At 44.6% G+C, this 288,358-nt stretch overlaps 2 protein-coding genes, 1 long non-coding RNA gene and 2 other non-coding genes across 10 annotated transcripts in view; 1 reads left to right on the forward strand and 4 right to left on the reverse strand.

The window, feature by feature from the left end:
* Positions 1–86,423: 86,423 nt before the first annotated feature.
* On the forward strand, positions 86,424–239,911 carry BEGAIN (brain enriched guanylate kinase associated). Of its 3 annotated transcripts, none has more exons than XM_053373425.1 (7): positions 86,424–87,127; positions 143,034–143,123; positions 150,703–150,864; positions 157,558–157,624; positions 230,322–230,429; positions 234,094–234,177; positions 237,715–239,911. In XM_053373425.1, the coding sequence occupies exons 1-7, from the start codon at positions 87,114–87,116 to the stop codon at positions 239,068–239,070; spliced, it is 1,881 nt and encodes a 626-aa protein (XP_053229400.1). In that variant the 5' UTR covers positions 86,424–87,113; the 3' UTR covers positions 239,071–239,911. The 3 variants fall into 3 exon arrangements, with proteins under 3 accessions (XP_053229400.1, XP_053229312.1, XP_053229495.1); XM_053373337.1 differs by having other exon boundaries at positions 86,425–87,127; positions 237,697–239,911; XM_053373520.1 differs by lacking the exon at positions 143,034–143,123 and having other exon boundaries at positions 86,426–87,127; positions 237,697–239,911.
* On the reverse strand, positions 92,233–92,824 carry LOC128406306 (uncharacterized). Its single transcript, XR_008328467.1, has 2 exons — positions 92,672–92,824; positions 92,233–92,501 (listed from the first exon to the last, which is right to left on the reverse strand). It is a non-coding gene; the product is annotated as an uncharacterized LOC128406306 (long non-coding RNA).
* Positions 116,393–116,462, reverse strand: TRNAI-GAU (transfer RNA isoleucine (anticodon GAU)). Its single transcript has one exon. It is a non-coding gene; the product is annotated as a tRNA-Ile (tRNA).
* Positions 131,540–131,613, reverse strand: TRNAK-UUU (transfer RNA lysine (anticodon UUU)). The gene has a single exon. It is a non-coding gene; the product is annotated as a tRNA-Lys (tRNA).
* Positions 239,912–268,996: 29,085 nt separating the features above from the next.
* The window catches only part of WDR25 (WD repeat domain 25), a 99,226-nt gene continuing 79,864 nt past the window's right edge, over positions 268,997–288,358 (reverse strand). For 3 of the 4 annotated variants that reach the window (XM_053374879.1, XM_053374967.1, XM_053375049.1), the window contains 3 exons: positions 283,322–283,492; positions 269,919–270,059; positions 268,997–269,522 (listed from right to left, as the gene is read on the reverse strand). In XM_053374879.1, coding sequence (XP_053230854.1) covers positions 269,301–269,522; positions 269,919–270,059; positions 283,322–283,492 — 534 coding nt within the window. In that variant the 3' untranslated portion in view covers positions 268,997–269,300. Of the gene's footprint in view, positions 269,523–269,918; positions 270,060–272,623; positions 272,875–283,321; positions 283,493–288,358 lie in introns of those variants that run through there. The other variant, XM_053375037.1, reaches the window with a different exon arrangement.

Raw genomic sequence — 288,358 nt, forward strand, 5'->3', positions numbered from 1 at the left:
AGCAGACATGACTTCCCCAAAAGAATTCTGGGAGCTGTAGTTTGTTGAGGGTTCTAATAGCTCTAATAGGGAGAGTGTAAAATGGTGTGTCCTGGAAAAGGACATGGCTGGCTGGCTGGCTGGCTGGCTGGAACCCTAAACAGGAGCACTCCACACTGCAACATCTTGTTGCAGATCTCACATGCACCTCTGAAACTTTATTACAAACAGTACATAGAACCTAGAGGGAGCAGGTGGCGCTGTGATCTAAACCACTGAGCCTCTTGGGCTTGCTGGTCGGAAGGTCAGTGGTTCTAATCCATGCAACAGGGTGAGTTCCCGTTGCTCTATCCCAGCTTTTGCCAACCTAGCAGTTCAAAAGCATACCAGTGCGAATACAGTGGTGCCTCGGGTTACAGACGCTTCAGGTTACAGACGCTTCAGGTTACAGACTCTGCTAACCCAGAAATAGTACCTCAGGTTAAGAAATTTGCTTCGGGATGAGAACAGAAATCATGCTCCGGCGGCGCTGCAGCAGCAGGAGGCCCCATTGTCTAAAGTGGTACCTCAGGTTAAGAACAGTTTCAGGTTAAGAACGGACCTCAAGAACAAATTAAGTTCTTAACCCGAGGTACCACTGTTGATAAATAGGTATCGCTGTGGCGGGAAGGTGAACGGCGTTTCCATACGCTCTGGCTTCAGTCACGGTGTTCCGTTGCGCCAGAAGCGGTTTAGTCATGCTGGCCACATGACCTGGAAAGTTGTCTGTGGACAAATGCCAGTTCCCTTGGCCTGAAGCGAGATGAGCACCGCAACCCCATAGTCACCTTTGACTGAACTGAACTGCCTAGGGGTCCTTTACCTAGAACCAACATGCATACGCTTGTATATTAAGTGTTGCATGATTATTCCATCAGGGCAAGCCTTTCTGCTTGCCAGATGGAACAATTCCCCCCTCTCCTCCCTCCATGCGCTGTTCTGGGGGTGCTCGGGGGTCACATGGGGAGAGGAAGAGAGCATGCCCCATTGAACTTGCAGGACTCAGTGTGCTGGCTGCCAAAGACATAACTGTTTAGTTCAGGTATGGCCAAACTTGGCCCTCCAGATGTTTTGGGAATACAACTCCCATCATCCCTAGCTAACAGGACCAGTGGTCAGGGATGATGGGAGTTGTAGTCCCAAAAAGTCTGGAGGGCCAAGTTTGGCCATGCCTAGTTTAGTTGAATCAGTGCTTTAATTTCTGTCTGGAGAGGCAGGACCTGCTACCATGGTTCTGCCAGAGCTCAGGCAATTTGTGTCCACCACCTGCATTGGGCTATTGCATGTGAGGGGAATTCTTTAAGCCTCATATATAGAAACACTGCATGCCTCTGATTGTGCCCTATCAAGCAAAGCTGATTTAGTCCTTGTTCATTAGAAAAAGATGGCACTTGAGCCAGCCGAGGCCTCTTGCTTATAGCTCAGCTAGGCTTTGTTAGCATCGCTGCCAAGGAACAGAGAGTGCCGTCTGTGCAAACCTTCCCTACGAGCGGAGAGCACAAGCTGCAGATATAAAACAGCACCAACAGTAATAATATCTCCTCCCTTAAAGAGAGTCTCAATATGCTGCCCACTAGATGGTGCATTGTCATTTCCCAATAATGTGTGGAAGTTGCATGGAAAGCTGCGGTCCTGTATCCTGCACGTTCCAGAAGACTAAATGGTTTAGCCTGTTACAACAAAAGCAAAACAGAATGAAGCAAAAACCTCATCAAAATGACATCGTCCCGTGGCATCTTGACTTATTAGCCTGCATCAAATAAAAGAGCCTCATTCTTGGACCACAATAAATGCCCTGAACTTTACACAGCCACAAAGCTCTTATTTCTAGAGTGGGAAGAATGTTAATTCCTTGCAGCCAAAACAGCAGAGTCTTGTGGCACCTTTAAAACGGTCAAATTTATTACGGCATTAGTTTTCATGGGCTACAGTTACAATTAAAGTCACAGTTACAATGCACCAAGAGCTTCCATGCTACTACCGTATTGGCCTGAAAATAAGCCACACTTTTCTCCCCAAATTCCAACCGTGAAAAGTTAAAGTGTGGCTTAAATTCGTGACCTTACAAAAATTGGTTTTTACGATATCGCTGCTGTAACAGACTTGTGGTAAAACAGAACGGGTGTGAGTGCCTGCGGAATTTTAAGGTAGCGGTTTATATTTGGGTATTGTTTTCCCCCTCCCCCCCTTGAATTTTAAAGGTGCGGCTTATATTTGGGTGCGGCTTATATTCGGGCCAATATGATACTTTTGGAATAAATAATTTTTATTTTTATTTTTCATTATTACAGTTTCCAGAACCACATTCACATTGAGATAAACATTTCTCTCATTTGTATCTTACTTTATAATAAAACAATCATTTATGACTTCCCTTCTTCCCCTTCCCTGGTTCCTTTGATTTCCCCATCATTTCTGCATATTCTTATACAAACATTTAGTTCTCTTCCCCCACCTATTTTTTTCTTTATTAACAATCTCTTATATCATATGACACATTTCATATAGCATATCTCGCATTACATATACATATGTATTGTACATCTTCTTGAGTAAACACATATATAATCCATGTAAGCAAAAACCATATACAAGTAGTATTCTGTTTACTTACATAAATTAAACTGATTCGCATTTTTACTATCTTTTGATGTCTTATCTATTTATTAACATGAGTTAAAGAAAGAAAAAAACAGAAGAAAAAGGTTTAGTTGGACCTCCTATCATTTCCTGGTGTATAGCCTTATTCTAGTAATGAATATACCTATCATTATTGAGTTATTTTTTATAATCCTTCTAATACATTCTTACAACAGTTAGTACCTTTTGACTTATTTCTCGTATGTTTCACTATATAAGGGTCACTCAAATCCTGCCATAGACATTATACCACCGTTATAATTTTGTAAATAGTTTGAGAGGCAACACAAATTTAGTTTATGTTATACAATGGTACCTCGGGTTAAGAACCTAATTTGTTCCGGAGGTCCGTTCTTAACCTGAAACTGTTCTTAACCTGAGGTACCACTTTAGCTAATGGGGCCTCCTGCTGCCGCCGCGCCACCAGAGCACGATTTCTGTTCTCATCCTGAAGCAAAGTTCTTAACCCGAGGTAATATTTCTGGGTTAGCAGAGTCTGTAACCTGAAGCGTCTGTAACCTGAAGCGTTTGTTAACCCGAGGTACCACTATACTGTTGAATTTACCTTAACCCTGCTAACATTTTTACATATTTACGATTGTTTTCCAAATAGTCCACAACATTTTTTCCATTCCTCTTTATATACTTGATCCACTTGTTCTCTTATCCATTACTTGTGGTTTGAACCAAGACCAATGAAATTCAGGGGGTTTTGTATGTTAATTGGTTCACCAATGCAAGGATGTTTGTGTTATCAGCAATTGCTTTGCGAATTTCCATTACATAATTAACATGGTCTGTACATTTCTGCCTTTCATTGCCACCTGGCCTCGCTGTTTACCACCACCGTGTGTGTGCATGCGTGTACACACACAAACACGCTTTCTCTCGCCTGTAACTCAGAATAATGCTTCCTGCATCTGAAGTGGACTGCAGTTCACAAAAGCTTTTACCGTGATATTTTTATAATGCTATTCTAAGCATTATTGTGGTCTTAGTGGACCACAAGCTGAACCTGAATCAACAGTGTGATGCAGCAGAAGCAGCAGCAAAAAAAGAAAGAAAAAAAGATAATACTAGTCTGGGCTGCATCAACAGAAGTATAGCACCCAGATCGAGGGAAGTAATGGTACCACTCTGTTCTGCCTTGGTCAGACCACACCTGGAGTACTGTGTCCAGTTGTGGCCACCAAAATTTAAGAAGGATGTTGACAAGCTGGAAAGTGTGCAGAGGAGGGCAAAACGAGATGACCAAGGGTCTGGAAACCAAGCCTTATGAGGAATAGTTAAGGGTGTTAGTATTTCATGCCTCTGATGCTGCAGATGTTGTTGTTTAGTCGTTTAGTCGTGTCCGACTCTTCGTGACCCCATGGACCAGAGCACGCCAGGCACTCCTGTCTTCCATTGCCTCCCGCAGTTTGGTCAAACTCATGCTGGAGCACTCAGGGCTGATTTCCTTAAGAATGGAGAGGTTTGATCTTTTTGCAGTCCATGGGACTGGTGTAGATGAGATTGGTGTAAATCACATGCCTGTCTGGGAAGAGTGTGGAAATGGAAGACAGTCTTAGCTTTTCCACTGTATGTACTTATTGTACTGTACTTTTGCTTTTAGGAAAGTCCAATGCTGTAAAGAAAAATATTGCATAGGAACCTGGAATGTAAGAACCATGAACCTAGGTAAGTTGGAGGTGGTCAAAAATGAGATGGCAAGAATAAATATTGACATCCTGGGCATCAGTGAACTAAAATGGACGGGAATGGGCGAATTCAGTTCGGATGACCATCACATCTACTACTGTGGGCAAGAAACTCGTAAAAGAAATGGAGTGGCCCTCATAGTCAACAAAAGAGTGGCGAAAGCTGTACTGGGATGCAATCTCAAAAATGATAGAATGATCTCGATACGAATCCAAGGCAGACCTTTTAACATCACAGTAATCCAAGTTTATGCACCAACTACTGATGCTGAAGAAACTGAAATTGACCAATTCTATGAAGACTTACAACACCTTATAGAAGTGACACCAAAGAAGGATGTTCTTCTCATTATAGGGGATTGGAATGCTAAAGTAGGGAGGCAAGAGATAAAAGGAACAACTGGCAAGTTTGGCCTTGGAGATCAAAACGAAGCAGGGCAAAGGCTAATAGAGTTCTGTCAAGAGAACAAGCTGGTCATCACAAACACGCTTTTCCAACAACACAAGAGACGACTCTACACATGGACATCACCAAATGGGCAGTATCGAAATCAGATTGATTATATTCTCTGCAGCCAAAGATGGAGAAGCTCTATACAGTCAGCAAAAACAAGACCTGGAGCTGACTGTGGCTCAGATCATCAGCTTCTTATAGCAAAATTCAAGCTTAAACTGAAGAAAGTAGGAAAAACCACTGGGCCGGTAAGATACAATCTAAGTCAAATCCCTTATGAATACACAGTGGAAGTGACGAACAGGTTTAAGGATTTAGATTTGGTGGACAGAGTGCCTGAAGAACTATGGATGGAGGCTCGTAACATCGTACAGGAGGCAGCAATGAAAACCATCCCAATGAAAAGGAAATGCAAGAAAGCAAAGTGGCTGTCCAACGAGGCCTTACAAATAGCGGAGGAGAGAAGGCAAGCAAAATGCGAGGGAGATAGTGAAAGATACAGGAAATTGAATGCAGATTTCCAAAGAATAGCAAGGAGAGACAAGAAGGCCTTCTTAAACGAGCAATGCAAACAAATAGAGGAAAACAACAGAATGGGAAGAACCAGAGATCTGTTCAAGAAAATTGGAGATATGAAAGGAACATTTCGTACAAAGATTACCATAATAAAGGACAAAAGTGGTAATGACCTAACAGAAGCAGAAGACATCAAGAAGAGGTGGCAAGAATACACAGAGGAATTATACCAGAAAGATATGGATGTCTCGTACACCCCAGGTAGTGTGGTTGCTGACCTTGAGCCAGACATCCTGGAAAGTGAAGTCAAATGGGCCTTAGAAAGCATTGCAAATAACAAGGCCAGTGGAAGTGATGGTATTCCAGCTGAACTATTTAAAATTTTAAAAGATGATGCTGTTAAGGTGCTACACTCAATATGCCAGCAAATTTGGAAAACTCAGCAGTGGCCAGAAGATTGGAGAAGATCAGTCTACATCCCAATCCCAAAGAAGGGCAGTGCCAAAGAATGCTCCAACTACCGCACAGTTGCACTCATTTCACACGCTAGCAAGGTTATGCTTAAAATTCTACAAGGAAGGCTCAAACAGTATGTGGACCGAGAACTCCCAGAAGTGCAAGCTGGATTTAGAAGAGGCAGAGGAACCAGAGACCAAATTGCAAACATGCGCTGGATTATGGAGAAAGCTAGAGAGTTCCAGAAAGACATCTACTTCTGCTTCATTGACTATGCAAAAGCCTTTGACTGTGTCGACCACAGCAAACTATGGCAAGTTCTTAAAGAAATGGGAGTGCCTGATCACCTCATCTGTCTCCTGAGAAATCTCTATGTGGGACAAGAAGCTACAGTTAGAACTGGATATGGAACAACTGATTGGTTCAAAATTGGGAAAGGAGTACGACAAGGCTGTATTTTATCTCCCTGCTTATTTAATTTATATGCAGAATACATCATGCGAAAGGCTGGGCTGGATGAATCCCAAGCTGGAATTAAGATTGCCGGAAGAAATATCAACAACCTCAGATATGCAGATGACACAACCTTGATGGCAGAAAGTGAGGAGGAATTAAAGAACCTTTTAATGAGGGTGAAAGAGGAGAGCGCAAAATATGGTCTGAGGCTCAACATCAAAAAAACGAAGATCATGGCCACTGGTCCCATCACCTCCTGGCAAATAGAAGGGGAAGAAATGGAGGCAGTGAGAGATTTTACTTTCTTGGGCTCCATGATCACTGCAGATGGTGACAGCAGCCACGAAATTAAAAGACGCCTGCTTCTTGGGAGAAGGGCAATGACAGGCCTAGACAGCATCTTGAGAAGTAGAGACGTCACCTTGCCAACAAAGGTCCGTATAGTTAAAGCCATGGTTTTCCCAGTAGTGATGTATGGAAGTGAGAGCTGGACCATAAAGAAGGCTGATCGCCGAAGAATTGATGCTTTTGAATTATGGTGCTGGAGAAGACTCTTGAGAGTCCCATGGACTGCAAGAAGATCAAACGCATCCATTCTTAAGGAAATCAGCCCTGAGTGCTCACTGGAAGGACAGATCGTGAAGCTGAGGCTCCAGTACTTTGGCCACCTCATGAGAAGAGAAGACTCCCTGGAGAAGACACTGATGCTGGGAAAGATGGAGGGCACAAGGAGAAGGGGGCGACAGAGGACGAGATGGTTGGACAGTGTTCTCGAAGCTACAAACATGAGTCTGTCCAAACTGCGGGAGGCAGTGAAAGACAGAGGTGCCTGGCGTGCTCTGGTCCATGGGGTCACGAAGAGTCGGACACGACTAAACGACTAAACAACAACATTCTTCTCCCAGAGCCGTCAGGAGGTCCTAAACATAAGTAGGAATCCAGCAGAGACACATGCCCAACTGGCATGTTCTCTCCTTCTTGGCTGTTTGGAAGCTTCAAAAGCTTTCTCCAGTCTGAAAATCACAAGAGGCATCAGCAGACTTCAGGATCAGCAGAGTATAGGTAGTCAGTGTTCAGACTCAGTAGTGCAGCTTATTGGCTAAACTACGTTTATTTACATATACACACTCGGAGTATCTTGACTCAGCTCCTTCCTCTTCAGCATCAGACAGCAAAAAGAAAGAACAGCAGGACAAACATCCTGTCTCCGTCATTTCCCACAATGTGGAATGAAAACATACACCATTATGTGATAAAAACAATCCCTTGACTGCAACACAGGGAATGAATCCTAACAGGAGCTGGAGAGAGAGTGGACACCATGACTCCTTTGTCTGTACATAGTGTGTAAATAAATACGTAGATTAGCTCTGCGATGTCTCACGCTTCTTGCTGTGTTATGCTAGAAGATTAGTGTGCATATATCATTTGATATATGTCGCTGAAGTGCACTGGAGAAGAAGGGAAATGCCTTTTCCAGAGCTGCGCATACCGGAGGATTCTCAGAGTTCAGGGGCTGCAGGGGCACCCCAGGGCGTTTTCCAACAGAGGGAATTGGATACGTTTAACCTGGAAAGGAGGAGATAGAGAGGAGATATGATAGCCATCTTCAAATATCTCAAGGGCTGTCATATGGAGGAGGGAGCAAGCTTGTTTCCTCCTGCTCCGGAGGGTAGGTCTTGAACCAATGGATTCATAGTAGACTGGCACATATCCCCCAGCCCCTAGACCCAAACTGAGCTGACCTGGGGAACACCTGTTAAGTTGTGGGTGAACATATCAGATGACACAGCGATTCTTCAAACACCTCTTGTTTATTCACAGGCCAGAACAGAACTGAACTGAAGAGTTCAGCCAGCCTGCTTATATAGAGCTCCACTACAACGCAACAGTAACCACTTTCTGTAACTATCCAATCACTAAACGTCACTTTCAGTCCTTTATTTGCATATGTGGACCCGAGTGAAAACTATCTACAGTATCCCCCTGCTGGCCCAGGGTGAGAACCTCAGTACATAACAACACCCATCTTAGATTAAGCCCTGAAACAATTTGGGGATGGGGCTAATCTTAAACTGGGGTTGTACAAACCCCAATTAAACATACGTGTGGGAGGAGGAAGAAGGAGATGTTATGTCACCTCCTCCCACCTCTGACCAAGAGCAGGATTCAATCCTGCTGGGGAAAGTTGTACATAATCATTGGACTATGAGTGAAGAGACATGGGTTCAATGCCACATGCAGTCTCAAAGCTCACTGGGGAGTACTTCAAACAGTAGCTAAATCTGAGTGCAACCTACCTTGCAAGGTTGTTGTAGCCAGGAGGAAAAGAGGGCAGGGTCCCCACACCTTGAAAAAAGTTGTGCAAGCTACACCTGCTGTACGACACAGGACACCTGTGAAATTCACATTTCTACACAAACATCAAAGGTGCAGGAATGCTGTCCACTTTGGCAGCCGGTCATCCTAGGTTGTGTGGAGTTTAAAGTGTGTGTTGGGGAGGGAGGGAGGGGGAAACTGTGTCATGCTGTGAGCTCCTTGGAAGAAAGGCAGAAGAGAAATGCAATAAATGAATAAAAATTAAGAAAAAGCCCTGCTTCAGATTGGCTCAAAGGACATTAAAGCTTTGCTCCTCGCTAACTGTTCTGTGAACATATATTCTTACTCTCTCCCTTCCAAGATCTGCTGCAGGAATGGATGGAGGCACAGGTTTGTGTGGGCTGGGGCGGGGGGGGGGGAGGTACGGAATTATCTAATTTTCTACTCAAGGAGACATTTTCACAAATCTTGCGCAGTGTTTTTAGCAACATGGCTCCCATTAGAATCAATGGGAGTCTTGTAACTGAAATCCTGTGGGGGGTCTGAACAATCATGACGTTAAACTAATGCTCTTGGTAGTCTTCTCGTTCCCTCCTCCCCCCGCCCCCAGTTTTCTGTTAGAAAATTGCTAACGGTTTATTTTTGCTCTTTATATTTACCTGCTTAGTTACCAGGAGGCATTGGAACGATGCCTTAAATATGCATGCTCAGAAACATGCAATATATTTAAGGGGTGGCTTGGCCTGGAATCTGGAAGTGCCTTTTGTGATTTTTAAAATATATATGTAATCTAGCTTCCATGTGCTCAATGCATCATTCCACCTGCCAGCTGCAGGCTGAGATTTTGCATCTGACACTATTATTTAAAAGAGCTATTTTGCAAGTGTACGCAGGGGAGAAGTCCTAATCCTTCTCCTTGAACCCAATTCTCCACAGAAGCTCAAGCAAGAGGGGAACTGAGCTCTAAGAAGTCGTTTAGTGGTAGAGTGTCTGCTTTGCATGCAGGTTTGATCCCCAGCACCTCTGGGTAGGACCGAGAGAGAGTCATGCTTGAAACCCTGGAGAGCTGCTACCAATCAGTGTAGACAGTACAGAACTACTACTACTACTACTACTACTACTACTACTACTACTAATAATAATAATAATAATAATAATAATAATTTATTATTTATACCCTGCCCATCTGGCTGAGTTTCCCCAGCCACTCTGGGTGGCTCCCAATCAAGTATTAAAAACAATACAGAATTAAATATTAAAAACTTCCCTAAACAAGGCTGCCTTCAGATGTCTTTTAAAGATAAGATAGCTGCTTATTTCCTTCACATCTGAAGGGAGGGCATTCCACAGGGCGGGCGCCACTACCGAGAAGGCCCTCTATCTGGTTCCCTGTAACCTCATTTCTCGCAATGAGGGAACCACCAGAAGGCCCTCGGCGCTGGACCTCAGGCTGAACAATGGGGGTGGAGACGCTCCTTCAGGTATACAGGACCGAGGCCGTTTAGGGCTTTAAAGGTCAGCACCAACACTTTGAATTGTGCTCGGAAATGTACTGGGAGCCAAGGCAGATCTCTCAGAACCAGTGTTATGTGGTTCCGGCGGCCACTCCCAGTCACCAGTCTAGCTGCCGCATTCTGGATTAATTGCAGTTTCCGGATCACCTTCAAAGGTAGCCCCATGTAGAGTGTGTTGCAGTAGTCCAAGCAGGAGATAACTAGAGCATGCACCACTCTGGTGAGACAGTCCGCAGGCAGGTAGGGTCTTAGCCTGCGTACCAGGTGGAGCTGGTAGACAGCTGCCCTGGACACAGAATTAACCTGCGCCTCCATGGACAGCTGTGAGTCCAAAATGACTCCCAGGCTGCGCACCTGGTCCTTCAGGGGCACAGTTACCCCATTCAGGACCAGGGAATGGGTCAACTAGATGGGTCAATGGTCTGACTCAGTATGACAGCTTCCTATGCTCCTAAAAACAGGTCCCTGTTAAGTTGTGGGTGAACATATCAGACGACACAACGATTCTTCAAACAGCTCTTGTTTATTCACAGGCCCAGAATAGAACTGGCCTGAAGGGTTCAGCCAACCTGCTTATATAGAGCTCAACTACAAAACAACAGTAACAACTTTCTGTAACTATCCAATCACTGAACGTCACTTTCAATTCCTTTTTTGCATATGTGGACCTGAGTGAAAACTATCTAGAGTATCCCCCTCCTCGTCCAGGGTGAGAGCTTCAGTGCATAACAGTCCCTATTATCAGTTTGTGCAATGACAGACTATATTCCCTCATAAGAACCTAGCCCGGGTTTCAAGATCTTCAGGAGGGGCTCTTCGCTAGGCCCCCCCCCCACAGGCATGCTTAGTGGGGACGTGGGAAAGGGCCTTTTTGGTGGTTGCTCCAAGATTTTGGAACTCCTTCCCTAGAGAAGCTAGACTGGCTCCCTCCTTGCTGTCCTTCCGTAGTAATGAAATACAGTGGTACCTCAGGTTAAGTATTTAATTCATTCTGGAGGTCTGTTCTTAACCTGAAACTGTTCTTAACCTGAAGCACCACTTTAGCTAATGGGGCCTCCTGCTGCTGCCGCGCCGCCAGAGCACAATTTCTGTTCTCATCCTGAAGCAAAGTTCTTAACCCGAGGTACTATTTCTGTGTTAGCAGAGTCTGTAACCTGAAGAGTATGTAACCTGAGGTACCACTGTACAGAGAATAAGGTTTGACGTACTGAGTATGCTTGGACTGTGGTCGGACTATGCTCGGTAACTGGAATGAAATACAATACTGAGGTGAAATCTAATCCTGCAATAAAATTCTAGCAGATCATGAAAAAGCTTCTTTGTCTAAACTGGTATCTAGTACACATGCTTCCCACTGTAGTAAACTTAGAGTAATCACAGGGTTAAGTGCCTTATAAGGAAATGGGGTGAGAGGAAATGAGTGTTGTGATTGGATATGAAACTTAAACTTGTTGGAATCTCTGTATAAAATGGTATGGAACCCTTTATTCTGGGTCCAGTTCTCTGTGGAAATTATTCCCACTGGACCAACTATTTCTGCGCAGAAATAAAATACAGAAGGACTCATTTTCCACTCACCGTCTCGTGTTGTTTTTGGTTTATTCATGAGATAGGGCAGCTTTGCTTGCAACACTTCCACTGGCAGGTGTAGACTTGCTTATTCCAATAGGCTTTTGGGAACCGACTGCTTTTCATGAAAGGGTTGGCAACCGTGCTGCTTTTAGAGTGAGTGAGTGAGTGAGTGAGTGTGTCTGTGTGTGTGTAAATATATAAAAAAATAAAAGAATTGTCCAGTAGCACCTTAGAGACCAACTAACTTTGTTCTTGGTATAAGCTTTTCATGTGCATGCACACTTCTTCAGATACCACCGTGCTGCTCTGTGTGTGTGTGTTTTGAGGATGTGGCCTATGATTCAAATGCCTGCCTGGTGGACTTCTGTATGTGGAACTGAGGGGCGCCATCTTGTCCATCTCAGACAGTAGAATCTCTTGGTCTGGCCCTGGGTAGGCCTTCTTTCAATGACGAAGGAAATGTGAATTCTAAAGGTGCAGTGAGGTGCATAAATTATTGGGTTGCCCCAGCCACGCTGGGCAGCTTCCAACATATATAAAATATTTTTTAAAAAATTTAAAAAAACTTTCCTATACAGGATTACCTTCAGATGGCCAAGGGGTTGGATAACTCCATGGCCTCCAACATTTCTCCAATGAAAACAGGGACATCCTAAGGAAAAGCAGGACATTCTGGGATGAAATCAGAAACTGGGATGGCTTCTCTAAATCAGGGACGACCCTGGAAAATAGGGATACTTAGAGGATCGCTCTCTCTCGCTCTCGCTCTCTCTCTCTCTCTCTCTCTCGTGTGTGTGTGTGTGTGTGTGTGTGTGTGTGTGTGGTGTGTGTGTGACACACACACACACACACACACACACACACAAAAACTTTGGCAGCAGGTTTCCCATTGGAACGCATGGGGCAACCACAAAGATGCTCTCCTTGGCGAAGCTTATTTTATGGCAGCAGTAAATCAAAAGCTTTTGATCAGCAACTGTGCTTTTATTCACAGAGCAGTTTGACTTTATGTCAGCAGGAATAGAAATTATTTTTATTCTTTTGTACTCCAAATAAAAGCTTTACAGTGCTATGTTATTTTTCATTTGCAGAGTCCAGATGAAAGCAGGAGTGGTGAGTTATAACATGCATCGACAGGGAGATTATTTAATTGAAAAGGAGATATTTCAGTTACAAGGCATGTCTGACCTGTCTGAAAATTGGAGGAACATTGCCAGGAAGCCAATCATGGCCCCTTCTGTTTCCAACTTTCAGTGCTGTTGCTTCTGTAGCTAAAAATGGTGCCCTCTGTACATAAGAGGAAGGTTTTGGGGAACCCTTAAGTTTGCAGAAATACAAAAAAAGGAGGAATACTCTAAAGGAGGGAGAAGAGACCCCCTCAAAACAGCCCAACAAGGACTGAGTATGTTCAGTCAGCAACTGCAGGATGTCTGTCTGGGAGTGGTGAGAAATGAAAAATAGCTGTTGATGGGAGGCTGAACCCTAGTAAGCTTCCATAAGCTCCATATTGCAAGAGACGTCTATGGCATTAAAGGAGATACATGTGCCATACGCCTCTCGTGGAGCTCTACCTAATCTGGGGAAAAATAATAATATAACAAGACTGAGGAGAGGTTGGGAACCCTGGGGGGGAGGAGGGAAGCTTCAGGTTGTCTAAAATTAGAAGAAACTTTCAGCTAGGATTGAATCCACTGAGACTAAGCCAGCTAGGACTGAACGCTAAGGTTTTGAAGCGAATAGCTCTTATAGGTTCCGTCACCTGAAAGAGAGGTTTTCTCAAGACAAAAAAGAAAGGCATCTAGAGTATTGCGGGGAGTCTAAGTGTGTGTCTGTCATGGACTGGGGGAGGCAGCAGCTGGGGAACCCCCAGGGGAAGGAGACTCAGAGCCAGGGGGTTGGTGGTGGGACAACAATGAGCGGTCAGAAGGAGAAGAGGGATCAGACTGTAAGGGAGATGGTAAATTCGTCATTTTTGAATTTGAGCCTGCTCCTTAAATGGGCTTGTGACCCCTCCCAGGAACACGATCAAACAACCCCCTTCATCATGGGGGTGTTAGATTCCAGCTCCAATATCCTAGAATCTACCGCACAGACACAAGTGCTTCCATCTTCTCCTTTTCCCAAAGAGCTTCTTCCATACCAACAATGCCTCCATCCTAACTTAAGTTTGCAAGAAGTCACAGTTAAACTGATAGGCGCTGCTTTTCTAAAGCACCTGCAAATCCAATATAGCTGTGGGCTATCATGCAAAAGTTGCCAGGTTCAATCCCTGTCATGTACAGGTGGGAGAAAGACTCCTGTTAGAAAATTCAGAGAGCCATGGTCAATCAGTGCATCGTAATCATAATCATAATATATTTAAACCCCGCCCATCCAGCTGGGTTTCCCCAGCCACTCTGGGTGGCTCCCAACAGAATATTAAAAACACAATAAAAGATCAAACATTAAAAACTTCCCTGAACAAGGCTGCCTTCAGATGTCTTCTAAAAGTCAGATAGTTGTTTATTTCCTTGACATCTGATGGGAGGGCATTCCACAGGGCAGGCACCACTACCGAGAAGGCCCTCTGCCTGGTTCCCTGTAACTTGGCTTCTTGCAGTGAGGGAACCGCCAGAAGGCCTTTGGAGCTGGACTTCAGTTTTCAGGCTGGACGATGGGGGTGGAGACACTCCTTCAGGTAACCTTTCCCAACCTGTCACTATCCAGATGTTGGCCCAGCAAGTATGATCAATGGTCAGAAATGATGGGAATTGGAGTCCAACAACATCTGAAGTGCACCAGGCTAGGAATGTCTGAACTATCATGAAGAAGTGAAGAGGTTAAGGACCACATTCCTAATTGGTCAATCTTCTGGGAGTCACATGCCAGCAGTGAGACACGCCCCACATTCCTGCATCTTTCTTCTTCTTTGGCGATCATTGGTAGCCGAGTAAGATTGTCTTCCATAAACACAGTTTTAACAATGAGTGAGTGACTGTGGAGGCAAATTCTGGATCCACACGTCCTTCCACAGTGGGGACATTGGTTTCCGGGCAGGAGCTGACCATGGTGTGGATTTGCCAAGCTTGCCTTCCTCTTAGCACATTTCTCCCTTGTGTCCTGAGTTCGAGTGTCTTCAAAGCCCATGACACCTTTGGTAAAGGCTGTTCTCCAACTGGAGCGCTCGCAGGCCAGTGTTTCCCAGTTGTCAGTGTTTTTACTACATTTTTAAAGATTTGCCTTGAGACAGTCTTTAAACCTCTTTTGTTGACCACCAGCATTTCCACCCCAGGGGCAGATAGGACTGAGCCAGCAGGTTGTAGATAGAAATACAGATACATGAAAGAATGCAAATTTGTTGCTGCATCTTTCTGTTATTCGCTTAAAGAAGGTAGATTTTCAGGGGGCACTGAGTAAATTTTTTTTCTGAAAAGGGGGCGGTAGGCCAGATAAGTTTGGGAACATCTGGTATAGACAGTAACAACTGACTCATTACAAGGCAGCTTTTAATGTTCCTGCTTACAGCGGGAAAGTTGGACAGAGTGCAGCTTAACTTTCTCTGAGACAATGACAGGCAACTGAGTTTGTCCCATCAGTCAGTCACAGATGTGAGCTGAGATTCTTCACTAAGGAAGAAAATACTGTTTCCAGGAGCTCTATCTCCTTATCAACTTGACATGTTAGGGGACTGAATCTTGGCAGTCAGAAGAGGCTTTTGGTGCAGCTGAAACAAATTTACTACTACTACTACTACTACTACTACTACTACTACTAATAATAATAATAATAATTCTCAGGTCTGAAATGAGCAACAGGATCAGTCTTTCCTTGTGCCTTTGAAAACCAATGTCAAGGCAATGTAAGTAGACAGCTGTCTGAAGTAAGCCAGGAGCCTACACCAAAGAGTAGTCAGGATTAATAATAATAATAATAATAATAATAATAATAATAATACCCCGCCCATCTGGCTAGGATTCCCCAGCCACTCTGGGTGGCTCTCAACAGAACACTAAAAACAGAATAAAACTTCAAACATTAAAAACTTCCCTAAACAGGGCTGCCTTCAAAAAGTGAGATAGTTGTTTATTTCCTTGACATCTGATGGGAGGCCCTCAGCGCTGGACCTCAGTGTCTGGGCTGAAAGATAGGGGTGGAGATGCTCCTTCAGAAGCAAAGCAAGACCAGAAAACCCAAGATTCAGGACCAAAGAAAACACAAGAGGCTTACCAAAGCCTGGTTCAGTTTCCACTCAGAGAGGAACATCTCTAATGCTTCTTCTTGTCCACAAGGAGCCAATGGCCAGTCTTGATGGAGTCAATCCAGAAGGTTATTCACCTAGAAGTTGTAGTGAGGTGGCTTGCCACATGAGGAAACAATGTTCCTGAGAGCCTATATAATATAAAATGATGGACTTTGATATTGGCTGAAATAGCTACCCAGTTATGGAATCACTAGCTAATATCTCTTAGCAGTAGCCCCATATCTGTTCAATCAAAATAATTGTTGGCATGGCCCACCTCACCGTTTCATTGTAAAAGCTAATGCAATTTTCATTGTAAAGCACAGCGCACACTAAAAAAGCAATATAAATGATGAACAATAACTTTCTTTGGCAGGCTCGGCATCAGATTTTTGGAAATATTCCCCAACCTCACTCATGATCATCAATTCCTTAAACTAAGCCTGTCAAAGAGCTTAATTATGTTCTTTCTCCCTAGCAACTGCTAATTATATCCCTTATAGCCTAAAGTAAAATAACTGGGCCAGCTGATATTTCCTGTGCGTCAGCACCCGCCGCTGAACCTATGGGACTGTTTTCAGTAGTCTTCTGACCATTGCTGCTCACTCTCAGCACATCTTTGATACGACTACATTATATGTAAATGCAAAAATGCATAACCCCGATGACTGCGTCAGCTGCTGAATATGAGCACTCTGCCCCATAGATTCGCCATAATGCGATCAAAGTGTAATTCTGATATTGAGAGGAGAGTTAGGAATATTGTATTGCCATTATTATGGATCACAGATCAAAGCAAATGTGAACGCTTTCATGTAAAGAACACCACTGTTGAATATCAGAGATTAGAGAACAAAAGAGTCCGGAGGCACCTATCACATTAATTATGCCCTGAACTTTCACTGGCAACAGCGTTCTTCACTGGATACACCAGATATTAGGGCTATCTAAAGACACTGCCTTCCTTGAATCATATCAACTGGAAATATGGCAAGACTTGCAACAAAAAGCTGCAGTGGGAATTCTTTCTGTTGAGGGTTTCAGACACACTGTTCTATTCACTGCCAGCCACCAGCATTCCTCGTCCACTGAGCATGCTCAGTCTTCATTGAGGTGATTTCAAAAGCTCCCAAGGATTCCCCCCACCTAAATACTTTGTATACTTCTGCAAATCCAGTATATGGTTTGAATGGCACAAGAGGTGATTCCCTAGCTGAAGCTAAGCAGGTGCACGTCTTGTTAGTGCCAGGATACCACATGCATGCCATCATGGATTCCACGATGGAAGAAAAGTGGGATATAAATGTAAAATAAATGCAAAACTTAGGGGTTCCCCCAAGTCTCTTTATGCCTTCCTGAAATGTGCAGGTGGTGCCATTTTGCATATATAAAGACCAGAGCTGAGAGAATTGAGATCTCTGTAAGTATATGTGGTGGGAAATGTATTTTATATGGTATATATGACCCAAAAAAAGCTGAGCTGGAATTTTTAAGAGAAATTCAACCAATCATCCAGGTGGCATTAATGCCACAGCAATCTCCCCTCTTGTGTTACCCATGATACTCTTGTGTCATGGCCTGGCTGGATGCAGAAGAGTTAGTGAGAGGCACCAAGTGGGCAACCCCCAGGGGAATCCCCCAGGGAAGATGATTCAGAGCCAGGGGATTGGTGGTGGGACAACGTTGAATGGTCAGAGGAAGAAGAGGTAGCAGACTAGGAAGAGGAAGTGTTGGAAGCTGAAGAGGTAACAGGGTTTAGTGAGCAGGAAGAGGCTGCGGCAGAGGGCAGTCCAGAATCAGAGGCAGAAGTGGAGGCTGGAGAGGAGGGAAGGCCAAGAGACAGAGATTAGGAAACTAGGCTGTCTCCCCCTCCTGCGACAGGCAGCTTACCTTCCAGTGGTATCCCAGAACCCTCAGGGGTATGAAGATGGCAGGGCAGAGGCAGGCAAGACGATAGAGGCTCAGATTGCTTGGGAAGAACTGGGGGCCTTACAGCATTTGGCACCAGGGACAGACCATCTGCTTCCAAGGGTAAAGGCTCAAGAGTGCAGGGAAGAGGAGAAAGCTGAAACTTGCGTCATTTTTCTCAACATCACCTTATAGGTGCCCTCAATTTTGGAGGTGTTAAGGAAGTTGTCACATTTGAGCAATGCATTGCTCTGTTTGTAAGCAGGCTTTAAAACCTGCTGCCTGCAGGCTGGAAGAGGTCTGGCGTTTCTGGACTTTCAAGCCCAGGGACTTTAATGAAATCTGAAAGAGGAAAGCAATATAATGGGACAGGTCACACACATGTGCCTGTATCTTATTTACTGGACATTTCCAGGTCAGGGAGTTATGCAGCTACTGTGTTTTTATTTATAGCTCCACCCCAAGCCTGATGTGATAGACTTCAATGTGAAAGACATGGTGATATTGACCATGATGAAAAAGAGAGCACCAAAATCTTTTTAGGGGGTGAAAACTCAGGGCTGCCAGCCACAACCTGGAAAGTTCCCCTCTAGTGTACTAGGAGGCAATGCAGACATGGCCCCACCCACTCCCAGATAGGCTCCTCCTACCCATTTTCCCAGGAAGTGGGAATTCAGTCTCTGCAGATTCCTACATGTAGGACCTACATGAAAGAACTTGTGGTCAGTGGTGGCAGTGACCATTGGGAGACCAGAATGGTGGAAGCATAGCTGATGATAGGCAGAGTCAACTAATTTTATTTTTGTCCCCATCCTCCTCCCTTCTCAATGCAACAAAGGGCAATACTACGACTAAGGACGAGAAGGCAGGAGGAAGGCAGATAGGGGTGGACTGAGGCTGGTGGTTCAGAGTCCCATTTGTTGAAATGAACCCGCCTCTGGAGGTAAAAAAAATTGGCGATTGGTCTCCATTGGTGGTGGTTGGTGTTCATTGAGACTGGAAGGGTAGGAGGCAGGGAGACCAACAGTACATGAGAAGCAGAGCCAGCACCTGATTGGTTGATAGCAAGGAGACAGGCAGGTGGGAGCCAGCTGAGATTGGTAGGGCAGTGGCTCATTCACCCTAATGGGCCAGCCTATGCTGATGCAATGCTTCGTTTGACCCTTAGTCTGAATATAGAGACCATTGGACTAAAATGAGGGTTGAGATCCCTACTCCGCCGGTGACCTTGGTCCAGCCACAATGTCTCAGCCCAACCTACCTCACAGGGTTGTTGTGAGGATAAAGAGGGAGGAAGAAACCTGAAGGCTCCTCATAGAAAACACGGGATGTAATAAATAATTATTCCTGGAGCAAAACAGACTGGGGCTCCAGTTTCCAAGAGTGCCGCACACTATTGCTTTGGGAGTGATGTTGTCGTGAATCTAGCGCTGCTTGCCTGTGTGCTTGCTTCTCCACCCCCATAATATCTGCTTAGGCTGTAAGTTGGGAAAGAAACAGATTGTTAAAAAGATACCACCAGCCTTTGGCACTTTCTACTCCAAATGGAAACACTGTCCTGTGTGTCCCATCACTCAGGGATATGTGTATGTCTGTGGGGGGGGGGGTGATCATAATCTATAATCTAAGAAACCTTCTGGTAGCTTGCTAAGGTTCCCTTTGGCTTAAATATCAAATAGGGACAGAGTCCTGTGCCAATGAGTTATTTGATGGCAGCAAGTTCTCTTGTTAGAACAGCAGCCAGGCATTCATTTGGGATCTAGCTACGACTTTGGAGAGCTGATCTGCTTTCTAATCATAGTGCAGAAGGGCAGCTATGGATTCTGTCAGAAAAGCACATTTTCTCTGTCATAAAGGAGGCTCTTGCAAGAGAAAGGAAAGGAGCAGCAGGCAAGGTAGCACACTGTTCTGGTTATATAAGGTGCCAATTTACACACAAGAACTGGTGCTTCGCTCTGCATTCACACTAGAGAGATGTCACAGCTCTGGGAATCTGAGGGCCACGTCCAGATTGGGATGGGGAAGAAATTCAATTCAGTTCATGTTTAAAGGCAAACCCACCTAACTCACAGCTTCACAAACAATATGTGAACTAAAACACAGCAATTCTTCACAACTCGCACTTCTCTGAATTTTGCAGTGCAGTTCTCCAACCAAATAATACGCTCAGAAATGCATACATTAGTGAAAATAACTTGCAAAAATGCATTGTATTAGAGGAAATAGCTTTGCAAAATGGTGTGTGCTTGGGAAATGGCATACAGTAATGTGTACATTTGGAGAAATTTGTACTAAAATGCTAATGAAATTTTCTTTTAAAAAATAAAATTTGCAGACTGATTTGGAAATGTGGGGTGCTGAACGTGAGATTGGAAAAATAAGGAGCAGAGAGAAGCCAAAATTGACAGATTTGCCTATTCCTACTTTCAGTCAACTGGTTTATTGAGCATTCATCTGATTTGGGGGGTGTTTATATGAGAATGCCGGCCAGTCGAAGCTAGCCAATGGGTCTCAAACCATTGGTGAGTTGGGAACTTCCCTTGCATGCAATGACAGGATCTGACAGATTGAGTGGATAAGGCCAAGAAGACAGTTTCTGCAGGAGTTGTAGAGGGGAGGAGCAGATGGGGCTCGTCAACCTGGGAAGAAAAACCATTTAGAAGAAGGAAAACTCTGATCCTAAACTTCTGCTGTCTTGTGGGATACCTTTGGGAGAAGAAAAGCTTAAGGAGTAAACCCTACAGAAATCCAAAATGGAGTCCCTAAGACAGTTGGGTGGCGCCTTGTATGCCTCCTTCCAGCAACTCCTGCAGCCAAGCTGGTGCCAAACACACTGCTCTGCTTTCCTTTGGACCATATCAGTGAGGCTGAGAGTGTTAGAATTCCTGCTCCATGATTGCGGTCATGGGATTTTAGCCTATCACATGACGGTGTGTGTTTTGACTCCACAGAGTGGGAAGTGACAGGATGTTTGTGTTACTGTGTTCCGTGAAGTGGGACTATTGTCCTTTCTTCTTTCTCTCTTTGCTGTCTGATGCTAGAGAGAGAGGAAGCCATGTTGCAGTGCTCCGTGTGTGTTTATATGTAAATAAAGTAGATTAGCCAAAATGCTGAGTTGCTGAGGTCTGCTACGCAACTGTGCAAACTCTGCGGATCCCTAAGTGTGCCTGTGTCAGTTGGCATCGGTCGCTGTGATGTTCGGGCTGAAGAAAGCTTATGAAGCTCCCGGACAATCAACCAGGAGGGAGGATGCCAGTCGGGCATGTGTCTCTGCCAGGGTCCTACTCAAGTGTAGGCCGAACTCCTGACAGAGAGGAGGGTCTTGTCATCTGGGAAGCCCAGGATTACCCAGGCTTGTGCCCAGGTCACTTCGGTGCTGCTAATACAGAGGTTTTATTTCATCCCCCTGGAGGCATGTTCCATCGTCTCTTGAAACAACAACATATGATAATGGATGATTATTATTTGTCAGTGAACTGCCATCGGAACTAGAGGAGGAGGCGAGGCTCCACAGCGATGCTGGAGAGGGGCCAAGCAGGGAGAGAGGCAGGTCTCCGGCTGGGGAAGAAAATCAGCGCAACACCAGGGATAGAGGGGGGCTGATGGGGGAAGCAGAGAGGAGGCTCCAGGACTCTTCGCAGGAGACCAGCGAGGAGAGCACAGGTCCTCTGCTGCCCACACCCACCCTGCGCAGAAGACTTCCGCTCAGGGAAAGTAGGCGGTGACTTGGCGTCAAAGAACTTATTTGCTGGAAGAGGTTCAAAAAATGCCCACTGACGGATTCTGCCAGCGACTGAACAGCCACGGAGTGGATGGCTGTCCAGAGAGAAACGGTTTAACCAGGCAACCTAGCCCAGAGCGGCGGTAACTTACGCACAAGCAACCCCTAAAGCCATTACAGCATTCATTCATTTTCTCTTTGTTTTGCAAGTGGGCTTTATGACATCGTGAATTTATATGTTGTGTTTCCAGTGCATTTTCCCCTCACTTTCCTTACACACAAAGGCCTTTAGGAGAGGGAGGGAGGGATGAACCTGTTGCACAAGAGCACAAAAATCACTTTAATTGAGCAACCAGAATTTGCGACTGAATCCTACTTGCAAAATAGCAACAGTTTGGAAGCACCTTTGGTTATCCCAAGACAAAATGAACAGAAAGTTGTGATCAGATCAAGAAAGCAGCCCTCCTGATGGTTCCTGCCTCCCAATTTAAAATTAGTTGGTGCCTAGAAAGGGGTAACTCCAGGAAATGGATAATAGTTGGCCCCCTATGCAGAGCTGATCCACACGCCAAGAAAATTAGTTTAACAATGGAAATGCTTAAATGCTTAACTATGTAGACAAGGATTAAATGTTTGTGTTGATTGGTTGTGTTTAGAACAGATTTATGAGAGATTTAGAAAACATATTGATTAGAATATTTGTGTGAGATTGTATGGGAAAAATACGGAATAACAGATACAATCTTGCTTAAAATGTATATAGGAAGTGCAGTGTAAGCGATGGAATCAATGAAATTTTAGTATTATTTTCATATTGAGATATCTGTAGAATAAACTTAGAAGAAATTCTTCCAACATTTCTTCTTTTTTCTCTTTATTTTTTCTTCTTTTTTCTTTTCTTCTTTTGTTCCTTTTTTCATATATATGTGCTTATTTGAAATATGTATGTATGTATGTATGTATTTTGCTTATATTTTGTAACAATTATGTTAAATAAACAATAAAATTATCCAAAAAGAAAAAAAGGAAATTAGTTTAGGACTGCAGCCTTAGTTCAGAAATGGAACACAGATTTTTTTTTAAAAAAAAAGTTTATTATTTATATTATAATTCCCCCAGTGTGCATAGGTGGGAGCATAGAGAATAGGACAGTAAAAAAAGAAATCCCAATAATAAAATGCCACCAGCCTCTTGTGCATCGTGTGGTTTTCAACAAGCCATTCAGAGCCCAATATAATGTGAAATGAATGGGAAGTGTAGGAAGGTTTGTGTGTAGGTGTGCAGTAGCCAGGCAGCTGGGATCTGAGTGTGACTGATGTGGTGCATAGAATGATAAATGGAAGGAAGGAATGGAATTGATTATATCTGAGGAGGAGTTCACAAGCTGCCATAATAATATGCCTCTCATTTGGAGAGATTTTGTCCAGATGTTTTTATTATGAACACCTTTGTCGAAGGAACTTAATAGCACCATTTATCATGGCATGTTGTAAACCCCCTCCCCTCATCCCTGAAGGCCTGGCCTGCGTCAGCTTTCAGTCTCTCTTTATTTCAGGTGTACAAGAGCCTCGCTCGTTTTCCCCCTCTGCTTCCTTTTCTTCTTTTTCATGAATGTAAGAAGAGTGCCGTCATATCAGGCCAAAGTTTCAGCATCCTGCTTCCTGTAGTGGCCAGCCAGATACCTCTGGAAAGTCCACAAGCAAAGTATGAGGGTAATAGCTGTTATTCTGCTGCTCCTCTGGTTTTCTGGAGGTGCTCTATCTCTATAATAAATTAAGGCAGACATCTCTTACCTGATGTCCTCTATTTATACCCCGCCCATCTGGCTGAGTTTCCCCAGCCACTCTGGGCAGCTCCCAATTGAGTGTTAAAAACAATACAGCATTAAATATTAAAAACTTCCCTAAACAGGGCTGCCTTCAGATGTCTTTTAAAGATAGGATAGCTGCTTATTTCCTTCACATCTGAAGGGAGGGCGTTCCACAGGGCGGGCGCCACTACCGAGAAGGCCCTCTGTCTGGTTCCCTGTAACCTCACTTCTCGCAATGAGGGAGGTACCAGAAGGCCCTCAGCACTGGACCTCAGTGTCTGGGCAGAACGATGGGGGTGGAGATGCTCCTTCAGGTATAAAGGACCGAGGCCATTTAGGGCTTTAAAGGTCAGCACCAACACTTCGAATTGTGCTTGGAAATGTACTGGATGAGCCACCGCTTGTTTTGAGAGGTGGTTGTGGAGGCTGCAAGGGAGCACCCCATTGCCTCTCCATGGCCTCTCCATGGCTGCCACTTCCACCCTCCTCCCTTGGGCAGTTTGTAGTGGCTGCCGGAGAACAGGCAAGGAGAAGGAGAGACTGCAGCTGCAGAGACCCAGCCTTGCATCAGGTGCCAGCTCTAGGTGCAGACAGAGGGCCGGGCCACCCTAGGAGGGAAGCCAAGTGCAAGGAATCTTTATTTTTTAAAAATAAAGCAATGCTTTGTGTGTCCATGTCTAATCTGGCCCTTCTATAAAATTTATTTATCAGTGTGTGTTTCTCCACCAAATCTAGCAAATAATAAAATAAAATACAATCAGGATAAAATACAATCAGGATGGTGGAGAGCGTGTGTGCTGTGTCGTGTTGGTGTAGTGGAAATAGTAGGGATGAGGGTGGCGCAGTGGTCTAAACCACTGAGCCTCTTGGGCTTGCTGATCAGAAGGTTGGCGGTTCAAATCCCTGCGATGGAGTGAGCTCCCGTTGCCCTGTCCCAACTCCTGCCAACCTAGCAGCTTGAAAGCACACCAGTGCAAGTAGATAAATAGGTACCGCTGTGGCAGGAAGGTAAACGGCATTTCTGTGCACTTTGATTTCCATCACAGTGTCCCGTTGCACCAGAAGCTGTTTAGTCATGCTGGCCACATGACCATGAAAACTGTCTGTGGACAAACACCGGCTCCCTTGGCCTAAAAGTGAGATGAGCGCCACAACCCCATAGTCGCCTTTGACTATTCAGGGACTATTTAACTGTTCAGGGTCCTTTACCTTTACCTAGTGCTGATAGCACCCTCACTTCTTGTGATAGGAAATGTTCTGTGGGTGGGAGACAAAACATGGGGGGGGGGGTTGAGGAGGGTCAGTTGGTGAGGGAATGAGAAATGTCTCTATTTTCATCTGCGGAATGCTGGAGGGTATGAAAACCTGAATTGGGGAATACAAGTCCAAATCAGTGGCAATAAGAGACTTGCCTCCTTCCAGATTCTAGGCTCTCCTCAGTAGCCATTAGAAAGACCCCGTGAGGAAAGAACGACAGATTTTGGCAGACTGCACAGATCCCTACTTAACCTAACCCCTCCATTCACATCATCCTCGTGTGTCTGATGGAAGAAGCAAAACCAGTTGGACATAAATGAAATGGGTCTCATTGATTCCTTGATGCTGTTAAAGTTTGCTACATCACTGCCAGATTTATTTATTTATTTTAAGCGAGCAACCTTTAATAACCATTTGTTGAGTTTTGCTATGCAGGTTGCCATAGACAGGAGAAGAAGATTCTCCACTAGAGCATCAAATTACCCAATGTGATAGAATATATATTGTATATATATCAGTGGGAACTGCTCAAGCTGCATGGATCTAATAAGCTACTTGTTTTTTCCAGCACTGTTGTTGCAGGCAGTGGGAAAGAAGAGCATAGCCTAAGCAAACCTTCTCAAGTGAGTATCGTTCATCCCCCCCACCCCACCCCATTTAATGCACAGCATGCCTTTGGGTTAGAAATCTTACAGGTAGGAGGAGGGGGGGAGTCTTCAGTGTGGGAACTGTGGCGCTGCAATACGACATCTGAATTGCCTTGCCTTAATGTGATTTAACATGCTCGATCGCTGCGTTCGGCGGAGGTTGCTGCCTCCGAAATAAAGGAAGCTTTTTAATGCATTATGGTACAAAAGACAGCAAATTAGAAGGGCATGTCTTGCTACAGCCATGGCGAGAGGAAACTAAATGGTGTAATGATTTATAACTGAGTGTCAGGGTAAGGTTTGGGTGTGCGGGGTGGGGTGGGGGGAGAAAATTGAGTTGTCCTTCGTTCATTTGCATAATGCATGTCATGAAGCAAACCCATTCCATCTCATCTTAAAAGGGATGTGTATTGCGAAAGCACTATGGGCTGTCAAGAGTGAAACCAGCCCTGTCATTTTTTGACAGGGGAAGTGAATTGTGGGGGGAAATCACAGGCAGACATCCCTCTCCAATTTATTAATTAGGGAGCTGGCAATTGCACGATAAAAACAAAGTACAGCTATTTGGATTAAACATTTGAGGAACATTTCCATAGCGGATTGTTTGCTTAAATTACGCAAGGCGTTAGTCTCTCGTTGCTGACAGCTCCCCCAACGTTTGTTGTGATTGATGCAGAGATGACATTAATTTTATTTACTTATTAAATTTATATACCATCCTTCATTGGAGGATCACGGGGCGGTTTGCTGTATAAAATAACCATGCAACTACATAAGCACAACTTGATTTGCAAGATTGCCGAAGATTTTTGTTGTTGTTGTTCTGTAGGATATTCAAACAGCTGTTATGGGGGCATGATGATGGAATGAGAAGGGGACACCTCATTTAGGGACAGTAACTCTTATCCCAGTTCTTTTCAGGTCTGTAAGTCTTGAAGTATGACATTTAAGCCAGGAGGCAGTGTGATAACAGCACAACAGCCTCTATATGGGATGGTGCTTCTTCATCTATGGGGGTGTGCTTTGTGCTTCAACCATGTGATTTGCTACTTAGACATGCATGTGTATATTCCCAGTGTTCATCAGCATATATACCAGTCAGATACTAAAACTGCAGGTGGGAGTTGCATTTGAGCTACTGACACAAATACACATAAAATATAACTAATATAGAAATATAATGCACCTCTGACTTCCAACTGATCAGTATTTTGGGGGGATGAAAGCAGTGGCAGACCAACATTTTTAGCCACCTGAAGCTTGAACTGTTGGGGTTGGGTGGGTCTGTTTTGCAACCACAATGAGGTCTGGGTTGTTATCTGTTATCTTCTTAAATGGGGTTGATGCACAACAGATGACCACACCTTTACAACATCTGTGCTACTGACTCTCAAACTTTGGGATTGTTGAAATAGATCAGGCTTCCTCAAACTCGGCCCTCCAGATGTTTTGAGACTACAATTCCCATCATCCCTGACCACTGGTCCTGCTAGCTAGGGATCATGGGAGTTGTAGGCCAAAAATATCTGGAAGGCCAAGTTTGAGGAAGCCTGAAATAGATACATGTCAGTGACTGGACTGAAGGGGAAAGCTGGGAATCACCCCCACTTTGCTTCCCTCGGAGGAGGACGGGGAGTGGGGAGGATCGCCCCCCGCTTCTCCAGTAGTTTCAAGAGAAGAGGGAGACAGGCTTGAATTGCAGCAGAACTCAGAGCTGCCAAGTTATGAGGTCTTAGGCAGTGGCGTAGCGTGGGGGGTGCAGGGGGGGCCGGCCGCACCGGGCACAACATCTGGGGGTTAGGGTTAGGGGGCACAAATCCATGGGTTAGGGGGCGCAAATTACTTGCCTTGCCCCGGGTGCTGACAACCCACGCTACGCCACTGGTGTTAGGAAAAGGAAGGGGAGGGGGAGAATTGCCAGCAGAGACATCCTTGGAAAGCATAAAAGCCCCGCCATCCCTGTGTACTCGCCGCTCACTTAGAATTCAAGAGCAAAGGGCTCTAAGACGTTTGACTCCTGAGCCACCCGTAGGGCCACAGGCTGTTGCTGGGGAGAGAAGTGGGGGAGCTCACAGTGAGCAACATCAGTCACTATGGAGTGAAGGACCGGATTCTTTATCTTGCACCATGAGAGCTAAATAAAACCATAAATATAAACTTTATTGCTTCTTCTTTGATCCTTGATGGAGGATAGAAACCCCCAAGCCTGACAATACAATAGAAAAACAATCAGTTTGACTCAAACCAACGTGACTCAGATTGGGTCTCCTAGATCCATTTTTTTTTAAAGCAATGTGGACTAAATTTGCTTCTGGACCCCCTCTGGAATTAGAGGCCATAAGCAGAAGCTTCATTCATTTATAGTAGATCCAGTCCTGGCTGCAAGCGTGCATGGATTTCCTGGTTTGGTTAATTGATTAAAGTGTAGCTGCAGACATTTAAGAACATATACGAGATAATCAAGCAAGTAACAAGCCCATGAAATAGATATTTCAAAGGCTCCAACCAGCAACCTTACTAGAGTGAAGAAAAGTGTGGCGATCAGGCTGGGACTAATCAGCCATATTTGAAATCATGAATGCATCTCAGCACCATCTATGTCTTGAAAATAGAAATTCATTCAGCCCTAGTGGTATTGCATGACAAGGCCCCAGGCCCCGTAGTTCCCTTATATAATAAACCCACAGAGACACGGATAATTTAGGTTACAGGGCTAAAATAGGCCACAACGTTATTGGCTACAGATGTGAGCAGTTTGGCTTAGGTGTTGGGTGAAGCCAGACTATATCCCGACTCCTGCCCATCTGCAGGGAGTCACACTAAGGGTAAACCACCAGTAGGAGGAGCCCTGTGACATACATCAAATCAATTGGTCGGCCGGGGGCGTGACGCAGCTGGGAATCCCCATGACGTGGGTGGCATCCCTCCACCCCCAATCCGGGTCACTGGAGTTCCCAGATGCTAGCCTGCAACATCACACCCCCCCCGGGAAGGGGAGCGGACCTGTAGAGCAAATCATGACGTTTTGTATGGTGCACCATGACTTAAAGTTTTCTGGGTGGTTTGCCATAAATAACAATCCACCCACCTCTTGATTCTGTTACCAAATTAGGAAGCTGGCTTATACCAAGTCAGACCATTGGTGTACCTTGAGCAGTGGGGTGGGTGGGGGTGGGAATGTTCAGGGATGCAGGAGAGGATATATTGTTTGATTATAGCCTTTCCAGCTTGTGTAAGCAAGTTCACAATTTAGCAGAGTAACATTCCCCATTTAAACTCAAAGCAGATGCGTTTACTCAGACTCGCTAAAGCCTCTGTAATAACTGTTCTGGTATTTTCCTCTTTATTCCATCATAAAAGATAAGGCATGACACAGTCTTCTATAAAAGTATAAAAAGAGTTTACTCACATTCTGTTCACAATCGGATCCCAGAAGGCAGACTTAGCTTAGAAAAATAACATACACCTGGAAACTATCTCATAAGGAGACAATCCCTTTGTCCTCTCAAGAGAGCATCTTTGGCTAAGCAGAAGTTGCTTCTTCGATGCACATGTAGTCAAAGAGAGAGAGATGGCTGCCCTGCCCTGTGCTTTTGTCATTACCTGCACAGGTGAGGCCACACCCACCTCTAGTCACATGCAGAGGAAGTCTGTCCCAGCCCAGAAGGAAACAGGAAGTTTACCTGCTGGCTGGACAAACACTCCTCCCCATGAGTAAACATGTTCACTCTAGGAATGTTGTACTTGACTGCTCTTGTGTTTCACATCCCACAGGGGGGAGCTTCATTATGCAAATGGAAGTCCTTGCGCTGCACTTTAACTGATAGGATTCATTAGTTGTATCCTGTCAAGGGTGTGGCATTCAGTGCTAGCCCTTCTCGGAGTAGACCAACTGAACTTAATGGACACAATTAACTGAAAATTCATTAATTTCAGTGGCTCTATTCTGAGGAGGACTTGGCTGACTGTGAGTCGGTGAACTGATTGGAACTGGTGTACAGTCTGGAATAGTGGCAAAGCAACCTTGCAAGTCTAACAATAAACCCATGATCAACTCCCTTTTGATAGCACATGGTAGCAGCAGAGGCTGTTCTATTTGGGTGAATGAGAAAATACCACACCAACTTCAATTTGCCCCCACAGTTTGCCCCCATATATCTGCCTTCATACACATAACAAGTCCGAGGGGTGCTGCGGCTGCTGCCCAGTATAGGAAAGCTTTTGAATGTGTGATATTTTATTATGTCAGATGGGCGGGGTGCCAGTAAAAAAATTATTGTTGTCAGCTTCCTCTCCCCTGGCTTCAACGTTGCCTTTGGAGATTCCATCAGGAAAGAGAATGAGGATTTAGCTGTGACTCCTGCATTGCAGAGGCATAGCTGTCAACGTTTCCCGTTTTTTAAGGGAAATTCCCTTATTCCGAATAGGATTCCTCGCAAGAAAAGGGAAAAGTTGACAGCTATGTGCAGAGGATCCCTTCAGTTCTATGATTCATAGGGCTGCCATATTTCAAAAAGCTTCCCCCCCCAAAAAAAAATCACAAAATCGACTCTGCCGACATGGATTGCCATGCACCCAGATTTTCCCAGACATTTCCCCAATTTTCTCCCGAGTACTGCTTCTATGGAGGGCCGTAGCTAGTGGGTGGTTAGGTGGGACCCTGCATGGGGCGGAGGCAATGGGGGGCACAAAATCGACTAAAAATATGTCCGTAAATATAAATATTGATTATTGCCTCATAAGAAATGGTTTTAAATGGAGAGTGAATTGAATGGGTGGAAGGGAGTGGTGGTTGGAGGAGAGGTAGAAAGAAGAGCTAATTTGAGAGAGCCAGTGTGGTGTGGTGGTTAAGAGCGGTAGACTCGTAATCTGGTGAACTGAGTTTGCGTCTCCGCTCCTCCACATGCAGCTGCTGGGTGACCTTGGGCCAGTCACACTTCTTTGAAGTCTCTCAGCCCCACTCACCTCACAGAGTGTTTGTTGTGGAGGAGGAAGGGAAAGGAGAATGTTAGCCGCTTTGAGACTCCTTAAAGGGAGTGAAAGGCGGGATATCAAATCCAAATTCTTCTTCTTGTCCGTGGCTAGGGAGCGCAATCTGGACGGTTCTGCCAGGGGAGCAAGATCACCTAGCTACGCCTCTGCTTCCAAGTGCAGTATTCCGAGTATGTCTGGGAAATTCAGACATACCTGCTAGTTCCAATGGGCACCAGACACCACTGTGGTGGCATGGTCAAAATGTGGATCCTTGCAAGTGGCAGTTATGACGACGTTGCAAAGAGTCAGAGATGTGTTAAGAGTCTACACAGATTCCTTCAATCCACAGAATTTGGTCGTGTGAAGTGGGAATACCTCGATGTGAGAAAGAACGTGAGGCAAATAATGTTTATGCATCAGCAAACAATGATGCATTGAAATTCCCTGGGTGAAAGAGGTATGGGAAAGGTGTGCTATGTTTGTTAAGCAACCAGAATTTGTTTTTCACTCAGACCTATCTTCTTCTTCTCCTTTTTTAAAAAAGAAGCTGTTTTTAAAGATCCGTAAAAATTTATCCACATCAAAAACTTAGTTACTGTCTTTTGCTTCAGGCAAGGAAACAACTGGTCCCCAAAATGTGGCGTTCACTTGAGATTCAGTTCCACCATATGAAAGCATCTTCCATCACTGTTTCCTGACAGGATTTAATCATTTAGTTTATTTATTGTTCAGTGAGCCTTTTAGCATTCTATGCTTGGAATCGTTTCCAGGTGCCTCCTACAAAAGAAGCTGTGTTATTCATTATTAAATTAGCTTCATTCACAGGGTCAATCATGTATTTTTTTTAAAAAATATAGATTCTTTGAACACATGGCTCAAAGAGTCAGGCCTGTGCAGATTTCAGTCCTGATAAGCAAATGTTAGGGGAAGGGTTGCAGCTCAGTGATAGAACATCTGCCTTACATGCAGATAATAATAATAATAATAATAATAATAATAATAATAATAATAATAATAATTGTATCCCTCCCATCTAACAGGGTTGCCCCAGCCACTTTGGCTGGCTTCCAACAGATATAAAAACATAATAAAACTTGCAAGATTACAAACTTCCCTATACCGGGTTGCCTTCAGATGTCTTCTCAAAGTTTTATACAGTGGTACCTTGGGTTACATACACTTCAGGTTACATACGCTTCAGGTTACAGACTTCACTAACCCAGAAATAGTACCTCAGGCTAAGAACTTTGCTTCAGGATGAGAACAGAAATCGCATGGCAGTGGCACGGTGGCAGCAGGAGGCCCCATTAGCTAAAGTGGTGCTTCAGGTTAAGAACAGTTTCAGGTTAAGAACGGACCTCTGGAACGAATTAAGTACTTAACCCGAGGTACCACTGTAGTTATTTATCTCCTTGACATCTGATGGGAAGGCGTTCGGCAGGGAGGGCGCCACTGCCAGGAAGGCCCTCTACCTGGTTCCCTGTATCTTGAGGGAACTGCCAGAAGGCCCTCGGAGCTGGACATTGGTGTCTGGGCTGAATGATGGGGGTGGAGATGCTCCTTCAGGTAAACAGGGCTGAGGCCATTTAGGGCTTTAAAGGTCAGCACCAACACTTGTGCTCGGAAATGTACTGGGAGCCAGTGTAGATCCTTTAGGACCAGTGTTATATGGTTCCGGTGGCCACTCCCAGACACCAGTCTAGCTGCCACATTCTGGATTAGTTGTAGTTGCCGAGTCACCTCCAAAGGTAGCCCCATGTAGAGCACATTGCATTAGTCCAAGCAGGAGATAACTAGAACACGTACCACTCTGGCGAGACAATGCGCAGGCAGGTAGGGTCTCCACCGCTGTACCAAATGGAGGTTGCAGACAGCCGCCCTGCATTCTGTCACTTTCCACTGGGCCATGATGATGTATGTTGCTGCTGGCAGGCACAGGAAAATGGCAGTTCCATTTTGTAAAGCAGGAGTAGAGCTCATGTCAATTGCACCATCCCATCCTGAAATACCCACTCAGGTGATGTCAATTCCGCCATTCCACCTGACATCTCCACTCAGCCGCTCTAGTTAGCATTGCTCATTCTCTTCTTTCCTATAACATTCATTAGGAGTCGAATCTTCACAAATTGACCTTTTCCTTTCCATTTTGCTGATGGAAACTGGCAAGTGCTCCTGGGCAATTGAAACCAGCACTGATGCCTGTGAAAAGGTGCTTGAACATGGAAGGCGATAATGTAACCTAACCCTGATTTTTCTCTCTCTCTCTGTTTCCATCCATATACTATACTTCCTATACTGCAAATGGCACACACTACAGAGGCAATGACTGGGGTAGTCACAGGAAATTGAGGACAGCATTCAACCCCAGCATCTGCATGCTGCAGAGTGAATAAGCAAGCCAAGCCTCCTGTTTCCCCAGAACCTGCAATTTGGGCTCATATTACTATAATTAAGGCAGTGTGGAAAAGTCAGACCTTTGATTGCCTTCCACTGCTATGATTTGTTGCATGGGGTGTGCACATGTGGCCACAGAACCTTTGGCAAAGATTAAGCAATGCTAACTCCCAACTAGAAGAAGGTTCTTGTAGGGCTGCCTCTAAAGCAGGCATAGGCAAACTCGGCCCTCCAGGTGTTTTGGGACTACAACTCCCATCATCCCTGACCACTGGTCCTGTTAGCTAGGGATGTTGGGAGTTGTAGTCCCAAAACATCTGGAGGGCTGAGTTTGCCTAGGCCTGCTCTAAAGGCTTTTTGGAAGCTTCAATTCAGTAACGTAACCGGTACGTTGAACTAACTGGGACCAGTGAGATGAAATATTTTGCCAAATTGTTTTTTCTTATTTATCCATTCTAGGTATTTTTATGCCATATTCCCAGGGTGGTTTACAAAAAAAGAATAAAGCAATTAAAATGTAAGTATAAGCAAAACATAGCAAACTAAAAGGCCAGAAGATCACAAAGCAGCATAAAACTGTCAGTGTGTTTAAAATTATACAATAAAAGGCTCACAAAATAAAAACAAGGACTTTGCCTGGAGCAGAAAACAGAATAAGGTAGGCATCATGTAAATCTCAGTGTTTTTCAAAATTCATAAGTAGTTCTCAAACAGCTACACCGACTTGTGGTCCATTTAAGAATATAAAAGAGCCATACTGGGTGAAGCCCAGGCGTAGCGGGGGGGGGAGCCCACAGGAGCGGTTGCCCCAGGCACAAAATGGTTAGGGGTGCAAAATTTCAACACCCAGTGCTGCCTCAATACAGCTGTGCACTTCCCTCACTGGACTCCACAGAAAACAGCTTCTCCTTGTGAAGTGACATCTCCAGACAATGGAACAACTCTTCTTTTCTTATCTCTGCAGCTATGATCTTCTGGGTGATGCAGTTGAATGTGCATGTATATTCTGTCTGTTCCCCTCCCACCCACCCTTCCGCACAGCCCCAGGCTCTGGCAACCCATACTACACCACTGGTCCTGCATCCTGTTCCTCGAGTGGCCAGCCAGATGCCTGTGGAAACCCTCAAGCAAGACCAGGGTAGAAAAGCAATCTGCCCTCCTGCAGTTTTCAGCCCTGGTACTCAGAAGCATTACTGCCTCTGACAGTGGAGGCAGAGTATAGCCATCATGGCTAGTAGCCACTGATAGCTTTAATGCTCCATGAATTTGCCTAATCCTCTTTTAGAGCCATCCAAGTTGGTAGTCATCACCTTGCCAACAAAGGTCCGTATAGTTAAAGCTATGGTTCCCCCAGTAGTGGTGTATGGAAGTGAGAGCAGGACCATAAAGAAGCCTGATTGCCAAGGAATTGATGCTTTTGAATTCTGGTGCTGGAGGAGACTCTTGAGAATCCCATGGACTGCAAGAAGATCAAGCCTATCCATTCTGAAGCAAATCAGCCCTGAGTGCTCACTGGAAGGACAGATCCTGAAGCTGAGGCTCCAATACTTTGGCCACCTCATGAGAAGAGAATACTCCCTGGAAAAGACCTTGATTTGGGGAAAGATGGAGGGCACAAGGAGAAGGGAACGACAGAGGACGAGATGGTTGGACAGTGTTCTCGAAGCTACCAGCATGAGTTTGACCAAACTGCGGGAGGCAGTGGAAGACAGGAGTACCTGGCGTGCTCTGGTCCATGGGGTCACGAAGAGTCGGACACGACTAAACAACAACAACAAGTTGGTAATCATCGCTGCAAGTTCTGTGGTTCCACAGTTTAACGATGGGCTACATTAAGAAGTCCTTTCTTTTGTCTATCCTGAATCTTCCAACATTCAGCTTCATTGTGTGCCCACAATATCTAGTGTTATGAGAGAGGGAAAACAACATTTCTGTATCCTCTTCCTTTATGCCATGCATAATTTTATGGACCGTGCCACCTCTTACTTGCCTTACAAACTTGAAAGTCTGAAACGCTGCAGAAGAATTGCTCTTGATCATTTTGGCTGCCCTTTTCTAACTCTGCAATATCCTTTCTGAGGTGAGGCAACCAGAACCTTACACAATATTCCAAATGTGGTCACACCACAGATTAGTAGAACAGCACTATGTCTGCATATTGCAGTCTTATTTATTGGTTCTTAGGATTGGTGGACAGCCTGAATGCCATGGTCCTTTGCTCAAAACACTTTGCCCCGTGCTGAAACTGTGCTTCACTGCTTTGTGAATGACTGCTTGTGCTAGAGGGAGTCTTGAAGCAAATTCCACATCACTTCTTTTCAGAAGCTTGTCAAGTGTTATTTTCCCTCCATGCATTTCTTTCTTTCTTTCTCAAGACAATCAAGTAATCAAAAATGACATTTACCTACCATTTCCCCCATGGTTGCTATTTATTTCCAACATGCTCTCGTACAGTGAGCTCTGACATTTTTACCCCACTCAGGAGAACAATCAGAAGTCCTACTGGCTGCAAGTGACTCAAGGAGGAGAGCCAAGCCAAAAGCTACAGGGGAAAAGCAACACCGCGATGTTCAGCTTGCCTTTTGAATGTCTCTTCCCGTCAATGTGACATTCCCATTGGCATGTGGAATTACTCTTTCCTGTTGGGGACTCCCATGCTGCCTTTGATAGCCTGGCGAACCCTCCCATCTTGGCTATATGCAAGCAGAGCCGGTTTCATTCTAATTGGCTCTCCTTCTGCTATTTCTGTAGAATCGCTCGGCAGATATTTGAAGCGTTGATTTCACTATTCCAAGCGTTCATTCATCCAGTCAACCCACCCACCCCTCACCATTCAATATTAACAAGAGCCATTTAGCCTAGTTGACAGCATCATGGTTTGGGAGACAGGATCTTAATCATCGCCTCCCTTGGATAAGTTACAATTGCAACCTCAGTTCTCCCATATGTAACACAAAAACAGAAGCAGCTCACTGGCTGGGGCAGAACCATAGGCTAGCTTCCTGGCAGATGGATTACTGTTGCTAACCACAAAGGGAAAGCGTAAGGCAATGTGGAGGCCAGCATAGAACAAACACATTGGAGGAGCCAATCCAGTGTTCCTGCCAGTGTGTTTGCACTGCACTGACCTCACCACTCTCTCTCCCAGTGAGCAACCATGACCCACCTGCCAGGAAGCTAGTGTAACAGTTCCTCACCCAATGAGCTCCTTCTGCTTGAGAAGAACAGTGACACTAGGAGGGGAAATAGCCACCCAAAAAAGTAACTCTGTGCAGTGTAAGAGATCCAAAAATGATGAGAATGTTTAATAGCTGATTTTTCATTTAGTAGACATCAATCTGTCTTCATTGTAAAATACACTTCAATTGGAAAGTATTTCCTGATAGCAGTATTTCAAATCATAGAATCAGAGTTGGAAGGGACCCTGAGGATCCTCTGGTCCAACCCCCTGCAATGCAGGAATATGCAGCTATCCCAACCCTGCAACCTTGGTGTTATTAGCACCACACTTTAAACAACTGAGCTATCCACCTTGATGAATCATATCTGTCAAAGACAGTAGCCTGCCCCATAAGAGGCTAGCAAACCTGCTAACCCAGTCCCTCCTACTTTGGTCTTCACTGCTACCACCAAGTGAATATCTTTACTCCTCTGCCCTCTAACCTTTGGAACTTGATTCCTGGCCCAGCCAACTCTCTGGGTACTATGGTAAGGAAACGGGGGATGAGAAGACTAACAGGTTTTCAGATAAACTGCTTAGACCACTGGTCTTTAACTAGTGGGAAAGAACCCACTGCTGTATTGTAGACTCATCTAAGGTGAGTTGCAAGCCAGTGTGGTGTAGTGGTTAAGAGCGGTAGACTCATAATCTGGTGAACCGGGTTCGCGTCTCCGCTCCTCCACCTGCAGCTGCTGGGTGACCTTGGGCCAGTCACACTTCTTTGAAGTCTCTCAGCCCCACTCACCTCACAGAGTGTTTGTTGTGGGGGAGGAAGGGAAAGGAGAATGTTAGCCACTTTGAGACTCCTGAAGGGGAGTGAAAGGCAGGATATCAAATCTAAACAATTTTTCTTCTAATATTGTCAGCATAACAAATGTGTGGTAAAGCATTAATAAAAAAGCTCCCAAATGCTTGTTTGAATTGCAGGTGGGCCCTGGATCTGAAAAAGTTGAAGACTTACTATATAATTCCTATATAAATATAGGAATTAAATTGATAAAAGTAGTTAAAACCAGAATTAAATTCATTTTTCCTACAAGCAGTACATTCATGGATTTTATGGATATATTTTTTTTAGAAGCAAAGGGTAATTTTAAAAGAGTGTGAACAATTAACCATAATTTCCAAATGGATATAATCTAGCTAATTCTAGTCTAGATGATTTCCCTATTTAGCAGTAGAGCCATTTCCAGCCCTCTCAGTTCAGCTTCTGGAGTCTTGGGCCTTATTTCAGCAATTTTTATTTTCTCCAACAGCGCTTTACCTCTCTTTGCCATATTTAACTGTATTTAATTAGGTACATTATTTCCACTCACTTTCCCACCATAGTGGCCAATCAGAAGAGCAGGACAGTTCTCTTTCATTTCCTATTTCCCATAATTTATTCGGTTTCCTTTCTTCCCCTTTCATGTTTAGGTTTCATTCCCCTCCTCCTCAGGAGACAGATTTTTGGGCTGAACTTTGGATCCCCATGGTCTGAACCTCTGCCAAAACAGTGGTCGCCTACCTTTTTGGACTAGTTGGCACAGTGTGACTTTTGAATGCTGGAGGTGCCAGTTACAAAATGGCGGCCATGGAAGGGACATTTCTGTTTTACTGGAATTAGCAATATGGAGAAAGGGGTGACCCTGTGAGGTGGGCTGAGGCAGCCACCTCAGGCAGCAGAAGCCCGCAAAATCTCGTGAGATCTCATGCCCTCCATGAGATCTCATGAGACCTTGCTGCCACTTCATGGGCATCACCATGCAACCCAGGTATGGGAGGCTTTGCTGGTGGCAGGGCATCACTTTCCCATTTAGCCACAGGCGGCAAACCAGGACCCGCTGCCCCTGGAGGTGAGAGACTCTGTATTGGCCACCAGTGGGTGGCTTTTTCCACCTGCCCTACCTGTTAAGGAGTTGTCAGGTGTGCACAGGTCATCCCCAGGACAGGAAAGAATGTAAGGCATGAAATGCAATTAGCTTTTGTTCATGGAAAGCAACAGCATAGCAGAGTTCCTCTGTCTCCTCTCATTTGCTTAAGGAGTGTCACGGTCCAGGTTACGGGCAGTCGGAGTCCCGGCTTGGTATGTCGGGACCGGGGTAGAGGTCGGGAAGCAGGAATCAGCAGTCCAAGGGTCAGGAAGCCAAGAGTCCACAAATCAGGAAACCAGGAGTCAGGAAGCCAAGTGTCCAAGGGTCAGGAAACCAGGAGTCAGGAAGCCGAGGGTCCAAGAGTCAGGAAACCAGGAGTCAGGAAGCCGAAGACAGCTAGGTGGGTAGTGTGTTGTCATGGCAAAGAGTCAGAGGGAAATGCTGGTCTTATATACCCCTCCCAGCCCTTGCCACCAGGTGCTACGAGTCTTCTGTCAAGCCTCACCTGAGCGGCCACACCTTGCCCTTCCAGGCCAAATTCAGGAAGGCCCCAGTCCTGCAAGGTCTTACCAGTCACAGGGCCTGGCTCCAGCACGCACTTCTGACAAGGCGTTCCTGAAACTGACCACTGTCCCCATCCTTCCCCATCTAGCCTCTCAATCTGGATCCCTCCCAAGCAGATGGAAACTGCGCCAAGGGGCTGGGCTCCTCCTCTGGGCCTGTATGTTCAGGACTCTTCTTGAGTGCGGTGTCAGAGGGGGACGAGAGCCAGCAGGACTGAGACGGTCCAGCTGCTGAGTAGAAGGGTCAATCTCTGACCCCTCTGTCTTAGTCTGTGCTGACATTCAGACTCCCAGCCTCCAGCCCTGTCCTGGAAGGGCCTCCTCCTTCAGACTCTCATTGATGGCTCAATTCTCCTGCTTCTAGCTCAGCCCTTCCACAGACTGCTCCCCAGTGTTGCACCCCCACGATTTGGCGTCCATGTCTCCTTCTTCTATGTCCTCCTTGGGGATCTACTATGAAATGAATGAAGCTTCTGCTTATGGCCCACCACTCTTCCTCATTCAGCCAGTCCCTGACACTGCCCTCCCCTCCAGCCCTAGGAACCTCTGAAAGGGAGCTTCTGTGAGGGATGAGAACCCTCATAAGGGAGCTATTTCCAGAACTATGATGGGAGAGAGACTCTCTGGTTGCCATCAGAGGATGGTTGGTTTCATCTGTGTTGCTCCACCCTCACAGAGGGTGGCTCTCTTGTCTAAACTACTGAGCTTCTTGGGCTTGCTGATCGGAAGGTAGCAGTTCGAATCTGCACGGCAGGGTGAGCTCCTGTTGCTCTGTCCCAACTTCTGCCAACCTAGCAGTTCAAAAGCGCACCTGTGCAAGTAGATAAATAGGTACCGCTGCAGCAAGTAAATGGCATTCCCATGCGCTCTGGCACTCATCATGGTGTTCCGTTGTGCCAGAAGCGGTTTATTCATGCTGGTCACATGACCCAGAAAGATGGCTGTGAACAAACACCGGTTCCCTGGGCCTGAAAGCGAGATGAGCACCACCACCCCATAGTCACCTTTGACTGGACTTAACCGTTCAGGGATCCTTTACCATTAGCTTTTTTCTTTTCTTTTCTTTTCTTTTCTTTTCTTTTCTTTTCTTTTCTTTTCTTTTCTTTTCTTTTCTTTTCTGCTCCACCCTCCATCCCAAGAAGGCTTCCTAAAGGAGTTGCTTCATAGTAATAATAATATTTTATTATTTATACCCCGCCCATCTGGCTGAGTTTCCCCAGCCACTCTGGGTGGCTTCCAATTGAGTGTTAAAAACAATACAGTATTAAATATTAAAAACTTCCCTAAACAGAGCTGTCTTCAAATGTCTTTTAAAGATAAGATAGCTGCTTATTTCCTTCACATCTGAAGGGATGGTGTACTGGGAGCCAATGCACATCTCTCAGGACCGGTGTTATGTGGTCCCAGCGGCTGCCCCCAAACAGCAGTCTAGCTGCCGCATTCTGGATTAATTGCAGTTTCCGGGTCACCTTCAAAGGTAGCCCCACGTAGAGTGCATTGCAGTAGTCCAAGCGGGAGATAACTAGAGCATGCACCACTCTGGCGAGACAGTCTGCGGGCAGGTAGGGTCTCAGCCTGCGTACCAGATGGAGCTGGTAGACAGCTGCCCTGGACACAGAATTAACCTGCACCTCCATGGACAGCTGTGAGTCCAAAATGACTCCCAAGCTGCGCACCTGGTCCTTCATAGGTATTTTGACTTGACATATCAGTAAGCTCTATGCTTGGTTAAATGTTTATGCATGTTAAACAAATGAGCAGCTATTGATTATTAATATTTCATTGTTCTGTTGCAGTCCCCTTATGTATTGCCATTATGTTGCTGTATTGAGATTTTGATTCGGAACTACTCTGAGCACAGATTTACTGTGGAAAATGCAGTATATATAAATAAATTGACAAGGGCAATGCAGCATCTTGCAGTATACCAACCCTTTCTGCAAATACACCACACACATCATAACAGTGACCAATCTTTTGCTAGTAAAAAATAATGGCCAAATGAGATTAAAACTGCGCATGTGACAGGCCCAGCTGACAGGTGCCCCGTGAGCTGAAGTGACAGCTATGGGTATCGTATCTTCAAAATTCATAGGAGCAGGGTGCTGATTGATTTAACCTGCAAATACTGCCACCAGCACTTTTGCAGGACCAGGAGGGAAAATATTTTTTTACAGGGTAACTGCAGGCGGTGGTTAACAGTTCTTGCCACAAAATGAAAACATCTTTCAGAGCTCTTCTTTAGGAAACTTCCAGTTGTCATAACAACCTTGGCGGCAGTTCTCCTCCTTTTGCTACAGGAGATTTCATTTGCTCGTAATACTATTCCCAGGAAAACAAAGCCCTTAAAAAAAAAAATTAAACGTAAGCCCAGTTCAAAGGAAAAGGACAAATCTTTGCCCCTACCTCCCAAGCACAAAAGTCTTAATTTCTTTTCACAGTACAGGGGCGCCCATTTGAAACTCTTTGATCTATGGTTTGCAGAGTCATCCCACTGAATCAATTAATCTTGGTGGTGGTGGGTTCCTTCAGTCTGGTTCTGCCTTTGCTCAGACCTGGAGGTGTTCAGAAAAGCTCTCTCAAATGTCATTTGGCACCTAAATAAGCTTCAATTAACCTTTGCCCAAATTCTTTATATACCCTCCGTGATCAAGCTGGCAATGTATTCCCAATAAGTGCCTCAGAATGCATCATTCTTAGTCCTCCAAGGTGCCCAGCTATGCAGGTGGAATGCTGATTTGCCAAGGGAGATACCTTCACTCTCGTTGTGTCGCAAGGGATCCTGGGCCACGCAGTTTGTAAGAAATTCTGAAGAACCTTCACAAGACCGTTTTGATGCAGAGTGATGACCTTCCCCAGACCCCTGTGGAGTTGTACAGCATTTCAGCTTCTTCTTCTGTGTGATAGTCTTTGGAAAGGAAAGGAACCCTGACCATGTTACAGGAAACACCAGGAAGTCATCAGTGAGGGGTGGGAAAGAAAGGCAATTCAACAGCATAAAGATCAAACTGTAATTTCAAGAAAAGTGGTAAATGAGATAGGTGAATTGACTGATTAGGGATTCATAGCTGTTGGATACCACCTGTTCTCATATACATATAAAATCAGCAGGTGTTGACATTGACTGGCAATTCTCAAGAGTTTTGGATCTGTAGGTAATATTGTGCCACAGAGTTTGCTTTTTACTTTTACAAGATGTGAGCAGGTTATCTCTGTCCAGGAAGGGCAATTTTGGTTCGACTCACAGCTGATCATCATTTGAGTTTCTAAACCAATGCAATAAGAATCCTTTCAGTGAATATAATGATAATTCTCAACATTTTCAACAAAAATGATAAATAACACACGGAAACTAAAGGCAAAACGAAGCCCCACCCACGGTTCAGTGTCCACATATGGAAGATTCCCATAAGATCAGTAGATCCCATGGGATGAGAAAACACAAAGTCAACACAGCAGAATATTAGAGAGAACGTGAGGTCTTTGTGGGCTTCCCATGTCATCAGACCTCTTCCTCCACTCAGTGCAAGTTACGTCTTCCCGAGAGCACCAGAACATTGGGTGGAGAGGATGGACTGACTGGATGGATGTGACCTCCCATTCCACATAATATTATGGGTAACAGTGTCTTTGCATGTCCCCCATTGCATATACATTGAAGGGGAATCCTCTGTGCATGGACACTGCTGCAGTGGGGGAGGGGGACCAGATCATCCCCCTAAACATCTTATTCCATGGCCTGATGGGTCCTCATAGATTTGTGTGTGTGTTTTATAACAGAGCAGAGTGCATTAACAAAGAACAGGGCATTTCATACTATCATATGACCTTCTTTAGTATCTGACTTTAAAAAAAAAAGCCCTGCAATGTTACTGCCCCAGAGCTTACTTAGTGTGAATTGATTCACATCAATGTAGATGAGTTCACAGTTCAACAGGCAGGAATATATCAAATGCTTGTCTTGATCGATGGAAACCCACGTTTCTCAGCGACGGGGACCGGGGCAGGAGGTGGGAGATTGCATGTACTATGGATTTAGTTGATTGGTACAACTAATTAAAATGATGCAAATTTGCTATTGATCTAATTTTGGTGGGTATGTGTGACTAGGGAATGTGAACTGTGGCAGCCGGACCAGGGGTGTATTTTGCCAAGGAAACAGCCCTTTTGCATGGATGAAGAAGAAGAGGGAGATGCCATTTTGCTGGCAATAGGTTAACATTCTGATACGTAAAAGAAAAGATCCCATGGAGCTGTTGTCCAAAGGATCTCCAACACACATCAAGGCGGAGAGTGGGGCACACGGGAGACTCCACAAGCCAGAAGGGCCTAGGGGGATGGCTGAAGAACGACCATGTTGTGGTGCTGCTGCCTATCTCCGTGCCTCTGAAGCTGGAAGCAGCCTAGACAGCAGACATTTGAGCATGTTGGGTATGGCGAGCTATTCCAAACCCTGCAGCTCCAGCGAGGACAGCTTTGAGCTCCAAAGTGGCGGAAGGTCAGAGGCTAAAAGCTTTGTTAAAAGCAAAAATAAGGATGAAGGTTATCAATCCCATCGATTGAAACACAACCAGAAATGGGGTGAAAACATTCATGGTCTGGAGCACGCTTCACTCTACCCAGCCAAAGCAGGGAGCACCAGCCAGAAGCTGCAGAGGCGGAAGGTGCAGAAGAGAAGCAGCTCGTCGGCCTCTGACCTCAGCGCGCTGAGCCAAGGGTCCTCAAGCTCCTTGTCTGTCGTGGAAGAGAAGATCGAAGCTAAGCTCAAGTTTTCACAGTTCCTGAACGAGGTCACATTCAGGGTGCTAGACCCTGTGAGCCTGAGAGCTTTCCGGGCCGCCAAGCTGAAGAGTAGCCTGGGCTCGGGTGGTAGAAGCCTGGATGACTTGCGGATGAAGAAGAAGACCCCTGAGGGCTGGAAAGCCGATGCTGTGGCCCGGAAGTCACACCAAGAGACGGACCTGGAGAGCTTGAGGAGCGATGACCTGGTGGCTAGAGCGCGGTTGCGCAAGCTGGAGAAGTCCTTGTCTTTGGATACAGGCCCTCCCCATGAGAGATACGGCGATGGGATTTCATGCGAAGTCAGGCCTGTCCTGCCGGGAGAAACCATCATTTTGCAAAGGGATGGAATGCCTGCTAGGAAATCTGCCTCCTTGCCTCGAAGTTCAAGCATGGTGAGCCAACCCAAAACCACTTTATTTGGCATGTTTCTCATGGGTTTGGGGGAGGGGGCCGTAGTTCAGTGGTGGAGCATCTGCAGTAGCATGTTGTTGTTGTTTAGTCTTTTAGTCGTGTCCGACTCTTCGTGTCCCCCTGGACCAGAGAACGCCAGGCACTCCTGTCTTCCACTGCCTCCTGCAGTTTGGTCAAACTCATGCTGGTAGCTTCGAGAACACTGTCCAACCATCTCGTCCTCTGTCGTCCCCTTCTCCTTGTGCCCTCCATCCTTCCCAACATCAGGGTCTTTTCCAGGGAGTCTTCTCTTCTTATGAGGTGGCCAAAGTATGGGAGCTTCACCTTCATGATCTGTCCTTCCAGTTTCCACTCAGGGCTGATTTCCTTAAGAATGGATACGTTTGATCTTCTTGCAGTCCATGGGACTCTCAAGAGTCTCCTCCAGCACCATAATTCAAAAGCATCAATTCTTCGGCGATCAGCCTTCTTTATGGTCCAGCTTTCACTTCCATACATCACTACTGGGAAAACCATAGCTTTTACTGCAGTAGCCTACCCTCCAACATTTCTCCAATGAAAATAGGGACATTGTATTCTATCATCATCATCATCACTCTGGGCAGCTTTCAGCTTATATAAAAACATTTTTTAAAACATTACAAAATCTTCCCTATACAGGGCTGCCTTCAGATGTTGTATAGTTACTTATCTCCTTGATTTGGGGGTCACATAACTCCATACCCTCCAACAATTCTTTGAGTATATCTGAAGGGGCCACCCCCATCATTCAGCCAGGACACTGAGGTCCAGCTCCGAAGGCCTTCTGGCAGTTCCCTCACTGCGAGAAGCGAAGTTACAGGGAACCAGTCAGAGGGCCTTCTCGGTGGTGGCGCCCTCCCTCTGGAATGCCCTCCCATCAGATATCAAGGAAATAAACAACTATCTAACTTTTAGAAGACATCTGAAGGCAGCCCTGTTTAGTGAAGTTTTTAATATCTGATATTTTATTGTGTTTTTAATATTCTGTTGGGAGCCACCCAGAGTGGCTGGGGGAACCCAGTCAGATGGGTGGGGTACAAATATATTATTATTATTATTATTATTATTATTATTATTATTATTATTATGCAGGTGTCCTAGGGAAAAGCGGGACAATCCGGGATCAAATCAGAAACAAGGGCGGCTTCTGTAAATCTGGGACGATCCCTGTAAAATAGGAACACTTGGAGGGTCTGCAGTAGGTCACAGGTTTGATCCAAGACCCCTGCCTGAAAACCTGGAGGGGTCACTGCCAGTCAGTGTAGACAACACAGAGCTAGATAGACCCATGGCCTGACTTGGTGGAAGGTAGCTTTCTATGTTCTGCAGCTGAGCCAAAAATAGGGCATAAGGGCAGAGCTCACTATCAGCAATAGCAGAGCTTCTTCCTTTTTTTTCTTAAGAGTTTCACCGCCACCCTGTTGTTGTTGAAAGTAACAGCAGTGACATCTGTCGATCTGGCTGCCATTTTGCCGTTTTCCACAATGCCGCGGACTTAGCATCATACCTGGGGCATTGTGCGGAGCAAAACGGTGACACACAAATGTACACTGGTTGACAGTATTTGGAGTGCATTTGGCAAACTGCCCCTCTTTTTGCAGAAGGGCGAGGGAAAGAAAATCCTCAGCAAATTCCTCTGAAAAAATCTCTTCTCTTGTCTTGCGCAGTAGTTCAGTTTGGTTTGTGCTTGTGAAGCTATGGGTTCAAATCCTCCTTTCCTGAGTGCCGGGAGCCAGCAAGGGTGGAGGAAGTACATATACACAGACTTTACATGCACAAAATCCTAATTTCCTAATTTCAGTCCTTGGCATCTCAGTGTAAAGAAATTCAGGCAATATAAGTGAGGAGAAATCCACCTCTACACCTATTTGTGTAAAAAGCTCTTTGGACTGGCAGTCTACCTTAGTATAACGCAGCTTTCTGTGTTCAGAAGATGCCTCGTATATGTAGGGTTCACTTTCTGGAGACAGCAAAAACAGTTTCACTTGCATAGTATCATCCACATGATACTTCACCCCTGAGGTGCCAATTAACATGAGAGAAAACATTCACACTCCCCTTTTAAAAATTCACTTTTGAAATAACGTATGCAATTGCCAGCTTCCTCCCCTTGCCCCTGTCTCCCACCAGCTGGTGCTAAACTGAGACCTTAAGAACTTAACCCAGGGGAGGCCCAAGCAAACTGGCTTCCTGGTTGCATAATCCTGGCCCATTCACAAACTGATGACCTCAAGCTGAGCCCTTAGGGGAAGAAAAATGTTAAGTCACTTTGAAGTCAAGAGAAGCCTTATAGATTTTTTAAGAAAGAAAGAAAGAAAGAAAGGTGTGTGTGTGTGTGTGTGTGTAGTCTGCAGCATAAGAGGGCAGAAGACCTGTGTGCAACATCTCCTCTTCCCCTGTTCACGTTTATAAATGCAGTCATTTAATAAAAGCACCAGGCATCCATACTGCTGCAATTTTGCAAGGTGTCCTTGGCCGCCTGTGCCATGTCAAAGATGGCCTTAAGGCAAGGTTCTGGATGGAAGGCAATTCCGTCTGAAAAGCTCTATGCTCCATTACAGGTCAGCACCCTGAATAGCAAGTGGATGGTCCTGCAAAAAGGAAAGAACAAAGCTGACCCCTCCTCACAGTTCAGAGGGCTGCCATTAGAATTTGTGGGGCTGTGAGCTCTATAGCATACATGTGGGATGGGCAGAGGCTGACAGGCAGATGCATCCTGCGTATTAACTTTAACCACTTTGCTTTTAACATGGTAAAAGTCCCTCTCTGCCATGTTACAAGTCCAGCAGCGACCTTCTTTCTCTCACGGGCGATTTCATGGGGTTGCTGAATGTTCAGCTTGGACTAAATTCCCTCCCTGATCATTTTCTGCCTCAGTTCTCTGTGCTGAATCCAGAGGACAGTTGTAATAGAAACATTTCTCTGCTGAATTCTGACTGCTTCAGTGCTGTAGTATTTTATGAATAGATAAATGTGGGTTTCCTTTGGAATTCCAGCCCCTGAACCTCTGGACTTATTCACACAATGTCTTCAGTAATGTAGATCCTCTTCTCTTTGGTCAAGAATTCCAACTTGGCCCCTTCCTGGAGCTCCCCATGGGAATTTCATTTCTCAAAAAGTGTTGGGAAATGAAAAACTAGAGCTCCAAAATGTATTGATTTGTTGTTGTTGTTCTTCACATCAGGAACCCTTCAGCTGAGTTTGGTGACGATATCTTGAGAGGCAGCGGAACCTAAGGAGAACAGGGACAGATAGACAAACCACTTTCCAAAATAGATATTAAATGTTCTCTTCTTTGATTCTAATAATGGTGATTACTATGTAGAATTTAATAATGCAATCCATATTGTGGGCACTGTGACAATTTTGAACCATGTGTATTCCAAAATAAACTGGAAGCAGTTTATTAAAGAAAACAAGTAAAATAAATGAGTATACGATAAAACAGTTCACAAACAAACATGCAGGAAAAGTCTTCAAGCTGCACTGAAAACAGTTCATATTTCTAAAATCAATTTCGTACAGTAAAACCAAGAGCGTGATAAAACAACTCAGCGATAAAAACCAGGAGACAGAACTTTAACCCACACTACAAGCCTGACAAAATAAAAAGGTCTTAGCAGCTTGCCTGAAGCTTAGATTTCCAAGGTCTTCAATAAACTCAGGCTAATGCAGGAAGCTCAACTTTGCAATGGCTGTATTGTATTTGGTGTTTCATAATATAACTAATAACACATAGTCCTGCCGAACATTTCAATTTCAGGCAACCTTACATAACCTGCACAAGCTCAGTTGTGACAATGGTTCAAAGACATAGAAGCAAAGTTGCCATGTGATTGGAGGAGTTTTCAACATTCGTGAAAACTGGCACCCTCTGGAGATGCAGACCCGGGGGGCGGTGATGTGCAAAAATCACCTATCAGATGATGGAGTATATGACACATATGTTTGTGCTGCCGCACCAGTGCTGCCGCAGCGAGATCTAACGCAGGAGAAGCTATCCATCCTTCCTTGCCGCGGGATCACATTCATCCAGTGCTTTACCAACTGCACTGGCTCCCGGTGGTGTACAGGGTCAGGTTTAAGGTGCTGGTTTTGACCTTTAAAGCCCTATCCGGCCTAGGACCCTCATACCTACAGGACTGCCTCTCCTGGTATGCCCTGCGGAGGACCTTAAGCTCCACAAATGACAACATTTTGGAGGTCCTAAGTCGCAAGGTGGTTAGATTGGTCTCAACTAGGGCCAGGGCCTTTTCAGTACTGGCCCCGACTTGGTGGAACTGTCTGTCACAAGAGACTAGGGCCCTGTGGGACTTGACATCTTTCCACAGGGACTGCAAGACAGAGCTGTTCCGCCTGGCCTTTGGTTTGGACTCAGTCTGACCCTTATGTTTTTCCCTCCCCTTATGGTTTTGATCTATGGGCTACTTTTAAAATAAGGCTGCATTTTAAATTGCATTTTAACCTGTATTTTAAATTGGGGTTTTACCCCTATTATGATTTTACTGTAATTTTACTGGTGTTGGCCGCCCTGAGCCTGGGAGGGCCGGGTATAAATAAATTTATTGTTATTATTGTTATTGTTATTGTTATTGTTATTGTTATTCCTGTGCCACGGCACAAAAGTGTGTGAATGTTTTTGCCCTTCCACCTTGCCTCGCCCGCACTCTGAACATTTGAGTACTTGTGTCACATAAAATGTAGTAATTTATAATGTGACTATTGCAGTAAATGGATATTTTTTTAATTGGCGGGGGTGGGGGCATCAATACAGCTCCTTGCCAAGGGTGCAAGGGATCCCAGGTCCTTCTTGCATGATGCACTGAAACCCATCTTGCATGCATGGCTCCAGTTATTGGAGCAAAGCAGCCAGGAAAGAGTCCTGTGGCATTTTAAAGCCTATCAAATGTATTGTGGCATAAGCTGTGCTATCTTCATTTGGTGTGTGGGTGTGTATGAAATATTCCCATAAAGCATCTTGAATCAATTTTACAACAAGGGATTATGGCTATGAGTCTTGGAAGACCTGCTCCCTGTCCTGCAGGCCCTTTCCCACCTGGCCTGGGGGAACACTGACTGACTCCAACTGGGGCCCTGACTGACTCCAACTACAAAAGCTTAAGGGAGGCTGAGGAGTCATGGAACATAGTGACAGATACAAATCCCTGCCCCTTATGGGATATGCCAGATTTTGGATCCAGCAGAGCCAAAGCCTCTATCACCCGACTCCCAAATTCCCAATTTTCGGGCTTTCTGCTGGCTACCACAAGTGGTAAAATAGCCAGTAGTAACCTGCCATGAGGCCTCCAGCATGGCGAAGCCCCCCTCCCCCTTGCATGGTGGACTAGCCTGGCAGTGGAGGCTGGCTGGTGGACAGGAGCCTGTTTGGTTTTCTAACCTCCCCAGGCAACAACATCAAGGAGCTAGGGTTGCACCCGAAGTCTGGATGCAATTCATATGTGCAGAGATATAAAAGTTTGTCGAAAGTGGAGCAAGAGAAAGGGCCACGAAATGCAAAGGGCATGCAGTAGTTACACCTCATTTATATGCATTGGCCAAATGCATAAACGATATGAATGGAATGACTCATTCACAACAGCAGTCATGGGTGATAAGATTATATTGCTATCTTCCTCACTTGAGCCCAGATTCAACGGAATAACATTTGCTAATAAATTCAAGTTCAGCAGTTTCTCATAGGAGTGCCCCTCTGAAGTCTTGTTGTCGTTGAACTTACGGCGACTTGGAGGTCTGCAGCAAAGTGTTTGGGGAGACTGAAATGTTGTAACACAACTTTCTGAATGTACTGAACTTAAGGACATAGGAAACAACATTATAACAAGTGGGACCTTTGGTCCATCTAGTTCAGTTATCATCTACACTCACTAAAAGTGGCTCTCCAGGATTTCAGGCATGGGACATTCCCAGTTCCACCTGGAGATGAACAAGGAACCCTCTGCTGTATCCCCGACCTATAGACCTTCCTGTGGTGATGTCAGATTCGTCTCTGTTTATTCGCACATAGACTGAGCTCAGAGGTAGCAATATTAGCTTAATAAACCATGGTTATCAAGTGAGCCCTCCCTCATCAGTGGTGCTTCATTCTACCAGTGAGGACAGAGAAAGGCCTGTTTGCTTTCCTTCCCCCCATCCCACCCCTCCAGCCATCTCTCCTCTTCTCCTCATGGTTATACTTGGGCACTTCTAGAGTAGTTTGTTTAAACCACAGTCTCCCATTATATCCAAACAGTGGTAACTGTGACTTAACCTTGGTTTACTAACTTGGATATGACTCTACTGTCAGAGTGGTGTTGTGCTGGCTGTACAGCTATACTAGGAGAGCTTTGACGTAAGGAGGAAATTACATCAAGCTGAAACCCTTATGCACCTCACTTAGTAATAATAATAATAATAATAATAATTTATTATTTATACCCCACCATCTGACTGAGTCTCCCCAGCCACTCTGGGTGGCTTCCAACCAAATATCAAAAACAATACAGCGTCAGACATTAAAAACTTCCTTAAACAGGGCCGCCTTCAGGTGTCTTTTAAAAGTAAAATAGTTGTTTATTGCCTTGACATCTGCTGGGAGGGCATTCCACAGGGCAGGCGCCACTAACGAGAAGGCCCTCTGCCTGGTTGCCTGTAACCTCACTTCTTGCAGCAAGGGAACCACCAGAAGGCCCTTGGTGCTGGATCTCAGTGTCCAGGCTGGATGATGGGGATGGAGACGCTCTTTCAGGTATAGAGGACCAAGGCCACTTAGGGCTTTAAAGATCAGCACCAACACTTTGAATTGTGCTCGGGAGCCAATGAAGATCTTTCAGGACCAGTGTTATATGGTCACTCCCAGTCACCAGTCTAGCTGCGGCACTCTGGATTAATTGCAGTTTCCGAGTCACCTTCAAAGGTAGCCCCACGTAGAGTGCATTGCAGTAGTCCAAGTGGGAGATAACTAGAGCATGCACCACTCTGGCAAGACAGTCTGCGGGCAGGTAGGGTCTCAGCCTGCGTACCAGATGGAGCTGGTAGACAGCTGCCCTGGACACAGAATCAACTTGCACCTCCATGGACAGTTGTGAGTCCAAAATGACTCCCAGGTTGCGCACCTTGTCCTTCAGGGGCACAGTTACCCCATTAGGATCACTCACAGCTCATTCTTCCTCATGCCCCTTTATATTCCATGTGCTGATGTCAGGAATTGTTGAGCACCACCACATATGGTGAGCCTTGCAGCTTCTCAGGGAATAACTTTCCATACTGACTCCACCCAGAATGGTCATTGGCTCCTACAAGACAGGAAGGAGTATAAGAGACCTTCCTGTCTTAGAGGAACTGTGCTTGAGCAACAAATCTACCCGCACTTCAGAGGCTCTTGTTCTTCTGGCTTGTTCTCTGATCTTGGATTTTCCGACCTCTAACTGGAGATGCTGGGGATTTAACCTGGGACCTCCTGTGTGCAAAGCAGATGCTCTAATCACTGAGCTATTATCCCAATTGCTCTTAGAGCCTGGCCCTGGGTGCCTGGCTCCTTAACTGTTCTAGAATGCTGCCCCTGACACAGTCCTAACTCTTAGGACAAGCAAGATCCTACTACCTTTTTTTGCGATAAGCTCCATGCTTTCCATACATGCAGGGAGGGAAGGTGCAAGATCGTGGCGATTGAAACCTACATTGCTTGGGTAAAAAGCAATTACCCTTTTAGATTAGCAAAACGAGTCTCTTGCAAACTAAAAGAACAGTTAATTATAGAAAAAGGAAGACAGAGCGTACTTGTGAAAGATCACATTTGTTTGCATTAGCTTATTCCCTTCTTCTGCTCAGCACTCTGGTTTTCTTTCATGAAAAGTGTGCCTCCCATAATCCGCCCATAAGGATGGATTTTAAATAATCACTTTCCACTTATATACATTTTTTTTCAGCCAACGTGCTGTATCTCTCATGGCTGGGTTTAAGATCTTGCTCTGCTTCTGTATGCATGTATCAAATATTGCAGATGCAATAGTAGTGGAACTGCTGATGGATTTCAAGGGAAATGCACTTAAATCTATTGTAATAACAAATAGACATACTTTCATATTTACTTCATTATTCTGGGATCCAAAATGAATGGAACCTTTCAGAGTTTGCGAACAATTCTAGCATTTTCAGCACTTTGTCAAAGAGATGGATTTACATCAAGGCCTCCTGAGAACCATTCTCTGATTAATTTTGCACTGCACCTTCACAGACTTGTTCTCTGTTGTTCAGAGGATAGGACAAGAACCAGTTGATGAAAATTGTATGGAAGCAGGCTAAAATTTGGTGGGACATGGGTGGCACTGTGGGTTAAACCACAGAGCCTAGGACTTGCTGATCAGAAGGTCGGCAGTTCGAATCCCTGTGATGGGGTGAGCTCCCGTTGCTCAGTCCCTGCTCCTGCCAACCTAGCAGTTTGAAAGCACGTCAAAGTGCAAGTAGATAAATAGGTACCACTCTGGTGGGAAGGTAAACGGCGTTTCCGTGCGCTGCTCTGGTTCGCCAGAAGCGGCTTAGTCCTGCTGGCCACATGACCCGGAAGCTGTACGCCGGCTCCCTCGACCAATAAAGCGAGATGAGCATTGCAACCCCAGAGTCGGTCATGACTGGACCTAATGGTCAAGGGTCCCTTTACCTTTAGGCTAAAACTTAGGAGAAGCTTGCTAATTGTAAGAGCTATTCAAAAATGGAACAGTCTACCTTGGGAGGTGCTCACATTTCCTTTGCTGAAGATACTTGTATCCTTGGGCAATAAGCACCCACAAAGGAATGTTTGTGCCTTTCATGTCTGTGCACGTTTTCACATTTAATCCCTTTGGTGAAGAAGTTTATAGCCTTAGTTTAATATACTATAGAAACACAGACTTATAAAGCTGGGACCATTGACTATCCTTAACCATCCTTGACCATTGGCCATGCTGGGACTATCTACTCCAGCTTCCTGCTCAACGTAGCATCTACAAAATAGGATACCATCAGTCCTCACCAACCTGGTGTTCTCCAGATGTTTTGGACTGCAACTCCCATCAGCCCTAGCCAGCATGACCAATCATCATTGACCGTCCTTGACCATTGGCCATGCTACCTATCCAAAACATCTGATTGAGGACTGGTTGGTATGCTGTGGTTGCATCCTGCTTGCATGGCGAGTTCCCGCCTCCCCCCAGTGAAAATAAAGACACATGACACCATTATTTAGGTTAATGGGCTAAAAATGGCCACAACTTTATTGGTTACAGGTAATGAGCGGTATTGGCTTAGGCATTGGTCCTAACCGACTATCCGGCTTCAGCCTGCCTGCTTGAAGTCCGGGAAGGGTTAATCACCAGTAGGGGGAATCCTGCTGATGCACATCAACTAGGAGCTCCCCCGGGGTCACTGCTCGTGCCTTGGGCCCTCACCTCCATAGGCTTCAGACAGGGCCACGCCCCCGGAATCCTATATCGGACTACCCTTCAATATCTGGGGAGGTGATGGCGCATCCTCCCCCTCTCATTTACATAACAATACTGTTACCAATGCCTAACCGCCAATGCCAGGGAAGTTCTACATTGAGCAAGGAGTAGATGGCCTCCACATTGCTAGTTTTATAATTCTGTGTTTTCTGTGGTATGTGCATCTAAGGCTCTAACTTCTCCATCATGACTTTCAGTCCTGTTTCAAAATTTGCATGAAGGTGCATGCTCCTGATCATGTATATCTGAATCATCTGGGTATTATGACAGTTACAGTTCCCTTCCCATTGACCTAGGTGCCTCAGACAAACCAGGTTAAATGGGAAGATGCAGCAATGGGCATGTAGACCAGGATGGGCACAGACTGTAGAGAACTCACTGGTATCACCTGGGACGTTCTGGAACATATAGATTTTACCATTTGGAATTAATCTGAAACCAAAAGTATCGGATGGATCAGACATCCAACAACCCCTCATTAAATTAGTCCTTCATTTACCACCCCCTCCTCAAAGATAAATTCTGAAAGGGATGGGGTGGTAGGTCCTCACATAACAAGTCTTACAACACAAGGGTCCCTGCTATTTGCAGTTCCCTTTCAAAAGCCAAATAGAGTTTGGTGACCTCCCTGCTGTCTCACCCACCCTCTTCCTGGACAGCAGCAGTGACACACCTGCTGGAAAGCTAGCATTGCGACTCTGGCCTCCCCAGCAACCCATCTCTGCACTGTGGAGGGAGTCTGCATGTGCCATGGGTTGTGCTGACACTACAGTTTGCACATCTCATGAGCACCAAGGACCAAACTACACATGATGTTAAATGCATGCAAGTATCTAATGTGCATGTTTAATAATAATAATAATAATATTAATAATAATAATACAGTGGTACCTCTGGTTACGTACTTAATTCGTTCTGGAGGTCCGTTCTTAACCTGAAACTGTTCTTAACCTGAAGCATCACTTTAGCTAATGGGGCCTCCTGCTGCTGCTGAAGCAAAGTTCTTAACCCGAGGTACTATTTCTGGGTTAGTGGAGTCTGTACCCTGAAGCGTATGTAACCTGAAGTGTATGTAACCCGAGGTACCACTGTACAGTGGTACCTCAGGTTAAGAACTTAATTCGTTCCAGAGGTCCGTTCTTAACCTGAAACTGTTTTTTAACCTGAGGTACCACTTTAGCTAATGGGGCCTCCCACTGCCGCCATGGCGCAATTTCTGTTCTCCTCCTAAAGTAAAGTTCTTTACCCGATGTACTATTTCTGGGTTAGCGAAGTCTGTAACCTGAAGTGTCTGTAACCTGAAGTGTCTGTAACCCAAGGTACCACTGTCATAGACAGTGAGCACAGGGAGGAGAGGGGTCAATACTTTACCTGTATGTTGTGATCACATCAAAATAATTCCTCTCTTGTTGAAACTGCTATTAGCTCCAGGGAGAAGGCTCCAATTAGAAGCTTCCCTCTCTGCGCCAATAGTAGCTTCAGGGGGTAATTTTGAGCAAGACTGGGTCATGACCCACAACCCAGGGACCTTACAGTGCTCAGCAATGGATGCAGATGAGGACAAGTTTCAGGTTACTTCCTGGGTGGCAGGGAGAGATAACTGCCAGGGACTGAGGCCACTGATGAAGCGTGCAGCTGGCAATGATGCGGCGCTGTGCACATTTGCACTCACTCTCTCTTTCTCTGCCATGCATCATGGGATCAGTTTGCTACCAGGGCAGGTTTAAGTTTTTTGATCACAACTAGCAAAGTTCTCAACAACTAGGGATCAGCCCACCTGAAGGGGATGCCAGCAATTAATTAATTAATTAATTCCTGGGAATCTGAAAGGGCCTGACAGTCATGTGCTTCCAATGCTCTGGAAATATATTTATTCCCTCAGGCCTTTGTGCGTAATGCACAGTTTTGTCCGTAACACGCCTGCAAAAGACTTGTTCCCAGAGCAAAAGAGATCCATGCATCCAAGATATATAAAAAAGAGAGTGAATGGACAAAGAGGATGCTGGCACCCCCAGATTGTTGAAGACTGCCAAGACTTCACAAAATCCATCTTCTCCCATTGACGTTGTCAGGGCTGCTTCAGCTTCCGAAGCCTCATACATGTTGAGGTGTTGACAAAATCTAAAAAATGAGCTCATTCAATAGCAAGTCTTGAAGAGTAGGTAGATTGCATGTGGCAATCACCACGAGCACAGCTATCCTTTTGCATAGTGTTTGCAAGACTGCTGTGCTGTGGCAACCACAGACTGCCACCCAAGAATCACAGAATAATAGAATTGAAGAGTTGGAAAGGACCATGAGGGTCATCTAGTTCACCCTCGTAATGCAGGAATCTCAGCTGAAGCATTCATTACAGATGACCATCCAATGAAGAAGATTCCACCTGTCAAACATAGGGCTGCCATACGTCTGGCATTTGGGGGGTTTGTCTGAAAAAAGCTCAACAACTTCTGTCCTGGTTTTTACTTTTTGAAATATGGCAACCCTAGTCAAACCGCTCTTACTGTCAAAAAGTTCTCCCTGATGTTTAGTCAGAATCCATTGGTTCAGGTCCTGGAGCAGGAGGAAACAAGCTTGTTCCATCTTCCATGTGATAGCCCTTCAGATATCTGAAAATGGCTATCAAATCACCTCTCATGCTTCTCTTTGTACTTTATCTCTGTACATTGAGAGTGGAGGCATGTCCTCCAGCTTGACCTTGTTGACATTGCCATTGGTGCCTTCTGCAAGGACTCATGGAGGCATGACACCAGTTACGTTGCCTCCTCCAAGTCATTTTCAATATCTATTCCCATCTTCCATTTCAGGGGGACCTCACACCTTTGGCTTCCCCTTTTATTGCTAGACTCCACCCCTTTATTGCTGGGCTGACAGCTCTGTGACATCACCAGGCCCCACCTCATACCATGTGAGCCAGTGTGGTGTAGTGGTTAAGAGCGGTGGACTTGTAATCTGGTGAACCGGGTTCGCGTCTCCGCTCCTCCACATGCAGATGCTGGGTGACCTTGGACTAGTCACACTTCTCTGAAGTCTCTCAGCCCCACTCACCTCACAGAGTGTTTGTTGTGGGGGAGGAAGGGAAAGGAGAATATTAGCCGCTTTGAGACTCCTTTAGGTAGTGATAAAGCGGGATATCAAATCCAAACTCCTCCATCATTTGGGGCATCACCAGGCCATGTGACATCATTCTTGAATCTCAAGTTTCGGGGTGCTGGATTCTCAAAAAGCCTATATGGGAATGCTTTGGGACTAGTGCTGCTTACTGTGTGTTTGTGTGGTTTTCTCACAGCACAGTTTCCCCTCTATGTCTCTAGCAAGTGCACTTAAAAGCTGCCCCTTGAATAGCCTCTCCATAAATATATCTAGCATTAAAAAATAGTCTGGGTGGAAATTATCCAAGGCTTTTCTTCAAGCCGTTCTTATGCGCATCAGAGGTCTGCAGCCGCTAGCCGGCTGAATTCAGCGTTCCTTGCAGAGAAGAGCGATCTGTGGAGCAACTCACACAATGTTCAAGACAAATCCTATTTCAGGAAGCGAGCGCTCTGAATCACAGTCACAGGCAGCCAGGAAGCTAGAGAGCAGCCTGCAAAGTGGTGTGTGATGACTGAGGAGAAGGAAAAGCACAGCTACAGGCAGGAAGACCTGCTCAGCATGAGAGAGAATGCTCATAAGCATTCATCAAAGGGAAGGGACAATGAGGGGAAAACATTTGCAAATAGAATTCCCCTCCCCTGCTTAGGGAATAAAGCCTACCCCAATTCCACATATGATATTGGAGCGAGGGCTTTTGGCAGTGGCCAAGTGTTTACAGTCATACCTCAGGTTACAGACACTTCAGGTTGTGTTTTTTCAGGTTACGGGCGCGCCAAAACCCGGAAGTACTGGAACGAGTTACTTCTGGGTTTCCGTGGCCGCGCATACGCAGAAACACTAATTCATACTTTGCACATGCGCAGAAGCGCCGAATCGCAACCCGCACATGCACAGACACGCCACTGCGGGTTGCGAATGCTGCAGGTTGCAAACGTGCATCCCGCACGGATCATGTTCGCAACCCGAGTGTCCACTGTACTTGTGTCTCCTCTTGCTTACTATAATAATATGGTGAGTACTGTATAACTACTGCAAGGGCCACCAATCTGAGGCCCATGTGTGCCTGTGTGCCTTTATCTCCTATAGCATTGACAAAAGGTCTCCATAAACATCCCTTCCAAAATCCACAGCTCACAAGAGCCCAGTTGCTCTTCCTGCTCAGTTCCTGTTTGCACTGGCTCAGCATCTCCTACCTGGAACTCGCCCCCTTAAACATGCCTACATTTCATTGGATGCCAGAACTGGACGCCTTCCCTCACTTCTGTACCTGAACAAAGACGAGGTACAAATAGCTTCTCTCTGTGAGTGGGCATAACAGGGGCTGTCCACCCAGTCGAATCTGGCTGGGAAGGTGCCAGCCTCACATTGGGAGAGGGCCCCAGTTCAGTGGTAGGACATCTGTTCTGCATGCAGAAGGTCCCAGGTTCCAGGTTGCCACCTCCAGCTGAGACTGGGAGATAACCTTCTCTGAAGCACACAGGGTTCTCAAAGTGGCCAGTGAGAAGCCCAATAAGCAGGACCTGAGTGCAACAGCACTTCTGCCATGCCTGAGCCTCAGAGTTCTGCTGCAAAATAAACAACACTTACTCATATTTTGTTACTGTTTCCGTCATTCTAGTGTGAGCTCCCCCAAGCAGCCATCATTTGTTGGCATGCTCTTCTTTGCATGGCCAGGCAGAGACCCCCCCCCGACCCCAGGCGACCCCTGGGAGGAATAATGACTCACAACAACGTGTTATGGGATTAAAATTGGCCACAACTTTATTAAACTGTCAGATATGGGATTGGGGGGGCAACTCCCATCTCTTGCGGGGGCGCAATTAGTGCCAGCACCATCCGTTAAGAGTTTGGGTGTAATCTTCAACACCTCCCTTTCCATGGAGGTGCAGATTGCAGCTATAACAAAGGCGGCATTTTTCCATCTCCGCCAAGCTAAGCAGTTGGCTCCTTACCTCTCTCGCCCTGACCTAGCCACTGTGATCCACGCGACGGTCACCTCCAGACTGGATTATTGTAACTCGCTCTACGTGGGGCTGCCCTTGAGACTGACCCAGAAACTCCAGCGGGTGCAGAATGCTGCAGCGAGACTCCTTACAAGGTCTTCGCTGCGAGATCACATTCACCCGGTGCTATACCAGCTGCACTGGCTCCCGGTGGAGTACAGGATCAGGTTTAAGGTGCTGGTTTTAACCTTTAAAGCCCTATACGGCCTAGGACCCTCGTACCTACGGGACCGCCTCTCCTGGTATGCCCCACAGAGAAACTTACGGTCTTCAAATAAAAACATCTTGAAGGTCCCAGGCCACAGAGAAGTTAGGCTGGCCTCAACTAGAGCCAGGGCTTTTTCGGCTTTGGCTCCGATCTGGTGGAACACTCTGTCACAAGAGACCAGGGCCCTGCGGGACTTGACATCTTTCCGCAGGGCCTGCAAGACAGAGCTGTTCCACCAGGCCTTTGGCCAGGGCACAGCCCTCCCTCGGCAATCTTCGCGGAGCTCCGGCCCAATGGTTGCCAGTGGCTTGAATTAATCAATTTTATAATGAATGATTTTAGAATGTTGTTTATGCTGTACTTTTGTACTGTTTTATTGTTGTTAGCCGCCCTGAGCCTGGCTTCGGCTGGGGAGGGCGGGATATAAATAAAATTTATGATGATGATGATGATGATGATGTAGGGAGACCTTGGCTTAGGCATTGGGCGTTTATCCCTCCCAGCCCCCATCCGGGGATCTGGAGAGCATCAGGGTTACCCAAATTGTGTGGGGATTGGGCTGGCTCTGGAGAACGTCAGTTCAAGCAGAGAAATCCGCCTCCCATTTCACCGCAACGCAGGGGAGAGCACTGACTCCTCTGCGCATTTAATGTTGCTCCAATTACTTGTTCCATTTCATACCTTGCTACAATAGACCAGACATTTTGTTTGTTAGGAGACCCACAGTGCCTGCTATGGCTACAGAGACTGGCAATTCATAACTGCTGCCTCCCATGTTTTTAAGCTGTGTTAGCGCGAACTGAAGTGTCCTCCCAGGGAGCAAACCTGGGCAGTGTGTGTGGAGGGCCTGTGCTGCCCAGATGACAATACCCCCCTCTTGACCTTTCTGATGCTGTCCAAAGGAAAGCAGAGAAATACATTTGGCAGTAGCTTGGCTGCAGGAGTAGGTGGAAAGAGGTGTACAAGGCACCATCCAACCGTCTTAGGATGGATCCAACCGTCTCCACTCTGGATTAGTGTAGAGTTTATTCCTTAGCCTTTTCTTCTCCTGATGATAGATAGATAGATGATAGAGATGATAGGGATGATAGAGATGATAGATTAGATAGATATAGATAGATAGACAGATGATAGATAGATAGATAGATGATAGATAGATAGATAGATAGATAGATAGATGATAGATAGATGATAGATAGATGATAGAGATAGATGATAGAGATAGATATAGATAGATAGATAGATGATAGATAGATAGATAGATAGATAGATGATAGATAGATAGATAGATAGATAGGTGATAGATAGATGATAGATAGATGATAGATAGATAGATAGATAGATAGATAGATAGATAGATAGATAGATGATAGATAGATGATAGATAGATAGATGATAGATAGATGATAGATAGATAGATGATAGATAGATAGATAGATAGATAGATAGATGATAGATAGATAGATAGATGATAGATAGATAGATAGATTAGATAGATAGATGATAGATAGATGATAGATAGATAGATAGATAGATAGATAGATAGATAGATGATAGACAGATATAGATAGATGATAGATAGATAGATATACAGTGGTGCCTCGCAAGACGAAATTAATTCATTCCGCGAGTTTTTTCGTCTTGCGATTTTTTCGTCTTGCGAAGCACGGTGTCGGAAAAGTTTTGGAAAAGCTTCAAAAATCACCAAAGTCTTCAAAAACCTCAAAAAAGGCTACCACACCGCGTGCTATGAGTTGCTCCTCAAAGTCAAGTCGCAACTGTATTAACGGTTTTAAGAAAAAGGAAACAAACTTGCAAGACGTTTCCATCTTGCGAAGCAAGCCTATAGGGAAAATCGTCTTGCGAAGCAACTCAAAAAACCAAAAACCCTTTCGTCTTGCGAGTTTTCCGTCTTGCGAGGCATTCGTCTTGCGAGGTACCACTGTAGATAGATAGATGATAGATAGATAGATAGATGATAGATAGATAGATAGATAGATGATAGATAGATAGATAGATGATAGATAGATAGATAGATAGATAGATGATAGATAGATAGATAGATAGATAGATAGATGATAGATGATAGATAGATGATAGATGATAGATAGATAGATAGATAGATAGATGATAGATAGATAGATGATAGATAGATGATAGATATAGATAGATAGATAGATAGATAGATAGATAGATAGATAGATGATAGATCGATAGATCGATAGATCGATAGATCGATAGATAGATGATAGATAGATAGATGATAGATAGATAGATAGATAGATGATAGATAGATAGATAGATAGATGATAGATAGATAGATAGATAGATAGATAGGTAGATAGATAGATAGATAGATATAGATAGATAGATAGATAGATGATAGATAGATAGATATAGATAGATAGGCATAGGAAGGGGGAGAGAGGGTGTGTGCGCTTGTTTCAGAACACAAAAAATATACAGAATAAAACCCACATACCTCTCAACTGTCCTGTTAAAATTTTTCACCCATGAGCACGACACCCCAAAAATACACAAAAGAATGGCCCCGAAAAAGGCGCATCTTTGGGGGCCATGATCTTGCGTGCTGGAGAAAACACATGTCCAGTTTTTCGCTACAACATGTTGGGGGGTATGAAACCATACTATATTTAGAGCTCAAAAGCACCAGTCCCCCTTCCACGACCAGCATCCACTGACCCTCCCCCTTCCCCAGAAAGCCGAATGTCCTTCTCATCAGCCCCTAACAAATTGCAGTTCCCATGATTCTTTGGGGGGAGTCATGCATATGGGTGGTGGGCAGAATAACTCAGTCAGTAGAGCATGAGACTCTTAATCTCACGGTTGTGGGTTTGAGCCTCTCGTTGGGTAAAAGGTTCCTGCATTGCAGGGGGTTGGACTAGATGACCCTCAGGGTCCCTTCCAACTGGACCATTCTATGATTCTATGATACAGTTTAAAATGTATCGTGCAAATGGGGCACTATACATTGCAATGCCTCACAAAAAAAAAAATCCAAATATAACCCCCTCCCCCTTCCATGTTTTTTTCAGGAGGCCAATGCTCTATCCCCAGCCACCCCATGAATAGCCAAATTTTTTGAATAAAAAATATTCCCCACATCTTCTTACCCCATCCCTCAGACATCATGGTAGTTAGCAAGGATAGTTAACCCCATTTCAGGTTATTGTTGCCTGTCCAAAAAAAGTACAACGAGAAACAGATAACAGCATATTGATTTTACATCTATTCTAACCTTCCCAGTGGAAATGCCATGACTCTGCATTATAAGTTTTCTCCCTTGTCAAGCAGTGTAACTGTTAGCAGCCGATAATTCATCTCACTGACTTTCGCTCTTTGGCCTTATCGAGACACTGTGCGATCTCTGCTCCTATATGTCATGGGGAATATCGGGGGAAATAAAGCACTGGTGCCTATCAATTTCATTTTAAAAGACCATTTCTGATCATTCCCAGGAGTTTGCCTTTAGATAAGGGCAACAGAAAAGCAATAATTTTTGCGAGAGTTGGTATGAGAGAGCCATTGTGGCCCATCAGCCAGAAACATCTCTTTGCCCATTTCCTTTGACCCACAATCATATCTGTCATATTGAGCTGTATCCGAGTAGTTTTTTTACTCTGAGTAGGACCATTAAAAATTATGGGTCTAAGTTAGTCATGTTTTTATTATTTTCAATGGGTCTCTGTTCTCATTATAGTTATACTAACCAGTTTGGTATTTCCACTGCTGTACAAAATTCAGCAAAATAAATAAATAAATACACCACCACCACCACCCCCCGTTTGACAGAGACTGAAACCTATTGTAGGTTGCTTTGAATTCTTTTGAATATTGTATTGTAATCTTGTAGCCCTCCCTGGGACCTTAGGGTGGGTAAATAATAATAATAATAATAATAATAATAATAATAATGATGATGATGATGATAAATGTAGGCACACATATCACAGCAGGTTCAGTAGCAGCCTGTGTTGTGGGGCCGGGATGGGGGGCAGATAGGGATGTGAAGTTGGGGCTGCCCAGGTGGAAGCACTGGGTTCTCTTCCTTAGTACACCCCTGCATCTTGGACTCCTCTGCCACCCTGGCTTGCTCCAGCCCCATTCAGGTAAGGTGCAACAATGCCAATGCTGGGACAGTTCTCCGCCATATGGGTTGCTACTTGATCAGCTCTGTGGAAAGTAGCTTTTTGTCTGTCAGCCAGGAGTTCAGGAGGTACCAGTTAAAATGGGTAATGCTCGAAAGCTTCATGTTTGGGTGAATTCCCTCTGAATTCCCTCTTTTGTTGCCTCTTTTTACCAAACTTTAAAGAGATGGGGCGGGGAGAGCCATTCACAGGCATTCATTGTTTTGTATACTTTGGTATTTGGTTAAAAAATAACCGTTGAAAAACACTGGTGTGATATTGATTGCTTTTTTTCATAATTAACTCATAAGCATGGGAAGAATGCATCACCTGATACATGATCTCATAATATGAAGAGCCTATTTGCTCAATATCCCGAGTCTTCTCTAAAGCACCCTGCTTAAGTTTCATCCTTCTGTTTGAGTCTTCTCAATTGCCACCATATGGCATCCAGTAGGATGGAAGGATAACCTCTCTCAGCCATGGGGCTCAGCATATGGGCAGTGGCTTAGGTGTCGCTGAAAGAAACAGATCCCCAAAAGTGAAAGCAATTTTAGCATATTATTCAAGACACACAAAACACTCACCTGATCTGTATGCTGAAGGTCTTTGGGTTGAATATCATGGGCAGCAGGAGGAAACACTAGTCCCACTTCCTAGAATATTAAAAACTTGCCCCATGAAGGGAATGGCTAGATAGACCTTCGGCGGGGGGGGGGGGAATCTTTCCCTGATAGGCTGACCTCACCCAAACATAAACTTTTCAATTATGTGAAGTTGTTTGTCCAATAGAAATTGGTGATGTGTGAACTCTCTAAAACATATTTCAGATTACCTTGTTAATTGTCCCTTTTGGGGGGGTGTGGAGAACTCAGATAAATTTTCTGAATCTGAGCCAATTCAATGAGTTCAGGAAAACTACCCATCTCCAGAAGTGGCCCCTGCCACCCTTTCTCCCCAGGGAAAGGGTTTCCCCCCACTTCCTCACTCCCTTCTCAGATGCTCTGGTGTATTGGCTGATTAGCAATGTGCCAGGCATCGGATCCCAGTGACTCATGGGAGATGTAGTTCTCCCAAAGACTGCTGCAATTGCAATTTTGAGACCCCAAAGTTTGTTACTGCAGGTTGCCCAGACAAACTTCCTCATCATTCTTAATTAAAAGTATAATACAATTGTGAGAGCCTTTGTGGAAATGACATCTCCCAGTGTTCCCCATGCCCTGTTGCAAAGTAGGATCAGTGCAATGGGCTGTTGGTAGAAGAAGGAGAAAGAAAAATCTCCCCTCTCTTTCTTTTCCTCCTCATGTGGCTTGCTGCTGCTCCCATTGTGACCAAGTTAAGGAAAAGAAGAGTGTGGTGCAGGCTTCCCCAACACTGGTGAGGCTAATGGGGAGTTGCAGTAGAAAACGTCTGGAGGGGAACTGGGTTAGAGAAAGCTGGCATAGAAGACAGGGATTCTTCTCTAGCTCAGATTTTTATCTGAGGGAGAAGAAATTCAGACCTTGTAGAGCTCACTTTGAGGCCAGGTGTTGTAGTCTCCAAAGTTCTCCTCTGAGCCTGGGTCAAGACTTTCATTGGCATCTCTTGTAAAGGAGAACATAGGTCTTTCTACCTGGCTATTTCAAAGCATCGGTCTGGGAGGGAAGCAGAATGCACCCCCTGGTCCTCTATGACATTGATCTTCAACTGGTAGGTTAGGTAAAGGTAAAGGTAAAGGGACCCTTGACCATTAGGTCCAGTCATGGCCGACTCTGAGATTGCAGTGCTCATCTCACTTTATTGGCTGAGGGAGCTGGCGTACAGCTTCCAGGTCATGTGGCCAGCATGACTAAGCCACTTCTGGCGAACCAGAGCAGCACACGGAGACGCCGCTTATCTTCCCGCCGGAGTGGTACCTATTTATCTACTTGGACTTCGTGCTTCCGAACTGCTAGATTGGCAGGAGCAGGGACTGAGCAATGGGAGTTCACCCCATCACGGGGATTCGAACCACCAACCTTCTGATCGGCAAATCCTAGGCTCTGTGGTTTAACCCACAGCGTCACCCGCGTTAGGACCCACTATTAAATGGCAGCCTAATTTAGGGTTGGTTGCAATTTCAAATTGCTGCAACCCATTCTGGGACCTGCTGATGAAGGGCAGGTAATAAATGTAATAAGAAAAATAGTGATAAGATAATGAGCCTGATATGAAGTTAGTAGTACTATTTTGAGAGTGGCATCATTATTTTGGGGCATGGATATATTTTACATCAAAAACCTGAACACTGCACTGCTTAAACAGTTCCCAGTCTTTGTAAGACGTGAATCTCCTCATGATTCCATTTCTTTTCTCTCTTTTTTCAGTGCCTAATGCTATTTAACATACATTTTAATGGTTATCAGTGAAAGGATTCGTAGAGGATCTATGGTTGCTAGGAAACTGTTGCCTCAGTTGTGCAAATCTTCCCATGCTGCACACATTATCTTGCATCAAAAATTGTTGTCTAGCAGCCTTAGAAAGCACAGGTTGGGGGGGGGGTCTCTCCCCCTTCTCGCTTTGCAAGGAATATGTTTCTTGAGTTTAATGGTACAGATCGTTTTACAGCAGAATTGCCTCAGTCTCCTCATTATACAAATCCAGTGTCACTGTATTGTACTCTCAAGTTGATGCTTTTCAACTGATGGGTCTGGATCTTCAGAGTTGTGAAGTGATGGCGTCTGATGAGAGCCACAAATAAATAAAGGAAGACGTCTAGCAAAGAGTTAGCGTTAGTTTTAGGGTGGGGGGGGAAGGAGATGAGAAATTATGCACATACTTCAGCTTAACATAACCTGTGTGGTGTTGGGAAATATGATAATTTGGTGGCACAGCCTGGATTTTGCAGGCAAAAGGTCCCTGACATCTCCAGGCAGGGCTGGGAGAAACCCCCTCCCTGTAACCCTGGAGAGCTGCTGCCAGTCAGTGTAGCCAATACTAAACTAGGTGGACCAATGGTCTGACTCCATATAAGGCCTCGTCCTATGTTCCTAAGTAGTCCATACACTGGTGTCACGAAGTCTATTTTACTGTAGCTCTTTCCATTCAAACCAGCATGTGTTCCAACATGATCACCTTGCGATTCCTGTCTGAAGTCATTTCTAATTCAGCCCTTAATAGCATTATTGATCTGGATTGTGCTTTCATTTTCCCAGGAGTTGGGAGCCCTGTAGATAAACTGGTCCAAATTCTCCTTTGGAGGGATATTAAGTACATTCTAATTTGACCTGTGCGCATGACTCAATTTTTCAACTTTGTAATTAAGCCTATTGAATCAAGAGTCCGCTGGGACGTAGCAACTGCTTTGGAATGCGAGAGCCGTAGCAAACAAGACGGGAGCATAATCAGCAGAAGTTTGCCATTTCTGCCATGCATCAAGCTCCAACGAACCCTGGGAGCAAAGGAAACCCAGTATGTCACCGGGAATTTATTCACGAGTCTACTAGGCTGGCTCAATATGTTAGAGTTTAATTAATCTTTAAAGCAACACCTTGGTATTATTAGAAACCAGCGTCTTGTAAGTTGTTTTATCTGCATTAACAAATTCAATATTGGTCAACCTCACTCTTCAGGGACCCTCAATAATCTCTAAGCAAACAAATGGTTCTCGCTGCTGGGCTTAAACGGGAGGTTTGCAAAATTCCTGCTAAGAAGCTTTTACAGGGGAGGTGGAGGAGACAGATGTGACGTCCCAGATCCAAAGAACCTCCAGGTCTGCATTCTATCACTTTGATTTGTATGCTACAGCCTCCCTAGTTTTCCAGACCTCATGATGGGTTGGAAGCCATTGGGACTGGTGGGGTGGAAAGCAGAGAGCTCAAGGACAGGTGGAGCCAGAACCCAGGACTGGCAGAGGCAACTAACGCTAACTGGTCCCCTGTCTTCCTCCTTGCTGAGTTCTGCAATAGCAACACTGAGTCAGAGGAGGAGGAGGTCGACAGTCAGAGTCACCTCTCGGACTGGGTAGAAGTAAGAAGGCAGCACGTGGGACTGCTAGCTCAGTGCCCCATTTGGAAGGCACCCCAGCACGTTCTCCGTTTGGTAGGAATGACAGAAAGGTGGAGTTTCACAAAATGTCCATGCAATGGAAATGCAGGATGAAGAGAAGCGTAAAGCAAAGGTAAAGGTAAAGGACCCCTGACAGTTAAGTCCAGTCACAAACAACTCTGGGGTTGCAGCGCTCATCTTGGTTTTCTAACCATGGGAAAGGGATAGAGTTAAACCCAGATCTTCTGAATTTAACGTAACTCTTTCTGGTGATGTCTCTGTTTTCTGGCTTTATCCCACAGTTACCATCCTTTACTGGTAACTATGGCTTCCATGGGGTGGGGGCTGGGAGGTAGTCAATGGATGATTTTTCTTGGCCTTAAATGTCTATAATTTGCTTAATTGCTCAGTTCCATGTTCACATTTGAAAACCTAGCAATTTGTTACTGCGTTGATGTTTCACAATCGGTGCTTGCTTCTTTCTCAGTTCCCAGGAATATGATCCTAGCCCATGTAAGAATTCTTGGTTTGTGCCTTACAGTGTCTGTCTTTTAACAGTGGGGACCACAGTCTAATCAGTATTGTTACATATAATAGTATATATATGATCAGTGGAATACCAGTCTGACAATGCCAGAAGCAAGAATAAGAGAGTGCATATCATAATAATATTTTGTGCTACTGATTTTTTATATAATTGGGAGATATATTGTTTCAATGTTTTTTGAAAGTTTCTAATTCTATAGCAATAGATGATCGATAGATCAATAGATAGATAGATAGATAGATATAGATAGATGATAGATAGATGATAGATAGATAGATAGATAGATAGATGATAGATAGATAGATGATAGACATAGTATTGTATATGTTTTTATGGATGCCGTTTTGTGAGGGCCTTGTTCTAAAAAGTGAGCTAGACATATTTAAAATACTGAACCCTGTAGGTGGGATTAGCAGGCCTGTAATGGTGATCTTTGTGCATAGGCAAGTCCATACAGGCAAATATGGTCCCTCAGACACCATCATCCTGGTCCCGGTTCATTTTGGACCTTCTGAAACAAACCCACCACTTTGAATTTCACTTCTCTAAATGAACTGCAGATGTGTTCATTTCGGTGACTCCTTCTTAATAGTTCCATCTGCAGTTGAGGGAGTTGGGTATGTTTCACCTGGAGAAGAGAAGGCTGACAGGTGATATCATAGCCAGATTCAGATACCCAAAGGGCTGCTCCAGAAGGTTGGACCCAAACCAATGGGTTCAAATTACAAGAAAGGAAATTCCAACTAAACTTTAGGAGGAGCTTTCTGACGGTAGGAGCTGTTGCAACAGTGGAGCGGCGTACATCGGAAAGTGATGGAAAACTTCATTAGATGTTTTTAAACAGAGGGTGGTTGGCTATCTGTCTGGGATTCTTTAGCTGAGATTCCTGAATTGGGATACCGTACATCTCTACGATTCTATGACACAGGAGTTTCTGCATGTTCTTGAAAGGCAGTCCCTTGTACAACACAGTACAGGTGATAACCTAGTCCAACTTATGACTTGATTGTCATAAGCTGCATTAAACAAAATCAGGCTATTGGAGGACTTCCGGTCGGCGCCAGCGCTAATGGCCGCCTCCTGCTGAGCTCCGCTCAGGGAGGCTTCTTCACGAGTTCGGGTCTGACCGCTACGGCGAAGCGGGGACCCCTAAAATCTCAGGCGCAGAAGCCTGAGAGCAAGGAGGCTCGGTGGGCACCTCAAGCGCCCCTCTTTACTGCAAAGGAGCCTTTTTAAAGGCTCCGGAGTGGCAGCGGGGAGCGCGGTGCTGAGAGCCGCTACCCAGCCCGTGAAGTGAAGCCGCGTCGCCATTGACGGAGAGCGCCGACTTCTTCCTGACATTTGGATTACAAATTGGACTACCGTGAGTAAGATTGAGCAACAAATTTAAAAGGAAATAATTACAAATTGGCTGAAAGCGGAGAAGGTAAAAAATAAGGAAGTCTGCCTCCTCCGGACTGCATGTAAATAGAGCATTGAAACAAGAAGCTGTAATTGACAGAAAGTGCTTTAAAAGTGACGGACTCAGGCATTGGATTCAGCTCCCCCCCTTAGCAAGCAGGGGGAGGGGGGGAAGATTTATGAACTGTTTTACCTGCATGAAAGAGGCTTAGAAGGGCAAGCTCTGCCGTTTTAAACCCTTGGGGAGGACTGCCTGGGAGTGAGCTACCGGGACGGAGAACTGTCATTTGAGACTTGCTACAAAGTAGGTGTTTTGCTGGACTACATCTTAAGACTTGATTTGATAGAAGTTTGGAACTTTGGAAAGATACAATTTGGTAACTTAGAAGATATGGGACATTTGGTTGCCGCCTTTTGTTTGCCTAGGAAGGGAACCTTTGCTACCTTGCATCGGAAATTTTGAATTGCTCCATCTAGAGGCTGTAGGGAAACAGCCATTATTTTTTACTGTAAGGAACAGACTTGTGGAATTTTCCACTGGAAAGTGATTCTCGTGGGAAAGACCTTGGGATATGAGTGGCCCAACAGAGGAGAGAACAACAAGGGCTAAAAGCAAAGCTGAACAAAAGAGAAGAGGCTCAATTGTGCCACCTGCAGCTCCCTCCATGGATACAGTAACACTAACAAAGGCATTAGTCAAGATAAATGAAACCTTAGAAGTGCTAACAAAGCAGAGTACTGAAAATTCTAAACAATTGAATCAATTATCAACAAAATTGGACTTGAATACAGAGACTATAAATAAATTAGTTCAAGAGAATGAGATAACTAGAAAGATTGCAGAGGAGGCAAAAGTTTCGGCAGAGGAAGCAAAACTTTCTGCAGGAAATACACAGGAACAGATAGTACCAGTCTGTAAAAAGCTGGAAGAACATGATGCTGCTCTGTCCTTATTGGAATTACAGAGAAAAAATAAAAATTTGAGATTGAGATCGATTCCAGAAAATGAAAAGGACAATTTGATAGACTATTTGACAAAAGAATTTCTGGAATTTTGGCAGGACAGCTTGAAAGAGGAGGAATTTAAGATAACAACTGCTTTCAGACTGGGAAGGAAACAGAACAGAAAGAGCCCAAGAGATTGCCTCATAACTCTGAGATCTCAGGAGGAGAGAGACAAGATATTGAATTTACACTTTCAAACAGCCCTTGAAATTGAAGACTCGCGTGTGCAGATCTTTAAAGATATTCCTAAAAATATCTTGGAGGCGAGATCTCACTACAAGGACTTGGTCACTCTATTGAGAAAGAACAACATACTGTTCAGATGGGAGTTCCCACAAGGTCTGTCTTTTAATTACAAAGGAAAGAAAATCAAGATAAAAACAGTGCAAGACAAAGAACAGTTCCTGACAAGAAATGAGGAAGATCTTCTTAAGGAAACGGCGGAACCTATGGACCTAGGAAATTTACCAGATATCTCAAATCTATCTTTTGGAGCTAGAAAATCAACAGAAGAAGATCTCCTTGGTGCTGTTGGAGGGGCAACCGAATAAATAACAAGATGTCTCTGAAACTTTTAAGTTGGAATTGTAATGGCTTGAACCTTCCTAGAAAGAAACGAGAAGTCTTTCATATTTTGAAAAAAGAACAATTGGACTTGATTTGCTTACAGGAAACCCATGTGACTAGAGTACATCGAAAATTACTTATCAATAAAAGATTAGGACAAGAATTTGTTTCATCAGACAAAGTGAAGAAAAGAGGGGTGGTGATTTATGCAAAGGAGAAGTTGGCCCCTAAATTTGTACTTAAAGATGAACAAGGAAGATATCTGGCAATTGAAATTCAAGTTCAAGGAGAAAAACTATTGATTATAGGAGTTTACGCACCGAATGAAGGGAAGTCAGAATTTTTTAAGAAATTGCATGAGACATTAATGGACTACTTGGATTATAATGTAATTTTAATGGGAGATATGAATGGAGTGGTCTCCACAAATATGGACAAAGCACAAAGACAGGTGGTCTCCAAAGATGGGAGACTACCTAAGACTTTTTTTGAAATGACTGATAACATGAACCTGATTGACATTTGGAGAACAAGGAATCCTCTTGAGAGAGAGGGAACTTTCTTTTCTGAGGCAAAAATGACCTGGACTCGAATTGACCAAATTTGGGTAACTAGTGGAATGGCATCTAAGATAAAGAAAGTGGAAATCTGCCCAAAGACTTGCTCCGACCATAACGCCGTAAAGATGGAAATGAATACAACAACAGCTGGATCCTTTAGATGGAGGATGAATGACTCCCTATTTAGAGACGAAGAGGTGTATAAAAAGGCCCAGAAGGCATTGAAGGACTATTTTGAGATAAATCTGAGAACACAAGTGGAAAAAAGAGTGATTTGGGACGCAAGTAAAGCCGTCATGCGAGGATTTTTAATACAACAGAACTCTATAAAAAGGAAGAGATATAATGAGAAGAGGGATAAGATCTTGGAAAAGATAAAAGAAGGGGAAAAGAAATTGAGATCTAAACCAAAGTCACATGAAATTTTGAGAGAAATTAAGTTTTATCAGAGACAATATATGGACTTGACGAACCAAGAGATAGAATGGAAAATAAAACAAATGAGACAAAAGTCATTTGAATCGGCTGATAAATGTGGGAAACTTCTGGCATGGCAATTGAAGAAGAGACAAAAACAGAATACAGTTACAAATCTAGAAGTGGAAGGAAAGAACATTTATAAACCAAATGAGATTAGAAATTGTTTTCAGAGTTACTTCAAGAGACTTTATGCACAAGGGCCAGTGAACGAAAAAGAAATAGAAGAATTTCTTAAAAAATATGGATTACAAAAAATCTCTGAACAAAGTAAAGCGATTTTGAACCAGAAGATTACTGATCAAGAAATTGAGGGAGCCATTCAAAGCATGCAATTGGGAAAATCTCCAGGACCTGATGGACTAACCTCCAGATACTACAAAGCTCTGAAAGAATGGCTTATACAACCGTTGAAGGAGGTTTGTAATGAGATTCTAGAGGGGAAAAAGGCACCTGAATCATGGAAAGAAGCTTATATCACACTTATACCAAAGTCAGAGACTGAGAAGAACCAGGTCAAGAACTACCGCCCTATATCATTACTCAATGTGGATTACAAAATTTTTGCAGACATTTTAGCAAAAAGATTGAAAAGAGTTTTGGTGGGGGAGATTCATAAAGACCAAGCGGGCTTTCTTCCAGGAAGACATTTATCAGAGAATGTGAGAAACTTAATAGACATTATGGAGTTACTGGAAGTTAATATTAACACTAAGGCAGTATTAATATTTGTGGACGCGGAGAAAGCCTTTGACAATATTTCTTGGAGTTTTATGAAAAAGAATCTCCAAGGGATGGGGGTAGGCCAGGGCTTTGAGAACGGTATAAGTGCGATTTACTCTGAACAAAAAGCAAAATTGATCGTAAATAATGTGGTTACAGAAGAATTTGCTATTGAAAAAGGGACACGACAGGGATGCCCAATATCCCCACTGCTTTTTATATCAGTCCTGGAGGTTTTATTAAACATGATTAGAGGGGACCAGCTGGTTAAAGGGGTTCAGGTCGGAGCTAAACAGTACAAACTGAGAGCATTTGCAGATGATCTAGTTTTAACTTTACAAGAGCCAGACACTAGTACGAGAAGAGTTTTAGAGTTAATACAAGTATTTGGTCAAGTAGCAGGCTTTAAGCTGAACAAACAGAAAACGAAAGTATTGGATAAAAATTTAACAAGTGCAGAAAGAGAGAAATTCCAGAATGATACTGGTTTATTGATAGCAAAGAAGGTGAAATACCTGGGGATAAATTTGACTTCTAAGAATGTGAACCTATTTAAAGATAACTATGAGAAATGCTGGTCAGAAATTAAGAAAGATTTAGAAGTATGGTCAAATTTGAAACTTTCCTTGTTAGGCCGTATTGCTGTTATTAAGATGAATGTTTTGCCTAGAATGTTGTTTTTGTTTCAAACATTGCAGATTGTAGATAAAATGGATTGTTTCAAGAAGTGGCAAAAAGACATATCTAGATTTGTCTGGCAGGGCAAAAAGCCCAGAATAAAATTTAAGATATTAACTGATGCAAAAGAAAGAGGGGGGTTTGCCCTGCCGGACTTAAAGTTGTATTATGAATCAGCGGCGTTTTGCTGGCTGAAAAGCTGGCTGCTTCTTGAAAACACAGACATTTTGGATTTGGAAGGGTTCAACAACAGATTTGGCTGGCATGCATATATATGGTATGACAAGGTAAAATTTCATCAAGGTTTTAAGAACCATATTGTTAGGAAAGCATTGTACAAGGTTTGGACTCGATATAAAGATTTGTTGGAAAACAAAACCCCCAGGTGGTTGTCACCAATGGAAGCTAAGGAAGTGAAAAAACTTAATATGGAATCCAAATGGCCAAAGTACTGGGAAATTATAGAACAGGAGGAGGGAAAAGTGAAATTGCAGAGTTATGAGAAATTGAAGTCAAAAGTAAGAGACTGGCTTCATTATTATCAGATAAATGAAGTCTTCAAACAGGACAGGAAAATTGGCTTCCAGGTGGAGAGGTCAAAATTAGAAACAGAGCTATTGGAACCCAATACTAAGAATTTGTCAAGAATGTATAACTTGCTGTTGAAATGGAATACACAGGATGAGACGGTGAAATCAGCTATGATTAAATGGGCACAAGACATTGGCCATAATATTATGTTTGCTGACTGGGAACAGTTATGGACCACCGGTATAAAGTTCACGGCATGTAATGCCTTGAGAGAGAACATTATGAAAATGATTTATAGGTGGTACATGACCCCAGTCAAGCTTGCAAAAATTTATCACATGCCCGATAATAAATGTTGGAAATGCAAGGAAACTGAAGGTACTTTCTACCACCTTTGGTGGACGTGCCCAAGGATCAAGGTATTCTGGGAAATGATTTATAATGAAATGAAAAAAGTGCTTAAATGCACGTTTGTGAAGAAACCAGAAGCCTTTCTCCTGGGTATGGTAGGCCAATTGGTGTCAAGGAAAGATAGGACGTTTTTTATGTACGCTACAACAGCAGCAAGAGTACTATTAGCGAAGTATTGGAAGACTCAAGAACTACCCACACTGGAAGAATGGCAGACTAAGGTAATAGACTATATGGGATTGGCTGAGATGACCGGCAGAATCCGTGACCAAGGGAAAGAGACGGTGGAAGAAGATTGGAAGAAGTTTAAAATCTATCTTAAGAACTGTTGTAAAATTAATGAATGCTAAAATGTTTTGGGTAATGCAAAATAGAATTGCAGCGATTAGCAATTGGATATGAGAAATACGACCTAAAAGAAGTTTTATATTGAAATTAGGGGATGCTGAAAAGATTTTTAACAGGGATGCAGAAAGGGGAGGTATGGGGAAGTCGTTGAAAGAAGGCTTAAGAAATGAAAGGTTAAGAAATTATACGTGTTTGCATGTTTGTATGTCTTGTATTGTGTTGTATTGTCTTGTATTATGTGTGGAAAAAACCAATAAAAAATTTATGCAAAATCAGGCTATTGGTCCATCTATCTCACTAATGTCTACTCGGGCACCGTGGGGAATAGGGATGGCAAACAAATTTGCTTCTGTTTGCATTTCAAGGCGATCCTACCTAATTCTAGCTTCCCCAAAACTGTAAATGGAAGTGCAGCCATCTTCTGAATCATGCCAAGTGATGCATACAAAATGCATATAGTAGGACAAAGTGTGCATAAAAATGCATATACTGCTGAAAATCATGTGAAAGTGCATTACGTTACAGGATGCTGGTTTGCAAAAAAAAGAAGTGTCTATTAGGAGAAATTCGCAATAAAATGCTGAACAATTTTAATGAAGAATGTGGGGGAAATGCAAAGGGGTGTGGAAATGTGAAGAACTCAAGATCGGGGGGCTATGAAAAACTGAAATTTACAGATTTAACCCCTTAGTGGGGACCCTGTAACCAGTGGCGTAGCGTGGGTTGTCAGCACCCGGGGCAAGGCAAGTAATTTGCGCCCCCTAACCCATGGATTTGCGCCCCCTAACCCGTGGATTTGCGCCCCCTAACCCTAACCCCCAGATGTTGCACCCGGTGCGGCCGGCCCCTCCTGCACCCCCCACGCTACGCCACTGGGGGAGGAAGCAAAGCAGAACCTCAAGGGATTTGTTGAAGCTGTTATAAATCAAGTGTTGTTGTTGTTATTATTATTATTATTCTCATTCATAAATAGGACATGTTGAAAGCTTACCAGTGCCCTGCTGTTGCAATCCTTTACTCTCTGGAGGGCTTTTTTTTAAAGCAGAAAGATGGGTTTAAATGTCTTTTTAAAAAGAATCAAAAGTGGTGTTCACATTTACTAGGCATTATATTCCTACAAAACAAATTCTCATTAACCTTTATTTTTTTAAGTTAAAGTATGTTTGCTGCTGTTGCAGCACTTTTACCTCACAGCTTTATCCTAACCTAAAACATGCCTGCTTAGCCCCACTGTGCTCCATGGGGGTCGTACTTCCAGAGGAAAGTGCAGAGTTGGACCCAGTCCTATCTTTGCACAGATGGAAAAATTGTCTGACATATATTTGTCAGACGTACATTCTTAAGGGAGGGGATTGGCAAACTCCAGGTCCGGAATATGTGTTCTCCTTTTACTATGGGAAAAGATTTCCCAAAGGTAAACCATCCATTAAAAAAATTATGAATGGGTGGCGACGTGGCAAGCCTACACAGCTCTTATTATCAGGGCTCGTCGCCACTGTCTCCATGCGGCTCGCAAGCCCTTGGCGTCTCCAACCTTTCAGGCGTCTATATTATTATTAATATCCATCCTATACCCCTCCGCCTCGACCGCATCGCCCTGCGTCTCCATCCGCGCGGCGAGATTTCCAGGGCGACAGGGCAGGCGCTGCTGCTATGCAGACTCCCTCACGCTGGAAGCCAAGCCCGCGTCCCATGTTGCGCGCCCTTTTCCAAAGAGGAAGCCGAGCGTGGCGAATGGGACACAGACTGCCATTGTCCCCGCGACATTTTAATAACCCGCACCTACAATATTCAACCTGTTGTTTGCACAGGGGACAACCCTGCGACACAAAAAGAACCCACCCAATGGGGGCCGGCAGGCAAAGCGCCTGGGCAGAGAGACTCGGCGCTCCCAGGCGCCACGGTCCTCAGCCGAGGGGACTCCCGCGCGGCGTGGGCGAGGAGGAGGAGGCGGCCCCCGCACCCGCGGTTTCCCTCAACAACCGCCTGGGCGTTTTGCCCGAGAGGCACGCCAAGGGCGCCTCACTGCCCTTCCACGTGAGAAGGACCAGGCTCGCCGCTCCTCCTTTAAAAAAGGGGAAACGGCGAGAGGTTTCTTGGAAGACGCGTTTGTTCTGCTGCCTCCACTCTGGGAGGCTCGCGCGTTTAAAATCCAAATGGCGTCATGCCAGCTGCTGGGAATCGCACTTGTTGGGGATGCTCCCCGAGTCGCGCCCCCCCAGATTTTGCGCCCGGTGCGGCCGGCACCCCTGGCACCCCCCACGCTACGCCACTGCCTGTAACCTTCCAGATGTTTTGGGCCGCAACTCCCATCATCCTTGACTATTGACCATGATGCCTTGGTGTCGTGGGAGTCATAGCAGAACGTCCAGGTGTCCCTATTTTCTAGCAACAGTCCTGGATTTACAGAAGCTGTCCCAATTTCTGATTTGATCCCAGAATGTCCCCCTTTTCCTTAGGACACCCCTATTTCATTGGAGAAATGTTGGGGGGTATGGAATAGGACGTCCCTATGTTCATCAGAGAAACGTTGGAGGGGATGTCTATATTTTCACTGGAGAAATGTTGGAAGGTATAGAATAATATCTCCCTATTTTCATCAGAGAAATGTTGGAGGGTATGTCATAGTCCAAAAACCCCACTGCCCACCCTTGTGCTAAGTGCTCTAAAGCATTGCTACAGATGCTATGCATTGTTATTGGTCCAGGGACCGCTAAGATGTAAGCTTCATCCCTGGGGAGTTATTAGAGCCCGCCAGGTCCTTCACTTTCAGGGCCAAACACACTACCTGCAACATCACACCGGCTCTCAGAAATGCCAGAGCGCACATTATTATCAGAGAGGCGAGCCTGGCTTGCTAACAACAGCCCGCACTGCTGAATCATTGACAAATTCAACCTCAACCACCTTCTCGGTGTTTGCCTTGACAACTAGTCTACTGAACGGCAATTGGATGAAAATCCCTTTCTAAAAATAGTATCACACAGGACAGAATGACAAGCACGAGCCACTAGATAATATGCACTGGATGTTCCTGCAGAGGGCTTTTCCCCCACCCTGGGCAGGGGGTGGATGTGCCAGAAGGAGGGGAAAGGCCAAGGGGAGCGGGAGGGAATATGACACATGTGAAGAGCCACCTGCACTTTTAATAAATATGGCTTCCTTTTGACAAAGGAATCTCCAGAGGCTGATTTAATGTCTCCTCTGCAAATCCTAACAACTCCACATTTTGTGTAGGAGTTGAGAGCCGACTCTTTCAAACTAGTAGAAAGGGACCTGCGGAGAGGAATGCTAATGCGCAGCGCAAGAGAGGGTATTGAGGGACCACGGGGAGACTTCTGGTGACCTTTCGGCTATTAAAATAGCATCCCAGTCCAGTACAGGCTGCACTTCAGCCTTTCGTGTGTGTAGAGGAGCTGTGTAGGATGCCCCTCTTTCAATAATAAGCTAAACAGAGCCTGTTTCTTCCAGGCAACACACAAACCCACAGCTTGGAAAAGATTGAAATGAACATTTGGAGAGCTGAGAGAACATTCAGGGGAAATGTGTGCAGATGATAGATAGATTCAAAGAATTGTAGAGTTAGAAGGGGCTACGAGGGTCATCTAGTCCAACCCTTTGCAATGCAGGAATCTTTGGCCCAACCTGGGGCTCGAACCCATAACTCTAAGATTAAGAGTCTCATGCTCTACTGACTGAGATAGGTAGGTAGGTAGACAGGCAGGCAGACTTAGAGATACAGATATATTCAAGGAATCAGATAACATTAACCCTCCTATTTCAAAGATATTGACACATTCATTTAATTCAATATATGGGGGAGGGGCTGAGAGAGGGGGGACGTCAGGGGTGCTAAAGAACATAATAATTACCTTGTTGGATCAGACCAAAATGATTCTGAGTGCTGCTCCACACCTGCTAACTCATTTCTTTTGTATTAATGTATTATTGACTTTTTTTTACCTGCTTTGTCGTACAGACAGCACCTTTCTACCCTACCCAACCCTATTAGCTCCTATTTGTTATAATACAAGGAGCTTGGATCTATTGCTAATCAAAGCTCAAAATATTATTAAATATGCAGCACAGTACTCATTCTACTCATTGCAATTTAACATCTTAATCCTATGCTTTGCTTATCAAGAAACTGGTACGTCCCTATCATTAGCATACCATCCAACTTTTTCGGATGCGTGTCTTCTGGGAAGTGCTTCTGGGTGAATCATGTGACCCACACCACGCTCTAGAGCACCCCCAAATGCTTTTTGGGTCTAGAGCGTGGCCCTGAGCATGCAATATTGTGGCACCCAAAATGGCAGCTGAGATCTTGCATGAAAAAATAGGATGTCCAATTTTTCCGGGGCTCTTGCCAGGTATGCATTAGGCAGAGTGAAGTTGCTGCCTCCGGCAACTAGTGCTGGGTATTAAGAAAGAGCAGGAAATCACTAGTTAGTTCATTGTTTATTGTTGTATTTTTTTTACTACAAGGGTGAGGTATTTGTGGAACAAAATAACTTAACCAGCCTTGAGGACTATGACCTTGACTGGGGAAGAGTGGGGGATGTTGACAACAGTCAGCTTTGAAAGAATAGCAGTCTGTACAAAAGCCAGTGCCTTTTCCACCATCCTTGTTATTTCACTTACTGAGCTTTGATATGAAAACAAGTTCTAGATCTCAGCCAAAGCTCTGCTCAACCCTATTCCTTACAATTCCCAGAGTTCCCTGGGAATAGGGATTGACTGTTACACCACTCAGTAAATCGTAGTTCTGTGAGGAGAACAGGGTCTCCTGGCAACTCCCAGCATGCTTAATAAGCTGTAGCTCCCATGATTTTGTGGGGGAAGCCATGACTGTTTAAAGTGGTTTCATAGTGTTTTAAATGTATTGTATGAATGGCGTATGTCTAATCAACCTCACAGGGCTGTTCTGAGAATAAGATGAGGAGAAAACCATGCATGCTACCTTGGAGGAAAGTTGGGATCTAAATATACCAATAAAACCCACCTGCTTTTTCCATCACAGAATCATAGAATTGTAAGAGTTAGAAGGGACGCCAAGGTTCATCCAATTCAACCCCCCACAATGCAGGAATCTCAGCTAAAGCATCCATAGCAGAAGGCCATCCAACCTCTGCTTAAAAACCTCCAAGGAAGGTGAAATATACTTGGAGTCGAGTGTGAATTTCATGCTCTTTATTCAGCTCATAGTAGCAATGAATGAAACTTTCCCCAAAACGTCTAGCTGTATATACATTATTTACCCAATGGGCCCCACACGATTGGCTAATTCTGGGCTGCTCCTGTAGGCCAATCAGGTTGCAGATTCACCTCCTCCAGAAGCCTGATTGGCTGCTCCTGCAGGCCAATCAGGTTGCAGATACACCTTCTCCAGAAGCCTGATTGGCTGCTCCTGCAGGCCAATCAGGTTGCTGATTCACTTCCACCTGGAGCTGGATTGGGTGGCTCCTGAGGACCAATCAGACTGCTGCATTCTGGATCCTATTGTTCTAGGATTCAGCTCAGTACATAACAGAAGGAGCGTCCACAACCTCCCAAGAGAGACCGTTCCACTGTCAAACAGCTCTTATTGTCAGAAAGATAATGTTTAGTCGGAATCTCCTTTCTTGAAACTTGAAGCCATTGGTTCAAGTACTACCTTCCAGAGCAGGAAAAAACAAACTTGTTTCCTCTTCCATGTGACAGCCCTTAAGTTATTTGAAGATGGCTATCGTATCTCCTCTCAGTCTCCTTTTTTCAAGGCTAAACATACCTAGCTCCTTCAGCCTTTCCCTGTAAGGCTTGGTTTCCAGGCTGCTGATCATCAGCTTTGTTAAGTCCCACCGGTTCAATACCTACCAATCTGCCCAGTTTCTCAAAAACAGACAGCTCTTTTGCCAGAGTCAAGATGGGGTGCCCAGGAGGTCAAATCGCAGAGGTCCCATCAGCTAAGGGCTTTTGAAAGGATGCCCACAGAAGTTTAATCATATCCCAAATACCGCTGTGATTTAACAGCCACTTATTGCCCCGATTTCCTGAACAGCAACCTCTGTGCCTAAATTGCTTGGTGTAATTATAAACATCCCAGCGAACTGTTTCTCTGTGCTATGTTTCAACACCCACCCACACAAGTTATTAAGCAAGGTATGGTACATACCAAAAAGAGCAGTGCACTCGCCCAAGAGAGAGAGAGAGAGGCAGGCACAGTCCTTCAGGTATTTGATTTCACACTCTCCTGGTTTCTGGTACTTTCTCAGTTCATGTTATTCTTAGATCATTGCTCCTTGTGAGGTCATGCTAAGTTAAGCTTCCCCCCAAGGTGAACTACCAACACAGAGAGTGGTATGTAGTACTGTCCTGTCTTTATTTAAACCTCTGCGTATTTTAAGTAGAAGCCATTCGAATCAAAGGTCATCATGGATTGATATTTTCAAAATACAAGCCTAGCAAGAAGGAAAGGAAGGGGGGAGGACCACTCTCTTCCTCTTATCTCATTCAGTGGTTTTATCTGGGGAAGGGCCATAGCTCATGGACAGAGCACTTGCCTTGCAGGCAGAAAGTCGCAAGTTCAATTCCCGACATCTCCAGGTAGGTCTAAGAGACGCCCCTTGTCTGAAATGATGGAGAGCTACTGTCTGTCAGTGTAGACAATACTGATTAAGATGGACCCAAGATCTGATTCAGTACAAGGCAGCTTCCTATGTTGCTATACTCTTGCAAGGTTGTGAGAGATTGGCCAAAAGTCACCTAGCGAGTGACATGGCTAGCTGAAATTTTGAACCCAGGCCTCCTTAATACTTGTCTGGCACTCCAGCTGCTACACTGGGGCTGGTAGAATTCAGCAACAGCTTGAGGGCCAGAAGTTCTCAGCGGCCAGCTTTATTATTTATTACTTCATTTATGTCCCACCTTTTCTCCAAAGAGCTCAGGGTGGCTCTCCATTTTATCCTCATGACTAGGCCTGGGCGGTGTATCAATGCATCATCCAGGATCAGTTTGAGAGCTAGATTGCAATGGCTCCCAGTACGTTTCTGAGCACAATTCAAAGTATTGGTGCTGACCTTTAAAGCTCTAAATGGCCTTGGTTCAGTATACCTGAAGGAGCATCTCCACCCCCATTGTTCAGCCCGGACACTGAGGTCCAGCTCCGAGGGCCTTCTGGCGGTTCCCTCACTGCGAGAAATGAGGTTACAGGGAACCAGGCAGAGGGCCTTCTCGGTGGTGGCACCCACCTTGTGGAACGCCCTCCCTTCAGATGTTAAGAAAATAAACAACTATCTGACTTTTAGAAGACATCTGAAGGGAAGTTTTTAAAGTTAGGTGTTTTATCGCTTTTCTATTATTATTAATATTCCGTTGGGAGTTGCCCAGAGTGGCTGTGGAAACCCAGCCAAATGGGTGGTGTATAAATAATAAATTATTATTATTATTATTATTATTATTATTACTATGCAATTTAGACCTGACAGTATTTCACCTCTCAGTTTCAAGCCAACTGCTTTAAACTCAGGAGGATAGAAGTAGATGCATGCATGGGAACTGTGCTTCTGTCTGCCAATCAGCACCCCACACATGTCACTGACCTCCAAAACAGCACGCCTAAGAACAATTTCACCGAGACACCACCGGGACGCGGGTGGCGCTGTGGGTAAAACCTCAGCGCCTAGGACTTGCTGATTGTCAGGTCGGCGGTTTGAGCCCCTGCGGCGGGGTGCGCTCCCGTTGCTCGGTCCCAGCGCCTGCTAACCTAGCAGTTCGAAAGCACCCCCGGGTGCAAGTAGATAAATAGGGACCGCTTACTAATGGGAAGGTAAACGGCATTTCCGTGTGCTGCGCTGGCTCGCTAGATGCAGCTTGCCACGCTGGCCACGTGACCTGGAAGTGTCCTCGGACAGCACTGGCCCCCGGCCTCTTAAGTGAGATGGGCGCACAACCCTAGAGTCGGACACGACTGGCCCGTACGGGCAGGGGTACCTTTACCTTTACCTTTAAGAACAATTTCACCCTAGGGGCTCCTTCCTCTGTGCACCAGGCACTGGAGGAGGAAGTAGCTTCGCCCCATGCCTCGTGGGGCCAAGGCTCCTTCCTCCATGTGCCAGGCGCTGGAGGAGGAGGCAAGAGACTGGGGCAGGCAGCTCCACAGTGCCCTGGTATGTGGTGCCCTGGCTGATGTACTCCGTCTAGAGCAGTGCCGCCCTCTTGGACTTGACAGGAAGCGGCAGAAGCTGTGCACAGTGATGCTCATTGTCTCCATGGCTGGCAGCTGCCTTCTTCCTCCCTGCCAGTGTGGTGTAGTGGTTAAGAGCGGTAGACTCGTAATCTGTTGAACCGGGTTCGATTCCCCGCTCCTCCACATGCAGCTGCTGGGTGACCTTGGGCTAGTCACACTTCTCTGAAGTCTCTCAGCCTCACTCACCTCACAGAGTGTTTGTTGTGGGGGAGGAAGAGAAAGGAGAATGTTAGCTGCTTTGAGACTCCTTCGGGTAGTGATAAAGCGGGATATCAAATCCAAACTCTTCCTCTTCTTCTTCTTCTGACATCATAATATACTGCCATATCACAAAGTTTACCTGGTGGTATAATATGACACTGGAAAGCAGATATCGCGCAACGCTACTCATGACATCATGCAGGCTCTCATTTAATAGCCAGCGATGAGAAACTGGAACTAAGGACAGATTCATCTAATGCATTGAGATATAAGTGCTGGGTATTTATAGAAAGTACACCAAGGGACTGGTTGTATGAGTAAACTCAGCCCCTTTACTTATTTCTGCATGGGAAATAGCTGATGATCTCAGAAGCTTTCAAACTCTTACAGTCAATCCATTAAAAGGTGCTATTACACGACTATTACACAATTGCAAAGCTCAGTGTTCTCCTCCATCGATGCTGTTGGTTCAATCAAAGTTCTTGTCTGAGTCCTTTAACAGAATATCTACCCAGAAAAGGGTATCCACTTGACATCACCAATGCTTTTACAAAATCTCTCTCTCTCTCTCTCTCTCACACACACACACACTCCCCAGTAACTTTTGTTCACAAACAACTTTGCTTCTAACCTTCTGTACTACTAGAGTAGGCTTACTTATGGAACAATGCATCTGAACACAATAAAAAATTGATGCAGACATCTTTGCAAAAGCTAAAGCTGAATGAAACATAAAAGGCTTTTGGAATGTTAGCACAACACTAAAAGCCTTTCCATCTCTGCCTGTATGGGAAACCCATTGCAGCAATCTGTAAGTATGCATTTGGACATGGCTTTTTAACACCTATCATCTGTACGGCTGTATGATAAAGCAAGATGACATGGCGTTAACAGCTGCCTACTCCAAAATGTATAGAGCAACATGCTAGAAAACGCCTGCACAACTTATGACACACCTTTATTTTATTTTATTTTTAGTGATATATTTATAATCCACACTTTCATAAAGTATATCAAGGTTGGCATACAACATACAAAGCACCCATTAAAAGAATTAAGAACATCAATAAATACCGATTGGTTAAAAGGAAACAAGATCATGTTGCAAAAGGCCTATCTGGAAAAAAAATGTTTTCAAAAGAGGCCTGGATGGAAGGAGGGAACTCTACAATTCTATGGTCTAGGAATCTGAAGTTCCTGCCAAACTTCTACCTGTTTGGCACGGGACCTGCCACATGAAAGCAAACTGAACCTCAGGGACATGCAGGAATCACCAGAAGTGCTCTATCAGAGGATGTCAGTTGACTTAAATGGAACATAAGGGATGAAAAGGTCCTTAATTTACTTTGGGCCCAAGTTATTTAGAGCTTTGTGAATTAATCCAAGTAACTTGAACCTGGCCCAGTAGCATAGCTTTCTCTCAACAGCAGAGTAGCAGGGTTCCAGTAACCTGTTCCTGTGAGCAGTTTGGCCATGGCATTCTGTACTACCTGCAGCTTCCAGACCATTTATGAGGGCAGACCCACCTAAAATGCATGACAGTAATCAAGTCTTGAGGTTGCCATTGCCTGGACCAGGCTGTCGTAGTCCAGCAATTGGCATTCCAGCCAGAGCATACCACGTTAAATGCAACCCACCAACCATGTATGCCGGTGCAGCAGAAACTTGCGAAATCTCCTGGTCATGTTGCCAGCTTGGTTCTCCTGTTCTGGACAACTGCCTTGAGACCAAGGAGGTCCATTCTAGTCAGGTAAGACAAGGTGCATACCCATGGAGCTAGCTTAGGAAAAACAAGCCAGATACCAGACTCAGCGAGAAGCTACTCATGTTGCTCCAGCACCAGCCTGGAACTGACTGGTGCCAGGGATGGGGAACCTGTGGCCCTCCAGATCCTGGGATTTGGACTACAACATCTAGAGCTGTGTTTCCCAAACTTGGGTCTCCAGCTGTTTTCGGACTACAACCCCTATCATCCCTAATCACCGCTCCTCACATCAAATGGGGGGTACCTTTTGCATGAGCGCACACAGTGCTCCTGGTAGCATGGGCTGGCTTCGCTCTCCCCAGACTGGATACCTGGAGGTCTCTGCCTACCTCACCCAATCCCCCAATGCCGCCTGGGGGGGTGTTACCAGGAGATCGGCCAGGTAGGGGGAAAGGACTGCCCTGCCAATACAACAGAAGGAATATTCAGCTTGGGGGTCGCCTGGGGTTGAAGGGACTGTGCCTGTCCACGCAGTTATCAGGACCAGTGTGGTCAGGGGTGATGGGAAACAGCTTGAGACCCAAATTTGGGAAACACTGACTTAGATCACTTCCTCCAGTGTGGTGTAGTGGTTAAGAGCAGTAGACTCGTAATCTGTTGAACCAGGTTCGCTTCCCCGCTCCTCCACATGCAGCTGCTGGGTGACCTTGGGCCAGCCACACTTCTCTGAAGTCTCCCAGCCTCACTCACCTCACAGAGTGTTTGTTGTGGGGGAGGAAGGGAAAGGAGAATGTTAGCCGCTTTGAGACTCCTTAAGGGGAGTGATAAAGCAGGATATCAAATCCAAACTCTTCTTCTTCGTCGTCTCCCCCAGTTTCCAGCAACTGGTATTTAGAAGCATTACGGCCTCTGAATGTGGAGGTAGAACATAGCTATCGTGGCTGTTAGCCATTGAGAGCTTTATCCTCCATTAATTTCTCTTATCTAATCCTCTCTTAAAGCCACCCAAGTTGGTGGACAGCATTGCCTCCTGTGGGAGCCTGTTCCATACTCTAACTATGCGCCCAGTATGAAGCACATAGCGGAGTGCCATGTCCTTATAAGCTCTTCCCCTTCCTCAATGCCCTCCTCCTTTTAGCTCCACATAGCAGCTTAGGAAAGGCGTTTGCTAGTGCAGAGTGGGGCCGTGATTCTGTCTTCTACATTCGTGAAAGGATGAGAATTCAGGGTTGCGCTGCATCATCAGCACAGGAAGGTTGTTTTGTGGAGCAAAGAAGGACATCCTCCTTCCCCCAGCGCACCAGACCCATCCATTTTTGGAGGTTCCACTTGCATAGAATGGACACTGGCGATTATCATTTGGCATTTAGGACTCCCAGGATCGGAACCAGCAGGGTGGCGTTCGGAAGAGTCGTCTCATCCTGTGCGCTGCAATATTGTATGCTAATGAATTGGTGTGGGGGAACCGTTCAATCAATGGGCTCGGTTTTCCTCTCGGTGCATTTTGCAAGGCATTGCCAAGGCAACAATGGACGTGAGGAAAGGACTTCCACATCATGAGATCATAAGTGACTGGGCCAGAGAAAAACAGGAAGGGGGGGTAGAGAGAAATGGGGATCTGTTGGCAATTGAAGAACACAAACGCCACTGTGTAGATTTTCATTTTTGCTGTTCTGATCGTGCCTCCTTTTTCCTTTTCTTACCTAACCACCATCTGTTGCACAGGCTAAGTACATACCATACATTTAAAGCACACACCCCGCCCAGAATTCTGGGAACTGTAGTTTCCCACCCCCCTCACAGAGCTACAATTCCTAGCACCTTTAAACAGCATTTCCCAGTTTGTTTTTTTAATTTTTATGTTTGGTAGGGGAGAAATGTGCTTTAGGATTATCTAAAACAAGAGGCTTTGAAAAGACAGGTCTTCTGGTCTTCTGGGACTAAAAAAAAGGATGGGAATATACTTTTGAGATGTCGGGTTCCCAGACTCGCCCTGGCGCTTTCATCCTCTAATTCACAAAAAACTGGGATGGAAGGGGAAAAGCAGAAAAGCCCGCCCACCCACTCTAGATGTGTGTGAAGGGCAGGCGGGGCCAAAAGAAGCCTGACAGCTCAAAATATTGGAGAGAATTGTGTCGAGGGTAAATAAAATGGTTGCATGCCATACATTGAAAGGGGAAAGAATTCAAAAGAAATGAAACGATGCAGGGATAGATATAGATAGATGATAGATAGATAGATAGATAGATAGATAGATAGATGATAGATAGATAGATAGATAGATAGATAGATAGATAGATAGATATAGATAGATACATAGATAGATAGATGATAGATAGATAGATAGGAAGGAAGGAAGGAAGGAAGGAAGGAAGGAAGGAAGGACACACTAGTATGGTAAAAGCTGCAACAGAATCCCTCCTCCCCCCGCACCATCCCGGTAGATTCATCTGGGCAGATCTCAGGAAGCAAATGTTTAAGCAGGCTCCCAAAGAGGCAAGCGTTGTTGGAGAGGGGTGCCTTCCTTGGCCGGGTCTGGCGGAGCAGGGGTTAAAAAAAGGAGTCCGCCTGAAACTTTCCCCCCACCCTCTTGCCGGTGCGGATCAAAGGGACCCCGGCGTGGATCTTAAAGGGCAAGGCGGAATGCGAGAGAGATGAATTAAGACCATGAATTACAGGGTGGGTGGGGGACACACACACAAAAAACAACAACCCTAACGCGATCCCTGAAACTCTCGCTCGAGCTGCGTGCGCGCGCTCCATCTGCCGAGATCTCGGGGAAACGTGATGAATTAAAAACTCCAAGGTGGTGTGGGGGTTTTGGGGGGGGAGGGCGAGGGAGGAGAGAAACTGGAGATCGAGGCAGCGTCTATGTGCCACGTTGGTGCGCGCCTGCCTGCCTCCCTCCCTTGGCTCCTGTTGGACGGGGCCACCCCTCGATTTCAACTTTCTCTCCTGCGGAACCCGCTCGGCACAGTAACCTGTTACTGGTTCTCCTTCCACCTTCCTCCTCCTCCTCTGCCTTCTTCGCCTGGGCGCTACAAACTGAGTCATTCCGTGTTGCCCATGTCTCCTGGGGAGCTCGCCAGCCTTTCTGCAGCGTGTTCGCTGCTGCTGCTGCCTCCGCCGCTGCTGCTGCTGCGTTCTTCGGGAGTTCACCAGTCAACGTGCACCCCTGCTGCTCCCATGCAGATCTGGGGTCCGGGTCTGGCCGGGGCTCGGTAGACGGGAGCCGGCGGCAGCAGCCATCCAAGCCTGCCAGCCAGCCTTTTTGGATAGCCTGAACTATGCATAAATCTGCCGAGTGAACGCTGCTGCTCCCTTTCCATTCACTTGCACCTTGTTTGTTTGATTTCTTGTAGGCCTCTGCGGCAGAGATGGAGAAAATAAGGTAAGTCAACCAGTTTGGGGGTCTCCCCTTCTCTTTCTTTCTTTCTTTCTTTCTTTTCTTCTTTCTTTCTTCTTCCCCTCCCCTCCCTTCCCACCCGCCCTCCTGCACTGCTTGTTATAAGGCAGGCGGTCTGCTGGGTCTTATACTGATTGAAGACCATTCATTTCTTTATTTGGGGTGCTTTGGCTATCTGGAAGTAGATTCGGTTGCCTGGTTTTGGAAATCTCAGGGGTCTGGAGGAAACTGGGGTGGTGGATGGTTGTTGAGAGCCTTTTGCAAAGATGTCTATGTCAGAAGGAGCCTCTGTCTGCACAATGCCATGTTTCCATTGCCAGATAAAATAGGAGGCGATACAGTCGATTAAGCAAACGCAGTAGCCACCACTTGGGTCTCTTGCCAGAGCATGCTTCCTCTGCTCAGTGAGAACAAGCCAGATCAAATAATTCACAGGGAAAGAAGAGGAAGAGAGAGCTGTCAGTTGAGGGGCTGGGTGGGAATCAACTTTGCATCAAAGCATGCAATTGCCTGTTGTTTGTTTCAGTGTAAATGGTGTAATATTGGTGTTTGGTTTTTTTGTTTTATGTTTATTTTCTAGCTGGGGTTTTGTTTTGAGTCATTTCTTCTGTGTTCAAAATGTTGTCTGCCTGTAGAAGTTTCTTCTTAGCATCAGCCCCCTGCTTTCAATCAAAGGGGAGATGGCATTTGGAAAATGTGCAAGTTTCCGAGCTCATGTTTTGAGTGTTGCTTGGGAGGTTTCGTTTCTGTATGTCGTTGCAAGGCATTAAAAAAGAAAGGAAGGAAGGAAAAGCCATAGATTTCTTATGGAACCAATTACGACTTGTTTTTGTACAGCGCACAATTAAGTGTGAATGATCTTGTCCACACTTGGAAATAAGCTTCACTGAAGTCCATGGGACTTTCTTCAAAGTAAATATGCATAGGATTTGGACTGTATGCAATACAGTGGGGTTTGGAGCTATGTTACATCCTCCCTGTGATTTGACAAGGTTTATATTACCGTCCAAATGTTTTCTGAGCCAGGGATGGAGAACCTGTGGCTCTCCAACTGTTGTTGGATTATGGTACCTATCATTCCTGGCCATTCGCAGTGCTGGCTGGGGCTGATGGGATTTGGAGTCCAACAGGTTCTCCATTTCTGTTTAAAGATCTGGGGTTTATCAAGAGTCTTTCCTACAGCTTCCAGTAAGCCATTGCCATCGGTAGAGCCAACAGAATACAGCTTTCAAACTCGTTGGTGTCAAAAGGGCGGCCACAAAGTTATTAAAAAGTGTCAGAAAGTTGCAAAGCTCTGATGAAAAGGTAGACGAACACAAACGGGGGGAAACAGGAAAACTGAATGGGTTGCTTTAGCTGGATCTTAGCTGGGGGAAGTGCAGGCAGGATTAGTATTCACGAAGACACTGCTTCTGAACACACCCTTGACACTGGTAGCTTTCTTTCATTTCTCATTCATTACTGCTTGGCCTCATGGCCATCAGGGACTAGCCTGGAGGTTCGTTATGGTTCATTAGTGGTCTACAAATACATGGGGATGGGAAGAGTCTGTGTAGTCCAAAAGTATTTACTTTCCTTCCTGTGAAGAGCTTTGCTGCTGCTGCTTTGAGTGAAGGGTCCTCTTCTGTGTCCTCCATTGATTTAAGGCAACCTGTGGCCCTTCAGCTCCAACCAGCATGACCAATGGTTGAGAATGATGGGAGCTGTAATCCAACAACATCTGGGTGGCACCATTTTGGGGAAGGATTGCATTATTCACCCATCATTGTGCATGTTGCCTTCTAGTTATCAAATTCCACCAGTCAGGGAACGAACAACACTGAATCAAATCCCACATATAGGATATTGCCTCTAGGCATGCCTAACTGTGGAAGATGTTACACTTCCTTTCAGTATTTCCATACCATACAGAACAGAGTTGGATAACCTGCAACCTGCTATGTTGTTGGATTCCAACTCCCACCAGACCCAGCCAGCATGACCAATGCTCAGGGATGATGGGAGTCAGTGGTCTGGCAATATTCAGAGCTTCCTCGACTGAAGAGGTTGAAGGAATGGGAAGAGATGGGCTGGCCGGGCCTTTTCAAGCGAAGGGAAATATTGTCAACAGAATTATGCTCCAGTCCTCATTATTCAGCCAGAAAAGCCACCGAATTGTGAATTCAATGTAAGTTAATTCTTGCTTCTGCCACAGCTCAATGATTTTGTCATGCAACTCCCCCCCCCCAAGACTCTGTTGGGCAATAGCTCAAGAAGGGCCCAAATTTTCAGAGCTGTACATTTTTCTGCAATCACATACCATAAGATATGATCACTGATCTGTCCCTTTCGCAAATGGGAAAGTGGGGTTGAAAGAAAATGCGTTTCCCCCAAACAAAGCAATAACATCATAACAGAAGGTATTCTGGGGCAAAGCAGTGCCACAGAAAGCTAAGCAGGCTTCGTAGCCCCAGAACTTCAAACACTGATTTCAGGAGCAGCCAACACAGATTCCAAGCCCCAGCCAACATAGCCAATAGCTATGAATGCTGGGAGTTGTAGTCCAACCATGACTAGAGAGCACCTTGTTGGCTACTGCTGCTTTAACTAGTCAAAGGTACCTCTTTTTCTGTTCAACTGACTGGTTCTACATTTTCATTTATTTAGGCATCTTCTACTCATCATTAAACTCAATCCTAGAGCAGGACACAACGTGGAAATATATACTACATGATAAAACAATTTTTTAAACAAAAAACCAAACCACAACAGCAGTATATCAGGGTTGCATCATGGCAGCAAGAAGGAGACAATTGCAACCTGTTCTTAAAGTAATAAAGTGGACTGATATACTCCGCATGCATGCCAAAGGCACAGGTCCCCTTTCCTGCATAAAACAGGCTGTCTGACATCCGGTGCAAATAGCTATACAGTGGTACTTCGGGTTACAGACACTTCAGGTTATAGACTCCGCTAACCTAGAAATAGTGCTTCAGGTTAAGAACTTTGCTTCAGGATGAGAACAGAAATCGTGCTCCGGCAGCGCAGCGGCAGCGGGAGGCCCCATTAGCTAAAGTGGTGCTTCAGGTTAAGAACAGTTTCAAGTTAAGAACAGACCTCCAGAACGAATTAAGTTCTTAACCCGAGGTATCACTGTAGTTTTATGAGGCAAGACACTCATAAGTAAATGCAATACACTCCCTAAAAATGCGCTTTATTTTTTTCCTTTTGGGGCCATTTCATCTTGAGTGTATGCAAGGACTGGGCTTTTAAAACCTTGCTGGAGGAGGTGACAGGCTTCTCTGTCTCCTGAAAATCTGAAAGAGAATGCTGCTTCTAGATATGCAACCAGCTCTCTCTTTATTTTTGCCATCTTGGCTTAAAAGACAGTTTTGTATATAGCCTCTGATGCTGTCCCAACACGAGCACAACCTGGAGTTATCACATCTGGCTTGCGTGGCGCTCTTCTAATATATTGTTTTAAGCAACGCATTTCCATTTATAACACTCACCCACATCACTCTTCATAATCAGGAGGTCCATTTCCACTAGAGGAAGTCCGAGATGAGCTTTGAGCTGTGGCTGCACTCGGTGTAGAGGCCAGCCAGGAGACCCAGCAGTGCCTTCATATTCAGGATGCTCTGGCCATGCCACGGCCCATCCACCAGCAGTTAGCCCAGCCTCCCCAGCTGGGGCAGCCAGCCAAGCCCACCAGGCAGGAGGGAGAGGCTACCACAAAGATGCTGAGGAAGCCTCAGCAAGATCCTGTTGGCCTGGATGAGCTTTCGGTGCTCAGGCCACCGCACAAGGAAGGCATGAAGCTAAGGGTGATGGCAGGTGGAAGCATCCTGAACATGGAGGTGTTGGTTGGCCTCATACCGAGTGCAGCCATGACTCACCACTCCAGATGGACAGGTTCATCTTGGACTTCCTTCGGTAGAAATGGACCTCCTAATTATCAAGAGTGACATCAGTGAGTTCCTCACGAACGGTGCCTGGGCACGCTACTCAAAGTCAACATCCTCCTTACCACTGGTGGTGGGCCCGAGAGCCCCACAATCTTCAATATTGAGGGAATAGCTCAGTTGGTAGAGCATGAGACTCTTAATCTCAGGGTTGCGGGTTTGAGCCACATGTTGGTTGAAAGATTCCTGCATTGCAGGGGATTGGACTCGATTAGTGGTCCCCAATTGATGGTCCTTGGACCCCAGGGGGTCCACATAACCCACCCAAGAGGACTGTGACACCATTCACATAACAAAAAACTACCATAAAGATAACAACATTTTCAAAAGTAAGGGGTCCATGGATTGGCTTTTGAAAAACAGGGGGTCCACAGTACTAGCTAACCAGGAACCACAGAACTAGATATGATTCTCGTGGTACCTTCCAAGGATATGATTCTATGATCTCACTAACCCTGCCACAATCTTCCAAACCCTCTCTACCACTCCCTCTCAACGCTGTCACCTCAGCCAAACATTTATTTTAATTTACCTGATATACTTACCTACACATTTCACATAATACATGCTGTCGCATACTAGTTTACTGTAATTACGCTGATATTTGCACAATATCATTTACATATATATCACAACATCATAACCACCTGTGTGAATCACATCATTCTCCTGTAGCTCAGGAGGTTTGCCAACATGGTGGCCTTCAGAAACGGCAGGACTAAAATTCCAATCAGCTCAGCCAGAGATTGTGGGAGCCATAGTTCAACAACAACTTCTGGAGGACTCCACGTTGACTGTCCCTCCTATATCTCAGCTACCCACAAAATCATCACAAGTAAAAATTGAGATAATTTCCTCTTGTCATGAGAGAGTTTCAGCGACATCTATACAGATTCCCAGCTTTAAAAGGAAAAGAGAGAGTGCATGCTGATGTGAGTGGGTTGTTAAGAGTTCATTAACAGGGCTTCATTTAAACTCTATCTCTCCATTTATATTTACTAAAAGGTAGTAAAACTGGAAAGGCTCTCCCACTGTAGAAAACTGAAAGATAGATGATGGACCATGAACTCCAAGACAGATCTTTGTAAAGATGTGGAGATGGGAGAAGCCAGATGGGAACACTAAATAGTAGAGCTCTGATTAATATTCTTTGGTTTCAATGTTGAGGTTTACTGTAGCAGTTTTACAGCACATTCACAAACCTGTCTACTCAGAAGTAAGTCCCATGGATACTGAGATTCATCTCTTTTCCAATCTTCAACATTCACCCTTGTTTCACTTGGCTTCCACTTTCCTTCCTTCTCCTTCCTGGATTAGTTGCAAGAGTGATCCCACTGAATCTGGGGTCCTGCACTTAATGATTTGACTTTGCAAAAACTACATAGACAATCCGATGTTGTTATGCCATGATGTTGCTGTGCGAAAGTGGAGGCAATTCAGAGAATAAGATGAACGAACAGTGCAAATGAACGAGCAAGTAGCAAATAGTCTAAAAAGCGAGCAAAGTTTGCAAAAGCCCAAACAGCATAATCCTAGGTATGTCTATTCAGGAAACTCTAGTAATGTTGAATTTAGTAGGACTCACTCCCAGAGAAATGCGCTCAGGGATGGATTCAGCCTGAGTCATATGGGCTTGGTTCTTCTAAAGAAGCAAAATGTGTGATCTCAGCACTCGCCCAGTGAAAGGGGCAGGGTTCCATTGTCTGCTTCCATGGCAGCCGGAACAACTGCTGGGTCAGAATTCTTCTTCACATCAAACCTTCTCAGCAAGAAGCAGTGCTTCAATACTGTGATGTAATCCTGCATATCATAATCTCTTTGCTGGAGAGTGGGTCAGGAGAATGATTATATGCCATCAAAGATTGGTACAGGTAGAAGAACTGAGCAGCACCACAGAGAGGAAGCCTTGATATTTTCTTTGTCAGTACCACAATTTCTTATTCCTTACTGTCTTGGGTATTTTAGTTATTCATAACTATTTCTTTTTTTAAAAACTGCTTTACATTTTAAATCTGGTTTATGCCACAAATTCAGGGGAATGATGAGCCCCTTGCCATACCAAAATTTTACTTTGTTTCAGTTTAGGATGGACTGAATTCACCAAGTTGGTGCCCTCAATTGGTAGTTTTGGACTCTCAGCTCCTGTCAGCCAGTGGTCAGGGATGATGTCCACAAGTTCTAATGTCACGGGAGAGGGAGAAAAACTTTTCTCTATCTGCTTTCTCCATGCCATGCAGAATTATAAAGAGTCACAAGCACTGCAAGCTTTCACCACAGGGGAGCCATGACACCCTCTTGATCATGTTGGCTGTGGTTTTCTGACCGTTTCCCAACTCTGCAATATCCTTTTCGAGGCGAGGTCACCAGAGCTGTAGACAATATCCCAAATGCAGTCCCACCATAGATTATGATATTAGCAGTTTTCGTTTCAATTCCTTTCCTAATGATGGATTTTGCCTTTTTTCACAACTGCCACACACTGGGTCAACATCTTCGTCAAGTTATCCTAGTGACCCCAAGTTCTCATTCCTGGTCCATCACTGTCAGTTCAGGCCCTATGGGGAATTAAACATTTTTGCCCTGACATGCTTCACTTTACGTTTGTTGGAGTCCAACACTGTCTGGAGGGCATCAGGTTGGCAAAGGCTAGTTTAGGCTGTAGATTTCTTGGAGCTGGGACTTTCCTTTTGCTTATTATGGGTTGTATTCAACATAACACTAAGGCTACAGGGCTGTCTGTCAGCACAAGGATTTATCCTTGCACAATGGAATATTCTCCTCAGCTTTCCCTGTATGCCCCCTAAATCCATTCTGGGGGTTCCACCCAACCCTCTGGAGCAGATGTGGGAACAGTGTGGGGGCACATGGTGGGAGGAGAGGGGGAGAAGTCTTGTTTTCCTAACACTAATCCTTGTGTGCACACAACTATTTCATTGACTGATGTCCTATGTTACAAATAACAATATCAAGTTCTGTGTGCACTGATGGTACAGTAGAAAGAATAACATTGACTTAAATGAAGCTTGACATTTTATGCTGCATCAGTTTATTTTTTAAAGTGCTTCCTTCCGTTTTCCTTTGCATTAGCACAGGGCTCATCCAAACTTACCTCTATTCCGTGTTTCCAAGCGGTTTCTCCATCACCACCACCACCACTACAGCGCATTCCCCAGGAAAACCTGTGTTTGTTTGTTTCCCCCCCCCAAAAAAATGTTCATTTTATAACACAAATAAACAACACAAACAGAAAACAAACAATACGAACAAATTCTTGTCTTGTCCTTATTTTTTCTAAACATAGTTAGGTGGGCTTCCCCAAATCCCCCCTATCTGATTTTCATTTTACCTCATCTTTAGCAGTTACATATATCATCATTTCTAACCATTTTTTTATCACGCTTACTTTAACCATAAAAATCTTCACATTTTATTACTTACAAATAATACTGTTTTAAAATACACTATCTTCTACTTCTAACCCTACAGCCTATATCCACTTCCAAAGCTATTCTAAGATTTAAATATTAACATATTTTTTCAAATATTCTTTAAACTTCTTCTAGTCTTCTTCCACCGTCTCTTCTCTCTGGTCCCGGAGTCTCCCAGGCAGTTTGGCAGGTTCCATATAGTCCATCATCTTCATCTGCCATTCTTCAGAAAACCTGTGTTTTACCACTGAATTAGAGCAAACAGCAACCAGGTTTTCCATGGAAAAAGCACTGGGGACAAAGAAAACCCATTCGGACACACAGTTTGAAAGTGTGGACCTGTATCTGGAAAGTCTAGATGAGCCTAGAGACTAGGAGATTCCAAGTAAGGAGAAATTGGCCAAGGTCAGAGGTTAGGGTAAAGAATGGTGGGAATCCAAAACACATTGGGGGAACCAGGTTGGGGGAACCAGGGGGAACCATGGCTAGGATATGCCATTCTTCTCCCTGCTTCTGGTGGATTTCTGCTGCCAGTCCAAATGATGGATAAAAATCTAAAGGTGCTGTATAAATAATAGAGATGGGTGGGATGATCTATTTGAGTCAACATATCTGAGGCTCTTGGGTATGACTTTCATCATGAAGGAACTGAACTAGACTAATTAAATTTCACATTAATGCTTCACTCCGAGTACAACTATTATCTGATCACTTTCCTGGGATATTTGTATCCCAGTAATTAAAGTTACCAGATTAATAAGGCAAAACAGGAGGTGAAATTGCCACGATGGCAAATACAGTCCTTATTTCAAACAAGTGATGATTACTTCCTAGCTTAACCATTCAGTGCTCTGAAAAATATTATTTAAGGAGCAGAGTCAATAAGGTTGAAGCCAGAACTTCATTATACCCAAGGCGAGATTCTGGAATGTAGGGGGAAGTTTATCCAGAAAAAGCAGGGCAAAACTGCAGGAAAATAAAAGATCTATTACAAATCATTCTAGATTCACTGTGTGATGATTTATCTTTAGACATTTAAAAAATCAGTAACGGATTTTTGAAGTTACAAGGTGTTAGAATATCACGAATGCATGCTGGAATCAAAGTTCATTGCTCAGGTATGCAAGACTGAAGTCAGTCCAGTAGTCCTTGGTACATACTTCATGCAAAACAAGATTGTTTGCTATTAAGAGTCAGATGATACCATGGGCTTGTTGTACAGTAGAGAGTCAATCAGAAGTATTCCATTTGTCATTCTAAAATAGACATAGAAGTGACTCATCATTGTGTGAAGAATAGGAAGGACAATAGTTTCTCAGCAGAGGTTGAGTAGCACTTATTCGGAAGTGTGTAAAAGTCAGTGTCTTGCCTAAGAATACTTAAATAGATTTGTGACTATATATGATGCAAACAGGCTTCAATGGTAAACTTGGGCTCTTGCTGACTCTGCTGCATGAAATAGGATTTTATGATACATTTCTGTTGTTTTATTGGACCATTTATGGTGGATTGCTTTTATGTACACCACTCAGGCAGGGGTGTCTGGTGTCTGTTGGGATGTGTGGGGCAGAAAGTAGGGAACCCAAATAGTGAGTGGAGCCAGAGCAAACGATGGATGGAGCCAACCTGTTCTAAATTTGTTCCCATCCTCCTCCCTGATGAGTTCTATAAGGGGCAACATTGAGACAAAGGAGGAGGAGGAAGCAGACACACAGGGCAGTTCCTTGATTGATTGAAATTAAAAGGTTGGCAGATCATGGGCTGGCAAAAGACAGACTGAGGTTGGTGTGGCACAGCCTCATTTGCCCTATTGCACTTAGAAATCCATTGCACTTAGAAATTTGAATAATTAAGTGGTATAAAAATGTCTTAAATAAAATAAAAAGATAATACTCTGTCCAGAGACCAATGGTATACAGGCTTTATTCAATATATCAGACAATGTACAGCATAAGAGTAAGGTCATTTATTGAACAGGTAAAAATATTATATTTGTGGATATCATGGGATGTATTCACGCAACTTTTACTCAGAGTAGACCCATAGAAATGAACAGACCCAAGTTAGCCATGGCCATTAATTTCAATGAGTCTACTCCAAATGAAAGTTATTTGAATACAAATGCAAAAAAATATTTTTGTACACGGGTACAGGCATACTTATAGAAAAATGGATTACTGTTACATTTTGCATGATTTTCCACCAACAGAAATTATTTTGCAATCTACCACCAAAGCTGTTTTGTATCTCTTGGTATATTTCTTAAAATAAAACATGCACACAGCTGTCCATATTAGATTGGAATGCTAGCTTCAGTATTGACCATATGATATATATTTAAGTTCTATCAGCCCTTGGAGCTTGAACCAAATACGAGACTTCATAAATGTTTATAGCACACTTGAATCTGAAACTCGAGTTGTTATTTTCTTCCGTCTTTGATATCTCTTTCCTACCAATAACTGAATCGTTGGCTTCATCCTTTCCCAACCTGGTGTCCTTCAGGTACTTTGAACTACAACTTCCACCAGCCCCAGCCAACATGGACCCAATGACCAAGGCTGATGGGAGCTGGAATCCAAAAGATATACCTCTGGTAATTAGGCAGATTTTGCACCAGAGTCTCATCTTGGTTCTGCCAGAAATCATAGTCTTTTTCCCCTGGCTCCATCAACAACCTTGGTACCTCCCAGGTGCTATAATTTTTCATGTCAAGGGTTGGCAACACTACCTGTAGATTCAAGCCCTTCTCTGAAGTAGGACATTCATTATGGTTCAATGTCTGCACTCAGTTTGGCAACCTTCCTAGAAATTCCCAGTCTTGAAACACTTTTAAACCAACAGCAGACTCTGATGAGTCTTGAGTTTGGTCCAAAATGCATCTTTGGAAGGCTAAACCCCCAAATCTACCAAGGTTGGCTTTCAGGCTGGGAACCTGCAGTGGTGCTGCCAACAGCTGCAGAGCAGGCTAGTTTGCAGTAGTTCAGGACCCTGGACAGATCCCTGTAGAACACACAAGGCATTCCCAGTAATAGCTATTGCTCCAGCAATTCCCTGGAAGCCACTGTAAACTCAAACAGTCCTGCAGCCAACGGATTGCACCCCCTCGCTCTGATGAAAGCCAACCGCAAGAAGTCTATGACAAAAGCATCTCTCACTAAATATAAACAAACTAAAAAAGAATATGAATTGAAAGTGCAGACAGTAGATGTGTACCTTTCCCTGTTTGTTTTGTAACACTAAAAACATTTTAATAAAAGCATTTTTTTAAAAAAAAAGTCATGCACTGTTTCTGGGTGGCATCTTCAGGGAAAGAAGATACTGGCAGTGCTAGCTTTTGGAACTCTCCTCTTGTAGAAATCTCCGATACAATTAGTATTTGCAAGGTTCTCTGAAGGTGTGGCTTCTGCCCCCAGCCTTCTCAATCATGATACTTCTCTGAGTTCCACATTTGTAGGAAATTGATATTTTATTGTGGCAGCCCACATACTTTGAAACTCCCTGCCTTATGACATCAGACAGTGCCTTGTACTCTTTTCAGCACCAGCTACAAACATTTTTCTTCCGGCAAACATACCTAGATATGTAGAATATTGACATGTGTTTTAATCAGGTTTTTAGCTTAGTGTTTTAATCAGGTTTTCTTCCGGCAAGCCTACCTAGATATGTAGAATATTGGCATGTGTTTTAATCAGGTTTTTAATTATTTTTAATGTTTAAAATCAGTTGTTTACAATTGTCTTTATTGATAATTTCATCATTTCACTTACTTGTAAACAGCTTTTAGTTTTGTTAAAAGCAAACCACGAGATATATAAGCGTTATGAAATTAATAAAAGGGGAAAAAATTATTTGATCTCAAAAGCACATTTAAAATGCATGTTTGTTATGTTTTGAAGCCAATAACTGTGTTGCAAAATTCAGAGAGAAGAAAAATCAGCACATTAGTTCAGGAGGCAGGGATCAGGTCAGCTCATACTGGAATTAAAAAATATATATATTAAGCAAATGACATCACAGGGGTCTGCTGAGCTCCCTCATTTTGAAAACTGGGATTCTTCTCATTTTCATTTGCTTTTGTCCAATGGTGTTAGAGGAGAAAGAACGAATGAAATCAGCAGTGTGTGGGCGAAACGCAGAAACTGGCGTAAGAAGATTCTATGAACAGACACAGAGGCATGTACATCTCTGTGCAGCAATTCTGCTTGTTGGTGGAAGAAGTGTGCAGACCTCCTGTGTCACACCTGATCCTTTTTGAACTGCAGCTCTAACGATAACTTTGGTGGAGAGAGAATTGGGAAATCCTCAGAAATTAGCCACGAGTACAGGGGAAACTGCTTGTTGAAATGTCCGTGTGCTGTTTTCCTCCCCAGCTGCCAGAATACCTGCTGAAGCAGACTGTGCCTAATTATTAGAGACTTGCCAGGCTGCGGAGTTGTGTTCACAAGACTGAGTGTGCATTCTCGGAGCTTGGGAGTGAGGCTAAACTAATCACAAACTTGTTCTTTTTTAAAAAAGGATCTGCATTTATGTAATAATAATAATAATTTTTTATTTATACCCCGCCCTCCCCAGCCAAGGCCGGGCTCAGAGCAGCTTACAAGCAATAATAAAACAAGATTAATGATTACAACTTAAAAAAATAAATAAAATACAACATTAAAATAATGGAACATTAAAATATTAAAATGTAGCTTCATCGCAGGAGGAGAAGGAAAAGAAAAAAGAAAGAGAGGGAGGGAGGGAATCAAATTGGCTCCAAGCCAAAGGCCAGGCTGAACAACTCTGTCTTACAGGCCCTGCGGAAAGAAATCAGATCCTGCAGGGCCCTGGTCTCATGAGGCAGAGCGTTCCACCAGGCCGGAGCCAGAGTTGAAAAGGCCCTGGCTCTGGTTGAGGCTAATCTGACTTCCTTAGGGCCTGGGACCACTAGGGTGTTGTTATTTATGGACCTTGAGGCTCTCTGTGGGGCATACCAGGAGAGGCGGTCCCGTAGGTACGAGGGTCTTAGGCCGTGAAGGGCTTTAAAGGTCAAAAGCAGCACCTTAAATCTGACCCTGTACTCCACTGGGAGCCAGTGCAGCTTGAAAAGCACTGGGTGAATATGCTCCCATGGCAGAGACCCCGTGAGGAGCCTCACTGCAGCATTCTGTACCCGCTGGAGTTTCTGGGACAGCTTCAAGGGCAGCCCCGTGTAGAGCGAATTACAGTAGTCAAGCCTGGAGGTGACCGTCGCATGGATCACTGTGGCCAGGTCGGGGCGGGAAAGGTAAGGGACCAACTGCTTGATGCGGCGAAGGTGGAAAAATGTCACCTTGGCTGTTGCTGTAAGTTGCGCCTCCGTGGAAAGGGAGGCGTCAAGGATTACACCCAAACGGAAGGCAATGGCACTAATTGGGCCTCCGCAAGAGAAGGGAGTTGGTCCCTCATCCCCATGCCATCCCGACCTAGCCATAGGACCTCTGTCTTCGAAGGATTTAGTTTCAATCGGCTCCCACGAAACCATCCAGCCACAGCTTCCAAGCATCTGGTCAGTGTGTTCGGGGCCGAGTTGGTGTGGCCATCCATCAGCAGATAGAGCTGAGTGTCATCAGCATATTGGTGACAGCCCAGCCCAAAGCTCCGGATATTAAAAAGCATCGGGGAGAGAATTGCGCCCTGCGGCACTCCACACACCAAGGAGTGGCGCGACGACATTTCCCTCCCTAGTGCCACCCTCTGTCCCCGACCAGAGATAAAAGAGCACAGCCAGTTACGGGCTATGCCCTGTATCCCCACATCTGCGAGGCGGTGGTCCAGAAGATCATGATCGACCATGTCAAAGGCTGCTGACAAATCTAAAAGGATCAGCAGTCCTGACCCGCCTCGATCCAGTTGTCTACGGAGATCATCTGTTAGGGCAACCAGAGCCGTCTCCGTCCCAAAACCAGGACGGAAACTGGACTGAAATGGATCTAATGCCGATGTTTCCTCCAGAAACCTACCAAGCTGTTCAGCAACCGCTCTCTCAATTACCTTACCCAGGTATGAAGATTTGAAACTGGGCGGTAATTGGATAGGTCTAAGGGATCTAATGAAGTTTTCTTTAAGAGTGGACACACCACTGCTTCCTTCAGTTCCCCTGGGAATGTCCCCGTGTCAAGGGACAAATTGATAATTTCAACCAGGGCGGTCCGCACAACATCTGGACACTCCCTAATCAGCCAAGACGGGCACGGATCAAGGAGGCAGGTGGTGGGTCTACCAACATCTATCCACATCAGTAGGGAGTATCCGATCGAAATGGTCCAACACTGGACCTGAAGTCAGTCGAGGGGCCTCCAGTTCAGTCACTGTATCTAAATTGGCAGGGAGGTCACGGCGGAGCAACAGGACTTTCTCCGCAAAAAAGCTCGCAAATGCCTCACAGCTGTGGGTCGAATTTGTGCTGTATATGTAGGTTGGCTGTATATGTTTGCATTGACGATGCTTTAAATAAATAAATAAATAAATAAATAAATACCACACACACACACCCCACTAATTACAGCTGACTTGAAAGCGCACAGCCCCAAACCGTGTCTACAAACAAGTGCAAAAACAAAACACACCATAGTGCTTTGAGTGCAATGAAAGTACAGTCTGAGGCATACATTATGTTTCACTCTAACAAGGCCCTTAACTGCTGAAGTGAGAAGGCAGCTGGGTTTTTCCTGCCTTGTACCCTATACATATTTATTCCTGGAATTGTTCTTGCTCACTTTGATCTGCAACAACGCTTTACATAGCTGCGTTAAAATCAAGCCTATCCACCCAAGTGAGTATGGCCCACAAAGGAATGGATGAACATCCTATTCTTTGATGCCTGCCTGGGACTTAAAATATGGAAAGGGCAGCGGCGGGGGTGTGTGTGGAGAGGCTTCTCAAGCATCTATTGAACCATGCCTGCTCCGCCCTCCAAAACCCAGCCCAAAGTATAACAAATGCAAGAACTTCTAGGCCTCTAAATATTTAATGTTCGGATCTGCAATAACAGACCATTTTTAAGAAGCAGAATGCAGCCATACAGATGGATAATTCGGAGGTACAGACACTTTGTTTTCCTAGCCAAGTCAGACGAGGCATTTACAATAAATAAAAACCAGCTGCAATTTAATTACCTAGTGCTCCTACAAAACAAAGCTGGATGAAGCTGGATTTTTTTTTCGGGGGGGGGGGGAGATGGTCAGCCTCTAAGGGCTTCAGCATTACATTATGCATTGGCACGGAATGCTGGCACTGTTAACTAGTGTGATATTTAACTTTTGGTTTAGCCATCATGGGCAAAGTTCTGTTATGGTGCCAAGTGATGGGAGTTGGGGGGGGGGATCGCGGATGGAATCTGCAGCACAGCCTGATCTGCTCTTGTACTTCTAACAGCCTCTCGATTTGCAGAAGTCAGCAAGTGAAAACTCCTCACAGCCAGAAGATAAATATTATCACTTGCTTACATCTGGGAACCTTTGGCTTGAAGGGGAGAGTACAAATTCAATAGATAATACTAGAAATATTGAATGTGTAGCTGTGTGTCGTGACAGAATCACAGAGTTAGGGAGACCAAAAGACGAGCTTCAGCAAATCCTTCCAGCAGGCAAAACCATCTGCCTTAACCCACCCCCACTTAGACTTATAGTGCACCAGTTTCTAGACTATGTCCCAGGACCTCTTCCGAGTCAGCTTGCTCCTGTGTGAAGTTTTACAAATGCACATTTAGGGCAGTGTAACTGGCTCCCCCTCACAGGGTGCTGAGCCGAGGGGGCACCTTCCGATATGATACAATACAATATAATACAATCTTTATTGTCATTGTCCCATACAGAACAACAAAATTGAAACATCTACATAAGACATTCAAAAACCAATAAGCCTGCTATCCCAACCTGGTTAGCCCCCTAAAAACTCTGATACCCCATTTTAAAATACAATATAGACTCCTTAGGTAAAGGGACCCCTGACCATTAGATCCAGTCGTGACCGACTCTGTGGTTGCGGCACTCATCTTGCTTTACTGGCCGAGGGAGCCGGCGTACAGCTTCCGGGTCATGTGGCAAGCATGACTAAGCCGCTTCTGGCGAACCAGAGCAGCCACTGAAATGCCATTTACCTTCCCACCAGAGTGGTACCTGTTTATCCACTTGCACTTTGACGTGCTTTCGAACTGCTAGGTTGGCAGGAGCAGGGACCGAGCAACAGGAGCTCACCCCCATCGCGGGGATTTGAACCGCCAACCTTCCAATCGGCAAGCCCATGAGGCTCAGTGGTTTAGACCACAGCGCCACCCGCGTTCCTAGAGACTCCTTACACTGCGTTTAAAACCAAAATCTCATTTGGATAAAAACTGTTTCTCAGACAGCTAGTCCTAGTCTTTATGACCCTGTACCTTCTTCCAGAAGGCAGAAGCTGAAAGAGATCATGCACTATCCTGTGCTATCTCTGCAGCTTTCTTATGGCACCTGGAAGCACAGATTTGATCCAAGGTGGGAAGAGTGTACCCAATTATTCTCGTCACAGTCTTTACAACCCTGGATAGCATTGTTTTTTCCCTGACCGTGCAGCTCCCAAACCACACACACAGATCATCAGTCTGCCTCCTTCTCAAGGCCTAGCAAGCACTTGCTTTGGGAAGGCGGCATGAGGGATCTGGAAGGATCCTAGAGTCCTCCTGCCTCTTCCCAAAACTTAGTTAATGCGTGCCCAGATTTGGGAAGAAGGGAGGGCTCTAGGCCCTTGCCAGAGCCCTTACACCTCCTTCCCAAAGCCGGCTAAGAGAGGTGCCATATTGCCCTGGGTTTTAACGCAATCCCAAATGACCATTTCTCCCCCCCCCCCTTGCTATGCAGACTGTTTTGCTCCTTGGGCAACTGAACATTCGGAGCCACTAGACCAGCTCAGCCAGTTGGTGTCAGAGGTTTTTACTGCCAAATGTCTCGCACAAGGAGGATGGATGTAAGAATCATTAACCTTTGCACAAGTATAATGTAGATCAGAACGATAACATTAGGCACCGGCAGGAAATACTAAACCTATGTAAGTGCCACTTGGTGACAGCTGCCACTGAAGCGAGCAAGGGCCAGCTATTTGGAAAGTCACCTTAGCTGGTAAAGCAAGTGTGTGCTTTGAGAATCTTTCTGTCTTCGTAGAGAGTTGTCTTGTGTTGTGGGAAGGCTTTCAATGGCAGTAAACCTCTGAATGCCAAGTGCTGGGAATCACAAGGTGCAACAGCACTCAGGTCTTGCTTGTGGGCTTCTGGTCAGTCACTGTGAGAGCAGGATGCTGGTCCATATAGGCTGTTGGTCAAATCCAGCAAACTCTTTTTATGTTCTTGAGAAGTCACTGCATTGCAATGCAGGCATCAGCAGGTTTAGAGTTTCTGGGGCAGGGGTGAGGAACCTGTGATCCTCCAGATGTTGTTGGACTCCAGCTCCCATCAACCACATCAAGCCTGGCCAAGAATGATGTTTGTTGCAGTCTAGCTGCACCTGGGAGGCCCAGATTGCCCAGTCCTAACATAGGGCTTTTGAGCCTGACATGGCCTCCAAAGCTCCAATGAATCCTTGCTTATCCCCTGAAGTCAAGCTACCCTGAGGGCAGCAAAATTGGTGGACGGGCCACAATTAAATCAGGACTTAACCTAATTAAGTCAGGACTGGCTCCTCATTGAGCGGGGAAGTCATAAAGTATCCTCTGGTGAGTCCACTTCAATGTTAGTTACTCCTGGTAAACTTACCTGCTGGTGGCAGTTTCCGCAATGCTCCCATAGGCACCAATTGGTGGCCATTTTTAATTTCCCACAATGCCTCTAAGAGTGCTGTGTGCTGGAACCAGACCTGAATTGCATCATCTAAATATACCAATGCCTTGAAGTATCTGGGTGACTCAACAATACTCCAGTGAAATGTGTGAGAGAGAGACGGGGTGGAATATCCTAGAACCAGAAATAACCCACCAAAACATTTTCTTTGTTTGGTACTGTCCACATGCCCCCCCCCTTATATCTATTGTTTTATTTTTGTCAGCAGCCCAAGTTAAGAAATACAGCCTCGGAACAGTCTTCTGTTTCCCTCCAATCAATATCACTTTTATTACCGTAGGTTTCTGCTGCCTCTGATAGCTTGTTAAGTTAAACCCCACTCCATGCTCAACTTCAGAGACCTGAGCTGCAATCCATAAGCCATTCTGTGTGCATGTGAGCCCTGCTCATTGCAGCAGGCCATGTTACCATCAAAGTGCTTTGAAGACTAACAAGTGAAGCCAATTACGTTTTCTCCAGACCAGAATTTGAAAGCGTTTCCCTTAGCTGTCAAAACACAAAGTGAAAGTTTATCTCACACACGTATCTCGTTGCCTTTGAAATTAGGTTTTTTTCTTTTCTTTTTCTTTTCTGCTTTCCACCTCAAGTGGATAAGTTTGAAAGACCGGTTTGGTGCAACCCCAGAACCACCTTACTGGGAAACAAGCCTTGTTGAACCCAATGGGAATTGCTTCTAGGTAGACATGCATAGCATTGAATAGCATATCACTTTTTTTTTCTTTTTTGCATTTCTGAAGTCCATAATTTCATTTCCATCATTGGCTAGAATATACAAAACTAACTCAATGTTGGCTTTCTTCTACTTTCTGTCATATATTGTTACTAAAAAATAATAATAGCACATTCCAGACTAAAAAGAAGAAGTCTTCTTAGGTTCATTTTTGAAATTGAAATTCACTGGGCCTCTTTAATTTTTTCTCAGGAGGCGATTTCATGCCACAGCATGTACAAGTTCACAGGCTCAGCCTCTGGCACCTATAGTTGTTTTTATGGTATATAAACAGAGTGGGATGTGCTCTCCCGATGCTGTCAAACTCTGGTTCCCATCAGCCCCAGTCAGTATGGCCAGTAGCCAAGGATGATGGACGTTGTAGTTCAACAATACCTGAAGGATACCATGTGGGTGAACCCTGGATGATGTGTAGATAGTTTGAGTTATACAGCTCCTGGGAAGTTAGGAGAAAGGGGAGATATGAATGTTCTCCATGAATCTTTGGTATTTGCAGGCCAGGGACATACCATATTTATCAACTTCTTGTTAGCAGCTTTATTATTATTATTTACAAGATCCACAAACATCTCCACATGACTCGTATTGCTTCCATCAATCTAGCCACTCTAAGACTTTTTGTACCTGACAAGTTATCGCTTAGACCAGGCATAGGCAAACTTGGCCCTCCAGATGTTTTGGGACTACAACTCCCATGATCCCTAGCGAATGGGACCAGTGGTCAGGGATGATGGGAGTTGTAGTCCCAAAACATCTGGAGGGCAAAGTTTGCCTATGCCTTGCTTAGACTGAGCCACCTGCTGTATCAGGGCAACCTGTTTTGCCAACATTAAATGGGACTTTGCTACTTGCCTTCGTAGAGCAGGAGAATGCAAAGGTTAAAGACAAAGCTCTCATACCAGTAATAGGAAACAGAGCCTCCCTGGGCGATTGCCACTTACTGCTCAAGCAGCTTTATTTCGTCAGCACAACTACTTTATTTGTATGCAGCCTTTTGCCTAAAAAGTGACTTACGGCAACGAGAATCGTAGAATTGTAGCATTGGAAGGGACTCTGAGGATCATCTAGTTCAACATGCTGCAAAGCAGGAATGCGTGTCTGGAATTGAACCTATGACCTTGGCGTTATCAGCACCACACTCTAACCAACTGAGCTAACTGCCTTGGATGGAATATATCATAACTGTAAAAACTAACAGTTGCAAGAATCATTTCATAATAACAGCAATAACGAAACAGCAACATATGGTAAATACAACAGCATGCAAAAAAATAAAATAAATACTCAGTGTTATAAACGTAACAACATTACACCTCCTGGCATCAGTAAAAAGAACAAGTCTGAACAGTTTCATTTTGTTCCAGCCAAGTTACAGGGAACCAGGCAGAGGGCCTTCTCACTAGTGGCACCCGCCCTGTGGGACGCCCTCCCACCAGATGTCAAAGAGAAAAATAACTACCAAGCTTTTAGAAGAAATCTGAAGGAAGCCCTGTTTAGGGAAGCTTTTAATGTTTAATAGGTTATTGTATTTTAGTGTTTTGTTGCAAGCCACCCAGAGTGGCTGGGGAAACCCAGCCAGATGGGCGGGGTATAAATAAATTATTATTATTATTATTATTATTATTATTATTATTATTATTATTATTGGTTCAAACCCTACCTTGGACAAAACCAGTGCTTTTCTTATAGAAATAAAGGTGGTGGCACACACTATGATGTTGTTACAGTAAATGCCACACATTTAATCAGCGCCTTTATTGTAGGGGGGGAAAGGTGCAGGGACTCCATACCTTTGAGTACTCCCGGGGGGGGAGCAATGGGCAAAAGATTCCTGCATTGCAGTGGGTTGGACTAGATGACCCTCATGGTCCCTTCCAACTCTACAATTCTATAATTAGCCCCCAGTCTTTTATGTGGGACTCTTTAGCCATATTAATTTTGCTGAGTCCCAAGTTGGCATAACCATATAGCATTCTAGGACAGGGGGGAAATATTCACAATTTCATTTAACATCATAGTGCTTAATCATCAAAACTTCTAAGTGTGTTGCATAAAATATGCATTAAAATTACAGGGGGGTGGGAATCAATGTTAAAAACAGGTTAGCCTGCTTTCCCCCTCCCCCCCCCAAAAAAATAAAACCAACAGTTTTAAAACATACATTATAAAGTAAAATTGCAGATTAAAATACTCGTCAATTTTATGCATCTGGGTAGGCTTGCTTAAACAAGCAAACGAAAAGCTTTGAGCAGGTACAGTGAAGGTGAGTGCCTGATATTAATAGGCAGGGAGTTCCAAAGTCTAGCTGCCACTGCCCTGAAAGATTGATTTCTTACAGATGCCAAAGGCATATTATGTGGCACTTGCAACAGAGCCAGTAACAATGTACAGACTCCAGGGAGCATCTTCTTCCTTGCGCTGCTCCCTTTCCAAGCCTGCTTTCTCTGTTTACTGAAGCAGAGTGCCGCTTCACTCCTGCTAATTGGCTGCGAGTGTATTGGCACAGCCCTACGTCCTTTTTTTCTCAAGTCTTGCCCATTCACTCTCTCTCCCCACCCACCCTATCCTCTTTCCCTTTTTTTGAATTGTGCATCTTTGGGGGAAAAGATGAGTACTTCCATTCTTAGTGCTTCCCAATTTGGAAACCGAAATTAGAGCGTATGCATATAAAAATAATCTCTCGGGAAGAAAATAGCTCCGCAATTACTCGAAGCCTGCAAATTGTGCTGACAAGCCACAATTAAAAGGCCACTGCAAGGACGGGCAGCAAACGCAATTACTCACTTAACCCTATGGATAGGGGCTTACAGTCTCTTTTTCTGGGAGCAACCATTTGAATGCCCGGGGGGGGTGAAAGCTTTTTCAGCACTCCCATTATAGGCAACCTGGGAGGGGGGGTGCATGCTGGTAGTTGGCTGAGCCAAAGGCAAAAGTGGGGCAGAGCAACTGATATGGCTGCTCCCTTTCTGAAGTAGGCTACATTTGAGCCATACCAAAAACCCAGGGGTTCCTGCCTACAGAGACATGCCCACTCTCCATTCAGGCAAGGAAGTAGCATGATCACAGTTCAAGGACATTTTACGGAGGAAAACGCATCCAATGAAGGCATGGAGCAAGGCTATTGAGGAGGTGACTTATGGAGGGGGTTGCAGCGATCACACAGGGTCCCTGGACGTTTCACCGTCTATTGATCCCTGTGCCACCACTTTATTTCTCGCTGCCACCACCCAGGCCCTACCTGGTACAATACTGGGTCCAGTCAGGGTTAAATTGGAACATAAACTTCTGTTTATTTATTGCAGTTTAACAAGTGTGTGGTTTCACAAACGGTATCAGTCCATTACAATCATGGGGTGCCTATCCAGACCTATAACTTCCGCTACCTGCTCTCACTCACTAAAGCACCTCTCAGATATTTACTTGTCTTCCTAGCTCCTAACTGTTCCTGACTCAGCTTATTTTGCTACACTAACTCAACCTACCCACAGACTCTATCCCAATTCACTCCCACTCCAACCAACCACCTAACTCTCAACAAACTCCTCCTTCACCCCTCCCAGAGCTGGTTTTATGGTCCCTATGACTCCACCCCCCTGGGTTCTGATTGGGTAACTTGTTTAACTATTTCACCTCCAGCACTCTCATGTGTTAACGTCACAGGAGTGTCATCTAAGTAGAGTCTGACCAAGATGGACCTGGAGAGTTGCATTTGTTCCCTAGGTTCTGCACCCTTGGTCTAATAGGATCTGCACAGAAACATCACATGGCAGGACAGAGTCTCAAAGGTGTGCTCTCCCAAACCCACATTCCCAGCACGTTCACACTCCTGTCTCAGCGACACTGTCTACACTGGCTTGGTCATGTCCACAGAACAGAAGATGGCAGGATCCCCAAGGACGTGGTCTACAGGGAAAGCAGGCCCATTGGCGACATCAGCCCCGCCGTGTGGGAATCCCTTGCAGATGACCCCACACAGTCTGGAGGCAGACAAGATAGGTTGAGCATCCATAGCAGTGACCAGAGGAGAAATGACCGCTGGGAGGAGAACAGTGAGAAGAAACAGCATGGTGCATCTGCAGCAGCACAGCCAGACGTCTTCATCTGCCCCAGCTGCAACAAAACATGTCTCTCCTGAATCGGTCTCTACAGCCACAGCAGGCGCTGTAACTCTCCAACAGTATGACTTCACCCCAGAAGGAGCACTCTTCTATTGTCTCCCAAGACAGACGGATGCCAGTCAACACAGGATCACAGGAAGCTGCCTTATACAGAGTCAGACTGTTGGTCCATCTAGCTCAGTATTGTCTACACTGTCTGGTAGCCGGTCTCTAGGATTGCAGACAAAGAGTCTATGCCAGTTCTACCTTGAAGATGCTGGGAGTTGAATCTGGGACCTTCTGCATGCAAAGCAATTGCTTTGTGGCCCAGCTTTGGCCTTCAAAGCACACACCCACACCCACAAATACCATGGAGGGACCCTAGGAATACATTGCTGCCATCTCAGATGCTGCCAATCCTTCTTCAAGAGGTTTAGGAAACCAAAACAATGGCAGAATACTGGAGGCCTGTCAGCCTTTTCCAGATTGCATTCCCCTGTAAGATGTGGGGCTGTAGTAATTAAGGCAGGGGGGACCTGTCACCTGTGACTCAAAACCCTTTGCGATTCCACGGGTTGCCCCTGCTTCCTATTCCCCGTCATTAAAATGTTGTGCCTGCTGCATACACAAGATCCTCTCTGGATGAGTCACAGCGCTGTCCCCTGTTTCTGGATGTCTTTGCCAACATTTTCCTCGAATGACAAGTCCTCATAGAGGGCCATCGGTGATCATTCCACTCAGCTAATCTAAAATGAACAAGACATATACTTAAACGAACCCACGCAGAAGTAATCTGAAATCAGCATGCTATGGTGGTGAGCCTGGCGGTGGCTTGTCTGCTCCCAGGCTGTCATAGGCGGGCTGGTTTACACACCACCTTCTGCCATTTTCCCAGGCTGGCAAAACGACAACACGGGGATTATTATTACCATTTAAAGCATCTGTGCTGCTTGCCAGAGCAGATATTGAGAGCCAGTGTCCCTTCCGGGTGTCCTTGGACTCAAACTCCCATCAGCCACCACAATCAACAGTTGGGAAGTTGAGATTTATTATTTCTGGATAGGTTCGGCTAACAGGTCCCATCAGGTGAAGGATTTTCACATGTGCAATTGGACTTATTCCTCCCCTTGTGTGTGCCCCACACCCTGCCCAAATCTGCTCCAGGGGGTCAAGGGGACCACTAGGGAGATTTAGGGGGCATACACGTGGAGGAGAAGGGGAGGTAGTCCACCAACACCTGGACAGCAGACTGAGTAGCAGGAGCGGACTTTAGTCTTCTTCTTCCATAATATGGCACCCTGTGCAAGGCCAAAACTTGGCGCCCCCAAATGGATCTTCTCAGTTATGGATCTTCACAATGTTGGGCCCCCTTGCTTGGCTGTGCCCTAAATCTGGCACTGCTGAGCAGGCCCATAGGCCCATCTGTTGTTGGATGTGCTGCACTTCTATCTAAAACTTTACTGTTTAGAGACCCAGTGGTGGTAAAGTGGTCAGAGTGTCAGTTTCGAACCTGCGAGACCAGGGATCAAATCCTCGCTGAGCCATGAAGCTCACTAGGCCAGTTGCTGCCTCTCAGCCTAACCTACCTCGCAGGGTGGTTACAGGGGTTGAATGAAGAAGAAGAAGAATTTGGATTTGATATCCCGCTTTATCACTACCCTAAGGAGTCTCAAAGCAGCTAACAAGCTCCTTTCCCTTTCTCCCCCACAACAAACACTCTGTGAGGTGAGTGGGGCTGAGAGACTTCAGAGAAGTGTGACTGGCCCAAGGTCACCCAGCAGCTGCATGTGGAGGAACAGGGAATCGAATCCAGTTCACCAGAATACGAGTCCACTGCTCTTAACCACTACACCACACTGAATAAAGAGAAGGTGTACCATGTACACCACCTCAACCTCCTTGGAGGGAGAAGGTGGAATATAAATACAATCCATCGATAACAGCAAAAATTAAGCATCTCCAAAATTAAATCCTAACCCCAAGACAAACTCTTAAACAATGCCCCACCTCAATACAGTAGTCTCTCTAGGCATCCCAAGCAGCAATTCCTGCAGGACTCACAGCCACTGGTGGAGGAAGAGGAGTGCGGGGGGAGTGCACCGCCCCCGGCAATGCGATCCCAGTAGGGTGCCATCGTGGCAGCCCCATGCTGGGCGCCCCGCCCCCGCAGGTGGCGTGTCACACCCCCAGGACATGTGCCACAGCCCTGCGGGTGGTGCACCAAGCCCCGGGATGCACGCCAGCCTGCCCCCGCCTGCTCTCCACCCCCCCACCCCCCGGTGCTGGAGCATGAAGCTCCACCACTGCTCACAGTTAAGGTGCAAGGTTCATACTGGAGTCAGCCAGGGTCCGGCTCTCATAGGCCAGGTGGACATAGACCAGGTCTTGCAGGAGTCACAGCAAAGATGGACTTGAGCTCAGGAGGTCTCCCCCGGCCTAGTCTAGTACTCTTACCACTATACCACACTGCCATTGAATGTGGTATCAGGAATTGACCCTGGGATTTCCTGCATATAAAGCACACATTCTTCCACTAAACAATGACACTTCACTTTAGTTAGGTGAATGTATTTTTAAATGCTAATTTCAAATAAGGGATAGGAAATACTCCGGCCGTTTCTGCCGAAGTGATCTTTCTATTTCAGGCACCAATTTAACTGATTTTCAGGTCAAATTTCAGTTGGTAATAAGAATGAATATTAATGGGGTGATTAGTTCAGTACTGACCAGGAGAGAAAACTCTTACAGCAACATGCCGGTTGTGGAAAGCTGAGACTGGTGATCTAACTTCTAATGCTGCTCAGCAAGTCAATGCCTCAAGCTAGAGCAGGAATTCATTATAAAGGAATGACCCACGGAATGTTGAAACCAACAAGGTCTTCACATATCATGGAAGAAATTAAGCTCCACTAATACAGGGTCAATAATCCAGGGTTAATTTCATTTTGCAGTGGTTCAGCAAGTGAGTGACCCATATCTCAAGATAATATTGAGGCGATAGATTTGGAGAGGATTTTTAGAACTTTTGTAGACCAAAAATTATTTCATCTGCAAACCAGCCATCTTGTATACCTTTAGCACATATACCTAGTGCAAAAAAATGTACCTGTCTTGTGTACACAATGGCTATGATTATGCTCAGAGAGAGAGAGAGAGAGATCAGAAGTGTTTTCTGATCTTCGTGCAGTTTCAAGGAATTTTACAGCTGAGAAAGTTGGCAGATTCTAGCTACTACCTTTCCTGCGCTGAAGCGGGGTTCTGCATGCCTGACCATCAGAAAACCTTTCAAATAAGGTACATTCATACACATCAGCTGTTCAGGATGAGGACAAATCACCATTTATTTGATAGGACTGTGCACACTGACCCATAGAGGCCTGTGGCTGTGGGAATCAAAACCAATTAACTTACTCAATTTCCATTGGCATGAACTGTCTCAATCAGTTGTCGAAGATGATTTCAGGCACCAGGCTAGCCCTGCCTTTGCTGACTGATTTGATTCCTGTTTCATCAATGCAGAACATCACATTGCTGCAGTCACTGAGTGATAAACAGCTCACCTACCCAGAAGTTAATTTGGCTCCCCCAATCAGCACTACATTGTCATGCCTTCAAAATGGGGATGGAGACCTCTGGCCCCTCGGTTGTTCCTGGATTGCAGCTCCCATCATCCCTGACTACTGGCCAAACTGGCCGGGGCTGATGGAAGTTGGAGTCCCATAACATCTGGAGGGCCACAGGCTGTGCACCTCTGCCTCAGAATGAAAGGCTTTCTTCAAGAACAGCACAAGCTGAAGATCCAAATTGTTTCCTTTAAATTCCTCCATCTGTCGGTCTGCCATAATTATATTCTATGTTTCTATCCTTTAAGGAAGTTCAAAGCAAATGCACATTTTGAAAAGAGGGGGAAAAAACTCCAGTGTACGAGAAAATGCAGAGCTGGTCCTGCCGTTAGGCAGAATGGGGAACCTGCCTCAGGCAGCCAATTTGGGTTGTCATGAAAGGGCAGCAAATTGCTACTTATTTCATTTGTTGTTGTTGTTGTTGTTTATTATTGTTCATACTTTTGCTGCCAGGGATGGGGGGGAGGTGCTTGTTGGATTTTCTGTTTCATGTGCCAGGATAGCATGACTCGCCTTAGGTGCTATTGACCTAGACTCATATTTCTTACACACCGATTTAGATTCCTCACCAAAGGAGTTGGTTAACAAAATATAAACACTCAAAAAGAAGTGGGGAGGCGCTAGGGGAGGAGTTGTCGTCGCAGCACCCCTTGGTGTGTGGAGTACCGCAGGGTGCAATCTGTTGGGATACTTGTCACCTCTCACCGATGCTTCTTAACATTTTTATGCACCCCCTTGCCCAGCTTGTCTGGAATTTTGGGCTGGGTTGTCATCAATATGCTGATGACACCCAGCTTTATCTGTTGATGGACGGCCATCCTGACTTGGCCCCGGACACACTGACCAGATGCTTGAAAGCTGTGGTTGGATGGCTGCGTGGGAGCCAGTTGAAGTTAAATCCTTCGAAGACAGAGGTCCTCTGGCTGGGTCGGGACGACATGGGGTTGGGGTGCCAACTCCCATCACTTGCGGAGACTCAGTTAGTGCCAGCGCCTTCCGTCAGAAGTTTGGGTGTAACCTTGACACTTTCCTCTCTATGGAGGCGCAGTTTGCAGCTACAGCAGCAACAGTTGCGTGCTAAGCAGCTGGTCCCTTACCTTTCCCGCCCTGATCTGGCCACAGTGATCCATGTGATGGTCACCTCCAGGCTCAATTATTGTAACTGGCTCTACGTGGGGCTGTCCTTGAAGCTGACCCAGAAACTCCAGTGGGTGCAGAATGCTGCTGTGAGGCTCCTTACGGGGTCCTTGCCGTGGGACCACATTCACCCAGTTCTTTTCCAGCTGCACTGACTCCCGGTGGAGTACAGGGTCAGGTTTAAGGTGCTGGCTTTAACCTTTAAAGCCCTATACGGCCTAGGAACCTCATACTTATGGGACCGTCTCTCCTGGTATGCCCTGCGGAGGACCTTACGATCCATAAATAATAATATCTTGGAGGTCCCGGGCCTCAAAGAGGTTAAAATGGCCTCAACCAGAGCCAAGGCCTTTTGGGTTGTGGCCCCAGTCTGGTGGCACACACTATCGCAGGAGACCAGGGCCCTGCAGGACTTGACATCCTTCTGCAGGGCCTGCAAGATGGAGCTGTTCCATCTGGCCTTCAGTTCGGGCCCAGTTTGACCCCCCCCCCTCTATGGGACCCTGTAAGTTTCCTCTTTGGCCCTTTTATCGGCTCATGTGGGACCAACATGGATAGCTGGCCCTGGTGAATACTTGAGGTTCCCGACCCCTACGGTTGTAATTCATGGGCAGTCATTTAATTTTATCCTGATTCTAATTTTTAAGCTGTATTTTAATCAATTGCCTGACTGTGTTTTAATGTATTTGATATTTGAGTCCAGTCTTGGCCGGGGAGGGCGGGGTGTAAATAAAAATTTACTTACTTCATAATAATGATCACCTCATCATTGAACAACAACAGAGGACAAAAAAAGAACATTTGGGACCCAGGTATCCAGAGCGAACAGTAAATGAATTTAGTGGTATAGAATCAATGGCTCCTTTAAATGACTTAAGTCACTAGTGGAACACGGAAGACAAATTACTCTTGCCTCTTGGGGCAGGGAGTTCTGCATGTGGCAGAGACGGGGAATCTCTGGCTATGCAGGCCCCCATGAAAATCATACATGGTACATATTGGAAAATGAGTAAAAAATATTTATTTTTAAAAGAAAATCATACATGGTGCTTTGCAAGCCCTGGTCAGCTGATAATCAACTTGCAAAGTGCACAGCACATCACCGAGGCTTGTATAGCAACCAATTCAGTGGTTGTCTGTGCAGACCTTTTCACCCACTGCATTGTGGGAAGTTTAAAAAGAAATATGTGAGTTGCTGCGTTGTATCCTGGCAACTGTAAGCCCAAGATACTCATAGAATGTGAAAACAACCTTTTGAAAAAGCCAATAAGACCTTAATATTGTCTTAGAACAATTAAGCAGCAATGTAACTAATTAGCAAGTCAGCTGAATTCTTTAGTGAATAACAGGCAGCTTGGAATACTGCAATTATGGTCAATATGTGTAAGTGGGGGGATATTGGAGAGTTGGAAAAGGTGAGGAAAGGGGATGACCACAATGATCAGAGGGTCTGGAGCAACTGCTCCATGGGGAAACATTAGAATATTGGGGTTATTTTATCATTAAAAAGAGAGTAAGCAGGGACATGATAGAGATGCATACAGCAATTCCTTTGCGCTACAGTCAATTAGCAAAAGCCATGACATGATTCCGAAGAACTAAGTATGAATGGATTTGTGCCTGCACCTTCTAGTAGAACTGGAATCCACATGGCTCTGTGTCGTGGTGTGTTCTGAATCCACAAGATTTAGCCGTAAGGATGCTTAAAGTGACAGAACACAAGAAAGTGTATGCAACAAGCTTTGTGGGGTATAATAGCACCCCTGGAATCACAGCACATCATTGTGAACACCACTTTAACTTCTGCTACTTCAGCTCTTGAAATATGCATTATTTCATGAGTGAGTTAAGTGCATCGTTTCAAGTCATTCCTTTAAATAAAAACATGTTTTTAACATTTATATTCAAATTCAATTCAGTGAGCATAGCTCAAAACCAGAGCTCATCTTTACAACATCTGCCTTGCATGCAGAAGGTTAATAATAATAATAATAATAATAATAATAATAATAATAATAATTTATTATTTATACCCCGCTCATCTGGCTGGGTTTCCCCGGCCACTCTGGGCAGCTTCCAACACAATATTAAAATACAGTAATGCATCAAACATTAAAGCTTCCCTAAACAGGGCTGCCTTCAGATGTCGTCTAAAAGTCTGGTAGTTGTTCTCTTTGACATCTGGTGGGAGGGCATTCCACAGGGCGGGTGACACTACCGAGAAGGCCCTCTACCTGGTTCCCTGTAGCTTTGCTTCTCGCAGTGAGGGAACCACCAGAAGGCCCTCGGCGCTGGACCTCAGTGTCCGGGTAGAACGATGGGTATGGAGATGCTCCTTCAGGTACATTTGTGTAGACACCCCTTGGTATTTGGAACATAAACATAGGCTTTTAGAGTTGTAGAGTTGGAAGGGACCCTGAGGATCATCCAGTCCAACCCTCTGTAATGCAGGAATATGCAGTTGTTCCATACAGGGATTGAACCTGCAACCTTGGCATTATCAGCACCACACTCTAACCAACTGAGCTAAACTATGGTTTCAGGCAGGGCCCATTCTCAGTCCTACCTTAAGATGCCACAAATTGAACCTGGGAGCTTCTGCATACAAAGCAAATGCTCTACCACTGAGCTATGGCTCTTCCCTATATGTATACAGCACCGTGCACAGGTCTAGATTAAAGAACCTGACATATGTCATACCTTTCTTTCTTTTCTTCCTCCCTTGAAGTTTCTCTGCCCAATTAGCTCAGCCTCCTGTTATTTGCCCTTCACCAAGCTGGCATTGACTGAACATTTTCTTATTTGATAACTCTTTTGATGCTGTCCAAGGCTATTCCCGTTGGGTTCTCCCAAACAGCTATTCCATCCCCACCCATCTTAATCAGACATATAATCGCTGAATGGCTTCAGGGTGAGGACATGAGAAGAGCTCTTGCAACGAGTGCTTAGAGTAAAACTGTCAAGTTAATTGCTAGCAGTGGCTTTAATGGGCAATGCCTTTGTTGCATTAAGCCTGCGTTAATTATTCCATTGTAGGAAGCTGACACTATAGTTTCAAAACTACATGTCAGTGGAGTAGCTGGAATCAAAACTCAGGCACCTGTCATCCATCTTTCCAGAATGTCAAAACTGTCTGCACCTAATGATAACATACCCAGTCTTTCCTCCACCACCTCCTGCAAAAAGAACCAATTTTATGAGAGGCTGATGTGCTCCTTTGTGTGAGTATTCTTTGGCATATCTTCCTAGCAGAAATAAAATCCCAAACCTTGTGGGACAAAAACTGTGAGCCAGTTGAGTGACTTGTAAACTAGTTTTGTCCTTCAGTGAGCATGGGTTACCTTTGTGCTAGGAATCGGTGGTGTGGTTGTCTGTGGTCGTGGGGGTGTGTGGTTAGAATATATTGGAGCTCTTGGCCCAGTATACCTGAAGGAGCGTCTCCACCCCCATCGTTAATGTGTGACATTTTAATGTATTTTTAATCTTTGTTGGAAGCCACCCAGAGTGGCTGGGGAGACCCAGCCAGATGGGCGGGGTGCAAATTATTATTATTATTATCCCACGTATACACACAGAAAATAGTAGATCTAGCTGAAAGACAACAAATGGAATGATCTCCCATCTTTTCCCTCTGTGCATGATTCTCTCAAACCTTCCCAGAGCCATTTACAGGAGCAACAGATGGGGGAAGCCACATTGCACATGCAGTCCTTATGCAGGGCTTCCATTGATGGGGCTCGCTAGGTGAATCCCATCCTGTAGAACAAGCATGGGCAACCTGTAGGCCTTCAGATCCTGTTGAACTTCAACTCCCACCAGCACTAGCCAGCATAGACAATAGCCAGGGATGGTGGGAGTTATAGTCCAACTGCACCTTGAGCGACGCAGGTCCCCCACTCCTGTTCTAGAATACATAACTGCGGTTTTGCTTTAGTTTTTAATATGGAAGCATTGACTACCCATGAGCTTTTGCTTAGGGAGTGAAAGCCGCATATTTACAGCTGCAAACAGGTATCAACGTAAGAGAGTGTGGCAAGATCAGGGAATCTAGTCCAGCATTCTGCTCTCACAGTGGCCAACCAGATGCCTATGAGAAGCCCACAAAGAAGACCTGAGAACCAAGTACTTGCAGATTAAGTTACATCATGCAAGAGAGTGTATTGAGAAAGGACTCATTCAGGTGTCCTACATGCCAGGAAATGAAATTCCTGCTGATCTGTTGTCTAAGGTTGTTAAGAGAGAACAACTTAAGGTTTATGTACAGAGGTTGCAATTGGGTTGAACCACAGGTACTACAGGTTACACAGAAAGGGGGAAGATGTTAGGCTATAGTTCCATTCCACCTTAAAAGAGTCAGGCATGATCGTTGTGTGTCCCATGCCTGTTTACTCCCAGCACTGTTCTCGTTGGGAACTTCCATTTTGTATATAGCTTTTGTTCTGGCTGTTTTCCTGGACACGGATGCAAGCAGTCATGTTTTTCCTTTGTTCTGATCTACGTTGACTAAAGCTGTAAATATGCTCTCGTGTCTAAATCTTCCGTTGTGGAAACTCTGCAAAAAGGGCGTGCATGAGTCTTGGAATGTATCTGAGGCTCGTGTCGCTAACTGACTGATGTTGTTCCAACGGAAGACTGGAGATCGTCCGGAGACGATGTGGAGGCCTGCCTGATGCCTCCATCTCCCTGGCAGTATCCCAACAAATAGTACTTTCCCCACTTGTGTTTCCCAGCCGCTGGTATTTTGGATTATTATTATCATTATTTGTTGAATTTAAATTCCACCTTTTCCTAAAAGGAGCTCTAGGTGGTGTACAAGGTTCTTCCTCTGCTTTTTTAATCTCCACAATAACCTTGTGAGGTGGGTTGGTCAATGACTGGCCCAAAGTTGCCCAGTGCACTTCATGTGGCTAAGTGGAGATTCGAACCCAGGTCTTCCAGGTCAGAGCCCAACACTCTTACTGTTACACCACACTGGCTTTCTCAGATGTATAGCAGCTTTGATACCAGAGGTGATACACAGCCATAAGGACCAGCAGTCATTGATACCTTTATTATCCCTTGAATTTGTCTAAACACTTTTTAAAGCCATTCAGGTTCATTGGTACATGTGGAGCATATGATCACAAGGGAGCTGTAGCCAAACCTGGTTTTCTGAAAAATATACTTCTATGATGCATAGGCGGGAAATGTGTGTCTACCTTCTTGGATTTTAATGGTATGTTAATCATCATCATCATCATCATCACTTAGGTGTGCACCTAAAAGTACTGTGAAGAAAACCAGTGTGTTCCAAGCAATTATGGATGATTTCCGCACACAAAGAGGGAGGAAAGCAATGCCTCATTGCACTTGGTGTTGCAAAATTAAGCTTGGTCCACCCAACCCCAGCTCCTCACTCTGCACAATAGAATCCCATGCAGTGCTTTGAATATTATCTTCTGATAAGCACCCAGTTAAGGAGTTCTATAGGGAACCAGTTGAGCATAGCAGGCTGGCTTTAAATATAGAACCATGCACAAGGGTGCCATTTTTCTCCTTATCCAGAACAGTTTTTGAAGGTTTTTTTCTTTTTCTTTTAAAAAAAGGACATGCACATATGCGCTTCTGCAGGAAAAAAACCAGATAAATTTAAAAGGCCTCATTGCCTTTAAAGGGACAGGAAGCAATGCAGACTAATGCTAGGAACTGAACTAATTTGAAAACTAACAAATCGGAAATTTCAGCCCTCATATCTGTTTTTAGGAGAAGTGCCCCAAGCATACAATGTTAATCTTCAACACACCAGAGATATTGTTTATATTTATTTATTTATTTATTTATTTAATCGTGACTTAACTTATTTTTGAGCGTTTTCAATCAGTCTACTCTGAGATGGATTTTGTCAGCCACCATCCATAATGGTGAAGTTGATTAGCATAAGCTCTGGGGGACTTACAGCAATCGAAATAGTAAAGTCAATAAACCACAAAACAATAAAATCAGCGTACAGATTTCAGCATAAAGATTTCACCACCAGAGAGTAAAGCAGCACAGAACAGTACTCTGCATCACTAAAAATATGCAGATCTAAAGTGCAGTGTTGCCAACAAAGATCCGTATAGTTCACGCTATGGTTTTCCCAGGAGTGATGTATGGAAGTGAGAGCTGGACCATCAAGAAGGCTGATCACTGAAGAATTGATGCTTTTGAATTATGGTGCTGGAGGAGACTCTTGAGAGTGCCATGGACTGCAAGAAGATCAAACCTATCCATTCTGAAGGAAATCAGCCCTGAGTGCTCACTGGAAGGACAGATCGTGAAACTGAGGCTGCAATACTTTGGCCACCTCATGAGAAGAGAAGACTCCCTGGAAAAGACCCTGATGTTGGGAAAGATGGAGGGCACAAGGAGAAGGGGACGACAGAGGACGAGATGGTTGGACAGTGTTCTCGAAGCTACCAGCATGAGTCTGACCAAACTGCGGGAGGCAGTGGAAGACAGGAGTGCCTGGCGTGCTCTGGTCCATGGGGTCATGAAGAGTCGGACACGACTAAATGACTAAACAACAACAAGTGCAGTGGCTTCAGAAACTACCAGTTTAAAATGCTAAATGCTTGTCCTACTCTTTCGTTTCATCACAGAGTCTGAACAGTTCCATTTCTTTTCACAAAAACTCTAGTCGCTTGAGCAGTGAGAAGTATTTTGCCTCAAAGGAACATAATTGTGATGTTCTTATTGTCTGAGTGAGGTCAATAACAAGAGCTTGGCACTGCAGGAGTTTTACTACCAACTTCTGTTTAAAAATTGCCATGAGGTGTGTGCACTGCCAAGAATATGCTCCCCGTCCCATTGAGGGTCAAAGATCAGTCTAAAAATAAAAAAGCAGTCAACAACCAGCAAGGCTCTCCAGTTCGTGAGACCAGCGGTCAATGAATGAAACCATGTAGGACAAATACTCACCGGACTCAATAGCGGACAGAGCCTCAGATCAAACTCTGAGAACTTCTAGCAAGCAACGAAAGAGACAGCAACACCGGGTTGGAGCAGATGAAACTCAGGGTCCCTACAATTCCACAATTCTAAGCTGGACCTGGGTGACTATGCAAACATTTGGTACAGAGAAGTTCCTCTTCCACCTCATGGTCAACCTCTCTCAGCAGCAACAGCAGCAGACGTCACGCGGCTACCCGGCCTCTGTGGACATCAGCCAGGAGCCCCTCTACGACATGGAGAGCATGGACTTCAACGCCCTCAGCATGGCCACGCAAACGGCCATCGCCGTGGCCATCTCCCTCCTGGCCCTGGTGCCCTCCTCCTGGTCATCATGATCTACCGGAAGCACCGCAAGCGGAAAAAGGCCAAAAAGGAGAAGAACATCCTCTACGTCAACGACTACTCGGATGGGCCTACCACCTTTGCCCAGCTGGAGGAGTACCGGGATGAGAGGGGCCACGAGATGTTCGTCATCGACTGCAACAAGCCCCTCTTCGCCACCTACAAGGACCCCCAGGGTACAGAGAAGTTGAAATTGCACATGAAATTCAGGGGAACAATCCCCCCTCTCCTGCCAAATGCTAATTGTAAAGCTTAAATAATGCCATGGAGAAAGTAGCTTTCTAGAAGTTGGTGTAGAGTAAAAGACAGGCATAGGGGTGAACTTCCAAGTTCAGTGTGAACTTTCCTTCCCTGGAGCTTCTTACTGAAGGAGCCCACCTGCCAGTCTTTCGAATTATAGTGGGACCAGAGAGAGAGTGTGTGTGTCTCCTTATTTTTGAAAGGTCAGTGGTGCAGACCCTTGCATAGAGAAGGTTTAGGGTGGTCATGCATACATTATGATGAAAGGAAATTGCCAATAGGGATGGGTGGGTGGATCTGTCAGATTCAGTTATCTCAGTTTCTCATTATTTTTCCTAATCCTAAATTCAGTTCTCTGCATTTCTGCTGCAATTTGTTGGACTTGGTTTTTTTAAAAAATATATATGAAAATTCGTAAGCAATTTAGTGTGGATTTCTGCTGCACACATTTTCATTTGCAGTTTTGGCATACACACACACACACACACTTTCTCCTAATATAATGCATTTTTGTATGTTCTTTTCATTATTTTTTTATATGCACACTTTCCCCTCAGACATGCCTTGCAAACCTCCAATAAGTGCAGATTTTGAAGGATGGCTGTCTTTTGCTTCTCATGTTGTTCTGGAAAGTGCAAATGGGATAGATTTGGCTTTACATGCAAGCTGAAACAAATTCCTCCCCTGTCTGTAACTACCAGCAATAGATAACAAAATATGGGGCATAGATTTGCATAGCATTTGCATATGCTAATGTATATGCACAGATGGAAATTTGTAAATCATTACTATCATTGAAAAGAACTGTGGTGCATTCTGCCATAATGGGGGAGACTGTGAGTAAGTGAGTTGTGTGCCTGCTCTATCTGCTGTTCAACTACTACTTAGCGGTCAAGGAGCAGCTTCAAGGCTCTCCCTTGTGGTCCTTTATCTTTAAACCCAACCAAGATCGGACAACTTTTCACATAGAGGGCTCCTACAAACAGAGATCTGTCCTCTGAGAAATCTTCACACTGAGATTGTGCTCTGTAAAATAGGATGCACGGACACCCTGAGTAGGTCTTGGGTTGAGTTCTTGACATCTCTGTGCACGACTGTGAACATGGCAGTGGTGTGTTATCAAAATTAAGCTTGACATGGAGAAAGCAGACTGAGAGATGTTACACTTTTGCTTTCATAACACTGTCAGAGCAAGAGGAAAAGTTCTGGGCTATTCAGGAGAGATAAGAGGAAGTACTTCTTCACATAACTACTGAATACCAGTTGCTGCAAACCACAGGACAGGAGAATGCTCTCATGATAGGCTGCTTCTTGAGGATTTCCTTCTAGCATCTGGTTGGGCACTGTGAGACCAGAATGCTGGACTAGATGAACCATTGACCTGACCCAAGCAGACTCTTCTCATGTTCTTATGTTACTGAAACACAATATAGTTTATAGCAAAAAAAATGCCATACTTGATAAGTAGGTACCCTTCATATTGCAATAATTATTCCTTCCTGCTTATGTGGATGAGAGAACATGCTTTTGCCTATAGAAGATCCCAAGTTTGCCACCTGAAATCTCCTGTTACTATGGGGCATAGGAGGCAACTTCAGGGGGCCATGGGTGCTTTGGCACCCACAATAATATCATCATGGGAGCTGGGCACCCACAAAGTCAATGAGGCAGCAGGCGGCGGCAGCAGTTCAGCTCCGCCCTCCACAACCAGCGAGCAAGGCACCCTTTTCTGGGGAGGGGGCTACAGATGCGCAGTCAGAGTCTCTCTGCCTCAGAGCCCGAACCCCTCCCAGCAGAAAAGGGTGCCTCAGTCACTGGGGAGAAGAGGGGGAAGAGGAGCTGATGTTGGCCATCACAACACGGACATACGACGTCACATGCACATTCCTGCACATAGTGGATGTGACATCACCTGTGCAGGCATGTGAATATGATGTGTTATGGTGATGGGCCCCCACAATCCTGAGGGTGATATGGCACCCCTGCTATGGGCAGAGAGCAGGTAATGGGAAGAACCTCTGCCTAAGACTCTGAACAGCCATTCTAAGTCCAATTGGACAATACAGGGCCAGATGATCTCATAGTTCAGCTTGTCCCAAGGCAGCTTCCTATGTTCTACAATGTGCAGAAGTGGAATCTTGGAAGCTCTGTTAACTAAATTAGCAAACTGCTACTGCTGATGCTGCTCTGAACATGGTTCGGTGCTGTTGGAAGCTACAGGTGTCCCTTATAAAGCAACTAACCATAACTGGATGCTTCCATGGTTGAAGAATGGGGTGTGTGCCTCTGTGTGGGTCTCTTAAACGGGAAAGAAGCCCGTGGTTCTGAATATTCAGCGTTTCGCAGCCTCAGCTTGGGAAGATGGCAAATGACATAGTGTCAGTAGCTCACTTGCATTCATAGTGTGTTCTCTGCAATGGGTATTTGAGCTTGGCTCATTTAGTTTCTCCAACATTTACATGCTCCTAATGCACTTAAGGGGCACATTAAAGGAGCACAGGTACTATATCAGTCTTGTTAGACACAGAGGCTGATTCCTCTCAAGCACTACATGCGCCTAACAGCTATTAGCAGCAATGAAAGTGCTATGATTCCATCAGTTGGTGACAAGACATCCTTTCTCCAAGACAACTTAACACAGTAGCATGCGGGTTCATCGAGGCCTGCTAAAAAGAGATGCCTAGAGGTGTTTCACAAAGGCTTTGCATCACGGATGGGGAGCTTGAGGTCACCCAAATGATGTTGGACTTCAACAGCTCCAGCCAGCAAGATGGCATCCATCTGACTTGGAATGCAATGGAGGAATGTGCTTTTGGAGGTGAAGTCAAAGTGTTGGGAGGTTGCAGCGCTTGCTGTGGCTGTAGAGACCAATGTAGGAGAGACATGTTTTGTTGGAGCTGAGACAGATGAACACATCTGGTTGTGCTGCTGCAGATGCAACAGGGCGTTTCTTCTCCCTGCATTCCTCCCAGCGGTCATTCCTCCTCCGGTCACTGCTGTGGAGGCACAACCTGACTGAATGTCATCTGCAAGGGATTCCCACATGGTGGGGTTGATGTGGCCAGCCTTCATGTCAGATTTGTAGACATCTTTGTAACACAGAGTTGGTCTGCCAAGGGGCCTGGGGCCTGAAGTCACCTCCCCATAGAGCACATCCTTGGGGATCCTGCCATCTTCCATTCTGTGGCATGTTGGGGATTATGTGAGCTTTAATCTAACAACATCTGGAGGGCTATAGATTCCCTCCTACAACACACACACACTTTGCAAAGTGTGAGCGTGGTCAAACATGCGGAGTGCTGGGGGTCTCTAAAACCAGTGAGTTCTCACTCATATTAACGCTTCACTCCCAAGTTTCTTTGCAGTAAATACAGGTACTGACTTTCCCACAATTCCCTCACAATCTCTGGATAAACATTGTAAGAGATCCCACTCCTTCAGGGCTTGTTTCCGTGACTGCTCTCAAGTAAGGGAACTCAATAATTTGAATTATGAACTTCTGACGAAAGCCGAGTTTCCATGAAATTCATGGAAAATACTAAAACAAGTGGCTGGTTGTTCAGGAAAAGACACTTGTTCATGTTTAAAAACTAGATATTCCTTGGAACTGAAAATATTGGGGACCCCAGAATATTGAATCAGGTTGGGGATCCCAGAATACTGAATCAAAAGCAATCCTACAATTGGAACATTAAGTAACAACTATAAGAGGACTCAACATACATGGAATTTGATCAATTTTATGCTCTGGATAGAGAACAGTTTTGCACACTGGAGGGGGAATGTAAAGGGTGAGGGACAGCTAAAACGGTCCAAAGAGAGACTTGGTGACCACAGTTTTGAGTGTTTTTTGTATAGGGGTACAGAAGAGGTGGAGGAATGAAAGGAGGATTCTGTAAGAGGGCATGGTTGGCTATCTGACTAGGACACTGATCAGGACCACTCCACCCTGCACCATTTCATGCACTCCACACCCTAGACCACTGGTTGTATAAAGTTTACTCCGTAACTATGAAATATTACCATACATTTAGGTTTCAGTTTTCATTCTTATTTAACCTGTCAGGTCAGAATGAATGAAAAGGAGACCAGCGGGAGACTATGCACTGAAATTGCCAATGCGGTAGTATCATCAGCTCTGTCTGTGTTTAGAAAATCACAGCAATAACTCTGATGGTTTTTCAGCCTATGAGTTCCTTTCTTAGATTACCACCCAGCTCTCTGAGAGGAAAGCATATGCTAAGATAACAGTAACCAAGCTGACAGCAGCTCAGGGAGAACTTTCTTGGCAGATGGCATATATATATATATATATATATATATATATATATATATATATATGAAAGAACAATAAATTGAAGATTAAAGAGATGGAAAGGATAAATTCTATCAATATTTTGATCCTTGGAAATTAATATATATTAAATCTGAACTGTTGAAGATTGCTTTATCAGTAATACACATAACATTTCTTAAAATCTTTGAAATGCACATTTTAAGCCAGTAATGTCTGCAGCTTATAATCAGCCAGCAACTTCATTAATTGTTATTTTCCATTTTATTCTCCCAACTTTTAATCTTTCAATTTCCTCCCTCTCATCTCTCAATCTACCACCAGATGATTCTCTGAGACAAGTGCATTAGCTGCAAAGCACTGCTCATGATTAATGTCCTCTGTTTTGTTTCACCCTTTGAAAGCTAACAAAATACCCTATTCTGTGACATCTGTGGAAACAATTCAGATATTCCTATTGAGGGAAAAACAAAAAAGAACCAGGAATTGCTGAAGGATGTGGGTAGTTAGTACAGAGCTACTTTAGAGGCGATCAGCTGCTCGGACCCATATGTTAACACACACACAGTCTGCCGGTATGAACTGAAATGTGCATAGACCTGGTCTACACCAGCGTAAACCAACATAGTGGCCTCTATCATAGAGGGAACCATAACACCCCAGGGTGTGGGGTGCATTACAGTACAGTGGTACCTCGGGTTACATACGCTTCAGGTTACATACGCTTCAGGTTACAGACTCCACTAACCCAGAAATAGTGCTTCAGGTTAAGAACTTTGCTCCGGCAGCGCAGTGGCAGTGGGAGGCTCCATTAGCTAAAGTGGTGCTTCAGGATAAGAACAGTTTCAGGTTAAGTACAGACCTCCGGAACGAATTAAGTATTTAACCTGAGGTACCACTGTATAGTTAATTGTTGCTTGCTTAGTTTTGCTGTTCTATTTTTACCACCATTTTGATTTTCTGTCTTCTTCACCAACATGTCTTTGGCAGTGTTTTGAGGAGCGTTGAATTCCAGGGTTGCAGAAACAGTAGGCCACTTGCAGCCCTCACCCCCCGCACTCCCTGCACACACTCACCCCTCCTGAATGGTGTGGACTGTGTCAGAGGTAGCAGTGGTATGGAGGAACTACCCAAAGTCAGGCAGAGGAATATTGCATTAGTGGGGTCCTACTCACTCAAAGTTCCTCTATCTGACTCTGCCCAAATTGCTCCTCTCACAGCTGTTCCCCATAACGAAGTCCACACCATTCAAGAAGATCTGCAGCTCTCCAGAGAGGTTTTTCAGGGGATACAGGAGGTATCTGGGTGGAAGAGCATCCTCTGTCTCATTCAACCTTTGATTCGAACCCCGTATTTGAAGGGAAGTGCAGGTGCTGAATTTCTCTTGGACTCTGAATCATTACTAGTAAATACACCACCAGTAGTTGCTAGAGAAGGCTTCACTGCAGCAGTGCCCACCTGAGTATGTCCATATTCAGTTGGGAAGGGAGAGCAGGGATATCAGTTGTCCTCTTTCTCCCGTTGCTTGGAGACCACAGGGGAACTGGCACTGAGTACCAGAGGCTCTGTCAGATAAGGTCCAAGACCAGTCAAAAAGCAGGACCCTGGAGAGCTCTCAGTGGACCCTGCTAGCTGAATTTGGGGAGGCGTTGTCTCAGCCACAGCTTCGAGTCATCTAAAGTCTTAAAGCAGCTAGCAGGGCTTGACATCCCAGCCAGGATTGTGAAGGAAGGTCAGTAAGGGATGTGAACTAGGGAAAGTCCCAAGAAGAAGACCTAGACAGCCAAATTTGGCACCAGGACTGAGAGTCCCCATCCTGGGACAAAGAGTTGTTTCCCCATGAACCATCAGGTAGCTGAAAACTATCAGCATGATGCCAAACATGCTACAAGAATTTGCTGAAATGGCGCAGTGGACAAATAGCCTGAGAGGCAATTCAAAACAAAATTTTATGGGAAAGTGGGATAGATATAAGATATATGTTCAAAAATACAGTAAAGGTTCTCTATCTATGCTAGCATTCGATTGACGTTGGAGAGAGACTGAGCTGAGAAATAAGACCAAGGGTACATATTGATATAGGAATGTATTAGATAAAATGTAAAGAAATATACAATAATAAGAGTACATTCATTTGTAAAAAAGGAATATACAACGGGATAGACAGGAAGTCCAAAGTGTTGGTACATATATGATTTTGGAATAGTTTTTTGTCCTTGTTTCTTTTCTTTAGGTATATAAACTTTGTGTATAAACTTTGCATACATGCTGAAAATTATATTATAGTAAGCCTTGCGATGTAATATGATAATGTTTACCGATGTAACATAAGAACGTTAATAAATAAATAAAACTCAGAAAAAGAGAGAAAACCAACAGCATGATGCCACTTTACAGATCGCAATAGAAACTCTGCCTTTAACTCGCTCCGTCTTTTCTGTAACCAGACAGAACTTTCCGAGAAGCTCTCTATCAAATGTGGGGAGGCTGTGTGTCATTGCATTAAATTTAAATACATTTAAATTTAAATGTTGCTCTAATATAGTCATTTTAAGTTTTTTTTTATATAATGTACATCAAAGGCTCCACGCCCGCCAGATTTTATATGCATGAGAAAGAAAAAGGATTGATGCTTCTCTTTTGCTGCAAAGCTGTCTTTGAATTTGAGCAGAAAGCACAAAGGAGCAGCTGACGCGACTTAGCCAGGTGGCTTTAAACTTTACCTGAATTTGCAGGGGTTTTTAATTATTAAATGTGACATGTTCGACAACAGTGGGCTTAAAGGATGGAAGGGAAGATAATTCAGTTAGTTCATAATGGAATTAATTGTACAGTGATTGCTCACACCTGCTGGGATCTTTTCTTTCTTTCTTTTTCAGATGGCATCTTTTAAAATAAAATTAAAAAATCTAAAAAGAATAACTAATGTTTGCTAAGAGTATTTGCATGTTATACCCTTTGACAAATGTCAAGGACATGCAAGAAACAGGTTTTCAGGATTTCTGATGGACTGGGGCACTTCCGTTTGATTAATTTCTTGGCAAAGCTATGGTATTGCATTAGATAACTGGACAGAACGCTGCAGTAGCAACCGAGCAGATCTTTCCAAGCCGAACCAAAACATTTATCTGAAAAGCTTTCTGAGATTTTTCTTCCCCAACCCCCACCGCATGTACAAAAGCAGAAAAAGAAGGCTACTTTGCAAAATTGTCTCCAAATATTTCTTGAGGTTGACCATCATCCCCCACACACACACACACACTCTAGAACAACTCAAGATTTCCATATCATTGCAGAGGATGAGAAGAGGTATAATGAATATAGTAATATTGTGCAATTTTATTTTCACGAATACATGCATTTTTGTTCACACTATCCAGCACCATATTCTTCCTTTTTACACATTGTTTCGGCATTGTAAAATTCAGAGAAGCGTGACTTTAAAAGGAAGGCTGTGTGTCAGTTTGCAAATTGTCTTCGGAAGTGCAAATTAGCTACTGTAAGTTTGCCTTAAAATGTGACGTGAACCACCATCTCCCCCATCTCCTACTATCAGGTGGCCCAGATGGAGGAGAATTTTGTTCCATCTGCATTTTTAAAGGAAGCTGCCTAATTCGTACCACCTGGACTATTGCATAAGATCAGAAGGCGGATAGCTTTCAGAACACACACTTCTTTGAATTTTGTGGTGCAGCTTTCAGGCTTTCGTTCTCACCAAGGCATTTTAGATTTCAAAAAGTTTTAGTGGCCAGTGGTAACTGCTTGAATATTTCAGAGTTTGTGATGGGTTTATCATTGTCATGACTCTGTTTTAAAAGTTTTATATCTCTTGTATTATTATTTTTCTAAATTGTAAGTCACCTAGGGGCATTTTTCTGTGTTATGTGACAAAATAAGTTTAATCTAAAAAAATGCATTTGTTACACACACTCCAATCTTTGAACAGTGAGAGACATATACCTTAGGTTCAGTTTCCTTGGAATGAAGGTCACAGAAGACTGTGGTATCTTTTTGATAAATGATTTTATTTACGCACACATGTATATACAAGCTGAGCAGAAGACAGCAGGGTTCATAGCATTAACAAATCTTGCTCCTTCACTGCGTTTCCAGGGAGGCTCTCAAAGCCATAGCTTTGAGCAAGTGCAGCCTCTGTGTTTTCCTAGATCTCAGCACCTAACCCAGACTAGCCACTAGCCTTTTGTTCTCCTACCTCTGGGAAGGTGTGGCTTCCAGCCAGCTGAGAGAAGAAAGCCTTAGCCCTTCTTCTAGAGGCATCACTGATCAGTTGTTCCTATGACACCACATCAGTACTCAGCCAACTCTTCAGACATGTAAAAAGGATGCTCGTAGAGTAGATGGGAATGAAGAGGAGAAAATATTTCTCCCCTTCACTCGACAGAAGCTTTTTCTTTTGTTGATGGTGGAGAATGAGGCAAAGGGGAGAAAGACTTTTTCCTTTTCACTCCTTTCTCATCTCAGAAGAGCAGCAGAAGCAGAACCTTGGAACTGGGACAAGCTTTGAGGGAATGTTGTTGTTGCTTAGTCATTTAGTCGTGTCCGACTCTTCGTGACCCCATGGACCAGAGCATGCCAGGCACTCCTGTCCTCCACTGCCTCCCGCAGTTTGGTCAAACTCATGCTGGTAGCTTCGAGAACACTATCCAACCATCTCGTCCTCTGTCGTCCCCTTCTCCTTGTGCCCTCCATTTTCCCCAACATCAGGGTCTTTTCCAGGGAGTCTTCTCTTCTCATGAGGTGGCCAAAGTATTGGAGTCTCAGCTTCAGGATCTGTCCTTCCAGTGAGCACTCAGGGCTGATTTCCTTAAGAATGGATCGGTTTGATCCTCTTGCAGTCCATGGGACTCTCGAGAGTCTCCTCCGGCACCATAATTCAAAAGCATCAATTCTTTGGTGATCAGCCTTCTTTATGGTCCAGCTTTCACTTCCATACATCACTGCTGGGAATAGGAGTGAAGAATGGGGGAGTTTGGAACCAACTGTAGAGCAGGGCAGATCTACTATGAAACTAATGAAGCTTAAATTTCAGGGCCCCTAATCCCGGAGGGCCCCAGAAGTTACTTTAGTCCACATTGCTTAAATTTGTCTAGTCACAGGGCACAATTCTATTATTATTATTATTATTATTATTATTATTATTATTATTATTATTATTTTGTATATATTTCAACAATCCCAAGGTTTGAGAGTCAGTAGCACAGATGTAGTAAAGCTGTGACGATCTGCTGTGGAACAAACCCAGACCTTATTGCTGCTTGCAAAGGGGCCCCATAGCAGTTTAAGCCCCAGAAATGTAGGCAGGAAGGAGCTTGAGAATGGAGTGGTAAGGGATGCGGAGTTGAAGGCCATGTGAGGGGGCCAGGTGAGGTGAAGGAGCAGTAAGGAGACGGGGTGGGAGATGTGAGGAAGAATAGTAATACTGACTTCCTTGCAGGATCAATATAAGGACTGCAGCATGTGTCATGTTTTGAATACGGAAAGCACTTTGAGTACAAATGGCAGCACCCAACCAATGCATTCCATCATAGCATCATAGAATTGTAGAGTTGGAAGAGACCATGAGGATCAGTGATAGAAAAAGAGGTGCCTGAACTCACCGTGATCGCCTCCCTTGTTCTCTTATAATGGCAATGGTGTCCACCTGAGACGTTCCAGAAATGAGTTCCAGGGAGTGCTGGTTGGGGGGGAAAGCCCTGCCCATGATCATCTAGTCCAACCCCCCTGCGAGGCAGGAATCTTTTGCCCAGTGTGGGGCTTGAACCCACAACCCTGAGATTAAAAGTCTCATTCTCTACCAACTGAGCTACCCCAGGTGTAAGGATTTACACTTAAGCAATGGAACTCTCCTCCCACAAAGACAACACACACACACACATGCCCTGAACCCTCCCCATATATGTTAATGGGGCAGGTTGGAGGAACCCCTAGAACAGATTTAGAAGGGACACGGAGGCAGGAGGAGGTAAATTCTGTTGCCCGAGGATAAATCCTGGTGCTGATGGAACATGTCAGTTGGAGACCACCCAAAGTGATATACTCACTGTTACTGAAAAGACTTGAACACCACACTCTTTTTCTCTCTGTTTAGCTCTGTAATGCTTAATTACTATTTGTTACTTTTTTTAATAATAAAAAAGGAAATCACATCTGTAGAGGAGAAACGTCTAAGCCAAGCCAGTGCCTTGGTTACTGAATGCCTTGAGTTGCCTTGGCTTCTACCCATATTCAGGGCTTGTTGTTCACACTGGTGGTATTTGTTCCCTCTCCTTTGTCTTTCCTTCTTACATTGCTTCCACTCCCCCTTTGAATATTATTCCAAAAATACACCCTCGCAACAAAAGCAACTCTAGGAACCCATCCCAGTCATAAAAGGAGCCGTCGGCTTCCGCATTCAGTACTCAGAGGAAGTGGGTAGATATAATCCCTGGAGGGGGGAAATGAATGCATTCTGCATGTTTAACTGAACACAGATTTTCGGCTTTACTCCAAGGCAACAACTGAACTTTAAGGGTGCCAAGGCAGCTCTAGGAGAGTCTCTTGAGTTGGCATTTATAATCGCTAGGAACATAAGCCTTATACAGAGTTAGACCCGTGTGTGTGTTTGGAATGAGACTATTAAGTCCAGAATCACCTAACTGCAGTGGAGACTGGCCTGCTAGGGCTCGTGTCAGGGACTGGCTGGATGAGGAGGAGTGGTTGGCACTGCCCACCCCAGGGATGACACAGAGGAAGAAGACTTAGACCCAGGACAGTGATGGTGGGATACAGGGGACCAGTTTGCAGAAGAGACAAACTGGGAGGTGCTAGAAGCAGGAGGTTTGAGTGAACACGGGGATGGGCGGTGGGCAGGAGAAAGAAGACATTCCGGGACAGGGCAGGATGCTGAGAGTCTCAATGTGAGTACAGACTCTGACAGAGAGGAGGCAGAAGCTGCTTTTTTTACTCAGCAACTGGACAGTTCCGTTCCAACTAGCTCTCCTCCTCCACTAACCTCCAGAACATGAAGAGTCCTGCACATTGTACGCCGGCTCCCTCGGCCAATAAAGCGAGATGAGCGCCGCAACCCCAGAGTCAGCCATGACTGGACCTAATGGTCAGGGGTTCCTTTACCTTTACCTAAGCAAACTGAGGCCCGGGGGCCGGATCCGGCCCAATCACCTTCTAAATCCGGCCCGTGGACGGTCCAGGAATCAGCGTGTTTTTACATGAGTAGATTGTGTCCTTTTATTTAAAATGCATCTCTGGGTTATTTGTGGGGCATAGGAATGTGTGTTTTTTTTTTATTATTATTATTATTATTATTATTATTATTATTATTATTATTTTCAAAATATAGTCTGGCCCCCCAGAAGGTCTGAGTGACAGTGGACCAGCCCCCTGCTGAAAAAGTTTGCTGACCCCTAAATTATCCAAAGGCCTGGGAGAAGAGGAATGTTTTTGCCTGGCACCTCAAGATACACAAGGAAGGTGCCAGGCGAGCCTCTCTGGGGAGAGCATTCCACAAGCGTGGAGCCGCTTCAGAAGGTTAAGCTTCTCTCCCAGCCTCACCTGGAAGTGCCAGGGATTGGACCTGAGACCTTCTGCATACAAAGCAAATGCATGAATGAATTTATTATTTCGGTCACAGACCAGTTCCAGCCCACGTACAATATCAAGGAAGTCATAAAACACGATAGGGATACATTTGAATTTGCAATTATGTATAACAGGGGCAATACAGATATAGCAACAGTTTAAAAATATACGGTATATAAATTAAAACTTAGTCACTAAAATATAACCTAAAATTAACCTTTAAGGCATTAATCATTATGATAGCACAGCTTGTTCCCTAAGTTTTATGGCAATCACATAGAATTTGGCTACCCTTAATGTGATCTCAGGATTCTTGTCCTCTACCAGGGATTTTAGACATTGAAGTTCGGATTCATTTGGAGATTTTTGCACAGCAGGGGTAATAAATACCGAGCGTATATCCCCGTAGAAACGGCAGCGTAACAAGGCATGAGAGACAGTTTCTACCTCCATCAAGCCGCAGGGGCAGACTCATTCTGCATATAGTTTACCCTCGAATCTGCCCTGCAATAAGGCAGATGGCAGCACGTTGAATCTTGCGAGGGTAAATGACCATCTGTATTTAGGTACAGTGGTACCTCGGGTTACATATGCTTCAGGTTACAGACTCTGCTAACCCAGAAATATTACCTCGGGTTAAGAACTTTGCTCCAGGATGAGAACAGAAATCGTGCTCTGGCAGCGTGGCAGCAGCAGCAGGCCCCATTAGCTAAAGTGGTGCTTCAGGTTAAGAACGGACCTCCAGAACGAATTACGTACTTAACCCGAGGTACCACTGTATTTGTAATTTTGTCAAATAATTTGCTGGGGTAAATCCTCACCCATTATCTTTTATTGCTGGGTGTTTATTCATCTCGCTCACGTGGCATTGCAGTTCCACATCCCAAATTCGTTGGCGGACTATTGCTCTAGCTTTCTCATAACCTACAGCTATCAGGGCCTGTGGGGAAAACCCCAAGGCTCTTAGCTTTTCATGCAGTGTAGCTTTCCATTTGGATTGGTAGGAATCCAGTAGGGTTAAGGGTGGCAACCCAACAGGGAAAAAGATAAGCTTTAACCAACAAAACAAATGGTGTACTGCCCCCTCCCCCCAGGTATTATTTCTAAATGTGCATGTATATATACAAATAATCAGATGTAAATTTGATGCAGATTTCCGCCTTGTTTTATGCTAGCTAATTTCCCTTCCTTGGCAATGCATAAATGACTGCCCTGCTGACCACACACGGGGGCTGCGCACATGTGGCCCAGGAACACCCCCAAAGATGATGAACTACCCTATTATGGGTGTCACAGCAAAATGTCACACGGCCATTGCATTGATCAAGGCCTCGCTTGACTCTGGAACTTCCCTTGGTTATCTTATCTGCAGCAGGGGGGGGTTGAGAAAATCCCAAGCATGCTTTGCAGCATAGAAAAATACTAAAAGTGAATCAATAATGAGGTTGAGGAGGGGAGGGAAGTGGGGAAGACAAATTGCATTATCGTGCCACAGTGTAATAAAAAAGCTCCCTTATTTCTAATCTGAAATACAGTATATTCAGCACTTGCAGGTCTATTTATAGAAGGAAGCCCTTTCCCTACAGGAAATCTCACCAGCTTCATACCAAAGACAAAATAAAAATATTGCTCATATAGAAATAGGTGCCTACACTGATTCAGCAAGTGCTGGTTTCTAAACGGGGTTCTCGTCAAACTGCAATTCCCCCACCCAGTTGGCTTTTCAAGGAAACGACCTTCTTCCAGATGAGAATTAATTCTGGATTGTGTCAGATTCTTCCCCCCTCCAAACCCACTTTTGCTGGAGATGAAACCATTTCCAGTGTAATTTCGCAACGTTGGTAGCTTCGTTTTCATATTTCTAATATGCCAGGCAAATAAATAAGTCATGTAATTGCTCATTATCTCTCAGCCTTACACTTTTGAATTGGATTAGTGTGGGTACAACTGACACTGATTATCTCTGACAGGAAGTTATTTAATCCCTTTGGGTGGGTTATATATATATATATATATATATATATATATATATATATATGCCACATTTATTACAGCACAGTGCATCTCTCAGCATTGGTTCACTTAGGAGCAATTATTTAAAGTCTCGTTTAGCAAAGCATGTCACCAGTACCGCTGAGATAAAGAAGAGAGGCATAAAGAAACTTTGGGTGATCTATAAAGCAAGCATGGGTTGGGAACTACTGGCCGATGGGCCAAATCTGGGTCCCAATTTGGCTTGCTATGCCTACCAGTTCCCCACACCTGCCATCTTATGGTGCAGGTAGATGTATGTCTGGAATGGCTGTATGGCCAACTCCATGACGGAGCTCAGCCCATCCGCTGATGTCATTGTGATGTCAGGTGATTGTCAAGTTGCAAGTCAAATTTCCTCATGAGGGGTAGGAAGAAGAAGAAGAAGAGTTTGGATTTGATATCCCGCTTTATCACTACCCTAAGGAGTCTCCAACGGCTAACATTCTCCTTTCCCTTCCTCCCCCACAACAAACACTCTGTGAGGTGAGTGAGGCTGAGAGACTTCAGAGAAGTGTGACTGGCCCAAGGTCACCCAGCAGCTGCATGTGGAGGAGCAGGGAAGCGAACCCGGTTCCCCAGATTACGAGTCTACCGCTCTTAACCACTACACCACACTGGCTCTCCAACCCGTACTTGGGTCTGGAGTTGCTATAATGCTTGAAAGCGGGTGAGGAATCTCAGGTCAAACATAGCCTCTAAGGCCTGTATCCACCCTAAGGACTTTCCTCAGGCCACACTCTATCACTGCTCCTGCTCCATGTCCTCATTGAGTGCTGAGAGTTGTTATCCCCCTCCCAGAGCTATAATTTCAAGAATTCTGAAAAGGGATTGTGAATTAGACCCCTCAGAGAATTGTAGCTCTACGAGGGGAAGACAGGCCTCCTGACAACTCTCAGCACCCTTAACAAAATACACTTCCCATAATCCTTTGGGGGACGCCATGAATGTTTAAAGTGATTTATAGGGTGGATTTGGCCCTGTTTTCAATGCTGAACTAAGATTCATCTGGTTTCTGTGCATGAACCAGGAAGCAAACAGGTGGCAATAAAGGGTCTTCATCCCTGATGGAACTCATACAGGGGGTATTTAATATGGAGGGGCTACATTATACAGTTGATCACTCCATGTAATCCCTGCTCATTTGTGATCCCACAAGCAGTCCTGCACACACACACACAGGTGATCAAGACAGAGGAGGGCATTGAGCAGATAAACCCGGGCCCCAAACCCAACACATTAGAGACCCCTTTCTTGTGAATATTTCACATAAGATATTTAGTCTTTGTTGAAGTTGCCTCTCACTATTCATTTTCCATTAAGAGTCAAAACTGTCTGGCACTCACGGAATGCAATGCGAGGCCTTTAAAATTGCAGCCTTGTCTTCTAAAGCCAGACTGAGAAAAGGATCTTGGCTTTATAATAAATTGCTTTGTTTATTCATCCCCGTTATTAAGTTACATTTTGCCTTTGGTAGCTGCAGATATTTCAAGATTATTATTGCTTACCTACTCAGTAATTTGTCTGTACTAAATGCCTTTTCTGGGCATTTTCTAGGCAATTGTGTCTTCTTCTTCTTTTTGCAATGGAATTTGCTAACAGTTGCAGTCATTTAGGACTGTGTAGCTGTTAGCTGATTCCATTGCAAAGAGCCATATTTCTAAAATATGATGCCAATTTTATGCTGCTTTTGTTCTCAATGGTTATGTGCAGCTAAGGGGTTGTCTGTGCACCTGCATGTGAAAACATGCACAAAGCCAGAACAATCCCACACCCACCCCAAAAAATCCCCTGAAGCTACATCTCTGGAATAGACAGACATAATTTAATAATGAGCAAGAGGGAAAAGAAAAAGAATTTTGAACAACAGAGTTCCAATAAGTACTTTACATATAAGGGAATATTGAATCGTGTATCCTCCCACACAGAGAGACACCACAGACACCTGCAGTTCAACATAATCTGGGTGTGTCAAAAGGTGGGGCAATGGCTGGTGGAGGGGAAAAAGGAGAAGTAGGCAGCAACCTCTATAAAGAGCAGTATGAGGTTCTTTGCAAGAGGGCTTTCAAATAGCCTCTTGTTGCACTTTGGCTTCATTTTCATGTTCCCTGCAGAACATCCATGTGTATACAGCCAAACTGAGCAAGATTGAACCCTCTGCTCACTGAGGTGTCCTGGATTGGATGTGGGGGCATGCACTGCCTTAGCAGTTAGCACCCAAGCTTTAGGTCTTGAGTCATCAGCACCCTGTTTTCCAGTTTATGGTGGTGAAAACATGCCAGATAGTTGAAGTCAACAGGTGGTCTATGCCTTCCTCCCGTATCCCCACCCAGCCCATCTTCTCTGTACTGTGCTAGTTATGTGTGCTCTGGAGTCATTCTGAAGTATCATCTCTAGTTTAGAAAATTAAATGAATTGAGCACAGTCTGGTGAATTTATTGGCAGTGGCGGCGGCTGTGTTTATGCTTCTGGAAACTGGTAAATTAGCTAAGCCACGGTTACCTTTGCAAGACTCAGTCTGGTTTTAACACTGATGTGCACTTTCAAAGTGCTCATTTCAGAAGCATGTACAAGCACCTACTGATTAGCGGCTCCTTATTGTGTTGTGTACTGATTAACTAGGCATAATAGAAATAAAACTTCCTGGCTGCGGAACAGCCAACTATTAGCTAAATGGCAAGCGATAGGAGAAGACCTGCTGATTGGTACATATGAATGATGACCAACTTGGTCTTATTTAGCCTTAGTTCGCTTGATGTGGAACCTTCAAGCATTTCTCCCTCTCCCATAGTACTATAATTTGGGGCCATCCAGTGAAACTGAATGTTGGAAGATTCAGGACGGACAAAAAGAAGGACTTTCTCACACTGTACATAGTTAAACCATAGAATTCGCTGACGATGGTCACCAACCTGGGTGGCTTTAAAAGAGGATGAGACAAATTAAGGGAGGAGAAGGCTCTCAATGACTGTTATGGCTATTCTCAGCCTCTGCTGTTGGTTACCAGTTGCTCCAGGCTGTAGTTGTGATAGCACTGTTGTACTCAGGTCCTGCTTGCAGGCTTCCCACAAGCCACTGTGAGTAGAGGATCCTGGCCTAGATGGTCCTTTGGCTTCACTGAGCAAGCCTCTTCTTATTTTCTTGTATATAGAAGCTCAGTGGATAGAAGTTACTGAGGAACAACCACATGGGAAGGATATTGCTTTTGGGCTTGTCTTTTTTAAAAAAATACTATTTATTAAATTTTTCACTTTAAAAATCCATTCAAACCATATTAAATATTCCAAATTATACATATTATTCAATAATCAAACAGTCCAAATATTATACCAAATTATTTTAAAAAATGGAGGTATCTTCCCATGTTCTGAGGTCGAGGGAGTCTGATCATCTCATACTTCTACTACTTTCATAATTTTCACGATAGTGCCCATAAATCATTCCGATGTTAATCCTCATTACTTTTCACAGTCTCTGAGTTTATCAAACAAGCGAGATAAAACAAAACAATATATTCTGTGTGGAATTTATGTCTTGCTTTTGGTCTTGTCAGAGGCCTGTGGACAACATGACGTAGGGTCCTTCATCAGAGATCACTTGAGCACCTGCGCTACCTCTGCTATTCTGTGGATGCAAACAATATTTAAACAGAATTTGCTGCAGCAACAAAGTGATCAGCAGGGCTCAGTCCTTCCTCCAGATCCCTTTTTGGGGCATTAGATGAGTAGAATGGCTGCACATCGAGGCTGGAGGAAGGAGCAGTCTCTGGACAGCATATGCTGGCCTGCCTCAGGCAGCAAAATGTCTTGGAACAGCCCTTGACTTGAGGTGGGACTCCACATGATTGGATGGCTTTCCACATGGCAGTTCAAGGAATGCTTCTTTTAATAAATGCTTCCTCGTGTGCAAAGGCCATTAGTGGGACTGTGCCCCAAGCACGAGCATGACCTGAATTTTAGGTTAGCCAGGCGAAAAATTAAACCAGGCTCTTGTACCTTTCATAGTTATGTAGAAGAGGAAACGCCAGCAGGTGTAGCTTGACATGCAAACTAACTAGATTGCTAAACATGGTTGCAATGCAATTTGCACAGCAAGCTACACTTGTTCACATTTCCTCTTCCACAAAACTATGAAAGGTGCAGGAGACTGGTCCTCTTCTTCACCTGGCTTCTATACTGAACCAAGGTTGGCTGGCCTAACCTTCTCTGCAGCGATGGTGCCTGAATGTTGGAACACCCCACCCCACAGCGAAACTCAGCAGGCCCACCCTATTGTGATATTTGGGTAAGTAATGAAAGTCACTTTTTTCCCCAGTGCACAGATGTTTAGTTTATTTGTCATGTAAATATTATTTCAGTCTCAGAAGGTGGAACTCAACATCACACCATTACAGTAGTACCTCAGGTTAAGTACTTAATTCGTTCCAGAGGTCCGTACTTAACCTGAAACTGTTCTTAACCTGAAGCACCACTTTAGCTAATGGGGCCTCCTGCTGCTGCTGCGCCGCCGAAGCACGATTTCTGTTCTCATCCTGAAGCAAAGTGTAACCTGAAGCGTATGTAACCTGAAGCATATGTAACCTGAGGTACCACTGTACAAACATTCCCTCTGCATGTATAAGTTTGCCAGACAGAATGACCCCACTCTCCCCCTCCCATGCACTTTTGTGGGAGTTCACCCAACACCCTGCCTCGAGCCAATTTCAGGGGTGCGGAGGAGACGCGGGGGGGGGGATTCCTGTTGCACAGGTTGTGTTGATGGGGTCTGTCAGGCGAATCCCATACACTGTGTTTTGATGGGGAAATATGGTGGCCATTATGGATAGCTTAGAGCATGGGTAGGCAAACTAAGGCCCAGGTGCAGCTCAATTGCCTTCTAAATCCGATCCACGGATGGTCCGGGAATCAGCATGTTTTTACATGAGTAGAATGTGTGCTTTTAGTTAACATGCATCTCTGCGTCTTTTGTGGGGCATAGGAATTCGTTCTCCCCCCCCAAAAAAAAAATTATAGTCCAGCCCCCCACAAGGTCTGAGGGACAGTGGACCTGCTGAAAAAGTTTGCTGACCCCTGACTTAGAGGGCACACGGGTCAGGGAGCCATACAGGAAGTTTGTTGCCTTTCTCCAACATGAGCAGGGCAGGAACAGGAAAACTCTTGACTCTTCGTGCCCCCCATGCAACTAAATCTAGTGTCACCTAGTGATGAACACGTGCGGTTGTGCTATCCACCAAATGCTTGTGGGTTTTCTTTATTATAATGGTGTTGTTTTTGCTTTAACCTTTAGCAATAGAATGGTATCCATTCTTTAAACACCCTCACCTGCCCCAGGTTATGTTTTGTTCTTGTTTTGTTTGTTTGCTTTTGTTTGCTTTTGCAAAACCGTTAGGTGGGATACAAATGTCAACCATAAAGAAGAAAAATGTGGAGATATATATATATTAATAAAGAACTTAAAAATAAGGGGGATCTGTTTTCCTCACCAGTGCAGAAGGGTTTTAGTGGAAATACAAGGAGCTGCACCAAAAGAGAGATGGTTAAATTGCCTTCAACACTAGGACTGGTGCTTGATGTTGATGCTGCGCTGGTGTGTTTTCATACAGTACTTCCTGTTACATGTCTGCTTACCTGTTGGTGTTCTGTTAGGTTTCCAACCTGCTTTAGCTCTGCCTTAATATATATTTTGCTTCTTCAGTGTTTGGTCCCCATTGTGCCTTCGTTTTCTTCTTCTTTTCCCTCTGCTTAAACATATCACAGCTCTTGTTCTGCCACTGCTGCTGGATGTGCTCAGTCGGTGATATATGCAGAATTCGATTTCCCCAGGTTTTGAGGTTGCCTTCCCCAAAGCTTTGGAGCAGTGGACACAGTGCATCAGCCTTTGCCAATGTGGTGCCCTCCAGATGGTTTTGGACTACAACTCCCATCAGCCCCCGCTGATGCCTGGAGGGCACCAGGTTGCAGTACACCAGTGTGTTTCCCTTGATGCTCTCTTGGCAGGCCTTACACCATCCCAGTGAGGAAGGAAAAATCGGTATATATAAATAAAATACAGCCATCACTCAGTTTCACACATTCAATTGTTTACATATATGCACATTTAAGATTAAGTCATTCAATGAGGGCCTGGGAAGAATCTGACCCAAAGGCAAAAAGAGTCAGTATTATCTGTAGTGTCCATCATGTATTGAACAGATTCGGAAACCTAGTTTTACTTGGTTCCCATGAGTAATATGCAAGACAAAACATTAGGTACTAGAAAACAATTGTCTGAATCCAACCCAAAGGTACTAATTTTGGAAATAAGAGAATTTCAGGACCCAGCTAACCAACCAAGGACCTTAAGTAACAGGACCAGCCTCCTTTCTTGTGGATCATGTGAAAGGACTTCAAAAACAAACCAACCAGGCTGTACCTAGAGGTATCCAAGTGACCCATTGCAACCCCTTTGGTTGATTATTGGCAGGTGGGGGAGATGTCCACCAGAAGCTCAAAGGTTGCATAAGCCCATCCCTTATCTTAACCCTAACACTGCAATCCTATACAGTGCAATCCACCATCTGCCACCACCAGCAGCTCCAAAAATCACCCTCCTCCACCCCATAATGATGGGTATGTGTGGGGAATGGTCTGTTCAAATCAATGGGATTTCAAGTCTATTTGCTGCATTGAAGGCATAATTTGGTGTGAGGTCCTTCTCTACTGCCACACACAAATACCCCCACAAATCCCCACCCTGTGTAGCGATTAGGCTTAGGAAGAAATGCTGTATGTATTTTGAGATGGGACCTTATTTCTTAGCCTAATTGCTGGGGGGGGGGGAGAGAGGACTGAGGAGGAGAGATGCTCTCCAAACTGCATGAGGCCTTCAGGCTGCAATCCTAAACACACTTGCCTGAGGACTCAATGAATCTTACATCAAAGAAGGCATGCGTAGGATTGCACTGTGAACTTCTGCTTTGTGATATAGACAGCAGATCTTGTTGGAAGTTAAAATGCTTGAATAAATCACATGCTAATTTTGCATCTTGTATGTATCCAAACTAGGGATGGGAGAGAAATTCAACCTAAATGCAAACCTACCTAAATTTGCACAATCTGATGCAATTTGTGAGCAAAAACATAGCCAGCCTTCAGAATTCGCATATCTGAATTTTTCAATTCAGTTCTCTAAGTGATGTGTCTTCTTATAAAGTGTGCAGGAAAATACATATATATATATATATATAGGTAAAAATTAACAAATAAAAATGCATTGCTTTGCAAAAAAAAAAGGTGTGCATGAGGCAAAACTGCATACAAAAATGAGCATATCGGGAGAAATTCAGCATTAAAATGCTGATGAATTTTCGGGAGGACTTCTAAAAAAATAAAACTTTGCAAAATGACGGGGAAAGGTGGAGAAATGAACTTAAGATAAGAAGAATGAGAAACTGGGAGAAACCCAAATGGACAGATTCACCCATCCCTAATCCAAGACATACTAGCAAATCCTATATACTGATATATCCAAATATATGGATACCGCCTGCTTGCTGCCTGCTTATGTGCAGGGCTTTTAGCTAGGTGACCACGCAGATGTCTGTTTTGACCCATTTCCTAGCCATGGTTTGTCCTCTATTCATACTGCAGGGTACGAAATTCCTGGGTGCCAACCTGCCTATGGCAACCTAGAATTCTCCAGGGCAGGCTCGCAAAATCTTCACCTACCCTCTGGGACAGGTAATTAAACAGCGATGTTTTGTCAAGTTGATGTTTTCTCTTATAACTTTCTGCTGTTGCTTGTTTTTTTGTTTTTTTAAAACTCCTCTCTTCCCCTGCCAGCCATTTGCCAGCCGCTCAGATAAAAGATGCAGCGTTTTGGAAATTAGGGACCCGACAACAGCTCCGCTTGAATGTACTCACCACAGATTTCATGGCAGCACATTGCAGTAATTAATACCAGCACACAATACGTGTTGGCAAGAACGTTGCTTCATAGAAAATGTTGCTTCATTAATCTGCAAGATCACAATGGACAGCAGCAGCTCCATGTTTGGGTTGCTCTTGCGAAAGACACCCTCCATGTAGTTGTGGCTGGTGCTCAGTGAGATTAGTAGGATGATGGAAGCAGGAGGCCTAGCAGTAGATGGAACCAAATCCAGCTCATTCTAGCTTTGTCTTCCTCCCTGCTTCCAACCAGGGCAATATTGAGATCATGGCCACATTCACACCATACATTTAAAGCAACTATGGTAGCACTTTAGTCCTGGCTTCCCTAGAAGAATTCTGGGTGCCTAGAGAAACCCCCATTCTCTTCACAGTTGCAATTCTGTGGGACAGCCATTGTGGCCTAGTGGTTAGAGTGCTGGACTGTGACCTGGGAGACCAGGGATCGACCTACTGCTCAGCTGTGAAGCTCAATGGATGACCTTGGATCTGTCACTGCCTCTCAGCCTAACCTACTTCACAGGGTTGTCATGGGAATAAAATGGGGAGGAGGGGAATTACGTATAGCACCTCAAGTCCCACGGAGGAAGGAAGAGATATAAAGGTAATACGTCATAATAAATAATAACTCGCAGAGTTTCCTGGGGAAAGGGATTGATTGTTAAACCACTCTGGGTATTTGTCGCTCTAGAAAAGGAATCAGAGTCTCTTAAAAGTTATTAAAAGTGTGGGAGCAGTCTTACCCCACCCGGTCAGTTGGGAACCGTAGCATTGAAAATAAGCACTTCTCAATATCACTGCTGTTGGACTCAAGCCATCTCTTCATAGCCAGAGGTTGGTTGGATGGCTTGCTTTATTCTTTTTAGCTGTCTGCTTTTTTTTTTAAGTGTTTACCTTTAATCTCTGCCTCCCAGAAATTTGGTTCTCTGTGTGGAAAAAGTAGCAACAGAATAGCTCCTTGGTTCCTTCTAGGATTCCATTCTCAGGGAGCTTATACAATAATTCGTTTCTTTGGGCAGGTGAGGTGGATGGCGACACGCTCCCTGTTTCTGGTGCTCGTCATCAGTGTTGAAAGCTGTGGCCGTTTAACATGTGTCTATGTATCTATCTAGTTTTCGTTTTCTGGTAAAAGCTTTAGAGGTACAATTCAAAATCAGAAAGTGGGATGGAGGAAAGGTCAACATGCACTCCTTCATTGTATAGCTCCCATCATATTCTGAGAAGGCACATCTTTCCCCTTGTCTATATATGTGTGTACATATATATATGACTGTTGCCACTCTTTGCCCTTCCCCCATATTCAACCAAACCCACCTCCCTTTGCACCACATGCACCCCTTGTCTATTCTTGCACTGCCTGACCCACCCCCTACCTTACCCCCGCAACTCACAAACCGCAGAGCATGATGGCGCATTACTTTTGTATGTCTATGGCAAGAGATATGCCTTATTCTTCTGAATGTAAAATGCTTTAACTGATTTTAACATTGTGTTTTATTGTTATTGTTCTTCTTAGCCTCAGGCATGAACATACAAAAGTTTTATTTTTGGTGGGAGCAAGGAAGTTTGTATACACATATCAAAGGCATCTGAGCATTTCACTGAGAAAGAGAATTTCTGTTTTTATGTACTGAAATTGGTCTTTCGGAAATACAATACTCCAGCAGGGCAAAAAGGTTAGAGAGTTACTGAGGAAGGGAATAATTTGGGTGTAATATTGTATTGTTGTTACCCATCCTGGGACCTTATGGTGAAGGACGAGTAAGAAATCCAAATAAAAATGATGATGATGATGCCACTCTCTTCCTTTTCCTATCAGATTACCAGAATTAGGCAACCTGCATCATCTAGTATAATTTGAAGTGAAATGCACACTACAGAGGCTCAGAAGGCTGATGTTTGACAATCCCAGCCTCCTTACGTGTCCAGCCTACTTTAGATTCCCTTAGTCATTGTTGAATTTGGCAGCAACTCCCCTGTATGTCTTGGTCTGAGCAGAGTAATTTATCTTCCTCCAGCATGCAGCTTCACCTCCCCCAGATATATAACCCTCAGAACTGTCTCTTCAGCAAAACCAGATATCTTGTTAATAAAAACTAGCAATGCATTATGAAGACTCCAGGTCAGGTTAGCAATGGCGTTCTCTCTGTTTAGAAGCCTGCAGCGCTCCAGGCTTTCTTCTCACAATGTTTTATTGCTGGGGGAACATGACTCCTTTCCATGCCATGAAGGCACACAAGGCTACCTAGCCCAGAATCTTGTTCTCAGTGGCCAACCTAATGTCTAGGGGAAGTATTTTTAGGTTCAGAAAAGTAAAGCCAAGGGGATGGTGTTTCTCCACTGTGAGGAAAGCTTGCGAGCAAGAGGTGACATGATAGAACACAAAATTATGCATGGCATCAAAACTGTAGCTGAAGAGGGGCTTTTCTCCCTCTCTCGTAACACTACGACTTGTGGACATACTGTGAAGCTGAATATTGGAAGATTTAGGTCAGATAAAAGGAAGTCACTCCCACAGGACGCAATGGTGGCCACAAGCTGGGATGGTTCTTGAAGTGTAGGTACGTTCCCACGAAGCAAGACACAGTGATGACAGCAAGAACCTTTATTTGAACTAACAGAACTGGACAACAGGGGCAAAGCAACTGCTTATATACATTTCTGAAGGCCTGGGCCACTCCCACTCTCAACATGATTGGCTGTCTAAACTCCCAAGCTGCGAATCATAACTCAAGAGTTTAAGGGCCAATGGCAGTGGCCCAAATCCTGAAATGTTCTGTGATTGGATATCATGTATGGAATCAGAACACAGGGGCTCAGAATCCTTAGTCCAGACTCAAGCTCAGGCAAATGCTGACCACTGAATATATAACAGAGGAGTGGTCAAACTCCTGGAGAACAAGGCTATCGATGGCTACTAGCCACTAGCCTCCACAGTTGCTTCTGAAATACAAGTTGCTGGAAAGCACAAGAGGGGAGAGTGCTCTTGTGCTTGGGCCCTGCTTGGGCGTTTCCCACAGGCATCTGGCTGGCCACTGTGAGAACAGGATGCTGGACTAGATGGGCCATTGGCCTGATCCAGCAGGCTCTTCTTAGGTACTTATGTTCTTAGAAGTCTCTTGTGAAGTGGGAGGAGACCAAGCTGTAGATCCTCTATGCCAGGCACTCCCAAACTCAGCCCTCCAGCTGTCTTGGAACTACAATTCCCATCATCCCTGACCACTGGTCCTAGGGATGATGGGAGTTGTAGTCCCAAAACAACTGGAGGGCCGAGTTTGGGGATGCCTGCTCTATGCTCAAGAGGAACATTACCTGTAGAAAGCCAACCCTTGATCATTATCTCTGTGTTGCTATGCATTCTTTTCAGGATTTAGACGGGAGGAATCTTTTCACTGTTTGCCATTTGCTATTAATGTTAAGGTTTTTTTGAAATGCATTTTCTGAAGCTCTTTTTTTTTTTAAGAGCAGCAAAGAAATCTATAAAAAAACACGTATGCAAATACAGGCCAACAATAGTTCTGTGTATTCTTTTATATACACTTGACTTCATTTCATCTCTGCTTTACTTAACCAAATTACCTATTAGAAGCAAACTGACTGTAGCATTGTCAGCTGGCCAGGGGGCAGCGGGGTGGAGGAGCTCACCCTGACCTGCTCTTGTGTCTTTAATAGCAGCTGGAGTTGAGGAAACCAGGAGGTCAAACTGCTATTCTCATTAGTTATGACTTGCGGCCAAATTCTACATGCAGGAAGCTGACCCTGGTGGAAGTCTGCCCCAATCAGAAATGGGCACGGAGATAAGCATTTTCACCTCCAAATGTTTCCAGGAGAAGCTGCTATTAAAATCCCATCTATGGGAGCTGACTGAAAACTTAGCAGCCTTAGCTAAATGCTGTTCCTTTTTTGCTCAAAGAAACAAGAACCATTTTGCCCATTCCCTGCCATAGGAACACAGGAAGGTGCCTTATACTGACTCAGACCACCAGATCTCAGATCTCACCGAATTCACTCCTTTTGAAACAGCCATCCTTCAAAATTTGCAATTCTCTGAATTTTGCAATACCATTTTTCAGCCAAGAGAGGTCTACAAAAATGCATATATCCTGGTAAACCGTGTATGTGAATGCATATATTTGGGAAAATAAAATGCAATGGTGCATTATTAGCATTTTTACTGGTTGCCAGTTCATTTCCGGGTTCAATTCAAGGCACTCACATTAGTGTTTAAAGCCCAATATTACACAGTCCCCAAATAGACCCTTCTCCTCCCCTACATATCCTACTGAGAGCTAAGATCAGTGGAGGGAGCTGTCTTAGTTGCTCCACTGCCCTCAGAAGCTCAGGAAGGGTGGCTCAGAAGAGTGCCTTCCCTGTGGCAGCTCCTAAGTTGTGGAACACACTTCCCACAGAGGTGCATTCTAGCACCTTCCTTATATAGCTTTTCCTTATATAGCCTTATATAGCAGTTCTTTGCCCTGGCTTTTGACACTTTCAGTGCATACCCACCTTATCTCTGTAATTTTAAGTTGTCTAAAACTGTTGTTAACGTTGTTCTAATATTAATGTTGTGTTTCAATTGTTGTAACCTGCCCTGAGACCTTAGGGCGATGGACGGTTAATAAATGGCAATAATAATAATAATAATAATAATAATAATAATAATAAAAAATTTTTATTTATACCCCGCCCATCTGGCTGGGTTTCCACAGCCACTCTGGGTGGCTTTCAACAGAATATTAAAATACAATAGTCCATTAAACGCTTCCCTAAACAGGGCTGCCTTCAGATGTCTAACAACAACAACAGGAAATTGTTTTGCAAAAATGTGTGTATAATGGGGAAAATATATATATATATACAAAAATGTGTAAAAGAAATTATCCCAGAATTGCTGGTGATTTGCAAGCTAATGTGGAAATGTGTAGTATTGAACTTAAGATTGGAAATATGAGAAAATTATTTCATTTTTTTAAAAAAATATGTGATTGGGAAAGTGCTGTCCTGTTCATGAGAGTCACTGTGTATCTGCACTGCATTTCTTCCACATGGTTGTACGTATATGGAGCTATACAGGGTGGGGGAAGTAATTTGTGTACCCCTTCAGTCCTATGCCTCTTTCCTCCCAGCTGAATATGTGCCATATCCAGGTTCTTATCTGACTGGCACTGAGGCTTAGGCAGGGCTCTTTCCCTATCTGCCATCCTATGACTGGGGTGCAGAGCATTGACCAAGAAACCAACTGCAAGTGAGCATACAACTGCGCTATGACCCCTCAGTACCTGAGGTTCAGTTTTCTGCGCATCATGTTAATATGTCCAAACCCTCCTCACAGGAGGCAAGGGAGAGAAAGGATCATTTGTTCAAATGAACCGTGTGGAAGAAAAGAAACCATTTTAGTGTTGCAGCACCTACAGTACACATCAGAATTCCCTCCCATTAAACATTAGAGAAGTACCATCCCTGTTGTCTTTTTGGTGCTTAATAATAATAATAATAATAATAATAATAATTTTATTATTTATACCCCGCCCATCTGGCTGGGTTTCCCCAGCCACACTGGGCAGCTTACAACATATCTAAAAACATAATAAAAACATCAATCCTTAATCCTACTGAAGACCTTCCACTTTCAACAAGTCTTTCAAAGTAGGGATCTTTCCCAGTCTGCATATGGATTAGTAACTGTTTTTTACTGCTTGTGTGTTTGCCATCCTAGACTTCTTTGGGCGCAATGGTGGGAGCAATAAATTTAAACTGTAGCTCATGTAAGCTGTAGATTGTGGGTGTTCATCTCTAACTAGGGGAAAGTATTGCTTTTCCGGCATTTCCTTAAGTCATCGTCACTTTGGCACCTTTGAGTATTTTCTTCAAAACAATCCAACCGTCTTTATAATCCCACTTCCATTGTGACACTGTTGTTGTTGTTGTTGTTGTTGTCCTTTTTATCACAGGGGTGGAGAACCTTTTTATTTCAGACCAATGGCCGCATTTCCTTCTGGGCAACTTTCCGGGAGCCCCATGCTAGCGGTGGTTGTGCGGGGCTAGAGACAAAAGTGGGCGGGGCAGAAAATATCAATTTTACCTTTGTGACATAGGCCAGCTTCTACACACACTTCCGCACTGCTCTCTACCCGGAAAACACTGGAGAAGGATATGAAATAGGACTGAGAAGGGGTGTGGCCAAGGAGGGGTGTGGCCTATGGAGAGTCCTGAGACCCTTTCCTTAGCATGTTATTAGGTTTAATTTTTTTTTTAACCTTATCATACACGTACTTACCACTTAAGAAGCCAGTGTCTCATCTGACTGTAACTGAGAGCTAGCAAAATTCAGCCTGCACAAAGGGACCTAGGATTTATTTTTATTTTTCCATCCTTTTCATTCATTTTAGTCCTTCATGGCTGCTGTTCACTAAAGTTTGCTGAAGTTGATGGTTCTTTGGGCCTGGGTTAGCACAGTGGGGAGGGAGAATCAGTAAAAATCATCTCCCCGCTCCCCTTTCCATTGTCATCAAAGAGCTTCCCATTTATGGAAGATCTCTTTCCATGAAAAGAAGGGTTCAGTTTTATCCAGCCCCTTGCGTTTTGTGTGCAAAACATCCCAGATCCATGCACTGTCATTTCCTATCAGGTAACCAGACTGGAAAAAGACTCCTACACTCAGGATATAGCCAAATGATCAGTGCATTCTGACGAAAAGAGCCTTCTGCAGGTACCACTTTATCAGAAATTCCTTTCTGCACAGGAATAAGCTTTCAGTGTTGTAGCACCTACCCTTCTGAATTCCCTCCTGTTCAGTGTTAGACAGGCAACATCTCTGTTGTCATTTTGATTCCTACTGAAGACCTTTATCTTTCAACAATACTTTTAAAGTGAAGATCTTTACCGATCTGCATATGTACAGGAATTGCTTTTTAAATGTTTTGGTCATTTTACTTCTTGTGTGTTTTCCATCCTGGGCTCCTTTGGGATGAAGCGGGGGACAAGGGGGATGAATTGAATAAATAAACAAATGGATAAATTGATAAATAATTGTGGCTGACACAATGGAGAGCCACTGCTAATCCAAAATAGACAGTTCTGAACTGATTAGGCCAACATTCTGACTTGGGATAAGTCAGTTTTGTATGTTCCTGAGCAAATTCCAAAAACAAACGTTGGCGGTGATTTACATTTTCCAAATGTCATATAGCAGCAAGCCTGTAATCTTGATCCACAGGACAGCTATAATGACAGCAGTGCTGAATGTGAACAATTAAGAACTATGATTCATTATATTACATTAAAGTAGTATAATTTACGAAGACTGTGACCACTTCTGTCACTAGGACCTCCGTCAAGCTGTTAATCAGATGCAAATCTTTTGTCTTTCTAGCACGTTGCAGGAACAGAAGGGGGAACTTCGCAAGCGTCTCTCCTACACAACTCACAAACTGGAAATGCTTGAAACAGAATTTGATTCTACACGCCAATATCTTGAAGTAGAACTCAGACGTGCTCAGGAAGAACTTGAAAAAGTGACTGAAAAGCTGAGACGGTTAGTTGTTGAATTCACTGACCTTTCCTCAAAAGAAATGTCATATTTCACTTTAGGTAATTTGGGAAATGTTGCAATCTGCTGGAAATGCTGAAGGAGGCCATCAGGAAATGCTAACATTAACTGGCAAATTTCTAAGCAACCAGCTTCAAATTTCTAAGCGACTTCCTTCAGTAAATGGCCATATTTAATCCTCTTTTGGACCTTCAACATGGCCCATGTGCAAAGACCAAAAGTGAGTCTTTGACCCATTTTTGAGATTAACAGCACAATCATATATATGTCTGCTCAAAAATAAGCTCCATCTAGCTTCATGGGGCTTGTTCTCAAGTTACTTAACAGAGCACTGCAGCCCTACTGGCTCATTTTAAGACACGCCAATAAATATCACACTTTAATTTTGCTCATTGACCAGTAAGTACCAACATTTACCAAGACTGGAAGAAAAATAGCCTCCATGTAGCATATTCTGTCCCATCAGGAGTGGCTTATTATGAGGATCCCCATAATCATACATTGAGTCTCCAAATCATTAGTAACTACTATCAGTAATGTTTTCAGAGGTCACTGTGTTGTGAATAATGCTCAAGACCAGTGCTGGAAAAGGTTCTGTGGATAAACCCTTTCAGTTATTCATCCACTCACAATCTTTTTATTCTACCTTCCCCCAATAGTTTAAAAGCAGTTGACTGTCAAATGAATACAGACAGACAGGAAAACAAGTTTAGAACAATCCAATGGAACACCAAAAAAAATGAGCAGCAAAAGAGTAGAACAACAAACAGTAGGTGAATGGTGAAAATGTGTGGAATTCTGGAAGGAAATGTGCTCAGTATGCAGTCCATGGGTGGATATTCTACAGCTCAGGAGTAGCAAGGAAGAAGACCCTGCAGCAAGGCCTCTTTTGCCCAGAAGATGGTTTCCATCTTCCTTGGCTGATCTTCTGTCCATTTTCAAAAATGGATAAGATGGACAGATCCGTCTCTTTCTGGCCCATGTCACTTTTGCATTGGTTCATTCTGTTTCGTTTCTTTCTTTTAAATCTGCAATTTAAAAGAGATCCTAACAAAAAATTCACATCCAGTTACACATTTTGTAACATATTTTGCCTTGAAATCTATTGCTGTATTTATAGAACTGCATTGCAACATTTGGGGAGTTGGAAAATCCAATGCGGCTAGCCATGTTCTGATCTGCGCATTCATCTGGGAGTCGCAGATCTGGTCAGTAGCAGGATTTGCAAGGTTTGAATTCCCTCAAGGATCTCTTGCAGAGGGTGTGGTTGATTTTGATTTATTTTTTGCTTCAGAATCAGAATAGAAGTGAAACTCTGAAGTCAAAACTCGGTTCTGAGCAAAGACCAAGCACCAACCCCGTCTCACACAGGCTTCCAGGGGATTTCGCTTGCAAAAGTTTCCTTTCCCTCACAATAACTTCACCATGGGCAACATTTCTTATGCTTCCACCTGCGTTCTGCATCGCCTCAGTAAGACTCCTTTGGGGGCTCAGTACATCAAGAGAGGACACATTTTACAATCCCCTGCTGTCTTCTAAGAGACCATTTTTGCCATGTTACTAGAAAATGAACTTCACAGTGATGAGCAATGGGAACTGATCATAAGATTTGTCGTGCTACATCTTTTCAGTGGAATGCTGGGCCTAGGCTTTGGTTGTAGATCTCATCTTGTAGCATTCAAAATACCGCACATTTAATCCAAATGTATTCCATTAGGATGATTTCTTTGAAATATGTTGGAAAGATGTTTTCCTCTCGTAATTGCCAACTGGGCAATCCTCATTCTGAAAAGTTTTCAGCACGGAGCTATGCTGAGAACATTGTTAACTCACCACAAAAAGGGGCCAGGTTTTGCAGAGGACTGAAACTGTTCTCAGAAAAGGTCCCCGCACACAATTTTGGCTTGGCGAAGCTAAATGATATGAAAATGCTTCAAAAAGGTGGATTTCGCCAATGCCATGTCAGTGTTTGAAAAACAAAACGTTCTGACCTCCTTTTTAATAATAATAATAATAATAATAATAATAATAATAATAGTAATAAATTTTATTTATACCCCACCCTCCCCAGCCAAGGCCAGACTCAGGGCAGCTAACAAGCAACAATAAAAACAAGTTGAATGAATACAACTTAAAAACAAGATTAAAATACAACATTAAAACACTGAAACATTAAAATGCAGCCTCATCACAGGAGGAGAAAGGAAAAAAGAAAGAGGGGGAGGGAATCAAATTGATTCCAAGCCAAAGGCCAGTCGGAACAACTCTGTCTTACAGGCCCTGTGGAAAGAAATCAGATCCTGTAGGGCCCTGGTCTCATGAGACAGAGCGTTCCACCAGGCCGGAGCCAGTGTTGAAAAGGCCCTGGCTCTGGTTATATAATAATAATAATAATAATTTATTATACCCCGCCCATCTGGCTGGGCCTCCCCAGCCACTCTGGGCGGCTTCCATAAAAACCAAAAATACAGTAAAATATCACACGTTAAAAACTTCCCTGAACAGGGCTGCCTTAAGATGTCTTCTGTTTTTTTTTTTTTTTTACTAATCTTTTTATTGATATTTTGGAAACGACATCAAACAATACAAAAAAGAAAAAAGACTGAAAAGAAAAAAAGCAAGCAAACAAACAAACAACAACAACAAACAACGCCTATAAACATAAAACAAACAAACCAACATAACATCACTCAATTGACTTCCTTCCATCTCAGTTTAGGCAAAATAAACTCATCGCTTATCTGCAGATTGTATTATATCAGCTCTTTACATCGCAGGTTTTAGATTCCGCCCACTGTGATTTTGGTAATACCTAGATTGATTTCAATGTAACTTACAAATTTACTCCAGTCGTTCGTAAACTTAACGATTTTTTGATGCCTAATTTTTTGTGACATTCTAGCTAATTCTATATACTCATATAATTTCATTTGCCATTCTCTAATGGTGGGGATATTGGAAGTTTTCCAGTTTTGCGCTAACAAAATCCTGGCGGCCACCATTGCATATTGAAAGAATGTTTGGTCTTCATTTTTGATCTCCTCTCCGATCATACCTAAAAGGAACGCTTCAGGTTTTTTGGGGAAGGTGTATTTCAGTATTCTTTTTAATTCATCGTAAATTTGTCCCCAAAATCTTTTCACTTCGTCACAGGTCCACCACATGTGAAAGAAATTACCCTCTTTAGTTTTACATTTCCAGCATGTGCTGTCTCCGGTCTTATACATCTTCCCCAGTTTTGCCGGGGTGATGTACCAACGATACATCATTTTCTCCATGTTTTCTCGGAGAGCAGCACATGCTGTGAACTTCATACCTTTCTTCCAAAGTTTTACCCATCTGTCAAACTCCAGATTATATCCAAGGTCTCTGGCCCATTTGACCATGACTCCTTTCACCTCTTCATCTTTAGTATCCCAGTCTAACAGTTGGTTATACATTTTGGATAAAAGTTTAGTATTACTTTCTAAGATTTCCACCTGGTACCTGGACTTTTTTTCACTCATTCCTATTTTTTTATGATCGTACCATAACGCATTAATTTGGTGAAATTGTATCCATCCAGTTAATTTATCCTTTAGCTCTTCGTACGGTCTAATTTTCCACCCTCTTTCTGATTTAACTAGGAGATCTTCGTATGTCCATCTTTCACATTCCAGATTTAACTTTTTTGTTGTTAAGATATCAATTGGTGAAAGCCACCAAGGGGTGTCTCTTTCAATCAGCTTTTTGTTCCTGTTCCAAACTTCTAATAACGAGCCTCTAATGATATGATTAGAGAAGCCTCTGTGGATCTTTCCTTTATCATGCCACAAATAAGCATGCCAGCCGAATCTAATGTTAAATCCCTCTAGATCCAACAAATCCGTGTTTTTTAAAATGGCCCATTCTTTTATCCAACAAAGACAAGCGGCCTCATAATAAAGTTTTAAGTTCGGAACTGCAAAACCCCCTCTTTCTCTTAGATCCGTGAGGAGTTTGAATTTAATTCTTGCCCTTTTCCCTTGCCATATAAATTTAGCTAAAGTTCTTTGCCAATTCTTAAAACATGCCGTACCTCTAATTACCGGGATATTCTGGAATAAAAACAGTAGTCTCGGAAGAATGCTCATCTTAATCGCGGCCATCCTTCCTGTCCAGGACAATTTTAACCTATTCCAAGTATCTAAGTCTTTCTTAATTTCTCTCCAGACCTTAGTGTAGTTATCCTCCACTAAATTTATATTTTTCGGGGAGATCCATATTCCCAGGTATTTTACCCTTTTCACCACTTTAATACCTGTTTTTAGTTCTAGCTGGTTTTTTACATCTTCGGCCAAATTTTTTGTTAAGATCTTAGTTTTTATTTTATTTAACTTAAACCCAGACAATTTACCGAATTCCTCTAATAACTCCAGGGCATTACTGGCACTTTCTATTGGGTCCTCTAAAGACAATACCAAATCATCGGCGTAAGCCTTTAATTTATATTCTTTTTCTCCAATTCTTATACCTCTTATTTTTGGTGTTTTCCTTATTTTATTTGCGATTATTTCCAAAACCATAATAAATAAAAGGGGAGACAACGGGCACCCCTGTCTCGTGCCCTTTGCAATTGTAAAAGAATTAGTGAGATTATTGTTAATTATCAGTTTGGCCCTTTGGCTTGAGTATATTGCTTTAATACCTTCCAAAAATGGTCCTTCTATTCCTACTGTTTTCATACATTGTATTAAAAACCTCCAAGAAACATTATCGAAAGCCTTAAGATGTCTTCTGAATGTCAGGTAGTTGTTTATCGCTTTGACATCTGCTGGAAGGGCGTTCCACAGGGCGGGCGCCACTACCGAGAAGGCCCTCTGCCTGGTTCCCTGCAGCTTTGCTTCTCGCAATGAGGGAACCGCCAGAAGGCCCTCGGCGCTGGACCTCAGCGTCCGGGCAGAATGATGGGGGTGGAGACGCTCCTTCAGGCATACTGGACCGAGGCTAATCTGACCTCCTTAGGGCCCGGGACCTCTAGGGTGTTGCTATACCTTGAGGCTCTCCGTGGGGCACACCGGGAGAGGCGGTCCCATAGGTAAAAGGGTCCTAGGCCGTGAAGGGCTTTAAAGGTCAAAACCAGCACCTTTTTACTCCTTCGCCTAGTCCTCAGACCTTAGTTGGCACAAAAGAGTCACTTGAAAAAGAGTATTCTTGCAGAGTCTTGCTGCTTTTATTCTTAAAAAGTCTTCTTCTCCAACCACGATCAACAGCTTTTACACACACCAAACGCAACCAGCTTTCTACCATCCAACCAACCCACACCAAACACTAGCATTGACCCCTCTATATATACAGGTACAATTTGGTGAAAGGTTGCATGAGTCATTGTAGGCCACTGACTCTTGCTGATTCAGTTATTTTAGCATTAAAGAAACAGTGGCCAATTTTTAGCTGTGACATGCCAGAACATCAGGGCACTACTATCAGTGTGTTTCATCTTCTCTTTTGTTTCCTCAGGGACATTTCATAAAAATTTAAAAAAAGGAAATCTGGGTTTATATACTCAGCAGGAAGCTACGATGGGTGAAATATTATGGAGTCCATTTTTTTTATCTCACCTTCGCTCCAAGGAGCTCTCGGCATAATACACAGTTCTCTCACTTCTTTACCCCCCACAAGAAGCCTATGTGGTAGGTTGGGCTGAGAGACACTAACTAGCCTAAGTATACCCAAGCTGGCTCTCCCATTACCAATGTATATCTATAATGTGTCTGTTTCCCAGCATCTACATGGCACATTCACTCAGGGCCTGAAGCAAAGCAGTAAATACCCCCCACACACACACACACACAAAAACACACACAAAAATAAAGGTGCATAGTAGCCAAACCCAGCCAAATTATTGTGGCACCTGAAGCAGCAAATCCCACAATAATCTCTCCTGCTCCCTGGAAGTAAAAATACAATAGCAATTAATCAAATAACTAATAATTAGCTGTGGCCTCACTTTGCCTAATGGCAGGACTAGCTCTGCATCAGTCTCTGCATTGGCATGAGAGGGGTAAACTGAAAAGGTATTAGATGTATACCTATAAAAAAAAATTGTAAGAGTACTCACCGGTACAGAATAAGTGTACATTTTTGGTGTCCATGGCAGCCGTTTTGCGTTGGCACCATGGCAAGTTTATGAGAAATGGCATCTGCATTTTACCCCCCCCCCAAAAAAAAAACACCTCCAGAATGATCTGTGTGTCAATAGACGCATAACCTTAGGAAGCAGCATTTTACTAAGTCAGACAATTGGTCTATCTAGTTTAGTATTTTCTACACTGTCTAGGATCTGCTCTCTATGGTTTCAGACAGAGAATGGTCCCAGCTGGAATGGCTGGAGAGGCGAGGGATTGAACCCAGGCTGCATACAAAGTGGGTGCTCTACGACTGAGCTGTGGCCTTGCCTCAAGAGCCAGGATTGACACCTCAAAGCACCTTGTTACATATCAGTTCTCTCAAAGACTGGGTGGGATTTTGAAGTCTGCAAACCTTAGCTTTCAGTTAATCAAAAAGGCTTTGCTAAGCGGCAGAAAGCAAGGATCAAATAAGCTAAGAACTGTTAGTGGGGAAAGTAAATTGCAATCTCTTATGCAAAAATTGACGTTAAACAGTGTGGTGCTGAGTGTGCAGAGGTATGTTAATTATATGATTTCATCTTTGTTTTAGGATACAAAACAATTACCTAGCCTTACAAAGAATTAATCAAGACCTAGAAGACAAATTGTACAGGATGGTAAGTACAGGGGATTGTTATATTACTATTCTGTATATCTTTATGATTCTTCAAGCGCATAACATATTGACAGAGAGCTGGCACTGAGGAAACTTGCATTTAAGCTTTGACAGTGTGATCCTAACAGTATCACTGTAGGACAGGAATGGATAGCCTGCAACGAGAGTTGTGGTCCAGATGTTAGACTGCAGCCTTTGGCATTCAAGTGTTCAGGGAAGGGAAAGAGCCAGCAAAGAAGAAATGACCTGGGTTTCATTTTAGGGATAGCAGAGAGATGGTTGTGGCAAAGATAGTCTGACTTCATATATTATTGGCTGCATTGGTTCTGTGGGCCATTGGCTTGTCTTCTTATAACACTGAGCCTTTTTTCGAGCTGAAAAGGGGTGTATAAGTTTGGCTAGGCCTGGTATAAACATTGGGGCTTCTTGTCCTTACCTAGTCAACAGAGCAATATCCTTCCTTTCAGGCTCTGGCTACAGATTTAATGAAGAATAAGCTCCTGCCAACCTAGCAGTTCGAAAGCACAAAGTGCAAGTAGATAAATAGGTACCGCTCTGGCAGGAAGGTAAACGGTGTTTCCGTGTGCTGCTCTGGTTCGCCAGAAGTGGCTTAGTCATGCTGGACACATGACCCGGAAGCTGTATGCCGGCTCCCTCGGCCAATAAAACGAGATGAGCGCCACAACCCCAGAGTCATCTGCAACTGGACCTAATGGTCAGGGGTCCCTTTACCTTTACCTAAGTTTTGAGAATTCTGCAGGGGTACAGAGTGGGGAGACAAGAGTCATTCAATATCTACATCTAACTCCCAACTCAACTGTTTTGTTGTTGTTTTTTGCCAGTGCTACAACCTGCTATTTTATTTTATTTTATTTTATTATTTTATTCTTTATTTAGGGGGGCAGGTGGGTTGATATCTTGTCCTTTGGCCTAGAACCATCACAGAAATGGATCACAACAGACATATTATGCAAAATCAATCCGGCACACCTAGAGACATTGAAACTCCGAATCAATCCACATGGTCCTCCATCTCTTGCAATATCTATCTTGAAACAAACTGAACCTCAGGTGGCTTGATGCTTTTGCCCAGCTGCAAGATTTGCTGAAGTGTGAACTTTGAAGGATCGGCTGTGTTTCGGTTCATATATAGTTTCAGTAAGTGTGACTGACATAATACCCATCATCCCTGGCCATTGGTCATGCTGGCAGGAGCAGATGGGGGTTGTAGTCCAGCAACATCTGGGAAGCACCAGGTTGGGGGAGGCTGAGTGAGGGTTTTGAAAAGAAATCTTAGACGCCAAGGTTCAGACTCCTTGCTCTGCAATAAAATTTACTGCATACCCTTAAACAATAGACTATCTTTTACTCAAGGTTGCCCGCTTCTGCATGGGAACAGCAGTGACTTATCCTGGAGAATTGTTGCGTAGGCAAATACTTATAAATCACAAGGCACCTATAAAATGGGTCAAAATTCAAGGAAGAGACTTCAGAGTGTTGCTGTTTAATGGAAACGGCCCCTCCCCTCGAGAAATTATTCTTGCTAATTTGTCACAAGGCATCGCCAAATTTAGATGCCTGACACAACTGCATCCCCTGCCGTGCCGTCAAACAGGATCATACAAAACAGTAGTCCCTTCACTCCATTGTGTGAGATCTCCAGCTGGTGCGAAGGAGAACCTTGAGATTTTTATCAAAACAACTCTAATTGGGACCATCTAAGGAGGCCACCATGCCATTCTTCCTTTTAGTTTAGGAGTTTGAACTTCCTTAAAGTTTAAAAGAGGTTTTAAAGGTATAGTGTGAATGTGAGGCCATAGTAGGACCCTGTGTATCTCTGTCAGGCCCACACCCATATCTCAGGGATGCAGGACCTCAAGTCTGGGGGCCAAATATGACCCTGTAGACCACTCTAACTGGTCCTTCAGACTCTTCCCAAGTAACAGGAGGGTTCCTGAGCCACACCCCTCACCAGCTCTGCTTTGTACCTTCCTTCAGTGTTTTTACCTGAGTGGAACTTGTCCTTGAGCTCTGGCAGCGAGCGCTTCTTGCTTGCCTGGAAGGAGGACAGAGAAGAATTTGTGAGTAGGTCTAGAAACACGATGTCATGAGGCTGGCAGGGAAATACTGGTTCTCTGCAGGTCAGGAAAAAGCTAGAGGCTTGGCATGCAATTGACTTTCATTCACCAAAAAAGTAAACACAGCGGGGTCTCCCTGGCTCGACTCCTTCAGCTTGAGACGTTTGCTGGAAACTGACCACCAGTCCCACCTTTCTCCTCTGGCCTCTCACTCTGGAGCCCTCTCCAACAGACGGAGACCGTGACATAGGGGGTGAGCTCCTCCTCTGGGCCTGTCTGGCCCTTTGCTGTGCAGCATGCAGGACTCCCCTGGAGCAGGGTGTGAAAGAAGGAGAGCCAGCAGGACTGAGACTGTCCTGCTGCAGGATGGCAAATGTACCCTCTGATTCCTCCCTGTTTGTGTCTGCGCTCACATCGAGACGTTCAGCCTCCAGCCACTGTTCTGGAAGGGCCTTCTTCTTCAGGCCCACCTTGATTGCTCCAACCTCCTGCTTCCAGCACCTCCCAGCTCGTCCCTTCCCCAGCCTCCTCCCCCGTGTCCCACCACCACAAGTCCTGTGAGAGCCAGTGTGGTGTAGTGGTTAAGAGCGGTAGATTCGTAATCTGGGGAACCGAGTTCGCGTCTCCGCTCGTCCACATGCGGCTGCTGGGTGACCTTGGGCCAGTCACACTCCTTTGAAGTCTCTCAGCCCCACTCACCTCACAGAGTGTTTGTTGTGGGGGAGGAAGGGAAAGGAGAATGTTAGCCGCTTGGAGACTCCTTCGGATAGTGATAAAGCGGGATATCAAATCCAAACTCTTCTTCTTCCTCATCTTTCTTGTCCTCCTAGGGGGGGGCTCCCAGGCAGAGGCTCCCACCATTCCTCCTCATCCAGCCAGTCCCTGACACATGACCGCTGCATAATGCGGAAATTAACATTTGTTTCTCTGCTCACTTTCACCTCAAGGCCCACTCACCATTAGCGTGTGGCCTCCAGAATGCTGCCTCAAAGGGAATGTGGCGCTCAGATAGAAAATGGCTTCCCAAGCCCCTTGCCCTATCTAATTGCTAACACAACGTAACAGCAACCCAGGGCAAGAGAGCTTTTAAGGCATGTTCTGCTTGGCATGGAAGAAACTGTGGCAGCAACGGCAATCATGCCACTAGGAGAACGTCTATTATTAGATGGCTCACTATATTTGAATGGGGCATTCAGTCGTGTTAATGATAAGGGTTGGAGACTGCCTTTGATCTAACTGTGAATGAATGTTCCTTGTGTGACTTCCATGAAGGAATGCATTTTAAAATATTTGAGATTTATCGTGCTAACAATGATTATTATGATTTGAAAATCCACTCGTGCTGGTTACAGTTCTTAAGTTTTACAAAGGTTGCTTTGGCCCTTTGAGGAATTTGTCTTTCCAATGTTCCGCTCAGCCACCATCTTAGTATTAGATGTTGAGCGGATTGTTCTTTCCTATAGATTAATGTTGAACATCCTGGCTGCCATAGAAATTTTATACATCACTCACTTTCTCCATGTTCTGCATTCTGTTTCCGAGGCTTAATAACAGCATCTTGAATTACCTTGTCCAAGGGCGTGACAGGTTTATCTTTGTGACAAATCCCTGGAGGGTTCTATTACGCAATGTTTTACGGCACAACCTCTACCCACATATAACAGGCATAAACTATTCTTATGAGTTTGTTTTTAAGCTCTCTCCATCAATAGACATACTTCACCTCAAAATGTCCTGGGACTGATCAAATCCTGCTGCAAAGAAGAATTACCAAATGCTAGCGGTATTCCCTGCCAACCATTCTCCATCAATTAATGAGAGGGGAGAAATACATTCAAAAATTATCAAAGGGGAGGAAAAATGGCAGTGAAATTCTCATAGGCAGGGTGCAGAGTTCTTTTTTATTAGCAATGTGCACGGTATTCTACCAAAGCCAAATTGTTGTTGTTTAGTCATTTAGTCATGTCCGACTCTTCGTGACCCCATGGACCAGAGCACGCCAGGCACTCGTCTTCCACTGCCTCCCACAGTTTGGTCAAACTCATGCTGGTAGCTTTGAGAACACTGTCCAACCATCTCGTCCTCTGTCGTCCCCTTCACCTTGTGCCCTCCATCTTTCCCAACATCAGGGTCTTTTCCAGGGAGTCTTCTTTTCTCATGAGGTGGCCAAAGTATTGGAGTCTCAGCTTCAGGATCTGTCCTTCCAGTGAGCACTCAGGGCTGATTTCTTTCAGAATGGAGAGGTTGGATCTTCTTGCAGTCCATGGGACTCTCAAGAGTCTCCTCCAGCACCATAATTCAAAAGCACCAATTCTTCGGTGATCAGCCTTCTTTATGGTCCAGCTCTCACTTCCATAAAAAAAAGCCCAAATTAACTCAGGTTAATTCTCTTCCCCTCCCCCAATAAATTGTTATTGTTTTTCATTGAAATTCAAGAACAACATACAATAGCAGTAACTTGTCCAGTGGTACATTCTTATAAAGTTTCATATTCAGTACAAAGAACACAACCAATAGATTTTTTTACGCATTTATCAATTCAAATGATCTCTTGTTAAAGATTATTGTGTTGCGGGTGGAATAAAAGTATTTTCCGTCTTACTTATAAAGGTAAAGAAAGGAGCCAATCTGACCCAAAGTATCCCTCCTTGAAGTAACTTTAATTGCTCTCTTGTGGCGAGCGAGGCGTTCCGATACAGTCACATTCCAAATATTATTTAATCAGATTTCATTGGGAATTTCAACAAATTGTTTCCAATAGAAGGATATTGCTAATGGGGCTAAAAATCTCAATCTCTGCATTTTAGATTATCTTTTGATTTTGGGTCTATGGATAATAAGACGATAGCCATATTGGGCGGGGGGGGGATGCTATCAAGAAACTAGAGGGCAGGTTTCAGCACAATGCAACTTTCTACAGCCAACTGAATCAAATTTTGGTACATCTCTGCTCGCAAATTGGCAAATTGAACTCCAGATCAGGAAATTAGAATGCGTGTTTTCTGAGTTCTGTTTTTCTAGAAAAATAGGTGCTGGAACTCACCATGAACTTGTTCTCTTATAATGGCAATGACACCCACTTGAGAGGTGACAGACTTGAGTTCCGACTGGGGGAAAAAGAGCGCCGAACTTGGTGCTGTCTAGATGTTTTTGACTACATCTCCCATCAATCCCAGTCAGCATGACCAATAGTTGCTAATGACAGGAGTTGTTGTCCATGCACATCGGGTCTCTGCACTTACTTGCCTCCAAGCCATCAGATGAGAGAATTTTCTCTCCAAATGTATGAAGGGGAATTGAAGATTTCTAAAACCTCTGGCAAGGCATCATGGCGGAAGCCACAGCAGCGAGCAGCTCCTGAAGCCAGCCAGAATCAATTGAGTTACCTGGCTGGCTCCAGACCACTGGGACTGCTGCTGTTGCCGCCAGAACTGACAAGGAACTGGGTGAGCCTAGCGCAGCAACTGAGGGAGCTGCCGACCCCTCCCCCTAGGCTTGAGCCGGGAACAAAAGCGAGGACACTCAGCCACCCGGCCGACTACCCAGGGACGACCTGAGGCCGAAGCCAGCAAAGGGGAGAGAGGAGGGAGGGGAGGAATTGAAGATTTCCCACAGGCATCTGGCTGGCAATTGCAAAAACAGGATTTCCCCCCAGTTTCATTTCACTTTTAATTTGTATGCCGCCTTTCTATATTACTATACGCAAGGCAGTTTACAGCAACAAAGTATACAACAGAGAACGCATACCTTGCAATAATCTGATCCAATACAAAAAGTCATAATAAAACATGACTTTAAACTGGAACGACTTACATCAAATAAAGTAATATTCAATAATCTCTTAGGATATAACAATACACAATAGAATCAACTCTCAGAACATCAACAAGTATTTATTATTAGTATTAATATTATTATTATTTTATTGATTGATTGATTTCATTTCTATACCATTTATATTTTTAAGAAAAATCTCAAAGTGGTTTACAGAATATTAAAACTTCAATAAAACATCAATAAAACAATCTGAAGAAAGTCAAATATAGAGTATACAGTCAAAGCAACGTAATTAACAGAAAACTAAAATATTATCTTAAAGATTTTGAAATAAAGCATTACAAAGGAGGTCAACTACAGAATACATATTTAACACAAGCAATTAATAATTAAACAAACAAGTAATGATTATACAGAAATTCACTCTTAACAGTTATAATACTGTAAATAATTACTAAACTATGATCAATAAAAATAACTGTAGCCACAACACATAAAATACCACAATACATACAAAGCCATGTAAAAGGATCAAATTGAGAAACAAAGACATACAACAATTTATTTATTTAGATGGGCCATTGGCATGATTCAGCAGGCCCTTATTGTGTTCTTATAAGATTAATGTTACCATTTCAAATGAAGTAAAAACATTTAAAACATTTTAAAACCATCTAAAAGTATTAAGAACATTTGAAAACATTTAAATGCAAACACATCCCCCACAGTTATTCATTTCACATCTGCCATGCCCAAGATCAATCAATACCTGTGCACACCAGAATGTTTTTAAAATTCTCCTGAAAGTAAAAAAAATGACCCCATGCCACCCTGTTATAATGTGTAGTTCCACTCAAATATGAAATCACATATTGTGGTCATCATCTACGTCCATCAGAGAAAAGAAACCCCAATCTTCTAAGGAAGAAAAGCTATTCAAAAAATGCTTTGGGATGGGGAGAAATTTAATCTAGAATATTCTCCACTAAGGGCAAAGTATCCCTGAGTCCCACTTCAAATTATTGACTTTACTCTGGATGTTATCAGAAAATTCAGGGCTATCATCACCAAATGCCTAGAAAAATGAGCTTGTCAGGCTGACTCTAAACTTTGATTGTCTTTTGAGTTGCAGCTCCTCTATAGAGCCTATATTTAGGTCATCCACGCTTAACTTTCACAGGGCATACTAAAAAAAAAAAAGCTGTTCTCAGAAAAGAAATAGTAAGCAAGATGCTTTAAATCACTTCAACTGCTCAAAGTCATCTTCAAAGTCGTCGCCCTTTATAAAAGAACAAAAATGCATGAGGTCTGCCAGCTTGACACTGCAAAAGTCTGGCCAACTTTCCTCCTCCCAGGAGTGAAACTATTGCTGAAAATACTCAGGATGAAACGGTGAAATCTGCTATGATTAAATGGGCACAAGATGTTGGATATAACATTATGATGGCTGACTGGGAACAGTTATGGACCACAGGTATCAAGTTTACGGCATGTAATGCCTTAAGAAAGAATATTATGAAAATGATATACAGGTGGTACATGACACCAGTCAAGCTTGCAAAAATCTATCATTTGCCCGATAATAAGTGCTGGAAATGTAAAGAAACTGAAGGTACATTCTTTCACCTTTGGTGGACGTGCCCAAGGATTAAGGCTTTCTGGGAGATGATATATAATGAAATGAAAAAGGTATTTAAATATACCTTTCTGAAGAAACCAGAGGCCTTTCTCCTGGGCATTGTCGGCCAATTGGTGCCAAAGAAGGATAGAACTTTCTTTATGTATGCCACTACAGCAGCAAGAATACTTATTGCAAAGTATTGGAAGACACAAGATCTATCCACCCTGGAAGAATGGCAGATGAAGGTGATGGACTACATGGAATTGGCAGAAATGACCGGCAGAATCCGAGACCAGGGAGAAGAGTCGGTGGAAGAAGATTGGAAGAAATTTAAAGACTACCTACAGAAATACTGTAATATTAATGAATGTTAGAATGATGTTGGATGAAAAGTTATGTGGTTTTTAGCTATAACGCTATAAGGAGTATGGGGGGGGGGAATGGACTATTAACAGACAAAATTTAATGTTACTTTATTTTAAGATTAAAGATTAGGATAAAACAAAGAAGGAAAGGATTTGCTGAACTAATAAATCGAACTGGAATACAAAAAGGGAGGTGTGAGGAGGTCCGGGAAATAAGCAAATGAAAGAAAGTGATGGAAAGATGGAATTGTTTTTTATCTATTTTGATTTTGTATTTTTCTTTTTTCTTTTTTCATGTTGTAAAATTCTAATAAATATCCTCAGAATGAGTCCATCAGGGAAAAAAAAGAAAGAAACTATTGCTAAAATCCCAGATAAGACATAGATTTCAAGTGCAATCAGAATCTACAGGATCATGGGCAGAGATGCCAAGGCACTTGGGGAAGCAAACATGGACCAGTTCTTTGAGATCCAAATGTTCACCAGGGAGTAACAAGGCTTAACAGGGCAGCTGCATCGGGAGCCCTCCAATTCACGCTGGTCTGGGTGGAAGGGCAGGTAAATGGCTGTGTGGAGATCACACAGGGTCCCCGGGCATTTAACGGTCTATTGATCCCTGTGCCACCACTGGGCTCACTGCCCTGCTGCCACCGACCAGTTATTCTCTGGTAAAACACTGAGTCCAGTCAGTTGTTAAAAGTGAACCAAAAAAACCAAGTTTATTTTACAAACATTAACAAGTTTATGGTTTCTCAGATAATATTCCTGTCAGTATCTTAACTTTGCCAACAAAGGTCCGTATAGTTCAAGCTATGGTTTTCCCAGTAGTGATGTATGGAAGTGAGAGCTGGACCATAAAGAAGGCTGATCGCCGAAGAATTGATGCTTTTGAATTATGGTGCTGGAGGAGACTCTTGAGAGTCCCATGGGCTACAAGAAGATCAAACCTATCTATTCTGAAGGAAATCAGCCCTGAGTACTTACTGGAAGGACAGATCCTGAAGCTGAGGCTCCAGTACTTTGGCCACCTCATGAGAAGAGAAGACTCCCTGGAAAAGACCCTGATGTTGGGAAAGATGGAGGGCACAAGGAGAAGGGAACACAGAGGACGAGATGGTTGGACAGTGTTCTCGAAGCTACCAGCATGAGTTTGACCAAACTGCGGGAGGCAGTGGAGGACAGGGGTGCCTGGCGTGCTCTGGTCCATGGGGTCATGAAGAGCTGGACACGACTAAACAACTAAACAACAACAACAACATCTTAACTTTAGTTTCTTTACTGGCCTATACCTTCCTAATACCTTCTCACTGATTATCTCAACTGTTTGACTGACTCCTCTTAACAAATTCTCTCCCTCTCACACCAGACTAGCCCAACCCACAGACTTCTCTTCCATCTCTCGTCTAACTCCAGATCGTCTTCTCAACCATTCTAACTCTTAACTCTTCTAAAAAACCCTCTGTGCTTAAACCTTATACACAGTTAACTCTGCCCCTTGGGTTCCCATTGGTTAGTCATTTTACAATTAGTTAACCCTTTCCTTATGAACCCAGTATGATGACACACATAGGAGGGCAAACGCCACAGGCTGTAAGAACCTGGAGCTGGCACAGTGATCAGGTTTAGCTCAGGCCTGATGTAATCATATGGTGGCAGTGGGGCTGACATGGGATCTAGAGCACCCTGGGCCTCTTCAGTCAGCCCCCTGGAAAATATCTGTATGCAACCTCTCTGCAGTCTTCATGATTTGATGATGAAGTACTGGTGTTGACTTATAAAGTCTTAAATGGCTCATTTAACACCTCAAGGGGGACGCAGGTGGCGCTTTGGTCTAAACCACTGAGCCTAGGGCTTGCCGATCGGAAGGTCAGTGGTTTGAATCCCCATGACGGGGTGAGCTCCCATTGCTTGTTCCGAGCTCCTGCCATCCTAGCAGTTTGAAAGCACATCAAAGTGCAAGTAGATAAATAGGTACCACTCCGGCGGGAAGGTAAATGGCATTTCCATGCGCTGCTCTGGTATCGCCAGAAGCGGCTTAAGTCATGCTGGCCACATGACCCAAAAAAACTGTCTGCAGAACTGACTGAACTAAACTGTCAGGGGTCCTTTACCTTTACCTTTAACACCTCAAGGACCGCCTCTCCCCATATCAACCAACCTGGACCCTGCGATCATCATCTGAGGCCCTCCTTTGTGTGCGTCCTCCACAAGAGGACTTGAGGGGATCAACACAAAAATGGGCCTCTTCTGCCATGGCTCCTCGTTTGTGCAACCTGGCACATCCATTGCGTATCTTTAGGCGCCAGGCTTTTTCTCATATTTTGGGGTCTTTAAATGTGTTTGCGGGGGGGGAGAGAGATTACTAGTTTATTTTTTGTTTCATTATGCATTCTGTGCTCCAGTTTTGTGTTTTTATGTCACAAACAACCCTGTGATCGTTGACTATACAAATTTAATTAATTATAATAATGCTCCATGTTGAACTTCAGAACGGATGGCTGAATCTTTCAGTTTCTCATTTTTCCAACTCAAGATCACTTTTCCACATCAACCTCCCAGGACATTCTATACAAGATCTCAAAGTAGCTGTCTTATTACCAAAGAATTTCAGAAACAGACTGGAAATAGAAGTTGCTGAATTGCAACTTATTACCAAACTTAAAACCATGGAGAGACCTGGTCTGAATAGAGACACTGGATTCTTATCTCATTATACATGATATAGCTATTTTTAGCCATCTCACCCCTTGCTTTTTCCTGTAAGACCAATTGCAGTTGTTAACAATCAACAGGTTTACCACACCGATCAGCCAATCACCCATTCCCACCACCCTTCTGAGTAATACCCCTCCCCACCCTCTCACTATATATAAGGGTCTGGTGACTTCTGTTTCAGTGTATCTGAAGAAGTGTGCATGCACACGAAAGCTCGTACCAAGAACAAACTTAGTTGGTCTCTAAGGTGCTACTGGAAGGATTTATTTTTTTTCCACATCAGTTTGCAAATTCTCTCTTTAAAAGTCCTCATGAAAACAGTGCAGCAGGGAGGAGGCTGGGGGCAAAAGTTGAACAAGTTGGCTCTGGTTCCACCTACTGCTGGGCCCTGTGCCACCCACTCACCCATCGCCAGTCCCTCTGGGCGCCAGCCACCACTGCATGGAGGGTGTCTTTCGCAAGAGCGGACAAAACATGGCAATGGTTCTGCCCATTGTGATCTCAGAGATTAATGAAGCTGCTCCCATTTTTTTCTATGAAGCAACATTCTTGCCAGCACATATCATGCACTGGTATTAATTATCCTGCAAAGTGCTGCCATGAAATCTATGGTGCATGCAGTCAAATGGAGCTGCTGTCGGGTCCCTAATTTCCAAAATGCTGCATCTTTTGTCTTATCAGCTGGGAAATGGCTGGCAGGGGAAGAGAGGGATTAAAAAAAAAACAAGCAGCAGCAGAAGGTTATGAGAGAAAACGTCGACAAAACATTGCTGTTTAATTACCTGTCCCAGAGGTAAAGTTTTTGCGAGCCTGCCCTGGAGAATTCTAGATTGCCATAGGCAGGTTGGCACCCAGGAATTTCGTACTCTGCAGCATAAATAGAGGACACACCATGGCTAGGAAATAGGTCAAAACAGACATCTGCGTGGTCACCTACCTAAAAGCCCTGCACATAAGCAGGCAGCATGCGGGCGGTATCCATATATTTGGATATATCGGTATATAGGATTCATTAGTATGACTTGGGTGAATCTGTCAGTTTGGGTTTCTCTAAGTTTCTCATTATTTCTATCTTAAGTTCATTTCCCCAACAGTTTGTGAATTATTATTTTTTTAACGAAGTCCTCACGAAAATTCATCAGCATTTTAATGCTGAATTTCTCCTAATATGCCCATTTTTGTATGCATTTTTTTCTCATGCACCCATTTCTGCAAAACAATTTTCCAATATCTATCTATCTATTGCCTTTTTGATGTTATTTTTAGCTATATATGCATTTTTATGCACACTTTACCCAGGTATTTGCAGTTTTGTGCTGGAGAACTACATTGCAAAATTCAGAGAAGTGTGAATGTCAAAAGATGGTTGCACTTCATTTCACATGTTTTTATCTGAAAGGGCAAATTAGGTAGGTTCACCTTTAAGAATGAACTCAATCTCTGCCATTCCTCATAAAACAATAATATATTTTTAAATTTATATCCCGCCAATTTTGCTGCATTTCCCCAGCAACTCTGGGTGGCTTACAGCATATCTAAAAATACAACAAAGCATCAAACATTAAAAAACAAAATATCCTATACTAGCATTAAGCAAACCAAGAAATCTACAGAAACCAATAACAACAATAACAATAATAAACACTTTATAGTTTTAGCTATGACCGCCAACCCCGACTAACCATATAACCAACACCAACCCGACAAAGACAGAACAGAGGAACCAAAAGCATTTAAAGCATTTTAAAACATTTTAGGCAGTTGCCCCAACCCAAGAGGTGTTCCAGCAATGTCCCTCCTGCCTCTCAGGAACCTCTTTTAGGAAGGATCTACTTGCACTGGTGTGCTTTCGAACTGCTAGGTTGGCAGGAGCTGGGACAAAGCAATGGGAGCTCACTCTGTCATGGGAATTCGAACCGCTGACCTTCTGATCAGCAAGCCCAAGAGGCTCAGCACCACCTGCGCCACACAGAACCAAGCTCCTCACAGCATCACCCTTCCTCCTCTTGCTCCCACTAAGGTGCAGCAATGCTGTTGCTGGGGAACTAGCATGGCGGCTCCTGCTTCCACCAGGCAGAATGCTTCTTCCTGGCAGAGGGAGAGTTAAGCACCTCCCCACCCCACACTTTCACTCAAATGACCCCCCTCTCAAGAGGAATCAGAGCTCTCGTGGACCCATTCATGTGGAATGTGTCTCTGGCTCCTAAGACATTGCCAATCTTTCCTTAAATCTTTTTCGTTTTCTCAGCCTAGAAGGGTGGGTGAGGGATATCTCCCTGCTTAGATAAGACATTCTAGAGCTTGGGAGGCCTAGAGGAAGGCATGACATTAATCAAGATATGAGTATTGCTGTTTGTGTGGCTAGATGGCTTGCATGGATATGGATTTTTTATAATTGGGCCCTCCACGCTCCCACAACAGTATTTGGAGCAAATAGAATCCGTAATGTTATGACATCTACTGTCAGCAGTGTTATTAGTTCACCTCTAGTTACTTATCGATTTAATTATTTGCTGCATTTGGGGGAAGCAGCCCTTTCCCTTGTACAAGTTACTGTCAATGCAATCTCATCTCCGAAGATCACATTAGGGACTCAAGGGAATTAACCGTGAATTAGTTCCATCTCTTCCCTCCAGCTAGAAATATCTTGTATAATGCATTGTTATAGACCATCTCCTGCTTTACAGTGCTGTGCCACGTTATTCATGCATGCTGTGCAATAGATGCACAATTTCACCCAGAAAACAAACATCAATGACTGCATGATCCAACTGGCACGTACCATTGCTTGATTGCCTTCCCGTTCACCATGCCATGGCTTAGACTTTGGGTGCAATGGGAAATATGGGGTTGCATCACAAGCTGTCCTCATTCATATAACGGCAGGGATGGTGCTGTCAGGTTAGGACTTAGGGACAGAAGTCTAAGACTCCCCTCAGCAGAATGAGCAGAAATAGGAGAAGTAATATGTGTTCCCCATCTAAAGCAGGGCGCCTCTTTAGACAATTAGTAGTCTAATAAGACTATTAAGGCCAGAGTTTAAAATTACATATCACTGCATTAGGGCTGAGCCACCAGCTGCAGGAAATTTAGCTTCTTCTGAGAGCTGTAATTTTGATCTTTTAGCTATATAAGTAAAGGACCCCTGGATGGTTAAGTCCAGTCAGAGGCGACTATGGGGTTGTGGCGCTCATCTCGCTTTCAGGCTGAGGGAGCCAGCATTTGTCCACAGACAACTTTCCGGGTCAGCACGACTAAATCACTTCCGGCACAACGGAACACCATGACGGAAACCAGAGTGCTCAGAAACATGGTTTATCTTCTGACCACAGCGGTACCTCTTTATCTACTTACACTAGCGTGCTTTCGAACTGCTAGGTTGGCAGGAGCTGGGACAGGGCAATGGGAGCTCACCCCATAGTAGGGATTCAAACCACCGACCTTCTGATCAGCAAGCCCAAGAGGCTCAGTGGTTTAGACCACAGTGCCACCCGTGTTCCATACCTTTACCTTTACCTTTACCTTTACCTTTAGCTGTATGCACACTGCTGGCTTAAGGCATTGGTCCATGTAGTAAAGTATCCTGTTTTCACAGCTGTCAACCACATGCCTGTGGGAAAACTACAAGCAGAACCTGGGTGCAACAATGATATCACCCCTTGCAGCCTGGAGCAACTGGTATCTAACAGTGGAGGTTGAGCATAGCCATTGTTGCTAGCAACCATTGATAGTCTTCTCCTCCCTGAACTTGTCTATGTCAGGATCCATCTCACACTCGTGTAGAACCCTGGTAGAGACACACGCCCGCCTGGCATGTTCTCTCCCTCCTGGTCTATCGTTCAGGAGCTTCAAAAGCTTTCTTCTGCCCAAATGTCACAGCGACTGATGTCAATAGACATCAGCACACTTAGGGATCCACAGAGTTTGCGCAGCTTGCGTAACAGAACTCAGTAGCCCAGCATTTGGCTAATCTACATTTATTTACACATAAACCACTCAGAGCATTCTGACTTAGCTCCTTCCTCTTTCTCATCAGACAGCAAAGAGAGAAAACAAAGGACAATAGTCCCACTTCACGGAACACAGTAACACAAACATCCTGTCTCCGTCACTTCCCACTCTGTGGAGTCAAAACATACACTGTCATGTGATAGACAACAATCCCATGACTGCAATCACGGAGCAGGAATTTTAGCAGTCTAATCCTCTTTTAAGCCACCCAAGTTGGTGACCACCAGCAGCAAAATCCATGGTTTAATTGTGCACCGTGTGAGAAAGTCCTTCCTTTTGTCCGTCCTGGATCTTCCAAAATTCAGCTTCATTGGATAACCCCAAATTATAGTATTATGGGAGAGGGAGAAATGCTTGAAGGTTCCACATCTAGCGAACTAAGGCTAAATAAGACCAAGTTGGTCATCATTCATATCTACCAATCAGCAGGTCATCTATCACTTGCCATTTAACTAATGGTTGGCTGTTCTGCAGCCAGGAAATTTTATTTCTATTATGCCTAGTTAATCAGTACACAATACAATAAGGAGCCACTAATCAGTAGGTGCTTGTACATGCTTCTGAAATGAGCACCTTGAAAGTACACATCAGTGTTAAAACCAGACTGAGTCTTGCAAAGGCTTAGCTAATTTACCAATCTCCAGAAACATAAAAACAGCAGCAGCCTCCATAAATTCATCAGACCCTGCTCAATTCATTTAATTTTTAAAAATAGAGATGATACTTCAGAATGGCTCCAGAGAACACATAACTAGCACAGTAGAGAGAAGATGGTCTGGGTGGGGATATGGAAGGAAAGCATAGACCTCCTGTTTTCTACAACACATTGTTTTCACCACCATAAACTGGAAAACAGGGTGCTGATGACTCAAGACCTAAAGCTTGGCTGCTAACTGCTAAGGCATTGCATGTCCCCAGATACAATCCAGGACACCTCAGTGAGCAGAAGGTTCAATCTTGTTCATTTTGTTCATTTTGGCTGTATACTCATGGGTGTTCCTGCAGGGAACATGAAAATGAAGCCAAAGTGCAACAAGGGGCTATTTGAAAGCCCTCTTGCAAAAAGCCTTGTACTGCTCTTTGTAGAGACTTCTGTCTGCCTCTCTTTCATCCCCTCCACCCACCCCTTGACATACCCAGATAGCCACAGATTATGTTGAGCTGCAGGTGTCTGTGGTGTCTCCCTGTGTGGTAGGATACACGATTCAATATTCTCTGTTTGTAAAATACTTGTTGGAACTCTGCTGTTCAAAGTTCTTTTTCTTTTTCTTCTTGCACATTATTAAATTATGTCTGTCTGTTCCAGAGATGTAGCTTCAGGGGATTGGAGGGGTGGGTTCTGGCTTTGTGTGTGTGTTCACATTCAAGCGCACAGACATCCCCTTAGCTGCACATAACCATTGAGAACAAAAGCAGCATAAAATTGGCATCATATTTTTAAAAGATGGCTCTTTGCTATGGAACCAGCTAACAGCTACACATTTGCAAATGCCGTTCCCCCTCCTGTGGTCTACAGCAATGGGTGTTCAGAAGCATTCCTTCTGAGGCAAAGCCAAGCCATTGAGGCCAGTGGCCACTGATAGCATTATCCTCATGAATTTGTCCAATCATCTTTTAAATCTATCCGAAGTTGGAGGCTGTTATTGTCTCCTATGGGACTGAGTTCCATAGTTTATGCACTGCATTCAGAAGTACTAAAACAAAACAAAAAACTGTGCTGAATCATCCAACGTTCAGTTTCATTGCATTTCCACAAATTGTAGTGCTGTGAGAGAAGGAGAAAGACTTTTTGGAATTCTGGAATTTGGACTTTCTCTATGTTTTGCATAATTTTATAAACTTCTACTGTGTCACCTCTATCATTCTTTAAACTAGTAAGTCCCAAATGCTGCAACTTTTCCTTTTGGGGGGAGGGGTTAGCTACCATCTCTGCTGTCCAAGCAATACTCTTTTTAGGCCCAAGTAGCCTCAGTAAACAGGACTGATACTTGAAGAAGCCATGATCGGAATATATGGTATTTTTAATAGGATCATTGAACCACAAGGATACAGAGCATCAGTGGTGTCAGTAATTATGTGAAGTGGTTCCTGGTGTGCTTAGGATATGATTCTGTGAGTCATCAGGGTCCATAGGAATTATATTTCCCATGGTTCCTGAATCTGGTTGTTGTCATGCATGCTCATGATGTCAGGAACCACGAAAACTATATTCCCCTGGATTCTAGCATGCATCCCTCGGACCAATAGAGAACAAGCCTGACCTACCTTCTGCATGAAGACTACTAGCATATCTGTGCTTAACCTTCTCCTCTCCATGCTAAACATACTCTTTCAACTGGGCCTCACAAGATTTGATTTCCAAAACCCTTCACCATCCTGGTTACCATCCTCTGGACACATTCCCACTTGCAAATGCCCTTCTTAAAATGAGGTGCTCAACTCTGGGCACAGTACATGTGTGTGTGTGTCTATCAGTAACAAGTTCATTCTTGAATTTAAGATTTGTGTGCTGGATCTGAGCAACAAGCCTATCAGGGCAGGATTATTGGCATTGATACCCTCCCCAGTCTTCTTGAGCAATTAAAAAAGATCTTTTGTCATAAGCTGGGGTTTTCCGTTGTTGTTTTATGGTGGTAAAAACCTTGGCTATTTCTTCAAATTAGATTTTAATCAAAGTCATGCTGTCATGCCAGTGTGGTGTAGTGGTGAAGAGCGGTAGACTCGTAATCTGGTGAACCGGGTTCGCATCTCTGCTCCTCCACATGCAGCTGCTGGGTGACCTTGGGCCAGTCACACTTCTCTTAAGTCTCTCAGCCCCACTCACATCACAGAGTGTTTGTTGTGGGGGAGGAAGGGAAAGGAGAATGTTCGCCGCTTGGAGACTCCTTCGGGTAGTAATAAAGTGGGATATCAAATCCAAACTCTTCTTCTTTCATCCACCTTTGTCTTCACTCCCTAATTTCTTTCAGTTTTTTAAATTATTATTCCCCTGTGTTGTCAGAAGGAATGAAATACAAGACATCTAAACTCAGAAAAGGAAGGGGGGAAAGAGCTATAACACGATGGAAAAGTAGAATGGGAGGTAGCTATGCCAGCTGTTTCTGCTGGTGACATTTTATCCTCATACACATTTTCTATAATTAACTCTGTTTAGTGCTGATTTAGTACCATTATAACAGAAACAAAGAGCATTTGAGCCATTGCCAACCTCTTCAATGAAGTGTCTCAAACTCAATTACTTGTGGCTTTAATGTCTCCAAAAACGAAGAGAGGAAATTATGCTCTTTAAACATCTCTATCAATAAGGTTGCATGGAACTCAGGCATCTGCCTATTTACAGCCCCAAACCTGATAGCTCCAGCTCTTCAAATAACTGAGCACCACTGACAATTCCAATTCAATGTAGGTGTAGCTGGACCAGAGCCAAACTGTACATTAGATGATTGTGATGATCATTCTGGACGCTGTCCCTACAGGAGGTGCTGAACAGACAGTTCTGGTGCTTTCCACTATCTAACCTGCTGGCCATCTTGCTAGCAAATTGGGGGGGGGGGGAGAGAGATCTTGCTGTCTGCTGTCAATCCAAATGTTAGAAAGCCAGAAGCACACCCTAAAGGCAGTTCTACACAGATGGAAAAGCAGGTTGAACAGTGATTGCATGAATGAATCTGAGATGTGCCGACAAAGAAATGGGTATGGCAGCAGCAATGCCATTATGAAACTATGTCACTGAGCAAGCAAGCAATCTCCCCTGAATCTGATCTGATGAGAGAGAGAGAGAGAGAGAGAGAGAGAGAGAGAGAGAGAGAGAGATATGATGGTGGTGATGATAGATGATAGATGATATGCAAAAAGGCAGATGGGGACTATTTCCATATGTGGTGGACCTGCGATAAGGTAAAAAAAATTTAGGAATCAATTTATAATGAACTCAAAAAAATATTTAGATATACTTTCCCCAAAAGACCGGAAGTGTGTCTATTAGGCTTAATAGGAACAGAAATTAAAATAGAAGATCAAAATTTGTTCATGTATGCTACAGCTGCCGCGAGGACCCTTCTGGCCCAAAGATGGAAAGTACAAGATATACCAACTATACAGGAGTGGCAGGCAAAGTTGACAGCATATGCAGAACTTGCCAAACTGTCAGGGAGGATCCGGGATCAGGGAGATCAAAGATACCAAAATAACTGGAGTAAATTTATTGAATATTTAAAGAAGAATTGTAAAGAGGTCAAGACACTAGCAGGATTGACATAATACCTCCAATGTATAATAGTACTAATATGAGAATGATGTGTGTGATGGAAAGAGGATAAATATACCAGTTGTGGGGAGGGAGGGGGGTCGTAACTCGGCAGAGTCAAAGGGAATGTATGGTGCTATTACAATTTGTTGGAAAAGAATATGTAAGGAAAACAATAAAAATTCACTTGGGGCAAAAAATAGATGATAGATGATAGATGATAGATAGATAGATGGATGATAGCTAGATAGATGATAGATCGATAGATCAATAGATGGTAGATAGATAGATGATAGATAGATAGATAGATAGATAGATAGATAGATAGATGATAGATAGATGATGATAGATGATAGAGATAGATAGATAGATAGATAGATAGATAGATAGATAGATAGATGATAGATAGATACCACATACACTTAATTTGAGCAATGATTGGTGCAAAAATGAAAAAGACAGGGTGAGTAGGTTTGGGTACTGGGAATGAAAATGACAAATCATAGGGTGGGGCAAGCAATTCATTTTTCTCCCACCAGCTTGTGGGCACGAATCTTTTTTTCAAAGCAATGAATCCACTTTGCTTCTATGTCACATGCTAGTGTCAATGTTACAATAGATGCATCTAGATGGGGGTAACTTACGTGGGATAGAATTGTATGCATGCTCGTAATACACCTTAGGCACTTTGTAAACAAAATATGATGCTGAGATTTGCTGACATTTGAAGGCTTCGTTTGTCCATCCTGGAGGAGAGGGGAAATGAAAAAAGAGTTTTACAAGAACAAGAGATGCAGAGGTAGGATGTGGTTGGATATCAGTTGCTGCAGGGGGGGAGCAGTGTGGGGAAACTGTTGCATTCATGCTTCTAAGCCTACTGGAATCATCTGGCTTGTCAATGTGAGGAACCAGATGGAACTTTGGTTTGATCTCATAGGACTCTTTGTTACGCCTGCTGTCGTTTTGCTGGCATTCAAAGAAATGCGCTTCCTCCATCAGTAGTGGAGACAGCTACTGCTGCATTCACTCACAGAGAAGCTCTTTTGCACCTCTCCTCTGTCCTGAAATTGAAGTAAGGCTGGGTGTTCATTCCAGGCATCCAATAAAAGGTCAACATGTTTAAGGGGTGTGGGTGGGTGTGTTCAGTGTAGGAGAAGCCAGTGTAAACAGGAACTGAGCATGAGGAGCAAACTCTCATGCACTGTGCATTTTTGAGCAGATATTTACTGAAGCCATTGCAGGTGCTATTGATGCCTGCTGCTGGTACATTGGCAAGCCCTGGCCCATAACTTTCACTTTTAGGAATACTCCTTCTTAAATATCTATCTTTGTCCCAAGAGATAAAAATAGTTCCCACTGACCAGCAGAAAATATGGCATGGAAAATTTAGTGCTGAGATGTTGTTGGCACTCTGATGTGTGAAAAGTTGTTTTTGAACATAGCGTGCTACAAAAAGCCATATTTTGCCTCCTCCTGGTGTAGCGCTTTCCGGTTATATCTGCAATTTCTTTTTCTTTCCCCGTGTTCCTTGGCTAGCTCTGGGCTGTGATGGCAAGATATCTATTTTTTGGTGCATTATGAAACAAGAGATCAGACTTGACTCAAACTGCATCGACTAATGGCGGATTCCCTCTGAGCTCCGGAGGGAATCGGCTCCGCAGGATCGGGTCTTGCCGCTGCGGCGACGCAGGGACCCTTAAAAATCACAGGCGGTGAAGCCTGTGAGCATGGTGACTCGGCGGGCACCATTTGCGCCCCCCCCCCAAGCTGCGAAGGAGCCTTTTTAAAGGCTTCGGAACGGGGACGGGGTGAGCGGCGCGGTGCTGAGAGTCGACTGCTTCTCCTGCGGAGTGAAGCCGCACTGCCGTTGTCGGAGAGCGCTGACTTCTTCTTGTGAGCAATTTGACTTTAAAGTAACAACCCGTGAGTAGTACGGAAATTGGAATTGTAAAGAAAAATTTTATGAATTAGGCACGATCGGAAAAGGTGTAAACAGGAAGTCCGCCTCCCCTCCTTGTAAATAATTTAAAGCAAGGACCTGCTAACTAAGGTCGAGAGAACCCCCTTTTTTTCCTTCTTTGGTAAAAGACTTTAATTTCACGGTTTGGCAGCATAAGAAATCTTACTGGAGGATAAAGAGCTAATTTTGGGAGCTGAAGTGCTACCCTCCCGGACCCGGGAGTGCTCCGCAAGAGAGCCTGTTGATGAGGTACTGAAGAGTTTGACAGCTGTCAAATTAGCTGTCAAGACGGAAAAAGAGAACTTTGTTTCTGTTGTTTCTGCTGGTTATATTTGCTACAACTTTGTTACAATTTGTTGAAAACAAGGAAGAGCTGATACAAACTAACTTGATTTTTGGATTTGAACTGGAATGAATATCAAGGAACCAAAATCCCTCTAGAGGGGGTTTTGGGACATTACAAGAATGGCTGGAGGAGGGAAAATTCAGGCTGAATTGGACAGAGTATTTGTTCTCTTGGGAAAGTTACAAGGCCAAATTGATGTTTTGGCTACAAATGTTACAACTCTGGACTCAACTGTAAACAACATCATTGAAGCTGATAAAGACTTGAATCAGGAAGTCTATTCAACTGGACAAAAAGAGAAACTTGAGAGCTTGGAGAATTTGGAGAAGGAGATATATGTTGTCCCTGAAGAAAAGGAAGGAGGAGCTGTAATTTTACAGATGACAAAGGAGAGCTTGAGGCCTGACATGATGGCAACAAAGGAAAATAAAAATTTGATGTGGAAAATCTGGCCTGAATTGGAGATTGAAAAATGGAGAGATCCCCTTATGTGGAGATCTGAAGACCTAAGGATTACAAATTTGCTTAAGGTGGAAGTTGGAGCTTTGGGGACATTTGGACTTGAAAGGAGTAAGAAACAAGATTCGGGCTCCACTTTTAAGTATGGAGGTCTGGCTGGAAGAAACATGGATCCCGTAGGGCCAGAGCTTCTCCAAGATTTGGTGTTCAATATCAAGGACTATCAAAAAAACCGGCAGAGAGGAATTGAGAGAGAACTAAGAGCCTCGGATGTGGGATCTCCAAGCTAATAGTAGATTAAGACTGATGGACATTGGTCGGGGACTGAAACCGGGAAAGGGGGGGTGGAGTTTGGGAATCCAAAGGGTACATAATTATAATTTGTTCTGTTTTTATTTTGTTTTTGTTATGTGTATGAAAATTGGGAAATTCGTGGAAGGGAATTTGGGTCGACTTTAGAAAAAAATGTTTTAAGAATGAGTACTGATGTATAAGTATTGATGTTTAAGTTTGGATAAGGTAAAATTGGCTTTTTAAAATGAACTAAATTAAATGAAAATATATTAGCAAAAATAAATTGAGGAAATGGATGATAGAGAAAAAGTAAAATAATAATATGTTAAATTAAGTATAGAAATAGGTTAAAAATTACGGATAAGGATTTGCTGAATTAACAATTTGAATTGGAATACAAGAAGGGGAGGTATGAGGAGGTCAGGGAAATATGTTACTGAAAAATAAGTATTGTGAACTTTATGTTTTTAAACTTTTTTGCTTTTTCCTTTTTGATTCTTTTTTTATTTGTATTAAATTTGAAAACTTTAATAAATATATTTTTAAAAAAAACAACTGCATAGAGCTTCGGCAGAACTTAACTGAGCGGATTGCTAAAAATGGGAACAGATTTCTCAACAGGGGTGGGGAATATTAGCTGAAGTGCCGCCCATGAACTGTAGTAAATAAAATGGAGGTTTGGGGATATGAAATCCTTGTACCTCCACATCCCAATATCCTAATATTTCCTAATGTGAAATGTTGGAGAGATGGTGTCTAAACGGATACTACTACTACTACTACTACTACTAATAATAATAATAATAATAATAATAATAAACTTTTGTTTGCATCCTGCCCTCCCCAGCTGAAACTAGGCTCAGGGCAGCTAACTTCAAATATATAACATTGCTATAAAATCAGGCAATAATTAAATTACCTCCTAAAAACAAGTCAGGATCAAATCTAATTAGATTTTAATTAGATGGTTTTCCACAGGATTAGGGTTGGGAACGCTGGGAGGCCTCTTTCATGCTAGTTCTTATACAAAAAGAGAAAGGGAGTCAGGCTGAGCCCTGACCAAAGGCCTGGCGGAACAACTCCATCATGCAGGCCCTGCGGAAAGATGTCAAATCCCCCAGGGCCCTGATTTCTTGTGGCAGAGTGTTCCACCAGGCCAGGACCTTTATTTGTAAATACAAGATAAATATGGAAATGAAGGTGTTGGGATCAGTGCCCTGTTTGTGAAACCTCAGCTGGCACAGAAAAGTAAAACTATTGTGAAGAGCAGTCTCTTTCCTATGCTGAGCTGCTTCCTGCCCAGTGAAGGCCGATCCAAGCAGCAGAGGCAAGCATTTGGGAGGCCACCCTTTCATATTGCCTACAATGCCCTAGATCAGTCTTCAAGCTGGCACCATCCAGTTCTGCACTACAACTCCCAATCACTTCCATTCAGCATGGCCAATACAGTGGTACCTCTGGTTACAGACACTTCAGGATACAGACGCTTCAGGTTACAGACGCCACTAACCCAAAAATAGTACCTCAGGTTAAGAACTTTGCTTCAGGATGAGAACAGAAATTGTGCTCCGGTTTATCAGCTTAAGGAGACCATCAGAAGAGACCATAAAGGATTATAAAGGACAAAGAGAAAATATAAGAATAAGAAGTGATGTGGAAACAGCAAGAGAAGATTGGAAAGAACTATGAACATGTGTTTGGACTGTTGGAACATCTATTTGGACTTATTTGGACTGATTTGGACATTAATGCAGAAGTAAGGATTTAGATCAGAATCCTTCCTCGGATCTGGAAGTATGGGACCCCCAACAAAATTTAAAAATTCGGCTCTGTAATTTGGAATTTATGTGGTTTGATTTGATGTGATTGGCCGGTTAATAAAATTTATTTTAAAAAAAAACAGAAATTGTGCTCCGGCGGCACAGCTGCAGAGGGAGGCCCCATTAGCTAAAGTGGTATCTCAGGTTAAGAACAGTTTCAGGTTAAGAACGGACCTCCAGAATGAATTAAGTTCTTAACCCGAGGTACCACTGTATTCAGGGGTGAAGAGAGCTACAGCCTAAAACATGGAGTACATCAGATTGGTGAGCAATGCTACACTGAGGTATTGTGAATAATGCACATGCATGCAGAAGGTTGCAGGTCCAATTCTGGCATCTCCAGGTAGGACTGGAAAAGACTTCTTGTCAGAGCCCCTGGGAAACTCCTGTCAGCCAGCATAGACAATACTGAGCTGGCTGGACCAATGGTCAGCAATAGTGAAAGGCCATAGCTCAGTAGCAGAGCATCTGCTTTGCATGTGGAAGGCTGCAAGAGCCTTTGTTGGATCAGGCCAATGGCCCACCTAGAGCAACATCCTATTTCTCACAGTGGCCAACCAGATGCCTATGGGAAACTACCAAGCAGGATTCAAGCACAAGAAGCCTCTCCCTCCTGCGGTTTCTCCTTCCTGGGGTAGTATGGGGGACACCTGGCTTACTGGCAGTACATGTGAAAAGGATCTAGGGGTCTTGGTGGGCCACAGGATTAACATGAGTCAACAGCGTGATGCAGCAGCAGCAAAATATATATATATTAACACGCTTCTAGGCTGCGTCAACAGAAGTATAGTGTCCAGATCAAGAGAAGTAAAAGAGGAGGTTGAGAGGAGATATAGCCATCTTCAAACATCTCTCTCTTTTATATATTTAATACAAAAAAATCAAAAAACAAAAAACAAAAAAGTTAAAAACACATAAAGTTTACAATCCTTATTTTTCTATAACATATTTTCCTGACTTCCCCACACCTCCCCTTCTTATATTCCAATTCAAATTAATTCAACAAGTTCTTATCCCCAATTTTTAACCTTTTTCTGTTTAGTTCATTTTTAAAAAGCCAATTTTACCTTATAAACATCAATATTTATACTTCAATTTCTTGCAGTCCTACTAGCGTAATCTGTTCATTACAATTACTTTTTCAAATAGTTCGTAGATTTACTCCAGTCTTCTAAGAATCTCTGGTCCCGCAGGTTTCGAATCCTTCCTGTTAATTTATCCAATTCTGCATAGTCCATCAATTTCATCCGCCATTCTTCTTTCGCCAGTAATTCTTCTTGCTTCCATTTTTGTGCCAATAATATTCTTGCCATCTTCAAACATCTCAGGGGATGACACATGGAAGACGGAGCAAGCTTGTTTTCTCCTGCTCTGGAGGGTAGGACTCGAAGCAATGGATTCAAATTACAAGAAAGGTGATTCCGACTAAACAGCAGGAAAAACTTTCTGACAATAAGAGCTGTCTCACGGTGGAACAGTTGCCCCTCGGGAGGTTGTGGACTCTCCTTCCTTGGAGGCTTCTAAGCAGAGGCTGGATGGCCACCTGTCATGAATGCTTTAGCTGAGATTGCAGCATTGCAGGGGGTTGGACTAGATGACCCACGGAGTCCCTTCCAGCTCTACAATTCTGTTATTCTGTGAGTATATGATTCCAGCAACTGGTATCCAGAATCATTGCTGCCTCCAGCTGTGGAAGCAGAGTATAACTATCATGGCTGGCAGCTATTGATAGCCTTTTCCTCCATGAATAGCACTCTCTTCTAGGTACAGGTGGAAAAGACTCCCTGTCTGAGTCCCTAGAGAGCTGCTGCCAATCTGTGTGGACAATACTGAGTTAGAGGGACCAGTGGTCTTACTCTATACAAGGTATCTTCCTATGTGATTACAACACTGGACAGCTATCAGCTGCCCACTACGGCTCACACTGTTGTGCGTCGAGGTCCCCAAGCCACCCCAAATAAACTCACACTTCACACATCAATTTTTGTTCAAGGTTTTTGGCATGATTTTGGCCACAACTTTATTTAAATACACACATGTGAGTGGTTGCTTAGGCATTGGTTACGACTATCTGTCCTTGCCCCAGGGACAGAACTGACTTCCAGATTCCAGCGGAAGCCAGTCAGGGAAAACAATATTGGGGAGAAATGAAGCTGGGCAACAGACCCTCACTTCTCACCCGCATGCTCCCGGGGCTTGCACGGCCCAAGCCCAATGCCAGGGACTTGGACGAAAGCATGGCAATCCCTTAGATTCCTTTAACGGAATTCCCTTGCAGCACCACCATTGGAGGGGTAGGCACTTACCCCTTCACCAACCAGTTTTAACCAATGCCTAACTGCAAACCTTACAAGTTGTGACGATTTGCTATGCAGTAGGCAAAAACCAAATGGCACCAGCCAATCAGCCAAATGGACAAAATTCCTACCAGGCCCCTGCCCCAACAGCAGGCGACCTCATGACAGGCATAGCAAGGACAAAGCAAACAAACCACCACCACCCCAATTCAGGGAGGGTGGGCGGTTGATCCAGTGCACGCAGCCCAAGATGACGCTGAAGGCTGCGTGCCCAGTATTTAAAACCTTTGACCCCACCTCCAAATTGGCAACATCGAAGTCTCCCCAGAGACTCAAATTACCCAATCACTGCTCATGGACATCCAAACGGATCTGCCCAGCAACAGTGGGGTGCCCTGCTGACCGCCACTGCAACACATGCTCTCTTTTAGGGAGAACACGTTTTGCTGTCAGCAGCTGGCACTGGTTCTGGTTAGAGGAAGATCTATTCTGTCCTGGTACTGTCCTTCTTCTATTCCAGTGAAACCCCTTTTTCCTAAGGGAAGAGGCAGAGCCTATCCTAATTCCCCTAATTACCATGGTTGGTCATAGCACTGTAAAATCCAGGATTATTCTATATGATCCTAAGCAGGCCTGCTGGACAACTTTATAGATGATGCCCACGTTTGGAATTGCAAACGGTAACGTTGGACTGGTGTTTTAACAGCCGCCATCAATCATTCAGACTACATTGTTACTGTGCGTTCATGCAAGGGATTGCAAGGCACTTTACAATGCGACAGCACCAACCTTTAAGTATGTGCCAAATTAAAGAGAAAATACTTAGATGGAAGCCTTTGCAGACTCGTCTTCATTGCTAAGATGATGAATTTGGAGTCTTGAGTTCACTTTCACTAACCTATAGAGATCCTGCTTATGTACCTGTAAAAATAAAGGTTTGCTGAAAAGCATTTTTTTAAAAATCTACAGCACCCCAAATATGGTAAGTCTAAAAGAATATCAAGGATCTTAATTATACACTTTATTTTAGTTAATTGCCTTTATAGCCTGCATTTCTCTTGTAGAACTCGAGGCAACCTACATATGCTTCTCTGTGTTTGTGAGGTAGGACTACAGGGGAGCAGATACCACATTTTTGACAGCTCCTTGGGGTGAATTCCATGCAAGCAGAAAGGTAGCACAGGGAGGAATATGCTAAGCAAGAATATCGTTTTCTGATATGCTAGCAAGACTTCATTTTTCTTACAGGGATTTGTTTTACATGGGGAACATTCAAAACAATATTCCCCACCTGCAGCCTGAAATAGCCCAATTGATTCCACCACCTCATATTCCTGCTTGTGTAGACCCAAATGCAGTGACCAGACCTGGGTAGGTAGGGAAATAGAAGTGGAGGAGTAGAAATGGAAGCAGAAGCCAAGTCACTGTAGTCAGAAAAACTTTGCCTGTAGATTGTTTCAACCTGCAAAGTGTGTGCTTTAGCAGCACTGACTAATGTCTCCCCATTTTACTGGTCAGTTTTAATGTCTCCTAGACTATTCAGATCAGTGAGGCTGCCTTGCACCGCAGAACTGTTAAACTAGGGTCAGATACCCTGGTTTCCAAGGTGCACATTAGAACAGAGATGCTGGCCAATCCAGGCTCATTAAGCTAAACACATGCTAACCTTCTTCTAGTTAATCAGTAGTCAACCAGCATCCATTCTCATTAGTCCGGGTTCCCTGGGAGATTTGCCAGAAAAGCAGAGATCCTAATTAAGCTCATTCCAATTAATTGGGGTGTGATAGTTTTGCAGCCTCTCTTCAGATTTCTGTTCTGGGATGGAATTCCAATGGGATATTATCACTTAGGCAAGCAGAAGATTAGCTGGTAGACTTCACTGCCATGCACCAAGGTATAAGTGCATCACTGCATTAACCCCACTTATGTGCCTAAAACTCAGATAAACCTTGCACACATTCCCCTGCGCTTAACTTAGGTCAAACAGATGCTTCTCTCAGAGTACACAAAAGGTTCATTGGACTGCACAAAAATATGCCATTCTTTACTTTAGCATTGAGAGAGTTGTGTTTTTCTGTCTCTCCCTAAAGGATCTACCATGTTTCACTAAGGTCTGCTTAAGGCCTCAAAGTTACTCATCCTCCAACGACTACTACATGCCCACATTTTATTAGCCAAGCATTTTTATTTGTTTGTTTTACCCAGGTTTGTTTGTTTGTTTGTTTTTTGAGCATATCACTTTTCTGTATAATTCAACTGCACAATTCGGAGAAGGGCAAATTTTGAAAGATGGCTGTGTTTACGTTCACCTGTTATTTCAGAAAGAGTAAATTGGGTAGGTTTGCCTTTAAATACACACTGGATCAATTTTCTCCCCCTCATTGTGTGTATGCCACAATTTCTCCAAAGTACTGAAAACATGAAAAAGTGTGGCAAGGGGCATAAAGTCCCATTTCAATAGGGCTGATATCATTCTTAAGACAGCAACATTTACAGCCATTTGCTGGCAAAGATATCCTTGAAACATTGTGTGCCATTCCTGCTGGTTATCTCAGAAGCCGGAGAAGTTGCTGAATAAGATTTTCAGTGTGACACTCAGAAAAGGGAAGCCTGATGAACTAGAGACCAGACAATGCAAGAAAAATATAGAATACAGCCACTAATCACAAGCATTGGAATTATAATTTGGCACAGGCAGGATGCATAATGAGCTAATAACAGACAAAATGCAAAATGCATTCATTGTTGCGTCCAAGCAAACAATATAAACAGCTCTGCCCATTTAAAAGTATAATCTTAGGACATGACTTGATTAGCGCTGGGCCAAAATCGGAGCTACATATTTCAGCCTGCCCCAGAATGCCCTTTGAAACAACCTAGAGTATTGCCATTCTCATTTTTGGCATTCTATGGAAGTCACAGATGGGCTGCTCACCTTAGCTCCTCTGCCATCTGCAGCAGGGGTAAACTTTTTTGGAAGTGCTTATATAATTTAAAAAACCAAACAAACCCTGCAGGATCAAACCAAATGCCTATTCAGCCCACTAGTTTGTCTCCAACCATGGTGATCCAGATCCTTCTGGGTTCTACACTGGCGCCCATTGCCACATCTTGTTTTCAAGAATTTTGTAGTTTAGCTATGTACTGTACAAAGAAGTATAGCCTTTTGTCTGGTCCGAATCTTCCAGTCTTCAGTTTGACTGGATGACTGCAGGCTCTAGAACAGGGTTTCCCAAACTTGGGTCTCCAGCTGTTTTTGGACTACAACTCCCATCATCCCTAGCTAGCAGGACCAGTGGTCGGGGATGATGGGAATTGTAGTCCAATAACAGCTGGGAAATGCTGCTCTAGAATGATCAGCAAGGGAGGAAAAGCATTCCCTTCATCCACTGCCTTTGCCCTGAGCATAATTTTACAAGCTCCAGTTGTTGTCACTGTTCCCTGTAGTGGGGCTGCTCTAGCCCCTGAAACTGATCATTTTAGTTGCCCTGTTCTTTGTACTTTCCAGCTCTACAATATGCATTTTAAGATGCAGTGACCAGAATTGTACTCAATGTGGTTGCATTCTAGATTGTCGTCTCATCAATTTCTGCCTTTCCTCATCTCTCACCACTTCATTGGCTGCTGGAAAAACCAGTGAAGAAAAAGATAAACATTACTCTGTGTGGGGCTTTATCATGGGGGTGCTGTCTGGGTAGCAGACCCTGTGTGTTTTCAGAAACATCTAGTTTCACCATGATAGCAAACAACACGTAGAACAAAAAGGGGGGGGCTCTCTCCCAACACGGTGAACAAAGAGTTAAACAGTTCGAATAGATCTGAATTATGCAATCCACTGTGGTTGTGAGGCAGCACCTATGGGAATAATTTTTACGGGTAGGGGTGTGGGGTTTTTTAAAGGATCATCCCTTTTTTATTAGCCTCAAAGCAAATATGGCTGGGTTTCCATAGGTTCAATCTTAGCCCAACAAATCCCCCCTAGATTGCAATGCGGAACAATAATGCTCAGATCAAAAAGCACTCTGATTAAGTAGCCTAATTAAGAGATGTGTGAAATCAGCTGAGCAGCAATATTTTCACTCCCTGCCAACAGGATGAAAGAGACCGTTCCTTAGTTGACGGAGCTAATGATAAATATTTGCTTCCCGTGGCATTGCCTATAAACCTAGGTGGCTTCCCCATCCTGCTTTAAACGTAGCACAGTACAGTGAGACGGGCAAGGAATATCAAAAGCAGAATGGAACAGAATGCAGGTACTGGAGAAGGTGGAGGAAATATATGGACGATTCCTCAATGGAAGCCCAATGCTGTGGATAACTTGGATCGCCTTAACGCATACTGAAGAATCTGCCTTAGATCTCTGGGTGGTGACCTGGCATATAAATGACTCCCCATAGCCCAGCACGTACATTCCCCAGTGTTGTCGATTCTGACAAACAGCAGCCAATGCAGAGATTTTGTTCTCTCGGTTCCTTTCAAGTGGGCAGACTGGGAATTGAACTCGGGACTCTGTGCATGCAAGGCATATGCTTTGCTTCTGGCCTATGGCCTCTTGCCATCCTCCCTTCCTTCTTTCTCCCCCGACCTGCTGTAATGAACAGGTCTCCCGGTTTGCCATGCAGCAGAGCCTATGATGCGGCGAAGGAAGGAAGGAATGGGAGAAGTAGTGGCAGGCAGGGACTTCCGGGTTAGCACCATCGACTAATGGCGGATTCCCTCCGAGCTCCGGAGGGAACCGGCTCCGCAGGATTTGGGTCTTGCCGCTGCAACGACGCGGGGACCCTCAGAAATCACAGGCGCTGAAGCCTGTGAACCTGGTGACTCGCGGGCACCATTTGCACCCCCCGACCCGCGAAGGAGCCTTTTTAAAGGCTTCGGAACGGGGGACGGGGCGAGCGGCGCGGTGCTGAGAGTCGACTGCTTCTCCTGCGGAGTGAAGCCGCATGCCATGGTCGGAGAGCGCTGACTTCTTCTTGTGAACAATTGGACTTTAAAAGCAACAACCTGTGAGTAGTACGGAAATTGGATTTGCAAAGAAAAAAAATTTTTGAATTAGGCACGATCGGGGAAGGTGCAAACAGGAAGTCCGTCTCCCCGTCTTGTAAATAATTTAAAGCAAGGACTAGTTAACTAAGGTCAATAGAACTTCTTCTTTATTGGGTAAAAGACATTAATTTCACGATTTGGCAGTATAAGTAATTTTACTGGAGGATAAGAGCTAATTTTGGGAGCTGAAGTGCCACCCCCCCGGACCCGGGAGTGATCCGCGAGAGAGAGTGTTGAGGAGATATAGAAGAGTTTGACAGCTGTCAAATTAGCTGTCAAGAAGGAAAAAGAGAACTTTCTTTCTGCTGTCTCTGCTGGATATATTTGTTACAATTTGGTTATATTTTGTTGAAAACAAGGAAGAACTGATACAAACTAACTTGATTTTTGGATTTGAACTGGAAGGAAGATTAAGTAACCAAAATCCCTCTAGAGGGGGTTTTGGGACATTACAAGAATGGCTGAAGGAGGAAAAATTCAAGCTAAATTGGACAGAGTTTTTCTTCTCTTGGGAAAGTTACAAGGCCAAATTGATGTTTTGGCTACCAATGTTGCAACTCTGGACTTAACAGTAAACAAATTCATTGAATTTGATAAGGATTTGACTCAGGAAGTTCATGCAGCTGGACAAGAAGAGAAACTTGAGAGATTTGAGAGTGTGGCGAAAGAGATATATGTTGTTTCTGAGGAAAAGGAAGGAGGAGATATAATGTTGCAGATGACAAAGGAGAGCCAGAGAGCTGACATGATGGTTACAAAGGAAAATAAGTACTGGATGATGAAAATCTGGTCTGAATTGGAGATTGAAGAATGGAGAGATCTCCTTATGTGGAGATCGGAAGACCTATGGATTACAAATTTGATTAAGGTGGAAGTTGGAGCTTTCGGGACATTTGGACTTAAAAGGAGTAAGAAACAAGATTCGGGCTCCACTTTTAAGTATGGAGGTCTGGCTGGAAGTAACATGGACCCTATTGGGACAGAGCTTCTCCGAGATCTGGTGTTTAATACTAAGGACTACCAAAAAAACCGGCAGAGAGGAATTGAGAGAGAATTAAGAGCCTCGGACGTGAGGTCTCCAGGCTGATAGTAGACTAAGACTGATGGACATTTGTTGGGGATCGAAACCGGGAAGGGGGGGTGGGGTTTGGGAATCCAAAGGGTGCACAATTATAATCTGTTTTTTTATTTTGTTTTGTTATTAGTATGAAAATTGGGGAATTCGTGGAAGGGAATTTGGGTCGACTTTAGAAAAAGGTTTTAAGAATGAGCACTGATGTACAAATATTGATGTTTATAAGTTAAAATTGGTTTTTCTAAAATGAATTAAATATAAAAAGGTCAAAAATTGGGGATAAGAACTTGTTGAATTAACAATTTGAATTGGAATATAAGAAGGGGAGGTGTGGGGAAGTCAGGGAAATATGTTATTGAAAATACAGATTGTAAACTTTATGTGTTTTTAACTTTTTTTTCTTTTTTGATTTTTTAATGTATTAAGGTGGAAAATCTCAATAAATATCTTTTTTTTAAAAAAAGAGAGAAGTAGTGGCAGGCAGCCACATTGCAATGTCGATGCATGTTCTCTGGGCTGCAGTTCGGGAAATCTGTGGGTGGTTGCAAAGAGTTGCTGCCACTGAGCCTCTTGGGCTTGCTGAATGTTGGTGGTTCGAATCCCTGCGACGGAGTGAGCTCCCGTTGCTCTGCCCCAGGCAGTAATGCTTCTGAATACCAGTTGCTAGAAACCACAGGTTCTTCTTAAGTTAGATAGATAGATAATTTATTACGGTCGGAGACCAGCTTATAAGACACACTTGGGGGTACAATCCCAGAAAGAAAACAAACAGTTAAAACAATGTACAACAATAAAATTAAAATTTATAAATGCGATAAGCATATAGACACTTAAAACTTTAAGATAAGCTACCGCATAGATATGACCCAGAGTCACTCATGGAACCGTGTTTGGGGATTTTCTTCACGAACTAGTTTGAGTCGGGGGATGGTCTGCGCCTACAGGTCTGTACACAGAATCTGGCGACTATCCAGGTCATCTTATGATCTTTGCCTAACAGGAAAAGGTCAAATTTTTGATTTTCCGAGAGGTCAGTGAGCCTCACCAGTAGGGGATCAATGGTCTTACTAAGTTCCTCTTCATAAAAGGGACATCTAAAGAACAAGTGGTCTGGGCTTCCTATATCCCCCAATGAACAGGTGTAAAGTCTCTGAACATATGGGACTTTTTTAAAGGCTTCTTCCAGGACCAGCGAGGGCAGAGCCGAGCTTCTGGCGAGTGTAAAGGCCCTTTTAGCATTTATGGATACGAGAAAGAAGATATATGCTCGATTTCTCCAATTTTATAGTCGGGGCACCTTGAGCAGTCCTGTTGTCTCTTTGCCTGGCCGTAGCTTTTGCCTGGCCCAACTCCAGACTTAGAAGGGCTTGAGGGGCAAAACCCAGTTTCTGAAGGGTGTTCAGGACTGCTGTCAGCCAGCCTGACTGGAACTGGTCGCAGAGGATCAGTGGGACTATTCCTCGGGGGAGCAGATTCAATATCAGCCATTTGTAAATTGATGTTAGACAGCTTCTTAAATTCTTACATTTCCAATCCTGCCATCATACCTGATCGTACCCCACAAACATGCTATAGCTGCCCAGAGTGGCTGGGGCAACTCAATCAGATGGGCAGGGTACAAGTACAGTGGTACCTTGGGCTAAATACTTAATTCATTCCGGAGGTCCGTTCTTAACCTGAAACTGTTCTTAACCTGAAGCACCACTTTAGCTAATGGGGCCTCCTGCTGCTGCCGGGCCGCCAGAGCACAATTTCTGTTCTCATCCTGAAGCAAAGTTCTTAACCTGAAGCACTATTTCTGGGTTAGCAGAGTCTGTAACCTGAAGCGTATGTAACCTGAAGCATATGTAACCCGAGGTACCACTGTAATAGATTGCTGTTGTCGTTATTGTTGTTGCAGGCAGATACATGCCCACTATCCCTGAAACTAACAACCAGCTTTCTAAGTAGCACTAGGGAGATGGAACAAGCATAGAACAGATAATGGAGAAATACAAAATGAACAGGGTTTCAAAGATACCTACTTGTTATTGGTTGGTTTCATTTGCCATTCCCTACCCTTCCCTGCCAAAAGCTGGAAATTAGACTGGGCTCGGCGGTTGCAGCGATGGAATGATTTCTGCCTCACATTATAATCAGAAGCACAATGTGGCCCTTGGGTGTTGTGCAGTCTCTCTTTACCTCCCTGCTTCATTCTGGTGCAGAAACAGGAAACAATGAGTTTTCGTTTAGGGAGCGGCTCTCTCCGCTCTTGCTTTGGGTTTCAACGTAAACTCATTTGTCTTGACACCTTTAATGCTGGATCTAAGAGCTTTGCTTCAAACATTAGCAGAGCTGCTTTCTTCACTGGCTATTTAGCTGAAATTCGCCAGGAAAAGGAACTTGTAAATGCTGCCTTTGATACAAAAAAATTATGTCATCCCAAGCAGACTCTGTATGAGATAAAAAGGGGGGAATCATAGTGCACCAGCGCAATAAGAGCACCTGGAAGCTGTGAGTTTGCTCATTTTAATCTTTTAGGCCCTCCCTTAACTCTCTCACTGCCATCTTCATTCCTAACTGCAGAAAACTCAGTGTATAGGGCTGCTGCCCAAAATCTGGTGCCTTCCAGATGTTTTGAACTACAATTTTCACCAGTCAATGGTTATGGAGGAGGGAAGTTGCAATCCAAAACAGCCACCCCTAGTCTGGAATTAGGCTCAGCAATCTAAGCTTCCTCACTCCCTCGAAACTTGAAAAGGAGCTTTGTTGTTGTTGTTTAGTCGTTTAGTCGTGTCCGACTCTTTGTGACTCCATGAACACCAGGCACTCCTGTCTTCCACTGCTTCCCACAGTTTGGTCAGACTCATGTTATTAGCTTCAAGAACACTGTCCAACCATCTCGTCCTCTGTCGTCCCCTTCTCCTTGTGCCCTCCATCTTTCCCAACATCAGGGTCTTTTCCAGGGAGTCTTTTCTTCTCATGAGGTGGCCAAAGTATTGGAGCCTCAGCTTCAGGATCTGTCCTTCCAGTGAGCATTCAGGGCTGATTTCCTTCAGAATGGATACATTTGATCTTCTTGCAGTCCATGGGACTCTCAAGAGTCTCCTCCAGCACCATAATTCAAAAGCATGAATTCTTCGGCGATCAGCCTTCTTTATGGTCCAGCTCTCACTTCCATACATCACTACTGGGAAAAGCATGGCTTTAACTAAAAGGAGCTTAGTTAATTTCAATTCAAGTCTACTTCAGTCTCTACCATGCTCATAGGCACCAACGCCTAGGAGCTGAGGCACTTTGTGGTCTCCCAATGTTTCTTTGAAGGGGCCAGGGCCCTCCATTTTTCACAGGGTGGAGGGAAGCGAACATGGAGCTGGGCTCAGCACAGCTTTGGTGGCCAGTAGCTTCTCCTGCTGCTGCTGCTGCCGCCCTTGGCCAGGGGTGTCTTCTCCCGTCTTTCCCTTGCGCAGCAGGAAGAATGGGGTCCCCCGGTTGCTGGGCCTGTGTTACTGCCATGTTCAGCTCCATCCCCTGGATCCTTGTGACATCACGCACATGAAGTCAAGACGTTGCATCGGGGCCCCACAGTCTTTTCCAGAAGTTGGGGCCTCTGAGCATGCTTCTGGTGGCATCAATGCACAGGTATTATATTGGAGGTTATGGCACACTGACAGCTGGGCCATATTACAGTTCGCCCTAAAAGGTAAAGGTAAAAGACCCCTGACAGTTAAGTCCAGTTGCAGACGACTCTGGGGTTGGGGCACTCATCTCGCTTTACAGGCCAAGGGAGCTGGCGTTTGCCCGCAGACAGTTTTTCCGGGTCATGTGGCCAACATGACTAAGCCGCTTCTGATGCAACGGAACACCAAAACCAGAGCAGTGCATGGAAATGCCATTTACCTTCCCACCAGAGCGGTACCTATTTATCTACTTGGACTTTTGGGCATGCTTTCAAACTGCTAGGTTGGCGGGAGCTAGGACAGAGCAACAGGAGCTCACCCCTGTCAGCATCGCCCTTGAGCCAGTGCCACTAACTGGACTCATACACTTCAGCCCCGACTGGGCTAGGCGAGCTGAGTAGGACTTCCAGAGACCACCTTCTGCACAGGAACAGGTCAAAGTGCTGTGGACCCACAGCTTAGAGTTGTGAGCACCGGATTCACTTCCACAAGTAGACAGTCGTCGCACAGCAGAGTATAGCAGAGTATAAACGACTCGGAGAGCAACTCTGTAGAATAACTACTTTTATTCTATCTACAACTATCATACAACTATATACAGAGCTAAATGAGGTCTAAGCATAAAGAATGCTAAACTGCACTGAGTGTCTGCAGCTGCTCTTAGCAGCAACCTTATCTCTACACACGATCTCTAACACTCAGTCTCTCTCTCTCCGACACACTGACTGACTGACTCACTCTTTGATGTGGTGCTGGAGCAGAATAAGTAGAGAGCAGAACACGCCTCCTTCTCTCTGGAGAATCACCAGACTCATCAGGAGATTCTTGGATATGGGAGGGGTGAAATCTCCTCAACCCCATCACGGGGATTTGAACCACCGACCTTCTGATAGCCAAGCCCAAGAGGCTCAGTGGTTTAGACCACAGCGCCACCCTAACCTTGCTGTAAATGCAGGAAGAAGTCAATGAGCATGCTCAGATCTGGATCCCTCCCCCAACCTCATAACTTCCCAATGCCTCCTCCCTTCAAAAGTCACCACGTCCACTTGCATCATTATCATCATTGTTGCAGCAGCTGATGCAGCAGTGATCCAATCCAAGTTTTATTACGGCAAAAGCCAGTGACACTAAACACCACAAGATCAAACAAAAAGAAATCAACAACAACATCAGGGGGAAAAAAGGATTACACAAGGGAACTTCGCAGTGTGCCATTCAACAGAGGAGATTTACGCTTCCTGATTACTAAAGTGCAAAATTTGGCCACCTCATATGATATTGAGCTTGAGGAATCTTCCAGAAGGTATTTTCGTAGAATTTCGGGGGAGGATTCCAAATAATGTTGTAGGGGTATAAATTTTGATAAAAGCGGCAAAATAAGTTGAACTCGCTCTTCACTATAAAATTCACAAAATAGAAGAATGTGTGTGACAGATTCTACCTTATTAGACATACAGGGGCAGAGGCGCGCATGCATTGGTACCCACGTGAATTTGCCATACAGCACTGCTGAGGGCATTGTCTCAAAGCGGGCTCTAGAGAAAGCCCATCTATAAGCTTCATTAGTGATGTTAGTTAAGTAAGGGGCAGCTGCAAAATTAGGCCAAGCTTTTAAACATCTATACGTCTCCGGGAGTAGGGCGTCTTCTTGTTGTAATTCGACATCGTAAAGTCTCTGAGTGATAATTGCTTTTGCCTTGTTCAGAGTTCCAATAAAAAGGTTTTCAGGGTTTAGGCCAATTTGTTTGATCTTATTAGTTATTTGCATAAGCCAAGGAGGATAGGGAACTGCGGCCAGGAAGCAAGGTAACAGTCCCTTAGGATTGTAATGGATTTTCAGCCAGAGGGATATTGCTTGCTCCCAGACTTTTAATTCCACTCTGGGCAGTCCACAGCAGTGATAGAGAGAGGAGGGAAGGGTTCCACCTTCTCTCATTCTCTCCCTCCCTGATTCTCGAGCTGCTGCTACAGGGGCAAATGCCTTGGAAACTTCATTAGGTGCCCTAAGAAACGTCATGTCCAAAATCTCAGCCTCAGTGTATTCTCCACTGGCCAAATTAATACTCAAACTAGACTGTGATTCCTCCATCATGAATAGGCTCACATCCCACTCCCCAAGCATCTCCCTCCAACTAGGGATGCTTGAGATGATCTACATCCAAAACCTAATTTGGCAAGTTCTAAGTTCGGAGGCAGCAGGCCACTGAGCACCAGTTGTCCAGGAGCAGGGAATGATGCTTCCTGACCTCACTCCAGCATCTCCTCTGTAGAAAGCACTGAGAAAAGGACTAGTGGGATGGCATGGTGCTTTGCATGGTGCAGGTCTCCAGGGTTGCAAATACCTCCACCTGAGATATTGGAGCGCTCATCCCAGTTAGAGGAGGCAATCCTAGGCTAGACCTAATGACCTGACCCAGCACAAGCCAATTTCCTTGCCTCCTTATGAGGAAGCAGGGCCAGAGAGAAGCAGGGAGCATGTGTACCACTGACAGTAAGTGGGATGAAGACTATATATGCCCTCCCTTCAGTGTTGCAGCTTGCCGAAGGTGGTCAGCAATGGAAGCTGGTCCATTCAGGCAAATGAGGCACTGATCCTCCAACCTCAGACTGCACTCAGCTAGCCCCCACTTGCCTACCTTTTTACATATAGCCATTCCAGGGCAGTTGGCTTCCTCTTCCTTAGTGTTGCCTTTGTGGGAATCAGAAGAGGATGGGGACAAAACCCGAATTAGTTGGCTTGGCTTGTTGTTAACTTTGGCTCCATCTAGGCTTGGTCTTCCACCCTACTGGTTCCAATTGGAATCAGCTATCACCGATGGCCAGGTTGGGGCATTATTGCTGCAGAGCTATTCTAAAATGCTCCCCTTTTGGTCTAATGTTCCAAAGAATCATTTAGCATCAAGGCAAGTTCACATTAAGAAGAGTTAAATATGCATGCTTGTTCTGAGATTAACTATATAGCCGTCGACAAGCAGTCTTCCCCAAGCAGAAGCTTATCTGCAAAACCTCCACATCAGCGCTGGCTTTTGCACATAGGCTTTAGTGAGGATCAAGGTCTTACCAGGCTCGTTTCCACAGTAAACAAAAGGCAACAGGGATTTGAGGCAGGGCTGATTACCTAAACTGCATTCTCCATATTCTGGTTGATTTCAGATTTAGAAATCAATTACTGCCTCCTTGTACACAGCCTTGCATCTCTTCTCTCATAGGAGAAAAGGAGAGCAGCTGGGTTTTGTTTTTCAGTTATTTGTAAACTTGAGAAAAGATGGGCCAGAAAATAAACACTCGTGCTAACCACCAAGAAAGAGTAGTGCATGAATCCATAACATAAAATACAAAGGAGAGGAAAAACCTGTACAGCCCCAAATCATAAGCATTTCCAGATAAAATCACATTTTATTTTATTTTTTAAAAAAATTATTAGGTTTTCCACAATTATACCACAGAACAGAACACATAACACAAAAAGGAAAGAAAAAAGAAAGAAAAAGTGCATCAAAAAAGAAAACAGTACAATAAACATCTTATCCACCACCATAAAAAAAGTAATAAAAGTGAACTTAATCCTTTAAAAGTCCATGCTTATTTACATATTGGTTGACTTTATCCATTCCCTCCCTTCTGAATTTCCTTGTATCTGTATGTAACAGCTTTCCAATATGATAAAATCACATTTTAAAGGGATCTGATGACCCAGTGTTTCTTATGACAAACTGGTTACAAAGAGCCACCACTTTGCTGTAAAGTCCAGTGACTTTTTCAGAAGTTGCAATTTACAAGGCCTCATGGAGGCAGTTTGTCATGGGATATGATGACGGGATCCTTCCGCCCTTGTGCTATAACTCTAGACTGATCCAGTCCAGTGATGGTCCCAATTTCTGATATTATCAAACCCCAGAACTTACAGGGGTGCAGTCCCACCACATATGATGGCAGGTTCCTCTGGAATTTTACCCCCTGCAGCAAAGGAGGGGACTTTGAGATATGATTCAAGCGGGCCAGAATCAGAAACCACCTATGAAGTGCTTTTAATGAATTTTCATGTACATTAGCAGACTCCAAGATAAAGGATTTAGATGGACCAATTTTTGCCCGTTTTGAGGGATTGATTTCCATTCCAAGGTCCATTTCCCACACCACTCATGAATTCTCAAATGGGGAGAACTGTGAGTCTAGGATTATAAAATTTAAAATGGAGGTGAGACCATTTTCAGAGTCCCAAAATGAAATAAAAGTTTCAAATATTTTCAGAGTGTGTGTACCTCTTGCATGTATCTTTGGTTCCCTAATAAGGAGGGGAATTTGCTTAACATGTAACCAATTTATACCACTACCTGCAACTTCACAGCTGCTTTCAATTCTAGTAAGGGACCTCTATTATTATAATAAAAAAAAATCTCTGAACAGCACAGTTTAACCGTAACCCATTATAAAGTGCAAATCTGTCTATCCCCATGTACTTGGGGAGATACGGCAGAGGGGTGGGGTGGGGAGACAAAATCAGCTTATCTTGCCACTTATGCCATTAATTACCATAACCGTTGATAGCTTTACTGTCCAGGAAAGTTTCTGGTCCCCTTTGAAAGTAGTCCATGGGGCAGTTGTGCTCCAGACAGCATGGAGAACATAAGAAATGTCCTGCTGCATCAGGCCAAAGTCCCATCTAGTCCAAGGTCCTGTTCTCATAGTGGCCAACCACATGCCATGGAAAGCCCTCAATAAAAACTTTAGCACAACAGCGCTCTCCCCACCTGTGACCCCCAGCATATCATGGGTTGCCAGCACCCAGGACCACGCAGAACAGGCTGGAGGGAGGGAAACAGCTAAGAGTACACATGCCCATTCAACTGTCTAACGGCGTCCACATCACCCAGGAGATTGCAGCCGTTCCATTGTCTGGAGAGGTCACTTCCTGGTCCGCATGGAGACCGGTGATGGAAGTGTGCAGCTCCTTTGAGGCAGCACAAGCTGTTGAAATTTTGCACCCCTAACAATTTTGCACCTGGGGCAACTGCCCCTATGGCCATCAACACACTACACCACTGGTATTCAGAGGTATTCTGCCTCCAACAGTAATGATAGAGCATAACCATTGTGGCCATTGGAAAGGGGAAGACACATGGGGAGCGGGTTGTATGCAGATAATTCTTTACGCAGAAAGTCCCAGGTCCAGTCCTTGGCATCCCCAGGTAGGGCTGGGAAGAATTCCTGCCTTGAAGCCCTGGAGAGATGTTGCCAGTCAGTGTAGACAATGCTGAGATAGACTCGGTGCAAGGCAGCTTCCCGTGATGGATGGATAGGCTTGCAAACATCCCAGGCTGCCTCCGACTTTTAAGAGAAGCAGCTCTACTTATTTTCTGGAGCAACCCTTGTATTGGAGTTAATGTTCAATTATTGGCCCTATTTGCCAGAATAATGGGAGGGAGTAGCTGGGGTGAAGGAGGTAATGGTATCTAAATTATTGTTATCATTGTTATTTGGTGCAGTGATGGAATCTAAGTGTTAAATATCAGGTCTTGGAGCAAAGAAATAACAGAGGCAAATGGCTCGCAATTTTTGGTAATACATTGCTGTTGACAATGTATATGTGTTAAAGTGTTAGTCATAGTAGTAATAATAATAATAGTGTACATCAGTGCCTAAATCATGGGAAGGCAAAGGGCAGCCTTATGAAGGAAGGGAAGCAATATCAGAGGAGAGCAAATACTCTGTTCAAAGACTGCTATCGGGTAGACAGGATTGTTAAATGCTTCCCATGCTGTAAGAATTTCCACTGACAGCTGAACCATACAATACTCTACACATACTTACCTGGGAGTCAGGAGCGTTGGAGTCAGCGGGTCTTACTTCTGAGTAGACATGCTGGGGGTCCACTCATCATTTCCTTTGGATGAAAGGGACTAGACAATTAAAGCAGCTTAGTAATAGTAATTATTAACACGTTGTTGTTGCTGCTGCTGCTGCTGTTGTTGTTGTTCACTTATGGCAGCTTTGTAATAATAATAATAATACAGTGGAACCTCGGTTTTCGAGCATCTCAGAAGCCAAACATTTTGGAAGCCGAATGCCGAAAACCCAGAGTTAATTGCTTCCATTTTCGAACGCACCTCGGAAGTCGAACGGCTTCCGCTGTGTGTTTTTCTTTTTTCTCAATGGACTTTGCCGACCGCCTATTGCTCCTCAGTTTTTGAACATTTCAGAAGTCAAACAGTCTTCCAGAACAGATTATGTTCGAAAATCGAGGTTCCACTGTAACAACAACAACAATAATAATATTTATATACCATCTCAGGGCAAAAAGAATAAAATACAGCATAAAACAAGCAAATAATTAAAAACAAAGCAACAAAGCAATAACCCCCCTTCCCACAGACTCATTTAAAAGGCTGTAGAATAGTAATCAGCCAAAGGCCTGGTTGGATGCCGAATGTTCACCTGGCACCTAAAAATATATAATGAAGGCACCAGGCATATCATAACAATAATATTGATAGTACTTTACAGCAGGCTTCCTCAAACTCAGCCCTCCAGATGTTTTTGGCCTACAACTCTCATGATCCCTGGCCAGCAGGACCAGTGGGCAGGAATGATGGGAATTGTAGTCTCAAAACATCTGGAGGGCCGAGTTTGAGGAAGTCTGCTTTGCAGGGTACAAAAGAATCACACACATGTTGTATGCAGAAAGTCTTAGGTTCTGTCTCAGGCAACTCCAGCTGGGCTGAGAAAGTCCACTCATCTGAAACCCTAGGATCAGTGAGAAGGACAATAGCTCAGTGGCACAGTATCTGCCTTGTGTGCTGAAGGTCTCAGGATCATTCTCCAGGTAAGGCTTGGAGAGACCTTCACCTGAAACCTTGGAAAGCCACTGCTTGTCGTTGTCGTCAGCCCTAAGCAAGAGATGGAGCAATGGCTTGACTCCGTATAAGGCAGTTCCTTATGTTCCTGCCAAGGAGATTATATTCTAAAAATAGATACAGGGGAAACCAAGGATGGTGAGAACTGACAGCAAGGGGCAAGCAAGGAAACATTATACAGCTATTTCATTCACATGTGCTTCGGGGCTTAGTTACAGGCTAAGTTGCTGTCTTGTTTACAAATGTATAAGCAGAACATAATTGGAAGCAAGCAGGCTTTCCTACAAGGCAGAAGATACCTTAGAGGGCAACATGGGCAGCATTTGCCCCCAGCAGCACCTCCAAGGTCCAGCTAATTTGAAACAAACAGAGCTTCTCTCTCATTACCTCTTCCAAACTGCCAACTACTATTTCTCAAATGCACAAACACCTGTCAACTCCCCTTGGTTGGAGGGTTGTCAGCTTCGGTGAGCTGTGATGGATCCCTTATTCCAAGAGACAAAGAGGTCCTCAGCTATCGGGAGACCATCACCAGGCCATTAGCTCCTATAGATGCAGCAGCAGCCGACCACCCTGGACTCATTAGCTAGCAAGCTGCCTTAGAAAGGGAAGGTCCACCAGCAGCTGTAACAATAGTAGAAGAATCTGATTCATAAAACAGAGAATCACTAATCCTGTTGCCGTTAGTGTTCAAAGGACACCAGTCTGGTAGGGCGACCAGATGCAAATGAGGACATGGCTCCTGTAATATTAGTGGTTTTCAAAACAAGTGAATTTAATCAGATGGGGACCCAAAAGCACCTTCTAAAGCATCTGCCTATAACTTCTGCCCCATGATTCAGTAGATGAGAAGAGAATATGGTGTCTCACATACATATGGAACGACAATCACACAACTGCAGAAATGGTTTTGTCACCTTTAATTTACTGAGCTTGTGAACCTTTGTATCTCATATTGTACCTTATTTGATTTTAGTGTGCATCACTTTGGTAACTTTTGGTTGACAAGCAGTTTATAAATTGAGGGATAAATGCATCAAATAAATAATTTGAAGGCACCAGGGTCTTATTACACAATGAGAGTGCCTTTGTTTCCAGATTCCTGCACATAGATTTGGCCTTCCTTAATTTATTAGCAGTTTAAGAGACAAAGCTTAGCAATCCTTTAAATAGATTTTTAAAGTGAGTTCAAGTGGTGTGGTTCACAATAAATGCTAGATTTGGGGCCTGGCAAAATCCCCATTCCCTCATTCAACAACTTCCAATACATTTTCAGAAATCCGGACATTTCATTGACAATGTCTCTCCACTACCAAGGCTCATTAGAGCTTGCTTCATTTTGTTCTCATTTTCCTGTCACTCAACCTCATTTGTTCTGCGTTGCTTTACATTCCCCCTGCGCTGTCCCGCCCCCAACCTCTCCCCCTGCCCCGAAATGTTTGAAAGCATCTTCCTCCATCACAGCTGCACAAAGAAACAGTTGAAACGGCCTCTGCAAGTTGCACTCGTTCGCTAATGAGGCATGAACACGACCTGCACATTGAACCAGCCTTGAAACAAAGATGAAACGTGGGCAGCTCATTTGCCTCAGCTGTCAGGCAAATGCCTCTTTGTTCTTTCTAAGCCAAGACCCGTCCTTAGAAACCGCCTTCATGCCGGCTTAAAAACAAGCCAACACAATTTCATTTAGCATGGCGTGAGGCAGATGGAGAAGGTACACAACTCTGTAATTACTTGGTTCCTTGACTGTTGAATGGTCTTAGGAGAAGGGAAGGGCTGTGGCTCAGTGGCAGGTCAAATGATTTGCATGCAGAAGGTCTTAGATGGACCAATAGCCCAACTAAAGAAGCTTCCCAAGTTTCTGACGACATGGCATAAGAACATACAAAGGGCCCTGCTGGATCAAACCAAAGGCCTAAAGGTAAAGGTAAAGGGACCCCTGACCATTAGGTCCAGTCTTGACCGACTCTGGGGTTGTGGCGCTCATCTCGCTTTATTGGCCGAGGGAGCCGGCGTACAGCTTCTGGCTCATGTGGCCAGCATGACTAAGCCACTTCTGGCGAACCAGAGCAGCGCACGGAAATGCCATTTACCTTCCCGCCGGAGCGGTACCTATTTATCTACTTGCACTTTGACATGCTTTCGAACTGCTAGGTTGGCAGGAGCAGGGACTGAGCAACAGGAGCTCACCCCGTCGTGGGGATTCGAACCGCCGACCTTCTGATCGGCAAATCCTAGGCTCTGTGGTTTAACCCACAGCACCACCCGCATCCCAAAAGCCTATCTAGTCCAATAACCCATTTCCTACAGTGACAAACCAGATGCCTCTGGGAAGCCCACTAGCAGGACAGCAGCCCCTCCAACTGTCCACTTTTACCAGGACATCCCGGAATTACAGAAGCTGACCCAGTTTCTGATTCCATCTCAGGATGTCCCAAGATTTCAGTTAAGGGGGACCAAAAGAGCATGGAACCAAAATACAAATGTGTTTTGGTTTCGCTCTCTCTTGGTTCTACACCAAGAGAGGTTCCACACCAAGCTTCCTGAAGTACAGTGCTGCTTCCAGAAGTACATCACTGCGGCCTTACTCGTGCATGTGTAGCAGCGAGTGGGGGGCTGCTGGTTGTGTGCGGGTGGGTGGGTGGGTGGGTGGCGGTTCAGAGTGGCACACACTGGTGGGCATGCACATGCACAAGCTGGTAAAGGTGGTGGGCAAGGGAGTGGCGTCAACAGCATGGTTGTATGTGGGTGTGGGTGCGAGCGGGCAAGCATAGACGGCGTAGTTGTGTGGTGGGGGTGCGAGTTCCGAGGTGTTGTTGACGTGATTGTGGGTGGGGTGCAAACTGGCAAATGTTGGCATTGGCGGCGTGATTGGGCAAGAAATGCCCTTATTCTTTTTTGTAAAGGGTTGGAGCATATGCGGCAGCGAAGTCAATTGAGAGGACTTGGTGGTGTGTAAGAATTTCCTCAACAAGGTCAAACCAAGATCTACCTTCTCCAGAATTCTGCTTCGTGCAGAAATTTGCATTCATCAACCTACCTATAAGGATCCAGTGTTCAGCCTGGGTGGGCAGACTCAGTCTAGGAGATCCTTCACTTCCAAGAGAGCAATTCAGTGATTTGCCACACAGGGCAGCCACACACAGATTCCTCAGTAGCAATTTCATGACCTACGTCAGAAGTTGCCAGTGTGCTGTCTTTGCATCTGCCCACTGAGTCATTCCCTAGTGCCCATTAGGACCTCTGTCCCTGTTGAAATTTGGCTTGAAAGAAGCATTCCATTGTAGCCAATAGAAAAAGAGGGGAGGCGCCCACAATAGTTCCCCCTCTTTACAAATGTCCTTAAAAGGTAAAGGTAAAGGTACCCCTGCCCGTACGGGCCAGTCTTGACAGACTCTGGGGTTGTGCGCCCATCTCACTCAAGAGGCCGGGGGCCAGCGCTGTCCGCAGACACTTCCGGGTCACGTGGCCAGCGTGACAAGCTGCATCTGGCGAGCCAGCGCAGCACACGGAACGCCGTTTACCTTCCCGCTGGTAAGCGGTCCCTTTTTATCTACTTGCACCCGGGGGTGCTTTCGAACTGCTAGGTTGGCAGGCGCTGGGACCGAGCAGCGGGAGCGCACCCCGCCGTGGGGATTTGAACCGCCGACCTTTCGATCGGCAAGCCCTAGGCGCTGAGGCTTTTACCCACAGCGCCACCCGCGTCCCACATGGATGTGAGGGCGATCTGGCTGCGACATCTGTCACCCCATTGATCGCCAGGGTTGATTCGGCTGATCTGGCTGGCTAGGCGGGTGTCCCCTTCCTCCCTCACCGCTCCATGTGCGTCCCTCCCGAAGCTGCGCGCTCGGTGGAAGAGGACGACCATCCCAGATAGAAGGAGTGTACCGTTCTTCGGTCAAGGGTATACGATAGCTGCGCTCCCCTGCTAGAACCTCCAAACAAATGTCCTTATGGCCCCCCAAAAGGTTGGCAGTCTCCTGTCTTATATAATGATGTATATCACTGTGTGTTCCGCACCTCTGAAGGAGCTGAATTATTGGTCTTCTTCTCTGTGTTAACTAACCATTAATACGAGCATCATGGAACAATTATTACGAACAGCTGGGATCACAGGCTACTCTGGGGAAACCGAACAGAGGCAAAAGGAACTTGAGTAACATATTAAAGAGGTTTCGGAAGCCAAATCTGTTTCTTCCTTTCTTTCCCAGGATTGCAATTTACATAATTCCACACACAAACCCCACTTTAACACTTACATTTTTTCAATATAAGTTATTTAATATAGTTATTACGCTTGGGTTAAAGAGGTTTCATTTATTTGACACATTGGCTTTAAAAACATGATTCAAATTAAGAGGATTGGGGAGAGAAGAACGGAATGGAGCAATTTATATTAATGAATTTCTCTCTCTCTTGGGTAGTGAAAGATGTTTATGAAGTTATTTTTCTCTGTATCCTAGAGAGCTCCACATGATTGGGGTGGGGGCACCTAAATCTTAAAAACTTAAATATCATCATCTGGATTGAAGCTCTTTGAAAAGAATAATGAAGATTTTGTTATTATTTTTATAAGACCACAGAGACCGATTTACATATAAGATAGACTTCAGAACTCCAGGCACTCCTTATACCAAAAGCTGTTTGGGGTGAGGAATTTACATGAAGGCTTTGCATGAAGAATTTACATGCACTTCCAATTCTGTTCAAAAGCAGGTGTGAGCTGTGAATCTGGGTGCAAATCTAAAAACATTTTGTTATGCTTATTTACAGCAAATAACTTTATGGTATGATCATGAATCTTCACAATGTGCTTTAAAGCAGGGATGGCCTTCCAGAGATGCTATTAAACTCCAGCTTCCATGAGCCTTAGCCAGCATAGTCAAGGTTCAGGGATGCAGGGATTATACCTGATGGGTGTCCCGGAAAAACAGGGACGTCCCATTTGTTATGGTGAGAGGACAGCAGCCATCTTGGTTGCTGTGATCTTGCATGATTTTATGGCGTGGTTTCCCTCCCAGAAAGGATTTTCTCCGGTCTGCGATCTCATGCAACACCCCAAAACGCACGTTTTGGGGCACCACGCCCCCATAAAAGTGCTTTTTGGGGGAAACCATGGCATAAAATTGCAATAAAAAACGGGAACATGGCGTCCGGGAAGATGGTGTCTTATATTTTGGCTTCCAATTGATGGAGGGTATGAAGGAATAGTACTTCAGTAACATCAAGAAGGGCACAGATTTCCCATCCCTGATTTAAGCCACATTTGCACCACACACCTAAAGCAAGGCTGTAGTCCTTTAAACCATCATGGCTTCCTCCTCCCCCCCCCCCGAATTATGGGAGCTGTCATTTACAAGAGGTGCTGAGAGAGTTGTTTGGAGACCCTAGTTCTCCTCACAGAGCTACAATTCCCAGAGTTCCCTGTGAAGAGCAATTCACTGTTAAACCAACCTGGGAACTATCGTGAGGGTAAAATGCAGAACCATGTCTGCCACCTTGAGCTAATTTGAGGGAAATTGGGGTATGAATGTAGTAATAGAAGAGTCTAGGGAGCCCAAGGACACCAGGCAAGTCTCCCCAGAGGAAAATGTTCCAGAGCCTGGGTACAATCGCTGAGACTCTTCATGCACCCAAAATCCAATTGCAAGCCAATCTGTTCTAAACCAAATTTCTGTCTTCTTTATTGATTTCCTATGAGGTATGGGGGAAACGGATGCTCCTAAAATAGATTGCTGCAGTTTTTCACAATTTAACCTTGAATGCATCTACAAGCTGCTCCTTGGACATTGCTGAATGCTTCTCCTCTTCCTACTGAAATGGCACCCCTGATTAGGAAGACTAATGAGATACAGAAATAGTCCACAGGAAAGCTCTGCAGAAATTATGAATAATAAAAACAACAGAAAAGCTCAGTTGATGCACAGGCAAAAATTGCAATAGGCTGATTACCCAATACAGCCCCTAAACGAACCATGTAGCTGGTGGGCATCAAAAATGCTTTGATCAGTAAAAGCTCAGAGAAAATGGGTTCTGTATATCCATGACGACATTGGGAAAGGGCTTGAGATCATGGATTGTTATGCCAAAGGCTGTAACTCAATGGTTCAATCTCTGGCATATCCAGGTAGCCTTGGGAGAGACTTCCTCTCTGTAATTTTGGAGAGTTGCTGCCAGTCCGTGTAGGCAATACTCAGCCAGATGGACCATTGGCCAAACAGGATATATAACAGCTGGCTGAGCCTAAAGTGAAGTTGCAGTTAATGTGCATGGATTAGCACAACAAACTGGGAATTGTGTAGATTGTAATAAGAACCTACTGGTTGTTTTTTAATTGTCCATCTGTATGTTTTGTGAATAGATTTTATTCATACGCTTGCACACTGCCCTGGAATTTTTTGATGAAGGGTAGGTAAGATTTTTATTACAGGTGTGCTTATGCTACAAAACAAACAAATAAACGGGGGCAAGTACATCTTATGTCTCCACTTTCAGTACCTAGAGTCTTTTTCACAGTTTGTTTACATTTAACTTTTGTCATAGACATCTTGCAACTGGAGGGAAAGAGAGAGGGAGGTGGGGGGTGTTGTTCTTTCGTCCTGCTGTTTACTGGGAAACACTGGTCTGTGAGCGCTCCAATTGGAGAACAGCCTTTACCAAAGGTGTCTTGGGCTTTGAAGACACTCAAACTCAGGACGCAAGGGAGAAACGTGCTAAGATGAAGGCACGCTTGGCAAATCCACACCGTGATCAACTCCCGCCCGGAAGTCAATGTCCCCACTGTGGAAAGACGTGTGGATCCAGAATTGGCCTCCACAGTCATTTATGGACTCATCTAGTCTAGTATCTTTCTCCACAACTGGCCAACTAGATGCTTTTGTGAAGCCCCCAGGCAGGACATGACGGCAACATCCCTTCCTACTCTCACTCCCCAGCTTGCTTTGTGTTATATCTAGACTATGCACATCATCCAGACATCTTCCGCTTGTGCAAGTCCTTTGTTGTTGTTGTTTAGTCGTTTAGTCGTGTCCGACTCTTCGTTACCCCATGGACCAGAGCACGCCAGGCACCCCTGTCCTCCACTGCCTCCCGCAGTTTGGTCAAACTCATGCTAGTAGCTTCGAGAACACTGTCCAACCATAGAATCATAGAATCATAGAGTTGGAAGAGACCACAAGGGCCATTGAGTCCAACCCCCTGCCAAGCAGGAAACACCATCAGAGCACTCCTGACATATGGTTGTCAAGCCTCTGCTTAAAGACCTCCAAAGAAGGAGACTCCACCACACTTCTTGGCAGCAAATTCCACTGTCGAACAGCTCTTACTGTCAGGAAGTTCTTCCTAATGTTTAGGTGGAATCTTCTTTCTTGTAGTTTGGATCCATTGCTCCGTGTCCGCTTCTCTGGAGCAGCAGAAAACAACCTTTCTCCCTCCTCTATGTGACATCCTTTTATATATTTGAACATGGCTATCATATCACCCCTTAACCTCCTCTTCTCCAGGCTAAACATGCCCAGCTCCCTTAGCCGTTCCTCATAAGGCATCGTTTCCAGGCCTTTGGCCATTTTGGTTGCCCTCCTCTGGACACGTTCCAGTTTGTCAGTGTCCTTCTTGAACTGTGGTGCCCAGAACTGAACACAGTACTCCAGGTGAGGTCTGACCAGAGCAGAATACAGTGGCACTATTACTTCCCTTGATCTAGATGCTATACTCCTATTGATGCAGCCCAGAATTGCATTGGCTTTTTTAGCTGCTGCGTCACACTGTTGGCTCATGTCAAGTTTGTGGTCAACCAAGACTCCTAGATCCTTTTCACATGTACTGCTCTCAAGCCATGTGTCACCCATCTTGTATTTGTGCCTCTCATTTTTTTTTGCCCAAGTGCAATACTTTACATTTCTTCCTGTTAAAATTCATCTTGTTTGTTTTGGCCCAGTTCTCTAATCTGTCAAGGTCGTTTTGAGTGTGATCCTGTCCTCTGGGGTGTTAGCCACCCCTCCCAGTTTGGTGTCATCTGCAAATTTGATCAGGATGCCATCTCGTCCTCTGTTGTCCCCTTCTCTTGTACCCTCCATTTTTCCCAACATCAGGGTCTTTCCCAGGGAGTCTTCCCTTCTCATGAGGTGGCCAAAGTATTGGAGCCTCAGCTTCACGATCTGTCCTTCCAGTGAGCACTCAGGGCTGATTTCCTTCAGAATGGAGAGGTTTGATCTTCTTGCAATCCATGGGACTCTCAAGAGTCTCCTCCAACACCATAATTCAAAAGCATCCATTCTTTGGCGATCAGCCTTCTTTATGGTCCAGTTCTCACTTCCATACATCACTCCTGGAAAAACCATAGCTTTAACTATACGGACCTTTGTTGGCAAGGTGTGATGGTTGGTGTTTATGCACAGTCACCATTCAAATCACTACGTCCCACACACTAACTGAACTAAAGCCCTGATGATACCCAATGAGTGCCCTTTGAACCCATGATTCCATGTAGGGTGGAATTTATAAAAGGAAAGCAGCCAAACCAATACCCTTGTTAAGGTAATAGGTAAAAAGGTATAGGGAAAGGACCCTTGGACGGTTAAGTCCAGTCAAAGGCGACTATGGGGTTGTGGTGCTCATCTCGCTTTCAGGCTGAGGGAGCTGGCGTTTGTCTACAGACAGCTTTCCGGGTCATGTGGCCAGCATGACTAAACCGCTTGTGGCGCAACACAACACCATGATGGAAACCAGAGTGCATGGAAATGCCGTTTATCTTCCTGCCGCAATAGTACCTATTTATCTACTCACACTGGCCTGCTTTCGAACTACTAGGTTGGCAGGAGCTGGGACAGAGCAACAGGAGCTCACCCCATTGAGCTCACCCCACCAACCTTCCAATCGGCAAGCCCAAGACACTCAGTTTAGCCTGCCAGTTGAGTACTTCTGTTTACATTAAAGAGGTTGCCCTGTTGCCGCAGAGACAAATGGGGTAAGCTAGTTGGAAGCAACATCCCTTTGTAAGGTAGGAGAACAAAAGCCAGAGTTTTGTGTGAGTGATTTGGGGTGATGCTGGACGCTGGAGACACACATACATGTTTTGCTCTGTTGTGGCTTGGGGCGTCTCAGAACCCTGAAGAGGAGGCAAGATCTGTTGGGGTGTCCATGCAGTGAGCCTCTCCATCCTATACTCAGGTTGCATATATATGTAAATAAAACCATATATCCTAAAGGCACCCCAATTTCCATTGACTCAAATATCAGTTAGTCCAGAGCTTTTCTTTCGCCCAACTCAAGTTGCTGGGTTTGGGGGGGGGGGTTGCCCTCACCTACAAAATGTCAAAAGAAACATCAGATACCGCTTTCACAATAGTGCTGTATACAGAACAGAACACTTTTTTATGTTCAGCTTGTAGTTTTAATTTGTCTGATGAAGGGAGGGTTGAGGACTTGTTATTGTGGAGTGTTCCTGTAATGTATAACAAAAAGAATGTGATGTGTGCTTCGTTTAACAAGAATGGATGTGGCCCCAAGTTAAGTATTATACATTCTGACAGAATTTCATAAGAAAAAATCAAAATAAATGGGGGTTAAAACTCCCTAAGTTTGACCAGCAATGACAAACCTAGACAGCATCTTAAAAAGCAGAGACATCACCTTGCCAACAAAGGTCCGTATAATAAAAGCTATGGTTTTCCAAGTAGTGATGTATGGAAGTGAGAGCTGGACCATAAAGAAGGCTGATCGCCGAAGAATTGATGCTTTTGAATTATGGTGCTGGAGGAGACTCTTGAGAGTCCCTGAGTTTGACCAAACTGCGGGAGGCAGTGGAAGACAGGAGTGCCTGGCGTGCTCTGGTCCATGGGGTCACAAAGAGTCGGACACGACTAAACGACTAAACAACAAAGTTTGACCAGATCAATTCATGTAGTAGTAGTAGTGGTAGTAGTAGTAGTAATATTTTATTTATACCCCGCTCATCTGGTTGGGTTTCCCCAGCTACTCTGGGTGACTCCCAACTGAATATTAATAATAATTTTTAAAAAGCGATAAAACATTAAAAACTTCCCTAAACAGAGCTGCCTTCAGTGTATGTTATTGCCTACACTCATCTTTTCCCCAAACAAAATAAAGTCATTCCTTCTTTTTTTTTTCCTTAAAACATCACCAGGACAATCTTGTGTATTGATGTATTTGCACCAAGCTTATGGTAAAGCCTGTAGTTGAGCGATCACATTTTATATGTTTCTATTTACAGCCCTCTTTTATTACAAGGACCTCAAGGCAGCATACATACTTCTTTCCAACCCATCTTATCTTCACAAAACCCCTGTGAGGTAGGTGAGGCTGAGACACTGTATCCCAAGTCACCCAATGAGCTTCATGGCTGAGTGGAGATTTGAACCTTCGTCTCCCAGGTCCTAGTCTGACGCTCTAACCACTACACCATGCGCATCAACCCAAGAGGCACTTGAGCCTATGTAGTGTGATGTCCTGGATCTGCTGGAACCCCTTGTGTTTACTCAAGAAATCAAGGTTTCCAGAACCCAAAACCTATGATTCTGGCATAGTTTAGGGTCCAGATATCATGAGAAGTAATAGTACCACTCCACTATGCTGTGGTCATTCCTCACCTGTCCTGTGTCCACTGCACAGCAGTTTAAGAAAGATACTGACAAGCTGGAACATGCCTAGAAGGAGGAGACAAAGGGGGTGAGGGACCTGAAGGCCAAGTCCTATGCGGAGAGATGGAAGAAGCTGGGTCTGTTTTGCCTGGAGAAGAGTTAATATGATTGCCATCTTCAACCATCTAGAGGGCTCTCACCTACCATATTCTGGACATAGCCAGAATAAAACAGTCTAAATCAGTGTCTTGGCAGAACTCAGTGAAACGCCCAGAAAATCCAGATGTATGGCAACCCCTGTTGGAAGTCTAGGTTTTGGCAAACTTCCTTAAAAATAGCTCCAAAACATTTTTTTAAAGTTCAACATCAAAACCAAAAAAAGCTCAACTGTTGTGTCCGGATTTTCTGTGGCTCTTGAACCAATTGGTGGGGGCTTCCAATTTACTGTAAAACCCAGCAGATAGCAGTTGTGGTGGGTTGGTAGCATGACATTTCTGTAACACAGGAATGAAGAAGCTCATGGGGTACGAAATGCAGCCCTCCTGGCCTCTCTATCTGGGTCTTGGTGTTCTTCCTTGGCCATATCCCTAGTAGGCCGTCCTTGAAAGGTTTTGCCTGGCTAGACTATGTCTTTGAAATCTCATCATGCCTACTGCTTCCCTGGATAGAGGATAGAGAAGGATGTGTCAATGTGAAGAAAGTAGCCTGCTTTAGAAAGATTTGAGTCACATCTACTGCTCCGGCCACTATGGGCCTATGCCCTCCCCCCAAAGGTGGTCCTGAAGGGACTGGGGCCCCAGGACTGAAAAGAATTCCCTGCTCCTGCTTCAATATCTTCACTTGGCTTTAAGGAAGAGAATCCGCTTTGGAACTCTGCCCAAGAGCTTCTCTCTGCTTCCTTTTCATCTGTTTTTTTTTTGCTCCTGTCAGGAAACAGATTCCTATAATAGATAAATGCCCTGAGGTAGATTGAATACAGATCAACAACTTGTTTTCCCTGACCCTTGCAAAAAGAAAAGTGTGTATTATAGCATCTTCTGTGCCCAGAAATTGCCTCCACAGGCTACATGTCTTGGGCTCTGGCAGTTACAGCAAAACAGCAAAGCTCTTTAAGCAAATAGCTGGTATGCTACAGAATAAATAGAATGCATTGCTAATTACCCTTGATGAGATCCCTAAATGTCTTCCTGGGAGCCAAGGTGGAATTAGCATGAGGAAGGGATGCTGAAAAACGGGATGCACATCTTCAGGACCCTGGCAGCGGGAGAACGCGGAAAAAGCAAAACTGAAACCAGAAAATAGGATGACCTGTTTTGTGTGCAGTATTGTAGATTGTTTGTTTGCCTCTTATAATTCTTGCTTTTCATAAAAGTATAACAAGGTGGTATACAGCATACAATGTTATAATGAAATCAGCAAGCACATCCATATTAACACTGCTTTTTAAAATAAAAATCTCATGAATGAATGCAGTTTTGTTAAAAACAGAAAATAATATTGCAAAGGCGTGTCCAAACCATACTGTTTGCAGTAGACACCTGAAAGAAAACAGTCTTGGTTCCAGTCAGGGTCGGCCCACCCATGAGGCGAACTGAGGCATTTGCCTCAGGCAGCAGAACCTGAAGAGGCAGTAGCCCTGCAGGCACTCAGCCAGCATGGTGTAGTGGTTAAGAGCGGTAGACTCGTAATCTGGTGAACCGGGTTTGCTTCTCCACATGCAGCTGCTGGGTGACCTTGGGCTAGTCACACTTCTCTGAAGTCTCTCAGCCTCACTCACCTCACAGAGTGTTTGTTGTGGGGGAGGAAGGGAAAGGAGAATGTTAGCCGCTTTGAGACTCCTTCGGGTAGTGATAAAGCGGGATATCAAATCCAAACTCTTCTTGTTCTCCATCGCCTCCACCGCTATCAGAGAAGCAGTGGTGACAGCAGTGGCATCCAGTGAGATCTTGCAGCCCGGGTATGGGAAGCTGTACTACCAGGGCGTCACCTTCCCATTTCGCCTCAGGTGGCGAAACGGAACGTGTCGCCTCTGGCTCCTGCTGAACTTCTACTCAGAGGGAGTTCCATGGGGCAGGGCCTGCTACCCTAAAGGCTCAGTTCCTAGTGAACATGGACCAAACATCAGGGGCATGAGGAACCACCAGAGATGCCCCATCAGAAGATCTCCACAACAGAGAAATAAGGAGCATAGTTGTCGCTTGATGATACATCTCACGTCACCCCATAAGGCAGAAGTGCCTAGAAGTGCCAGTGCACCCATTGGTGCCTGCTGTAGCACCCACAAAAGGTCTCAGTAAAATATCCCCTCAAAAACCCACAAAGCCTCCTAACGGAGGGGAGGAGTTGTGAGTGGGAGCCGGTTCCCATGTCGGCAGGGGGGCGTATTCGGACCCATGCGTCAGCTTACCTGGCTGCTGTGCCGTGCCCATAGGCCACATTCAAGTGGCTGTGGCAGCTCCATCTTCTCATTCTGAACCCCTTCGTCATCGGATCACCCGCCCACTTTCCCTTTAGGTCATATTTATGCGTCTGACCTTGCTATGGACTCAGGTTGGTTGCCCTGGTTGCCCAGAGGGCCTGGTAGGAATTTTTATCCATTTGGCAAATTGGAATCAGCCTCTTGGTTTTTCGCCTACCTCATAGCAAACCGTCACAACTTTTTGTGTATTGGTGGTTAGGCATTGGAATATGTGACGTGTGTTGGAGGGCAGGTGTGGCCATCACCTACCCCTCCCCTTGTTGGGTATTCCGTTAAAGGAATCCGGCGGTTGTGGATCCTGTCCGATGCCCTGCTGGTGGCCATAGCATGACCCCCGGTGACATCAGGGGAAGCTTCAGTTGTATTTGCATCAACAAGCTCTCCTCCCACTGGTTGTTAACCTTCGGATGACTCCCCACTGAGCAGGGTGGAGTCATGTATAGATTGATGATCCAATGTCTAAAGCCAATACCACTCACATGCTGTAACCAATAAAGTTGTGGTCTTCTTTAGCCCATTTGTAGCCTTATTGGAGTTCACCGATTGGGTCTGCGTTGCTCCGGGACAGGAGGAAGGAAGTCAAATGACACCGAGTTGGTTCAAAGAAAGAGTTTATTCTGCTCTCCAGATAGCAGTAGGCACTTGCGTGATCAAGTCCACAGCAAGTCCAAAGAAATGACAAGTTTCATGCAGTATATATATCCTCTAGGCACCCTCTCCCTCCTTCCAACCACGTCAGCCTATGTACGCAGGTTGACATCACATATGTTCCTGCTCTGGTACTCTCAACCATAAAAGGATCTTCCTTCCTGTACTTCTGACCATAAAAGATCTTCCTCTTCCTACTCTTATCTGGGAAGAGGTAATCATCCCGCTCTGGCGTTTGTTCCCGGACCTCGGTTTGTGTGTCAGAGTATGTCCAGGACATAAGATAAAGCACAGACGTGTCTTATCTCTGTTCTGTTCTACTATTGATACAGTGAAGGCCATAGTTGCCTTCACAACTGATAAAGGAGAGGGCTCTGAGCATTTGTCTATACAGCTGGGCTTTTGTTTATGCATTGAGCTCAGAGCTCAAGTTAATGGATTTTAGCTAAGGAAAAATAGGGATTTTGGTGCAGTTTCAAGCTGCCTGCACAGTCAGTTTTGGGTTTTGGAAACCCATTCCTTCACATTAACCTTAAATTCATGTGTCCTTGTGTCTTATTTATCTCTAAGTGGGTGGCGGGCCCTCAACTCACAAGTTCGTTCTTCATGCTCCGTTCCTGTTTGTGTTGACTCTTCAGCTCCTACCCTGAACAAGCTTTACGCTTTAGCTGCGATTCCTGCATTGTAGGGGTTGGACTAGATGTCCCTTGGTGTCTCTTCCAACTCTGCAATTCTACGATTCCAGATGTGGCAACCATTTTGTGTTGTGCCACACCTCGATAGCAGCCATTTGGGGTTATGCCATGCCCCCCATGACAAGCAGTTTGTGGCTGGCACCTGGGGCACTCTCTCAAAATTTCAAGTCTGCCCACAACACCTCGAATCATTCGATTGTAAAATTAGGAAAGGGGCTGTAAAAGCAGGTAACTGACAAAAGCATGGAACTTATAATACTGGTGCCCTTTTCAGCTTCTGTCAGCTTTTGTCAGTTCTAAAGAGCTGTCAAGAAAAACACTTTCTAATTGGTCTGCAACCCCCATATAAGGATATTCTGGGTCCACTGGTGAGCAACAGTTCAAGACCGTTGCATTTACTTCTTCCTTGTGTTATTTTGTTCTCTCCTCCTCTAGAAACTGTACAAAGAGCTCGTCTGCAATAACAGCTGGCAATCAAAAAAAAAGTTGTCGTCTGATGACTTTCCCCTGTCATTCTCCCATAGTGAATATCCACTTCAAATGATCAGATGCCTACATATTGACATCCTGAAAAATGCTCAAACACTAATATTCTTTTGGCTACAGACTACATATAGCAGGAATGGGGGAGCTGGCTAGGGATGAAATTCTGTCTTCTTCCTTCTTATAGGAATGGTAGAGACAACTTTCAAAGGTCTCATGATGGCCATGATAAATACATCACAAGAGAGTTTCCTATATTTGGTTCCAGATAGAGTTTAGCTTACCCAGAAGAATTCCCCAAAGTTACTTAACCTGTCATGCATCAGACTTCAAGAAACCATTTCTTTTTTTTTCTTGTGCTAATATAAAAGGGGGAGATAAAGGTTTGTTCAGAGGCACACAGTGCTTTTGCTGTCAGATAATATCTTAGAGTTCTCATGTGATCTTAAATAATATTGTCAAATGCAAAAATACATAATGAAAATTAAATTCGCCTATCTCCATGTCTACAAATGTTATTGAAATGCTACACAAGTACAATACAGAATAGTATTAATTGCTATGAAAAAAGATTCCAGGCAGCTAAAAAAGCCAATGCAATTCTGGGCTGCATCAATAGGAGTATAGCATCCTATAGATCAAGTATAGCATCTAGATCAAGGGAAGTAATAGTGCCACTGTATTCTGCTCTGGTCAGACCTCACCTGGAGTACTGTGTTCAGTTCTGGGCACCACAGTTCAAGAAGGACACTGACAAACTGGAACATGTCCAGAGGAGGGCAACCAAAATGGTCAAAGGCCTGGAAACGATGCCTTATGAGGAACGGCTAAGGGAGCTGGGCATGTTTAGCCTGGAGAAGAGGAGGTTAAGGGGTGATATGATAGCCATGTTCAAATATATAAAAGGATGTCACATAGAGGAGGGAGAAAGGTTGTTTTCTGCTGCTCCAGAGAAGCGGACACGGAGCAATGGATCCAAACTACAAGAAAGAAGATTCCACCTAAACATTAGGAAGAACTTCCTGACAGTAAGAGCTGTTTGACAGTGGAATTTGCTGCCAAGGAGTGTGGTGGAGTCTCCTTCTTTGGAGGTCTTTAAGCAGAGGATTGACAACCATATGTCAGGAGTGCTCTGATGGTGTTTCCTGCTTGGCAGGGGGTTGGACTCGATGGCCCTTGTGGTCTCTTCCAACTCTATGATTCTATGATTCTATGAGATAATTTTTCTTTTTATTTATCAATGTCAGGCTGTGTATTATTTTAAGTTTCTGTTAAAATGTAACGGGATTACAAGCAATCATACAGTGAGCTGAAGCATTATCCTACAAAGTCCGGAAAAGGGCAACCAATAAGCATCATAGAAATCATAGCATCGTAGAATTGTAGAGTTGGAAGGGACCACGAGGGTCATCTAGTCCAACCCTCTGTGATGCGGGAATCTTGTACCCAACATGGGGCTTGAACCCATGACTCTGAGGTTAAGAAACTCATGTTCTACCAACTGAGGCCACCCAATGAAGCTGAAATCTGGGAGATTCAGACAAAAAGGTGCACACAGCACCTAGTTAAACTAAGGAATTGGTTTCTGCAAGTGAGAGTTATGGTGACTAACTTGGAAGACTCTTAAAAAGGATTAGACTGATCACATTTATGGAGGGTAAGGTTATCAGTAGCTACTAGACCCAGTAGCTATGTGCTACCTCCACAGCTAGAGGTATTATACGCAGGGCCAGATTTAGGTTTGATGAGGCCCTAAGCTACTGAAGGTAATGGGGCCCTTTATATGTCCAGCTGTCCTTTGTCAACAACAAATTGCCGCTGTTTTTTGTGTGTTGAATATATACTATATGGTAAACCTTACTTGAGAGTCCCATGGACTGCAAGAAGATCAAACGTATCCATTCTTAAGGAAATCAGTCCTGAGTGCTCACTGGAAGGACAGATCGTGAAGCTGAGGCTCCAATACTTTGGCCACCTCATGAGAAGAGAAGACTCCCTGGAGAAGACACTGATGCTGGGAAAGATGGAGGGCACAAGGAGAAGGGGGCGACAGAGGACGAGATGGTTGGATAGTGTTTTCGAGGTTACCAGCATGAGTTTGACCAAACTGCGGGAGGTAGTGGAGGACAGAGGTGCCTGGCGTGCTCTGGTCCATGGGGTCACGAAGAGTCGGACACGACTAAACGACTAAACAACAACAACAACAAACCTTACAGGTATCTAAAACCATTTGCACATAACAAAAATATGTATTTTAACATTAGATAACAGGTACAACAGCTTGACCTACATTCAACTGTGTTGCACTGCAGTCTGCAGCTGCATGCTACATGTTGCCATGCAACCTGCAGTCCGTGCAGGATGTAGGCACCCTATATATAGAAATGAGCAAACCAGTGATATTTTAGGGAGCAGGCTAGCAGGCAGGGCCCATGACTTACACCATAGGAGCCTACACAACACAAAACACTGTTGCTGTATGTAGGTTTTATTTTATTTGTTTTTTATCTTATATTTTGGAAATGTACATTCAGTTTTTGTTTTCCTTTTTTTGGGGGGGGCCAAGAGAGTGGGGCCCTAAGCTATAGCTTGTTTAGCTTATATGTAAATCCAGCACTGATTATGTCTTTGGACCCCAGTTGGTGTTGTGCTCTGGTCCAGCTTGTGGGGCTTCCTAGAGGCACCTGACTGGCCACTGGCAGAAGAGAGCACTGAACTAGACAGTCCTTGGCTCTTCTCATGTTCTTATGTCCCCTCACCACATGCTGTGACTCCTGCAGCAGCAACAAACCACCCCCCCTCACGTGTCTAGAAGCTAAAAATAATTAGGAGGCAAAGCTACAAACCACGCACTTAGCATAAGGTGCAGTTGGGCCCACAGTGGTCTTTGATTCCAGTCTCTGGAAATCATGTCAGGCCTTCCTTAGATAGAGAAAGTAGCCTTTAATCAATTCGTATAAAAAGAAGCAATTTAAAAATCACAAGACATGCATATCTTTTAAAGACGGAGTTGGGCAAGGGTGTAATATTCAAGGAATGTGCATTGTTATGCTAATAAGAAGCACAGGTTGCTGGTATCTCTTGATCAGCCGAGATCATAGCTGTGCAAAGACGACTGAAGATGACAAGGAATCTTAAGCTGATATTTGGATTTCTACCTTTTCCAAACGCAAAACGCCAGCATGGATATTTTCTGTTTCCGGAGGTCATGTGAAGCTTATATTGAAGGCCATGGCACCTTTGAGTCCCTGGATGATAATAGAATTGTAGGATTTTCTCTAAGGGACCCCAAGGGCTATCTAGTCCAACCCACTGCAAGACAGGAATCTCAACTAAGGCATCCATGACAAATGGCCATCCAATCTCTGATTTAAAACCTGCAACGGTGCATCTGGCCTCTTCTCTTTATAAAAGGTAAAGGGACCCCTGACCATTAGGTCCAGTCATGGCTGACTCTGGGGTAGCGGTGCTCATCTCACTTTATCGGCTGAGGGAGCTGGCGTACAGCTTCCGGGTCATGTGGCCAGCATGACTAAGCCGCTTCTGGCGAACCAGAGCAGCACACGGAAACACCCTTTACCTTCCTGCCGGAGCGGTACCTATTTATCTACTTGCACTTGCTTTCGAACTGCTAGGTTGGCAGGAGCAGGGACCAAGCAATGGGAGCTCACCCCATCGCAGGGATTCGAACCACTGACCTTCTGATCGGCAAGTCCTAGGCTCTGTGGTTTAACCCACAGCGCCACCCGCGTCCCTTCTCTTTATAGTTTGAGGCAAATGTCTGAGATGGACTCTTTTTGATAAATGGGTTAGCTGCTGTTATTTGTAAACTGGTATTTAGTGAGCGGTTACAAGTTGTTGTGCATTTTAAGGATGGTGTTATTTGATGGGCTCTTTTTATCTTATTTGACCACCCCATGGCTCGTGTAAAGGGTACGGTGGTACCTCGCAAGACGAATGCCTCGCAAGACGGAAAACTCGCAAGAAGAAAGAGTTTTCCGTTTTTCGAGGTGCTTCGCCAGACGAATTTCCCTATGGGCTTGCTTCGCAAGAAGAAAGCCCATAGGGAAATCTCCGGGGACCTCTTTTAAAACGCTGGCAGTCGGGAGCAAAGACTTTCGCCCACTGCCGGCCATCAGAAGAGGTCCTGGACCTCTTCTGAAGGCCGGCGGGGGGCAAAAGTCTTTGCTCCCCCCGCCTGCCTTCCCAGGATAGCGGAGAAGCGCTTCGCGTTTCTCCGCTATCCCGACGGCTTTTGAAGGCAGGCGGGGGGGAGCAAATACTTTCACCCACCGCCGGCCTTCAGAAGAGGTCCTGGACCTCTTCTGAAGGCCAGCGGGGAGCAAAAGTCTTTGCTCCCCCGCGCCTGCCTTCCCCGGACAGCGGAGACTTCTCCGCTGTCCCGGGGCGATCTTAAAATGCTGGCGGGCAGCAGCGAAGCCTTCGCTGCCGACCCCCAGCATTTTAAAAGCCCCCGGGACAGCGGAGACTTCTCCGCTGTCCTGGGGGCTTTTAAAATGCTGGCGGTCGGCAGCAAAGCCCTCCTGTCCCCGGAGCTTGCAGAGCGGGAGGTGGGGAGAAGGGCTTTTCTTCCCACCGCCAGCCTTCAGAACAGCCTTCTGAAGGCTGGCGGTGGGAAGAAAAGCCCTTGCCCCCCCCCCAGCCTTCAGAAGAGGTTGGGGGACAGACTGTCCCCGGACCTGGTCTGAAGGCGGTTTCCATAGGAACGCACTGATTGATTTTCAATGCATTCCTATGGGAAACCGTGCTTCGCAAGACAAAAAACTCGCAAGAAGAAAAAACTCGCGGAACGAATTAATTTCGTCTTGCGAGGTACCACTGTAGCCTATAAATCATCCAAAGAACTAATAATGGTGAATAGAATAAGCCAATGAGCATGTAGAAAGGAAGGGAAGCAAAAATGTTCTATGGGGATCCTATTCTGTAACAGCAGAAGGCTTAAAATCCGGGGCAATCCTTAAAATAGGGGATGAGCCCTCTTGCTTTACAAAAGAGAAAAGCGACCTGTTTTTACATTGCTGTTATAATCTCCCTGTGAGCTATCAGCTTTCTATTAACCCATCACCGTTAAAAGCTGAGATTGCAACAAAATTGCCAGCTTTGAGCAATCAGCAAAGTAGTCGTGCAGCAAATCTAGGGCTCTCCATCATTTTGTCAAACTGAAAATAGAGCTTCCTTCTATAGAATTAAAAATACAAAAATAACCGCTATTCATCAAAGAGGCTATTTTAGCTGCTATAATCAACTGGACTACAATAGATTAGAGTGTTATCCTCCCAAGTGTAAAAGCGCTACTTCTGCTTATGAGGTCTATAGCTGCTGTTAATTTACAAACTATCTCTGTGTCGTTTAAGCTTACAACACACTTTCCCCATTAAGATATACAAGAGCGAGTCTCATCTCCCTGCGTGGGGCTTGCGTTGCGGCGGGGTTGGGCTAGATGTCCTTTGCGGGTCCCTTCGGACTCCACAGCTCGACAAGTCTTTGACTTTCTTCCAAGTTATTTATATATTTATTTGCCCACCCTTCAGTGTAAGGTCCCAGGGTGAGTTGCAACAATCAAAACACAATATTAAAAAAAACCCAGCTTAACAACAACAAGGGACAAGCTACCCAAGGAGCACAAGGTAACATGCCTAGTTCTTCCTCTCTCGTCTTTTGTCTTCACAACAACCCTAAGAGGTAGTGACTGGCCCCAAAGTCACCCAACGAGCTTCTTGGGGATTTGAAGGCTGGTCTCCCAAGTCCTAATCTCAAACACTCTAACCACTACACCACATTGCCTTTCACACAGGTTTGGTCTGATTTTTAGGCTGCAATCTTATATCCATTTACCCGGGAGTAAGCCCCATTGAACACAGTGGGACATACATCTGTATGGGCATGCACAGGATTGAATTATAAATGTGGCAGTGAATGCACACTGTTTAGATATCATTTACTATAATCCACAATAAAAGCAGATTGGGGATCTGAGTAAAATGTAGGTTGAATCATAGAACTGTAGAGTTGTAAGGGATCATCTAGTCCAGGCATTTCCAAAGTCCGTTTCAGGGGCCTAATTCGACCTGCCGGTCGGTTTAATCTAGCCTGTGGCAGTTTAGTTCCTGGGGTAAAATCCTTAAAAAACCCTCAAATCTGGCCCTCTTTGAAACAATTTTGGACACCACTGATCTAGTCCAGCCCCCTGCAATGCAGGAATCTTTTGCCCAACACGGAGCTCAAACCCACGACCCTCAGGTTACAAGTCTCATGCTCTGCCAACTGAGCTATCATGCAAACATTTTTGCTCTGAATTGAATATTGAGGGTAATTTTGGATGGCATGGATAGTTCACTTATTTAGTTTAGCTATTGCCAAACACTACATGTTTTCTCTCTCCATTCCAGGAAGTTTTCCAACCCAAAATGTTTGTAATAGGGGGAAGCATGCTTTAAAATATACTACATTTTTTTAAAAAAATGAGAAGCAGAAGCAAAGATTAATTATATTAGGGAAAATAGCTTGCCCAAATGTTTATATTCGGCAAAATTCCATCCATAAATGTGTATATTAGGAGAAATAAACTGTGGAAGGCTGACAAATTTTCTTGAGGACTTAAAAAAATAAATCGCAAGCTGATTAAGGAAATGTGGCAAACCGAGCTCAAAATTGGGGGAATGCGAGACTGGAAGAAACTGAAATGGTCAGATTCATTCATCCCTACCTAGGTGATTACAGGAGATGAATGGATCCTCAAAACTTGTGTTTGTCTTTTGTACAGCTTTAACTTTCACAGCTCTTCAGGTTTCAGAGACTGTGCCAGGGTTCCTGTCTTCTTCCAAGCAAGAAGCTGACTTGTGAAGGTTATGAGTCTTCCTCACTTAAGTGCTTCAGTGGAAGCGATTTGCAAGCTTCAGAATGTATTTCATGGTATCTTTCCATTAGCATAAAGAGAAAAGGCCAGAACACCATGACCTCATTTATCCAAATAGCCTGGAGGATGCTTAAATCACTTGGGTAATCATGTTGTTGTTGTTTATTCATTTAGTCGTGTCCAATTCTTCGTGACCCCATGGACCAGAGCACGCCAGGCACTCCTGTCTTCCATTGCCTTCCAGAGTTTCGTCAAATTCATGTTGGTCACTTTGAGAACACTGTCCAACCATCTCATCCTCTGTCGTCCCCTTCTCCTTGTGCCCGCAATCTTTCCCAACATCAGGGTCTTTTCCAGGGAGTCTTCTCTTCTCATGAGGTGGCCAAAGTATTGGAGCCTCAGCTTCAGGATCTGTCCTTCCAGTGAGCACTCAGGGCTGATTTCCTTCAGAATGGATCGGTTTGATCTTCTTGCAGTCCATGGGACTCTCAAGAATCTCCTTCAGCACCATAATTCAAAAGCATCAATTCTTCGGTGATCAGACTTCTTTATGGTCCAGCTCCTTCATGGATCTCTGCCTTGTCATGGTGAAGGGGCTTGAACAACTTAGAGAAGCTATGAGCTATGCCATGCAGGGCCACCCAAGGTGGACAGGTCATAGTGGAGAGTTTTGAATAAACGTAATCCACCTGGAGCAGGAACCGGCAAGCCGCTCCAGTATCCCTGCCAAGAAAACTCCATGGACAAAGGCAACAGGCATATAAAACTCTATGGGTAATCATAAGTTTAGATAAAGGAGAAATACAAATTACACAGGGTTCAACTGTCATGTGGGATGTGCCTTTTAAAGGAATGCATATAAAAAAGAGAGAGAAGTTAGTGCCTTGTATTGTATTATATTATATTACCTTTCTTAGCCAAACCTGTAGGCATAAGTGTACAGCTGTAATAAGCAGATTCTGTCTGAGTTCCATAGGATTCCCAGTTATAACTGGTGTTGAGCTAACCGTAATGGCAAAAGCTCTGAATGGTTTTAGATGTCTCTGAGATTTTGGTTTAGAGAGAATGCTTTTACTTAGTACTTAGTATTCTCAAAATCCAATTTTGCCAAAGACAAAATCAGGATGTTCTTGGGAGTGACATCATTGAATTGCTGATCTTGTACAATACTGATTGCCAAAGAGGAGGCTATGTGGTTTTCTATATAGTAGGTGTTCAATTTAAGAGCTTCCCATGCATTTTCTCTGCAACCCTTGCAAAAAAACTGGAAAGGTAGGTCATTATTATTTTCCCCATATTACAGACAGTATGGCAGCAGCTGTGTGTGTGTGTGTATGAGAGAGAGAGAGAGAGAGAGAGAGAGAGAGAGAGAGAGAGAGAGAGAGAAAGAAAGAGAATTGTGTTCCTAAGACCACCTGTAAGCTTTGTGGGTGAGGTGAGAGGATGAAAACGGAAATATGAGTGACTGGGTTTATAATTCTGTGTCATAAATCTTAGCTTGTTCTAGCACCTTAACAGACACCTAAACATTAGCAATTCCAGATCAGAGCTACAAAGTGAAAACATTGCTTTTGTTGCTTTGCTGTGTTTGCTAACAGAAATTAACATGATTAGGATTTGTTCAGCAATCTTCAATTATTTTACGGAAGCTATGCAAATATTTATGAGGATGTCTCCAAACAGCATGAGCAAATGGAACAAAATCTTTATTCCACAAGGTTCAAACTCTCCGTTTAGCCGGCCAATCTACCACTGTTAGGGGCATTTTAACAAACAGGATGCAATCCATCCTATCAAACTACCAAATACTCTCCACATTGTAATGCATCCAAATGGGGTGAGATGGGAATGCAATCAGAGCTCTGCAATTCTTTGATTCATGTATATCATAACAGCAGAGGAAGCTGCCTTCTCCTGAGTCAGACCATTGGTCCATCTACCTCAGTATTGTCTGGCAGTGGCTCTCTAGGTTGAGGAGTCTTTTCCAACCTTCATATGCCAGGAATTGAACCTGGGTCCTTATGCTATGGCCTTTCCTCGTGGAAAGTACCTGTGTAGTGTGGTGCTAGTGGTGCTGCACACGTCATCCTCATATGAGGGCTCTGACCAGGAATGAGCAAATCTCTCATTTTTCATTTCTCTTGGTTCTTATTTTTCCCATCTTAAGTTCAGTTTGCCTAGGGCGGCCATACATCCCAGATGTATGCTGGGATTTGTCCACCAAAAATGGCGTCCGGGCGTATGGCAGCCCACATAGGAAGCATTGATATATTTTTTTTACGAATTCTCTGAAAAATATCTCAACAACTTTTGTGTCCCGATTTTCACTTTTTGAACTATGGCAACCCTAGTTTGCCATATTTCCACATCAGTTTGCTTAAAATAAAACAAAAAAAGTAATTGCAAAAATTTGTCAGCACACTAAACTGTACATTTAAAATCCCATTTTGCCTGATATGCACATTATTTATAATATGATGCATTTTTGTATCTACTTTCACTGCTGCAGGCACTTTCACACACACTTTCCCCAGCTATGTGGATTTTTCTGCATATTTTTGGTTAGAGAACTAAATTACAAAAATTCAGAGAAGTGTGAATTTCTTAGGATAGCTGTGTTACAGTTTGCCTATTGTTTCAGGGATTGCATATAATTGGAGGGTTTGCATTCAAACCAGTAAAGGCATTTCCACACATACTTTCTTGTAACATAAGGACTCCCATGCACATTTTTGGTTGGAGAACTACATTGCAGAAAACTAAATTCGAGCCAATGTGGCGTACTGGTTAGAGTGTTGGACCAAGACCTGGGAGTGCAGGGTTCAAATCCCCAGTCGGCAGGGATTAAATAAGGAGGGGGGGAGTCATGTATGGCACCTTAGAGAAAAAAAATGTGGGTTATAGATGCAATAACTAAAAAAAAATAATGAATTTACAAAATTCAGAAAAGTGTAGATTTCTAAGTCTAGCTGTTTATCAGTTCATGTATTGTTTCAGGAAGTACAGATTAGGCAGATGTGTTTTTATACATGGGCCAGACTGAATTTCTCCCCCAAGTCCAAGTTACCCCTATGTTCTAAGAACAAGCCACTAAACCCAATTTCTTCTTCTTCTTATCTTGGTCAGTTCCTCAGCTCTCATTAACATACACATTCCCACTTTATATCTGTTGGATGCACTCACTTGTGGCTTCCGGATCTTATAACCTCTCGAAAATTAACATCCAGGGGAGCATTAGAAACCACTGTTTGCTCACTCTGAGACGGCTTCTTTATAGGCGGAGTGAATTCTGAGCCAGTCTGCTCAGAGCTAATAACCTGCCAATTACACTCCTATGCTTTTGCCTTCTCCTATTGGAATTGTTCTGCTGGAAACAAGGCCGGGTCTCCTTTTTTGTGTGTGTGGAAGATATCAAGCCGAACTAACATCACAGGTTTTATGATCCATATACTATGAATTTGTTTGGAGCAACATGACCTGTCATGGCCATAATTGTCCCTCTTCTGTTGATCAGGACAAAGCTAATTCAATCTGTGGGCGGGTAGGTGGGAAGGAAGCAGAAATCACTCTCTGACGTGCTTTGAAATCACCCAGGAGCTGCTCAGTGGGAGCAGTTTGCCACTTTCCGATTTTAATAATCTCCTTTATATCATAGCCCTGTGTTCCACACATGCGGATAATTAACCTTGATATTTGTTCAGGGCCCACAGTACAAATAATTCCCCACACTGTCAGTTATCAGTGATACAGAAAGTGATGATGGAAGGGCTGTGTCATATTGATACAAAGCAAGACATTTGGGAGAAGACTGGTGCATACTCTGGTTTGCTTATCACACCTAATCTTTCATGTTTCATTTTAATAGTAAATATTGGAGGGAGTGAACTTCTTGAAGCAAGAAAGCTTCTTCAAAGAAAGAATAGGAATAGTCAGCATGCGGCAATGAAAATGTTACTGTCGCAAGTGAAGACTGAAGAGGCGACTGGTTTTTGGCAAACTCAGTTGTTTGCTAAAGGGCAATGGTTTTATTTATTTATCACATCCATGCCCTAACTTTACTCCAAGGATGCTCAAGGTGGCAAACATAGCTCTCCCTCCAGCATTTTATCCTCTCAGCAACCCTGTTGGCTAAGTTAAATGCAGAAGTTAGGTTGTTGTGAAGATAAAAGGGAGATAATCCCCATGGAAGAATGTTAGGTAAAGGTAAAGGGACCCCTGACCATTAGGTCCAGTCGTGACCGACTCGGGTTGCGGCGCTCATCTCGCTTTACTGGCCGAGGGAGCCGGCGTACAGCTTCCGGGTCATGTGGCCAGCATGACTAAGCCGCTTCTGGCGAACCAGAGCAGTGCACGGAAACGACGTTTACCTTCCTGCCGGAGCAGGACCTATTTATCTACTTGCACTTTGACGTGCTTTCGAACTGCTAGGTTGGCAGGAGCAGGGACCGAGCAACGGGAGCTCACCCCGTCGCAGGGATTCGAACTGCCGACCTCCTGATTGGCAAGTCCTAGGCTCTGTGGTTTAACCCACAGCGCCACCCATGTCCCCAATGTTAGGATAGATATGTAATAATAATAATAAGTGCCTCGACTCCAAATGTCCACCAAAAGCAGGGCTTCTAACCAGAGGGTTGTATATTCAACTAAACCCTAGTCAGAGGAGGCCCACTGAAATAAAAGAACCTAATTCAGTCATGTCCAGTAACTTCAGCGGACCTGTTCTGAGTAGAATGGCATTGAATAAGAGGAGACTGAGAGGAGATATGATGGCCATCTTCAAAGATCTCAAGGGCTGTCACATGGAAGATGGAGCAAGCTTGTTTTCTCCTGCTCTGGAGGGTAGAACTTGAACCACTGGCTTTAAGTTACAAGAAAGGAGATTCTGACTAAAAACCAGGAAAAATTTTATGGTGGCAAGAGCAGTTTGACAGTCAAACGGGCTCCCCCAGGAGGTGGTGGGTTCTCCTTCCTGTTGGCATGCAACCAGGGAAACGGGGGCAATTGGCAGGCCCCCAGCTGGCTCCAGCTCACCGGCCGGTGTGCCGGGCGAACTTCAGTCCTTGGTGCAGCATGAATCTGCAACCCGAGCTTCAGAAGCCAGGACACGCTACACAGCAGAGTAAACACTACGCAACAGAAGTGGCAGGAGAGGCTGTGTGAGCATATTTACAAGCAGTTTATTCAGCATACATCAGGACAAAAGGAAACATGTCTGATCTCCTTTGTGTCCGAAGCAAGGCAGCATAAGCAAAAGCTATACACAAACGGAAGTTCCCAGCAAGCTGTGCTGGAGTGTAAACAGGCATGTGGCACACAACAATCATGCATGTTCCTTAAGGTGGAACGGAACATCCCAACACTTCCTTGGAGGTTATTGAGCAGAGGTTGGGTGCCTATCTGTCATGGATGCTTTAGCTGAGGTTCCTGCATTGCAGGGAATTGGACTAGATGACCCTTGTGATCCCTTCCAACTCTACAATTCCATGATTCCATAAATACCATCCACAGTATATTCATGGCTTCTCCTTTTATGCCATGTAGGAAAGAACCAGTATGGTATAGTGGTCTGAGTGATGGACCAGGAGTGGGAGAACCCAGGTTCATGTCCCTGCTCCGTCATGAAGCTCACTGGGTGCTCTTGAGCTGGCTACTATCTCTCAGCGTAACTTATCTCACAGGGCTGTTGGGATAAAAATGCAGGGGTCAGGGGAACACGTGTGCTCCCTTGGTCTCCTTGGAGAGGGAGGAAAGGCACAACAAGAATGGAATAAATCAATTACATAAAAGCACATCTTCAGCCATGCTCATCTCAGATGGATGCTAGGGAGACAGGACACCGGTGAATTTCAGATAAAACTGCCGATATACTTAATCAAGAGTAAATATTACTACAAATTCCACAGCGCTCACAAAGTTTAAGGAACGTTTCCCTGAGGAGACCAGAGTTGTCGCCCGTAGGAATATAAGTACATGTGGAGAGTTGAGGGAGGGGGGAGGTAGGTTAAAAAATGGGAAAGGAAGTTAGGAAAGAAACAACTGCAAAAATGACGCTCTCATTCAGATGGAAATGAGAAAGTCTTTTTCTGAGTTTGGATGGCATAGATAGGTTAAAATTGCCCTACATAATTAAATGCTCTGCCTACAGTGCTGCCTTGGGGAAGCAGGCTCTCAATTATGGTGTGCCTTCCAATTGGGGATTCTTCTTTAGTGAGATAACAACAGTGTTTCCTCACCTAGAGGATTTAGGCTTTTTCTTCTTCTTTTTTTAAAAAAACCCCTCCATAATGTGAAACGCAGTGTAGAATGGAGACCTCAGCCCCTGTCCTCAATGGACTTCTATGCTGAAGAGTAATTGTACTATCTAGACTTGCACTAGCATCAGTTCCTTTTCCTTTAAAGAAAGCAGGTGGGATGGTTGGGAAAATTGGCTACTGGTGCAGTAAAGTACGAGAGAACAGAAATCGACATGGATTATTGGGTGTGCTGTGAACATTGCAAGCCAGTTTTTGTTTTAACAGATTGTGAATTGTGTTTCCATTACTGTGTTTATCTTTTTAATGTATAGTTCCTTATATTTCTTTTGCTTTACATTACGGATGGTTTCCTTGGTGCATCTTTGAGTAACGAAGATAGCAATAAAGAGAATGGGGTGTTAAAAGGAAGGGTGGAGCATTTGCTTCTAATGCTAATATAGACATTGTAATGTATGGAAAAGAAAGTCACAGCAAATGGCCTTAAATATACACCCTTCTTCTTTTTTCGTATTCGTACTATAACCTTGCTGAATTTTGCATGTGCCTCTTCCCTGAATTTCTATTTCTTTCTCTTCCACCCCCAAATCTGAAAATGTCCTCTGGAGAATTATGGAGCATATAGATGTGTGTGTCAGCAGACAGAATAGATATTTCAGATCCCAAGACACTTCAGATGAATGCCCTGCTTTGCAGAATTAGCACGTTTCAGCAAACAAGCCATCCATATTGAAAGCAAATGTGCAGAATGGATAACCTAATTTGGTCTTTGCAGGCTCCCAGACTTAGCAAATGGCTGACTCTAAAGAACCAGTCCAGCCTATTTTCACAATAACTCTTGCACACTTAAAAAAAAAAGTGTGTAAATGAATTATTTGACTGGGAAACAACTGATTCGAAAGGGAACCTTAAGCCATGGGCTTAAATATTCTTCATCCTGAGGATCATCCCAATGGCATCTACTGATAAGAGGTGGTCACCAAGCCAGGTGTTATTTACTAAATTCCCAGTTTGTTATCTATTCTATACTATCAAAATTTCAGCTTAGCAAAGGAGTGGGTCTCCTTTTTCACTGCCAGTGGCTGACTGGGTCAGGCAAATGCTGGGAGGCCATCTGTTGCCTCTACCAATGCCTTTCCTATCTAATTCTAGACATAGAAAATCGGGATGTTAGGAGAAGGTTTGTCTGGAACCCTTTTCTATGCGGGTTAGAACATACGAACACCCAAACATTCAGTTCCCCTACCTGCAGCCTGAAATGGTGCAGTCCAATCAAGAGCTGTCTCATGTGATTCAGCAGTCATGTGGCTCAGCTTCCACCTGTTTCATAGACTGAGAACTTTGGGATAGTTTTAATCCAGCTGTGCAGGTCAACTCGCATTTTACTCTGGTGGTTTAGGAACTTCCACGGAGTACACAAGTTTCCTGTAGGAACATAAAACTGAACTTTGGATCAGAGGCTGAAATAATGGCTTGTAATGTGTATGCCATGAATGGGAGAAAAATTAGGTACAGTTGCAACTTACATGCAATTAACTTGTGCACATTTAGCTTTACACACTTGGCAAAAAAGAGTTTCTAAAAAAATAGAAAGGGGACAGGCATCCGAGGGGAAAGATTTTGGCAACTCCACCAGCCATTCAACCCAATGTGTTTTGACAATACACGATTTTGGCTTTATGCGCTATCCCCAGAAAGGCAACCTGGCATAAGCTGAGCGTCGCCTGTATATTTTCTTGTCAATGAAGGTTCTACCTATGAATTACAGACCAATTCCACATGTCCAACTTTGGAATCAGAGTGAACCGATGTGTGAAAATGCCCCATGTCAAGCTTCCATTATTTTAAAAAGCAAAACGAGTGTGCCTTCAGTTCTCCATCATATGCTGCTTAGTAAGGAAGAGAACACAGCAGAGGAAAAGAAATATTCGGAAGGGGGGGTGGAAATGGCATTTCATACAATTGCTCTTTAGCTTGGGGAAACAGCATTTGACAGCTCGTGTTGTGAGGGGAAAGACGTTGATTGAATTGTCTTTGTTTGCAGGGTCAACATTACGAAGAAGAAAAAAGAGCTTTAAGCCACGAAATAATAGCCCTCAATAACCATCTGATAGAAGCCAAGGTGACAATTGATAAATTGTCAGAAGATAATGTAAGTACTTTGAATAGTGGCTATTTGTCATGATCACGTATGGAAATATATGTTATCTGAGATTGTGGGTTGCTGGATTAACTACGCGAATTCAACTATCCCACTTACCTGTATCAGTGTGGCTGCTTTAAGAAGTTTTCTCTATTAGTTCAGGGGTGGATAACATGTGGTCTCCAGATGTTGTTGGACTCCAAACTCCATCATCATCATCATATATATATATATATATATATATATATATATATATATATATACACAGTGGTGCCTCGCAAGACGAAAAGAATCCGTTCCGCGATTCTCTTCGTCTAGCGGTTTTTTCGTCTTGCGAAGCAACCCCATTAGCGGCTAAGCGGATTAGCGCTATTAGCGATTTAGCGCTGTTAGCGGCTTAGCGGGCTTAGCAGCTAAGCTGTTAAAAGGCTATTAACGGCTTAGCGGCTTTGAACAAGGGGGGGAGCGGGAAAAAATGGCGAGACTCGCAAGACGTTTTCGTCTTGCGAAGCAAGCCCATAGGGAAATTCGTCTTGCGAAGCGCCTCCTCAACGGAAAACCCTTTCGTCTTGCGGGTTTTTCGTCTTGCGAGGCATTCGTCTTGCGGGGCACCACTGTATATATATATTTTACATATTTTACATATGCTTCATTGTCAAAGCTTTTATTGCCCTTATCATCTATCGTGAAAATTGCTTTGAAAATCGCTTCACAGGAAGCGATTCATAAATTCATTAATTAAATCCCTAACCGTTGGCCATGCTAGCTGAGGCTTCTGGGAGCTGGAATACAGCACCATAGGGAGGTCCGCAAGACCCCCTTCCCTGTCCTATTTGTTGTGTGTGTGATGCGGCGGTGAAAATCGCCAGAACTAATCTAGGACTAATTTAAGTGTTACTTCTCAATCACCCACCCAACCCCCAGTCGGTTGCTGCCAAAAATCTTTTATCCATGAGAAAATTCCAGACACATAGGTGGCACCAGAGGAAGGAGGTGGGCCTCCCCAACATATAACACACCTCTCTCTATCCTCTACCTCTTTTGTCGGATCCTTGTGGTCACTTTGCATAAGCAAATAAAAAAACTGAGCCATAAATTGGGAATTGAAATAAGACAGTGCTGAGCTGCAATCCTAAGGATGGATCAAGAGGACTTGCTTCAGGGGAAATCTTTACTATGGGATCTAAACATCCCCCCCCCAATCAATGTACTGTACTGTTATTTCTCTTTTGGAAATATAACATGTGGAACAAGTCTTACCCACCCCAGAAATGCATCTGATCTCTTCTGGGTTTGTTCCCTCCCCGTACAATATTTTTTCATGGTCCTATCACTGACCACACAGTGGAGACACCTAGAAGACCCCCAGCTGCATTTTCCAGTCAAAGCATGGTGGTCTCACCATAGGAGCCAACTCCTAGGGGTCGAAGTCCCTTTGGGGGCCCCAATAAAATATTTGAGGGGGCCAGTCCTCCCTCAAAGTTCATAGGCATTGCCATTCAACTGGTGTGTGTACACCGCATCTTGTGATTGATTATGCAGGGAAGGGCTTACCTGCCCCCCACCCAATATTTTATTCAAATTGGCACCCATGGGTTGCACCATTGCTAGCTGATTGCCTCACCCATACATACCCGGGCTACACAGGGATGGCAGTTGAATTTATGCAAACTGGCAGTGATTAGCACAGTTAGCCTCACTGAAACAAAACACTCCTGGCTATGTTGAATACCATGCAAGGAGTAGGTTTTTAGTAACAAGCGGGGGGGGGGTAGTCTCTCCATTGTCCCCAAGCTGAATTTTCAATCACAATGCTAATTGCATGTGTGAATCAAGCTGAAAGATGGAAGTGATAGAAGAGCAGTTCTTCAGGCCAGAAAGCATGTGCTCATTCGATTCAAAATCATTGTTCTCATTGTTACTCAAGAAAGATTGCCAGCAGCTATACTGGTTGTAGTAAACAGCATCAGTCTGCCCTTTGAGGGGCACGTGGAACATGTTCAGTCCTTGAGGCTTCTCCTGTATTCTCTCTGGGTCCTAAAAGTAAGTTAAATTAAGGAACAAAATGGAAGAAAAGTCTCCCATCCCTTTTTCCCTCTTTCACCGCACCACCATCACCTGGGACAGGATGAGACAGGAAACTTTCCTGCCATGAACTTCCTGAAGTTAACACAGCATTCCCCAACCCTGTGCCCTCCAGATGTTGTTGGACTTAAAGTCCCATCAGCCCCAACCAGCATGGCCAGTGGTCAGGGACGGTGGGAACTGGAGTCTAAAACACAAAAGCAAAATAAAGAAGAAAAACTCAACTGGATCAGCCCAAAGACCTGTTTACTCCATCAGCCTGTCCTCACAGTGGCCATGGCAAGCCCCCAAGCAAGACTTGCATGCAACAGCACTCTATATAGTCCTCATGACCAGAATTGATTGATAGCTTGATCACCCCTGATTTTTTCTATTCCCTCCATCACATATTCTTTCAACCCCCAACTAGGGCCCCTGAAGATCTGGAATTCAGTGTCTGGAATTTATTTAACAAAATATTCAGATGGGCAGTGGAGAGTAAAGAAGAGATAACAGTATCATTCCTGACCACTAGCCATGCTGGCTGGCTGGGACTGACATGGGAGTTGTAGTCCAAAGCATGTGGAGGGCACCTCGTTGGCTGCCCCTGAGATAGGGGTTTGGGTGGTCATGCCAGCCAAATAGATGCTGAGACTATAGACTACCTGTTACCATGGGAGCCTATCTCGTTTCCATATTGTCACCTATTCATAATTTTGAGAGAGCTGCCGATAAGGGGAGTCACCAGCATGTTGGGACGGTGTCATGGAACCACCCTCCCAACAGCAGCATCCTTGCTGCTTTGCTGCAGAGTGTTAGTGAGGTTCGGGCACCAGTGCCATCTTTGTAAGCCGCTGGATTCTGTAGCACTGCCACAGACCACCCTCTTCTGGTCCAGAAGAGAAAAGGAAAGTGGTCATGAACCCAGTTTGCCCCTATTTTCTGTGATAGCAGACTTGTGTGTGTCCAAACGACCTTCAATCAGTGCGGCTTTCATTTTCCCCCAAAGCATTAAAGGAGGAAAATAGGAGCCTCTGGAGAAAACAAATTATTTTGTTTTGTGTGGTGTGTGTGTTTTTTTATCAAATAAGTTGAGTAGTGTTGTAGCAAAGTAATGCATAGTGTTTTGTTTTCCGTTCTCGTTTTGGAAACTGAAATTGCTGTGCATGGTAATAGTGGGTGGCTGGCATGTTTTACAACACTGCATCGAATCACGAAAATAAACAAGGCTACTAGATAGCCATGGCAACCATTGCACTTGGTCATGATGACAATAAACCCCTTGATGTCATCCTTGTTTGTTCCCGCCCACATGGACAAGGAAGGATGTGTCTGTCAGTTGCCAGGTTAAAATGGGGAAGCCCGAAAGCACACACAGCAGTCCAGTGAAGCTCTCTGGACTATAATGCATCCTCAGACCACAAGGTTCCTGAAAATAGTTTTCTACCATTCCATGTGCACTATATTGAACTATAAGCCCATAAGTGTATTTCCTAATACATGGGGTATTACATCTATAGATACATGCATTTCATTGCCGGCTATAGGAATCAGGCTGTTCAATGTTTATATCTCTGTTTCCATATCATTTTTATTTTTATTTTTACAGGAGCTCTATAGGAAGGATTGCAACTTAGCTGCTCAGCTGCTCCAGTGTAGCAAGAATTACGACAGGGCGCATAAGCTTTCCGAGGTAATGTAAACTAAATGCATCTCTGAAAATCACTCAAGCAGCTGCTGCTGTGACTTGCTTCTACTCCTCAAGAGCAATGGAAGGGAGAGGGCGGGCAGGAGCAAAGAATGACAAGGCAACCGCAGTATCAGTGGAGGGTAACATATGAACCGTAGTCCACGGGATATGGTGTACCACTCATTAAAAGTCCTGCATACATCTGGTACACAGGCTGAGACCCTACCTGCCCACCGACTGTCTCACCAGAGTGGTGCATGCTCTAGTTATCTCCCGCTTGGTCTCCTGCAATGTGCTCTACATGGGGCTACCTTTGAAGGTGACCCGGAAACTACAACTAATCCAGAATGCGGCAGCTAGACTGGTAACTGGGGGCAGCCGCTGGGACCACATAACACCAGTCCTGAGAGATCTGCATTGGCTCCCAGTACGTTTCTGAGCACAATTCAAAGTGTTGGTGTTGACCTTTAAAGCCCTAAACGGCCTCGGCCCAGTATACCTGAAGGAGCGTCTCCACCCCCATCGTTCTGCCCGGACGCTGAGGTCCAGTGCCGAGGGCCTTCTGGTGGTTCCCTCATTGTGAGAAGCAAAGCTACAGGGAACCAGGCAGAGGGCCTTCTCGGTAGTGGCACCCGCCCTGAGGAACGCCCTCCCATCAGATGTCAAAGAGATAAACAACTACCTGACATTTAGAAGACATCTGAAGGCAGCCCTGTTCAGAGAAGTTTTTAATGTGTGACATTGGCTTGGGAGACCCAGCCAGATGGGCGGGGTACAAATAAATTATTATTATTATTATTATTATTATTATTATTATTATTATTATTTATAAAATATTTATTAAGGTTTTACAAAACATATATCACATAAAACAAAACGAAAACATCAACAACGAACAAAAAATACACACTTAACAACAAAAAAAAGATAAGAAAAAAGAAAGAAGAAAAATTCCACTTTTTAAATTTCAAAAATCCATATCCCTCTTTCCTGACCTCCTCACATCCCCCTTTTTTGTATTCCTCTTTATTCCGTCCAATTCAGCAAACCCTTTTTCCAAACTTGTTTAAAATTATATATTTCCAGTTATTATGTTTCTAATTTCCCATATCTTGAACCTTTACACCACCTTATATACTTTGACATAATATTATTCTAGTCATACCCCCTCCTTATTAAAATTCCTCTTTTCAGAACTCTTTTAACCATATCCCAAATGCCGTGTTGCCTTCACCTCCCACATTATTATTATTATTATTATTATTATTATTATTATTATTATTATGAAGGGGATTCCTGGGATTGGAATTATTGGGTGGCAAGGCAGCAAGGATAGGGTGGAAGTAAAGGAAGTCTTTTCATAACTCAAGGACTGCAAGGCTGAACTGGAAGACTAAAGAGGGTCCAACAAGCCCAGTGATGCTTGTTGGACCAAAAGAAATTAAGTTCAACCCCACCCAACATTCTCTCCCTGAATGGGATGGCCATAGTAATCATGATCTTTCTTGTGAACTTCCTGGTGGTGTCTAGTTGGCTGTTTATGCTGAATTCCATGGACCTTAAGTCTGATGTAGCATGTACAGTTCTATTGTACTTATTGTCAGGCTTCCATCCCAGAACACAGCAGCGCTTACTTCAGAGTAAGGTCTTCATTCAAGCTAGCAGTGATACAGACTTAATAGCAACCACAGGTCCAGGAGTCAGGAGTTCAGGGTCCAGAGCAGGGCTTTCTGAACTGTGTGTCGCAACACATGAGTGTGTCGGCTGCGGTGTGTAGGTGTGTCATGCAAACGCTCCCCATGCACATTCCCGGGACTGGAAAGGGGTTAGTTTAACCTCCTGTTTGCTAGGAAAACTGATTTACTGTGTCACGAAATGATGCATGTCTAAAAAGTGTGTCCCCAACATGGAAAGTTCAGAAAGCTCTGGTCCAGAGAAAGGAACTGAACAAGAGGAGAAGGCAGCAGAAGGCTAGGGCCTTGTAGCCACAAGCCCACCACTACTTTCAAAGGTGGGGTCCATTGCACCTGTCCTACCCTATAGATACTTCACTGAATAGGATTGTGCATGGATTGGGGGGGCTGATATGGATCAGGACTCTGACAACAGCTGTGTGCTAATGGTGGCATCAACTCTTGGTCCCCTGCTGCAGTCTGAAACTGGATCAGGCACCTCACATTTATTATTTGCATAGGGAGCAAAGCACCCATTGAGAACTCCCCCCTCCATGAAAATAGCAGGTGCCCCCCCATCTCAGGGTTGCATTTGGTAGAAAATGGTTAAACTCTCACCTCACATGTACCAATATCTGAATCTTGACTGGGAACCCACGCTGGCTGTTTGTGAAAGAAAGATTTTCCACTCAAGGGCAACCAGCACAATTGTGTGATTTAACACACACACACATTAGTGTTAAACTAATGTGTAGTCAGTGCTTTTTTTCCAGGGGGTACTCAATGGTACACAGTTCTGGCACCTCTTTTTGTTGTTGTTAAAAAGTATGGCACAGACTGTAACAACTTCATGGTGAGTACCGACACCTGTTTTTCGAGAGTGAGAGAAAAGCACTGTGTGTAGTTTAACACACCCCCTGCAATGAATTTGGCGCCTTAACACTAGCAGTGGCTTCCTGGCAAGATGAGTGCTTTCCTAAAACTCAAATTAAGATCAGCGCATTGCTCCTGCAAAACACTTCAGTTTAAAAAAGTAAAGCCTGCTGCCATGGACAGTTCCTCTCTTGCAAATATTTGTCATGGCAACAAACCTGAAAGCTACTTTCGGCATTTTGTTGTGCAGGGATGCCACAAAATCCGCTACTGTAACGCCATAAACCCACAAGCAATGTGCGTGCTTATCCTCCCTGCCTTCTTCCCCACACCGTAGTCGGGGCCATTGCTGAGTCCGACACTTATAAAAAATTGAGTGCAATTGTGTCCTTGGGGTGTTGTTCCAAAGCATGAGAGCTACAAGCTTTACATTCACAACGAAAACAAGTGAAAACAGAAGCTTGCAATTCTGGGTTGACAATTTGCAAGTGCATTTCTGTGTTCAACAGTGAAGGCTCAGCAGAGTGTATGAGTTCAGAAGAGGGGAAGCAAGGGAGGGCAGATATGTTAAAATATTGCAAATTACTGATAATAATTCAGTAAGCAGCTAAAATCCTTAACTAGGCAGTGCAATTAACCATGTTTGTGTGCCTGAATTAATATTTAGCTGATGAATGCAACTATATTGTTTCCATCCTTCCTTAAAAAAAAAAAAAGATGTCAGATTTGTGGCCTTCAGAAGCTAGGGCTTCTGGGTCACAAACGATGCCTTAAGACAGTAGTCGCCAACCTGGTGTCCTCCATATGTTGTGGACTACAACTCCCATTAGCCCCAGATAGCATGACCAATGGTCAGAGATGATGGGAATTCTACTCCACATCTGAACAGCGCCATGCTGGCTATTGCTGCCTTAGTGAGCTCCTGATTTGACCACATTTCACCCAGCTTTCTCCTCCCACCTCCTGTTTATTACAGCTGCCATCTGAATTTCAGGAACGCGTCAGCATCCACCTGGAGAAGCACGGATGCAGCCTCTCAGTACCTCTGTGTCATACATCCTTTGCAGACAACATACCGACTTGCGTCATTGCTAAGGTCCTGGAAAAGCCTGACCCCAACAGCCTTTCTTTGCACTTGTCAAGCTCATCGAACAGAGATCTCGCCTTCCAGGACTCTGTCGGAAAGCTTGCCCAAAGGCCTCAATACAAGTCCGACATCTACTGCAGCGATACAGCTCTTTACTGCCCTGATGAAAGACGCAGGGAGAGGAGGCAGAGTGTTGACATGCAAGTCAAAGATGTTGGGTTCCTGAGGTCCCAGAATTCCACGGACAGCACCGTCGAAGAAGATGGCTTCCATTCCAGCTTCTCCCACGAAGCTTTCCCAGAATACGTTACCTCTCTGCCAACTTCTAGCTCCTACTCCAGCTTCAGTGTGACGTCCGAGGAGAAGGAGAACGCCCAGGCTAGCACGCTGACCGCCTCTCAGCAAGCAATCTACCTGAGCAGCCGGGATGAGATGTTTGAAAGAAAGCCATCTTCAGGTTATGACCACCAGGGGAGCCCGAGGTTTGCAAAGTCTAAGTCCATCCAGCACATGGAGCTGGCTGACGACAACAACTCCCCGACCTTCACTAGGACTATGTCGCCTTATGCAAGTGAGCCTTATCATTTCTCGGCCATAACTACCCAACAAGCTTTAGCATCGCAGAAGATGCACAGTGAGTGCAGGAACACCAACTTGTCCGAAGAGGACCTCCCGGGACGTTGGAGGCAGCTGAGCGTTGAGGATATCGGTGCGTATTCTTACAGGAACAGTGGCAGGCTTTCGCCCTGCAGTTTCTCGGAGCAGTACTACAGAAGCCCCATCAAGAAAGCCGACAGCCGGTCGAGTCCCATTTACGCCAGTTACAAAGGCGATAGCTTCTCAGAGGGAGACGACATCTGTCAGAGCAGGCTTGTGGATTCTTGCTTCCTGAGGACCGACAGTGGCCTGAACATTGACATCAGCACTAGCTGCAAACAGGACAAGCTGTCCTCCTCTTACAAAACGAAAGAGCCGAGAGACAAAATGAACGAAAGGATCACAGTCCAGGTGTGCAGTAGTAAAAGCATTGACGGAAGCCCGGTGTTGAAAAGAGAATACGTTGACGTCAGTCCGAACAGCTCAGCAGAGTCCCTCAACCAGAGTTCTATGGAGGCTTCAGAGATCCACCAGTCTTCCATTGAGCAAGGAAGCCATTCGAGCCTCCATAGCAAGCAGCAACAGTTTCAACGGACTGGAAGTACAGGCTTGAGTCGGAAGGACAGCCTCACGAAAGCACAATTGTACGGAACCCTCCTCAATTAAACATCTTCCAAAGTTGCAATAAGGAGACAAACATCACAATGACAAAAGGTGACATTTGATACTTCTAGCATACGGTAGGCTGCTGAGCAACAGTATTACAAATTATATATTCATATTCACAATAGTACTGTTTTAAAGGGATGGGGAAAACCCAAATCTGATTATTTAAAAAGGAAAAAAAAAACATTAAGCGGCACTTTTCACACGATGACTTTTCCATCTTGGATACCAACCCTTTGCCCACTTTTATATCCTGAGATATTTTTATAAACAAATCAGTATTTATTAGACTGTCCTTAGTACTCTCAAGCGCTTCGAGTGACACTTTTTTGTCCCCTTCAAGTAGGTTTCTTATTTATTTTTTGTGCATGAGGCCACATGTGCCTGAATTCTTGGAGGAGAAGGGTTTAAAAAGAGAGGAGGGCGGGGGGGCGAGAGAAAGATAGAATCCTTATCACAAGGACAAATCAAATCTCTGTATGGTTCTTTAAAAGTTTGGGTTGTGTGTGGTGCAGGATGTACAAGAATGGTGATGTTATAAAGAAGTATATTTTTAAAAATGCAATGGAAACAAAAATGACCCACTAAGTTCTTTAATACAGATGTATTTCGGAGTAAGAACAATTGGGGGGGGGGACAAATGCACAAAATGATACAGATATTTTGGTTGGTCTGTCCCATTGTGTTTCTACTTTTCTGCCCTGTACACTACCTCAAAATTAATTGAGGGTTTCTTTGTCACTTATTTTTCTGTAGGCTTGCATTTATATTGTTTCAAATGCATGGAGTGTCATAATTAGTACTGTATTTTGCATTACTTAATAAAAGACACCAGTGGAAATGTTTTGATTTTTTTATTTGATTTTTTATTTTTTGGTCATTAAAAGATGTTCTAAGAGAATGCTGTTAATGAGTATTGTGTTCAGCAGGGTCAATTTGGTACCGATGTAATGTTTATAGTCATGTGAAGTTACAAATACTGCATCTAGCGATGGAGGAGGAGTTTGATTCATTATCCCTATGGACTCCCCCATTCTACCTTTGGTTCTGCCCAAAGATTCAAATCAAGATGAGCAATTAAGAGGGAGTCACAACTAAGTACGGGGGAGACAATTCCATTTGCATTTAAAGGTGAACCGACCTCATTCACATTTTCCGGAACACAGGAGCCAACTCCTGGGGATAAAATCCCTTCGCCCCACCCCATAAAATTGGGCCCCTCCAAAGTAAATGGGCAATGCTGTTCAAATGGTCTGGGTGTGTCCCATCATGCAATCAATTATGTAAGTGGGGCTTACCTGCCCCCCCCCATATTTTATTCAAGTTCTGGAACAAGATGTGAACTGAAACACAGCCATCCCAAGAAATTTGCACATCTCTGAATTTTGTATTGCAGTTCTCCAACCAAGTAATGTGTAGAAAAATGCAAATACTATGGTAAAGTGTGCAGTGCATATACAGTCATACCTTGGTTTTTGAACAGCTTAGTTCTCAAACGTCTTGACTCCCAAACGCCACAAACCCGGAAGTGACTTTTCCGAATTTGCGAACTATTTTTGGAAGCTGAACGTCTGATGGGGCTTCCGTGGCTTCTGATTGGCTGCAGCAGCTTCCTGCAGCCAATCAGAAGCCACGCCTTAGTATCCAAACATTTTGGAAGTTGAACGGACTTCCGGAACGGATTCCGTTCGACTTCCAAGGTACCACTGTATTAATGAAAACATACAAAAATGCACTATATATGGGAAATTTGCTTTTGGGGGAGGAAGCGAATAAGAGAAATTTGCACTTAAATGCTGAGTTTTTTAAAAGTTGCAAAACGATGAGGAAATGTGGAGACCTCAGCTTTATGTTGGACAAATGAGAAATCTGAATTGGAACATTTGCTCTTCCCAAATTACATCTGATCACTGGTCCACCTACCTCTTTACGGCCTGCTCAATCCAAGGGCAGCCTATGTGTTCTGGCTCCAGCACAATAAGGTTGTGGTTCGATGACCCGACCCCCACGAAGTGAAATGAAGACACAAGGACAAGTGATATAAGGTTGATGGGCTAGAAAAGGCCACAACTTTATTGATTACAGCAATGAAAAGGGTATTGGCTTAGGCATTGGATCGAAACAAGTGGGTTTATTCACCAGTAGGTGGAGCCTGTTGATGCTAATCCAACTATAGGCTCACCCCTGCTGTCACCGAGGGTCGTACCATGGCCTCCCGCCAAGCAGGCATCAGACAGAATACACGACCGCCAGATTCCTTTAACGGAATACCCCTAAAAATTGAAGGCATAGGCGATGGCCACACCTAGCACTTCGACACACAACACATTATTCCAATGCCTAACCGCCACCCGAGCCAAGGACGAGGAGAGGAATGAGGCCAGGGAGAGACTGGCGCTGCAGCAAAAGGCTGCTGAACACACCCCCTCCGCGGCACCTGGTTGGGTGGCCATCGGGGGAGGCGTGAGCGCCAGCCAGGTGAGCTGGAGGCAGGGGGTGACGCCCCCTGCTGGGCGGTGCTCGGGCTCCCGCCCACAACCACTCCCCTCTCTTTCAGGGAGGAGAGTCTTTATCATAAGCTAAATAAATTAGGTCAATAGCGCATTTTATGCACCACTGTCTCTTAGTCTGTTTCAAGAAGAAGCACTTCACACTTTGAAACAAGACTTTCTGTGCTTAGCTGGTCTTAAGGGAGGGCGCGTAACTTCACCAGAGAACACATGTTTTGCACGCACAAAATCCTAGGTTCAATCTCTAGCTTCACGTGTTCAAAAAAGCTGAGGAAATCAGAGCAGACGATACTGGACTAGACAGATATAAAGTGAAAGACAGCATGCCCTCCTTCTCCCCCCCCCCCATCCAATTCAGTGCACCAAAGCTAACCAGACTGGCAGCTGTATCTTTGGTCAACACCAGCAGTGGGATACCATCCTCCACCATTGGAGAAGGTAGCTTAGGGGGACAAAAAAAACCCCTGTCTTCCAATACCTCGCTTCTGCTCACTGCCTGCCCTGTTTTAGCTTCTGTTGCCTGAAATATTCATCTTACTCTGCCTAGTGGTGTGCCCAGTTCTGGCAGTGTGGAAAGAGTGAAAAAAGTCTGCCTTTGTCTCCAAATACAGTGGTACCTCAGGTTACAGACACTTCAGGTTACAGACTCTGCTAACCCAGAAATAGTACCTCGGGTTAATAACTTTGCTTCAGGATGAGAACAGAAATCGCGCTGTGGTGGCAGTGGGAGGCCCCATTAGCTAAAGTGGTACCTCAGGTTAAGAACAGTTTCAGGTTAAGAACAGACCTCCGGAATGAATTAAGTTCTTAACCCGAAGTACCACTGTAGAATTCATTGTGCAAGATGGACAGGACAATCCAAAAGGACAGGGGGAGAAAGAACAGAAAGCAAATGAGCATCTACCTTGTATGTACAGTCTCATGGTGGAAGGATGGATGTGGAAGGCCCCATTTTACACAACTTTAGGATATATAAAATTTTCTACTTAAAATGTGCTTTGGTTATGTGTCCTCATCACCCCGAAGATTCTCCAGCTACAGCTTCTCCTACGGCATCAATCCTGTACCAGCCAAATCCAGGAGCACAGCCGCTTGAGGACAGTTTGACTAGACTTGCAGTTCCATCAAGCCAAGGATTTTATCCAATATTCCCTACAGTTCGGTTTGTAACTGCCCTTTTTGCCTTTGAAAGCCTCCTGCTTAAAGAACCTGACAGATTAGAATTAACTTTGAGTTTGTCTAGGTCAATATTTTATTCCCAGATCAATAAATCTTCAGATTGGCTGCAATTCCCAAGGCACCTGCAGGCTCTGAGCAGTCATTCGGCGCAGTAAGTTATTTCATGCCAAAAAACAAGTTTCAAAGAAGTTAAGACGCATCTGATTGGAAGTGGGTGGGGGGAAATTCACTTCTGTGAGATTAATATACTTTTCATGGTCTCCAAAAGGTTAGCTATACATCACCCATACATGCCAAGTTTTCTCTCCAGTCTCCTAGGCCAGCTAATCAGCAGCTTCCATAGTGACTCCGTCCTCACAAAAAGAAAACCTGCCCATATTGCACACAAGATTACACTTGGAGGATCCTTAAATCTGGGGAAGAGGAACATTTTCTGACCCATTATCAAGCATTAAAGGTAAAGGTAAAGGTACCCCTGCCCGTACAGGCCAGTCTTGACAGACTCTGGGGTTGTGCGCCCATCTCACTTAAGAGGCCGGGGGCCAGTGCTGTCCGGAGACACTTCCGGGTCACGTGGCCAGCGTGACAAAGCTGCATCTGGCAAGCCAGCGCAGCACACGGAAACGCCGTTTACCTTCCCGCCAGTAAGCGGTCCCTATTTATCTACTTGCACCCGGGGGTGCTTTTGAACTGCTAGGTTGGCAGGCGCTGGGACCGAGCAACGGGAGTGCACCCCGCCGCGGGGATTCGAACCGCCGACCTTTCGATCGGCAAGCCCTAGGCGCTGAGGCTTTTACCCACAGCGCCACCCGCGTCCCTATTATCAAGCATTAAATTCAAGCAAATTAATTCAAATACAGCATGTGACATGCTGTCCCTTTACGCCTGACATTATATATTAAGTTGTATTCCACTAACTCAGAGTAGACCCATTAAAATCAATGGCTATGACTAACTTAGCTGCATTAATTTCAGTGGGTCTTCTCTGGTGGGGGGGGGAGTTGAATACTGCCTAATGCCTTGATGTTATTTGATGGTGGATTTTGTAAAAAGGCCCATTATGATTTCTGCAACAGGGTTACTTTATCCGTCATCCTACAGCTGCCCAATCAGCGTGAAAGGGGAGGGGGGTTTAGCCACTAAAACAGGCTTCCTCAACCTGCAGCCCTCCAGATGTTTTTGGCCTACAACGCCCATGATCCCTAGCTAGCAGGACCAGTGGTCAGGGATGATGGGATTTGTAGTCTCAAAACATCTGGAGAGCCGAGGTTGAGGAAGCCTGCACCAAAAGCCAATCACAGCCGATCAGTGAGTCACGAGGATTGCCTCCTAGGGTCATTCTGGAGAGGCCATGCAGGAAGACCTCCAAGGAGGACTTGTTCTGTAGGCTCCAAAGCTAAGCATTTAGAAACAGTGAAAACACAATATGCTTCTGTTTCAAGAGGATGATGTACAAGTTCTGTTACGTACATTGGGACTTCATGGAAATCACTCTGAAATAAGATATTAGAGCACTCCAAGTCATTTGCCTATGTATGTAACTTTCTGATAGTAAGAGCTGAGCAGACACACTCGGAAGATGGTGGACTCTCCTTCCTTGGAGGTTTTTGAGCAGAGGATGGATGGCCATCTGTCATGGATACTTTAATTGGGATTTCTGTATTCCAGGGGGTTGGACTGGATGACCCTCAGTGTCCCTTCCACCTCTGCAATTATGTAATGCTATGTTTCTATGTGCACAGAAGAGAGTAGATCAAGCTGAAAGGCAACACGAAGTGGGCTGCATTGATGGTTGCAATGCACTCCTAATTCTTATTCTTATGTAATCTTAGATAGTATAAAATCTGAGAAAGGGGCATGGCAGTGATTGTCAAGAAGAGACCCTGCACATCTGAATTTGACCCTACACTACTGCTCATAAGAACTGGTTTCCAAAAAACCCTCCCTGGAAGGAGGTGAGGCATGGTAATTACTTGTACTGAAACAACTTACTAGCATGATGTCAGGGAACTGCCATCGGAGCCTAGAGTGGAGGTAAGGCTCCCTAACGATGCAGGAGAAGGGACCAGCAGGGAGAGAGAGCAAACTTGCTTTGAGGAAGGAAATAGGAGGGACACCAGGAAGCAAGGGGGGACTGCGGAGAGAGGGCTCCAAGACTCTTCCACAGAGACCAGCGGGGAGAGCCCAGGACCTCCGTTGGGCACGCCCACTCTGCGCAGGAGACTTCCGCGCAGGGAGGCTAGGAGGAGACTTGGGGTCAAAGAGTTTTTATGTTGGAAGAAGTTCAGAAAACGCCCACTGACGGATTCTGCCAGCAACTGACACAGCCATGGAGAAAGGGCTGTCCAGCCAGGGAAAGGTTTAGCCAGGCAACGTTGCCTAGAGCTGCAGCACCCTTTACGCACAAGCAACCCCAATTCCCTTTACACATGAGTTTACAAAAGATAGTTAGAGTTTGGGGTATTATCGCTTAATGGAACAGTCAATGTCACAGCTGCGTTGATGCCGGGGAAGATAAAAGCATTTTCACGTACATTTTGCAGGCTGCCTTCAGATGATGACCTTTTGTACATTGCTGCCAGGGGTGGTGAGCAGGACGGATGGATCGCTGTAGGCTTTCCATCATGTCCTCACTTAGTGCGGGCAGAATGCCTTGCGGGTTTTCCCATTTACTTCCTTGGTTTCTACTCAGAAAGCATCCATGCGGTTGACAGGTTTTGCTTGGCAGGCTGGCAACACGGATTGACAACGAGAAGCGGCCTTCTTTTAGAAAGATGAAGGCAGAATGAAAAATTAAAGGAGTGTGATATAGAATGTGGCCTGTCTTTGCACGATGAAAGGCTGCTTCCAAAAGCTTGGCTTTTCAAGATTTCATCTTTTAAACATGGCTAGCGCTGCCATAGTTTGTTTTGAAATGTTCTTTAAAGGGCTTCTATTTCCCACCGGTATCTTATTGAGGGACTTGCAACAAACTGAAATCCTCAGTATTACTATGTACCAGACTCTGAGCTTTCTTTTTTAATAATAATAATAATAATAATAATAGTCTCTAGTCCTCCTAGAATGAAAGCATTGGAACAAAATATGCAGGTACTAAGCTATCTCTGTGAAATGAGAGTTTGGTGTAGCCAGTTTGTGTATTTTTCCTGATACTGAGGAATGTTCCCTGTTGCTGTTAGACATCGTGTGTGTGTGTGTGTGTGTGAGAGAGAGAGAGAGAGAGAGAGAGAGAGAGAGAGAGAGAGAGAGAGAGAGAATATTGTGCGATCGCCACAATCAGGAGCAGCAGGACACAGCTAACTTGCAAGACATAAGTATGTCAGAGTGGTAGTCTGTCTAATTCTAAATTTATGTTATGCTGTACTCCTCTGGCAGCCATTTTGCATTATGCCAACCCCAACCCCATAGCAGCTACTTTGAGACTGGTGTTCCCAATCATCTCCGAAGTTTTGAAATGTGCCCACTGGTCCAATAAGGTTGGCAACCGTTGTGTTAAAATGTGGAGTGCTCCTATCCAGCATTCCTGTCTGACAGTCGTACCCGCTTCCAGGAAACTCCATTCCATTTCCACCTCCCAGTCAACATTCCATGACCGCTGAGCTGAACAGCTTTGGATTCCCTTCTCCCTTTATGGGAGCTTCTTATCTTTTTTCTTTTTCTTTTTCCTTCTGTAAAATCTCAGAGCTTTGCAGTGACTGATATGCCTGGATGCTGCGGTTTCGTCTGCATAGGAACCGCCACTCGTGCTGGAACATCAGAAATGGAGTAATTTGGTGCCTTTCTATCAGGCCCTTTCCCCAAGGACATGCAGAGAGCGGCCTCATTTTCTACTCACAATAGAACCCTGGGAGGTAGGCTGGCTGAAAAATAGTCTGCTGCTCAAGGGAATCAATTGAATAGGAATTTAAACCTGGTCCAAACGAAGGAGGTGGGAAATTTTTTCGCCTGGTGGGCCAGATCCTTATCTCCCCTCAACACCACCACCATTGGCCACATTTGAATGGTGAGTTGGACAACCCACATGTCAAAATGTCATGATAATAACAGGTGACAGACACCTGTCAAAGTCCCTTGTGCAGTACCTCCCCAACCCCCATCAGCCAGCTAGTTGTCAGGTGCGTGGGAACTGCCCAATCAGCTAGCTGCTGAGCACCGAGCAATGAGCTTTGCAGACCCTGAGCTCAGCACCTCCCAAGCACCAAGCAAGGGTTAGGGCACAGCACTCTGCACCTGCAAAACCCCTTTCAGCCAATAATAATAATAATAATAATAATAATAATAATAATAATAATATATTATTTCTACCCCAGACATCTGGCTGGGTTTCCCCAACCACTCTGGGCAGCTTCCACAGAGACCAAAAATACACTAAAATGTCACACATTAAAAACTTCCCTGAACAGGGCTGCCTTAAGATGTCTTCTGAATGTCAGGTAGTTGTTTATCGCTTTGACATCTGATGGGAGGGCGTTCCACAGGGCGGGCGCCACTACCTGTAGCTTTGCTTCTCGCAATGAGGGAACCGCCAGAAGGCCCTCGGCGCTGGACCTCAGCGTCTGGGCAGAATGATGGGGGTGGAGACGCTCCTTCAGGTATAGTGGGCCGAGGCCGTTTAGGGCTTTAAAGGTCAACACCAACACTTTGAATTGTGCTCAGAAACATACTGGGAGCCAATGTAGGTCTTTCAAAACCGGTGTTATGTGGTCTCGGCGGCCGCCCCCAGTCACCAGTCTAGCTGCCGCATTCTAGATTAGTTGTACTTTCCGGGTCACCTTCAAAGGTAGCCCAATGTAGAGCACATTGCAGGAGACCAAGCGGGAGATAACTAGAGCATGCACCACTCTGGTGAGACAGTCGGCGGGCAGGTAGGGTCTCAGCCTGTGTACCAGATGTATGCAGGACTTTTAATGAGTGGTACACCATATCCCGTGGACTACGGTTCATATGTTATCCTCCACTGATACTGCGGTTGCCTTGTCATTCTTTGCTCCTGCCCGCCCTCTCCCTTCCATTGCTCTTGAGGAGTAGAAGCAAGTCACAGCAGCAGCTGCTTGAGTGATTTTCAGAGATACATTTAGTTTACATTACCTCGGAAAGCTTATGCGCCCTGTCGTAATTCTTGCTACACTGGAGCAGCTGAGCAGCTAAGTTGCAATCCTTCCTATAGAGCTCCTGTAAAAATAAAAATAAAAATGATATGGAAACAGAGATATAAACATTGAACAGCCTGATTCCTACAGCCGGCAATGAAATGTATGTATCTATAGATGTAATACCCCATGTATAGGGTCTCAGCCTGTGTACCAGATGGAGCTGATAAAAAGCTGCCCTGGATACAGAATTGACCTGTGCCCCCATGGACATCTGTGAGTCCAAAATGACTCCCAGGCTGCGCACCTGGTTCTTCAGGGGCACAGTTACCCCATTCAGGACCAGGGAGTCCCCCACACCAGCCAAGCCCTGTCTTTACCTGCCCCACATCCAATGTCATATACATGGTCCACCATAGAAAGTGTCCTTTCATACTGCATCACAGTGTGGTACGCTGGTTTGACATCTACTGATAGGAAGTGCCTACAGAGGGTGGTGAATACAGCACAAGATATTATGGGCTGTCCCGTGAATCCGCTGGATGACATCGCGGAAGAACGTTGCCTCAGGAGAGTGAGGAAAATTCTCAGGGATGATATAGAAGCATGATTAGTCGCACCAACAGGGTAAAGAACAGCTTCTATCCGTGGGCTGTTAGGCCGCTGAATGAAAAGTTAATAACAGGGCAACTGACTTTCGGGTTTGGTGGGTGTGCGTAGGTAAACGAGGGGAATTAAGACTAAGGGAGCTGAGTGGGGGGTGCTCTTGTAATCTCACTGTATACAAGTTGTACAAGTGACAATAAAGTATTTCAGTTTCAGTCAAGATTAGAACAAGTGGGAATGGCTTACCTAAACCACTCATGTGGGTCAAATGGAGAGGGCTGGTGGGCCCGCCCTACTGTGACTCACTCCAGTGTCATTGGAAGGCTATTTACATCACGTCTAGTTTGGTTTCAGCTTGCAAGTCCACAGTCAGGGACTAAGTTGTTCTTCATTCTTTTCCTACAGTCCCTAGAATACCTTAGGTCAGGCATCCCCAACCTGGGGCCCTCCAGATGTTTTGGCCTACAACTCCCATGATCCCTAGCTAACAGGACCAGTGGTCAGGGATGATGGGAATTGTAGTCCAAAACATCTGGAGGGCCAAAGGTTGGGGGTGCCTGCCTTAGGTGCTTTATAAAGGAACAAATTGATAAAGGATGCATTCACATAAGGAGAAACCAGCTTCTATGGACTCGAACTTTGAGCTAAACTGAATTCGGCTTTCAGGTGCTCCGTTTATTTATTTATTTTTATTCAAATCATGTATTTTTTTTAAGTCCCATCATTAAAAAATGCCAAGGCAGTTTACAAGCCGGGTAACATACTTCACTACTACAGTGGTACCTTGGGTTACATACGCTTCAGGTTACAGACTCTGCTAACCCAGAAATAGTCCTTCAGGTTAAGAACATTGCTTCAGGATGAGAACAGAAATTGTGCAGTGGTGGCACAGCGGCAGCAGGAGGCCCCATTAGCTAAAGTGGTGCTTCAGGTTAAGAACAGTTTCAGGTTAAGTACGGACCTCCGGAACGAATTAAGTACTTAACCCTAGGTACCACTGTATCAACATCACCCTCCAGTGGGGATGGAAAAACCTGCCAATTTTGGTTCTTTCCATTTCTCGTTTCCTCCACATTTCCTAAGCGGTATGCAATTGAAACCATCCATGTTCTTAGTGTGGTTTTCTTCCAAGACGCATTTTTGTATGCGGTTTTTACAAATGTACACATTTTCGTAAACAAAGCGCCCTTAAAACAATGCACTTCCATCTGTTGTTTTCTCTAGGAGCAAGTTCATGCACACAGGTGAGCATCACGCCTCACTCTCTAAGGTGGGTAGAAGCTTCCTGGGTTTTGGGAAGGAGGGGCCAGGCCCCTGAAAGGATGCTGCAGCCCTTCTGCCTCCTTCCCAAAGAGGGGAGGGCTTTAGAAAGGTAGCAAGAGAGTTCTTGGACCCATTGGAGCATGGGTAGGCAAACTAAGGTCCAGGGGCCAGATCTGACCCAATCACCTTCTCATTCTAGCCCACGGACAGTCCAGGAATCAGTGTGTTTTTACATGAGTCCTTTTATTTAAAATGCATGTCTGGGTTGTGGGGCCTGTCTGGTGTTTTAACATGAGTGGAATGTGTGCTTTTATTTAAAATGCATCTCTGGGTTATTTGTGGGGTATAGGAATTCGTTCTTTCCCCCCCCCCAAAAAAAATATAGTCCATCCCCCGACAAAGTCTGAGGGACAGTGGACCGGGCCCCTGCTGAAAAAGTTTGCTGACCCCCCGCATTGGAGCATTGCACGTCCCTCCCTAAGCCGGGCAAAAGCTTCCTCGGCTTTGGGGAAGAGGTGCCAGGGAACATTTAGGGGAATAGCCTAGTCCCCCTAGACCGCTGACTGCACACCTCTGATTTGTACCTACAGCAGATGTAAATTAGCAACTAAGATGACGGGATGTGTGTGCGCGCGCTTGTCGCAAGTAAAGCCTAGCTTAATGCTCACAACAGCTCTGTGGTTTAAAAATAGAAACAGCAGCAGGTCCTCCATTAATTACTCTCCTCGGTTTCCAGCATCAATAGTTGTCTGCATCGTTTTATCTTCCCCACAGGGTGTTCCATAGCAACACAGAAAGCACTCCGCATGGATCCAAAACCCAGAGCAACCGTTTCACGTCTCATGCATGGCTGGAATTTAAAACCCATTGGAGCCACTGACTTGCATGGAATCAGTAAGAGGGCCAACCTGGAGCCAAAGCAGTGAGGAAAACAGGCAAGGATCCAAGGGCCTCTATAATTAAACCCAAGGGTTGCTGCTTGGCCAGTTTGAAACCAGTCTGAAACCTGGTGCATTTTTTTTAATTGGTTGGCTTCCAAAAAAATGTTCAGAGCTCAAGAGCGAACACTTGGAGACTTGAAAATTCCTCAGCCTTGAATAAATGCATGGAAATGAGCGAAATAGTCCCTAACTCAGTGGTAGAGTGTGTGCTTTGCATGCTTAAAAGTTCCAGAGGGATGGTGCTTGTAACCCCCAATTAATCACAGGCTGCAGGGCTGGGAAAGATCTCTCCCAGGATGCTGGAGAAAGGGAGATAGTCAACAAATAGAAATCCGACTCTCTATAAGGAAGGTTCCTATGTTCATGGCTCGAAGGGACTGATATTTCATAGCAACCTAGGAACTTAGGAAGCTGCCATGTATTCAGCCGGACCACTGGACCATCTAGCTCAAAAGAATCATAGAATCATAGAGCTGGAAGGATCCCCAAAGATCTAGTCGAACCCTATGCCGTGCAAGGATCTCAGCTAAAGCATCCATGACAGGTGGCCATCCAACCTCTGCTTAAAAGCCTCCAGTGAAAGAGAGTCCATCACCTCCTGAGGGAGTCCTTTCCACCCTGAAACAGCTCTTACCATCAGAAAGTTCTTCCTGATGCTAAGTCCGAATCTCCTTTCCTGTAACTTGAAGCCATTAGTTCAAGTCCTACTCACTGGAGCAGCAGAAGAGAAGAAAAGCTCCATCTTCCATGCGACAGCCCTTGAGATATTTGAAGGTGGCTATCATAGAATTATGTAATTGGAAGGTACCCCAAGTGTCATCTGGTCCAGCTCACTGCAATGCAGGAATCTTAACAAAAGCCTCCACAACAGGTGGCCGTCCAAGCTCTGCTTAAAAACCTCCAAGGAAGAAGAGTCCTAGTCTCTATGTAGTCTGAGATCTTCAGGGGAAGGGTGCTATACCAATTTAATAAATAATAATAACAGTAATGAATTGTTTGATATATTGCAATGAACATGTGATGGCCTGGGACTCGGGCCCGGGCTCGGAACCAGAGGAGTCTCAATCTGCACCAGATCCTTTGCCTCAGGCATCATCTGAACCAAGTCTGGGGCCTGATCGTGAAGAGTCCCAGTCTGCACAGGTTCCCCTGCAGCAAACACCAGCTGGGCCGAGTCAGGGGCCTGAGCCTGCCCTGGCTCCAGATGCGGGGATTACCTCGTTGCCTTCAGCTGGGCCATCACTTACAGCTGCTCCACTACTGGTTGGGTCAGGGGAGGCTGAGGCGGCCCCTGGGTCTAGTAACCCACCAACATCTCCCAAGCTGCAGAGACTAAGGTCTGAGAGGAGGAGAGACCTGAGTACTTGCAGGAGGAGTGCTTGCCTTCGGGCGAAACAGGGAGGTGAGTCACTGGAGGATCAGGACTGGCCGCTACCCCGACAAAGATAAAAAGCTGTCGGACCCTGCCCCAGGTTGCGGGAGCAACATTGCTGTATGCCAGACCCTGCCTGAGATCCTGTACCTGTCCTTGCCTGGTTTCCTGCCTCGTGTCCTGCCTTGACCCTGTCCGACTGACTCCTAGCAGAACCCAAGGATTCTGGACTGGACCTGGACCGCGATTCTCGGATCACCCCCAGGCCCAGCACAGAATATATGCCAAGTCAGATCACTGGTGCGTGCATTGTCTAAACCCGTGGTTCCCAACATGGGACACTCCCCCCCCCCCATAGAGGGGCAATTTGATTTTTAAGGGGGGCTATTTCTAAGCTACCATAAAGAAGGCTGATCACCGAAGAATGGATGCTTTTGAATTATGGTCTGGAGGAGACTCTTGAGAGTCCCATGGACTGCAAGAAGATCAAACCTATCCATTCTTAAGGAAATCAGCCCTGAGTGCTCACTGGAAGGACAGATTGTGAAGCTGAGACTCCAATACTTTGGCCGCCTCATGAGAAGAGAAAACTCCCTGGAAAAGACCCTGATGCTGGGAAAGATGGTGGGCACAAGGAGAAGGGGACGACAGAGGACGAGATGGTTGGACAGTGTTCTCGACGCTACAAACATGAGTTGGACCAAACTGCGGGAGGCAGTGGAAGACAGGAGTGCCTGGTGTGCTCTGGTCCATGGGGTCACAAAGAGTTGGACACGACTAAACGACTAAACAACAACAACAACAATTTCTAAGCTTGTTTAGACCACGTTAATGGCCTTTTAGGCTTCCTCCCCATGAATAGGATTTTTTAATAGTAAGAATTACTACTGGGGGGGGGGATCAGGATTTTAGAGACGCTTAGGTGGGGCGTGGCCAAAAAAAGGTTGGGAACCACTGGTCTAAACTGACTAGCAGCAGCTCTTCAGGATTTCAGACAGAGAGTCCTTCCCAGCACTACCTGGAGATGCTGGGGGTTGAACCTGAGACCTTCTGCGTGCAAAGCAGGTGCTCTGCCATTGAGCTACAGCCCTTTCAAAGCTGAGACATCCATATTTCAAAAACAACTGGCACCACTGATTTCTGACTCCAGCAGTCACGTGGCTCATGCTGAAAAGCCACTTCCCTGTGTTTGAAGCCGCTTCCCAGGCCACTGGTGTGCAAGGTATTTCTGCAACCCACGCAGTTTATATGTGCATACATATTGATATAGGTTCTGGGTGCCAGAGTATGTTGGTGCAAGTCACCCATAATGCTTGGATTCAGTGAGAGTTAGGAGTAATCAAGGTTTGACTAAACACAGAAATCCCCGAGCTCAGCTGATGCTAAAGAGCCAGGCCAGGTTGGCAGAGCTCACTAGAACATGATGGCTGGTCACTAACCCATCAATGAGAACCATTGAAAAGGCAAAAGACTCTCTGCTGGACACAGACGGGAGAAACCCTGTTCTGAGCTTTAGCCAATTAGCAATAAAATAAAATAAAATACCAGAGTTGGGAGGGGGAAGATGTCAGAATTGCAGTGGGCAATGAGGTAAGTGAGCAGGAATAAGTGTCCCTTTTGCAAGCTGGAGGGTGGGGTGAACAAAGTCTGTTTTATGCTGCAGAGAAGGTCAGACATGATGTTTGAGGGCTCCAGGAATCTGAGGCTTCCGCAAGGGCAGGAATGGACCCTCTTGGGATGCGAATGCTCTGCCCTCTCTCCATATAGACTAAGGTTGTATATATGTGTAAATAAAACTATATATCATAAAAACACCACAGTCTCTGCTGTGCCTCCTTTCCAGTCGTAACATGGACCCTGGGTATTCACCCCTGAAATCTCACACTGTGGTAGAGATAGGAGTAGCACGTAACAATATATCACCAATGTGATAAATGTATGACATGCAACCTACTGTACTAAATGAAGATGTATTGGGGGATTTTGTTGCTAGCTACAAGGCACAGGTAAGCAGTGGCGTAGCGTGGGTTGTCAGCACCCGGGGCAAGGCAAGTAATTTGCGCCCCCTAACCCGTGGATTTGTGCCCCCTAACTTGTGGATTTGCGCCCCCCAACCCGTGGATTTGCCCTAACCCCAGATGTTGCGCCCGGTGCGGCCGCCCCCCCCTGCACCCCCCACGCTACGCCACTGCAGGTAAGTGTCAATGAAGCAGAAATCGGAGATTATGGAAGTAAGATGCCGCAACTGCACATACTTGCTTGCTGCTTCTGAGCAAGAAGCTGCATCTATCCAGCCTACACCCCCCATTCACAGGATTATATCTCTCAACTCTCTCCCCCACCTCCTCATAATTACAGTGAACAATTCTGCTGCTGAAATTTCCATGGGAGGGCGGGCAAAAGAATAATCAAACGAAGCAGGAAGCAAATTTGTTTTACAGGACTCAAGAGACCCATGTGGACGAACACACATAGGTCCAGATGATTACATTGAAAGAACTGCAATATCACACTCAGGGTCTCCCTATCCAGCCAGACTGAGATGGGTGGAGAGAGGCATTCCAACGTGCAGGGATGCTAACCGGTTTGAAAGGCTCAGAGTTGATGTGAGTTGGAGGTTTCAATCCTTCCCCACTTTTAGAGCTGGCTGGCATCAGAGAAAGAGTTAGATCTCATACTAACTTTTAAGGCACTCTTCCCTTCCAGCATGCTGTACTGGATGGTAGGGACGAGGGTGGAGCTGTGGTCTAAACCACTGAGCCTCTTGGGCTTGCTGATCAGAAGGTCAGTGGTTCAAATCCCCATGATGGGGTGAGCTCCTGTTGCTCAGTCCCAGCTCCTGCCAACCTAGCAGGTTGAAAGCACGCCAGTGGAAGCAGATAAATAAGCGCCGCTGTGGAAGGAAGGTAAACGGCATTTCTGTGTGCTCTGCTTTCCGTCATGGTGTTTTGTTGCACCAGAAGTGGTTTAGTCATGACCTGGAAAGCTGTCTGTGGACAAAAGCTGACTCCATCAGCCTGAGAGATGAGCTCTGCACCCCATAGTCGCCTTTGATTGGACTTAACCATCCAGGCATCTTAAAAAGCAGAGACATCACCTTGCCAACAAAGGTCCGTATAGTTAAAGCCATGGTTTTCCCAGTAGTGATGTATGGAAGTGAGAGCTGGACCACAAAGAAGGCTGATCGCTGAAGAATTGATGCTTTTGAATTATGGTCTGGAGGAGACTCTTGACAGCCCCATGGACTGCAAGAAGATCAAACGTATCCATTCTGAAGGAAATCAGCCCTGAGTGCTCACTGGAAGGACAGATCCTGAAGCTGAGGCTCCAATCCTTTGGCCACCTCATGAGAAGAGAAGACTCCCTGGAAAATACCCTGATGTTGGGAAAGATTGAGGGCACAAGGAGAAGGGGACGACAGAGGACGAGATGGTTGGACAGTGTTCTCGAAGCTACCAGCATGAGTTTGACCAAACTGCAGGAGGCAGTGGAAGACAGGAGTGCCTGACGTGCTCTGGTCCATGGGGTCATGAAGAGTCGGACACGATTAAATGACTAAACAACAACAACCACCATCCAGGGGTCCTTTACCTTTACCTTTTACTGGATGGTGCATGCATGCTTTCCGGTAAATAAAAGGGACAAGTGAATGCTCTCACAAGAAGCCTTGCAGCCTTTTAATATATTATCATCATTTCTCTTATGAAGACTTCGCTGCATCAGACCAAAGCTGATCTAGCCCAGTATTCTGTTTGTGCAACAGTCAACCAAATGCCTATATGAAGCACACATGCAGGACCTGAGTGCAATAAGCATTCCCAGCAACTCATGTTCATTAGAGGCATGCTGCCTCCGCTACTGGAGAAGGTGCACAGCTATCATGGCCGGTATTAAAACTGGTTTAACCTGGGCTGCAGTGTTTAATCAACTAATCCAAGAATGGGGAAACAGTGCTTTTCACCAGATGTTGTTGAACAGCAACTCAGATCATCGCCGACCATGCTGGTGCAGCTGACGGATTCCGGCAACACCTGGAAGGCTAGGAGGTTCCCATCGCTGGATGAACTAAACCAAGTAATATTTGGGAAATCGTTGAACAACAAAATGTATCCCTGAATAAATGGGCACCACTGAAATCAGTGAGGGGTGATGTCTTATTCAACATCTTTATCAACGACTTGGATGATGGACTCAAGGGCATCCTGATCAAATTTGCAGGTGATACCAAACTGGGAGGGGTGGCTAACACCCCAGAGGACAGGATCACACTTCAAAACGACCTTGACAGATTGGAGAAATGGGCCAAAACAAACAAGATGAATTTTAACAGGGAGAAATGTAAAGTATTGCACTTGGGCAAAAAAAATGAGAGGCACAAATACAAGATGGGTGACACCTGGCTTGAGAGCACTACATGTGAAAAGGATCTAGGAGTCTTGGTTGACCACAAACTTGACATGAGCCAACAGTGTGACGCGGCAGCTAAAAAAGCCAATGCAATTCTGGGCTGCATCAATAGGAGTATAGCATCTAGATCAAGGGAAGTAATAGCGCCACTGTATTCTGCTCTGGTCAGACCTCACCTGGAGTACTGTGTCCAGTTCTGGGCGCCACAGTTCAAGAAGGACACTGACAAACTGGAACATGTCCAGAGGAGGGCAACCAAAATGGTCAAAGGCCTGGAAACGATGCCTTATGAGGAACGGCTAAGGGAGCTGGGCATGTTTAGCCTGGAGAAGAGGAGGTTAAGGGGTGATATGATAGCCATGTTCAAATATATAAAAGGATGTCACATAGAGGAGGGAGAAAGGTTGTTTTCTGCTGCTCCAGAGAAGCAGACACGGAGCAATGGTTCCAAACTACAAGAAAGAAGATTCCACCTAAACATTAGGAAGAACTTCCTGACAGTAAGAGCTGTTCGACAGTGGAATTTGCTGCCAAGGAGTGTGGTGGAGTCTCCTTCTTTGGAGGTCTTTAAGCAGAGGCTTGACAACCATATGTCAGGAGTGCTCTGATGGTGTTTCGTGCTTGGCAGGGGGTTGGACTCGATGGCCCTTGTGGTCTCTTCCAACTCTATGATTCTATGATTCTATGGGTACTTCAGAGCAGCTAAGCATCTTTTTCATCAAAGCTACAGGATGTATGCATATTTACGCTGATTTAATCCCTAAATTAATTCACCACAATATATATGGAACCAGGTGCCAGCCTTAGTTTTAGCAGACTGTTCTCCATCCCAGCCTAATCCCTCACCATGGTACGCCATGGATTCCTCTTCCGTTTCCCCCTTTAGCTGATCCACTTGGTCTGCTTTGAAGTGTGCATTTGGGGCCAAAAATAATTGCTCCCTTAGCTAAGATCTTGCAAGTTATTGTTCCGAACCTGCCTGATTATGTAGGGTTTTTTAGTGTCTGTTGTTTCCCACTGACATGTTCCAGGGCATGATAATGGGAGCTGGCACACAGCCTCACTGTAAGAAGATGTTCGAGTCAAAACATTTATTATGTTGCCCTGATCTTCAAATCGCGTTCAAGGCATGTCTCTGGGAGAGAAAGCTTTTAGCAACACAAACACCAGTTTGCCTTTGTCTCTTTGTGCAAGCACAAACCTTTGGATGGAGGGAGCAGGGGAAGGAATATCACGGAACAATGCCTTCTCTGAGGACGGCATTTGCCTTTGCTCAAAATGACGTGGTTTGCCATTGGAACTAGAAAAGTAAATTGCCCCAAGACTGAGCTAGGCTAATTGGAAGAATCTCTCTCTGAAGATATGGCTTTCTGCTGGGGGACAAAGCCATAGGTGAAGAAGTGTAATGATCTGAAGTGAAACCATGCATTGCAACAGCTGCTGCTGCCTTCCCCCTGCCCCAGCCACTCAAATTGTAAGCAAAGCACACTGAAGCTATGGCTCACGGGCAGCTTCTCCCACTCCAGATTGTGCACTGTAGCCTATGAATTTTTGTAAAGGTCCAAAATAGTTGACTGCTGTAGAAGATTAGGCTTCAGTAACACAGTTCTGGATGTTTATATATACATACAACTTGTAGGCTTTGCGGATACAGATACAGATATATACAAACACAGTATTTCTGTTGCTCCAGCAATTCAAGACGTAACACAGACTCGGACTCATGGACAGACTCACTGACTAACCAACCAGCTGACATGCCATAGCAATTGGCTTTGCACAGTGGCTTTGCACTGACTTTGCACAGTGGATCACCTTAATCAAATATATCTTTGTAAATATATCTTTGTATAAGAGTAGCCCATGACTTTTAAGCACAGGGAAATATCCCAGAGAGATGGAGTCATTTGGCCGTGCTGTGAAAGTTCGATAATTAGGACTACTCACCTGTGCTGGCTTCCTTAGCAGATATGTAGACAGAAGAAGAAGAGGAAGAAATAACAACAACAACAACAACAACAACAACAACAACAACAACAACAACAACAACAACAATTTTTTATTTGTACCCCACCCATCTGTCTGGGTTGCCAGATGCCACTCATATTGATTCAGAGATTCAAAAGCCCCAAACCTGTCCCTCCAGTCACTGATGCAAGGTGGCGATTATTACTCCGCATCTCAATATTTGATGACTGACTTACACCAGCATGTTTGTTTGTACCCCGCCCATCTGACTGGGTTGCCCCAGCCACTCTGGGTGGCTTCCAGCATATACATAGTAAAACCTTAAAAAAACTTCCCTATACAGGGTCGCCTTCAGGTGTCTCCTGAAGGTAATATACTGAACTTTTACATCTGAACATGCACGCTGCTTCCACTGATGTTGGGTTAGAGTGGGATTCCTGAACCTGCTGCCCTACAGATATTTTGGACTACAGTGCCCATCATCCTTGACCATTGAAACGGGCAGTATTTATATTGGGATGGCTTTAAATGAGGATTAGACCATTCCTGGAGGATGAGGCTATCAACGGCTATTCATCATGATGGCTATGTTCCACCATATGCCTCTGAATTCTGGGAATCACAGGTGGACAGAGGGCTCCAGTCCTGCTTACTGGCTTCCTACAGGCATCTGGTTGGTCACTGTGAGAACAGCATACTGGACTACAGGTGTTGCTGTTGTTGTTTAGTCATTTAGTCATGTCCGACTCTTTGTGACCCCATGGACTGGAGCACGCCAGGGCCTCCTGTCTTCCACTGCCTCCCACAGTTTGGTCAAACTCATGCTGGTAGCTTGGAGAACACTATCCAACCATCTCGTCCTCTGTTGTCCCCTTCTCCTTGTGCCCTCCATCTTTCCCAACATCAGGGTCTTCTCCAGGGAGTCTTCTCTTCTCATGAGGTGGCCAAAGTATTGGAGCCTCAGCTTCAGGATCTGTCCTTCCAGTGAGCACTCAGGGCTGACTTCCTTAAGAATGGATAGGTTTGATCTTCTTGCAGTCCATAATTCAAAAGCATCAATTCTTCGGCAATCAGCCTTCTTTATGGTCCAGCTACAGTTAGATGGGCCATTAGCCTGATCAGACAGGGCTCATCTTATTTTCTTATTGGTTAGGATTGACAGACGTTACGTCTAAAGCATTTGGAGGGCAGTAGGCTTGGAAGAACTATCTTGGATGGATAACAAGGTGATATCAAAGCCTGGCTGTGTTGTTTGATCTTGATGCTACAGTAGCTGAGTAATGAACATTCATAGAATCATAGAAGAATCATAGAATCATAGAGTTGGAAGAGACCACAAGGGCCATCGAGTCCAACCCCCTGCCAAGCAGGAAACACCATCAGAGCACTCCTGACATATGGTTGTCAAGCCTCTGCTTAAAGACCTCCAAAGAAGGAGACTCCACCACACTCCTTGGCAGCAAATTCCACTGTCGAACAGCTCTTACTGTCAGGAAGTTCTTCCTAATGTTTAGGTGGAATCTTCTTTCTTGTAGTTTGGATCCATTGCTCCGTGTGCATTCATGTGTGCATTCACTCTTGATGCAACCAGACATGGTCTCAGAGACTGAAACCACTGCTGATGAAGACATTCATCGAGTCAATAATGAAGCCTAGAATAGGACATCCTTCGTACCCATGCCACATGCACACCCAAATTGCATTTTATGATTTTTTAAAAAAATAATCTGTGGACACTTTCTTCCTGTTGCATCAGACTGGTGCGCTCAAAGCCAAAGATGACACTTTGGTTGGAGCTGTGTCTAGCACCGATAATTAAAAACTCACGTCCTTGCTTAGGTGCCAGGTTAGCCAATCTGTTTGTTTTCATGCCTGTTTGTCCTTGACGAGACTCTCCTTTTATTAAAGGGAACCCAAAAGCGCTTACTATCTTGAAAGGCTTTGAGGCTGGGGGAAGGGAAGAGAAGGAAAGCTGTATTGCTGCTGCGATGGTGTCATTAACACCTGCTGTTTCAGTAAACAAGGCACACTTCTAGGGCTGCAAGCACTACAAATAGAAAGCAAGTGTTTACCAAAACTTGAACAGATGATTCCAAAAATACATCTTGCGAGAAGATGAGCATTCACTAATAATCCTGAGATCTTCTGCTGCACTCCTTAAGTACCAAGACTGCATTCTAACAAGAGAGTGCCTGAAATTTCTAGGTCTCCTACAAACATTGTGAATATGGACCAGTCCAGTAGCTGGATGAAATAACTGCCTTGCCAACCACGACAGGAGCTGGGAAAAGGGGCTCAGTAGGGTGCTTTTATCTCAGTAAGAGCTCAGGACAAACTGAGAGGCTCCAATCCTTATTGCTGGTCCTGCCCCTTCCTGGTAGGATGTTAGATCAGGCAAAAGTCAATGTAGTACTTTCCAGGTGTTACTGGGACTACAACTCCCATCAGCCCCAGCCAGCATGGTCTGGGCAGATGAAAGTTGCAGTCCAGGAGTCGCTGGAGGAACAACCTTGGTCTACTGCAGGCATAGGCAAACTCAGCCCTTCAGATGTTTTGGGACTACAACTCCCATCATCCTTAGCTAACAGGACCAGTGGTCAGGGATGATGGGAACTGTAGTCTCAAAACATCTGGAGGGCTGAGTTTGCCTATGCCTGGTCTACTGTATCAAACCCAAGGCTCATTTAGGGGAGCATCCTGCTTTCCCAGTGGTCAACCAGAAGCCCATGAAAAGCCCATAAGCAGATGTGAGTGTGGCAGCACCTGCCCCAGCTGCGTATCCCCGAAACTGGTGTTCAAAGTCATGCCATCTCTGAGACTGGAGGTAGCACATAGCCATCATGGCCAGTAGCCATGGAGGAAAAGCCATGCAGGTGAGTCACATTTGCCACTTCCTGCGGCAGCCGATTCCAGTTTAACTGCATGTTGTGTGAATATATACTGTCTTTTGCCTGTTCTGAACCTTCCAACATTAACCTTCCAACATATAGGAGTATAGCATCTAGATCAAGGGAAGTAATAGTGCCACTGTATTCTGCTCTGGTCAGACCTCACCTGGAGTACTGTGTCCAGTTCTGGGCACCACAGTTCAAGAAGGACACTGACAAACTGGAATGTGTCCAGAGGAGGGCAACCAAAATGGTCAAAGGCCTGGAAACAATGCCTTATGAGGAACGGCTAAGGGAGCTGGGCATGTTTAGCCTGGAGAAGAGGAGGTTAAGGGGTGATATGATAGCCATGTTCAAATATATAAAAGGATGTCACATAGAGGAGGGAGAAAGGTTGTTTTCTGCTGCTCCAGAGAAGCGGACACGGAGCAATGGATCCAAACTACAAGAAAGAAGATTCCACCTAAACATTAGGAAGAACTTCCTGACAGTAAGAGCTGTTCGACAGTGGAATTTGCTGCCAAGGAGTGTGGTGGAGTCTCCTTCTTTGGAGATCTTTAAGCAGAGGCTTGACAACCATATGTCAGGAGTGCTCTGATGGTGTTTCGTGCTTGGCAGGGGGTTGGACTCGATGGCCCTTGTGGTCTCTTCCAACTCTATGGTTCTATGATTCTAAGCTGTCGTGAATAGCTTCAGGTTCTGTGGCTGTCGATGTTGCCAAGAATGTTGCAATGGTAAATAAGCTATTGCCTGGGGAACATTATTATTATTATTGTATAATATTTTTATTAATTTTCACAAAAACAAAAACATTTCATTAAAAAAAGCCTTAAAACATTTAGAACTATATACAAAATCAGTATTGAATCCACAGTATGGGATTACTTGAATCCCCTGGCTTCCCTCCCCCCCGCCTCTCCTGGTTCCTTTATAATATTTTCATTCATGCATGTCAATAAAGTCTTTATCTCTGATTGCTTACAATTTTTGTACACTGTCTATAATATTAAAAGTTTGTTTTTTTAAAGCTACAGCGAACCAGGCAGAGGATCTTCAGTAGTGGTGCCCACCCTGTGGAACACCCTCCCATCAGATGTCAAACAGATAAACTACTATTTGACTTTTAGAAGACATCTGAAGGCAGCCCTGTTCAGGAAAGTTTTTAATGGCTGATGCCTTATTGTGTTTTTAATATTTTGTTGGGAACTGCCAAGAGTGACTAGGACAACCCAGTCAGGTGGGCAGCAAACAGTCATACCTCATGTTACATCCGTTTCATGTTACATCCTTTCAGGATATGTCCCGCGGCGACCTGGAAGTACCAGAAAGGGTTACTGCCGGGTTTCGCCGCTCGCGCATGCGCAGATGTGCAAAATGATGTCACACGCATGCACAGAAGCGGCAAATCACAACCTGCGTGTGCACAGACACGCCTCTGCGGGTTGCGTTCATGTTGCGAACGGGCCTCCAGAACGGATCCCGTTCACAACCAGAGGTACCACTGTATAAATAAAATCATCATCCTCTCTTTACCAACCCCAAGTATCTCTCTCTGTATCAAAGTGTCTATCGAAGTATTTCTCATCTCTCTATTTATATTCTGGCCTCTCACAAAGCATCCGGACAGTGTACAGCAGCACACAAAAAATGTAAAAGCAATACGGGAAAATAATGAAAGTCACCACCTATTCAAGAAACTTTTATAATGGAAGAAAAAAGAAAAATAAACTCAAGTGAGAGGCTTGAATAGCAAGGTATTTTTATACATACGTTGGCCTTCTCCAATTCAACATGGAAGGAAACAATGTGTAAGCTATACTGTGGAATTTGTGACCACAAGAAGTGTGGATGGTCACCAAATTGGACAACATTTAAAAGGAACTAGACAAAAAAAAATAGAGAGGATAAGGCTATCGAAGACTCTTAGTCATGATGTCTATTATGTGAAGCTCCAGTGTAATCATTGCTTTCAATTCCTCTATAACTCCAGGCATTGGGTATTAGTGGTGCTTCAATGGTGAGAGTCATCTACAGGCTGCCATTAAAATATCCCGTTTTGTAATTTAAGTACCTAGCAATTATTTCAATTTTCAAGGACATTGTACTGTAGCCGCATTTTTTAATAATAAAAAAAAACCTGAGCTATTGAAAGGTCAAAATGTGAACTCCATTAAGTATTCGAATCCAGAGAAAGTAGTCAATTATTGCTTCATAAGATGAATTAATAAATAATGATACTTTACTTGCCTTTGTTGCCTTCCAGTAGACGCTCTCAAAATGCTTCGCAAACACTAATGATTGAAATCCCACAACATGCTCCTCTCAAGAGAATGTTGCAGCAGAAATGAAAATGGTGCCCACAGGAGAGAAGCAACATGTTCCAGTAGAACAGCATTGCAAGCTCATTCTGCTTCATGCGACTCAAAAAGACCAGTTTGGCAACTGCATCACAGAAAGCGAGGGATCTTGGGTTGTATTCAGCGCAGCATTGAGATCATTCCATTAGCACGAGGATTGCTTCTTGCACAATGGAGCAATCTTCCCCCTCGTGTCTCTGGAGGGTCCCCTCAACCCCCTGGAGATTTGGGGATGGGGGCATACACAGGGGGAGATACACCATTCATTTGAGCAATGCCCCTTGGGCTATTGGTGGAGTGCACGTGTGCACATGAGATCTCAGGTTCCGTTCTGGTATAAAGCCACAACCAACAATGGGACGCCTATCCATTTTTGAAACACTGAACATTTCACTATTTTGCAAAAGGACTGCATTCATGGGCCACAGGAAAGGTCTGTCAGGCATCAGAGGATGCAGCCCACCGTGGTAGGTTGCCAGGAACAGATAAGACAAGGAAAGTTCTTACCAATGCTTTTTATTCAATATTCACAGAGAGAGGCTTAGAAATGCAGCCTCTGGGAGTAATGGTGTTGCTCCAAGTGAGTCTTCATCCCCTCCTATTATGTGTCATCACTACAGGTGCTGAGATGTGTCCTCGGCCTCTGAGGTCTCTGCTCTCCTACTTTCAATGCTCATTGGGTTATTGGAGGGGGATCTGGAATGCTTTCTAAAGACACTGAGTCCGTCAGTTGTCCCCCCTCTGGTGCTTCTTCTTCCTTCTCTCCCATTATTTCCCAGCTTTCCCCCTCATCTGCCTCTGAGCTGTGATCTCCCTCAAATCCCTGTTGTAATTCTGAATTGTCTTCTTCTTCTCTGGAAGGGTCAGGCTGGGGAGGAGGTCTCCACCATTCCTCCTCTGCCCAGTCCCTGACAACTGCCGATAACCACGCACTCTTAAAAGAGATGAGAGAGATGTGATAGCCATCTTATATCTAAAGGGCTGTCACATGCAAGATGGAGAAAGCTACTCTTCTGCTGCTGCAGAGGGTAGGACTTGAACCAAGTTAAAGGAAAGGATACTCCAACTAAACATCAGGAAGAACTTTCTGGTGGTAAGAGCTGTTCCGATGGTGGAACGGATTCCCTCAGGAAGTGGTGGACTGTCCTTCATTGGGGGTTTTGAAGCAGAGGTTGGATGGACAGCTGTCATGGAGGCTTCAGTTGAAATTCCTGCATTGCAGGGGGTTGGACTAGATGGCCCTTGGGCTCGCTTTCAACTCTATAATTCTGTATTTGCTGATAATGGGAAGAATGACACAAGGGTGTCCATGGCTGAAACAATGTAGGAGGGACCGGATAAACGATAACTTCATTAAGAAAATTAATATTGCTTACTACGGCATTCCTCAGCCTTGGTTCCAAAGATGCTGTTGGACCATAGAGCCCATCAACCTTTGCTACTGGCTAAGCCAGCTGGGGATGGAGAGCTATTGGGGACTCAAGGCTGAAGAAGGTTGGCTAAGAGAAAATTGACAGGGATGAGTACAGAAAGGGAGGCGTAAATCCTCAGGAATTCTTACCTCCCGCCTCAAGCCCAACTGTTAGATCCCCCTAACTTCAAGTCCTATTATGAGACGTAAGTGGCATGGTCTGTCTTGCTCACCAGGCCCACACTCCTAGCTCAGCAGCAGACCTATTCAGAAAATGAGGCTTTAAAATGAAGATTGTACCTACACTGCCACTCTGCAAACCCGCAGGTGGGCCAAAATAGCTACTCATGTGCTTTTCAAACTTCGCCAACCTGAAAACGCTCAAATACAAAAGGTACCAAATTAATTCAAAGCCTCGCAGTGGAGAAACAAGAGTCTCCGAGACAAAACTGAACAGGAGGAAGACCTGGGAGGAAAGCTTAGGCGCTCGGTTCTCGTCAGTGAAATACCCAACGGATCAGATCGATTTCTTTTTGAAATTGTCCCTTCTGTTTCCCGCTGACGGATCTGAAGGGAGGTGGGGAGACAAGCCAGGGACAGCAGACTGGACTCATTCTGTGTCTAAGAAACGCCCCAATCAGACTGAAGAGTCAAAGCAGTGCCAGATTATAATCTACTGATTCCTGATGATTTGTTGTACCAACCTCTTAAGAAGTTGTAGTACCTCCTCTGACCATTTGCAAGGGTGGTGCTGTAGTACAGCATAGAGCAGGCCAGCAGGTCTCTTCTCCAGCAATCTACCATGATGGTATACAGATATTAAAGTTGCTGGGTCCTGCTGCAGGGACATACCAGGAGAAGTGGTCCCGTAAGTACAAGGGTCCTAGGCCGCATAGGGCTTTAAAGGTCAAAACCAGCATGGAACTGACTCCACAAAAGTTTTTCAGTGGCCAACCAGATGAAGAAGAAGAGGAGTTTGGATTTGATATCCTGCATTATCACTACCCTAAGGAGTCTTAAGGGACACGGGTGGCGCTGTGGGTTAAACCACAGAGCCTAGGACTTGCCGAGCAGAAGGTCGGCGGTTCGAATCCCCGCAACGGGGTGAGCTCCTGTTTGCTCGGGCCCTGCTCCTGCCAACCTAGCAGTTTGAAAGCACGTAAAAGTGCAAGTAGATAAATAGGTACCGCTCTGGCGGGAAGGTAAATGGTGTTTCCGTGTGCTGCTCTGGTTCGCCAGAAGCGGCTTAGTCATGTTGGCCACATGACCCGGAAACTGTACGCTGGCTCCCTCGGCCAATAAAGCGAGATGAGCGCCGCAACCCCAGAGTCGGTCATGACTGGACCTAATGGTCAGGGGTCTCTTTACCTTTAAGGAGTCTCAAAGCAGCTAACAATCTCCTTTCCCTTCCTCCCCCACAACAAACACTCTGTGAGGTGAGTGGGGCTGAGAGACTTCAGAGAAGTGTGACTGGCCCAAGGTCACCCAGCAGCTGTATGTGGAGGAGCGGAGACGCGAACCCGGTTCCCCAGATTACGAGTCTACCGCTCTTAACCACTGCACCACACTGGCTCTCCATAGATGGAAAGCTTGCAAGCAGGACCTGAGCCCCATCTGCAAAATCCAGCAACTGATATTCAGAAGCATTCTGCCTTGGACAGTGGAGGCACCGGATATGCCTCATGTCTGGTAGCCACTGAAAGGCTTATCCTCATTCATTTGCCTACTCCTGTTTTAAGCAGAATTCCCTCTGTAGAGCAACTTGTCAGGTTATTTCTAATCTAATATTTAGGAAAACTGCAAGGGTTTTCCTTTCCTGTTTCAGAAAACTTTTTTGTAGGTGGGCAGAGAAGGTAGTACTTGCTTTTTAATTGCGTTGGTTGTTTCTCTTAAGTTGCTTCTCTACTGTTTTAGACTTGTACTGTTTTAGACTTGGGTTCTGTTGCGCTTTACTTATTGCTTTTATATGTTTTATCGCTGCTAAGTGTTTTTACGATATACTGTAAGTGGCTCCGATAGCTTTTTGGAAGCATGTGACAGGTAAATAACATAACATCAAAGAAAGAAAGAAAGAAAGAAAGAAAGAAAGAAAGAAAGAAAGAAAGAAAGAAAGAAAGAAAGAAAGACACACCCTGAGTCAGCCATGTCCTTAACATAACCTCTGTTCAATGTAAGTCCATGTCCTACAAAATGTAAAGAACTAAAATGCTATTGTGTCAATAACTTTCATCACAGCTGTGCCCAGAAAAAAACCTGATCAATAAACACACCCAGTCAATGCAAAAAACAAAAAAGAGTAAATAGGTTTGCCAAGGAATATGAGCACAGGAAACAAACAAGGAAGCAAGGATTGCCCTAGTTTACCTTCTTTGCCATTTTCTTTTTTAAAAAAGTTTTTATTTGACATTTTACAGTATCTTCATCGATTCCTTTATACATTTCAACATTTAACAATTTTCACCTCAGCACAGCATAAAACTATGCACTCTTATTTACACAGAATAAACGTATACAAGCGCTTTTTGTCTGGCATGAAAGGTGTGTGGTACAAATGGCTGAGTTCTTACCCGCCATCTATGGCAGATCAAAGAAAGTTCCGCTGGTTCTCATGCAAATCACTCTACACAAAAGCTGGCCTTTAGTGATGGTTCACACCAGAGTGGCTGGGGAAACCCAGGGAGGGGAATAATAATAATAATAATAATAATAATAATAATAATAATAATAATATAAAGCCATGCCCCGACCCTGGAGAAATGCCACAGCTAAAGACACATTTTCCACAATGCACAGAACACTGATGCTCAGCACACAGAATGAAAACATACTGGCTGAGACTTGTTAAATACATAAACATAACGGCATTTTAGGGCAAGAAGCCTATCCAGTATTGAACATCAGTGGCATGGAAACAGGGATCATGAACTTAAAATACTGATTCCATTTTCCTTCCTACTGCCAGCTCTGCTATGACAATCTCTGTCTTACATGAAAGCTACAGTCTTAAAAGTGCAGCTCCTCTGTAGAAACTTCTGCTCATATGGAAGCGACTCGCATCCAAATCATACAGGCCCCAAACGCAATTTGTAGGTAGAACTCCCCGCAAGATCCTTAATGACAGTAACCTGTGCCAGAAAAGTCTCTGGTTGCATCGGCCACAGCGCTGAGCCCATTAGCATGACTTAGCCGAGGACTCAAAACAGGGAAACTCCTGCAAGGCCAAATCATGTACTGGTAAAGGGCTGGAACTGTTTCAAAGAGAGAAGGGCTGAAGTTCAGCTTTAGCTAAGCAGGAGAAAGAAAGAGAATCACCTCTAGTCTCTAGGACAGAAAAGGTTTAAAGGCTAAAGTGTAGATTCAACCAAGTTTAAAGAGGGTCACAGTGGGACCTAACCTTGACTCTGAACCTTTCTTAATCACTTCTAGTCACAGGTTTTGTGCATTCTGTAGTGAGTCACGGCAGCTAGACTGTATAGACTTAGGACTGCAGGCTAGTCACTCATTCACTGTGGAAGCCCTTTCCCTCATTAACTATAGCAGCAAGAGGTGGAAACTAGTCACAGGTACAGATTTAGGAGTATTCTGCAAGGAAACCACAGCTCAGTGAGCATCAAGACGCTGTAGAGCAATGGTTCCAAATGTGGATGTTAAGAGGCAAGAGGGTAGCGGGGAGGGGGGTGCTGGAGGTGTCAGTTACTATCAGACTTTGAAAAGCTGGCGCCATTAGATCCAAGTTCACCAATTTTGTTGAATTAAATCGATTTAATAGGGTTTTGAATAAACATGCAATTCATTGCTCCTGCTTCGAATTTCATTGTGTTAATATCTCCCTTAACAGGTCATGCAAACCACTATTCTGAACAATGCACTTTGTAGGGTAGGGTAGAGGGCATTGGGGATGAGTTTATGGAACCAGAGAGGCGGTGCTCCACTGCCCTAAAGTATCACAGCTCCAGGCAAAGTATGAAAAAAACCGAGCTAAGCAAGTTGGGCACCTGTATGGTTGAGCCAGCAGCATTCTAGAGTAGGGTTTCGCAAACTTGGGTCGCTAGTTGTTTTGGGACTACAACTCCCATGATCCCTAGCTATCAGGACCAGTGGTCAGGGATGATGGGAATTGTAGTCCAAAAACAGCTAGGAACCCAGGTTTGGGAAACCCTGCTCTAGAGTAAATTTGGAAGCAAACTTCAAAACACAGGACATATATATATAGTTGATTTTTAAGATCACTGATACTATCATTGCCAGATCTTGATAACTCCGTCCCAGCCACATGTAGCAAGGAGTGACGGAAGGGCTGGATGGAAAGTTGCGCACACGCAGGCCTGGCTTTGCGCGGACAGCGTGCGAATGATCCGAGCCGTGCGATAGTTGTAGAAAAACACTTTGCCCTCCGAACTCCCCGTGACGAGTAGCATTCCGTCAGGGGAAAACTCGCAGCCTATCGCAAATCCTTCAACCTGCAAGAATCCGGAATCGAAAGAGGTTAAATAAATCAAGATGTTAATTAAGGAAATGGGATATGATCTATAACCTCCCGAAATTTCATAGTGTAATAAACATGTCAGTTTTTACCATAATGGCCTAATTGCTTCCCTAGGTGTTTATTAAGACAGCCCCATTAAGGACTTTACATTGTTAGCGGCAGCCGGTTTATACGTGACAAGGCTATTAGCAACTAATAACACTTGCAGGTATTTTAAGCTCTACTCGCTCCTCAGTTTAGTTCTAAATTAACTAAAATATAGAGAACAGGGTTGAAGTCGATTAATTTTTATCCCCGCTGTAAATCAGAAGCATAAGCAGGCATTTAAAAGGGCAAGATCTATTACGAGTTTGCAGAGAGGGGAGGATACCTTGTGCCCTTCGTATATCTTCTTTTTGTTCATTCTGTAGGGCCGCAGGCTAGAGAACAAGGCCAGGTAGTTGCCATTTGTCTGAGCAACGAAGGCAGGCTCCTTAGGATGCGGTGCAAAACTGGGGCAGGTGTAACGTTCCTGTGTGGAGAATTGGGAAGAACGGCAGAAGGATAAAGCCTTGGCTCCAAGTTCTAGTTCCAAAATTGTACCAGGCCTATAATCGAGCCTGAGCAGAACAAACCACATAATCATAGAATCGTGATATTGCAGAGTTGGAAGGGATCCCGAGGATCATCTAGTCCAACCCCCAGCAATGCAGGAATCTTTTGCCCAACGTGGGGCTTGAACCAAGAATCTCACGCTCTACCGACTGAGCTATCTACGATCTTTCCTTGTTTTGACACAAGTCCACTTACCCAGCCCTTCTTCTGTTTCACCTGCATCTAATTTTCTATTGTAAGCTCCTCAGGGCAGGGGCCTGACTTCTGTGGAATGCCGTGCATGGCGACGGCTACTAAATAAACGTGAGCAGAGCTAAATGGAAAAAGGAAACCTGAAAATGATTTTCTGACAAACTCTCTGAGGGTTTTCTTTTCTGCCCTTTCCCCCAGCTGAACTGTTGGAGAAATGCACCTTCTACTCGACAACACAGTGGAAAACCTGGGTGCAAATGTGGATCCAACCCAATTTACATATTGTTGACAGTAGTATCTGTGCCCTACTCCTCCCCACTGCTTCCTTCATCTGCCTGTATGAACAAGCAATAGAGTTTTGAGCAGAAAATAATAACCAGAAGACAAATTTCTGGGTATTTGCTGGGGTGTGTGTTTGTGTCCTGTTTACGAAACTACACTCTCCCAGAGCAAAATCCTCCAACCCCTGATTTCACCACCTACAAACTGAGTCAAGGAATTTGATCCAACCCTACAACAAGTAATATATTTACGTTAGAAATGAACCGCGCAGTATTTATTTAGTTGATGCTACGAAAACGCACAAAGAAATCCCACGTGTCGGAACAATCAGAAATCATTTCTATGATATGATTTAGCAGCGGCGGCAGCAGCAGCAAAAATCAACCCTGCATACAATTTGCTCTGCTCGCTTTGCTGCACAGCCGTATCAGAGTAATTTGTACGACTGACGATCGTGTCGCTTCAGGGAGACGGGACACGTGTTGCAAATTATTCCCTTTTAACAACGAAAGCAGCAAATGTTGATGGAGGAAATGAGATGTGCTTCTTAAAAGAAAGTTGCGCTCCTGCAAAACAGGACTCAAGCAGCCCTTTCAGGACATCCCAGTGCCAGCCTCATTTCCTTTGACCACTTGCTCACGCTGGAGCGTGACATCAACTTTGGTGACCATCTTTCCCAATTTCTCCACGTGATAGTGCGTAAAGACAAAATGCAGATCTTTCCAGGTGCTAATTTGGTGGAAATTGTTCTGCATTTATCCAACAGGAGTGTGGAGGAAGGAAATCCATATGACCATGGAGGACCATGGGCGTGGGCAGGATTTGTTTTGGGGGGCAGGCAACTGCTGGGGGGGCAGAACCTCAATTGAGTACAGTGGTACCTCGGGTTAAGTACTTAATTCGTTCCAAAGGTCTGTACTTAACCTGAAACTGTTCTTAACCTGAAGCACCACTTTAGCTAATGGGGCCTGCTGCTGCTGCCGCGCCGCTGGAGCACGATTTCTGTTCTCATCCTGAAGCAAAGTTCTTAACCTGAAGCACTATTTCTGGGTTAGTGGAGTCTGTAACCTGAAGCATATGTAACCTGAAGCGTATGTAACCCAAGGTACCAGTGTGGTGTAGTGGTTAAGAGCGGTAGACTCGTAATCTGGGGAACCGGGTTCGCGTCTCTGCTCCTCCACCTGCAGCTGCTGGGTGACCTTGGGCCAGTCACACTTCTTTGAAGTCTCTCAGCCCCACTTACCTCACAGAGTGTTTGTTGTGGGGGAGGAAGGGAAAGGAGATTGTTAGCCGCTTTGAGACTCCTGAAGGGGAGTGAAAGGCGGGATATCAAATCCAAACTACTACTACTCTTCTTCTTCTTCTTCTTCTTCTTCTTCTTCTTCTTCTTCTACCACTGTACTTTCAATGCTTTTCAATATATTTTGCAGATCTTCCATGACCTCCTCATTAATTTTCACTCCTTCTCATTGTGGTGCTCAGGCTGTGACTGATGATCAGCCCCCATACACATGAGCGGGGGTGTCAACTTGAATTAAGTATTGGGGGGAGGGGCAGGTAAGCCCTGCCCAGCATAAGCAATCACATGATGTGGCACATGCACACCATTTGAATGGCAATGCCCATCAACTTCCTCAAATATTTTATGGGTGGGGTTGGCTCCTAGGAGTTGACTCCTATGCACAAGAGGGAGGTATCAGCAACCTAGAAGTAATGCGACATTTGCAGAAGTCTAAGGAGTAACTTCTTCACACAGCACATAGTTAAAATATGGCCACCAACATGAGCATCGCTTATTTCCCACAGATTCCTCCCTGGAGCCAGTTTTTAGGAAGCCGCAACAGTGAAAGAGATTCACCACTTTTAATCTAAGCCATTCCTCCCATATGTAATACCTGAACTGTTTTTGTCTGAGCTTTTTACCATACCAGCTCTTAAACGACCTGAACCCAGACACTTGGTGTTTCAATTGAATTAACCACTTCTTCTGGTGTATCAATAAAATAATCCATATATATCATCTATCTATCTGGACATCATGGCTGGTAGCCATTGACAGCCTTATCCTATATAAAGGATGGATCAGGTCATTTGTTCCAGTGTAGAATGGACAAGAGGCTCAGATGTAAAAGTCAGCTGTTTTAGAAAAGAAAGAAAGGCAAACTATGGAAGCTGTTTTGGCTCAATGAATGGTGTTTACCCTCGATGAAAGTGGAAATTGACTTTTCAGTGTATTGGGAGTGCACGCAGCCTTCCATCTGAAAGATTAGAGATGGAAATTTATGAAACTATAGGCATTTTTTTTTGTAATTGTTTACCAAAAAAACCCCCAAACCAACCCTCAATTTCACGCTAGCTCTAGAGAGCGCAGTAAACTGCCCCATTCAATAACACTCTCCTTTTTAACTCCCAAGGAAATCATTTTGTTTAAGCTTCTGAATACATCAGAACTGAGTGCTCTGCAGTTTCTTATTCACTGAAGCGCGTTGCTTTTGAAGTGCAAATGACTAACCTACTATCACAATTTATGCACTGGATTGTACATCTGCAAATCCGGACAAAGGCAATCACGGAAAGTTGGGAATGGGCAAGTTCTATTAAATCATCCACTCCATCTCTCCGCGAGGACAGAATTGTTCTTTTCAGAGATAAATGGATGCAAACTGACCCTGATTCTTTATGTTTTCAAAAGAGACTTGAGTTTCCGCAGACTTCCTGCTATATGTGAAACGGATGGATTTATGTAGGAAACGCCTTTTAAAAATGGTGCAAAATCATTACACCGCACAAGATGGCGGTTCTAAAAGCAGCCAGCTTCATTCTTCAGGAAGTTGCAAGAAACTCACAACAGGGAGGTGTCTAACAACTTCCTGTTCCTAAAAAAACAGGTGTAGGGAATCTGTTTTTCTTGTCAAGAGCCTCATTTCCACAGAATAATCTGTTAGGGCAGGCTTCCTCAAACTCAGCCCTACAGATGTTTTTGGCCCACAACTCCCATGATCCCTAGCTAGTCTCAAAACATCTGGAGGGCTGTGTTTGAGGAAGACTGTGTTAGGGGCACCTGGGAATAGTGGGTGGGGTCACAGCCAGCAGTTGCCAGAGCAACACCAAAGTGGGAGGAGCCAGCTTAAATGCTTGGAATTTGATACTAGGCCAATGGCCACAGCTTCCCTAGCTGTGCCAAAAGCCCAAGACTGAAATCTGAGAGAAGGTTCACGTTTCATCCCACAGAAGTACACAGGAATGACCCCCAAGCAACCGCAGAGGGCGGGATTCAGCCAGGGGCGGCAACTTGAATAAACTCCATTCCGCATAATCGATCACAAGACACACACACCATTTGAATGGCAATGCCCATCAACTTTGCGAGGGCATGGCCTCCTCAAATATTTTATGGGGGAAGTGAAGGGACTTTGACCCCTAGGAGTAGTTTCCTGTGGGTTCAGCTAATGATTCCCATCTGTGGAAGCCTGACTTCCACCTTTGCAACAGGAAGCTTTCCCCCTCCTGTCCCCACGCGCTCACCCCCCAAAAAATAGCCCTGCGGAGATCGGGAGAACCCCCTAGAACAGGACATGGGGAGAGGAGAGGGGCGATCATTCTGCCTGGCAAGCAGAAATGTCTGCCCTGATGGAACAAGACACAGCACAACACTCCCAGGGTACACATGGCTACACAACGCCTATGATCCTTGTCCTCTCATTTTTAGTGGAGGTGCCAGAGTCCCTGATCCACAGGTGAATTTTAAACGCAATAGCAATAGCCATGCAAGCCTGAAGCTCGCTCATGTGTCCCACTGTGTGTAGACCCTACACACCAAAGGAAAGTTATGAATCGGCTAAACATTTGTCCAAAAAACTTCATCAAAGAGACTGGGGGAAATTTGTGGATTATTTGAAAGGTTACTGTACACATGTAAGTTCGTTAGCAGGCTTCACTTAAACTAAAGCCTTACTTTGGAATTACCCAGAGGTCCGGCGGTCCGCCAACCCCGTGGCCAGAGGGGAAAAACAATTCCAGAGACTTCTTGGTCAGAGAAAAGAGATTTATTGAGATCTGCGCAGAGGCAGCCAGTGGAGTCTTCTCCAAAGACTGGCTACTACGATACAAGTAAACAAGCATTTTTATACCTGAGAGCATGTCCATCTCCCCAATTCCCTCCAATCAGCTGGCAAGGTTAAGCTTATTTCCTTATATGGCATATGGCTATATGGTTAGCTAAACGCCCCTCCTTCCCTTGTTCGTGTGTTCTTCTCTTGCGTTACTGCAGCAGAGAGCATGTGCAGAAAGCAACTGCAGTTTCTGCTTAGCTGAGAGGGAAAAAAAGGAAATGGGCCTCCCTGCTAGCTGGCAGAAAGAGGAAGTTGGCCTTTTTGCAAAGCCGCTGCTCTCTCTCCTAGCCGGCAGAAAGAGGAAGTGGGCCTCTTCCAAATTCAGCAAAGCAGGATAGTAAGCAATTTTAACAGAGCAATTTAGAAAAGCAATTTATCAAAGCAGAGCAATTTACTTTAGAAAACAGAGCAATTTAGAAAAGCAATTTATCAGAGCAGAGCAATTTACTTAAATATAAAATACAGGGAATACCTTCCCTCTCCCTTCATTCCCTCCTCTTCTTTTGGGACAACCTATCTCCTAGGTTCGTCCTGGTCTCTCGGGTTTATAATCCTGGGGAAGAGCAATAAGGGCCATGATTCTTTTTGCATCACACCTTGTAAGCATTGCACGAAGCAGGGTATACAGAGGCAAAGAAGCAGAAGGATTAACAGCGGCCCTGCTAATAATACCACAATATGCCTGAGCCAACTGCCATGAGGCAGCCAGGAATATAACCAACCCCATAGATCACCTCCTGTAGTTTTCAGCGGGTTCCTGGCTATCATCGTTTCCATGTGATCAATGGTGGCTGAAATGCTGACATTATTATCTGGGACATATCTATTTTATTGCTGAAGGGCCCACTGATACTCGTGCTCTATCAGCTGCCTTGCTTCTTGGGAGGTTGTGTCCCACCTCTCTAAGGAGGAGCCTATTATCTTAACCAATTTTCCCACCTGTCCTTGTGGATGCTTAATACTCTCATGATTTCTTCCCAACACACTGTATCCGAAAGGGGCTTCTCCCTCTACATATATTAACATATACCCACAGGAATATATATCCACCCTTGCAGAGGCCTGACACACGGAGTGACCATATCAAAGAGTTCTGGCCCCAATATCAAAAGTCCTGGCGGTGCCTTAAAATTTGCTGGGGAAAAAAGTCTCTACATTGGGGACGCTGCCCGCGGGCGTCCCTCCCATCCACTTGTCCAGCCGTGCATAGAAGTGTCAGCATCCGGAGTGACACCAGCAGGGCAGTTGTCTGGCGCTCTTCTGGAGATGGTTAGCTTCAGAGGATCATCAGGATTTGGTGTAACTGTCCAATCTAAAATAGCCTTCTTCACTTAAGTGTGGTGGACCCAAGGGGTGAGGTCAGCAACTTTAACAGCAGTGGGCCTGGGTCCACCTGAAAGAGAGAAAATCTCGGGAGAATGACTGCACATAATTATCAAACTGCACATTTTGACTAGCATGGGGGGTTATTGCAAAACTGAGTGGACAAAGGCTGGTCCATTGTCAGATCCTATTGACCTAGGTAGCCCATAGCGGGGAATGATCTTCTATAACAGGCACCTGGTTACTCCAAATGCCTTTTCAGTTCTGGTAGGCCAGGCTTCAACCCATCCTGTATACGTGCAGATCGCCACGAACAGGTAGCGGTATGGTCCACAGCGGGGCAATTTAGTGAAATCCACAACAAGGTCTTCCAAGGCTACCACTGCATAGCCTGCTTTTCGCTGTCCAGCCTTAACAAAGCTGCTTCCATCCACAAACCATGAAGGCCAGTGGGGGTTTGCTTCATCTTTGAGGTCAGGCCTGCTAAAATATTCTTCATCCATTACTTCAATGCAATCGTGCATCTGTTCCTCACCTTCTCCTACCGGCAACAGGGTAGCTGGGTTGAGGGCGGTGGTGACTTGAAACTTCAAACGCGGGTGCAGCAATAACATTTGACATTTTCTCATTTTAGCCTGGGAGAGAAAATAGGTACCCTTCATGTCAAGCAAAGCTGGGACTGCATGCAGGGTCACACAAATGGTGTCTTGGCCAAAGGTGAATTTGTCTGCTTTGTTCAGTAGGGTGGCTACTGCCACAACTGCTCTCATGCACGGCGGTAAGCCTTGTTCTGTAGGCGTCAGGCGCTCAGATAGGTATGCCACTGGCTGTTGCCAGCTTCCCAATTTTTGGCACAAAACCCCTTTCGCTGTCCCTTGGTCCTCATCCACGAATAGAGTAAAGGGTTTCTCAGGGTTTGGGATGCCAAGCGCTGGGGCTTGCTGTAGTGCCCTCTTCAAATCCACGAAGGCTTGCTGTTGTTCTGTGCTTCAAACAAAGGGGTCTCTCTCAGTTCCTCTGGTTGACTCATGTAGAGGCTTGGCAATGATGCTGTAATTAGGTATCCATATCCTACAAAATCCTGCAGACCCCAGAAAGCCACGGAGTTCTTTGGTTCTGGTATCAGGATAATAGCCTGCTTCCTTTCTTCACTGGTAACAAAGGGGTGTTTCACTGTGATTGGCATTGCCTCAAGATCCTATGTTGGAGCAGTCGCTCTAGATGCACCCACACTCCTTCAGTCGCCCTTCGTGGGATGGGATACTTATTTACTGCAACAGGATTGACAAATGGCTTGGGCTTCACGATTATTGGTGGGATATTCTTTGCCATTCCTGGGGGGTTGCCTTCAGCCCATACCGCGGGGTTCACTTGTTCCAGAATACTGGCGGGGATGGGTCCCTCCTCTTCTTTTACCATCATGAGGCGCCAGTACTCCCTCAGGGGTGCCTCCACAACCAGTTCCCCAAGTGACATAGTGGACAATGTGGCTTCTCCCGATGGCTTAAAGGTAATTTGGGCTTGCAACTTTACCAACAAATCTCTTCCTAATAATAGAATAGGGCATTCTCTCTTCCAGTGCCCTTCCTGTCGGCAGATGGCGCACTGATTCCTCCCCAGGCGGCTTCGCCCTCCTCCCCGGGCACTTCCTCTTTCCTGAGGGGTGGGTGTGGTAGCCTGTAATGCCATCAACTTCCTTGTTTGATACTTCTCCTTTTTTCTCTGGGCCTCCTCATCTCTCTGATTGTAAGTGGTTTGAGCTATTTCCAACATCTATTCCGGCCCATGGCCGATGAACCCCTTATGCTTCTGGATTTATTATTTTTTTTTTTTTTTGGCGAATATCGGACGCTGCCTGAGCTACAAAGGCAGCCTTTATAATGGGGCGTTGGCAATATCATCTGGGTTCTCCTCAAAGGTAGGGTTCTAATTTCTCCAATTGCACACATCAGCACTTGAAAAAGGCACATGTTGGACTGTATAAGTGCATGGTGGTGCTTCCCCACCCTGTCCTGGGGGGCTGGTGGGTCATACACTCTGCGTAGAGGCATCATTGCAGTCCCACCCTTTTTCTGTGCCTTATGGGACTTATGGAGGGACGCCCTGGTTGCTGCTTCTATCCATTCCTTCTGCCATTTCTTCCCTTGTGTTGGGGAACATCCTGCTGCTGCCAACAAATGGGAACTAACATCCACTTCTTTCGCATAGGGTTGTACATACTGTTGCAATCTCAATGTAAGGTACTGTGTCCACCTTTTTTCCTTTCTTTGCTAACTCAATTAGTCCCTTCATAAACTCCTCATCATTCTCTTCCTCTTCGCTCTCTAATTCATCAACCTTGGAGGGTTCAGGCTGAGGGCCGGCTCCTCCCTGGTCCTGGGGCCCTGGGCCTGGGGGATTCGCTAGAGGGGCAGTTGGTGGAGCATAGGGTGGCGGCGGTTTAATGACTTCCCCCTCTTCTCCTTCCGGATCTGGTATCACCGGGGGCCTTTCTGACTTCCCTGCCGGTCGGACTGCACATATTGTATTTTGTGGGGCGTCGCCTCGGCAGGCTTTCAGCCACGGTGGATTCTTTTCTACATTGGTTTTCCAGGTAGAAATATAGGGGATCTGGTCTGGGTGGACGTCCAAGATATTTTGATATAGTGGGTTGATTAGTTGCAAATTAAATCTGCCCTCCGAGGGCCAATTAGTTCCTTGGGTAGGCCAATCAACCTTACATAATGTCCTCATCCTCTCTCTTCTCAATTTGAACCCAATCATCATGCTTCGTAGCTGCTTTCCAGTTGGTTAAAAAGCATTTCAGAGGACTACGTTGGCTTGCCCCAGACCCCATTTTTCAGATACTCCGCTCCTAACCGGGCTTAAGATCCTTTCACACTTCACACACTACAGACTGTGACTTGGCGAACTCGCGTTGCCAAGAAATGCACAGCCCTGCAATCGCTCGGCCAAGGGGACGCTAAGCCCCGGCCCACACTTGACAATTCAGCCCCTGGAGTATCTGACATGCAACATACAAAACACACCCCAATATAATTAACACACAAAACACACCAAAATAATTTTCCCTCTGTTTCCCCTTTCCCCAACCTTACTGGCGGCACTCTACTGCCACCTCTGTTTCCCCTTTTCCCTTTTCCCGTCCCTGTCTGGCGGGGCGGCACCTTATTGCCACGGCCAGTTCCTTTGTTCCTTTTCTGGCGGCACTCTACTGCTCACAGCCAGACCCTTTATCCCTTTTCTGGCGGCACTCTACTGCTCACAGCCAGACCCTTTATCCCTTTTCTGGCGGCACTCTACTGCTCACAGCCAGACCCTTTATCCCTTTTCTGGCGGCACTCTACTGCTCACAGCCAGACCCTTTATCCCTTTTCTGGCGGCACTCTACTGCTCACAGCCAGACCCTTTCCTGGCGGCACTCTACTGCTCACGGCCAGGGGAAGCTGATCAGGCTTCCTACCACGCCCTTTCCCTTAGGGTTACCTGTTCCGCTGCGGACCCCTCCTTCGGCCGTCCTCTTTTCTCCCCCGACTGGGTGTCTCGGCTCAGGCACAGCGTGGCGATCTCCCCCTACGAACTGGCAGGGTGCGCGCTGGAGATTGCGAGCGCTGGTCCTGGTTGCTCACCCGGTCGAGTCTGGTCCCTCGGCTGGGGGTGGGGACCTCTTCCCGGCCAATGCACCAAATAAAGCCTTACTTTGGAATTACCCAGAGGTCCGGCGGTCCGCCAACCCCGTGGCCAGAGGGGAAAAACAATTCCAGAGACTTCTTGGTCAGAGAAAAGAGATTTATTGAGATCTGCGCAGAGGCAGCCAGTGGAGTCCTCTCCAAAGACTGGCTACTACGATACAAGTAAACAAGCATTTTTATACCTGAGAGCATGTCTATCTCCCCAATTCCCTCCAATCAGCTGGCAAGGTTAAGCTTATTTCCTTATATGGCATATGGCTATATGGTTAGCTAAACGCCCCTCCTTCCCTTGTTCGTGTGTTCTTCTCTTGCGTTACTGCAGCAGAGAGCATGTGCAGAAAGCAACTGCAGTTTCTGCTTAGCTGAGAGGGAAAAAAAGGAAATGGGCCTCCCTGCTAGCTGGCAGAAAGAGGAAGTTGGCCTTTTTGCAAAGCCGCTGCTCTCTCTCCTAGCCGGCAGAAAGAGGAAGTGGGCCTCTTCCAAATTCAGCAAAGCAGGATAGTAAGCAATTTTAACAGAGCAATTTAGAAAAGCAATTTATCAAAGCAGAGCAATTTACTTAAATATAAAATACAGGGAATACCTTCCCTCTCCCTTCAAAACCAGACAGTTAAAATTAATGCTAAAGGAAAACTAGGGAGTAATTAATAATTGGAATAATGAAGGAAATTCAATGTTACAAATTTAAAAAAATATAAGAAACCACAAAAGGAGTGGGGGGGGGAGTCAAAATAAACATATTTGTTGGAAAATATTGGATCTGTATTTTTGTCAAAATATTTTTGAAAAACTGAAAAATAAAATTTATTATAAATAAATATTTGCCCAACCAGCCCAGTACAGAATACTCTAAGTGGAAAGAGCACTACAGAGTCTCAGTTAGAAGTATTTCCCGCCACCTGCTACCTGATTCCCTTTAACGTGCCTTGCCAGTGACTGAACCTAGGACCATCTACCAGCAAATCACGTGCTCTAACACTGACCCACAGCTCCTCCGGCCTGTGAATAGAAGACTGAATTCCTGCATCCTCTCCCCAAAACTGAGCAGTATGATGAATAAAATGTTTCATGATTTGACAGCTACAAGGAATCCGGTTGAAACCCAAGAATGTGCTAGAGAACCAAAGGGGACTTGAGGACAGAGCGATATGTCTGATGTTCCCGAGTTCCAATCCTACCTCAACCATAAAATAATGGTTGCGGCCAGGCAGAGAGCTGTCTGGTTCCAAGCCCACGGAGTTAGAGGAACAAAGGATTAAATAATCAAGAGATTAGCATGCGTGAATCAGCTCTTTGCTACCTCACTAATCAGCCCAGGTTGACATTTCTAACGGTGCGCCACCATGCATATTTACTTCAGAAGCAAGTCCCACTGTGTTCAATGGGGGTTCACTCCCTGATGAGCAGGCATAGTAAATGAAATATAAATATACTTGAAACAAATGCATGAATAGTTCTCTGGTTCGTTTGACATTTATAATCAAAGAGTAAATTAAGGGCTGTTAAAGAAGCATAATTATTGTCTAAAATGTGCTTCATACAAAAATAAAATAAAACAATGTCAAAAATGGCTTGAGTACAGAAATGCTGGGCTGTAGTGTCAGTTGCAACCTTCCATTGTAAAGCAAATGTGATCAGTGCGTAGCAAAATGGACCAGGTGCTGCACAGATGGACTTAATTACCGTATTTTTTGCTCTATAAGACTCACTTTTTCCCTCCTAAAAAGTAAGGGGAAATGTGTGTGCGTCTTATGGAGCAAATGCAGGCTGCGCAGCTATCACAGAAGCCAGAACAGCAAGAGGGATTGCTGCTTTCACTGTGCAGCGATCCCTCTTGCTGTTCTGGCTTCTGAGATTCAGAATATTTTTTTCCTTGTTTTCCTCCTCCAAAAACTAGGTGCGTCTTGTGGTCTGGTACGTCTTATAGAGCGAAAAATACGGGTAACTTAATAAGGCTCCAAGATGCTGTTGAGAAACTGGGCTCTTTCCAGGCTGACAAGAGTTTGGGAAGTTTACTTGGCACTGTGGAAAGCGGGGAGGTGATTATTGTTATCATTGCTAAGACTGCACTACCTGGGCCTAACAATCTGAAGCTAGCAAGATACACAAACAATAGTTTGGAGTCACAATCCTCCGCCATAGCAGACTCCCGGGCAAGGTGCCATTTTTCAGGCAGCTTGCTGATCCAGAACTCAAGATGTAAAGCTATCAATTCAAGGATAATAACACCTTGAAGAAATTAATATTCTAGTGCTCTGACAAGAACTTGGGAGCAAATCCCACTGAACTTAATGAGGCCTACTTCCAACTATCCATGCAAAATAATGAAGGGTGCTCTGCTGTTTCTCCTGAGCCCTGCACCTACAGATTGCAGCACAATGCAGCAGAGTCCTGTTGGATGAAGGACAAAATAGTAATAATGCCAATACTAATAACAATTATTCGATTTCTTACCTGTCCTTTCCCATAAGGTCCCAGAGTACAGTACTGTGATACCTCGGGTTACATACACTTCAGGTTACACACTCCACTAACCCAGAAATAATAGTGCTTCAGGTTAAGAACTTTGCTTCAGGATAAGAACAGAAATCGGGCTCCGGCGGCGCGGCGGCAGCAGGAGGCACCATTAGCTAAAGTGGTGCTTCAGGTTAAGAACAGTTTCAGGTTAAGAACAGACCTCCAGAATGAATTAAGTACTTAACCCAAGGTACCACTGTATTAAAAACAGTTTAAAATATATCACAACCTCATGAATAGGATCAATCCTAATATTTATATATCTCTCACAAGGGTCAAAGGCCAGGGTGAAGAAGTGCACCTTCAGAATACAAAGGAAACTTCACAATGAAAGTACCAGATGCACTTCTGTGGGGAAGGAATTCTACAACTTTGGGGCTGCCACGGAAAAGGCCCTGTCCTGGGCCATCCATCCTCTCTGTAAAAACACTCACAATACCCGAGAGTGGTGAAACTACTAAGAGCCGCCGCCCCCTCTGCTGATCTTAACACCCAAGAAAGTCTGTAGCGAAGGAGGGAGTCTTTCATATATTTTGGGCCTGGGTCATTTAGGGTTTTGAACGCTAATGTGAGCACCTTAAATTCGGCTCAGAAACAAACAGGCAACCAGTGCAGCTGTTTTAAAAAATTCTGGACCAGTTTCCGAGTTGCCTTCCAAGGGCAGGCCCACAGAGAGTGCATTGCACAGTCTAGAAATTAGCAGAGCAAGGAGTACAGTGGCCAAGTGATCTCTGTCCAACTTTGGCAAACCAGACGTAGTTGGCAATTGGTTCTCCTAGCCATCAAGGTCACCTGAACCTTCAGCGACAATACTGGGAACCAAAACTACTCCCAAGCTATGGACCTTTTCCTTCCAAGGGACTGCAATCCCATCCAAAACAGTCCATCTTCCCACCTCCTAGCTCTGAGGCGGAATCTTCAGTGTCCTTTTGACTGGCGGGAAGCAAATTTTTTCAGCGGTTTCCAGAGAAAAACTGCTGTGGGCTTTTTTCTTTTCTTTTTTAACGGAATAGTGATTGAGCCATCGTAGAAGTAAATAAAAAAGTAAATAAAAGTCTCACATGGTAGATTTGATTGGAGATCTTTGCAGCTGTGTGGAAATCCCAGGCAATGATGGTCCGGTCAGCTGAATCTTGGCTTACTGCATCAGTGCTGGTAAGAAATTCTTTCCCTTCAGGGAGGAACATGATATCTAAGGTTTGCTGTACTGCAGCTTTGTAAACTTTTATTACCTGTGGTTAAAAAAAAAAAGATTAAAAACCATAAAACAACCGTTGTTCCGGTGGCTTCTCAAGACATATTGCCTTTGCAAGCAGAAGAAGGCTATTTTAATGCAAAACTTTAGTGGGTCGCAAGAAGAGGAGGGAGAATGTCCATTCAAGTTCAGGGGAAGAACTCAAGATGGAGATAGGACTACATTGGCTTTTACATTTTTAGCATGCTCTCTAATCTCTGCACACATACCAAAAAACTGTCATCTCTCACAGTTAAGGCTGCAGATATGCTATACATTTAAAGCACATGACTTTGCCCCAATGATTCCTACAATGTGCAACAGCCTTAAGTAACTACAGTTCCCATGATTCTTTGAGGGAAGTCATAGGCTCTGAATGGATAGTCACCTTTTTAGGTGAAAGCTGAGAAATCTATGCTGCTTTTGGAAGAGATATAGTTGGTGTAACCCATAGTTACGGTACTAGAACAATACTGGTTCTCAATCAGGATACTATTAAAAGGAGACAACTGCATTCCACCACAACTTCCAAGGGATCGTGCATGGCACGCAAAGTGATTAAAACCTCTTCTTTTTCAGTATCTGCATGCTTACAGTAAATTGATTTTTATTTCTGCAAAGAAATGATCACAAAAAAAAAGTCAAGGAGCATTACCAGAAGAGAACTTGTAAGCTACTGGCTGGGAAAATGACTGTCAAAATAAATAACAGTTTACATATTTTAAAAAAAGGTCTCCACCGCTAGCAGCAACTGCCCGGAGAATGAAAATTTTGGTTAGGGGTGGCCAGCAGGGAGGGAGGGAGGGAGGGAAGAGCTTGCAATCGGAAAATCTGCAGCAACATTTCTGAATTATTTAAAGTTGCACAAGGAACGCGTGGGCTTGTAGTGGGAGAGGGAGGGGCGCTCCAACGAGCACGCAGTACAGGAAACGGTTGCCTGGCAACAAGACCCTTTGGAAGGGAAAGGAGTTAATATTGACAGTTGGAAAGATCAGAAGGGAGGAAAGCACAAAAGTGCAGAGAGCGCTAGACAGGCAGGCAGAGGGACAGAAGCTAATTAGTTGCAGACGGGGGACATGAAAGCAAAGGGAGAAGAAGCGAGGAAACAGTGGCTGGGAGTCTCAGAATAAGCATTTGTATTTTAATCTCTGATTAAGATGCTCCAAAACCGAAACGAAACAAAATACGTAATTAGGGCGCTCAGAAACCCAGTGTTTACTTGAAAGCCCTGCAGAATGTGCCTCCGGATGTAAATATGTTGTACTTGCACCCGAGGTATGCCGCATGGATCTTTCCCCCTCTTGTTTCAAAGATGCTTAACACTGTATCATCAAGACAAAAGAGCTGTGAAAAATTAAAAAAAAAGAAACATAGAGAGGTAGGAAGAAACTAGACAGCAAGTTGCCTTTCTATTTGTGCTCACTTGATTTTTGTCACCTCTTGGTTGAATTTTGGCCTCATTGGGGAGGTGGAACCTGATCACAGGAATGTATGAAACCACTTTTCTATCAATCAAAGGGATGAGGAGTATGCTGCCCTCCAGATATGGTTGGACTCCAGCCCCCTTCAGCCTCAAACAGCAGGGATGATGGGAGTTGTAGCCCAGCAAAATCTGGAAGGCCACAGGTAACCCATCCCTGTTATCCCTGAGCCATTCCATTAGTCCAGTGTTTCTCATCAATCTTGGGCCCCTAGCTGTTGTTGGACTACAACTCCCATCATCCCCTGCTTGCAGGACCAGTGGTCAGGGATGATGTGAGTTGTAGTCCAACCACAGCTGGGAAAGATTGATGAGAAACACTGCAGCAGTTCAGTGTGTCTAGCCCAGTAGTGTCTATTCCCCGATTGGGAATGGCTTTTAGATGGTCTTTCCTAGACCTGCCTGGAGATTCCAGGGATTGGACCTGAATGCAAACCATGTGCTCTGCACTAGTGACCTCCAGCTCTTTTCGAAGGAAACTTAACCATCTTCAAATGGTTTGTAATCCACCTACCTACCTCTGTGTCATGGTTCAGACATGGGACAAAACCACCTAAACAAGATGGGAACTGCATGGGAACACATTGTTCTCACTAAACTGGGCCATGTTATACTTGCAGTATTGAACACACCAACTTCAAAAACATATAATATCCATTTCAGGAATCAGCCACTTGCAACGTGATCTGAGCTCACAATTCTGCAAAAGGCTGTACTCAGAACCCACCGAGATGCATGCCAAAGCCTGCTGGAACAACGACAATGTCTCAGTCATCTTGGCAATAGAATCAAAGCTGAGGAGAGTCAAGAGGAAGAACAAAATGGCAGGGAAGTGTGGATCCGTCACCACAGCAACAGAGGCACTTCCTCTTCTTCCAGGAAGCCTGGATGTGTACTAGGAGATCCAGGGCTTCCTCAGGCCTGTAGTTGGCTGTTCATATCTCCAAATCTAAAGCTTGAAAACAAGGCTACCAGGCCTACAAGAAACAGCAAACTAAGAATGTTGGAAAACATTGCTTTAGTGCTAAGATACTTCACCAAATTTGTGCTCTGGTAGGTTTCTGAAAGAAAATACTGTTATTTAAACTCTGCACTTTTAAAATCCTGGCACACTTCAGTAAGCTCATCCATTTGGTAGAAGAGGAAAATGTGTTGTTGGTGGGTTTTTTTGCTTCTTTATATGAGCAGGTTTATTTCACACATACAAACAGGTTTTCGAAAGCCTGCTTACTGAAGCTCAATATTCCCAGACAATCACAAACGGCTTTCAGATAGAGGCACAATAGTGTCGGATGTTAACAAAAAAACAACAACCCAGTATTATGCCGGATTTTTTTCTTACTTAAAGAGAGTTCGAAGCTGAAGGCTAACTTCAAGGAAGATCATTTGGCCACACAAGAGACTCGTCCACTTTTAATACTGTGAAAAGCATACATTGAGCTGGAGTCAAAAGCCGTTTCTGTACTGATGCACTGCCTCCTTCGATTTGCAGTTGTGAACTCCAGAAATGAGTGCAACAAATCTGGACTCCACATTTTTGCAGCTTTGGACTCATTGCATGAGCAAGGAGTAGCCGGACTATAAAGCATCAAGCCTGACCACACAGCAGTTTGAAGTTGCCCCACAGGCTTTCACAGGGAAATGCAGAGCACTTCGCTTCTGTTCATTCTCTCTCTCACACCCATATTTATGGTTCTTGTTTGTAATATTTATTCGCTGCCCTTCAGCCAAAGGTCTCAGCAAGTCTTACAAATTAACTGATAGAAAGAATATAACAGTAAATATAGAAAAGTAGGTTCAGAGCAGAGCACATCAGAACAAAACACCAGCGTAAAAATAAGTCACACAAGCTAAAAGGCCTGTGCAAAGAACAAGGCTTTCCACTGGGAGCTGAAAAGAAAACAAAGATCATGCCAGGTGATCTCTTGGGAGGGAATTTGAGAAGTGGGTGCCACAGCTGAAAAGGCCCTGTCTCCAAACACCATCCCCCTTACCACAGATGGCAGAGGGGCCGAGAGCAAGGCCTCGGTGGCTGATCTCAAAATTACAGGTTAATGGAGGTCTAAAGCCAATCCTTCAGATACTCTGGTCCCATGTTATATAGGGCTCTTTAAGTCAAAACCAGTCTCTTGAATTTTGCTTGGAAATGGGCTGGAAGCCTATGTATAGTTACAAGACCTGATGGGATATGTTCTCCATGTCTGGTCTCTGTTAATAAGCGTGCAGCTCTAATTGGCAATCCTCAAAGGCAGCCCCACATAGCGGATATTACAGTAATGTGAACCAAATATACGGATAACTGCTACAAGGGTAGCTCTGTCCAGGAGGGGTCACAGCAATAGTTAAGTGGATATGGGGCAAGAAACTGAAACAGAATCTTGACAAGGTGGCGGCTCTGTTGATCAGCTGTCCAGGGAGGCTGTTTCAATCAGCTCCAGAAGGGACTCTACTTTCCATGCAAGATAAGGTGCACAGTTGGGGAGTGGTGTTGCACTTGTCTTTGTCTCTTGAGTTTCAAAAGGCATAAAGGACCTATCCGTAGAGGTTTATCCACCGACTGCACCCCTAGACAGCGACAGTCTAGCCACAGTTATCCATGCCTTAGTGACTTAAAGGCTCCATGGACTACCACAAACAGCATAAGATGGGGATGCCTTCAGAGACAGTTTGGAAGATAGTCCAGGGGTTATACAAAGATCCTCCGGCACCTTCATTGTACAGCTTCCAGAAAATGCTGAAGATGCACCTCTTTACCCTGGCTTTTGGCACTTGAGGTGCATGTTTTTAGGGCCTGCCTGTTTCTGTGGTTGTAAGCTGTTTTTAATTGTTTTTAATATTGTGTTTTAATGTTGTGACCCGCCCTGTGACCTTAGGGCGATTTGCAGGCAATAAATAAATAGTATTGACTATCAGTCTTGGTGGGACGCGGGTGGCGCTGTGGGTTAAACCACAGAGCCTATGACTTGCCGATCAGAAGCTTGGCGGTTCGAATCCCCACAATGGGGTGAGCTCCCGTTGCTCGGTCCCTGCTCCTGCCAACCTAGCAGTTTGAAAGCACATCAAAGTGCAAGTAGATAAATAGGTACCGCTGCAGCGGGAAGGTAAACGGCGTTTCCGTGCGCTGCTCTGGTTCGCCAGAAGCGGCTTAGTCATGCTAGCCACATGACCCGGAAGCTGTACGCCGGCTCTCTCGGCCAGTAAAGCGAGATGAACGCCGCAACCCCAGAGTCGGTCACGACTGGACCTAATGGTCAGGGGTCCCTTTACCTTTACCTTTACCAGTCTTGGTATTCCCTACCCCATTCCTTCGCATGTAATTCTACACACACACACACACACACACACTGCCAGTAGTCTACCTTCAGACTGTACTTCTCTCTCGTC

This window comes from Podarcis raffonei, chromosome 1 (assembly GCF_027172205.1).
Source record: "Podarcis raffonei isolate rPodRaf1 chromosome 1, rPodRaf1.pri, whole genome shotgun sequence".
Classification (NCBI taxonomy): domain Eukaryota; kingdom Metazoa; phylum Chordata; class Lepidosauria; order Squamata; family Lacertidae; genus Podarcis; species Podarcis raffonei.

What these genes read in the sequence shown, in the direction of transcription:
- BEGAIN (XM_053373337.1), top strand. An exon ending in GTGACTGAAAAGCTGAGACG is followed by an intron (nt 150,865 to 157,557) that starts GTTAGTTGTTGA and finishes TCTTTGTTTTAG; the next exon opens with GATACAAAACAATTACCTAG. An exon ending in ATAAATTGTCAGAAGATAAT is followed by an intron (nt 230,430 to 234,093) that starts GTAAGTACTTTG and finishes TTATTTTTACAG; the next exon opens with GAGCTCTATAGGAAGGATTG.